This window comes from Zonotrichia leucophrys, chromosome 4, assembly GCF_028769735.1.
Source record: "Zonotrichia leucophrys gambelii isolate GWCS_2022_RI chromosome 4, RI_Zleu_2.0, whole genome shotgun sequence".
Lineage (NCBI taxonomy): Eukaryota > Metazoa > Chordata > Aves > Passeriformes > Passerellidae > Zonotrichia > Zonotrichia leucophrys.
This window is the reverse complement of record NC_088173.1, coordinates 14053726-14342083: the sequence shown is the minus strand read 5'-3', so window position 1 is coordinate 14342083 and position 288358 is coordinate 14053726. Positions and strand designations below refer to the sequence as shown.

Here is a 288358-nt window from a genome sequence, read left to right as displayed (position 1 = left end):
TAAAAACCAATGAGGGACGCCAGTACTTCAGCTAGGGAAAGGGTTTCATATTTTACAAGAATGATACTAGAAAATCACAAGAGTCACAGGCTATTTGAGCTTGGAAAGGCCTGTAGAAACCATCCAGTCCCACCCCCTGCTCAGAGCTGGATTAGCTAGAGCAGGTTGCTCAGGTATGTACCCAGTTGGGTTTTGAATATCTCCAAGGATGAAGGCTTCACAGCTTCCCTGAGCAACTTGTTGCAGTATCCAGCCACCTTCTCAATAAAAAACATTTTTCTGTGCTTCAGTCTCTGTCCATTGCCTTCTTCCTCTTGCTGGGCACCACTGGAAGGATCCTTTTTTACACCCTCCCATCAGGTATCTGTATGCATTGATGAGAACCCTCCCAAGTTTTCTCTTCTCCAGGCTCTGCACTCTCAACTCTCTCAGCCTTTCCTTGTAGGAGACGTGTCAAGCCCTTAACAGTTTTCATGGCCCTTCACTGAGCTTTCTCTAGGATGTCCATGTCTCTTGTACCAGAAAGCCCAGCCTGCACACAGAGCTGTGTGCTTCTAAAGCAGCCCAGGATGGTGTTGGCACCCTCCTTGCTGCAAGGGCGTGTTGCTGGCTCATGTTAATTTTGTGTCCATCAGGACTTCCAAGGTCTTCTCCACAAAGCTCTGTTACGGTGCAGGAGGTTGTTCCTCTCCAGGTGCAGGACTTTGCACTTCTCATTGTGGAAACTTCATGTGGTTCCTGGCAGCCCATTTTTCCAGCCTGTTAGTGTCTAGCTGAATGGCAATGTGACCCTCTGGCATATCCTCATCCCAGGAAAAATCAATGTTCTTTCTTGTCTCTTAAAAATGTTCAAACTTTGATACACTTAATGATATTTTTTCAGTCCTTTTATTTTCCCTGAACTGATTTCAAAGTCAGGCAAGTTAAATAAGAATTTTAGATGTGCGAAAGAACAGAAATCCCACTCCTTTACTATTTTGCCAGTCCTCTAACTGATCCACGTAGCACAGTAATACTTAGAAGAATACCTTTAGAAGATCTCTGTTTACTTGCAGTCTTTCAACATATGATTGAACAAAAAGGGATGCTATTTTTCCCTTCAGAAAGAAGTTTTACTCTAAAGGCAGATTCTTTTGTGAGACAAGCAGTCATGGGTTTCCTTCAAGTGCTGCATTGGTATATTTTTCAGTTCAGTGCAGCAAGCAAGCTCCCTCTCTAATCTAAATGGAATAATAAAATGTTTGAGCTATTTCAGTCTTGCTGTTCTTTTGGGGAAACAATTATCAGCTCTGTGATACCAGATTACATTCATCTAGAAATTTTCTGTAGCTGACATTTCCAGGCTCATTTTCCTTATGACTTTACTTACAGCGAATTAGTAGTTATCAATTTGATCTTGATTTTAATCTTTGATCAAATTAGATTTCCAGGGATGTGACAGATCTAATGTTCCACATATGGGAATATTTCTGCACATAACCATAAAAGCACCCATGTGTTTAAATCTTATTTATACTGGCCAGCATTTCCCATCCGTTTATTCAGAATGGAATCTAAATGTTAAATACAGATTTTGTTTTCTCATACATTTTCATGTAAAAATTTGTGTGGAAATTGCCTTGCCCCTAGCAACAAAATCTTTCTGCCAAGGTATAAAGAAATCCACCTTGATGCATGTTGTAAAATATTTAAAGCTACTTGCAGCATAGATATTACTAAAAAACTTGAGGAAAACAGCAGAGTGGGAGTTACTTGTTTCTTTTCTCTAGCAAGTTAAATAACCTCACATAAAAGCTAATTAGACCCACTTAAAATGTTTAATATTTATAAGTTAACAGTGTATGCCAAGCCTGAGTGCCTTCATTTTCTGGTTTGTTCAGCATGTTTTTAGAAAATTATTGAATAAATAGGTTCATTTTTACATGATACTGAGTACTCCGAGTATATTCAGCTTGCATGGATTTTCATGGGAGTTTAAGAACTCAGTGGAAACAAACTCTCTTTCTTTAATTGAAAATGAATTCATTAAAATCTTAATTATGAGTATTCTTTCATACTACATAATTTTTTTCATCTCCCTACTGGCTGGCTCATTCCAATGCACAGGGGCAGGAGTGAGAGTTTGTTCATTTGTGTGACTTTCTGCCAACAGATGGGCTAGTTGACTGTATGGATCCTGACTGCTGTTTGCAGAGTTCTTGCCAAAACCAGCCTTATTGTCGTGGCCTGCCTGATCCCCAGGATATCATCAGCCAAAGCCAGCAGTCTCCATCTCAGCAAGCTGCCAAAGCGTTCTATGACCGCATCAGTTTCCTCATCGGAGCAGACAGCACCCACGTCATACCTGGGGAGAGCCCTTTCAACAAGAGGTGAGCCCGGCTCGTCCTGTGCTCATGAGCACGGAACAAACTGGAGAGTGGGGTTCATGTGAGGAGATCTGCTATGGCTGCAAATTTCTGATGTGGATTTTGAGCAAAGACCTTTTCACTTAATATATCAAATTGCTTGTTTTGTCTCATTTCCTGCAAAATTCAATTTACCAGTGCCACTAGGTTACACAAGGTACTTGCCATGCTTAGTATCTGTATTCTAACAGGGCACTTCATTAATGATTAAATAAATCTTTATTTAACCAGTTGATTTGGGCTAGCACAGTTGGAAATATATCAAAGCAATGAAAACACTTCAGAAGGAAAAGCAAAGCTGCACTTTTTAAACTGAGCTCACTAAATAATATAAATTATGAATTAATGTAATAGAACTGTTAAGTGCACGACAGTATAATTGCATAAACTATTTGACTGGTGCTCTATGAAGCAGTAATGACCTGAAAATAAGCCAGTAACAGGAAGCAGGTGTCTGGGATCTCACTGAGTGAAAGAAGATGATTTACACTAGAACTACTGCGTTTGCAGTAATTTAACAGCATTAATGTGTTTGGGCACAGCAGTTGATTAAAAGTTGTTGCACCAATATTCCTTATTGCTCTTTTAAATTTTGTATTTCATAGTCCCTGCAGTTTTACAGATTGCTTTGATACTAATTGAAAAGTACATTTTTCTTTAAAAGTCTGCCAGAAGTATGACTTATAGTGGGAACATATAGAGTTTCTAAGTTCTTAAAATTCTTCAGTTAATTTCTGCTCTTAGTAACACAGTACAGACAAAATAAACCAAAGTAAAATCAACAATACTGAAACAAAATTATTATCTGCAGATTCTAAGGCATTTGTTTATATAGTGTAAATTATGTGAACTTGTAAAAGGGTTAGAATCTGAGGAATGTTTTCTAAATGATAGTTGATAGCATGGGGGGAGGTGTGTGAGGGTGGATGTGTGTGTTCACTCATTAGCTTTTATTCATGCAAAAAGAACAAAACCCCCCCAGACTTGAAATTTGATCCTACATCTTTTTTATAGTCTTGCATCTGTCATAAGAGGCCAAGTATTAACTGCTGATGGAACACCACTCATTGGGGTCAATGTTTCCTTCCTACACTATCCAGACTACGGATATACAATCACTCGCCAGGATGGAATGTAAGTTCCTTTTGAAGCACTTAAAAGTCATAAAGACAGCAAAGGTGTTACTGAAGAGCTGCTTGTAAAACTGAGATAATAAAATAACGGGGAACAAAGACATTAGGAAACTGATTGACTAAAGTTGTACTTTGCACATTCTTAAAATGTAAAACGTGCTGATTATTATATACTTTAGAAGTAGAAGGACTTGCTTAATTTAAACGCAGCGTCCCAAATTCTCTGTTCTCTCTGTGCAGTATAATGTAATGTAATTTAATTGATTTCTCCATTGTTCCCAGTAGAGCCATTCTGCATTCAGAGCAGTACAATGGAATGAAGAATCAATCAGTAGAATAGAGGCTGTGGATGGCTTTGGGAATTTGCTGACTAGCTGGCCCTCTTGGGGTTTTTCCCTAGGTTTGACTTGGTAGCAAATGGTGGTGCCTCCCTGACACTGGTGTTTGAGCGATCCCCGTTCCTGACACAGTATCACACAGTATGGATTCCCTGGAATGTCTTTTATGTCATGGACACCCTTGTCATGAAGAAGGAAGAGAATGACATTCCCAGTTGTGACCTAAGCGGATTTGTAAGGCCAAACCCTGTTATCGTGTCATCGCCTTTATCCACTTTCTTTAGAATTTCTCCTGAAGATAGTCCCATCATCCCAGAGACACAGGTAAGGTGTGCTTCAAATAAACACAATCTTATGCCAGGCTAGTGTTCAGCAACCAGAATGAAAACCATGCACTGCTGTAGAAAAACAAGTAATTCTGAGTAAGTGCTAGGAATTTGCAACATGTGATTCTTTTCAGACCAATTTATTTACTCCGTCTGATTTTTAAAATTTCATCTGAAAATGGAAAGTAAGAAAGCTGTGTGTACATCAGTACATTTGTTTCCATCACTTAATTTACAGAATGTATTTAGCATTCAAGTACTGGCCCATAATTAGGGTACACTATGGTACATTGGCCTTTTAGGATTGGCCTTTCAAACTTTTCCAAGTGAAACAGTCCTGCTTCTGCCTCCCTCTTTGCCTCTCTCTCTTTCTCTTGCCCCTACTTCCCCAATGTTGTAATTACATAGAGCACTCTTTTTTGCATTCACAAAGAAATGTCCTTGCCTCTTCAAGAGAAACACAGAAAATGTATTCAAATGTTTTCATGCAGTGCTCTTAAGAAAAGAGGTAAATCATTAAGCAATTCATGGTAGGAGCAAGTTTAAAGGAAAGATGTAAGAAAATTACAACTAAACACTCATACAAATCTAGACTGTGTTAGGAAATTGTTGCTTTTATCCTCACTATCATTTCTGTGCCTTTGATGGCTGCAAGTCAATTAAAAGAAAGTATTTTCAAAACAGAGTCCACTGAAAAACAGCTCTGATTTGCTTGTTTTGATTTACTTGTTTTGGTAATAGATGATAGATTCAGTTCCTGAAATTATGGAAAATAGCTTAGCTAGATATAAATCAAGAAAAAAGTTATGGTAGAAGAATGTTAGAAAATGCACATTTTAAAAAAACCCTTGTAGTGTCTAGGTAAACAAGTTATTTCTTGAGCAGTGGGACTAATGAGGTCTGGGTTCCTACTAATTCCCACCCACTGCTGTAATTCCGTCTGTCACATCCAGTCCTTCCCCACAGGCTGCATTCAGCCTTTTCTTCTTTCTCATGGGAGTCCCAAATTGACTACTTCCTCCCTACTGGAGCCCTTTTTTTTTTACAAGCATAGAGGAACAGAATTATCTTTAGAAATTTCTACTGTTACTTAAATTGTGGTTGAAATTGTCTACCAGGTTCAAAATTTGTGAGGTGGGAGGTCTGACAGGCAGGACTGTTGGGTCAAGTTGTCTCCTTAGGAAACCAGCTGGAAGGAAAGATATTCTCGGTGGATCCTAAGCAGTTGGTGCTGCTGGGTGATTTATGATGAGGGAAAATGTTATGTATGCAAAAATCCAATTCAATACTATGTAAGAAAACATTAAGCAGTGCTTTCTTCTATATTCTTTGCTTATCCCACACATAATTTTCTCCTTCAGCAAGTGGGAACTGCACAGCTGTGACTGGCGTGTACCCCTTTGGGTCAGGTTCCCCTTCAGAAATGCATAATGCTCAACAATCTGTTGCCCAAAAAAATACTCCTCTCATAAAAGATGGGCAAAACCAGATACTATTCAAAAGTGTATGTTCAGCTCCAGAGGAACTGCTGCTAACCATTTCATATAAAAAGGGGCAATGCCAGTTTAAAGTGTGTGAGCCTGGAGGAAAGCACAGAGAAATAAGATGTTCCCCATGTTCTTGCAGTCAGTGTTTAGCCACCCTGTTCGTGTGCTGTGACAGCACTCACCATCACGTACTGCAGGAGAAAATGATGAGCTGCTGTAATCATCATCCCTTGAAGTGCTTCATCATCCCTTGGAGATAATGTTTCCAAGAGTGTACTTAGTGGCTTATGAATCCCAAATTGATCAGAGGGGGAATTAAAGTCTGTGCCAAAGAAGCAGTATGAAAGAAAACTAGATAAAAAAAAAAGAAAGGGCAAGCAAGGGGAAAGAACAAACACAGTGGGTAAAGAGGTGATCACAGACCCAACAGATCATTACTCAAGAGGGCTGATAATAACATGTTAACTAAATTTGGACTGCTCAGGCATGATTTTATCTACTATTAATTGCAAGTTACCATGCTTTGCCTAGACTTAAGTAGCTGAGATTAATCGGTGTGGAATGAGGCAATAAACTGCATACAGATGAGGGAGTTCAGGTGAAGCTGGAGCTGCTTTTATGTATTAGGTAATATTGTTACTCTCTTTTTCCTAATAATTTCCTGAAATGTCTGTTTTCCATGTATTGCCATGTGATCTGGCAGAAGCCCGTGTGACTCACAGTGAGCACTTCTGAAACTGAGTGTTTGAGGGCTTCCCCTCTCCTAAACTCCATTATCTGCTGTTATATGTGCTTGCATGATGCCTTCTGCAGATCCTGAGCCTCTTGTTTCCATCACTTCATGTGTATGAGAGAATGAAAACTGGATGTTTTCCTTCAAATTATGTATTCAAGGTTCTTCTCCTCAGACTCTTTCTCTCTACTGGCAGTAATGGGGCAGAAGTTGGCAAAATTTATTTACCCAGAGGAATTCAGGATAAAACATGAGCTTCAATGACTTAATAAAAATAATTACTGGTAGTTTCAGAGTGGCTAGGTTTTCAGAAAAAAAATTAACCTATTTAAACATTTGAACTAACAACATAATAGGATATCTAAAAATATTGGTATTCTATGGATGCTGCACCCTAGTTTCACTTACCTAAAATCTTCAAAATTTCAAGTTCATACTTGAAATTTGAGAAAAAAAATTGAGACTATTTGCAGAACCAAATATCTCCATTTCTATATTTCCTTCTTTTCCAGCACATTTTATGGTTTTCTTCTCTTTTGCTTTCTGTTTAAGACTTTGTACATACCTTTTTCTTTATTCTGTTAGAGACACATTTTTATATTTCTATATGTATGTGGCTTTTTCCTACCCCTCCTCTCTGTGGTACCTAAACCATGTTTTAAGTCTAGAAAAAACAAATATTTTTACCCTTTTTATTTCTCCCTGATTTAACTGGTAATTTAAAAGCCTCAATTGTAGGGAAAGGCTTTTTTTTTAAGAAAAACAGTTTTCTGTCTTGAAATGAGCAGTTTCAGCTTCTACTTAAAGTATAATTTTGGTACTCCTTAATCTCAGCCTTTATGTAATAGCAGCAGTTGCTAGTATCTAAAAATGCCATCTTTACCCCTCTCAAACCTAGATCATGTTACATTTTAATGCAGCAGCTCAGCTGTTATTTCTCAGCAAACAACCTTTTTCTGACACTAGGACTAAAGTTTGCAGTCACTTATGAAATTTGTCCTCAAATCCTCTTTTGAAATTGTTCAATTTGCCAAAAAAAAAAATCACAGCAACACAGCAGGCATTTCTCCCCCTAACAGAATTACTTATTCAGTGTTCTGAATACCATCAGAGCATGTCAGCTGAATCATATCATATTTTGGAGCAGGAAAGCATTCTAGAGCCTGGACAGCTTTAGTCCTGCTGGCCATGAGAGATGAGGAGCCTTGCACAATTTATGTGACCAGCTCGAACTCTGAAGACAGCAAATGCTGTGAAAATCGAGGTGACCCTTATCTCAGTCCCCTAAGTTAAATATTTCACTGCTGTCCTTAGGAGTAGCTTGATCATGCACAAGTAAAATGTCAGCCATTAGAATTTGCTGGTTGGGCAATAAGTCAGTCCCCTCAGGTATCAGCCTTTCTGAAGGCAGTTTGTGCTCAGTGTGGAGAAGGTGAAGCACAGACAGCTTGGTTGTGTTGGTGATTCCTGACGTGACTTTTATTCCCTGTGACTTTCCCGATTGCTTTACAATTGGTGTGTTGTCATGGCTCCCATAGGAGCTCTCTGCTGTGCCTGATGATTTACCTTTTTGGATGAACATGAAACTGTTTAATTCTCTTTGTAATGCTTGATTCTGGGAGATAGATTGAGTTGCATAACCTTACCTATACATTTCTAAACTTCTCAAGAAAATAAGTTACTACAGGGGATATTTTATGGAAAAAAGGAAGTTATAAGTCAGATTTCCAGCAGGCATTTGAGGCTTCTGCAGAAACTAATAATAGGGGTTTAGGTTTTCTTTTAAACCTCGCTGAGAACTGCATGAGTGTCCTAGTTTCTAATTTGATAGTAATCCAAATACACAGTGGAATTTCTTGAAAATTGAAACTTCAAGGTGTCCTCTTTATTGCCTGCTATCTCAGCCAAGAGCTCTGGAAGACCACCTATGTGTTTAACACTGCTCTTCCACAGTTGCAGTTTTAAAAGAAGCCACGGTCGTAACAGGAGACCACTGAAGTCCATTAAATTGTGTCCTATTACAAGGGACATTATTATTTCTTTTTCTCCTCTTGCTTACAGAGACCTCCATCTGTTAGACTAGCTTTAATGTGCAGTATATGAGAGTCCTGCTGGTGTCTTGAGGAGGAATTTGTCTTTTGTTCCTGGGTGGTTTGTGCTTTTCCTTCAAAGTCTCAGAAAAGGAATGTGCTCACAATCACTTACCTCTCTAGAGAGAGGTGGTTTTGTTCATGTAGGAAAGATTTGCCTGTTCTCTGGATTAGACAGTCTGTATATTGAGCTGAGGGAAAATAGACTAGATTTACAAAGAGAAATGAGGCCACGCTCACCTCCTTCAAGGTGACTACTTTCTTTTCAGCCAGGTTCTTGGTGGGGAACAAAGAAATATTCAAAGAGTAAGAATTAAGAATTTTAAAAGCGTAATTCATTTGTCTTGTATCTTCCAATTCATACTTTATTTCCTAAAGCTCTGTTATAGTCTATCTGAAGAAAAAGTTTTATGTCTACATGTAGCAGATATAAATAACAATAAAGCCAGACAATGAGTCAAAATAGTATTTCTGAAATTTTGTTACTGTTACTGGGAAGGAAGTAGATATAATTAATACTGTATAAACCTTTCTGTAGATCCAACAAAAATGCTAATGTAGAGGATGGTATAGCATGTGTTGCCCTCCTTGAACATCAACCGCATTACTTCACCCTATTCAACACAGTCAGTTTTTTAGAAGCAGTGTCCAAGGATTTCTGTGGCACAGAGAGCTGGCAGCACTTGTGTAGTAGCCAGGTTTTGATCGCACTGAAGTCTTAAGCCTGCTACTTGTGACAGTGCTTCTCCTGAAGTCTGCTTCCCACTAATTCTAAATCATGTTTAGTCTTCAGACTTCAGGACGAGGAGACAGAAAAGTAAAATAAACCTTTCTTAATTTACTTCCCAAGAGTGTTCCTGTAACACCACTAAGGTTCTGGGCTTGTGCTTCAGCATCCTTTGAACTCTTCACCAATGAAACATTACCTTTAAGTGTGTCTGGATACATTTTTCTTCTTCTTTTGTTTGTTTCAATAAACCAGGATACCTGGTAGCTGTTCACTGCAAGTGCTGGCTGCAGTGTTTATGTTCTGACTGAGGCATAGAACAATATAGGCTGCTTTTATCCACATTACACAGAAACATTTCACATCCATCCATCACCCACAAAAGCTTCTCAGCTCAGAGGCAATGACAAGGTAGAGGAGGGGAGGAACCTTTTAGAAATAAAATTGACTCATTCCACCTCTCAGAAATGTGAAAGTGATAAGCTGATATTTGAGTAGTGAATATTGGTCAGAAAATATGGAAAAACTTCCCCTAAGGCATCCTACTTATCTGTCTTCAAAATAAATGGAAGAATGGTCTAGTTTAAAGTATTTACAATCCACTGGTAATGCAAATAATAAAATACCTGGGACTTCTTCCTGCTCCTACAGGAGAAATTAGGCATCCCAACCCAAATCTCAAGCTTTGCTCTCCTTAGAGGCTCTACTGCCTTTATTAGACATGACTTTCTTAGTTGGGACATGGGTAGCAGCACCATAAGAGGCAATTTTCACTTAGTTGAAAGATGCTTTTTTGCCTCTTCAGGAAAAATCAATTGTGAATGTTTTCTCATGCCTCCTTTGCCCCTCATTAAAAAAAAAGGAGATAATTTTGAAATGCTTGAGCAGAAAGTACCAACTAAGCAGCTTCAGTATAATGAAGAATTTAGACTTGACTTTTTAGGAAAAGTGTGAAACATTGTTATTTATTTATGGGTTTTTTAACCATAAAGGCCAAATGCAGGTGATATTTCCTAATGGATTGTCATGTAATATGTTAGGCAGCCTTTTATGATAGCTGCATTGTTTTAATTTCCAACTAATTGAAATACTGTATTTTTCTTTTAATGATGCATAGGTACTTCATGAAGAAACAACAATACCAGGGACTGACCTGAAGTTATCATACTTGAGCTCCAGGGCTGCAGGATATAAATCTGTACTGAAGATTACTATGACCCAATCTGTTATACCATTTAATTTAATGAAGGTTCATCTTATGGTGGCAGTGGTGGGAAGACTTTTCCAAAAATGGTTCCCTGCATCCCCAAATCTAGCATACACCTTCATATGGGATAAAACTGATGCATACAATCAGAGAGTCTACGGATTATCTGAAGCTGTTGGTATGTGTTACAGAGGATTTTTGTACTTCTAGTGTTGTCTTGAACATAGGGAAGAACACCTCAAATGCTTGTATCCATTAAGAAAATGTTGGCAAAATAAAATTACATCAGTGGATATTAAAACATATTGAAAAATACTGATCATTTTGAAAAAAACTAATCTAAACATTGAATTATGAGAAAAAATTCCTTCAGAAAGAAAAAAGAAACCATTTTTCATTCACATGAAAAGTGACGTTTTTTAACTTTTTTTCCTTCTCATGAAGTAGCTCTCAGCCTAATAATAATGGTGTTTAGTCTGCACACTGTGTGTACTTTAGGTAAAGTACAATAGCACTATGACTTACATCACAAAATGAATTTCCTCTGTCTTAGTTCACTTACTCTTAATAACTAAAACATTTTAATAACCTAAGATTCTGGTTAGTATCTTCAACATGTCTAAGAAGCCATAGGAATTTTCATGTGTCCTAGGAGAGCAAAAGAATGTGTGTATTTAAAGAAATGCCATTCTTTAAACTCCTCTTCAGAATGAGCTCCTGTACTGAAAGAGGCCGTGTGCTGTTTTTCAGTGTCTGTAGGTTACGAGTATGAGTCTTGCTTGGATCTGACTCTCTGGGAAAAGCGCACTGCCATTTTGCAGGGTTATGAGCTGGATGCCTCCAACATGGGTGGTTGGACATTGGATAAGCATCATGTATTGGATGTTCAGAATGGTAAGGAGTTCATTTTCTTCTTGCTAGTTTTACTGCTCTGCTGTCCTGCACTTCAAGTCTCTCATTCAAACTTTTTGCTATTTGTGCTATTATTTTTTAAAAGGAAATTATAGAACATTTTTCAAAGGGTAAATTCTTTGTACTTCCTCGCTCCCCAGGAAAGTGGTCACACCAAGCCAGTCAGAGTTGGCAGAAAGTGTTAGGACAATGTTCTCAGGCACACAGTGTGATTCTTGGGGTTTATCCTGTGCAAGGCCAGGAGTTGGAGTCAAGAATCCTGTGGGTCCCTTCCACCTCAAGATATTCCTTGTTTCTCTTATTTACACTGAATGTCATGGTTCTGCATCCTAAAAGTACATATGCATGAATAAATTCATCAGTCTGTGTTGGATTTGCTGTGGTGGGTTGACTCTGGCTGGACACCAAAGCCACCCAGTCACTCCCCAGCTGCACAGGGGAGAGAAAACAGAATGGAAAGCTCATGGGTTGAGATGAGGACAGAGACAGATCTCTCAGCAGTCACTGTCATGGGCAAAACAGAATTGACTTGGGAAAATTAATATAACTTATTACCAGTCAAATCACAGTAGTGTAGTCACAAAAAAAGCCAATCTTAAAAACAACTTGCCCAATCCTCCTTTCTTTCCAGGCTGAACTTCACTCCTGAATTCTTTATCTCCTTCCTGCCTATGGTGCAGGGACACAGGGAATGGGGCTGTGATCAGTTCACCTCACCCTGTCTCTGTCCCTCCTTCCCCCTGAGGGGAAGGACTGCTCACACTCTTCCCTGCTCCAGCATGGGCTCCCTGCCACACAGACAGGCTCCATGAACTTCTCCCCTGTGAGTCCTTCCCACGGGCTGCAGTTCTTCACAGCTGCTCCAGTGGGGTCTGCTCGGTGGGGTGCAGTATTTCAGGAACAGATGGGTCCAGTCCTGGCAGCAAACCTGCTCCAGCACAGGCTCCTCTCTCCATGTGTACAGAGGCCCTGCCAAGAGCCTGCTCCAACATGAGCTTCCCACAGGATCACAGCCTCCTTTGGGCATCCCCTTGCTCTGGCATGGGCCCTCCAAATGGATATGTGCTCCACCACAGGTGCCCATGTTCTGCAGGGGCACAGCTGCCTCACCGTGCTCTTCTCCCATGGGCTGCAGGGGAATCTCAGCCCTGGTACCTGCAGCCCCACACTCTCCTTCTGCAGAGCTTGCTGTCCGCAGAGCTGTTGCTTGCTCATATTCTCACTCCTCTCTCCCGCTGCAATTTGCTGTTGCACAGTAACTTTGCAAAGTGTATTGGTCAAGCAAGCTGCTCAGCAACTGTTTGCAGGGTGCCATGCTAAGGAAACCTCAGCTCAACACTGAACAGGAAGAAATTTGGAAAAACTTGGCTGGAAGCGTGTAGGAAAGGTGAAGTAAGCAGTCACATAGCTTAAAGTAGTAGTTGGTAGCACTTGGTTTTCATGCAAGAGAGGAACCCAGAGTAATTATCAGGAAGATTGTCAGTTCTGCAGTACTTGATGTCCCATGAAGGTCTTCCCATAGTACACAAGCTTATTATGTGTAACGCAGTAGTCGAAACCTAAAGCATCGCCTCTGACTGATAGGGAAACAAGGTCACCAAATCAAGGCAAAAAGGTGTCATTGTACCTAATTTAAAATTAAAAATAAAAAACCAACAAAACAACTGTGCAAATTATTGTAAAGTAATCCATCTAAAATTGTAAAGAGCTATAATTATAAATATATATGTAAGACTGATTCTGTTCGCTGGGTAAATTGATGATGGCTTTAAATTATGTTGAAGAGTACATTTGACAAGTAATGACTTTTCAAAGTGTCATGTGTCTAATTGAATAAACCAAGTGGAGAGTTGTAATGACAAGGTGGATGAGATGCATAAATCTATTCAGGAGAGAGTGCAGACAGTGTTTGCATGGAAATCTAGACTACTGCAGTAAATAGTCTAATGTACATCTTTTACTCTGTGATAATAGAGGAGAAATGTGAAGGACCAATTTTTCAAGGTAATGACAGAATAAATCAGGTGCAATAGTGCACTGTGCTGACTTCTAGAATTCCGCTGATGAAAATTGTAGAACTCAGCTATTTCAGGCAAAATTATAGTGCCATGATTGTCATAAATGATGTAATCATAGGAGAGGGGATTTCGTATACTGTTAATGCATTCTGGCTTTAACTATTCATGAAAAACACATTCTTCCTCTTTTGATTTAGATTGCTTATTTGGATTACTTGCCATTAGGTTTCCATAAACCATTTTCATTTTTTCCAATTTTATCATGTTTCCAATTTTATCATATTGGTTTTACATTTATAATCTCTTGCATTTTATAACATTAAAAGCAGTGAAGACACCTAAAACATTTAAAGAGGAACGCAAGGTATTTTTTTCTCCTACCTTTCAGTTCAAATCGTGCACTTCAGGAGAGAGGAGGGAAAGAGAAATACGCCTTAAATTTCTTCAAAACTTCTTAAAAGATAACTGTATCCCTCAGCTCCAAATTGCATGAACCTCTGGGCATGCAATCAGTAAAACCCAGATCTCTGTACAGTACAAAGTGACATGTGGTTTACACGGATTATACCACGGAAAGACACATGGTGACTTACAAGTAGAACCATAATAGCTGACCATTTGTAGAGGACACCTTAATGGATTCATCGTGAGACTGAAGAATGAGGGTCCTGGCAACACTTGAACATACATTTTTTTCCCCCACAAGACTGAAGATTTAAGATAAAGCATCCATTTTTCCTCTCAGATTTCCTACGTAGGCTATAAATAAGAAAAATACTGCTGGCATATTGCTTTGTCTTCACAAAATTATTGTTTCTTTCATGCCTCAAAGCAGAATTAAGTTTTAGAGGCAGGTTGGCTTAGCACCATTTTTTTTGTTGTTTTGACATTTTTAATAACTGCCTATAACTGCAGATATGGTATTGAGGCAGACTTTGTTGCCAGAGGAACACTTTTGTTGTGAGCTGAGTAAAGAATCTTTTACAATGTAAAACTGAGGTAATCGACAACTTTTTGAAGTGGCTCTTTAATTAATATTTGCAATTTGCAACAGTAGTCCACTTCAGATTACATTCAACATGATACTCATAATTAGTTATGCTAGGACTTTAGGAATACAATTTGCAAATATATTCTTTTTCATTTTTTGGAAAGCACTTTAGAATTTCAGTCCTGTACTATTTCAAGACTGTAAAGATATAGGAACACAGACCTTCCTGCCATTAATATACTTAACATTTCCTCCAGCATGACAATTTTTATTCTGAATTATAACTATAAAAATCATTAACATTTAAAAATAACAACTGAAATTATTTTGGGGTTTTAAGAGCTACAATATTTAGTGTTTCTACTAAATTTTGTGGACAAAATAATGTAATGTTTGCATGTTTATAACCTAAATATAACTATAGATGTTTTAATAAAGTTGCTATCTGTTGTGAGGAAAATATAGTGGTGAAACAATAAAAATTCATTGAACTTTTACTAACTAGCTAAAAAAATATCTACAATACTTTAGCACCATTTTATGTGTATACATTCAGAGTTTTTATGAGTGTTATTGGGTTTTGATTTGGTTTTTTCCTGTATTATCTGGCAGGAATCCTCTACAAAGGGAATGGTGAAAATCAGTTTATATCTCAGCAGCCCCCAGTTGTTAGTAGCATTATGGGCAACGGGAGACGACGCAGCATCTCCTGTCCAAGCTGCAATGGTCAAGCTGATGGTAACAAATTGCTGGCTCCGGTTGCCTTGGCTTGTGGGATAGATGGCAGTCTGTACGTGGGGGATTTCAACTACGTCCGGCGGATATTCCCATCTGGAAATGTAACTAGTGTTCTGGAGCTAAGGTATGTCTTTTTCTCATCCTGGACTTTTGGAGGTATGAGTTGCTGTGGCAAATTAGTTTCTGCAATTGTGTAAGTTTGAGTTTGCAAATGCTTTTGGGAACAGAACAGAAGCTGAGTCAAAATATTTTTAAAGTATTTAAAGCTGAAATGAAAATATTTTACCATCATAAAATAACTATGCTTATCTAAATGTGAGAATTTAATCTACCCAAAGTAATAATTCAGCAGATTTTAAGAGTTAACATATGTGGTCAATGTAAGTGGACAATGGACAATCATTCAACACTTCACTAATGACAGATGTAAATGTTGCCTTCTTCTCTCTCGTCTTTTAACATCCTTTCTGAATGTTTGTCTAATAATGTTTTTTCTGTTCTTTTTTACTTGCTCCCACCAAGAAATAAAGATTTTAGACATAGGTAAGCATTCCTTAAAGAAGATTTATATTTTTCTAACTGTTCTTTCTTTTTTAACAAATGAATGCTTATAATGGGCAAGTCATTTCTGAGATGTATTACTAGAAAAGAGGAGTATTTTTCAAAAATAATGAGTTCATATGTTTTAGTTATGTCAGCTGTCAGGTTGTATCGTCCTTTCTGATGAGTTCCTCTTTTCTCATCACTCTCTGTCCACAGTCAGGCTTCTTGTTATGCTTGTGTGTGCCCTCCTCTGCTGTTCCGTCATCTCTGCTCACTCCTTGCTGGCAGCTCTTCTGCTGATCCAATCAAAACTCACTCATTAATCAGATACACCAAATATGATGAGAATGGCTTATAAAAGTATCAAGGGAGTTCATTTCATTAGCCTTTTGATGTTGAATCTTTTCAGGCTCTCATTTAATAGATTTGTTTCTTTAAAGGTGAGTTTTTTTAAATAATGGAAGTTGAAATAGCAGTAACACAACTCCAGGAGTTAAGATTTTAAAATACACCCAGACTCACAAAATTGGTCACAGTAACAACAGTAATCAGAGGATTGTAGTACAGCATTCATCCGTCCTGGCATCACTACAATAATGGCAAGAACAGAAGAGTAGGTGGATGCTTAGAATTGCTTTCCACAGCAGCTGGTGCAGATAAGGAAGAAAAAAACAGAGTCATGCTAAAATCTTGTTGCAGACATGAAACCCTGCAAACATTTGTGGCAGAACTACTAAGCTTAGCAGGTTCACTGGTAGCTTTCTCTCCTTTTTGCTGCCAATCATTTTCCTTCCTTGTTTCTAAACAAATCCCAGAGTCATATCTCTGTTGTCCATGTTTTTTAAATTCACTTTTCTTTCACATACTTCTGTGTGAGGAAGGGTTTTATGTTTACAAAAATATGTTTCAGATATGTTAGGCAAAAAATTCCATGACAAACTCTAAGGCGTCTGCATCAGTGCTAATGATCAGAATTGGTTTTGTGGGTTTTTTTCCCCCAGGGTGACTCAAAGGCAGTCTCTTCTGTTTGGTGGGTTTAGGTTTCACTATTACAATTAGTCTGTATGTGTTCCACCACTCTCAAAAGAATTATATCCCTTGTGGTATCACAAAGTTGTGATTGCAGCTAGATAGGACATTGTCTTGGCAAATATATAGAATGTGGAATAATACTTAAAAATGGGCATGTGGAATGTACAGAAAGGGATTAAAGAGTGGATGCATATTGAGGTTTGTTTTGCTGTGATTTAGTAGCACAACCCTTTCCTGCCTCTGGCAGAACTGTGGTCACGGCCTCAACTGCAGTGTTTCAGAAACTGGATCCCTGCATCTAAGAGAAGCTAGTGAGGGAGAATACTGAAGCTTTTCTGTTTTATTCATGCCTAAACATGCAGAATCTCCAGGTACCAAAATTGCAGTCATACCAAACAAATTAGTGTAACAGCATGGGCCCATATAGCAGCTGTGACGTGGGGGTTCCTCCTGGGGCAGGAGGAGACAGAGGGGGCTGTGGAGAGCTGGCTCTGCAGGAGCAGTTGGGGAGCCAGTAGGCAGGAGGTGTGGAGCCCACTGTGCAGCACAACATGATTTATTATGAACCTGAGTTTTCTCTCACATCATACAACGTTTTCCCAGTGTCCACTCTCAGCCTTAGAGATTTGCTGATGAGAGACTTCCTAAGCCAAGAGTGAGATCTTGATGCTTAATATCCCCTGGTAGCTTTTTATTCTATTAATTTAGCTGCCTTTTATTTAAGATGTGTAAACTTTTAGGATTCACCAAATCCTCTTGCCATGGGCTCTCCAGCTAAGGACACACTGTGAAACCAAATACCTTCTTTTGGCTGCATGAATTCATGCAAAGTCCTGTGAAATTCTGCAGAGGGAAGCACATCTGTCTGGCCTGTAAGAGGAGAAGGGAGAAAATGTCCAGTTTCACTGGCAAGCCTTTCAGACTCCTGAGGAGATTTCTACTTAAACTGCAGTTTGGAAAAAAGCCCTCAACAGACCACTTTGCAAAAGATAATTGCTAGGTATTAGAAGAAAATGCACTAAAAAATGCATTCCCCAAGTAAAACTACTGAATGAGGCTAAATGCTAGTTCAGATCTCTTGTCTATTCAAGCATTCACCTTTCCTGGCCTATAAACACAGTGCTTCAGCACAGTGTGATGTGTCTCCTAGCTCAAGAAGCCTGTGCTCTCTTTTATAGAGAGAGAATGCAGATCAAATTTCTCCTCTCATGTACCAGTGACCTCGCATTTTTTCAATCTCAAAGCTGAAATGATGTCTTTATACACACTGCTGCCTGTGGGTGATTAATGCTGATAGACATTCATGGAAGAAGTCATTTTTAGAAGGACTTTGAAGACAGGGAGGTCTTTTGTAGGCTATGGCACTATCCCAAATGTATAGAGAGGCAGAAAAAAAAGTCTAACAAAACATAAAAACAGCTTTGAGGGGATATATGGTTTAGAGGGCACATACTGAAGGCAAGAGAGACAGGGACTGAAACAGGAGGAGTATTTTCAAAAAAACTATACATGGAGAATAGTCCAGGTGATCTGACAGCTGAAGAATCAAAAAATTGGCCTAATCAAGATAAAAGCAAAGAGAAATAGATAGTTACAGCTCTGTATACATGTGTGTGCACACTTTCAATTCAAAGCACTTATTATTATTCAGAATAGACAGAACAAGTTAATTTTTAGGCATTTGTCTTTACAGGAGCCAGTGTGGGTATGTAACTCCATGTTTTACAGACTGCTGAAAGTGATTAGGCGATACTGAATGAGTCAATAAGTCACGGGTTGGGGATTTAATTTCTTTGCATTTGTTGTTATTGGTAGAAGGCAGAAGCTTAATTTCATTTCAGGGTACAATGAAATTGCATAAACTCTGCAGCTTTCCAGCTGCTGGCTGCTTATCCCTGTACTATTTTTGTGATCTGCATAGTGCTCATGGATATTTTCTGGCTACAAAACAAATGTAGTTTTCACTTGACAGTTATTCAGTTCCTCAAATTGTGCCTTTCTCCCATCAGTTATTGGGGGTTTCTATTGGCTAAAGCCTCCTTGGCTGTGCAAGCTTCACCTGAAAAGAAATGCTGAGGTTAAGCCTGTTGTATCAGCTCAGAAAAGAGCCATGAGACATCTACGTATGGCAAGGTGGAGAGTTTCTGTTGATTCAGTGCACTTTCACTCTTTAAGAATATGAGAAAATACATTTAAATTATCAGGTGATTTCTTTTCATTTGATGAGGATACTGTATTTACCGTGACAACTCATCACCTGATTTCTTTTTTGTTGGAATTAATGAGAATGTACATTTTCATATTAATGAAGAAAAGAGCTTTAAAATTTCTTTTTGGAAATAAACGGTGTTAGGCATAAATTACTTACTTTTTGATTTGATGATTTCTTATTCCAATGGCTGAAAAATATGATTGAGGCAATGTTAGATGGGTTGAAGAGAGGTACTTTGATTTCAGTAGTGTAAGAAAGAACTTTATTTTAAATTACAATGAAATAAAATTTAATTGCACATTTCGCATCTTGCAATGTGTTTGTATTTGAAGTGTTTGCAAAGTTTCTTAAAGACCAAAGTAATCATGTAAATGGGTATAATTTAATTTACAGTCTATGGAGGTATAAATAATTCGTACACTACATAGTGATCATATTAAATGATCACTGCATAAATTAAGGCTTTGAAAATACCTTCCAACTATTTAGCACATTGGCAATAATAGATTTGTAACAGACAGAAATTTAAACTAAGCCTGCATTTGATTGTTTTCAGACATGCTGTACAACACTCAGTGCAATAGCAGAGCTTTTAAAGAGGCGCTAATCACTGTGTATTTGATTTCATTAGTCTGTTTCACTTGGTTTCATTCATTCTGAACCAACATGTTAAAGTCTTAAAACCAAATAAAATCCTATTTATGCAACACATTTTTTTTCTGTTTTGTAATTGGATGGCTATAAAAATCTGTCCCTGCTAAAAGACATAATTTGTTCACAAGTTGTTCCTGTTGGTCTCTGTTGCATTTTCCAAGTGGCAGTACATAAAAATGTGTTACATTAGCACAGTTACGTATTTTCCAAACGTGAAGTGTAGCATTCTGTGAACAGATGTTTGGCTACCACCAGACTGGTAGATCTGTTTAAGCAGCACTTTTGCAAACATCAGAAGTGACTGTTCTGACACTCTGTTTCAATCCATGAGGGGAGCATCTGAAATTACCTCATGTATTTACATGACCTTATTTCTGCTCTTCATGCCATAAATTAGGTCAGGAATCCCAACTGCAGTGGGTTAAGTTTCTACATCATAATATATCAACACAAAAGGTAATCTCCAGGGCTGTTTTTTTCAGCAGCAGGGAAGAAAAGACAGTAATTCTCAATTATGTGGCACCAGAGGAGAGGCAAAATGTACGGTTCTGGGAAAATGGTTAGGAATATATATTTTCACTGTAATAAAGACTGTGCTGGCATAGTTAGCAGTTTTCTGCCAATGTGTACAGTTATTTGAAATATGACTCTGACTTAAGAAGAATGGAAAAGCTCTGCTTGGTCTCTAGTGGAAGAGATGACATTTCCTAATGTGTTAAATCATGCACATCACGCATTTGAAAGCAGTGGATTAAACAATTGCTTATGAATGATGTCTTATCTCTTTCCTGTGAACTCATCATTCAAACTCTGTCTTATCTGTTCATGAATTACATAAACCATGAACCCCAGCAGCCTTGTATAAATTATAATAAAACAGATAGGATAATACCAACAAAGTGTAAGTGAGGCCTGGGCTCCTGCTGCAAAGTTTGGAACTACATCAAGGTTCGCAGAACTCTCAGACGGTTTTAAACTCCAGTATTTTGATTTGGCCTATTAGAGACACATTTACAGTCTCTAATGAGAGAGCCTGAACTACCCTGAGAGCATCAAAGACAAAATGGACCATCTTTCCTTAGAGGATTAATCTAGATGGGGCTGTCTGTGACACAGATGAGAAATGTGGGCCAAAACCATTTTGGGGCCGCGACCTGTGCTACCTGTGCATGGAGCATCACCATTGATTTAACTCTGTCTGCCTTACTGCATACTTGTAGGAACTAAACTGTTTTCTCCTTAATCCACTGTGAGCTGCAATTAACTACAGCATATGCAATATGTTATTCCATTTTGCAGCAACAACCCAGCTCACAGATACTACCTGGCAACTGACCCCGTGACAGGAGATTTGTACGTTTCCGACACAAACACACGCAGGATTTACCGGCCCAAGTCGCTCACGGGTGCGAAAGACCTGACCAAAAATGTTGAGGTCATAGGAGGAACGGGGGAGCAGTGCCTGCCCTTCGATGAGGCAAGGTGTGGTGATGGAGGCAAGGCGGTGGAGGCAACTCTCATGAGCCCTAAAGGTACAAAGAGCTCTCCCTCTGTAACATTCAGAATAATACAGAAGTTCAGAGCTGGGGGCATGATTGTGTTTAGTTACTGAATTCAATAGTTGGCTCAAAAATTGGGGATTTGAGTAATTTTTTTACAAGTAGAAAGTATATAGAGGAAGAGAGCTACAGGGGACTGATTTTTTTGAAATCAATTAGGGTTGATTTTTTAGGAAGTATTTGGCTTGAGTGGTTATTGAGCATTTCTAAACACTCAATAAGAGCATTTAGATTATGTGTTTGGCAGGCAGCAGTGAATATCTAAAATGAGCATTGCTTTTGGTTCCATTTATTCAATGTTTAAAGTTAACTTAAAATCTAGACCCTTCCAACACACAAAAGCAATTGAACAACAAATGCAATCAACAGTAGTAGATTTCATGCTGAATACTGGTTTGTCATGCAAAATACATTAACAAGCTGTATTACTGCCTACTCCCTGAGACCAGATTTTCTGCCTACAATTTCTACTAAATGCATGCTACCTATACCCTTAGTTGTGGATAATATATTCACTGGTAGTACAACAAAAAAAAAACCCTAATTTTTATTTGCTTCACTGAAGGAATAGCAATAGACAAGAATGGGTTAATCTACTTTGTTGATGGGACCATGATCAGAAAAGTGGATCAGAATGGAATAATATCGACATTGCTTGGCTCCAATGACCTTACCTCAGCACGACCTCTAACCTGCGATACCAGCATGCACATCAGCCAGGTACTTTTCACAGTTGCTGCTAATTTGCAAAGCTGAGCTGGTGATAGAAACTGAGATGCAGCTTTTGAGCCCCTTAAAATAAAAGTGGGTGGAGTGTGATGGATATTTAACAGCAGGTTTGGGGGAGAAAGCAACCTGTTCCACGAGTGTGAATTGCACTGTGTTCTCTAAGCTATAAACGGTGCTGTATTCAATTTTTCTGCCCATAAAGTTCAGTTCGGTTTAGAACAGCAAAACTATCAGCAGGAAACATTAAGCCTGGTAGTAAATACTGGGAGAATGGCATATCTGTTAGAACTATCTTGGCATGTTGATGTTTTCTGAATTGCTGACATCCTTAGCCTACTAGAGTGAATGAAAGGATTTACACAAACCCCCTGTATTTTTCTATTTTTATTAAAAACTTGTGTAGGTACGAAGGGCCATGTCAGTAGTAGTATGTTCCAAAAATGGAGTACAGTGTTTCATAATCTGGAAGGGAGTACGTTATTTTTGCTACTACAAGAATAAAGATGAAAACTGTTGGCAAGTATTTAGACATCAATATCTGTCTCTATAGTTCTTTATACATTTGTGATGCAGAAAAGTATTGCATCACAAATGTATAAAGTATTTATTGGAGGGAAAACTCAGCCTGTATTATAGTTTCAATGCAACTGGCTTTCTTTTCAGTAAAATGGATGCCTGAATATTGTTCCCCTTGCCTTCCTGAAAACTTTAGTTTGCTGAATGTATTCATGCATGTTCTTCAGTTGTGATTGCTTAAAGCAGATAGAAAATATCCTTACATCGGTATCTAAAACTGAAGGTTAATTAATGCATTTAATCTGCACTGGTTAGCTGTTTAACAAAACACTTCTATTTGTTTAGGTTCGTCTGGAATGGCCTACAGATTTAGCTATCAACCCGATGGATAACTCCATTTACGTGTTGGATAACAACGTGGTTCTGCAGATCACGGAGAACCGCCAGGTGCGCATTGCCGCGGGGCGGCCGATGCACTGCCAGGTGCCGGGCGTGGAGTACGCGGTGGGCAAACACGCCGTCCAGACCACGCTGGAGTCGGCCACCGCCATCGCCGTGTCCTACAGCGGCGTGCTCTACATCACAGAAACTGACGAGAAAAAGATCAACAGGATAAGGCAGGTCACAACTGATGGAGAGATCTCTTTAGTTGCTGGAATACCCTCGGAGTGTGATTGCAAAAATGATGTTAACTGTGACTGCTACCAAAATGGAGATGGCTATGCTAAAGATGCCAAACTCAACGCCCCTTCCTCCTTAGCTGTGTCTCCAGATGGCACCCTGTATATTGCTGACCTGGGAAACATTAGGATACGTGCTGTGTCAAAGAACAAACCCTTAATGAATTCAATGAACTTCTATGAAGTTGCTTCCCCAACTGACCAAGAGCTGTATATTTTTGATGTCAATGGTACCCACCAGTACACTGTGAGTTTAGTCACTGGGGACTACCTGTACAACTTCAGCTACAGCAATGACAATGATATTACTGCCGTGACGGACAGCAACGGGAATACCCTTCGGATCAGGCGGGATCCCAACCGAATGCCAGTAAGAGTGGTCTCTCCTGATAACCAGGTCATCTGGCTGACCATAGGCACCAATGGCTGTTTGAAAAGCATGACTGCACAAGGGCAGGAGCTGGTCTTATTTACCTACCATGGCAACAGTGGACTTCTGGCAACTAAAAGCGATGAGACTGGATGGACCACTTTTTTTGAGTAAGTACATTAAAAAAAGTCAGATGCCTTATAGTTTTATTGAGTTCTAAGGACCATTTGAAATGTTTCTGGGTGAAGTAACTGTAAAGTTGACCCTTGATAGCAAAAAGCACAGAAAGATACTTTTAATTTCCCATGCTGTCTTCCTCTGTCTTACTTGTCTGACTTCTTCTGAACATTGGGTCTGAATAATTTTGAATTCATTATTTTGAACTTCAGTTTTATATATTGAAATAATAGTGAGACAACATTTCACTCTTGTCAAGAAATTTGTAACTCAGACAACCATGGGTTTGTAGATTTGCATCAAAAACTAGATTTTCATCCCACTTGCTCATTAGATTGACATTCTTCTGCTGCAAATACTGACAAGAAATTTGTCTTTGCTGCTCAATTTTTTTTTTAAGCAAAAGCATTTCTGCATGTTCTTTTGCCCAAGAATTACATCTGGGTGGGTTGTAAAAGGTTGTGTTTCACTGAGTGGAGGGTACAGAGGAAGGATCTGCTGGACACAGCAGGCTTTCACACAGGTGAACCCGGTTGGAGGAAGCTGAGAAAAGAGATGTGTGCCATGGGGGAACTGTCATTCCTGTAGGAATAAACTGAAAACACAGAAGCCACCAGCACCATGTCATGTACAGGTGCTAGCACAACAGCAAGAGGTGTTACTGGAACAGTAGAACTTGCAATTTTACCAACCTCAGGAAAAATCTTTTCAGTGAATTGCTTTAGCCTGTGTTACACTCATTAAGTCATCAATGCCTGTTCATAGCAGACAGATTAGCAAAGCGTTTTACAGAATCCTCAATTCTATTGACTAAGGAAGATCATGACAATTTATAGATAAACTAGTGGAACCAGAGAATTCACATACAGGCTTTATCAGCAACTTCATCTCCAAATGATCTGAACTGCCAACTGAATACATTAAGCAAACATAACAAAAATACAGCTTAAAACAGAAACCATTATTTCAGAAAAAGTCAATGTAAAATTAACACAGATTTTTTTCAGTTGTCTCTGCCAGTTGGAAAAATATGTGTATTTTTAACTCACAGGAAAGACATGATGAGATTGGGTAAGAAGGTATGTATGAAGGAGTGGAAGATGTAGTATTAGTGTGATAAGTAAAACTGTTAAGAGGCCTCTAGTTGAACTATTCAGGATTACAAAGGGCATCATGAAAATTCAGCAAGTCCCTCTTCTTTTTATTTCCCCCTCTTCTTTTCTCGTATCTTTATGTGAAATGCAGTAGCAACTGCTGCCAAGGTCAGGGCTTAAAAAAAAGCTTTCAATTCAACACACATGATAAAGAAAATAAAGTGCCAGTGTCAGGCAGTGGCAGCAAAGCCAAACATCTGTGTTCTGAGATAACTTCATATTTCTGTCAGTGTACATTTGGCTGAGGCAGTGTGCAGAAGGACTCTGAGCACCTGTATCTACTCTCCAGCCTTTACAGATGCCCATCAGAGACACAAGAGCAGCAGGTGCTGCTTCACTGCATATTGTGTCCTGAAGTGGAGACAGGGCTAGGAATGCTGATCCCTGACAAAGACAGCAGGTGGGATGGTAGTGCTGCCAGTTTTAAGGTATTCTTACAATAATCTGTAAATTGGCAGGGCTTTGGTAGCGGGCACCTTCCCAAAGCATTAGCACACATCTGTAATATTTAATTGTGCTTTGGTGCATCCGCTGGGGATCTTTTTAGGTCCTGCCAAGAGGACACAGAAGCACAGCAAGGGTACACAGAGGAATGAGAAAGTGTTTGATTGGCAGGGCTAGTGTTCTCCTTCTATTGAGGTAGCCCTGTCCTGTATGCTGAGAGCAAAGCACAGCATTAGGTGGGCTGGGAGTAGCCATCCATTTCCACAGAGAGTAAAGTCAGTGTTGAACTGTGACAGACACAGCCACTTGTTTCCCATAGGCAAGTTGGGCAAGGCAGTCAGTTTGGGGGACAGTGAAGTCCTGTACAGAAATGAAGACATCTGCTGGGTACAGCAGGCACTTTTAATCATGCTGACATTCATACTGGCTAATTGAGGACCTAGAGTTTTAATCAGGGCAGTAATTTCTCACCATGTTGGCTGTAGTTTCTGTGTATCCTGCTGTGGTGTACTGCAGTAGCTGGTGGCTCCTGAATGTATCTTAATGGTGTCTGCCTGATCACAAAAAAAACTGGATATTATATTCACTGTTCAGTGGGTGATGGGTCTGTCGTTTTCATCATGGGGAGAATTTAGGGTGCTGTGTGTCATGAAGCACACTGCTATTTCCTGACTCTGCAAAGAGCCATCTTTCACACCTGATCTGCTTTCATGCAGACTTTCTGGTCTGAGTTAGGTTATGTCCAGCTGACTTACAGAGAGCCCAAAGGGCAGGCTATTCCCCTCAGTAACTATTAGGATTATTTGCAAGCTGCTGCTTATGCACTTCCTAAACAATTACCTCCAACCAATGTCTCGTTAGAATTCCCAAGCTGAAGTAATTATAGAGAAAGCTAGGCAATTTCACTCTCCCAAATTTGCAAGTGTATGAGGCTTTTGCTGAAGCAAAGATATTTATCACCTCCCTGTAGCCATGGTGAAGCAGTAATCTGTTTAATTGCAACAAGGAAGATTCAGATCAGACATTTGGAGGAACTTCACGGTGAAGATTTTGGAGCCCTGGAGCAGACAACAATGATAGTGACCCCTTGCCCTTCATAGACTGTCTTTAAAAACAGATCAGACATCTTTCAGGACCAATGCAGGAAGAACAGATCCTGCCCTGGGGTAGAGGTTGGACTGCATGACCTCTCAAGGTCCCTTCCAGTAATGTTTTCTGTGTTGCTCTGTACAAGTTAAAACCAAAAATAAAAAATTGTACTGATTACGTAAAGCCACAGGGAATAAGGGGCAGGAGGAAGGCACTGTGTTACTTTTGTTGCCAAAACAGCATTCTTAAAAACATCCATCAGTCATCATAGCTGCTTGCTTCTTTTGAACATAAAATTCCCATGCACCAGATCTACATCTGTATATTTCTCTTTTGAAGGAAAAAATAATTGTGAACACAAGTCTTTTGCCATTTTTTATTATAAGATCAAGTATAATTGTGACTTGTTGGCGCTCATGATTTGTAGCATTAAATCTGACAGTGATGGACTTTGAGAGGTTTCTGCTACTATTGCCAAAAGAGATGGAGCCCGTGAATTATCACAGAAGAGTTTGTGTGGGGGTGACAGGATGTACAAGGGTGTCTCTCTCTCTCAGCTTCTGCATATTCATGTTTGTGGGTAGTATGGGCTAAAACATTTCCACATGAAATGTTTTCTCTAGAAAAAAACGAAGCCTTGTTAAAATGGAAAGGTATCCCTCAAACATCGAGTGAGGAATAAGAAATTCTGAAAATAAATAATTCTGGCTTCATAGCATAATATTTCAACATCATTGCTGAATGCATTTTCTTTTAATATCACAGTTAATTTATGTATTTTATTTACTGTGTTACTCAAATTTTCAAAATATTTTGAGAAAAGGATAGAATTTCTATTCCATGGTGAATTCAGACTTTCTTCCCACTCACAGCTAAAAATGTTCAAATGTTTGAATGTCCAATGGACCAGAAATGGCTTTTATCAACTAGTTTGGAGTATAGCTGGGTTTTCTCACCTTTCAGTTGTCACAAATCCGTTTAAGTGGCTGAAGGAAAAATACAGTGCATTTAGTAATAAAAAGTTCAGCCTTGGGAGCAACTCAGGAATAGCTTGGTTAACTATTCTTCTGTGCAAGTCTGGTTGTATAAGTGGAGCATGGATCCAAATAACTTATTTCAGCTGGGTTCTCAGTGGTTTGAAAGCAGGTTTATGAAAATGATTCAGTCTTTCTTTTTTCCTTTTCAGAACAAAGGGGAAATATTTGCAAAAACATTGCATCCCAAAAATTGGCAGTCACTGCTCTGGCTCATACTAAAACATTTGGTCTTGTTTCTTTTCATGGCTTTTTTCCACAGTTTAAATCACACTAATATCAGATCCAGAAAAAATTTACTTTTTTTTTTTTTTTTAGCCTGGACACTAATTAAGCTATAGTTTATTTATTTAGTCTCTTCTTTCCCTGAAGAAGGGAAGGACTGACACACAATAAATGGTTTTTTTACAGTCTTTTTTGTTTTTACAGTGAAATTGTAAGTACTAGCTTGAATTACTTAGGATATAATACAATCTGTTTTCTTTGTTTACAGACTTGGGGGATTTTTAATATCTTTATGGCAAAATGGACTTGAAAATTTCTGTTTTGCTAAGGGTTATAGTGTACTGATCAAAACTGACACCTTAAATTTCAGGAATGTGTATTTTTTTCAAAGCACTGTTGCTCAAATTCATAGTAACTGTTACCTGTTTTCAGAGGTCCAAAAACTTGCTGAATAAAAATGATGTTAAGAGAGCATTTACAGAAATGATTGAAAATGCATGCATACTAAAAAAAAACCAATGGAGCCATATCAAGCTAAAAGTTGCCCAGATTAGGTTTTATAATGAAATTAAAGTATCAAACAAGGTATAAAAGTAATCAGCCTAATCAAATTCTCTTACAAAATTCTGAGATATCTGAGCTGGAAACTATTAACTGTAACTGCATATTATGTATGCATAATGTGAACATTTAAACAGCTAAATCTTAAAAGTTAAACTAATTATCTGCATATTAGCATTTTGGAAGTGACACTTCCTAGCTAGCCTATATGGCATTATTTCTATGCAGCCGTTTCCATTGTGATTTTACATACAGAAAGCTAAGCCAGGTGCTTACAGAAATACCAAAACAGCATTTTCTCTTGACCTAGGTTTTGAAATACCAGAAGCAAATGCCCAAGAAGCCTTGCAGGTGCCCCTGTGCAGTGTCCCAGGCTGTGGCTGCTCTGTGCCCCTTGGGCTGTGTGAGGAGCTGGCAGGGGCTGCTGTGGCAGGGAGGGTCCCTGCAGGACGCAGGGCTGCAGTCTGTGCCCGCACCATGCCCGTGTGGCACACACACGGAGCCCTTCCCTTCAGCTGCTCGGGTCAGACCCTGCTCACCCAGTGCTGGCTGCCTGGCCCACCTGCTTCTCTCTAACAATGCAAAAAATAGGTGCTCCTTCCCCCCTCAAGCTCTTCTGGAAGGTTCAGGTTGCTGGTGCTCTCCTTAGACATGAAGTAATCCCAGCAGCCACTGTTCCTTGTCTCTTTTCAGCTTTCTCATATTTCTATTCCTCTTCTTTTAGAAGCAGTGTCAGCAGGCAGAGATCTGTTCCAGACTAAGATGGCTCCTCCTCTCTGGAAATCCACTGCCTTTCTTCCATTATTCCATTTTGCTCTCCAGACCTCCTACTATGTTTCCTTACTTTCTTACCTTGTATCTTGCTCCTTTCCACATCTCTCATTATTTCCCTAAGGTGTGTTTGACTTTCCTGCTTTTTCCTTCCCAGCAGTGAATTTCTTTGCAGTCTCCTGTTGTATCTCTTGACAGTCCATCCAATGTCTCCCCTGACACTTTATGCCCTGAGCTCATTTGTCTTCTCCTTCCCCTCCTCTCCCTCCCACTCAATCCTTGTCTTCAAGGCAACAGGAAGCAAAAAGAGTGACATTAGCAAGCAGAGTTCTTACAAGTTTACTTTGCTCCCACAGTTAAATTAATGAGCTTTCCAGCTATTTTGGAAAGGTGGTGAAATCATGCAGAATGTGAAATCCTTACAGTAATTTATGGACTCTAGAGAATCACAAGCAAAAATCTCTTTTCACTGTATGCTGCAGAGTTTGCATATTCTGCTTTTATTAGCGATGCATTCGGTGCTGTGGTTTCCCTGAAACTCTGTGATACAGAGTCAGATATTGCCTCTGGCTTGGACTTGTTTAGTTTGCCCAAGTACCAGGCACATCATCTGTAACTGTCAACAGCTGGCAACAGATAATAGAGTGTTTTGCAGTTTTTCTTTTGCTTCATCTTAATACATTGCCTGTGGAGTCTGGCTTGGAAAAGTCAGAAATTTGTGAAATTTGGCTATGGAAAAGTCTATGGAACTTATGCTGAAATGCAAGTATTTTATTTGATCAGATTAAAATTATACCCTATTAGTAGTGTCAGCTCACTTGCACTTCTACTGTATATTAAGAGGTTCAAAATTTTCATAATTACTATTTCTGTACCATTTCAAGTAACATTTGTGAGGGGTTATTTTCCTGTAATATTTGTGTTTCTATTTGTGTTCATTTTTCTGTCCTACTTATACTTCAGTACTATGAGTATCTAAAAATGCCTAGGGTTCTTGTTACTTTCAGTTTTGGGGCTTTCATTCTAATTTGATTCTGCTTACTTAGAAATACCAGAACTTTGTACAGAATTGTAATCTGGAATTTTTTAATCACTACTAAACAACACTGTCTGAATGTCCTTGGTATCATAGTGCTTTTTAGGTATTCTTATCATTTTACTATCAACAACCTTTGGTACCTTCTGCTTTTACTGCTGCTGCTTCTTCATCAGTGTAAAATATAGTGCCTATAAAATAATTAACCATATTCATTCAGGCACTTTTGTTTAGCCAGTTATCATGTTCTTGCATTGACTTTTATGGAATCACATGAGCCCTTGATTGCAAACTGTGACATACAAGTGCAGTGTCTTTAATCTTCCCATACTATATGTACTCAAGCAACAAAAAACATATTCTCTTCATTCTTAATTGCTTTCAAACTGTCTTTTTGGGAATATTTTTGAGACAGCCAATCCTTGCATAAGTGCCTCTGTATCCACATTGCCTGGCATAATGCAGCATGCAATACAGATATTTCTCTCTTACAGTGTATTTGCTTCTCCTCCTCTCAATAAGACACAAATTTAAGATCTGGTAGCCATAACCCTCTCTCACATCTTCAGTAGGCCCATGGAGGCAAGGCTGGCCAGAAGGCAGTTAAAACTCTTCCCCTCTATTCACACAAGCTAAGTATGCCCCCTACCCAAAGAGAACTTGTAGGGAAAAATATCAACGTGACATATTTAATCTGGGTTGGTTTTTTTTTTAACTTTACACTGGATACATCAGCACTACACAAGGATGTAACTGTTTCATGCAACACGCAGTTTCTGAGAGGAACTCAGTGATGGCTGTGCTTGCTGACAGGACGTACCATGTTTCTTCTTATGATAAATCATTCAATACATTTTTTAAATTTCTATATTCAACTTTAAAGAATAGAGGTTATGTCTCTCAGTTTTCTAAATCAGAATTGTAACTCAGCTTTATAGTAGCTGTCATAATACAACATTATATTATTTAGTCTTATAAGACTTGTGCTAATATGGGAGACAAACTGTTTCAAACTCATCCTGCTTAATAAAAAACAGCCATGTTAAAAATAACCCATTAATATACAACATTAGATGCGGATGTGGTGTTTTTTAGAGAACTGCATTTTGTCCCCAGATTGCCCTGATAGCAGTAGTATGTCTCATCTAATAGATCTTCACCCATTTCTTCATTCTTGAATGTTACTGTTTCTTCTCCATAATAAAAGCAGACCTGAGAAGCCATTGAATAGATAATAATATCAACATCAGAATGTGGAAGACACATAGCAATATTATTACATGTATGAAAAAGAAAGAATTGCTTTGATTTCTGTCAAGAAAGTCAGCATGTGATGTCTCTGGTTTAAGAGAGCACTTAGAAGTAAGGATAGTGCTGCAAAATAAGCAGTTCTGTTTGTATTAATGAAATAAATGTCCTGCACTGTCAACCCAGTCAGCTCTGTCCAGGCTCCCGAAAGTATCTGTCTCACTTCTGGTTTGTGAAGGACTCCACAATAGCATTTGTTTAGTTATTGACATGTTAATGATCTTGTTCCATGGTAGTTTTCTTTGTCAAACAGAAGTGAGGGAGGCTAGAGTCAAGCCAGCTCACCCTCCTTGACACTCACTAGGCAGGGAACCTGGTGTGGTGGGGGTGGAAGGACAGCTCAGGACCCATGTGAGAAGGCTAATCTCTGTTTTCAGTCATGCTGTATTCAAACATATCCTCAAGCCCCATCAAGGGATTTGGTCTTCCTTGCTGTCCCAGTGAGGCCAGACCGATCAGCTCTCTAAAAAGCCTACAAGGAACATGCATTTTAAAGCCTTACCTTTGGAGGTCCCCCCCAAGAAGGGAAAGTTCTCACTTCTGAAGCCTGCATTAATTGCATGTGACTTGTACTCCCAAGGAATAAGGTTGTTACTCTAAATTAACCACAGAACCTGAATCTAAAAATTATTGTTTACTATCTTGGTATTCTACTACCCTAAAAGAAAAGAAAATACACCCATCTAATTTCGTTTTCCCATTATTAAATTTGCTTTTCAAACATAATGTAATTTAATAAGTTGATTTGTCCACTTTTTGTGACCCTGTAAAAACAGCTTTGTTGAGTTTTTACCTTTCAAAATAAAAATTAGATTAAATTAAACCCCCACCCTACCGCCAAATAATTACAGGGGGAAAAGCAGCATTACAGCTTATTCTGTGAACAAAATGTCTGGCCAAACAGAGCAGCCTTATGTCCTTTTTTCACTAAAGGCCAGTACACTTAGCTCTGACAGTGTAAGCAGACCTTACAGCAAGGAACAATATGCCACACAAAGTATACATACACCAACATTTCTCTTAGTTGAAAGGCCATACTCTGGTATTTATATCCACAAGGCACACAGTTTATTTGTGCAGTAATAGATGAGCTAAAAAGCAGGGGAGGTGACCCACAGACAAGGCAGCAGCCCCGAGGAGCCCTGAGGTTAGGGAAGCTGCCTGCTGGCACACCCTAGCAAACTCAGAATCCTTCCTCTGTGCATCCCACAGGGTTCAGGGGCAGTGAATTCCCATTACAGGGAAGTTGAAAAGTGAGAGATGAGTGTTGAGGTCTTGTAGTTAACAGCCTAGCTGCTGTATTAATCTCATCTTCATAAGAACGAGCCCCCCTTGAATTGCTCCTGAATTGGCTGCACTCAAAAGAGTGTGAGCTGCTGAGGCACATCCCCAGCCCTGGGAAGCTGCTTCATCCCTGCCAATGCCTCTCATGTAAGCCCCAGTGCCTACACCCCACTGCTCTTAGTGCACCCCTTCCCCAGGCACACACTCCAGAGCTATTCCTCCTGCTCTTCAGAAAGCTGTGGCTTCATTAATGCTGCTCATTTGTGTGAGTTTGTGTGCATGCAGGGTGCATGCCAGATGTGAGTTGTGAGAGACTCCTTGGTTTTGTGGCTCCTTATGAGAATATACATGGCAGCAGTCAGGGCAGCATGGAGGACTGCTGTACCATACACAGTGAGTGAGAAGTTTGGCAGTATTCTGGCAAAAAGTAAAGCATCCCCAGCATGGTAAATTCATGTATTGCTTCTTTCTCCACAAAGCACCACTCCCCTAGACTACCTGGTGCCAAATACCTGGAAGTCATTTTGGATTGGGCTCTGAAAGTGGTCAATCTTACACGGCACGAGCACTGAACTGAAGCTTGTTTGTCTGGTCGTGCAGTGAAGTGGAAAATGAGCATCAGAACCTTCTCTGTATGGAAGTGAATGAGCTATCATGGGAAAAGGTGTTGATTCATTCCTTTGAGCTCCCTTTCCAACAGACACATTTCCTGCAGTGATTCTCGTTCAGAGTGTGCCTGTTGTTTTGCAGATGAGTTATGGCTGTCAGGAAGGGCCTATTTAAGTGAATTGTTCAGTGTGCTGAATGTTGGTTTCCAAAAAAAGACTGAAAACTGTCCTTTTAACATTATGACAAAATAGACACAACAAATAAAAAGCCTCAAGAGCTGCAGTTATAACAGAAGAAGGTGAAAAGAGAAATTGCCAATCACCTTCCAGCTGAGGAAATCTCTTCATTAAACCTGGACTAAAAAATTCGTCCTGACCACATTGCAAAGATAAAAGACCATTACCTGAATTATTTAACCAGCTGTGCAAACAGTTTTATAAGACTTCCCCAGATGAAAACAGAGTGAAGACCCTTTCCCTATGGAAAAGCCATCAGATGAAGGCACAGGAAAAGCTTGAGTTATCTTGACAGTTGGCTGGACAGGGGGACAGATAAATGTAGCTGATACTAATAGTTTTAATGACCTTGTAACTTCTTTGGTTTTGTGAGTTTGCATTTTTTGCCCAAATTCCATTAAAAAACAAGTAGGCATATAAATTTCTGTCCAGAATTGGGAATCTGGCTGTAGTTAAATTTAACTTTTTCCTAGAATCATTCCAATTTTCTGTAATTCCTGTTTATCCACTTTTTTCTCAGAGCTAGGCACAACAGAAGGGAAAAGGAAAATAAAAAGGGACAGGTGAAAGGGAGAGGGAGAGGGGAAAGGAATAACTCAGGAAAGAAAAGGAAAATAAAGGAAAATATTATTTTCATATATTTAGAATTCTGTAAAATTGGAAAGAATGTTGATTTTTTTCATAAAATCATATAATATTCTGAGTTGGAAGGGACTCACAAGGATCATCAATGTCCAGCTCCCAGGCCTGGCCCTGCACAGAAGAGCCCAAAGAGTCACACCATGTGTCTGAGAGTGTTGTGCAAACAATTCCTTAATTCTGTCAGGCTTGGTGCTGTGACCACTTCCCTGGGGAGCCTGTTCCAGGGCCTGACCATTGTCTAGATGAAGAACCTTTTCCAATATAAACCATATCCAACATAAACCTCCTCTGACACAGCTTCATGCCATTCCCTTGGGTCCCCATCATGGTCACCACAGAGAAGAGATTGGTCCCTGACCCTGCACTTTCCCTCACAAAGATGTTGAAGCCCACAGTGAGGTCTCCCCTCAGCCTCCCCTTCTCCAGGATGAACACACCAAGTGACCTCAGCTGCTTCTCATGCAGCTTCCCCTCAAGGCCCTTCTCCACCCTCGTGGCCCTCCCTTGGATGCTCTCTTTATCTCATTCTTGCATTGTGGCACCCAAACTGCCCCCAGCACCCGAGGTGAGGCTGCCCCAGTGCAGAGCAGGGCAATCCCTCCCTTGCCTGGCTGGCCATGCTGGGCCTGCTGTACTCCAGGACAGGGCTGACCCCCCTGGCTGCATTTTTCCTCATGTTAATAATATTCCAGATACGAAAAAAAGGAAAATGCTATCACTTCTTAGATAACAATAAAATAAAATTTTAAAACTCCACTTGTCATAATTTACAGACTACTAATATATATCAAATTGTCATTTGCTCTTCTTCTTGTTAAGCAAAACAAAATATTAGGAAGACTTACCACATATTCTTTATTGTTTGGGTTTTTTTGGGTTTTTTTAATTGTTATATCTCCAAGGGAAGTCATAGTTTAATATTTCAGGTTTCCCAATATAATTGTAGTGTGAATTCACAAGCAAGATGCTAAACCTTTTAAGATACAAATACAAATGTATTTTGTGGAAATAAAGGAATAAGTGCAAGTTATATATGAGTAGTTATGGATCCACTGAAGTGTCTCTTTCAATCAGACTAAATAAGAAATGCAAAAAAAAAAAAAGAGCAATCATTTCTGTCCATGCATCTTCAGATTCTTCAGATTATTTTCACCTTTTTCATTCTTAGGCTCATTCAGTCTCTCTTCAGACATATCAAAAGCAAAAATGCATATCAAAATGAGGAAAGCAATGTACAAATTGAGTAAAGGAAAAAAATGCAAAATTCATTACATTCAAGTTGAAAGTTTCTTTCTTTCTACAACCCACATAATGGTTAAAGGTGGCCAAAACTAGAGCTTCCAGTAATTTACCATGCCCAATTTTAAACCAGTAGGGGACAGGAAAGCTCCCTACAGGTGAAGAAATGCTAATGAAAGTGATGACATATTAACTGTGGGCTTCTTTCCTTGTGATTGGCAAAATAACCATTTTGGGTACTGCTTGAGAGAAGGAGCTACTAGAGTGGCTTTTCTTTACCATCATTTTCCAACTTTGAATTCGCTTTCATTTGGGAGGGACTAAACCTGCAGTGTGCTACGGAGGCTGAATACAAGTGAAAGAATGTATTTGGAAACCAAAATTCTGTCATGTTAAAGACAACACTCTTCTATGTAAATGCAGCTTAAATGGCCTTGACAAGCCAAGGGAGACATTTCATTGCCAGGTTAGGACAGATTTTTCAGCATGTTGTCAGCATGGTATGCACCTAAAAAAACAACACATTGCACTCCTGAATGTCAACCTTGAACCTTCTGTTCTCACCTGCCAAGAAGCAGCACTCAGGTATAAAAGGCTTCCCATTAATAGTTTGAAATAAGTAGGGTAATGTTCCATAAATTTTTTAGCCACTCTTGGTAATCTGAGATGCAGAGAAAATACCTAATGTGAGTTGAGTGAAAGTATAACAGTACTTTTCGACTGTCAAAATTATACATGTCTATATTATGAAATGTATTCATGCTTCATTTCTCTATTGCAGTATCCCAACTAATAGTATAATCTGTAACCAGTCTTAAATACTTAATATGCATTTGGACTGCATGTCTTGTTATCTGAAATGTGCTGGAACTGGTGTGCCTTGCTCTTCAACCTGACATGTTTACAACAGAAAAAAAAAAATCACAGAATTTATTTTTTTGAGGGATTGTGCTGCAGAAGTCTGGAGAAAAACACTATCAGTCATAAATTAGCAATTGGCTTTAGGTTCAGCCTTTACTATACACTTTATTTCTACAGCTCCCTATTCTACATTGAAATAACTTCTGATATAAAACATTAATAAAGCTCTGCATGTTGGGGTTGAGCTAAATGTGCTACGGACTAAGATAAAATACACTTGAGAAACAAGTCAAAAATAAAGAAAGTAGGACATTTCCATCTGTGGCAAGGCTTACCAGGAAGTTATTACTGCAAAGTGAAGTGTCCTACATAGCCTAGAACAGAAAATGGTCTGGGAAGGCATGTAATTAAAACTGAAGGAGATGAGCAATGGAAGAGAGACTTCCAGCAGGTGAAGAGCAAAAGGTCGAGAATCTGGGAAGCTGATAATCATTATCTCTGAGAAATTCTCACTGCTGAAGTGGAAAACTATCTGGCAGTGGCAGCTCATCCTAAGGAAGAAAAAGGATTTGATCTAAGGGGAGCTTCAGCTAGCAGTGGTGGCAGCTGCCCCCACTGCTGCCTTCAGAGTTATTGACCAAATATGAAGATTGTTGTGTTAATGCCAACAGAAGTGAGCTGAGCGGATTAATGCCCTCAAGGTCACGTCCAAGGAGCAAGTTTCTGGTTTAGATTCTTGAAAAGTTTATGTGAGACTTACTCTTCAGGAATTGAAGAGGTTGGTGGAACGGCTTTGCTGTGGAGCCTGGCAAAGGAGAAAGATCAGAGGGCTCCATGGTAACACATGTGCCTGAGCTTGTGTTTGGATGAAAAGATCAAAGAGGCTGTGAAATACCAAATATAGGCACTCACCCTCTAGACTTCAGATCTCATTCCTTCTAGGGCAATTTCAATATTAGAACACTAGGCAGATAAAAAGAAATCGCTCAGTCTAAAACTGACAATCTCGGATGAATAAATTCACCTTGGCAGCAGAATGCAAGGATATTTGAATGTAATAAGAAAAATGGCCTCAGAATGCCCAGAGGTGTGAGTGATGTTGCTATGCTGTGCATTGATAAGGCTTTGATTGTGGACAAGAAGATAGCAAGTATAAAGTAAGTTTAGTATTCGATGTACAGTGAACAAAATGAAGGACACACATAGCAATTGTCACCAAATGGAATATGTAATGAATTGTAGAAAGGTCTATTTCCCCTTTTTCTTTTTGTTCCTGGCTATAAAAGTGTGAGAAATCCTATTCTTACCTTTCACATCTCAGTCACATTTTCTTCTTGCACTAGGATGCCTGAACCAAGCAATCACGGCTTTTAAGATTCTTTCAGCTTTTAAGTCATGTTTTTAAGAACATTAATGTGTAACGTGATTTCTTCCTGGTCTTTGAACTCTCCCCCACTGTAATATTAACTGCTTATCTCAGGCTCATGATGTGCCTTCCCATATTTGTGGAAGATGAGACCAGTTCAAGAACTACAGGCACAGTCAAAAAATAATAATGTGGAAGCAAGAATGCATAAAAGAAGGATAGCACAGTTCAGTGCTGCATACTGCACTAAAGCCACACACTGTGCTGAATACTACTGATGTGTAGCATTTCCCAGCTCAGGTGGTATAGTGAGAAATATGGTAATTAGTTTCTCACAGATACTGTGATTAAAAGGGCAAAAAGTTCTTACAGGGAAATCTTACCATCTGTGGCTTTAGTAAGCATTGTATGAAATAAAGACCAGTACCGGACTACTGTAATCAAAGGATAGAAGTAATTCCCAACAAAGTAATTTGGAATAATTTTCAAACATAAAGCAGAAAATAGAAAAGGACACTAATTGGACAATATATGCTCCCCAGGGAGTTGGAAAGGGAAGTTGTGCATGAAAATAAAATAAGTTCTTGGAACTGAGGCATGAGACTGAAGGTCATGAATAGGCTAGCAGGCACATTCATGCACAAGGAACTTCAGTATGTTTGTTTTGGTCTCCTGCATAAATGGAATATCTCAGTTTGCCAAGTCCAGTATGTGAAAAAGAACCACAATTAGGGACAGAAACACACTGGAAGAAGCCCCATTATCTTGAAATGTACTTAACTTCAAAAAATAAGTTTTCTCACTTGACTTCCCTGGCTTGCAGTATGGTTTCTGATTTTTAAACATTCTTTTCTCTTGCCTGTTGCTAAGTGAAAGTCTTACATAAACAAAGGAAATCAACTGTGCTAAAAGGATGGAAATGACTGTATGCAAAAAGCTGTCAAATGTACAGAGTAAGCAAACTGGAGGAAGGCTTTTCTTAAGTTAATCCTTTCAGTTACAGCAATGCTGTGCAGTACTCATGCTGTTCACAGAAAGGTAGTGTTGTGGGTTACAGCTGTTAGGATTAATTCTCTCATTTTAAGAAAAAGAGTTTCTGTGGCCTCAGTGATATGCTTGGGGCTTTTGGGGGGCTTTTTTGGTTTTGCTTTTCTTTTCCAGTAGGAGCAATTTTGATGATAAATATCAGCATGAAATGTCTAGCACACTGTGAGGACCTGCAGGGTCATGTTCTAGTTACTTTAAGAGACTGAGGCGTTGTTCAGCTTCCCACTACATGGTCACAGGAGAGGGATGGAAAACTGAGAGCAAACAGGTCATAAATGGGCATGAAATCCTCCTTCGGATGCTTTTTTCTCTCTGTTGCAGCTATGGGCAGGCTATCCTTCAAAACAAGGAGCTTCAGCTGAACACCTAGGCTGACAAATCAGGACTCTACCACTGGAAGAGCTAATCTTAAAGACAAGCTTTATGACCAGAAGCTCACACAGTGCTTTACATCTCCCTATACTGTGACCAAAATGCATGTTTGGATTTGGATTTGCAAGCATGATCTCTGGTCATGTACCAAGATCTACTTCAATTACAGAAATTCTATCTACCTATTCATGTTAAATGGATATATAGCTGTTGGTTTAAATAAATGTCAGTAGACACAGAAAAAAAAAATCTCATGGTTTGTGTCACAATTCTCAATCAGTTCACAAGTAGTTAACAGTTAGAGATGCTAGCTGTTCTGGTTTCCAGCTACAAGCAGCTTAAGTAGATTAAATATTACCCCAGACTCTGCTCATAGTAATACAAGGGACATTAAGCACTCAGGAGTACAGGTGTTCTGCATACTCATTGAATAGACACTCCTATTAAGATACCCTTATTTCAAAAATTTTGAGGATTCCTACAGTAACAGCAAAATTTAGTCCAGTAAGAGGGAGTAAGTACAGAATGCTACAGAATTTAGTACCAATAAATATACTTCCTTTGAAATGGTGAATTAGATGTGCAGCAGGATCTGGTCACACTTCAAAGAGTAATATGCAGAGCTGAATGAAGATCCATCTGTTTGCTCTTGCTATCACCATTGAGGCTGCTGTATGTTAAGCAGTCTTTTGAGTACTTCAAAGCATGTTTGAAGTCTTTGCTATGCCTATCCCATGCACACAAAAAAAAGCAAAAGTGCCTTAACAATATGAGTAGCTGGTGTTTTTGTTCATTTTAGTTGTAAGTGAAAACAATTTGTTCCTGCTATGTATCATTTCTGGACCTTTATTTTTTTTTAGCTATGATAGCGAGGGCCGTCTAACAAATGTTACATTCCCAACTGGAGTCGTCACTAACCTTCACGGGGAAATGGAAAGGGCCATTACAGTGGACATTGAGTCATCCAGCAGAGAGGAAGATGTCAGCATCACTTCCAACTTATCATCAATCGATTCTTTCTATACCATGGTTCAAGGTACTGTAAACAAAAGATTTCTCAGCAAATAGTGGCCTGAAAATTGTTTTCTTCTGGTACAAGCAGCTCCAAATAGGAGTGAAACTTTAGGGGCATCATGTCTGGAGGAAGGGTTGATAAACACACAGTTTTGCACCTATACAGAAACAACTGTTCAGGAAAAGCAGAAGTATTGCAACAAAAGTAGCATTAAGTAAGTTTTCTAACCAAATTGATTTTGTAAGCAGCTATGGGAAGTAGAATACTTACTTTATATTAAAAAGGAATCTTGGAAAGAAGAGATGGATTGAAAGGGAAATAGGTAAAGAAATAGTATGAAGTGATATTTTAGCTTAAAAGCAACTTGTAATATCCCAGCCACCACATACTTGCAAAAGTGAATAGTCATAGTATGCTTAGGATTAGGCCAAAAATGCCTAATGAAACAGCAGAGAATGTGTTTTGTGCTAGTCCAAAGAACATACTATCAGGATGAGACTTTCTTAAGTGTTTAAGAAACTTTGATGATAGGTCCTAAAGGCATTTTTTTTGCTCCTCTGGGATATACTTATTCTTAACAATCTCACCCTGTCTCTTTAATACCATTGGGTCAGTTACATGCAGTCAAGATGCATATGTTGCATAAAGTGTCCAGTACAAAGGCAGACTCTTAACCCATGTAGGTAACCTGTAATTCTCTTTCTGGCCTTTTCAGATCAGTTGAGAAATAGCTACCAGATTGGTTATGATGGCTCACTGAGAATCCTGTACGCCAGTGGCCTGGACTCACACTACCAGACAGAGCCACACGTCTTGGCTGGCACTGCCAACCCAACCATGGCAAAGAGAAACATGACCCTGCCCGGGGAGAACGGGCAGAACCTGGTGGAGTGGCGATTCCGGAAAGAGCAAACCCAAGGAAAAGTCAACGTCTTTGGCCGAAAGCTTAGGGTAAGCACACAAGCATGAGCAGTATCTACTGCATTGTCATTAAGGAATGAGGAAATGTAAACACATTCCTGTAGGTATTGCCATCCAGCACCCACAGAATATTCACTGTAGACAAGCTGACCGTAGATTGGGAAGTACTTGGTTTTATTACTTCATTTATTGGCTATTTTATTTATTAACTGCTGTTTTCTGTGTGTCATGGTTTAACCCCAGGCAGTAACCAAGCCCCACAGAGCTGCTCACTCAGTCCCCCACCAGCAGCATCGGGGACAAGTGGAACAGTAAAACCCAGAGAACTTGTGGGTTGAAATAAAGATAGTTTAATAGGGAAAGCAAAAGCCACACACACAAACAAAGCGAAACAAGGAATGAATTCACTGCTTCCCATGGGCAGGCAGTCTCCTGTCTCATCCCCAGGAGAGCAGGGCCCCATCACATGTAACAGTGACTCGGGAGGACAAAGCCATCACTCCAGACATCCCCCCTGTACATTCTGAGCAATTGGGGTCACCTGTCCTGGCTGTGTCTGCTCCCAGTCCCGCACACAGCCCCAGTCTGCTCTGCAGTGTGCCAGTACCAAAAGCAGAAAAGGCCTTGGCTCTGTGTAAGCTCTGCCCAGCAAAAATGATAACATTTCTAGGTTATCAACCCTGTGTTCAGCACAAATACAAAATATAGCCCTGTAGTAGCCTCTGTAAAGAAATACCCCAGCTAAAATCAGCACTCTGTGGAATTAAAACTGTTTGGTTTAGCTTGGAATGGCTAAAAAGAATAATTTTCTGCTTTCCTTCACTGTTTTTTCTTTCTGGTACTGAATTCATGTAACTGATTCAGAATCCTGTTTTAAATTACTCTACCATAAGTTAGCATGATCCCTGGGTTTGTTTTTTTTTTTAATTTTAAATTTAAATTGTAGTAAGACAATTTTAATTTAAAAAATTATTTTTAAAAAGACTTATGGTAGAAAGGGTTTAACTGTATGTGCATGAGGATGGCATATTCCTCTAACATATGTCTTTACCACTTTGTTGGCATTCCTTCTTCCTATATAGTGAGTGAAATACAAGTAGGAAACAAACTATGATTTATGACAGCCATTTGGTAAAGACAACACAGATTAAGCATTTAAAATTGTGTTGCCAGGAGACCATTTCAAGATCAAAGGTTTGACTTACTATTAGAAATGAACTCAGTTCTTTAAAATAAAGCCTAGGCAGTGTATCAAATGAAGGTAAGTAATTTCAGACCACTTGACTTCTTGCCATTTGAAGTCTTAAAATATTTTGTCTCTTCCATTGGGACAAGAAGGGAGGAAATGTTGTTATGCAGTTTATATTCCTCTCTACTACTTTCTCTATAAGAGGAATGGGGTTTTTTCCAAGAAGGAAGAACAATTATGCACAGCAGCAGCTGCTTAAGAACAATATATTAGTAACTACCTGTGGCAGCTATCTTACATTGATAAGGAAGAGGAAAAGGAAGCCATAATTCTGAAGCTCATCCTTGTGGTTCTGGTTCATAGGCATGTCATTTACACCACAGTGGTATAATACACCTGCCAAGTCATTTGTGAAAGAAGCCCAAGAGAGGTTTGGCAGTGATACAAATCACCACAAGCATAGTTCTCAGAAGTGACACTAAGTTTTGGCATTCAAGTGCAGTGGTGGTAACAGTTAAACAGAGAAGTAAAGTTGTCATGGGCAACTTTAACTTAGAAGAATTAACCCCCCCCCCCCAAAAAAAATAAAGCAAACACAAGGGATGGATTTAACAAGATGGGAGGGAAAATGAAAGATTACAGATTAGGATAAAATAATACTCATTACATAGAAATGGGAGAAGTAGGGCATGTGGAGAATGAGCTAATAAGAGACAAATGCCTCAAAAAAAAAGGAAAGAAAGTGGTCAGCAATGAAAAAAAATTAGAATGTTTTGTGAAATTTATTTACATGGAAAGATATTACCAAAATGTCAGTTGGGGATGGATGGGGGGACGTAGGAAAGCAGAAAAAGAAAACAAGAGAAAGAAGAACAGGAATAATTTATGGAGCTCATCATTTCTATGTACAGACAGATATGTCATCAACATTTTTCTGCAAAGAAGACAAATGTAGACAAGAAACAATGACAAAATGTATTGCCAGTAAAGGCACCCATCTCTGTGACACTCACTGTGTTACACATATGCAGTATCTAATGGTAAAAAGTACACTGTCTGTTAATATTAGTTCTACCCAGTACTAGTAATCTTTCTAAAGAAATTAATTAGGAATTATGTTGCTCTTCCTCAACAGTCTTCAGTCGATTTTGCTTTTGCTCTGACTTGGTTTGTAATTGTTCAATAAGCTAGTTCTTCTCTGGAGCTGTGTGTTTGGTCTATAAGCTGGCTGTGGGCAAAGGTGCTGCCAGTCCTCTGCATGAAAGAGCCTTTTTAGGGCCTTGGACTGAGGGTCTCTCTGGGTTTATCCGCCTGTTTGAGGGGCCTGGGAGGCCCGGAGGTGGCCCGGAGGTGGCCCGGAGGTGGCCTTGACGCAGCCCGCGTATCAAAGGATGAGAAGAGGCTTCAGTTCTTCTTTCTGGTTTTATGTTTATTAATTGTTTATCTAAAAGATGTTCTTTCAGCTCAACAGAGATCTGCACAGCAGTCAGCCATGGGCACACTCCGTCTCCCTCCGGGGCAGGCACCTATCTTTATACCCTTTGCTACGTGTACAATATTTATCATTTTTCCCCAATACCATCTATTGTTATAACTCGGTGTACTCTTAGTAATAACCAATAGAAAGGTGCCACCGTGGCCAAAGAAGATGGAGGAGAGGAGGAAGAAGGAGGAGGACAGGACACACCCCAATTCCTCCATCTTACTCCTCTAAACCCCCCTGTACATAAATCCTAAACCTTGTGTCTCACCCTCTAATTAGCTAATCTTTCCACCCTTCACCCAGTGAAGCCCTCATCCTTGTCGTCTCCTGCGCAGGGTTAAAGTCCTGCCACCAGACACTTCTGGCAACATTCCAGGAGTCCCGAGCCCCCCCCAGGGTCTCGGAGGCTCAGCATCTCAGGACTGAGATATTGAGATCCGACAGGTCTCAGATAAAGGAGCTGGCATGAACTCTGTCTCAAGGGATGCACCCAGAGCAGACAGGTAGCACAGACAAAGGAGCTCACAAGAGGAGTCTCCTCTTGAGACCTGACATACCCCAGGCTATGCAGAGGTCCCCAGTTTTCACATTACCTCTTGAATCTCTCTGGAAGACACAGCAATATATTCCTCTAACAGAGGAATCAAGGACAGATTTCATACTTCTCACTGGAAAGAAAAACAGGAATTAAAGTAGAGGAGAATAGATGGAGACATAAATTACTGAAACATATCAGGACAGTAGGTAAAGACTGTCAGAAGACTCCGTTTTGTGTCATTAAGTGTTTCTTCACTGGAAATTTCCTCAAGTACAGTTTTTATCATAATGAAATCCAGAGGTTTCAGATGTATTTGGAGTGTGGTTATCTTGGACACAATAAAAACATTCAACTTTCTCTTAAAAGTATTTTTCTAGCAGAGATGCTATTAAGAAGCACTTTAGAGAAAGGCACTGCTTTAGCTGAGATGTGTTATTCCATCCCTACACTGCCCAGTGAAACAAGCTATTTCACCAAAACTCATTGTTACTCTAATTTCCATCTCTGTTGTGGGATTAGGCAAGAACAACCAAAATTTCACCAAATCTCACATTCCTGAATGCAAGAGCTCTGTCAGCAAGGTCTGAAAGCAGGAAACTGGCTGGAAGAAGAAGTATTTCCTTTCCTTCCCCTCACATCCTGCCCTTACACAGACCTGACAGATGGGAAGTGAAAAGGCAAGGAATGTTATCATCCCAGTTAGCAGCTAGGGCAGTCAGACAGTGGATTAAGTACTTTGTTGCAATTTATACAGGAAGGATGTGCTTAGACAAGAAATTAACCACAATTGCTTGGACATCCGCCTTAACCATAAAACCACCCTTCTTTCTTTGCCAGTTCAGAAATCAGAAGAGTCCATTTTGACTTCAGTATCTAATCCTGAGAGGTGGACAAGAAAATTTATAAAAATCATAATTAAATGTAAAATAAGGAAGGGGAGGAGGAGAGAAAGGGAAGGAAAAAAATCAGAGAAGCAAAACAGGCCGGGACATGCAGAGATGAGTGCAGGCAGACACTGGGGGGAAAAAAGGACAGAGACAAAGGAAATTTAAAAATTACTTTAGGTAAATGAGCTAATGCTAGACGTCAGAAAATTTAAAGAAAAACTCCTTGAAAATAAGTTTTAAAAATTACAAAAAAAGAGTTGAATGGAAGCACTTCACACTTAACTTTAACTTACTTCTAGAATCTGTCTTGTAGCATTAATTTTTCAGATTATATTTTAATAACTTTTGATGGTTCATTAAATAGGTAAAACAGCTATTGTGCACCTGCTAGATTTAGTGTTCTTTACTTAAAAGATTTACATGAAAGTGTGATTATTTTTTTTCCTAAATTGATAGTGCAGATTCTTCTCATGCCAGTGATTTCATATAAACAAAGAGAAAGGTATTGTACATAGAGAGACAGAATAAGCAAAAGAGAGCATTTGGAGGAACTTTTTTCCTATTTACCTGTGACCTATCACCAGCACTTTAGTACTTTTTGTACCAATAATAAAGGATCTAATTTATATTGATCTCTCTGAAGCTTATTAGCCTCAGTGTTTTAAGTACCAACATCCATGGCGTGTGGAGTTTTGAAATTTCAGCCTGAAAAACCAAAAATCTTCCAGTCATTTCTTTGGTGCAACCCTATCTATTCTCTTGTTCTCTTCTGAATGTTATTTAGCCATCTTTGTTTACCCTTTGTAATGTATGTATGAGGTACTTGAAACAGATTTTTTTTAAATTCTTAATACACATAGCTCTCTGTCCATTTCTACCCTACTTCCCACATGTTCACAAAATACAGTGTTGAAAAAAAATCTCAGTTATCAGTTTTTCACCCCACATGGAACAACTTTAAAAAGACACAGCAGAATGGTTTACAGATGAACAAAGAAATCCTTGAGGGCTGTTTGAGAACACTAAAGCACAATTCAGTGCTGAGAGGAATGGAGAAGTGCAAAGATACTGATATAGGAAAAGAAAACCGGACAGTTTCCTTTCATAAATTCAGAAAGGAGAGCCAGTTCAATGAAATTGAAAGTTGACATATTTTGAACACTAAAGGGAGGTGGGGGTGGATTTCAGTGTAAAAGTATTACACAGAAATCACCATCCATCACTTGTAGTTTACATATATTTCAATAATAAGTTTTCAACAGAAATGTATCTATGGCTTTATTTAATAAAGCCTTAATAAAGCTAAGGCTTTATTTTCAAATCAAAATACTTACAAACTTCAAAGCATTTTCAACTGTTTTTCAATGGTTCAGTAGTCTTCCAGTCATTTATGGCTTTAGGTAGTCAGCTTTAATTAGTCAGTTAACTAGGAGAAAGATATAATCCTCTACTAAGGAGTTCAGCCTTATAAATACATTGTAGCAGTGGGTAGTATACTGAGTTAAATTTCCACTTGATCCTGTAGGGGAATGCCTATGTTCTAAAAACTGTTTAACCTTAATTTGAAGACCTAACATGCTTTTGAAGATCTTAATCTTGCATTTGCTATTTTGAAAAATACTTGCTGTGAAGGACTGAGATTCAGTTCTTTCTTAGCTTGATTGTTATGAATTGGAAAAGCAGTTGCTGGGAATATATTTTGACAATAATTTTCTAGATATATTTCAGACTGCTTACAAAAGAACTAGTTTGTATTGAAATGACCCCATTTATTACCAAAGTTTTCAGTACACAGCTTTCAGTATTTCCTTAACAGTTGACTAAGCATCAAGAAAGAAAACATTGCAACAAATTCTGAGCCCTCTCTTCATATAACCAGACCTTCTAAGGCAGATGCTATTATAGTGCCTTACAGTTATATCAAGAAGTTGCTAAAATACTTCACACATACAGCAAATCAATCACTGTAAATGGTATTTAAAGAATAGCTAGCTTTGTGGAAATAACAGGTGGCTGGGGTTTGAACAGCATGATTTATTGTGTCATTTTGTTTGCTTTAAAAAGGTTAATGGCAGAAACCTCCTTTCAGTTGACTTTGATCGAACCACAAAGACAGAGAAGATCTACGATGACCACCGTAAATTCCTGCTGAGGATTGCCTACGACACGTCGGGGCACCCCACCCTGTGGCTCCCGAGCAGCAAGCTGATGGCTGTCAATGTCACCTATGCATCCACAGGGCAAATAGGCAGCATACAGAGAGGCACGACTAGTGAGAAAATAGAGTATGATGGACAGGGAAGGATAGTGTCTAGAGTGTTTGCTGATGGGAAAACCTGGAGTTACACATACTTGGAAAAGGTAAAGAATGCTCAGGTTTTTAAAAATGCTTGGAATGTGCTGAAATTCTGCAGCACCTCAGTGCTGCATACAAAGCAAAAAATAGGTAGTAGAAGCACATTGCAATTATTCTAAGTATCAACATGTGATTCCAAGGGGAATGTTTCATTCCACAGATATGTAATCATGCTGTAGGTAATTGCTAGGAATTGATGTGTTTTTAAATTATTTAGGCCACTGACTAACAAGAAGCATCTGCATTTACCTTTTATCTTAACACTTAAAATAAGGTACAGGGACTATCTGCAATTCAGTTCAACTGAAAATAATTTGTTTGCAAATGCTCTGCTGTTGTGGGCTTTTTTCACTACCAAGAAAAGCTCTTTTTTCTAAATAGATACAGCTGTCAATTTGTACTTGCTATATGTTGTAGCATCAAAATAAGGGATAGGCAAAAGCTTAGGAATCAATACATGTGTAACAATTGCTGAATCATAGCGCACCTTCTAGAAATACCTGTGAAAATCACCCTTGTGAGATATGCTGAAAGAGAATCCATGTCTTTTAGGGGTTTAAATATATTTCTGTTGAAGGTGTTGCTCAGCAAATACTGTTTCCTAGTTACCACAGACTTAATTTAATCAAGACCTGTGATACATAATAGCCACACATTAGGAAAATGTCAGAATAATTCAAGTAGCTTCTTTCGATATGAATAATCAGACAATTGTTTTGCCTGTGTCTCAAAAGCTTACAGAACAAGAACACAGTATTCAGAGTTCTCAGGCTAGTCAAATTCTTCAAAATCATCTCTAATTGTAAGAGAGAAATTGTATCTCCCATATGTTGTTCTCCTCGTGAGTTAATGGCTCTAAGACAGTTTTACTTCTTCCCATATTAAACATGACTTATCTGAATCCATTGACAATCTGCTGTTTAGCTGTGAATGCTTGATAAAAGAGTGATACAGTCATAACAAGTAGCAAATTATGAATGTGGAACTACTAATTACAGAACCTCTTACAATTAGGCATACAAGTAAATTAGGCAGGGACATGTTAACAACATGTAAGGTCAATGATAACTCAATTAAAGAGGAGATAATTTTCTCAAGTGGGAATGTCACATTTTTGTGAAGAAATAGTATCAGTATGTGGCGGGAGGGGAGATACTGCACCATTTGTCACATGATAAAAATCTGTTCTTAATTTTCAGTCAATGGTTCTTCTGCTCCATAGCCAACGGCAGTATATCTTCGAATATGATTTGTTGGATCGGCTCTCCGCTGTCACCATGCCCAGTGTTGCTCGTCATACCATGCAGACTATCCGCTCCATCGGCTATTACCGGAACATATACAACCCCCCGGAAAGCAATGCTTCTGTTATCATGGACTACAACGAGGAAGGGCAGCTCCTTCAAACTGCTTTCCTGGGGACCAGCCGGAGAGTATTATTCAAGTACAGACGGCAGACGAAGCTCTCAGAAATTTTATATGATAGTACAAGAGTTAGTTTTACTTATGATGAGACAGCAGGAGTCCTGAAAACAGTAAACCTCCAAAGCGATGGTTTTATCTGCACCATTAGGTACAGACAAATTGGCCCGTTGATTGACAGACAGATTTTCCGCTTTAGTGAAGACGGAATGGTAAACGCCCGATTTGACTACAGCTATGACAATAGCTTCAGAGTGACTAGCATGCAAGGTGTCATCAATGAAACCCCATTGCCTATTGATCTCTACCAGTTTGACGATATCTCTGGCAAAGTTGAACAGTTTGGAAAATTTGGAGTTATATATTACGATATTAACCAGATCATTTCAACAGCTGTAATGACGTACACAAAACACTTCGATGCCCATGGGCGCATCAAGGAAATTCAGTATGAAATATTTCGGTCATTAATGTATTGGATTACAATTCAGTATGATAACATGGGACGAGTGACGAAAAGAGAAATTAAGATTGGGCCATTTGCCAACACCACCAAATATGCTTACGAATATGATGTAGATGGTCAGCTCCAGACAGTTTATCTGAATGAAAAAATAATGTGGCGATACAACTATGACCTGAACGGCAACCTGCACTTGCTGAACCCCAGCAGCAGCGCCCGTCTGACGCCGCTGCGGTACGACCTGCGGGACAGAATAACCCGGCTGGGAGACGTACAGTACAGGCTAGATGAGGATGGATTTCTGCGTCAGAGGGGTACCGAAATCTTTGAATACAGTTCCAAGGGCCTTCTTACTCGAGTTTATAGCAAAGGCAGCGGGTGGACAGTGATTTACCGCTATGATGGACTCGGACGACGCGTTTCCACTAAAACTAGTCTTGGGCAGCATCTCCAGTTCTTCTACGCAGACCTTACCTACCCAACCAGGATAACTCATGTCTATAACCACTCAAGTTCTGAAATCACATCTCTGTACTATGATCTGCAAGGACATCTTTTTGCCATGGAAATTAGCAGTGGAGATGAGTTTTACATTGCATCAGACAATACAGGGACACCACTGGCTGTTTTCAGTAGCAATGGTCTCATGCTTAAACAAATTCAATATACTGCCTATGGAGAGATCTATTTTGACTCTAACCTTGACTTCCAGCTGGTAATTGGATTCCACGGAGGCTTATACGACCCACTGACCAAACTAGTCCACTTTGGAGAAAGAGATTATGACATACTGGCAGGCCGGTGGACAACACCTGATATTGAAATCTGGAAGAGAATTGGGAAGGATCCAGCTCCTTTTAACTTGTACATGTTTAGAAATAACAACCCAGCCAGTAAAATACATGATGTGAAGGATTATATCACAGGTAAGAGGAGGTTACTTGATTGCAGCTGTATCTACAGGCATCCAGTTTAGAGGGAGTGAGACTGTAGGCAGAAGGGGTCCTCCTGTGATCAGTTTAACACACCAGCATCACAGAAAATATTCACTGGAAGCTGGTTGATATTTTCCAGTGTAGACTTTTGCAAGAGTGCTAATGTCAATTGCTCAGTAAGCCCCAGGGCTAGCACAAAGTAATGTGTACCCAGCCAGGTGCATAGAAGGAGGAGTAGGATAGTAGAGAAAAAGGATTGAACTTTTGGCAAAAAAAGGTGCTAACGTGCTTACTTTCATATCTCAATTCTTAGAGAACCTCTATGCTTTTTGTTGTTCTAGAGTTAGTGATGTGTAGTGTTTTCCATTATTCTACACACCAAAAATCTGACTACACAACACCAAAATTTTGGGAAAAATGTATGGCTCCGATACATTTGATTTTTTTGTATTTGAATTAAGTGTAAATAATCCAATTACACAGATATTGCCAGTCTACAGGAAGGGCTCAGCCCCACTTACTTAGGAGCTGTGAGACTACCACTTAGAAGAGCATCCTGGGAATCAAGTGGGTTTGCATTCATTTAACAAACAGCAGCTATTAAATGGGTTGCTAGCAGGCTGCCTGGGAGTAAGAATAAAAACAGACCTCTGAATCTGTCCTCTTTTAGCAGCATGTGCTGTAGGGAATGCAGTTGGAATCAGATTCTTTGTGCCATTGAAAATCATGCACTTAGTTCAGAAATTGCCCTCAAAATACAGTTTTGGTTCTTTTCTTAACATTTTTGATGTCTGAAATGCACAGGCAGACACTGCTTATATAAGGTTATTATTACAATTGGTAATTTGGCTGACTGGCAGTTTTAGATGCAGCACCTCATGAGGCATAGCATTTATTTCAAAATGTTAAAAATTATTTTAAGATAAATATTTTTTATTTATTTAATTTTTGGAAAAATCTGCTTCCTTATCCCACATATTGTGAGCATTCTTAAATAAAAATTATTATGCTTGGTAAGGAGCACTCTGCCAATCTCTAAGCTTAGTTTTTGTGGAAGATAGTATAAAAAAACAGAAACAAGGCAGAGCACTCTTTCTTGCCAAACAATTGTTAACTGATTGTTGGCAACCCCAATTTATTTTTAACAGAACATAAAATGTATCATAAATAATGTGATCTAATGGTAATTTGGTATCCTGTCTGCTTACTGATGCATTTCATTAGCTTTTCATTTCATCGATCCCACATCATCTTGAAGAGGAGCAGATTTCTCTTGAATCAACCCAAAAATATCTGCCAAATCATTTAAAAGGTAATTGGCCATGTAGGTGATATTTCAGGAGTAGTTTGAAGTCATTACACACACCAAAAGGACAGGATGTGCTCTGCAGTACTTTTTTTTGGCTTTGTTTAAAAGTATTGATGATGAGGGTATGACATAAAGCATGTTTAACCTGACTATGAAATTCCAGTTGGTTTAGGCTGTATGACAAGGAAATCTCCCCTTAATTGTGCTGCCATAATTGTTCTGGAAGTCACCAAGACCATCAGAACCTGATTGCTGAACTCTGCAATACCTTTCAACTGAGCCTAGTGCAACTCTTATATAGAATAGACATCTTCTTTTAAGTTTAGAACTGAAAGTTTGTATAGGTTTGCTGTTTCCATACAAAAAGAAATCAACTATGCCAAAAGCTATTATATGTAAAAATTGTGTGGTTGCAAAATACAGAACAATTCTAATATTTTTCTCTGGTTTTTTTCTTATAATTATTCCCTTTCAGATGTTAACAGCTGGCTGGTGACATTTGGCTTCCATCTGCACAATGCCATCCCTGGTTTCCCTGTTCCAAAATTTGATTTAACAGAACCTTCTTATGAACTTGTGAAGAGCCAGCAATGGGAAGACATACCAGTAAGAAACAAAACTAAACATACAAATTGAACAAGATAGAATGTTCCCTTCCATTCAGATCTTATAAGGCATGGATACTTCTGACAGCCAGGGTTTTTTGCTAAGTTCAATCCAAACTTAGTACCTTTATCTAGTTTAAGAAATTACAAGTGGAGGGTTTATTATAGATTTGCTAAGTTAGGTACTATTTTGTATAAGCTTTTGATTGCTTTTAGCAATTATAAAAATTTTAAAAGACAATAATCAATGAAAAGTTTAAGATGCTCTAAAAATGTCTAATTTTCATAGCAGAAACTACAGAAATTATATTTTTACTAACATTCTGCTTGAAGACAGTAAATGAATACTGTAGCAAAAAAGAGATGGTGAAATAAACAGAAGAAGAAGAGGTGATATAACATACCCATACCAGGCACCACTATAATTTTGCTTCTTTTTAATATTAACCATGTGTTATGGACACCATGTGTTATATGTAAAGATAAAATACTGAAACTGAAATTACCTGAGGTAAATTCTACTATATCACATAAAACTCAGGTGCTTATGAAGTTCTTTGAAAGTAAAAAAAATGAACTTTCATCCTGAAAACCTGCTGCGATTTTAAATAATGAAAGAAATGGATGTGGAACTAAAATCTAAGTCTGCCATTTAAGAAAATTGTATTTACAAATTAGGCTTACTCAGAGATCAAATATCTATGCCCTCAAAAATCCTATGGTTTTTGCTTTAGAAAGGAGCATTAAGAGACATTAAAATGGGTGATCTCATTCTAAACAGTCAAAGAAAAGATCTCTTTTTACAAGAATCATGATAGAGAATGCTACAAAAATTAAAGATTATACAAACTTTAAAAATTCTACAACCTAATGTAGATCAAATGTCCTTAGCATGGTGGCCCAGCAGAAGGGAGCATATAGAAGCTAACTTTGCATTCAGGAAGTTAGTTAGTAAGTTAGTTAGTTTGTTAGTTCATTAGTTCATTCTTTTTTAACAGCAAGGAATTGAGTAATAGGGAGAGCCTTTAGAGCCCAGCATGAGACTAGTGTCTTCCATGAGCAACAAAGTGAAGGAGGAGCATGGCAAGCATTCCAGTTGCATTGGGAGATAAGAGACCTGTCATCAGGCATGGCTGTGAAGAATGATCAGAAGTTGTTTAGGTCTCAAAGATAGGTCTCAAAGGCTAAAGAATGAAATCATCCACTAACACCAGCAAATCATACCAGGAATAGAACCAGTCTGGTCAAAGAGATGAGGGCAGACAGCTAGTTGTCAAAAATCTTTGGGAAAGAGCTCAATAACATGAGGAATGCCAGGAGCACGTGATGTGACAGAGCAAGAAGGGTGCGGTAGGAAAACAAAGATTCAAAATTCTCATGTAGGAAGAAGCTGCAGCTCTGATATTCACTGGTGAACAAGCAAAGGCAGAAGGAGGCAGAAGTAAACACACAAACCACTTGGTATTTTGAAACATTCTGGAGTGAGTGAGCTTTACTGAGCTCTGAGGATAAAAAAAAAAAAAAAACTTCGTTATTATGAAGTTGCTATAGCATTTTGCTGCTCTCACTGATGATTGTTGTCTACAATATATTTTGTGCCCAATAGCTTTCATGTAGGATTTACAACAGCTGAAATTCATACTCATTAGCAAATGCAGATCAAAATCTGCCACATTCAAGAAGAATGGAGAGTCCAAGTTAATTCATAATTCCCTCAGGAGTTATCCCCTCCAGAAAGCTACCCTTGTGCAAAACAGAGAAGCCTTTGCAAACTTTTTGCCAAGCTTTGATCAGCAGCAAGGCTGAATTAAGGTTGTATGAATCTTAATGACTCCAGTTGGTCTCCCATCCAGAAATTTAGGAAAACAAAGCAGGCTTTTGACTCATCTGTCAGCAGGGAATCAAATGGTTTAAGCAGTATTTTACTGAAGGGAGAAGGGGTCAATTGGAAGATAAACTGGATCATCATCAAAAACCCAAGTACTCGTTTTCAAAAGTGCAGCCAAAGCTATTTCAATCTTTGTTTCCTGCTGAGGCAACTGCCAGGACAGCTGTCTGCTCCCCACCTCTATCAGTACAGCTCATTCACAGCTTGTTGCTGCTAAGGCCCAGGTTAGACCAATAAGTTTTGAGGTCTCATCCCAACCACAGCCGACCCTGTGATTTGAGCTGTCCTGCTGTCTAGGTGCACTAGCTAACCATTCCTGCTAGCGGCTCCTACTCTTTCAGCTGTCCAGGCTAAGCACTGCAGTTACGCTCACAGGTCCCATTCCCCAGCCATCCTCTCTTTACCAAGAGTGCATCTGGCATAGTGGACTACACACAGCTCTTCCATGACATTCTGCTATCCTAGCTTTTCCATTAGACTGGCTTGTTGGTTCTTTTCATACACTGTCCCTTGTCTTTGCTAGCTATGAACAAAATGCTGCTATATCTAGGGTTGCACCCACCTAAAGCTCTTGGGGAAAAGCTCTTTTAGGCAGGAAGCTGATACTTGAAGTGAAATGGAAGGTCACGCAGCCCAACTGGCCACAGTCTTTTCACACATCCCCTTTTATCAGTTTCTGCAAGTACTTGCAAGAAAGGGTATCAGCCCCCAGTATTCCACCTCACTGGTCCATACCATTAGCTTCCCTCTCTTTTACTGTAAAGACTGTCATTACAGTTTGATTTCCCTTATTTCTTCAGCAGCTTGAGGGATTATGAGAGCCTCCCTGCAGTTTGGTCTCAGGCTGCAGCTGCTTGAGAGACTCTTATCTCCTGACTCAGTGTAAAGAAAGGTTTGTTCCAGTTCTAAAGCACAGCTTCATAACCTGCCAAAATCTCCTCAGTTTGACTGGACTCATGGTAGACAGGAATCATAATTGAGCAAGCTCAGAGGAAGAGATGCCACCATAGTAAGATTACACTGTAGTAAGACAGCTCTTACCTGTATAACATGACATGGGCTGGCAATGTGCACTGGCAGCCTAGCAGGTCAATCCTGTCCTGGGCCGCATCCAATCAGCAGGGCAAGGGAAAGGAAGGATTCTGCCCCTCTACTCTGCTTTTGTGAGACCTCAGCTGAAACATAGCATCCAGCCCCAGGGCCCCCGGCACTGGAAGGACATAAACCTGTTCAGAGGAGGGCCATCCAGTTGATCAGAGGGATGGGGAGTACCTCTCCTATGAGGAAAGGAATTGGGATTGTTCAGCCTGGAAAAGAGAAGGCTTTCAGGTAACTTAGCTGCAGCCATCCAGTACCTCAGGGAATTTACAGGAAAGATGGGGTAAGACTGTTTACAAGAGCAGGTGGTGACAGGACTAGGGAAAACGGGTTCAAATTGAAAGAAAGTTTAGATTACATATTAGGACAAAATTCTGTACTGTGAGGGTGGTGAGGCCCTGAAACAAGCTGCCCAGGGAAGTTGTGGATGCCCTGTCACTGAAGGTGTTCAAGGCCAGATTGGATGGGTCTTTGAGCAACCCAGTCTAGTTGAAAGTGTCCCACAGCAGGGGGTTGGAACTAGATGATTTTCAAGGTCTCCTTCCAACCCAAACCATTCTGTGATTCTTGTGGTTATGTATTGGCATTGCAGGTCTGTCCTGTGCAGCCCTGTAAGTAGCCTCTGAAGTTAAAGCTGATTTTTGTGCAGGTTCTCGGGGAGACAAAGAGTAAAAGCAGTGAGCATTAGCAAAATACTCTTGTAACTCAGCAGAACAAGCAATATGCAGATCTAATTAACTCCTTGGCACTGTCAGTTGTGGCATATCCTGTTGTTGTCCACGGGCAGCACACCAAGAAATCCTGGCTGTTTGGCATTTAGGGGGCTACAGATGGCTGGTAAAACTTCTGTCTGTTCTTGTTTACAGCCAATTTCTGGAGTGCAACAACAAGTGGCGAGACAAGCAAAGGCTTTCCTTTCCCTGGGAAAGATGGCAGAAGTGCAGGTCAGCAGACGGAAATCCAGCGGAGAAAAGTCGTGGCTGTGGTTTGCCACGGTGAAGTCTCTGATTGGCAAAGGGGTGATGCTCGCTGTCAATCAAGGCAAAGTGCAAACAAACGTGCTCAACATTGCTAATGAGGACTGCATAAAAGTGGCAGCTGTTTTGAACAACGCTTACTACCTAGAAAACTTGCATTTCACTGTGGAGGGAAAGGACACGCACTATTTTATCAAGACCACCTCCCCTGAGAGTGACCTTGGGACACTGAGGCTGACGAGTGGCCGTAAGGCCCTGGAGAACGGCATCAATGTCACTGTTTCCCAGTCCACCACTGTGGTGAACGGCAGGACTCGTAGGTTTGCTGATGTTGAAATGCAATACGGTGCTCTAGCGCTTCACGTCCGCTATGGCATGACACTCGATGAGGAAAAGGCCCGGATACTGGAGCAAGCCAGGCAAAGAGCTCTTTCCAGTGCCTGGGCCAGAGAACAACAGAGAGTAAGAGATGGAGAGGAAGGCGCCAGGTTGTGGACAGAAGGAGAAAAGAGGCAGCTGCTAAGTGCTGGAAAGGTACAAGGATACGATGGGTACTATGTACTCTCTGTGGAGCAATATCCAGAATTAGCAGACAGCGCTAACAATATACAGTTCCTCAGACAAAGTGAGATAGGAAAGAGGTAACACACTGGCTTAGCTCAGGCTGCCAAAGAGACTGTGTACCAGTGTCTTCTAAAAAGGAGACTAAACTGTTTTGCTGCATTACTACTTGAGCCTAAGCTTACATCTTTGCTCAGATTTTTTCTGTAGCACAATCCAGACTCTGTAACGAAAAGAGCGCCTTCCAGAAGAATGATACTGCTAATGACAAAACTTTTTTTTTCTCAATGACCTTAAAGGTGATCTGCTTTAAAGAATATGTTTACATATGCATATCGCTGCACTCAAGTTGGACTGAAAAGTATTAAAAAAGAAGAAAAAAAGAAAATAAAAAGGCCTACAGGTTTTGCAACAGGCTGTTTCTTTGAGGCACTGTATTTAATTAAGATACAGACCCATACAGTGTTTCCAAATAGTACTGAATTGTTGACCTTTGCTTACGAGAAGTAGTCTCTCTCTTTCTCTCTCTCTTTTTCTCTCTCTTTCTCACTGCATAGGATGTGGTATATATCTGTTAATTTTAAAACATGGGGCAAAAATTACTGTTTATAGACAACCCAACTGCATTAAACTGTGCTGCTTTCTAAAAGGACATTGGCACAAGTGACTTATGCTACCATGGGAATTTAATAATGGATTTTACAATGCTAACATGGTTTGCCTTGGGGGGAAAACAGCAAGTAGAATCCTTGTTGCATATAAGCAAAGGAAACCCTGATTTTTTTGTAAATTATGTGAGACAAGTTGTTTATGGATTTTTATATGAATTACAATTTACTGTACATCAAATATTAGTCTCAGAGGAGTTAATTTATGTAAAGTGTTTAAAAAAGTTTATACTTAAAAATAAAATGATAAAAACATGTGCTGTGTGTGATTTTTTTTAAAGAAAAAGGAATTGCACCTTTTATGTTATAGCTGTACAGTATAAAGGATTATATTGTAGAGATATAACAGTGATGACTAATGTCCAAAAGTGTTAATATTTTTGTATTAGGTTTAAAGCTGTGCATCTATCACTCTGCTGATAGGATGGGACACTCCACAAAGTGGCTGGCTGAATCAGACCACAGCTCCCTCCCCTCCCTCTCCTGTCACCCAGGCCAGTGCCACTTCATCAGTCATTGTTAGAAGGCACAGTAACCAAATAAGTCTCATTTAGTATGATGGAAGACTTTAATAGGTTGGGGTTTCCTTGTCTTTTTCCAGCCCTAATGTAATAAATGGACATTTATTCATACCAGGTGGGGTTTCTGTTGGTTTTTTAGAAGCTTTGTTTCACAATGGAGGAATAGTGTCTCAGGTGCTCAGCAAATTGTATGTAGAAGAAGAAGAAGAAATGATGTAGTTTCATCCAGTTATGTCAACTTTGTCTTCTGTACAATACAGCTCTTTTAGGTGTTAATAACTCCAGATAGAAGAAGCGTACCTCTGACCTGATGCTACAGAATTGCTCTTTAGGCAGGCAGGCTGTTCAGTAGGTTCATCTCCTGGCCTTCAGCTGGCAGATCAAATCTCATTACTGTGAACACAACCTGGGGATGGAGAGGAAGGTCCAGTTCTAGTGCCTAGTCTGCATCTCCACACCACTGCATAGATTTGGCATGCTCTGCTCCAAGGCCCAGTATATTTGCTGCAGGAAGAAATCAAGTGTGCAGCTGGTTCCTTATAGGAAGCCTGTGGTGGCATCTATGGCATCTGTTCTACATCTTGGCTGAAACCATTCTTGGAGCTTTAGTCTCATGAACACTAAATTCAGCCACAAAAATAAATATTTTTAAGATGAGACAAAATTGGGGGTTTTGATGTTCATTGAAATATACACAGTATTTCTATCCATGTATTATAATGACAGAACATAGTAAGTGAACGTGTCTTGACTATGAATGGTTCAAGTGGATGTAATAAAAATAGTTTTCTAACTGCTTTGTATTCTGAGAGTCTATGGTATTACATACTCTAAATTGCACATTAGGATTGTTTGATAAACAGATTTGAATTTCTCCCAGCCCAGTCGCTACCGAATCTACAGTATCAGTGCTATTACTGTATGTGTGTATTTGGTAGAGCATACAGAACTAATTACACATATAATGAATGCTAATCATCTATTAGAATTAAAGCACAGATTAGTTGTTAGTACTTTTACCCTTGAAGCTTGAGGGCCCTAAATTTAGAGAGGATGGTATTTCAGACCCCAGAGGTGTGTCATTGAGCTACGTATTCTTTTTAAAAGATGTAAAATGCTAGGTGTTTGCAGTTCTGTTGGGTGGCTCTTCCACAGCACTGTATTTAGCATGCTGTAAGTGCTCTCTGTTGAAATAGGCTCATATTCTAAATTATGTCCAATGTTTCTGTTCTGTTTGAATATGAAAAGCTTGTATAACATGTCAACATTGAAATATATCTTCTACTTGGCGCATACCAGTCCCTTCTCCTTTGTTCTGGCACCAATAAACAACAAATTATAGTATCTGTTGGTGATCATTTTAGATACAGTCAAATCAAGCCAATTAGTGGCCTTGTTAGTAGGTATAATGAGCCTATTTCTTGCTAAAAAAGACTTGTGATCTGGACATGTTCCTGCAGGAAATAGTGACCTTGGGGAATACAGAAACAAAAGATCTTTTTAAAGAAAAAATATGCATAATTAAAGAAGCATATTACAAAAATAAGAAAAAAAGAAAGGAGATTCTAAGTATTTTAGACAATGCCAGTGAAAATGCTATCCTGATATTTTGAGATGTATATTTCGTCTGATTTGTATTGTTCTTTTAATTTGCCTTCTTAACTTTATATGTGTCCTGAATTTTCCACAAATTGATAACTATAGATTGCATCTAGGCTTTCCAATAAAAGCCAACCCAACGTGTGCGTGTGTGTGTGTTTGTATTTGGGTTTTTTTAATCTGTATGTCAGATACTGCACCTGTGCTGACGCTTTTCTCTTATTGAAGAAACAAAGTGATCCCCTTGCACTCCTATTGATTCATTTGCTTCACAGTTGGCTGTACCTTTTTTTGACTCTCTCCAATGGTTTCATCTGCTAACTCAGCAAAGTGAATTACTCCATGGGATCTCTCAGGGGGCCAACTTTAGAGAAAACATTAAATATATCTCCACAAAGCCAAATCTTTCCTAGGTAAGGAGAGCCAAAGAACAAAAAAAAATCACTTAGAACTGTTTATTCTCTTATCCTCCTGAGTAAAAATATGACAAAAAGTACTTGATTATAAAGAATTAGATTGGCACTGGTAGTTACATATATACACAGAAGAGATCCTTCAACCTGCATTTAGGCCCCCTTTGCAGAAACTGCTGACTTCAGCATGGGTCTTCATCAAGAGACTGCTTTCATTTCAGTTGGAAAGGCAGACTTCACCACACTCGCTTTGTAGTGACAACCTTGAGTTGGTAACATGTTGATCCAGCACTAATCAGGTCACTGCTTTGCTAACTATGGCCTAATTTTGTTATTAAAAAAAAAAGGCAGTAAGAGATCTTTGTATGTTCACACTTGGGAGGTGAGAGATTTGCATTTGACAAGGGGGGAAAAAAATGCCAGTTACCACTGCCACTCTTCTGAGGCATTTCTAAAGTGATGGCTGAAAGGCTGTAAAAGAAAAAACACTACATAAAATAACAGTTAAAATTGTCTATGGGAGAATAGGCTGCATTTGCAGAGAATCAGATGACAAAATGCTTGAATTCTGATTTCAGGGATAAAAAGGACAGGAAAAGCTTCTGAAAGTGTTGATACCTTGATATAGTGCTATGTCCAGAAGGGCAGGCTATGGCTTTACATATGGGCAGCTTGAGAACCTTTAAGAAAAAGAGGAAGAAACTCATGCATAATTCTTTGGGGATGGCAAAGCAGAGGCACTTATTAGAAACAGCTTCTAAGCAGCTTATTAGAAGCTGCTTATTTGACACTTATTAGAAGCTGCCAGGGTTAAAAATAAGCCAAAGCACAGAGCATCATTCCACAGCATAAACTGAACAGCACAGACAAGTGATATCATACCCCTAACTGCAAAGCCACATCCACACCCACCAAACTAATCAGCTTCTGATCTACAACCAATCAGTCCTAAGGATTAAAGAATAAGTTACAAGCTTTATAAAATTAAATTGATCTTTACACACACAAGTTGCTGGGGCTCAGTCATACCAAACAAAAAAGACAAACTAAAAGTGATAAAAAACAAAATGTAAACCAGTTAATTGATGAGTATGTGCCAATTCTTCCCCCGGGAAAAAAGGAACACATGGTCTATAGCTGTCATGCTGACAGAGCTTAAGACTTCATTTTTTACCTCTGAAGTTTTTAGCTTTGTGGCAGACTGACCACACAAGGCAAATTTAACTGTGTGAGTACGTAGGCTAGATCTATTCAAAAAGTCAAAATACAAATAATAGGTAAATCCCTGCTCATCCCCCCAGCCCATTTTTTAGCAGAAGTAACATAAATAAGGATGCCAAGTCTTAATTAGGTGCACCACGAAAAGCTAAAAAAAATGCAGCTTTTCTTTTCCCCATCCCAGAAACCTAAGTATTTGTTAGGGACCACTAAAAGTGTCTTAGCCTTTCAGGGGGAAGAGATGGTGGAAGGGTTTGTTTGTTATGCCATCTCCTAATCACAAAGCAGAATACTGGCAATTGCAGGTGGCACTGTGAGGGACAAGAACATGATCTCTGGTGCTCTGGCACAATCTGCCCTGCTTTCATAACCAGATGTGCTGGGGACAACAGGGTAGGGAGAGCAAAAGGGAGGTGAGCTGCCCCCAGGTGGTCTGAAACACAACAGTGAGAATGAAGTCACACAGTACCACACAAAGAGGGGCATGAGGATTATCAACTGCAATATTCTTTGTATGCATGGCTTTTTAAAAAAATTCTTGGCCTGATTTCTAGTATCACAAATGTATGCAATTCTGAGCAGTGCAAGCATGACATTAAATGCATCAATAAGTAAAGGTAAATATGCTAAATATGGGTCCCCACTTCTAAACCAAGCAAGCTAAGCAGTAACACCATCCCTTTCTTTAAGTACATGAGAGACTTATATGCAATTTAAAAGGTGAAGAATAAGCATAATATGATGGCAGCTCATTAAAGTGACATGTTGTCACAGAACCTGCTTTATTGCTGGTAGACTCTCTTGCTGTTAATTACTATAACTTTGTAGGTAAATTGAGTAAACCTTTTAATTTACAAAGTTAAATTTCCATCATTGAGGAATATAAGTTTCTAGACATGCATACAATTTTTCCCTACTATTAAACAAGTCAATGCTACAGTAACATAATTATGCAGCTTAGAGTTAATGGTTCCCACAAAGCTGTCTTAATAAAGCCTTTTGGGATTCAGGAGGAAAAGGAAGAAATTCAGAAACTAAGAACAAGGCTGGAAGGCGACAACATGCTTCAACTGGCTCTAGTTACTCAATCACACTTAAGCAGTCTGAGACAGCAGGGTGAGTGCCATGCATTACAGAGGCACAAGGGGAAATTGTTATCCCAATGCAATAAAATATTTCCAAATTTCAAGCCCAGGAATAATTTTTAAACTGAAGTGACAAGAATGGCTATCTAATGAACCAATTAAAGTTACAGCAATAATAAATAAAATTAAAACAGCATAAAGAAAGATAATTGAGGAATCAGTTATTAATGCAAATCTGAAAGTAACTCTATATAGGCATGTTACAAATGCTATAAAAATAAATATTAAAAAGTTCCCCCATTGTTTGCAGATAAAAACCACTATGGAAAAATGAGCTGGGGAGGGTGAGAGTGTACAAGCCCATAATACCAGAACCAGTATTAGTCACCAACTTACACAATGACGGGGAAGCACATATTTAAAAAAAAAAATCAGTCACGCCAATATCTGCAGATGACAAAAATTAATGGAGTGGCAAATAATGGCTAGGACAGAGCAGTCACACAGAACAATATGGATCACTTGCTGAAGTGAGCCCATTCAAACAAAATGCATTTCAATACAGGCAACTCCAAAAGTAAAATATCTCAGAATAAGAAATGCAAATCTTGCTATGAAAGGTACATGGCCGCCTTCAAGAAAGCACTGACTGGAAAGAATGAGGAGTGCATAATGGATAAATAACTCATTGTGAGATTCCAGTACAATCGTGGTGGCAGTGAAGAGCTTTTAGGGGTGGAGAAGCTTAATGAGATTACTGGCCTGGTTAAACAAGGGAAATAGGAAGGCAATGTTATCTCTGCATATGGTGCCAGCAGTGCCACTCTTGCATGCAGTCCTGATGCATTCATCATGACAACCCTGGAGAGAGCACAAGGAGACATCACACATAAATCTGAGTCTTGGAACAATTAAAAGAAAAAAAGAAAGAAAAAATGGCACAAAAGGGTGACATGAAAATAGTGTCTAAATGCCTACACAAAAGAAAAAAAAAATTAAAAACAGAGTTGTAGCAAAGTGCTTCCAAACAGACAGGAAATAAGGGAAGAGAAAGTGGGTGGGAAGACAATTCTGGTAACTGACTATAGGAGCAGTTTCCAAAAGCTTTTGGCAAAATAGGAGCTATTGGAAGTACATGTAATGGATGCAGGTGATGTGAGTTTACACTAGATTATGGCACCATTCATTTAGCTGCACAGGAGACGTCAAAGTAAAACCCTAATAACTGTGGTAAATTCCAGGCCAAAGGGTTTGGGTTTGTCTTCTCCTTATCACCTCCCCTTTAACAATCCTGAAATATCCCAATTAAGTTGGCACAGACCGAAGCCAGCAAACATAACCCTAAAAGTTTCAACTCTTTAAACAGCGAGTGCAAGGCTGAGGCATTTTAAAAACATCCCTCGGTTTACTCAGCAAAGATGTGTTGTTCTATTACCTTCTACAGCAGCTGATTATTAAAACTAACTAAAACAAACTTCCTCACGCTCTAATAACATAGCCAAAGCTAATATATCCGTATGTTTATGTTTTCAAGGCATCCAGAGGCAAGTGTTTAGGTTAAATAAAAAATCAAACAAACAAAAATTTTAAAACAGTAAAACGTTGTCTGCGCCAGCTCTGACCGCACTCTGCCCTGAGCGCGCCTTGCCCTCAGTGACCGACACTCCCTTCCCAGGTGTTCCACGCTCCGCCAGCTCCGGTGCGCTGTGAAGCGCTGGGTCCTTAACCGGGAGCTGCCTCACCGGGAACGGCAAACTGCTCCCTCCGCTCCTGACCCCTCACAGCGCAGCTCACACCCAAGGGAAGGAAGGCACTGAAGCGCACTTCCAGCAGCAAGCGAGCCGCTCCCCGCTCCGGCAGCCGGCACGGCGTTCGCCCGGGACAACACCCGCTCCCGCAACCACCTGACCCCCTTCGCCATCAGCGCACCGTCCCTCAGCGCCCCAAAGCGGCAGCGCGGGCCGGGCCAGGCGGGGACCGCTCCCCTCGCTCCCCCGGCCGGGCTGTCCTTTCCACCGGGACACGCCTCGCTCCCCCGGCCGGGCCGTACCCTCCACCGGGACGCGGCACCGCGGGCCGGCCGTGGCTCGCGCGCCCCCTGGCGGGCAGGGGAGGGCCGGCAGCTGCCGGCGCTGGGCCGGTGATTCGGGGGGCTCTTAGCCGCCATTTTATCGGCTCGGTGGGGCCCGCGGCGCGCCGGGGGTGCGCCTCCTTGAGGTGGGGTTGCAACAATGTAAATAAATAAATAAATTGATATGTACGTACGTACACACATAAGTACATACACACTGCCTTAAGATGCCGTGTCCCCTAGCAGCAGACCTCGTGCCAACCCGCAGCATGGACCCCGACTGGCCCGAGCGGGGCAGGCAGCCTGGCACGTCCTGCGGGGCCAGTGCCACCTGTGCCCCTCTCCGGTCTCCTTGAATGTGCCATTCCCGCGGGCTACGGGCCGTGGCAGGAGCTCCACAAGGGCAGCACCACAGTGGGTGCTGCCCGTGGTGCTGCCTGGCGCTTGCCCAGCTCGTGCTCCTTCTCACAGCCCGACGGCGAGGCCCGACCGCGGGCCCAAAGCAGAGCCCTGCCCTCGGCAGGTGACCCCATGACAGCAGTGGGCTCAGACCACCTTGTTCCTTCTCAAGGGCAACCAAAAGGTGCCAGCTTGACTGCTCATATATGCATGTGGTAAAATACATGAGGGGGTTTTTTCCTTTGTTTTTAACGGCGCAAAAGGTGTTTTCAGATAGCTTTCATCGGCAGCCAGTGAAATGTACCAGTGCATGGAAAAATTGCTTCAAACAAAGCCCAGCTTGTTTATCAGACCATGGGCACTGGGGGCCAGCAGTGGCCCTGGGTGCTGCCCCAGCTTCACACCAGTGCTGGGCTGGTAGCTCAGCCAGTGGCTGTGGGCAAGAGCCACCCGGCCAGGAGGACAGAAGGGAAGGGATCAGTCTGGCATTGTGCAGCAAATCATGTGTGTGCACATGCCTGGAAAGTTAATTTGTAATTTTTGCTCCTCAATAAATCAAGACAGATGCCCCTATAAATCCTGCTCCTCAGGAAGGAAGCAGAAGGGCAGGAACTGCATGGAGTAGAGAACAGGGCTATTTTTCTTTTCACTGCCAAGAGCACATCGCTGACACAGTGCTGTGCTGGGTCAGGCCTTCACCCTCTGCGAAGTTAATACCAACAACTCCTTCCTCTAAAGGGCAGATAGAAGAGGGACGCCCCCCTTGCACTTTTCTGCCTTTCTTTCCTCTCATTGCAGTAGCAGTAGCCTCTGAAGGAGCTGCACTAATTAGTTGTTATTACACTTCTTGGGTGGCTGGAACATACTGCCTCTGACCTCTTGCTTTGCAATGTACCTTAACAGCTTATTACTGCTATTGCATGGCAGCAATGGTTCATTTTATAGTTACTTTGAAAGAGCCATTCCTCCAGTGCTGAAAAATAATCTAAGACTAATGCACAGTCTCTCCAGAAGACTGCTGTTAAACTGTCTATAACCAAGTGTCCAAACGCTGTACAAAGCTGTTTCATTTGCTTAACATCGACTCACTAGCAATTAATATGCCTGACATAACAGCACACTACAAGGCCCATAAAATCTGTAGCAGTAGGGGAGTGAAATGATTATAACTTTTTTTTCTTTTTTCAATAATACCAGACTGCAGTTTGGGCACTGTAATCTTTTCAAAGCAAGAAGCTGAGCTGCATTTGAACAGCTGTTGTTTACTGAAGCAATAATTAGCAAGGAACAACTCAAAATACCTGCTACCTTCCACAGCAGCTCAGCATACACTTGCACCCTGTACCTGGAAGCAGAGAGGCTATGAGCTTCATATGTAGACTATACTTATTAAAAATCTCACCTAACTTTAAAAAAGGAAATATTTATAATAGAAGCATCTGCCAGCCAGTAATCCCAGTGAACTCATCGTGAGCTGGGAAGCACAGACCACAGCTGATACAGTGGTTTGCAGCTGGTGAGGGACAGCACATGCTGTGCGTGGGGGGTAGGGCATTCTGCAAATAAGGTGTTAGGCACAGTCCTTCTCAATGTGCTCTGCTGGCTCCAGGCAAGGTCAAGCTGCACGCCTGCTCCTGGGACTGAAACCTTTGGGGAAGTACGTCTGCAAAGCCGTTTGTCATGCTTGCAAGTCTCCTGGTCTTACAAGACTTTTTTAGCTTAGCTTGACAGAGCAATGGGCCAGCAGTGAGAGAGAGCAAAAGGGCTGCAGAACACAAGCAAGCTAAGCAGTAGGCACATTGAAAACGGACCTCCTGATTCCACACCTGGATGAAATCTAGTGATCTCTGTGTTTGCAAGCCATCCAGAAGAAGCCCTTTTTTCCTTAACGAGGGCTTGCTGCTGGTACATATTAGTTTGCAGCCAGGAATGGAACCTGAGTGTTGCATGTTTCCAGCTCACACGCTAACCACTGGTTACTGGCAACTGTGGTATATGTATACATTCCCTGAGACTGCATGAAAACATCTGTATAACTCCCAGGTAGGGCTCTATAAGCCATTGTAATTGCCCACTCCTGTTGGAAAGGATAGTCATATCCCTTTCACCCACCTCTTCCCAGCCAAAGTCTTCCATTGCTTGTGCCAGCTCTTACATACATCTGAACCTATTAAGAGCCACTCTGAGGACCCAAAACCCTGCTTCCTAGAGATTCATTCTCTGTGGATCTTATCTCTCTGGTATGCCTTCAAGCATGATTCTGGGCCTAAGAAGAGGATAGGAATGTGCAGTCAGGCTTGGTGTGAAAAAGAGACAGAAGCTGGATCTCACTGACCAGAACCAGTTTAAGCAGCTGTTCCATGAGAGTTTCAGTCACCTGCTCCCTCTGTGGCCCAAAATCATTTAATTATTTAGTTAAACACAGAACTAACTCAATTTTGAGTTAGCCATGCTTCATACTAGCAAGTAGCATTCTGGGGTTCTCCTTATCAGAGCATTAGAGAGAGAAGTTTAAGTCTCCAGCCTGTCAGAGCACTGGAAGCAATCTCCAAGGACCCAGGGAGAGCTGCCAGCTGAACTAGAGGAAGTGGGATGCTCTGCAGATAGACGTCTGCCCTGTTCCAGAGATTCATTCTCCTGCGTGAGAAGACTCGCCTGCCAAAACTGATAGGTACATTTCCACTAACAGTTGTCAAATCAGTGACTCCTGACTAGAGAAAATAAAAACATTTTGACAGAAAATGCCTGACCAGCACTACACAATAAGCCAGAAGCTGACTTGTCTCATTACACCTGTAGTGTCTTAGAACTCCATTACTTGGCTAGTCAAGGTGTCCTTTTGAGATGGAGTGCTGATGTTAGAGACACAGGGAACTGAGACAGTCAGCCATGAGCTTGAGGAGTTTCAGTTAAATGAAAGAAAGTACACTTCAAAGTTAAATATTTTGTCAGAATTACATTTCTTCATATTATTAATAAATGATAGCTATCACTTCTGTCATTGGAAATCCAAATAGAGTCAGGGCTAGTAAAAAAAAAAAAGGGAAGGGAAGGGAAGGGAAGGGAAGGGAAGGGAAGGGAAGGGAAGGGAAGGGGAGGGAAGGGAAGGGAAGGGAAGGGAAGGGAAGGAAGGGAAGGGAAGGGAAGAGGAAGGGAAGGGAAGGGAAGGGAAGGGAAGGGAAGGGAAGGGAAGGAAGGGAAGGAGGAAGGGAAGGGAAGGAAGGAAGGGAAGGGAAGGGAAGAAGGAAGGGAAGGAAGGAAGGGAGGGGAAGGGAGAAGGAGAAGGAGGAAGGGAGGAAGGGAGGAAAGGGAGGAAGGGAGGAAGGAGGAAGGGAGGAAGGGAAGGAAGGAAGGAAGGAAGAAGGAAGGAAGAAGGAAGGAAAGGAAGGAAGGAAGGAAGGAAGGAAGGAAGGAAGGGAAGGAAGGAAGGAAGGAAGGAAGGAAGTGGCGAAGGAAGTGGCGGAAGAAGTGGCGGAAGGAAGTGGCGGAAGGAAGTGGCGGAAGTGGCGGAAGTGGCGGAAGTGGCGGAAGTGGCGGAAGTGGCGGAAGGAAGGAAGGAAGGAAGGAAGGAAGGAAGGAAGGAAGGAAGGAAGGAAGGAAGGAAGGAAGGAAGGAAGGAAGGAAGGAAGGAAGGAAGGAAGGAAGGAAGTGGCGGAAGGAAGTGGCGGAAGGAAGTGGCGGAAGGAAGTGGCGGAAGGAAGTGGCGGAAGGAAGTGGCGGAAGGAAGTGGCGGAGGGAAGGAAGGAAGTGGCGGAAGGAAGTGGCGGAAGGAAGTGGCGGAAGGAAGTGGCGGAAGGAAGTGGCGGAAGGAAGTGGCGGAAGGAAGTGGCGGAAGGAAGTGGCGGAAGGAAGTGGCGGAAGGAAGGAAGGAAGTGGCGGAAGGAAGTGGCGGAAGGAAGTGGCGGAAGGAAGGAAGGAAGGAAGGAAGGAAGGAAGGAAGGAAGGAAGGAAGGAAGGAAGGAAGGAAGGAAGGAAGGAAGGAAGGAAGGAAGGAAGGAAGGAAGGAAGGAAGGAAGGAAGGAAGGAAGGAAGGAAGGAAGGAAGGAAGGAAGGAAGGAAGGAAGGAAGGAAGGAAGGAAGGAAGGAAGGAAGGAAGGAAGGAAGGAAGCTGGTAGGGACCAGATAAAAGACCAGTACAGTTTCACTGAATGAAAGCAAAATAAGAAATGGCAGACAGTGGCCATGATTTTAAATAAGGTCTTCCAGATTTAGATTATAGGAACTTAACTGTCCTTTCAGTGAACTTTACCACCCTGGAGTTGCAACTGCAGAAGTTCAGTCATTTTAAAGTAAACATGGTATAAACATAAATGTAAATAAAATCAAGTCACAGCATGCCATACCTTTCAGGCCTATTAAGACATACCTCATGTGGTGCTGCGAGGCACAAGGCCAAATGAGTTCAGCAATCCAGGAAATAAAATAGTGCCCTCAAAATGGCTCACATGCAAATCTGGAAGCAGGAGGAATTTGTATTTCCTCATTCCTGTTGGCATGTACATAAATCACTGCAGTTCAGTAAAGAAGCACCACTTCTTCCAGTGCCCTGTTTAATTTCTCAGAGCAGACAAGAAATATTGAGCCAAAATGCTATGGATGTGATGTCAGGTGACAAAGAAAGGGAGATGTGGAGCTGGCAACCCATAGTTAAGAAAGGCTGCTGAGCCTGGTTCCTGCAGCCCACACATTGCATCAGATCACATCCTGCCTTTGCCCACCAACACATGCAGCCAGAGGAGCTCAATTAAAAGCGTATCTATACACAGGAGGTACAAGCTGTAATGGTGCTGTAGGAATTCAGGTGGTACAAGCCCCATCAAAGGGTTCATACAGGTTCAGCTGCTGTGACTAATGGGATTTATACAACCTTTGATCAAAACAGTTCCATTGCCAAAACATTTGTACTGTACAAAATTTGTAAGACCAATTAGGATATGACAAGCTATCCACTGAAATTCATGGATAGAGTTGCAAGGTTAGGAGCTAAAAAAAAAACCTAAAGTCAATTTCATATTACAGTCAAAACCTTCCATTATTTATCAGTTAACATGAACAGTACAGTGGTTAATGGTCATATATATGCCAACTCAATACCCCCACCATGAAACTGCTTGTGCAGGGGATCTTTTTTAGGCAGTAGGAGAGGCCGAGGCTGTAGAGGGGATGGCTTGAGCAGTATAACATTGGCTTTGCTCTGTCTTCCAGACCAGAGGACTCTTGCACATAAGGGGAAAAGCCACCCAGCTTGGCTCCCTGACTAGAGTGACTCATAACACTGGTGCCCAGGGGGAGCAGTTTCTCTGCACCACATTGCAGGCTTGGGACTTCAAAAGACCTTGCTCTGTGAATTTGCTTCAGAGCTTGTCTGGAAAAAGTTAAAATCATTACTTAAGATCATGCTATGGCATAAGTACTGAGCCATGGGTCAGGTGGAAAAGCAGAGGATGTCCTAGAGCTGGTGACACATACAGCCTAAATAGGAGAGGGAAAGCAAAGTGGGAAAAAACCCAAAATGAAGTACTAAAGGAGATGCCATTGATTAAACAGACCATCAGTGGCAAGTCAAGGAGTAGGGGAAGAAACACTCTGTATCTCAGTGTAGAACACAGGAGGCAATGTCACAAGGGTTGGAGCAGAGGAGAAGGATGGAGGCCCTGATCTTGCAAGCAGACATACCAAACAGGACCCCAGACGCTGCCTTCTCCCCCTAATATGTCTCCAGAAGTTAAAAGAATAGGCACAGGTTGAAGACTAGAGGTCACTGATCTCCGTAACTCTGGCTATAACCAGAGTTACAAACTTCTGTTTGTCATTTCCAAGCAATCTCAAACCTCCATGGAAATAACAGAGGGACAAGGTCCTTTTTTCCAGTCTTCAGACCACCAAGCTGTTCCCTTAAGTGCTTTGCAAATGCCTGAGAAGACCTACATGCACTACATGCTCACAGGAGCAGCAAATAAATCTTGTTAATGGTATCTTGATAATCTGCATGCCCAGAAAGAGCACTTATTACTTCCTCAGGCTAAGAAGCACCATCTAAGAGCTTTCTTCTCATTTATTTTAGGACATACTCTCTCACTACTCTTATGGGGAAAACCAAGGTGAAACCGTTCACTCTTCCCCCTCACAAACTTCTAATTCAGGCTGTAATAACTCTGGAGCAGCATCTGTCTGGGGTATTACCCTAGGCCTAGGTGGAAAGTTTCCTGGGGTGAAATTTGCAATCAGCAGCCCACTGCTCCGTGCTCCCACTAGGCAAGCTGACCCCAGAAAGAGCAGTGAGAGGATGCTGAGACTGCCTAGGCACCTTCCAAGGCCACAGCTCTTGTAGTACTTCATACCACAGGGGCAAGGAGGAAGTGAGAACAGCAGAAGTTCCTAATAAAACTTCATTCTTTTGAAACATTGCACTTTGAAGTGCTCATAACATTGTACAAAAGAAGCCAAGCTTTATCCCTCTTTTACAGAGAGATGATAAGAGTTACAGGCACAGCAGGCTAAGAGCAGAGTCAAGAAAGAGATCTCAGGTCTCCCAGTTTCTACAGGCCTAGTTGTGGGAACAGGCTGTAGTCATGGGAATCATCTCATAAAGACAGTATCTCCACAAAGGCTCTGATATTTTAGCACTAATTCCAAAAACATTTCCACCAACAGCAATGGGAGACTTGAATGCTGATGTAATTCTCATGGAAATTAGGTTTGAAACAGGATCCACAGGTCCCTTCGAGAGCCTCAAATGTTAGCTTATATTATAGTGCCTTTCAATGAGCATTCAAACCAGTTTTCAAACATCAGTTTAGAAGCTTTTTAGTGAGACATGTCTTCAGCCAGCCAGCAGATGCTCTTAGGAAGTTTTTCTACTTACGTGAGATCCTCTGGACAAAGAGGAGATCTTCAAATAGATAACAGTGTCTCCTTCTGATTAAAAGTCTAGCTTAGTATGATGACTGAACACCTGGGTGCATCTTGTATAACACATACTGATCAGCAGCACATTGAACATTCAGAAAAAATAGTTTTCTTGTCCTGTTAGGTTTTATGAAATATAGTATTTTCAGTGGTTCTTGACTGAAACACATGCATCTTGCAGTCAGCAGACAGCCCTGGACTGACTGTTCAGAAACAGCCATTCCTGCTCTACACTCCTGTCCCAAACATACAAGGAATCATGGCAAAAATCCTATAGTTTTCCACTGTGGTCAGAGGCATTGGCAGTGGTTAGCTGTCAGCAGCTTCCAGAATTTGGAGCAAGTATTTGGGAAAGCTCAAGTCAAATTGTATTGTCAGTGTTTAATGCACTGCTGCATTTACACCTCTTCCATTGAATGCTGTACCAAAATCTGTGCCACTGTAGCAGGAGACCAGGTTCCTCACATCTCTCAACAAAGATTTGAAAGTTTACTCAAACCACATCATAAAAGTGACCTATGCTTCTCTATTTTAAGTGATTTCCTTATGAGCAGCCACCAAAATCTTCCTGGTCTCTTAGGTAACCTGCCTTGTTCTTCTGTATTAGAATCTTCAGAGCAATACCCCGTGCAAAGGGTGCCTTGTTTCATGTCTGTGTCTGCCCCAATGTTATCAAGAGTCCAGCCAGATCCCCACATCCCACAGCAGGGCTGGCTTCCTGAGTGATTTGGGGCCCTGCCTGTATGTTCCTGTAATGGACTGTTAGGAGAGCAAATCTCAGCTGAAGCATAGATGCTTGTTAGCACAGATTTTTGTACCGCTTCCCTGGGGAGGAAAGAGGGAACTATCTTCCCTCTATTATCTTCCCTAGCAAATATGTCTACTATACAGACTGAATTTTAAGAGCACATAAAAGCTGCTGCCACTGGTTAGGAAAAAATGACAATGGTATAGACATGATAGGAGAAACATTTGGTACACAGTGAAACTTGGGTAAGCTACAGAGCCTGACACCTAATGGAGAAAGGGCCAATGAAGGCCAAAACACAATTACGGTGGGAATCTCTGTGTTGCCTTTAAACTAGAAATGTTGTCTGTTGCCAGTGGCCTTTGGTGTAGTTTTCACTGTGTTCATATGGTAGCTATTCATTGTTGGGTAATTATCTTGTTTTATTTTTCTACTTATTTATTGAATAAATCAAACTAATACAATTCCAACCCACGATTGCCATGGGAACACTCCAACAAGGACAGATGCAGTCTATAGCTGCAAGGAAAGAAAGCAGACTTCAACATTATTAAATTATACACAAGACAATCAATACAACTTAACACAAACAGCCCTTGCAGGCTCTGAACTAACTATCCAGAAGGCTCAGCCAGTTACTTTAGAGCCTCTTGCAACACCTTAAAAACCACCATCTCAAGTTTCTATAAGGGCAAGTGCTCTATGCAGTTTTTTCTGCCTTTCCCTTATGTCCTGCTAAAGAGAATCACAGAAATCATGTAGTCCAGTTTTCCACCCTATGGAAATTATAGGTATTCTTCACTCCTTAAATCCAGTAGATGTGTTGAATCCTTGTTCTAGCATTTCCAGAATTTTTATTGAAAATTTAGTCGTAGTGAAGATAACACACTTAGAAAATTTCAAACCGTTTCTGGAAGCAGAAATCAAATCAATTGCAAACAAATCTAAAAGGCTGTTTAGCTTAACTTGGTCACTGTCTCTGCAAAGATGGATGACAAGGGACAGGGAAATAGAAGGCAGAGAGGAGAGGAGATTAAAGCGATAAAGCGCCTACAAAGCTCATAGCAATTTTTCTCCTTAATTTCCTTGTATTCAAGGTAATGCTACTGAGAGGAAGAAGCCAACAAAAAGAATTACATGCACTGCCCAGACTGTGTTTGTAAAAGGCAGTCTCATCATCAGTCCTGATTCTTTCTGTCTCTGGCAGTGAGGGCTGTCTTTCTGGACACTGCAGAGAGAGAAGGTGCCAGGCATTTGATTAAACCAGATCACAGTCTCCTTAAGTCCCCCAGCTGGGAGCCATCTGGCAGTAACTCACTTTGTGCAGGTCATCCTTTCTATTGCAATGCCTTCCCACCTGCCAGAGTGCTGTGATTATCCTCCCTCCTTACATCCCCCAAAACTTGTTCCAGCAATGCTGACAAGACCCCCTCACCCCTCATTGCAAAGTTAGGAACCAGACTCATCTCCTTTCTGCACTGGGCATCCTATAGCAGTCCTGAGCTCTCTTTATTTCCAGTTTTCTTTGCATGACAGTTTTTTCAGGAATCAGCTCTGTGATTGAACATTTCCTATAAAAACTTTGCAGAGTGAAAGATAATATTCATTTGCTTTGCTCCCTCCACACAGACTCTGGTGGGTGGGATTCACTATTTCATTTCCAGTACCTGCAAATATCATCTCCAGTCCCTGGTGAGAAAAATACACTGTTTCTGCATGGCAGAACTGCAGCACCAAGTGTGCAGCTTCAGAAGAGGCAGACACTGATCTTCCCTATTTTATTAACCTTCCCATTCCTTTCCTCTGCCCATGTTCTGTAGCAGCAACTTGACAATTATGTGGCAAGATATATATTTTTATACCAACTTACCTAAAACCAGTGACTGACTGAGGACAGCAGCCTGCCCTGGGAACCTTAGGAAGGTGCTTACTTTCTACATTGAAGTGAAGGTATTTAGTTCAAACGAGGTTTGTCAGAATACAAAGGTAGATCAGAATGCTTGCAAAGAGCAGAACAGAGCCAATAATAGAAAGTACTGTTAAAGGGCTGTCAAATCTGAGGAAGCATTGATCTGGAACATATCTTTACAAGGACTCCTAACCTCAGCCTGGAACCAAAATTCAAGCCCTGGAAAGCCTTGAACTCTGCAAGTTCACATCTGGGTCCAATCAGACCACTCAAGCCCTTTTCCATGCAGAGGCAAACTGAAAGGCATGTGGTGTGTGCTGGGGAGACAAACCACAGATGTTTATTGTACTCTTGTGCCCTTAGCAATTGTTTTAATGGGTTGGAGCTCCTGGGAGGCCATTTGACTTCTGTTCCTGTCTATACTGTTCTCTTGTAATGCTGACTGTGCAGAAGCCCAAAGCTGTCAACGATCTGCTTCCAGTGTTATTTCAAGAAAAGCAAAGTGAAGTGACATCTGATCTGCTGAGAGAGGATGGGGAGGAGGGGTATTTTTAAAATATAAAGCAACAAAAATCTGCATGGAATCAATATTAGAGTTGATGCCTTCTATCTCTGGAAAGCACAGCTTAGTATGAAACACAGGTTTCCTTTTTCTCTGTTGAAACAACTATACATTAAAAAGACTACTTACTTTGCCAAGACCACATTGTCAGTAAGTGTTTCGAAGCTCTGCAATAATGATTTTTGTGCAATATTGCATTTTAATAATTCAAACAAACTGTGGAACATTATGATCTCTGCAGCTAAGTAAATACTTTGTTGCAACTCCAGCCTTGGAAAGCATCATCCATTTCAGTGGAATGGTCTCTTTGCAGAAAGGAGCATTTTGGAAGCACTCTTTGCCTTCACAATGAGCAGCCCTGGCTGCTGCTGATCTCCTCCAATCTGTGCAGAGGGGAGAATTTATGTGTGTGAAGATCATCATCATGTGAGAAGTTTCCTTTTGCTGTCTGTTGTACTGCAACACCTGTGCAAGCAAGAGGATCCATCCATACCTGTCAGGCATTTAGCTCATTTACTTTATTCTTCAGTCACCAAAATACAGTTTGGAACTAGAACCTAGATAATGCCTACAAGAAATACCTGGCTGTTCAGGCAGGAGTGACACCATGGCATTTCATTTTTTAAATCACGCTACAGGACCTTGGTTTAACACAGAGAGTGTGAACTGTGGAAGTTACTCTTCTACAGTTATATAGTACCTGGGGTAAGGTATTAGCTTTAGCCATGAGTTTCCACAGTTCTTCTTACATCCAACAGTCAAACTGGGCAGAGAGGGAAAGGGCCTTCCTTCCTCTTTGAGACAAAGCACAAATGGTGAGAGATGCTTTTTAAAGGGCACTAGTGAAGGATGAGTGCATCAGGAAGAGAAGAAAGACTCAAGGACAATGGAGGTGATGAAATGCTGCAATTTCACAGGAATAAGTAGAGCCCTCCAGGAAAGAAAAGAACTAGACAAAATTAAAAAAAGAAAATAGAGGTCAGGACTGAAAAAAGAAGTGTTGTTCCTCAAAGGAATTGGTTTCAGGGGGAGAAGAGTTAGAGAACGTATTGCTTAGGCTAGAAAGTACACCAGGGAAGCCTGTCAAACATGAATGTTAGCTATGTAAAAATATACTGTTGGTATTGTTCATCTGGACTAACATATGGCACACAAATTCCTGGATCTCCCAAGTCACTGTGAATTTGACAGACTGCTTGAAAAGCATGAGGATTTCATTTAGTGCTCACCTTAAACACAACCCTTTGTGGCCACTGAGATTTAGATAGTAATAAAAGTGGAAATTCTCAAAAAGTGAAGGAAAAGTATCCTCAGTATTCTCTTACAGAGGATAGAAAGCTTTTTTTCCCAGTTAGTTCTTACACAAATGTGACAGCACAGAGACTCATTTCTCTATTTGTACTCTTAAAAGTATGTTCCATAATTATGTGGAACTACTAAAATTTGGCAAGGCTGTCTGATCTATTTAGAGTGGAACAGTAAAGACAAAAGACATTTTGTAATCTGCCTAATCGTCTAGCCCAAGGATCTCTCCACTGTTCTGCATGTAGTTTTCTACAACCCACCCTCAAAAGATAAGGTTAGACTAGATGGAATATTATCAAAATCAGAATCACTAATGTCTCTCTAGAAAATGAAAGAAGTTTCTGTCTATTAAAGTGTAACAAAACTACTAAACTGGAAATGGGTGACTGGCTACAATAAATCAAAGATTAATAAGACTTTCAATCTATATAGTTCTTTTTATTTATAGCAGAGAACTGAACAGGCTAATATTTCTCATTCAAATTTACATAAAAAGGTTCTTTACTGACTGCTAGGACAAGCAGAGCCCTGGTAGGTGCAAACTTAATTCCCCTGGCTTCTTGGAAGTCAAAATAGCCATGCTTTTGAGGAATGTGTTGCTATGACAAACAGCAGAGTCAGAACTACTCTGACAGGTAGGAAATTTGCATTTCCATTAGCGGGGCCTTTGTAAAATGAAATCCCGAAAGGCAGTGAAGAATGTGTGTGGAAGGAAAATGCAGTGTATTAATTTACTGCCCCACCCCCACCTTTCCCTGCACCCTGAATAGTTCAGTGAACCATAAGTTAAGATAAAAGGTAGGAGGAAAAGATTTACATTCCTGATGGTCGTACAATAAAGGGATAGTAATTTATGCATGCTTTTGCCACCAGATAGCCCAGAAAAGAAATTATGTAAAATAGTTTGGCTGAGCCAATTTTCTCTTCTAAAAAACCTGGCCTACATGCTCAAAAACTTGGAAAAACGAGCCAAATTTTTACCTTTTTTAAAAGTTGATCAAAATATGGATACACTTCAAAGGATAATACCTAATCTTTTCGGCTGATGTCTTTTAGAAATTAATGAAAATATTATTGATTTTAATGAGATTCCTATTCTTTTATGCTCTGTGAACTCTGGTTTTCATGGATAAAATACTTACTAGAAATTAACAAATCATCAATGGAATTACAGATAAAACAAAATACTATTTAATGTGAATAAAGACATCATAAATTGGTTCTAAGTTTAATTTGGCCAGTCTTTAAAACACACCAGTACTTTCACAACTAACCCTCATCATTTTAGGATGTCTATATCATCCTGCATTTGTTCTTCATTTATATCCAGATATTTATAATCAAAAGTCACTTTATTTTGAGACTGTTGGAATTAAATTCATGGATTTGGCACAAGGAATGCCAAAAGAAAAAATATTTTATTAGTTGATATTGTTTTTCCCAGATATGTTTGAGCATTTCAGGATAATATAAGCATTATTTAAACTAACTTGAGATCATACAGAATGGGTTTTCAAATCTTACTGGTTTATCAGAATGTTCTTGCTCACACAGCCCATCCCACCAAGAACTGGCCCCTTCCTCAGCACTACTTTCCCTCTGACACCCCTTCCTTTATTCTGGTGCACGTGGCTGTACAGCATGCTAGCTGAGCTCATTGCAGTCCTTGCCAAAATTTACTTTAGCTTATCTACATTATTGTCATACTGCAATGCCAGCAGTTTGCCTGGACTTCTGCATTCAGATGTGGAAACAGGATCTCAGCTCTGAGTCATTCAGGGAGAATACTTTTGCATCTGTGAGCACTGTCACTAGCTTAAGGAGAACCTGCAATCTCTTTACCATTTCAGCTAATGAAAGTACATTTCTTTTGCCAAGAACTCTTTTCAGAAACATCTCAGATATTTACATGCTCCTTTTCATGCAAAACTCCCATAGGTTGACTCTATTGATCACAGCTCAGAGAAAATAAATGCCAAGTAAAATCACAGTAATTCTTGATCAGGCATACTTCTAGTTTATTCCTCCTCCTGTATACAGTCAAGTTGTGTTGGCACATGTCCCTTTGTGGTGCTTGTAAACCATTCCTTCAAAAGAAAATCCCAAAACTTCATCTTATCCAATATGGTCATATTGGAACAAATACGGCCTCAGAAGCAGGAGTTATGAGGTAATGGGCCTCAGAAGCAGAAGTCTTAATAATATCTTCTCCCGCAATTGGATTTCTGCTGTGAATTCATGTAGGAGCTTTCAAAAAAGTTTTTCCTGGAATAAATGAATATGTTGTGTGACCATCACATCCTGCTCAAAAAATCACAACCCTACCAGAGTGACAGTGCATTTTACGAGCTGCAATCAGTATGTCTGTGATGAAGCTGTGCTTTCTTCATGCTGTCTGTCTAGATGAATTAAAGAACTATGAGACCATGCACACTGGGTAGGATAGCATCCTGTTATCTATTTTTTCAGATACAGGTGCAAATTGCTTTCATTATGTTTTTATAAAACACTGGGGTTTCTACAGGCTCTACTAAGTATTACTTTCTGCTTTGGGCTCCTTCTGCCTCTCTGCTAATTTATTCTTGCCTCACTAACTTTATTGATAGCAAGGTTTTTCAGCATTTCTTTCTTATTTTGCTCCCCTTTTCATATAGCAATAAATATTATTCAATTCAACAAATGCATACAAATGATTTCCATTAGAATTTTAATCTACTTTCAAAATGAAAGAAAAGCTTTGTATAAATCTTTTTAAATTACCGGAACATAAATTCAGACAGGGACATCTCCACCTAGGCTGAGCTGGAGAGTTCACAGCCTGCTGTCCTCATTCATAAATTAATTGAGGTCTCTAGCTGCTGTAAATGAACAGTGCATCCTGCAAAAGATCATATCTGTCAAGATTGCAGATTGGTTTCTATCAGAGTTTGCAAAAGTCAGAGCTCACAATGCTTTCATTATGTCTATGAGTATGGCTTCCCAACTGGAAAGAAATGTGTTTTGTTCTGTTGGGCCAAGATTTACAGAAAGCAATTTTCCTCCATGCTCCAGTTATGACAAAACTACTGAAAAATGTCATTTCATGATTTCTTTCATTCAGTCACCTTTTTACTGACAAATATGTATTCTTTCTGCTCCATGTGTATGCACCAACTGTGACATTTAATGGCCAAGGAAGGTTAATCACAGGTGGGTACATATCCCCCTTGGATATTGCAAGCTATACTGCATTCACTGCCACTTATCCATTATAAAGTAAGCATGGCTTTAGCTGACTCACACAACTACCTGTTTTGTATTACAAATTCATACATTTTTTAAAGGCTCTGTAGGATTCAGAGCCCCAGACAACATATCCATGAATACCTCTTAGACATCTTAGATTACATTAAGGTTGTGACAGAGTGTGAAGTCAAAGGCAAGGTGGATAATACTGAGTCCTTGGTTTCTTTCCCTTTGATTTTCTCACTGTTAATCTGCAAGCACGTGTGGGGTGGAGTAAAGAAAAGAGAACATCCATGCCCAGAGTTTGGGAAGCAGAGGTTCTTTTACTTTTGGGTCTTTTTTAATCAGTGCCATATTTGAGAACGATGCCAGGGACCCTTTACACATAAGTACCAGTTTGTAAGAGATTGACAATTAAAAGGAGGGCAAGGCAGGCCAAAACAGCTCTTAACACAAGTGAGTAGATTTGGTCTATTTCAATTTACAGGTAAGGGACTAAACCCCAAACACAGCACATGCACATATGTCCTTCCTTGCTTCTGTCTGCCTTGCTGGACCTTCTCTCTTCACAGCTGGAGCTCTAGAGGAGCAACCCACAAATCACCTAAATATCAACTTTCCTATGTCCCTAAGAGAAGAAAAATTTCCTTGTTGGGGTATGCTGAGTATTGCCCAACAACTGAGCATGGCTATTCTCTGGAAGCCATAGAAGGCGATCATAGCAGCTCTTAAAAACAATGGGGAGATTTGCTACAACTACGGACACTGGTCACAGAGAGCTCCCGGTGATCTTGGTACACAAAAGAATAGTGAGGAAGGCCTGGAAGGGCATACTATGGTATTTTCTTCTTTAAATACCCACACAGCCTTTTAAAGAACGCAGATTATTTATGTGCCAAATGTTAACCTGCTCGTTAATCTCTGTTTAAAAGGCTTCTGCCTTAGCCTAATAGTGCCAACCAGTTAGCAAGGCGGCTGCCAGTCACAAGAGGTTAAAACATACTCGAAATTAATTACTTACTTGGTAGACTCAGCAATCACTATATTATCAAAGCAAATTGGGGCAATTCAGCTGTTTTTAATAAATACTCAGTATTTTTGACCTGTGTCACACAAGTGACATTTGGCGTCCCAATGTTTTATTGTTGTCCCTTCCTACCACAAGACCACCACACTGTCAAACCCTTCTACAGGGAAAATACTTTCAGGTGGGAACATCAGCAGTTATCCTGCTGGTAATCTAGTTTATAAAGCATTTAGAATAAGTGTTTTAAATGTACAACTGCTCTGCACTGGGACCAAACAGCAGGAGGGGAATTTCAGGCTAGAAATTTTATTGCAATAAATTGCAGATGCCTGAATATATGGATTGCAGTGGAAACTGTGGTAGCATGTTCCATAGCAGGGACAAGTAAATATGGTGCAAAGAAAAATCTCTCCTAAGCAAACACTCATGCCAGCATTTTCTGTTTTATCAGCCCATGTCTGATATATAGCATATAGGCATGTACAACACTCCACTAAGCAGCTGCAGGAAAAGGAATAAAGAAAGAAAAAACCCTCAAACCTTCAAGTATCTGTTGGTTTGGAATACAAATCAAGCTAGAGATTTTTGTGCAACAATGGTTTGGCCCCCAAAGCTGTGTTGCTGTTAGAGGTTTGCAGTGACACTCTCAGAATAAAATTCCTCCACTTATTTAATTTTCCTCCTTCTTTCATTTCACCATACTTAGTCCCCTAACAGTCCCTTGTTACAGGCTTCTGAGGCAAGTAGTCCCTCTCTATAACTTCAAATATTTGAGAACATGTAGTGCCATTCAGGCATCATTTAAAGGGGTTACCCATTTTGAGTTCTCCCCTCATCCCTGGGGATGGGTTTCTAATTATCTTTACATCCTCTGTGTATTACCTAAAGCAGAAACTGCCCCAGACAGGACCTTAGCACCTACCAGTGCGCAGAATACCTTGCAGAACAGTTCTGTGAGCTTCTTTCTTCTCCATGACATAGTCCAAAAGTCACACTTGCTTTTTTATCCACTGAATCTCATTGCAAACTCATCTATTGTGTTCTGTTGGCTAACTCTTACACTGCTTAATAACCTTTTCCTATATTTCTCCCTCACAGAAACTTTCAGTACTTCAGATGTTTTTTCCCAGATGCAGTAATTTTCTTCTCTCTTTTATCAGGGTAGAGAAGAGTGGTTATGGAGGCTTGCAGTGAGTCAAGGCAGACTTGAGGGCAATTACTTGTGTAATTGCCTGGAGCAAGACCCAGTCAGCCCAACTAACTCCTCATTCATGCTGGAAGTTTAACACAGCTGAATGTTATGCCTTCTGCAGACACACTGATGAAAGAAACGATTGCTCTATCACACTTTGGACACTTTAGTCTCCTGTACCACTTTGGTTAGAAGTGTTTGACCTTGATTTGTCCACAACCTAAGAAAAAGGGGGGAAAGTCAGTGAGACTTAATGATCCCCTTTCCCTCCCTGCCCCCTTTTCCTACTAAGGATTGGCTGTGAATATCTTTTGCATTTACCTTCAGGTGACTAAGTTGCATCTTAAATAGATCACATCAAACTGAAATCTTGAGACAGTCAATGGTGATGCAGGATAGAAGCCACATAATAACTGCCTGAGTTTACAGGAACATAATCCCAGTAATATGCTGTTTCTTCATCAAACTGGTGTCAAACAAAATATATTTCTTCATCAAACTGGTGGGGGGAGTGTGTATGTTAACTGATACAAGGCTGATCCCCATTGAAGTGTCCATCTAAACGTACCAGAAGTGTATTTGATTTGGTTGCTGATAGTTTTGATGGTCCAGACAAGTCCCCTAATGAAGGCCGTGCCTACCAAATGCATCAAGAGCCCCTCAGCTCTAGACCCTGGCATCAATCCCTTCCTACCTTTGTTTTCAGCAAGTCTCATGGTTCCTCGTGATTCCCATCTTAGTAACTCAGAAGTTCTAATGACCACAATACAGAGGTAAGTACAGAGTTATGCATAAAGCAAGAAATTAGCTCTATACAATTTTTTTAATTCAGAGGGAGTTGATGTATGTGACTACCACATTTTTATTAAGTTCTTGCTTCAAAGGCCTTAGAGGAGATATGTAAGAGGAGAGCTAGCTCACACAATAGATGTATGTGTTTTTGTCTTTATAAGCATTCTTTGAAAGTGGCAGAGAAAGGGATTTGAGGATCTTGATCACTAAAATAAAATAAAAAAAGAAATTCAGGAAGGGTGTTTTATGCATGTGTCTGTATTGGGTTTGTGTGACAAGGCTTTGGTAGTGGGAGGGGGACTACAGAGTTGGCTTCTGTGAGAAGCTGCCAGCTTCACTATGTCCAATGGAACCAATGCCAGGCAGCCCCAAGATGGACCTTCCACTGCCAAGACTGAGCCTATCAGCGATGGTGGTCGTGCCTCTGGGATAACAGAACTGAGAAGAGGGGGGGGAAACCCCAAATGACAAATTGAAGCCAGAGAGAGGAGGGAGATATGAGAAGGCAACAGCTCTGCAGACACCAAGGTCAGTGCAGGAGGGAGAGGAGGTGCTGCAGGTACCAGAACTGAGATTGCCCTGCAGTCCATGGAAAAGACCATGGTGAGGCAGCTGTGCCCCGGCAGCCCATGGATATCCATGGTGGAGCAGGGGAACAGCCAAAGGAGGCTGTGACCCTATGGGAAGGCCATGCTGGAGCAGGATCCTGGCAGGCCCAGTGCACTCATGGAGAGAGGAGCCCACGCTAGAGCAGGTTTGCTGCCAGGCCTCATGACCCCATGGAGGACTCACACTGGAGCCATACTGCACCCCACAGAGCAGGCCCCACTGGAGCAGCTGTGAAGAACTGCAGCCCATAGGAAGGACTCACAGGGGAGAAGTTCATGGAGCCTGTCTGTGTGGCAGGGAGCCCATGCTGGAGCAGGGAAGAGTGTGAGCAGTCCTTCCCCTCAGGGGGAAGAAGGGACAAAGACAGGGTGAGGTGAACTGATCACAGCCCCATTCCCTGTGTCCCTGCACCATAGGCAGGCAGGAGGTGGATACTTGAGAATAACGCCAGAAGAGAAGGGAGGGGTGAGGGAAGTTGGTTTTAAGATTTTTCTTTCTCATCATCCTACTGATTTTCTCTCTTCTGCTCATGACAGTGACTGCTCCAGGCAAGTGATCTGTCCCTGTCCTTATCTCAACCCATGAGCCTTTTGTTCTGTTTTCACTCCCCTGTCCAGCTGGGAAGGGGAGTGACAGAATGGCTTTGGTGGGCACCTGGCATCCAGCAATGTCAACCCACCGTGGTACCCTAGGAGTATTAGAGGGATTCTTTGTCAGGAAATTGAATTTCTTTATGGGAAGTTTCCCACTATTGCCATCTCTCTGATAATATCAGATTGTGGTGATAACATTATGATGATGATAATATCATAATAACATCCTCTTCACTGAAGCTCCCATCCATAGTTTTCAACAGAAATACGATTCATTAAGCCAAATTTAAGAAATTAATCTTCACCCTTGGCTGCAGATACGCAGACTGGAACCATCCCACTTCAGGAGCCTGCATCAAAATGTGCTGGCAGTAGAACAAAAAGCAAATGTTGACATCAGTGCAGGTAAATTCTACAGTTTGGAATAAAATTACAAGAGAAAGAGCAGTTTTTTGAATACTATACTGCTCTCATTTAAAAGCAGAAAGAGAGGCAGAATTGTAGTGCTTTATTGAGGGAGCATGTTAGACCCAGCTTTCCTGAGACACAGACTCCACTCATCACCAACATCCAGCTCCTAGCAAGCAATTAATCTGTCTCACAGTCTAGCTTTTAAATGGAAGCTGCCTGCTCCTTCTAGTTATTGAATTGTGTTCTGACAATAAAGTTAAATTACACAAGGAGTATCTAGAATACTTCCACACAAAATCAATGTGCATTATTTTATATTTTGCTTTCTCCCTCATACCTTGCATACTCACACACTGGTCTATGAAAGTTTGTGTTCAGTAAGAGCACAATTTCAAAAATCTACTGCTGCCTCAAGGAAAATACTGAAATATATTCTAAGACAGAAAGAATTCTATTTATCAATCATTTTTCTTCCTCACCTCTTTGCTATTTAGAATATTTGCATGAAAATGGGATATTTATTTCTCAAGAGTTCATCAGCTGCTCCTGATATGATATAATTTCCATGGATACCAATTGTATGTTATGTTGCAAGCATATGATGAAAGGATATGGAATAAGGAAGAGAAAAAATCAGCTGCTCTACTCTTTGATTATGCTTTTGAGTAACTCCATAAACTTTATCTAATCAACTCATTACCCACACAAATAACCCACTCAGTCCCTCTTTCTCCCAAGCCCTCTTGGCAAAAATATCCCCACATATTTAAATGTATTCAGTCTTCCCAATATTATCTGCTACTCAATGAGAACAAAACTCAGGAATTTAAAAGGTGACAGAGGAAAAAAATATTTAATTTGTATTTTTTAAGCTAAATTTTGAAACTTGTTAATTCAGAAATTTAAAGGTTAGATGTCTCCATGAAATCTTGGTAAGGTATTCCTTTCAGTAAAATACTGGTAAAAAAGAATTATTGTTACAATAAAAATCTATCAGAAATATAAAAGGAAACAGCAAGTTTCAAAATGTATTTGTTTCATCAGTAGGTACAGCTATTTAATGCAATGTGCCTGAACAACTACAGAAGACTGAGCTTCTTCACTGTCTGATGAGGATTTTGATACCTGGGTCTTTTAAAAAATCTTTTGAAGACTATGTTATCTTTTGTTTAAAGCTGTTTCTTATAACAGGTTTTGGATGAACAAGTTTTCTCATTTTGTAACTATACAAAAAACATTTTTCAGTTAAGCTTGATCAGACTATGACCCTGGGATTTCAATTTAGCTCAGAAAAGAAATGTCTAGAAGCAAATGGCAGTGTACAGCTGTAGTCTCCATTTATCCAAGGAACCCTGATGTTACTCACAGGCAAGACCTTGCAGTATTTTGATGTGGGACTGTGTGTGACCCATACAGATGCAGGAAGAGAGTCATAACTATAAAGCCTTCACCATTTTCTGTGATCCCTCTTTCCAATATCTCAAAGGAAAGGAGAGGGAAACACATACACAATGAGATCAAGAAACTTGGCCAGAGTCAAAGGCAGGGTTGGAAGCAGACAGGGGTCCCACCAGGGAGCACTAACCACAGAGGCACAGTCCTGGTGTGGTCAGAGCGTGGCAGACAGGAGCACCAGGAATGTCTCAATGTGTTTTTCCAAGCCCTAAAAACATCTCACCCAGCATCACACAAGTCGGTCCTTAGTTACACTTTGCAAACAGAATCAAACTTCTCCATGAGCAGCTAAGTGTCCCTGACGCCTCAGAGTCCCCACTAATTTGATTTTGTTTACGCCAGGCTCAGGCAGCCTGCTGAAGGCAGCCACAAGAAGCCTCCTTGCAGCTGGCAGGCTGCTGCCCAGGGGCACGCAGCACTGGGGAGACAATGCTGTTCACCCTCAGCAGGGCAGAGCAAGCGCTCTCTCCCCTCTGCCCCAGCAGGTTCGCTGCAGACCCCAGGCTGGGGCAGCACAGGGCGCCTGCTGCTCAGCCCCCGGGGCAGGCACTGCCCTGCGATTTTGCAGCCTCCTCCTGAAACTGAAAGTCAAGGTATGCATGCCCTGCAACACAAGGGACAAGGCTCCAAGTGTGCAATTTCTGTTCACTCTACTGCTAACATTATCTCTGGGTTAGAGATAAACTTTTTTTTTAAACTTTGCTCATCTGTCAAGTCTCATTGCCTGACATCAAGGAGATCAATCTGCCTTCCTTAAACACAACTCCTGGCTCTTTTGAGAGGCTTCCCTTTTTAGATGTTGGCCTCCTAAGTTCCTCTCCACAGCCTGTCTCCCCTGCTGCATCCTTCAACAGATTTTTTCAAATCAGAACAGACAACCCAATGTAGGCTGACATGCTTTTTGCAGTGCTCACTGCTCACATCTGAATGTTACTGCCCAATCTGCAGGCATTCCTGGGCAGCACAGCAGAGGAGAGCAGGGACCAGAGGTGTCTGCTACATGTGTATAGGCATGCACACTGGAATGACTCTTTTGCTGTAGTCAGAAAAAACTACATGGGTGAGGAAGTTCCTAAGTATTACTGCCAGAGAGTTTTAAGTACCAGAACCAGAAGCTGTCTGTGGGATAAAAAAGAAAAGAAAACCAAGAAGAGACAGAAAAAAGTCCTGCAGATGTTATCAGAATCTGCCCTCTGCCTCTTTTGGAGGTTTTTCTTTAGAGAGAAAGCACATTTGGGTGTGCTAACGCATGACCTGCTCTCCCTTGAATGCCAAATTTTCAGAAACATCATTCATCTTACTCGATATTCCTCCTCTGCCTGAGGTGAAGTCAGTCAGCTCTGCATGCCTGATACTGGTAGTTTTGCCTTAGCCTTAAAAAGCCATTGAAATAAAACAAAAGTGAAGCTCCAATTCCACACAGGTATTTTGACTTTATAGGGAGTTACCCATTAGAGAAAACTGTGACCTGAAACAGCTCTCTTCCCCAGTCCATTCCCAACCCTTCTGGGGATATGTGAAAGAATACCTTAGTTACTTCAGTCTAAGCTAAAAGTGCATTTAAAATCAATCCAGGTAATGTGTAGCCTCACTTGAGGGCAGAATCTCAAATTGGAATATTTATTACTGAGCTGTAAAGCTCTGTTTTCTCAGACTTTGTCAGAAAGGAGATATTTGAATGCCAATAGGGACATCAGGCTCCATCTCTTTATAGACCTTGGGTCAGGAAGGGATGTAAGTACATCATCAGCTTTAGCCCTGCTGACTTAAAGGATAGTTAAGCACATATTTTTTCTGTCATGAACAGGAAATGTGCAGTACTAAACTCATCTTAGCTGCAAGGGGAATATGCAAACTCACTTATACAAGCTACCTAGCTCACAGCAAAGCGTAGGTGCAGCTTTTCTTGCACTCTAAGCTATGATCAACAGAAAAGGATCTGGCCAGAAGTGAACAGTGGGATCAGCCTATTGAGATTTTTGTTCAACACAAATGTATGAAAGTACCAGTTTATTATGCCACACAGCAAGAACCATCCCTGACATTTTTCCTGGTGGAAAAGGACCTGGAGATACTGGATGACATCTGTTTGAAGATGAGCCAGCAGTATGCACAGGTGGCCAAGAAGGCTGGTGGCATCCTAGCTTGTATCAGGAGTGGCATGGCCAGGAGGACCAGGGCACTGATTGTCCCTCTGTACTTGGCACTGGTGTGGCCACATCTCAAGCTCTGTCATCAGCTTTGGGCCCCTCACTGCTAGAAAGACATTGAGGTGCTGGAGTGTGTCCAGAGGACAGTGTAGCAGGTGAGGGGTCTGGAGCTCAGGTTTTATGAGAAGCAGCTGAGGGATCTGGGGGTGTTTACTGTGGAGAAAAGAAGGCTCAGGGGAGAACTTCTGGCTCTTCCCAGCTACCTGAAAGGAGGTTGTAGCCAGGTAGTGTTTTGTCTCTTCTCCCAGGTCATAGGTGACAGGAAAAGCTGTGCCAGGAAAACTACATATTAGGGGAAATTACAGAAAGGGTTGTAAAGCATTGGAACAGACTGCCCACAGAGGTGGTGGAGTCACCATTCCTAGAAGTGTTCAAACAACGTGTGGATATGGCACTTGAGGACATGGTTTAAGGTGGTAGTTCTAGGCTGATGGTTGGGCTTCATCATCTTAAGGACCTTTTCCAACCTTAGTGATTCTATGGTTCTGTGATCAGGGACCTCTCTAGGCTTGTCACTCCTAGGGTGCCTAGGATGCCAAGGCCCAGGCTCAGGCAGATGTATCCTGCTGGGGGTGACCTGGCTCACCCGTGCTCATGCAGGAGCATTTCCAACAGGAAGATGGGCCAGCATGAGCAATGAGGGGAAGAGCAGTAGGGACATCCTGTTTCTAGAGCCATCCTACCTGAACCATGGCATTGTCCAAGAAGAGGAGAAGTGTCCCTCAGATGGAAGTGCTCTCCATGGCTCCCACTCCCAACATGACCCTGCAGAGGCAGCTGCAGTGCTGCCAGACCCCATATTTCATGGAAGGGGAATGAAAGGAGCAGAGACCTAGAGCCCTGCCAGGGGCTGACCCTGCCGTGCTGACCCATGGCAATGCCGCTTCTGCCACAATTCCCTCTTGCTCACGTGTCTGTAGAAATCCCTGAAGAGAAAGAGGCTCTGGAAGAGATGATGGGGTCTGCAGGAAGAGACAATGAGAGGATGTAAAAGGACAGGGAGGGGAGGGAGCAGTAGTCAAAGCATACCCTGGAAGTCACCAGGGGCCACTGCACTGTGGAATCTACTGCTCAGTGTTATTTTCAGGGTGGAGGTGTGGCTCTCAGTGGGACAGAGCCGCCCTCCCTTGCAGTCCCTGCAGCCCCGTCCATGGGACTCCCTGGAGCAGAGGCTGTAGTCCAGCTGCAGCCAGCCTGCACAGAGATTTCAGTGCACTCCCACAACCAACCACACACACGCTCTGCAGTGATCTCTTGGTGACACCTCCAGGCACACTAGGAGCACTTATGAAGCCTGTCCAGTTCAGAAGAAGATGATTCCAGTTAGCACAAGAGAAGCAGCGATTTGTGGCATATATATTCCCTAGCCACTTCAAAAACTCCTTCAGTTTAGAACATGGTTGTCTGACATACTCAGACTCTCCACCCTCTGTGTTACTCCATTTATTTTTCACCAAATCACAGGGAGGTTCTTTCCCCCTACGCTGTTTTCAGACAAGCTTCCTTTGGCCTTGCAGAGTCTGACAGGTGACAGACCTCTTGTGTGACCACACGCTTCTTTTCATCCCCACACTTCAACAGCCCATCACAAATTTGTGTTTTGCTGTCCAGGATTTTCTAGTCTCCCTGTCCTTCCCCTCAGGGCAAGTCTCCAAGAACCGACCAACACTCTTTTACAGTGTTTCCACACCTAATTAGCGCCTGGTTTTTCTCCTCTGGAAGCTGGATAAGCAATGTTACAGTAACAAGTAGATTCACATCGACTAAAGCATGCACGATATGGCTGTTTGTTAGAGTGTGATGTCTCCAGTTGTCAAAGAAACATTTCTTCTCCATAAGATTAAAAACAAAACAAACCAGATCCAATATAATTAAGTACAGCCAGTCACCCTTGAAAAAAGAGAATATATGGAAAACAAATCCTGGCATCTGAATGTGAAGCTCTTAAGCAAAACTTGTCAGTGCTTCAAGAAATAAATATGAAAACCGTACCACAAAAACACTAGATGCATTATTAGTAGTATCTTTAATAACAGGAAAAATATTAAAGTGCCATATTGTTTACAACACAAAATTAAAATTTTAATTTTAATCACTCCTGTTTACCCAGCAACATTCTGATTAGCAGTCAGAGTTGATTGAACAGTGGAGGAAAGAAAACCCTCTCACAACAGATATGCCACATAAAAGACTTCTGCACGAGTCAACAAGCAGCAACAGCAGAGTTACACAGCCAGCTAAAGAATGTACCCAGGTCTGGCAAACCAAGACACAACTTATGCCTCTGAAGCAGTGATTTTAATATATTTCCTTTCCTCTCCTTTGGTGCGGGGAGCCTTCCTGAATATTTGCCTGGCAGAACTGACGTACACATTAGCTTGAAACAATAAAGGAGTGGGGAGTAAGAACTGAGTAAGAAATCCCAGGACACCGTTAGCAATTTCTTCTTTATTATGCATATTTTGCTGCTGGAGCACATTATGCTCACTCTCCTTAGGGCAGGGTTTTTTAAGAGCACAGTATATATTGTCAACAACCAAAAATCCAGCACATCGAGCTTGATTTTCTGTCTTTTGCCTCCTATTTAGCTGGGGGAGTGCCGTGGCAGAGGCAAGATTTTCCAGCACAAATCTTAAAGCATACAAGACAGAAGAAGTAGTTTCCCATTCCAACCCCTACGCCTTAATTCCTCCAAAAAAGAAAAAAAAAATCCAAAAAGGTAGATGCACAATAAAAACGATGGTAATTCATGTACCCTGTCTCACATATCTACCTCAATTTTAGGCGCTGTCCTTGCACTGCACAGTTCAGAGCAGGACGTGCCCTTCTCGCTGGTTATTCAGAGCGACAGGCAGCAGCCCTCCCACCACAATTATCTGGCGGTGCCTTCAGGGCACGGAGCTGCCCAAGGCCCCTTCCCCCGGGACACCTCCTCAGCAGGGAAGGGGTTCAAAGCTCAGCCACAGCAGTGTCTTTGAAGCATCCAGACCTAAATCCACGGCTCCTGAAGATGAGCAGTGTTAGGAAGCAAGCTGCTGCTATTAAGCTCTTACTCCAGCAGGGGAAAAAAAAAAATCAAATGCCGCAATCTTCCATAGTTTGATTAACCACATGCTTCATTAAAGCTTTCACTGCTGTTTAACTGAGCTGTAAATGCCAGGAAGGCAGTGATATTTTTGAATGAGACAGAGACAGTTCATGAATTTTTAAATTTTTTCCCTTCTTTTCTACCCCACTCCCCCATTTCCTTCTAACCAAAGAAAGTAAACAGGTGCATTAAGTGTAAAAGAAATGGAATATGGATTTAAAAGTTTCATGTAGGTTTTTTTAGACAGTCAGCTCTGTCCATGCTTTTGCACTGTACCTTACAGTAGTTCCCAAGGCTGAAACCATGTAGTAGATGCAGACTAAGCACTTGAAACAAGTTTTACCCCTCTGTTCTCAAATCAGAGAGAGTTTTACATTAGATAAACCTGGATTTTAAAGGGAAGGGAGATAAATCTGCTAAAAGAAGCTATAGTGGTACAAACCCTTTGAGCCATCACCACTGAAGAGGGAAAGAGTTGGTACCTCACAGTTTCAGCCCTCTATTATATAAATCCTTTTCTTACCTGCAACTGAGAAGAAACAGCTGCAAATAAATGGCCTTTCAGCTGTGGTCACTTCTGTACTTCATTCTTAAGTGCTCCCAGTGCAGCAGCAACCTAAACCAACCCTGTTGGATAACTAGAGCACTGCTGCCTGCTCCTTTATGAGTCTCAAGCTGCTCCACAGCCATTTCCTGGCTCCCTAAAGCCCACCTGCTCCCCACAGCTCCAGCTGCAGCTCATAAGCTTATCCCAAGCACCAGGTGAGAATGAGCCCCAGCCCGCTGCAATTGCTGCTTCAGGGCATCAGGTGAGGCCTCTGTGCTGGCCCCACCTCGTTCACTTGCAGGAAGGCTCCTGTGACCCAGCTTCAGAGAGAAAAGCCAAGGGTGGCAAGTCAGAATTTTAATTCATTTTGCTTGTTGTCAACAGCTTAAAATCCCTGCAAGTCTCATTTTGTTAGCTGCTGAACTACTGCAGCTTCTGCAGTTATGTACATGGATCTTTCAGGCTGAAATACTGCTAGTTATCACAGACTATTTGAGAAATCAGAGCAACTGTACTGGTCACAGCACTTTTTGTAATCTTTGTGAAAATATTCCTAATATACAAAGCAATAAAATGCAGTCAGTGATCAAAGCTCCAAAGATGCAGATTGTGCTTTTACTCAGTGTGCCAGGCTATGAAACCACCCTTTCTTAAATGAAATTTATGTAAATAAGACTGCCAGTTCCTTGAGTTTTCTGACAAGGGAATGGTCTAATATTTATAAGGAAAATCTAGATGCTGGCAGGAATTAGATTTAATAGTTAAGATAGCGTTATTTTGAACTGGATAGGATCTCAGCATTTTATTGAATGTGACTTCTTCTAGTTAATGGTACCAAGGTAACTACCAAAGTGCTCCCCCCAGAGCTCCTTTCAGGTGGCTGCACCAGGTTTTTCAAGCAATCCCTACCAAGGCCTGAGCCTGCAGGCAGCTCCCGTTCCCAGCAGGCTGCGGGTGGCTGCTGCAGGAGCAGTGCTGGCAGCCACAGAAGGAGCTGTGCAGTTTCACGTGGGTGAACCACCAGGCTCCAAGGGCCAACAGTTCCAAGTCCAGCTGGAGCAGTGGCTGGAGGGACCAGCTGATGGAAACCTGATGAAGTCCTGCACCGGGAACAGAACAGCTCCCAGCTGGCTGAGTGCCCAGGGGATGGTAGGCAGCTTTAAAGAACAGGATCCACCTGGACGCATGCATCCACTGAGTGGATCCTGTTGCAGTGCCCGTGTCACAGAAGAGCAGAATCAGTGAGCATCAAGAATTGGAATGGCTGACCACAAAGGCTGCAGGATCTCTGTTCTTGTAGACACTCACCTGGACAAGGCCTGAGCAACTCCAGCTAACCTGTAAGTCAATGGTGCTTTCAGCAAGAGGTAAGACCAAATACCCTCTAGAAATCCTTCCACTCCAAATGGTTCTATTCATCTCAAACTTGAGCTTCAGCAGCAGAAATATACTTAATTATATTTAGCTGTTTTCTTTGTTTCCTCTTCCAAGTGCTCTTTATTTGGAAGTCAAAGCACAATCTCCTGAACCATTAAAACAAAACAAAGAAAAACAGGTGTATACAGAGTTCTGGACATGCACAAAGTAAGGATCAAAACTTCTTTAAGATTTTCTCTAAAATATTACCCTCAAACTAAGCACACAGTGTCTCAAGAGTTGTACGTATGCTTTTTCCCTTTCCATAAAGTTGCCCTGGGAATTAAGGGTCCACTTAGTGGCCTGAGTCAACTGACCCTTACTCTGATATCTTGTACGTGCGCCTCTATCAGACCAACACCTGATCAGGAGAACTCTAAAATCCTACCCTTTTCTCCAGTACTGCTTTTTTGTTACACAACCAGGGAAGTCCTGGGGGGAAAAAAAGTTTATAACAGTACTTCCCTAAAAACATCTGGACATTGGTTCAAAAAAACTTTCAAGTTTTTACGCACATTACATATTCACAGTATCCAAGGCCTAACAAGAAACACAGTAACTCAAGTCACAAGGCATATACATTTAAAATCTGAACTTAAATTATCAATTATATATGAAGAGAATAGCAATTTTGCAGCAAAACCCCAAAATTCTGCTTCTTCTCTCCCCTCTGTCCTATTGTCAGACATGTATAAGTCAAAATGCTTTTACTTACTAATTCAGACCAAAGAAAACAATATGCATTAACTGGCTTAGTGACATTTTATTAAAGTAATTTTTCAGGTTTCATGCTCCCCCACCCCCCACATATGTGCAAATTTCTTCTTCTGGCACTAAGCCACAGACCAATTTTAACATGGAAAACAGCTGTAGGAAAAAGAAAATCAGAAATTATCTTATAAATGGACACATAATACATTACAGTGATCCCTTTAGTAGTCAAATGGTTCATGAACATTATATTTTATGTAATATCACAAATGCACAAAATATGCTTTCCATATGATTGCAAAAACAGCAGCACTCTGGAGCCAAGTGCATGACTTAATATTATAATAATGAGTCTACTTCAGTGTAGTGGATTTTAATAAGACTTTAATAATACTGGTATGAAGCCAAATTACATAATGTCCCAAAATATGAAACAAAGCTTTTGTAGAGAAAATAAAAGCTCATTGAAGTATAACCACATTAAAAAGAAAAAAACCAAAACCAAAAACAACAAACCAAACAACCACCAATGTTATCTAAACAAAGCCATTAGGCATACTTAATTTTTAAAAATCAAATTAGAGAAAATGAACTCAAATCTATTCCCAGATCTCCAGATAAAATTAAAAAGGATGTTATTTTAGGCAACATTTATGAAAATGGAGGTACTATGTCAGCACTGGGAAACAAGCTAACGCCGCAATTACATCTTTTGGCATAGATATGGATATGGGTTGAATATCTCCAATTTATCTCAAAGGACAAAAATTATTCAGTTACCTTACAGGTAGAATTTAAGACTGAGCTATGTTGGATTATCTAGGAACAGCTTAGACCAATAAAATTATTTTCTTTTACACATGAAAACAAATTCAGTGTGAAAGTCCCAGAGGTAAAGCACCAAATTATTTATTCCCTCAAGCCCCTTCAATTCTGGAGTCTTGGGGAAACCAAGGATTTGAAATCACCAGTAAAGTTCACTCAGGCATGGACAATTCTCAGAACAGCTTCCTCTCTCAGCCTTCCCCAAGTATGGCAATGTCAGATAGCAATTAAAAGAAAACTCAGCATTTCATTTGTTGGGTAACAAGCAAAATGGCACACATTCCTAAAGCTGTAAAACCTTTCAAATATTAGTGTTACGATAGTTGGAAGATTAGCATTTGCATGGATAACATTTTTTGTTCTTGATTAGGATCAGCTGTGAAGATCCACATATCCAACAGAGATCAACATCTATCAGCATATTCCACGTACCACTGGTTCCAAGTACTGCTGTTAAACTGAGGCTGAATCTACGCTGACAGCCCACCAGAGCATGTGGTGATGAATACAGGAAGAATCAGAACAGTTTGCTTTATTGATATTGTTTCACCTACGTGTCTCCATTTTTTCAGCAGTTTTGATAAAGGCATAAAACATTTTAAGTAGATTTAGATTCCACATGACAAGATGAAGTGAGAGGGACATTTTATGCCTTGGATTTCTTATAAGTCTACTTTAGCTACAGAAACCATTAAAAAGTTGCAAGTAGCTTCAAGATGAAAGGCATTAGCAGCTTTTTAGAAAAGGATAATCATACTCTTCTAAAGACTTAATGAGACATAATTCACAGAAGCTTTTGACTTGGTCTGCTGTTAATCGAATCAAAGTCGATGACGATCTTGTTACACTTTGGCTTGAATTCCCTAAACAAAAAAAGAAAAATACACAGATTAGTCAGTGAGTAGTTAAAACATTTTGCTTGCTTTAGTTCCAGCTAAATTTTTGAAGGAATAAAAAAATTCCAAAAAACACATCCTTGGATTCTTGTAGTTTTCTTCTCTATAGGAGCCAATTATAGTGCACCACACTGAGAGAAACCTGGACAAGAAAGACTAAGACAAAAAGACACATGGGGTGGGTTAGCCTGTACATTCTTCAGCTATTGGAATTTATAAATTACCCAGGAGTCAAAGGACTTTTACCAACTTAGCTGCAGGTGGTGGCATAATGTTACCAGTGATTTTTGTTCATATATATTAATATTTCAAATATTTTAAATATATATTTAAAGATCTAGGTACAGATATAGGCATCCAGAAAAAATATTTATATCTTCTGTATATATATATATGCATATAAAAAGATATTTGGAATACATTTTGATAATATTGATATTTTGATCAATTTTTTCCTGCCAAGTTTTAGAAAAACACTTTCAAGCTTAACAGAGTATCTTTTGTGGAAGGGAAATAGATCAGATTATGCTATACTGGGTAAAACCCAAACTAGTTAAGAGGGAATAATTTAAAAATTGTAACTTTAGAACTCGAAAATTAATACTGCCGCAAAATGTTTCCTTTTATTATCATTACAGCATCTGCTGCAGCAATTAGCAAGGAAGGTATACAGGGACTGAGCATATATTTTCCAGTCTACCAGTAAACAAAAGATTATGCAAATAGTGTGGATTTAGTGCCTAATTAAGCTCTGCAGTTCAGTTCAAGAGATTCATTAAGTACCACCTACACCCTCAGCAATCGATACAAGGATAAGTAACAGTCCACGCAGGAAAGCACATGCTGCTGACCACAGAAACTCTGAAGGCTTTGTTCTGAATAGCAATCTGAAATGCAAGAAACATCTCTCACCCTGGAGAAGTTACAAGATTTGACTTGCAAGAGAATGATTTATGCTTCTTAGTCAAATAGTCTTAGTAGACAGGAAATACACCCAAGGACTAAAACTGAATTTCAAGTACTGCTGTGTTTTTCCATGGATGTTTCTTAGCCCAGTAGGTATCTTTCATCCTAAAATTTTATCTGTCAGAATTGTTATGTTTGCAAATTTTTCAAAGTCTTTATATTAATACTGTAAAACTTTTTAGAGTTGCAGAGCCTCCCTGACTACATAATTAGCCTCACCCACAGCATGTTACTCCCATCAAACTCGCTGTTGAACAGATTGTCCTTAGGTATCTCTGACAGTGTCTTTAAAAACCCCGCTTTTGAAACATTTTTCAGGTTATCATTAATTTAAGGCAAATATTACAAGTTTTATCCTCTTCTCACCTAAAAGCTGACCAAAGAAGAACAGCTGTAAGTACCAAGAATTATTTATGGGCAGCCTGTTTGACACTTTCCCAAACTGACAGCAACAACAAGATACTGAAGTTTCAATAAGGACGGAGTAATCCACAAAAACAGCAACAACAAAAAATCAGTTGGTTGTTTCAGTCCAAGTCATATGATCACAGGATAATTCAGGCTCCACGTGACTTCAGGGGATCATTTAGCCCTACCTCCTGCCCAAAGCAGGGTCAAGGAAGACTCTCCCAAGTACAATGTAATAAATAACCACCCCCTTGGCAGTTTCACTCCCATTCCAGGAACAAAATGAGTCACGGACCATTTTCTCACACAAACGTTTCAGAACTGAACTCTAACCACACACAAAACAAAAGAATGGTGCAACAGTTCTTCTACAGAGCAAGCCGTCTACAAACACTACAGAGGAATAAAATGCTCCATGACTGAAAGAAGAAAAACATTTGCCCTAAAGTTGGTATCTTTCACATCCCCATTTTTTTCATTCCAGAGTAAAAATAAAGTTAATTCTCTCACCTGTATATAATACCTGCCAAATCAAACAGCCGCCGTGCAGCTGTCATTTCTGTAGTGTCATGATACTTGTCAGACATGAAAATAACTTCCTTTATGCCTAAAGAAGTCACATAGAAAAAATGTTAGATTTACACTAAAAAAAATGGTAATATCTGGTGCACAAAATCAGAAGAGGCAGCATTCATCCACATACTCTCCAACTACTTGGTACACCTCTACTGACAAATGTATGCTGTGTAAAATTGCTGAATGATCTTGCCTAAATCACTTAGGCAGGGGAGAAATATAAAGGCTTCAAAAGAGAATTCACGAGCGTTTCATAGCTGATCAACACCTTCCTGTGTTTGCCAGACAATATGAATACCAATACACTCCAATTTAGTGCTGACCTAAGTGCATAAGGAAAAGCATGAGTGACTACATTGAGAACAAGCAGCCAATCTACCTTGAAGACCATTTGATTTTGATTCTGTAAGTAAGAGAATTGTATGAAGCACAAATGCAGAATACCATCTTCCTTCACCCCTCTTGATTTCAAACCATACTGAACCAAAATAAAGGAGCCTTCTGTTTGCTGCTTTCTTCCTGTGGCCATTAGTAGTAAGAGACACTCCCTAGAACAGCAACCCATGCTGGGACTGCATGACTTTACTCAGTGAGCAAAATACATGCTACTTCAAGCAGAGATTTTTACAGAACTGAATCCTGCTGCAGATACTGCCTAATCTCAAAAAAGGAGACACATTTAGGCCAGCACACTTGCTGCAGTGGCACAGATTTATAATAATTGTAATGAAAGACATAATTAAAATAGGATCATAGAAATCTTATGACATTTATGAGCAAAGATATTTTAAAATCTTCAAATATCTACTATGCATCACATTCAAATTAAAATTTCATGTATATACTCCCAACAGACCTTTTGTCATGCAGAAGTTTATTTCTTTCTGCCCTACTCTATTCAATGTGCCAGAGCACAGTATAATTGACAGTAATTATATGCAAAGCCTGTGTTGTTCTTTGGCAGCTCCTGGTCTAAGAAGTTACAAACCTAAATTAGAAGCACGTTTAGAATCACAGTAGATGCAATTAGCACTGGAAAAATTTGGCACCATTCAGATGCAAAAAACCCCCACAAGTAGCATCTTGTGAGGTTGACAGTGCAATTAATTTAGATCTAACATCAGCAATTTAACATCAAATACATCTATTAGAAGATGCCAATGAGCAGGCAGCATTGCAACCCTGAAAAAGCAAGCTGGCACTACTGCTTACCTGCCTGGATGATGAGCTTTGCACATTCATTACATGGAAATAAGGCAACATACATGCTGCAGCCTTTCACATCAGCTGAGTTTTTGTTCATGATGGCATTCAATTCGGCATGGCACACTGATTAAACAAGGGAAGAAACAATTCATAATGCTGATCATTAAATAAATTGGTCAAACTAAAATTAAAGTGTTACAATATAATTGCTTGCATTATATTCAAAGGCAAATAGCTTGCACAGCTTATCATAAAGGGCAGAGAAAGAAATAAAAGCAGAAATACCAAGATCAATGAAGGTCAATTGTTCTGACCAGGCTGCTGATTAGTAATGATATCATTAAGTGCATTAGCACTGCCATTTCCCAACACCTATTGCAGGCAACAAAGCCGTAGGCTGTGGGCCAAGCCATTGCAACCACCCTTAGTGAAGCAATATCTCACAGCTTCACAGCTCTCTGGAGTATCTAACTGCCAGTATAAAACAGCTCATTTATGTGTTTACATGCACAGATAGGAACAGTCTTATGGTTGTAGGAGTGCTCTGTGCGCTCTTAAAGGCAGCAGAACGGCCAAGTAAAACCGAGCAGCTCTGTCCTCTGGGCCTTAGAAAGGCTCAGCACTGCTGCAGGATTCTCCCAGCCACAGAATACACAAGACACACTTGGCCATAAAAGCATCCAGCTTCAATATTAGAGTGACTTTACTGCTCATTAAAAGGTGCCAGACTTCATAAGCAGGAAAACAAAGTCCTGTATTTCTCCATGGATTTGAGAGAGGCCAGGTAGCAATGGAGCATCCTGCCTTGCTCCACCATGGCACAACAGCTCTTTCAGGACAGACAGCACCAGTGTTTATAATGAGTACAGAGCAGGTTATCTAATGTGTTACCCACACAGCTGAGAAGAACACAGTTTCTGTGTTGTCCATAATCAAGCTCTGAAAAAAACATTAGGATCTCTGCAAGAACTTCCTGTTTACTCCTAGGAATAACAGCAAGTTGCATAATTTATACACCTACCTACTAAGAAACTGCCTGCTGCCCTGACTTCTTAAACAGATGCTGAGGTGCGGTGTGGGTTTGAGATCATTTAGAGACCTGCATGTGCAGACAACTTTAAGAGGTTTTCCACTGCTTGTTGTGAAGAACAGATTTTTTCAAAAAGTCGTTTTCTTCTCCCTTGTGCCCATGTGAAAATTAAAACAGACCAAGTTGCACAGCACAACTTCATAGTAAACTTGGTGCTATATTGCTGACCTCTGTGTGAATGATCTCACCACACAAATAACTGAGCACAGTACCTTCAACACACAGGAATCATTGCTGAATGGAAATGTTTTCCATATGGGCTAAATGTCTGCATGGAATTTTCTATACAACAGCAAATGCACTACAAATTTACAGCCTAACTTCCAGCACACAAACTTTCCCATGCAAGCAAGTCACAAAGGACTAAACACTCGCAAAAGAAAACTCAGTATTGGCTTCCACCACGCCCATGTTATGCTGCCCACATACCTTCTCATAACCAGTAAAGCCAGAAACCAACACAAAAACCAGGAAATTGAAAAAGAAAAAAAACAGCCAATAGCCAAGAACGATCACATTAAGGCTTCTTTCATTTTTATTGTTTCTATTGCAACTATTATTGGGTCACCCTGTATTTTAAATATATACCATTAAGTGTATGAGAGATGCAGGTATACGAACCAATACATTCAGAAAATCCAGAAAATATGTTGAACTCCAAGTGCATTACTAAGTTGCACCAATCTTATAAAGCCTTTACAATAAATAGTCAGAGAATTATTTTTCTGTGGCTACAGAGGACTGAGCAAAAGAGCGACATAATTTCCACAACTGGAAGTAAGGGTTATGTCAACAGGACAGAAACATCACTTTTAAGTTTCTTTGAACAATATATTTGTGTTCTAGGCAGCAGTTTAAAATATAGAAGGCATCCAGAAACAAATATGTTTTCAAAGGCTCCCAAAACTAAAAAAGAAACAAAACTAATGACTTTAGTAAATATTTTTCCTTCACTAAAACTCAGAAATCTTCAGCTGTATAACCAGACAAGTTTCATTATTAGTACTGCAACAAGTTTCCTTCCTGCACTAATGAGAGAAAAAGGTTCTTTTGGCAGACTTCTGAAAACTTTCAAAAACTAACCTCTTCCCAAGCAAAAACAAGATCAGGCCAAGAATAACTTAGAGAAGATAATCACTTGGAGCAAGGGAAAACCATAAATTTTGCCTCCTGACCATCTTCACACAATCTGAAGTTAAGAAAAATTACAGCTATCCCACGTGGACAGAAGACACAGAGACAGCAATAAGAAACAGACAAATCATTCCAAGACAAAAAGTACTTAAGTCTACAACAAACCCAGCAAGTTTTCATTTCAGATAGAAAATTAGGTACATTTTTCATGTGCCTAACCAAGTATTTCTTACTGAACTTATTGCAGAAACTAGTACAGGACCAGAACCTTGCACTGACTCCAGAGGCAATAACTTTCCATCCAGTGTTACTTTTTTGGTCTACTGGGCTATTAAATACCAAACCATTTTGTCTCAGTTGCTGTGATTTGAAACTATATTCAGGTAAGCTATCATTACACATTGTAATTTGTTTTATACATCTCCCTAGACATGTGCTACTTATAAAGGTTTATTATGCCAGATAGTTCTTAAGAAGGTGCTGGCATCAGACAAGTATTTTTAGGCTTTGTCCCACCACTTTTAATTCCCTCTTACTCATATTCACCTCTCTCTGACAAACAGGCATGGACCAGGTAAGATAGGTCTATGACCCCCAGATTCTTCATAGAGACCTCCCCAGCTTTTTTGAGAGACAGAAAACAAATCCAGAAGTACAAAAAACCTTCTTGTTAGTGACTAACTAGTTTATATTTGGGGTGTTATGAAGTTTTCTAAGCTGTTAAGAGCTACTGCTAGTAGTTTAAATTGTTCTCTCTGAGACAGTAAGAAGTTAACTTAAAATGGCCTTTTACAGGTGCACAGTTTTCAGAACTCTGAAAATAGTTATCTTTAGGCAGACTAGTAAAACTAAGAATTTTTACAATACCCTATGAGGGGCTCAAGAGCTTTGGTTTTAAAAAAAGAATATTCACATGTAGCCAACATAATATCAAGTCCACAACAGTGGTTTCCATTCTGGAGAAGTAGCTTGAAAAGTATTCTCAAAAGGCTTCATTAGCTGAAGAAATAACCATGCAACGAGAAGTTAAGTGTGTGCTCTGACATTCCCACCACCTGCTACTAGGTTCATGAGAGGGGAAAAAAGGAAAAAAGCCAAAGAATGACTGCTTCATTACTGGTAGTATTAATTGCTAGTCTCTCTACCTCTTATTGCATGCTGGTTTGTGTTGCATAGCTGAGGTAGCACTCATCCTTAAGCTCCCCTGTAAATAAGAGACCCCTGCTTACCCTATAAATGGTACTTTTCAGGACTGAACACTGAACATGAGCATGTTCCCAGCGGGTTGCAGAGTCAGAAGTACTCTTCCCACATTCTAAACGTGTTCTGACTGGCAATTTCATGAGAACCACAAGACTAGTCAAGGTGCTAATATAGTGTTTAAAGGCTTACATGCTTGACAAAGAGCATGCTAAGGACCACCATAATTTTAAAGACCTTTTAAAGAAGCAATCAGAGGAAGGGCTAAGGAGAATGACTTTTTAGTGCTATTAATTACTAATTGAGCCAGAGTAAGAATTTTGTTATCCTTTACTTGCTGGAACTCTGACACTGGACACAGCAAGAATCCCAGAAGGTATCAAAACATTAATTTAAGGAACGGAGTCTGGAGTGACAACCACTGGGAGCAGTGGTTGATGGATCTGGAATTTGTAGAATGACATCTATTTTTCTCAGCCTTTTTGAAAGCATAGGGATGGTTGCTGGTCACTTCATTAAGGGCAGGCAGGACACTGATGCTGGGCTGGCACTGCCCTCAGCCCCTCCTGCTGTTCTCTCTCTCTCCCCCTCTGTGCTGAAGCGCTGTGGTCAGGGCACAGAGGCAAGGATAACAGCAGCAGATTTGCTGGGAGGCCTAGCCTCTTCAGACTGCAGTAAGAAAAACAGAGCCCCAGCCTCACAGCTTTCTTCCACAAGAACTGGAAAGTGAAGCTGGGAACCACTCAGCCATTTATGAACATCACAGAACTTGCTGGGTCAGACCAGAGAAACACCTCTCAAAATGTGAGCAGCACTAGCTAACCCACCCTATTTCACAGCTTCTCCCATCCTGCTCCAAGCTGGTTCTACTCCTAGCAGAACACAGAAGTGTTTCTTAGCAGGCAAGTAGAAAAGAGGAACTATTGTTACTAAATCTCCAAACTTTCTACAGGTTTGATGTATGACACCAGAACTGGACAAAAATCCATGCAGGACGAGAGTGAGTGGCTGTAAGAGGAGACCATCTCCTGTAGATCCCCTTCCCAGCTGAAGCCTCATCTCTGCACTGCCAATTGGAGAGAGAGCACCACACTTCCTCAGAGTGCCTTAGCAAATTTAGTGTTGTCAAAATAACAGCTTCTACAAAACTAACATTTGCCTGAATATTGTTGAGTGCTCATTTCTCTGAAAAATTGACAAAAAGCTCATAATCCTAACACAAGGAAATGTTGATAACAGTTTGTTTCATTTTACACAGCAGGTACTGTTCAATTAGAGCATAATTTTTCCACAGCACATATTTTATCATATTTGAACCTGTATAAATATTTGTAAGCATACTTATTCACTATTTTCTGTATTGCTCAGAGGTTTCTAAATTTGCCAGTCATTTTAATTTAAAACCCTTAATTAGAGACTGGTTGTCAAATGGATGTTCTTAGATTACAGTGGAGACAGAGGGCTTAACAGGAGCACAGCAACTAGATTTAGTGGGAAGATTTGCATTAATAGGACAAAAATGTAGCATTTAAAATGATTGGTGAGAGGAAACTGAACATCAACAAATCCTCAGATTCATCTAACAGAAACAGAGGGCACACTTTTGACTCTGAAAATGAGAATTTTGCCTAATTACTAAGAAGCTTCTGTACATAGTACTGAACACAATGCTTCAGGAAGAGCTTTTAATCTTAGTAAAACTGGCCTTCCATTTCTCTCATGGGCACAGACACATCCCTGCTGCTGTTACTGACTGGCAGCCTGGAGCCAGTTCCAACATAACGATGACATCTTGATTTTGTGCTGTGAAAAATGGCACTCTGCAGAACTCTCTGTGCTTTCTGATATACCAAGGCCATACTGTTCAAATATACACCACAACCAGAAGAAGGAAGAGCCTCCATCCACTTCAAGAGCCTCATAAGGATGCACAGTACCAACACACGTGATCCACGTCACTGTTCCTGTAATATCCAAATGCCCTGCAAATGTTTGCATCCTCTAAGGAAAGGTGAACACTAGCTACCACGATTTGATGCCTTCTCTCAGTAGTAGCTCAGGTTACACCTGGATTTCCTGATCAAGCACAGCACTGCCCCTAACAGTGAGCTGAGCAGAAGCCATGCCTGAGGGTGTGAGACAGACACATGCAGTTTATTGCAGTAGACATAGGTAACCAAGGCCAAGGTAACCAAGGCCAATTTCAAACCAAGTTTCAAGATATAGGAAAATTCAAGAGTGACAGGACTTGTTTAACCTCACAACTGAAGTTCAAAAGGTAACTGTTATCAGTAAGTGCACAGGGAAGGAGGAAGGGTTAACCACAAGAAAAGCTAAAAAACATTGTTGGCACATGGAACAACCTAAAAACTAACCACAGATAAATTGGCACATGGAACAACCTAAAAACTAACCACAGATAAATTTAGGGTGGAAATTGGAAGATTTTTAGCCATGAAACAGTAGCTGTAGCTGATCAGAGCTGTAGAGTCAGTGCATCCATCAGTTCTGGAGCTCAATAAATTTATTACAGGATCACCTAACACCTTTCTGCAAAGATTGCTTCTGGGTCCAATCCTCTACTATGTCTATGCTGCTAAAGACACACAGGGCCAGGGACTGACCCCTGGCCCTGAGGCCAACTGGCACACACTGGCTTATGCTCATCTTGGGGCTCCATCAGCAACACACTGCCCTCAGGCCTCAGTTTCCTCCAGCTCCAGAGTCCCGTGACAGCACACAGTTATTTTGTATGTCTCAGTTCAAAGTGCATAAAGAAGTGAGAAGACTTTTATGCAGCCCACCAGAGAGGGATTTTCAGAGCATGAAACAGAGTATGTGTTGCATATCTGCCAGTATGCCTGAGGGAAGGAGGAGGGTTAAGCATACCATCTCAGCAGGCTTTGCACTCTAAGCTATACCTGATGACTGTTTCCTTTGCAGTCTTTTTCCAACCCTGCCCTCCAGAACACCACTGGAAGAGCAATAGTGAAGCTTTGTTCTGGAGAAAGCCACTAACAGTGGTGCAAAACACGGGAAGTGAGCTCAGCGTGTATGGCTAACCCACCAGAGTGCCCAGGACCAGGTGGTCAGCACTCAGATCCAACCCCAGACCTTTTCTGCAGCACTGCAGATGCATGAAGTAGCTCCAGAAGACATCTTCCAACTTAGTGTGGTGGTACATGCACAATTACCACAGCTTCACCTAATAAGCTACACTGCAGTGATGAAAGTGCCATCAGCCCCGTGCTTAGCGAATGGAGCTCACAGAAAGACTGCACTGTCTCTGAACAAGCCAGTCAGGAAGATGCAAGGATAAAAAGTTCAATTTACACAAATGCTGTGATGATTAGCAAAAGGAGAAAGGAAAAATGACAGTTTAATGAGATTTTAGCAGCAATTCTATGTGTCTCTGCATCTACCAAGAATTTTTTTAAGCAGAAGACTTTTTTTTTATATATACTTGTCTGGTCTGTCAACTGTGCTATCAAGATTAATAAGAAATTGCTAGAGTTTAAATGATCTGTGAATTACAAAATAGGTTGTTTACTCATCACAGCCGACACTTTGTGTTACAAAGTTGTGATTTTTTTAATGAGGTGAAGACTAAGATAATGGGGGGAAGGGCAGCAGTTAAACCAACTCCTGGAAATCAACTCAGCACTCCAAGCTGTTACTAGTTAGCTCATTTTTTAAACATCACATGCCCCTCATCTTCTGCAGTCAGAGTTAACAAAAAGAAAAAATTTCTCACATGGTATTGCACAAAGCTTCCTCACAGTACTTTAAGTTTAAACTGATCAGCTCAGATTTGAGTGCCTGGAACGTGCTCCAATGCCAGAGACCACCCACGCTGATTTTAGCTCAGAACTGAGACCTTACAGCAGCATAAAAATTCAACCAAAATCAATATTCTGTTTTCAGTGCTTTATATTTAATCAATGGGCTAACACTTGTTTCCTCACCCTATAAATAAAGAGCAGTCATACTAAGTTGTACCATTATGGTCACAGCACTCTATGTAAAACCAGTGGTTCAGAGCAGACTTCAAATTTGGCTCTATATTGGGAATACACCTGTTACAAAAAATAATATAAATGGTCTTGAGAGTTACCATTAGAGGTTTTATAATAAATTGGTGAAGTGAACAAGGACAAAGTACTGAGGTTTTAAGAAGTCAAAAATATCAAACTGATGAATTATGTGCTGAGCTACTGCATATCATCTTTCACTTCAATGCTATAGAAAATCAGTAAATGATTTTTAGAAAGAGCTCTGAGTGAGCTCAGACTATGTCAAAACTCATGCAAGTTTAATTTCTCTATCACACCAATTGTAAAGTTACAAGTAAGAAACAGAAACAGTAGGCAGAGATAAATACTGGTCACTGGAAGAGAGTCAGTATTTCTCTCCAAAATGTGAACTCTTGTGCTGACTTTCCCCCACCCACACAGAGAGAAAGAAAATTTCCCAAGGCTCTGATTCTCTCTTTTGTGTTTCTCTGCCCTGCCTGAGCTCAGGACAGGCTGAGATGCAGCAAAGGTTGAAGAAGCTCCTGTTTTTCCTGTGCCTGTGGCTTCTGCTGCGTTGGTGTCACACACAGACGCGCAGCAGGAGCTGGAGTGGGTACAGAAAGATGAAGGGGGACCTAGGGAAGCATGGGGACTGTATGGTCTCCTGTCAGTCCTAACCAAGGTCTCTTCCCCACACCTGATCCAGAAGAGCCAGCCCTGCTGATAGGGCCCTTTAAGTAACTTACAGAAGGCCAAACTATGCCTGCTGCAAAGACAAATGCAAGATCCAAAGCAGCACTCGACCACATTTACCATGAAACCATCCTTGCTCTTCGCTCCTTTTGTCCACTTAGTAAATGGGAATCACATCAGAGGCTGAAATAAACAATGAAAGTCACCTCACCCATAGAAGGGTAGACCCATGGCACACAGACTTCAAGACAAATGTTCAGCGTATACAACCTATGCCATCAACACCTGAAATGGAAATTTCCCACACTACTGGAGTTTATAATTTTAATACCTGTATTTTAGACCCAATTACTTGTTTTACATATACACACAAGCTGTAATTTCTGTGCAGACAAACACATAGAATCAGCAATTATCTGCATGCACTGCAACTGTTTGCTAATGAGCTGCTTCATGTTTACAGGCTTTCACTACCCAATCCAAAATGGCTAATATTTATGAACCTATTTCACCAAGAAGTCAGTCCTTCAAAAAGACTGATTCTTTATCCTGGTGTACCACATATGGACACATTATCAATATCAAGTGAGTGGAAGAAAACTGATTGGTACTTTACCAGCTGAACTTTCATAGATACAGACATCACAAGTCTAACCTGCCAACCACAAGAAGCCTTACCATAAGGATATTTTGTGTCTAGTCTATTTGCTGCTGTTCTCGTCCAGGGTAGTACATCATCGCTGCAACCATTAGGCATCCCATTGTAGCCAATTCCAACAATCTTGTTTTCTGAATTTACAATGCAGGCACCAACCTAAATAAAATCAGATTTACATAGTACTAACAGCATGAAAACAGTATGTCAACAATGAAGAAGAGACATGAATAGTCAGTCCTACGACTTTCCTTTAAGAGCTACAAGCTTCACTTAGACACACCATGTAGTAAGCAGGGCTACAATTGTATCTAACTGGTGGGGCTTTGAAATAAGTCAGGGCAGATATAACTCTGCTACCCCTCTGCTCATGCTGCTCCCATCCCAGCCTGCCAGCACTGTCTGCTTAAGAAATAACCTAGTTCAGGGAGCAGAAACAGCACTGAAGGAACCCTAGCAAACACATAAGTTCAGCTCCCCAAACTGGCTTTCCAGCAGCAGTAGGAGCAACAAGTTCTGAAAGACGTAATAAATATAAGTGTTGGCTTATGCAGGCCTCACAAGACTTTGTGGCTTGTTGCAAACATGCACTAAAATTCCAAACCTTTTAACTCTCACCCTTTATTGCTTCAACCTAAGTCTACAAAGAGACTCTTCCTAAAGAATGATGATGTGTCCCATTTTTATGTTTTCTACCTATATTTTTTGTTGAAATTGCAACAGTACTAATTTTAATTCACACAGGTGTTTCTCAACCAGCCCTTGGGTAACAAAACTTTAGCCCCAAGTGAATAACCTTCAGAGAGCTAAGTGCTGTAATGGACAGAAGGAAGCAAACAGATTATTTTTCTGTGATTTGCTTCCTGATTTTTTTCACACAAAGGGTGACAACTAACAGGATGACTGGATCCTGCAGAACAAACAGCATGTTTCAGGAGCTGTATCAATCACCTGAAATCAATATTGAACAATATTGAACAGAGGCACATGAAACATGTGAAAAATGGAAACAGTGAAGCATGGGGAACAGGGGATCCTGAGGGAGGAACAAACTAGAAGAAAATTCCAGTCAACCCAATAACAAACAAATACTCTTACAGGTGAGGGAAAGAAACTTGTAAAATGCTGTGTCTTAAAAAATTACAACCTTGAACTTCCAGCAGTTTTATCCTCTTCTAAAAGTGACTATATTTACTGGAAAAAGGAGACAAAATGCATGTATTATTTTAACTTCCAGATGAAAAGATGATTTATAAAACTCCAAGCTACAAATGTACACAGAATTATACATATGAGGTCTGGCCCAATAACAGAATTTTTGTAACAGAAGGTGCTGACTATGTTAAAAACTGAATAGTTATACACTGAAATAACTTTTATTAAGAAATTCCTGAAACCATTATGTATACATCTGATGTGATAGGCAACATAGATTAGGTTATCTTATTATTATATGTTACCTTCTTACCTGAGAGCTTGGATCCTTACTTCTTTGTGCTGACAGAAAAGCTACTGCCATAAAATATTCAGGCCATTCCAAATAATCCTCTCTTTTTTTGCAGGATGCTTCACTGCTGAAACAATAGTTGACAGAAAAAAAACAGCCATCAGCAAACACCACAGACCTAGAGTTACTACAAACTGTACTATTTTAATGTGCTCAAGTTTAAAGTAACCAGGATCAGAATGTGGCTAAGACCACACATTCACTAATATTTTGATAGTAAAACCATCAGTTTCAAGTGCTTTCCAGGAACTTATGCATGCAACATTTCCTTTCAAGGAAAAGGCATCAAGCAAGGTTGCAAATTACATTTTTAGATAAGAAGGCTGAGATATTCAGAGCACTGAGCAATTCAAAGACAGAGCAATTTATCCTTTATAGATAACACCTTGTGTATTTCTAAGGTTCGGGTATATCATGTGCTGCCATTCTTCTCACCCAAACAACATAATCTTTTTTATGATGACTGTGATAACTGCCAACCTCTAATCTAAGTTATTTTGTGCTTCTGCCTACAAGTGCTCAGTAGCTTCCTATTTGGTAACTTCCTCTGCAGGCATTAATATCTGTTATCACCCTAAGTTTACCTCTTGTTACAACATTTACCACCAAAGATCTGAGGCCATTCCAACAGTTCCTCGCTAATTTTCTCTTGCGATTTTGTCTTATGAAGCCTTCTGAAAACTGACAGGAGATGGGTTCAAGAACTTTTCCTTTAGAAATAATATATACAAGTGCCACAAAAGGTTGCTTCTTTCCCTGCCCTGAAAGGTAGATTTGGGGGAATGAGGGAGGAATTTTCTCATGCCTGCTTATGGGTGAAAGCCTGCTCAGTGTAAGACACAACAGGGGAATTTCTGTGCTTTTCAGCTCAAAGAAAAGAAAGGCAGATATCTCCCTCTCCACACATACATTTAAGCTTTGAAAATTTCAAACAGAAGATCAAATTGAAAGAAATTTCCCCCAAACTTTCTCACCTATCATTACTACAACTTGAAAACCAAACCAATGGAACATCCCAAATGCAATGATTTAGCCTATCAAAATACAAGGAGCACAGTATTTTTCTTTTTGGCCTTCTCTTACCAAAAACTACAGATTAAGACCAAGATGCCCATCTTGTGATGTACAGCCATACAGAAAAATTCATCACAGGTAACTGCAAGCAGCAAGACATCTCCTAGCAACACTAGTACCAGCACTTTCAGAAGACAAACATTAGCAGGCAAGTGTTTACTTAATCATTATTTTTATAACTAAAACCATGTATTAGAGGCTTGCAGTCAGCTTGTCATAAAAGAGGTTACAGTCTTTGAGTGAAAACAATGATAAAACTGTACTTTAGAAATCTACAATGTGCTATTTACCAAAGACAAATTGCTAGTTTTGAATAGTCTGTATGTGGCACATTACAAGTTAGCAATTTTGGCTTGTTCTTGGAATGAATGAGGATCACCTTTAAGGCCACCATCTCAAAGTAAGGAGGGAAGAACACACACTCTTGATGTAACCCACACACCTCTCTCACACTTTGACAACGTTGCAAATAGTGCCCAGAACTGTCAATTGTCAAAGCAAACACACAAATCAAGTATGTGATATTAAAAATGCCCAAACTGACTTGACTCACTGTAACTAAAGGGCCAGGGCTATATCCTACCAAGAACAAAAAGTGCTCAGAGCAAGAAGAGATTAAACACATACCCTCACACCACTCTGTGCCACACTGAACTTTGCCAGGTTAACTAAAACATGTTTCAGCTATACGATTATTTAAAATATCTCCAAAAAAGGGATTTACAACATCTAAACCACAACTGGACTCTCAATGATCACTTCTGGCTAAGTGATATTCACAAAGATGTCTTTGGAGAGGGATAAAACACAATGCAGAACTACACTGAATAAACCATTCTGGGAAAAGGGCCCCAGAAAGATAGCAGTACTCTGAACTAAGAGGTTGTGAGATCTCCTTTTGTTAAATTATTCCCTAGCAACTCTACTTATTCAAAACATAACAAAAGCTAGTATTTACAAATACAGAACTGTATGTAAGTGGAGGTCCCTCAGAGCACCAACTTCACAGGGAGAAGAGCATGGCTAAAAAATAAGCAGAAGGCTTACATCAAAGAGAAATAAACCCCCCCAAAGCCCTTACTCAATTACTTCTACTTAACATGGCCATGTCTGGCAAGACAATTCCCTTACTCAGTGCACAAGAACTCAAGAGTGTGAAACGGGTATAAACCACTTAATTTCTGATTGAGCAGAAGCCAAGGCCTTGGCTAGCAGTCAAGCACACACATGAAAATTAGTTTATGGATTTGGGGCAGCTGATAATCTTCTTTATGCTCATTTGCAAGCTCTAGAATTGCATGAATGAAAGCTACTCTAGAAAATACTATAGCTAGCTGTAAAACAGGCAATCAAGGCTTACCCTTAGGATAAACCATAAGAACTTCTGAATAAAAACAACAGAAACTGAAAGCTATGAAGAATACTGCTAAGAACAATGGGGAGAAAGAAAAACCTAAATTTTAGAATAATTAGTAGTCTATAGAAAATTTTGTAAATGTTATTTCAAGGGAAAATAGAGAAAAAGATTCTATAACTAGAGAACACTGCCTCCCTTTTCACTTCTTTTTCATCCATCTAGGCTTCAAGTAAGCTGTGACACCGTCTGAAAAAGGAACAAATGTCATTCAGCTACTTAAAAAATGGTCTAGCATAACAAAAATTTATTTGGGAATCCTAAAACAGAATTTGTAATCTCAATTTTTTTCATACGACAATTATGACAGCTATACAACAATATAGTACAGCAGGAGGAGTGGGGGGTATCAGATCAATCTCACTCCTTTATTAAGTTTTTCCTCTGCTTCCTTATCTGTGATGTCATGTGTATTGTATTACAACTCTATTCGAACAGTATTATTCCCCAGTATCATGTATACTACTGAAGACCAACTATCAATACCTTGGCATTGAAATCACAGGTAAAAAGTGAAGTGTGTATTAAAAATAAGAAATAAACATCCTCAAATAAGCTCTTCCTCCCCAAAAGCCAAACAGGATACTGGCTCTTGATGACTATTAATACAAGCTTCTTATTTAAATCTCATATTTTATTATCATTACTAGATTAAATGAATGTGGGATTTCCTTTACTTGGGGCTTCTCATTTTTCCCATCATATAGGTACTGAGATAGGGTCATTACATATTCCGTACTGGGAAGGAAGGTTTTCAAAGAGAAAACTCAGTCTTTCTTACAGAAAAACAGTACTCAGTTCATTGCAAATTAGTTGTATTCACAATTTTCTTGGGAGATAACCCATCAAACCTGCAAAGATAAACACTGTGTTTGAATACTGAGCTCAATTAAGCAGTATAAGAACACTTCCCTTCACTGAACGTACTTCACTTCTACAGAGTCACTTCTGACTTTAAATAATTGCCTATTACTCACGCCGGTCCTCATTTCCGGAAATAATGAACACAAGACACCCTGCACGCTCTTCTTCCCATCCCAGCGATTACGAAACCCACGTCAAACAGGCCATGCTCTCACCACAGGGCCTTCAGGGGCTCCAGGAAACGCCTCCCCACCGGGAAGGATCTCCCCCGGCACGGCGCTGCCCGGGGAGCTCCCGGCTGCGCGGACCTTCTCGTCCTGCCCCGGAGGATTCCAGCTTCCCTCCCTCCCGTCCCGGAGGATTCCAGCTTCCCTCCCTGCCGCCCTCAGAGGCCAGGGTGGCCGCAGGCCCCGCCACCAGGGCATCCCCCGCGGCCCGGCCTGCCCAGGAGAAGTTTAGCCAGCCGGCGTGCGAGGGGAGCGCGGTGGCGGTGGGGGAGGGAGCCCGGGCCGGCGGGCGGGAGGAGCTGGCGAGGCTTCCCGCGGGCCCCGCACTCGCGTACCCGTTCTGCTGGGGCCCGGGCTGGGCGCCGCTCACGGTGCCGCTCATGGTGCCGCGGCCACGCTGCGTTCGCCGCTTTCGCCGCTTGGCGCCTCGGCGCGGGCGGGCGGGGCCGGGGGCGGGCCGCGGGTGCCGAGCCGCGCCCCGAGCGGCCCGGCCGGAGCCCGGCTGCGGATGCGCCCCGGAGCTGATCCCGCTGCCCCGAGCCCCCGCGACGCTGTAAACCACTCACTCGAATGTCTGTTCAGCTTTCTGACAGACGTTGCTTCTAATGTTATGCTTTGACATAAGCGTGGGGGTTTTCGCCCTGCTCACGCTGTTGAGGTAAATGTTGTTTATTTAAGCTTGACATTCACATATTAAAACGTCGGAAAATCTGAGTTTTTGTTTGTTCTCTGGATATAAAATTGATGTGAAAATTGAGTTATGGTTTATTTATTATGGTTTATATACCTCCAGCTGCTGACAGATCGTAGAAGTCTCCCACGATGCACAGGTAGCTAAACATATATATTTATATATATATATATGTGTGAAAAATGTGTATTTTATGATTGGCTTTTCACAAATATTAAAATTAATATTATATGTGTTATGTTAGAAAGTTATGCTGGATTAATTCTCTTAAGTTGTGTGTTAAATATAGTTTTAGGTTATAACATAATGTTAAAATAGAAACTATGCTATGTAAGATACTTTTTTAAAAGAAATGACTGGCAGTGAGATAGCAGCCACAGGACACCTAAATCTTTCAGAGAAAAAGAATTTATTGCTCTCTTATCAGAAGAAACAAACTCTTCCCACCTCGCTCAGCCATGAAGATGCCATTAGGATTAAGAGGAAGAAGTTGATGATGACCAGACAGAATCCTTTGTTTGAATGGAATTTATGCATCATGTATGAGATGTATGAATATGCAACAGGCTATTGTTTTTAAGGGTTATTCCTCTGTTAACGTGTGTCCTTTGCGGGCATATGTTGCCCAGGAAAAGGTACCTGGACTGTCTGTAACTCTTTGTTTCTATTGTCTCATATTGTTCTAATCCAAATTGTCCAAATTATTACTACTCTAATTACATTGCTATTTTCATAACTATTTTATTACTATTAAACTTTTAAAATTTTAAAAACAAGTCGTTGGCATTTTTCATATATATATATATTCCATTGCAGTACAAAATAAGAGGTAGGATAATAAATATTAAATGTTGGTATGGCGTGTTCTGTTCCTTGTGTGAGAAGCTGCCTACCTTGGCTGGCTGGCTGCCCCTAGGGCATGCCTTTATGGAAGCACTCAATGGGAGCAAGGTACACATGTTTGCTCCACGGGGCTGGAGGCATCAAGTGAAGAGTGCCCGAACGCGGCCGAACGTGACCCATTCGGTTCCCACTGGAGGCAGTGACAGGGGCAGCGAACTCCGTGATGGACAGAAGGAAAGCACTTGCCTTGGAGAGCATCCCCAGGAGGGGTTTGTGTGCGCCAGCCATGGGCTTGCACTGCATGTGAGCTGCACCACTGATCTGAATGCGGTCAGCTGACAGGGCTAAGAGAATGGTTTCCTGCAGCCCGATCAAAAACCTCCCTCTTCATCTGGGAGGATGCTTCAGGTTGGAAAACAGGACATTTTTGGGAAACTGGGTACACAGCATCTCAGGAGCTGTCTTTATAGTTCCCCCTTACTGACTATGTGCACAGAAGTTGCACAATTAGTCACCCTACCACACCAACATGAGTGCAAGAAGATGGCTAAGCCAAGGATCCTGCCATGCTCATAGTTATTCTTGAAGCTATGCCAAATCAGCAGTGATCAACACAGAGGAGCATATTGCTAATATGTTTTCATATTAAGATTGCTGTATCAGTTAGCTTTTTTTTAAACAACTGACAAACTATCAAATATGAAAATGTTACTTAATTTCACAGATATTCCTATTCAGTTGTAACCAGAAAACTTGGCAAAAGCAACCTGTTATACTTCAACTGACAAGTTTTCCAGCCCTCAGAGTGGGAAAACATAGCTATTTCAGTTTGCAAGACTTCTATTGGCATAATTTCATATGGACAACAAATGTTCATATATGGTTTGTTAATGAATGAAAAGGAACTATTTAAATGCAAGAAAAAGAAAGCAAATTTAATGAAAGTAGCATCATTCAGGAAAGCATGAGCCTGAAGGTGAAATGAAAGACCTGATGATGGTTGATCACCAAGACAGTTAAAGAGCATGCAGTTAATTTGGAAGGGAAAAAAAAAGCATAATTCAGTTCAAAAAGTTCTCTACTGTCTGTGTGTCTGTTTCTGCACTCTTGAAGTATGAATTAAAATTGCAGTACTACAATTATCCATGCCAAATTCATTATTTTTCATAATTAGGATTCTGATGATAAACCCATAACATTTACTAACTATTACTACTACTTACGATATGGCCTGAGGAGGAAAATTTCTGGTGGAATTTTAGTTAGTAGACTTCTGTAATGTTGCTAAGTGGCACATCTTCTGGAAACCTTGCTACATTTTTATTTCCCCTAGGTTTTTTCAAAGAGTTATACTGAAAACTCTTGTGGCCAGGTTGTGACTTGTTCTTCTGACAATGTGCTATTGTATCTGACATAACAGCCTCTTTCTTTAAGCACACATGGGAAGAAGGGTACACCTGGACTAGGCAAGATTTAGGCCAGGATCCTGTGTTCTAAACACAGGGTTGTGCTGAGGGTAGGTAGCTTGACTTACTAACAGGTGTGGGGCAAAATCATGCTGCCTGGCAGGTTCCATAGGACTTCTCTGGCTGTTGCCTGCTTTGCAAAAGCAGCAGCTACCCTGGATCAGCTGTCTGAACCCTCCTCTCCATTAACTCTGAGATCCAGAAGTTTATTTACACCTTTCATCTGCCTCAGAACATTCAGATCTCTGTGACAGAACTAGAGGGCTCTAACTCAAAACCCCTGTTAAGACAGACATGCATTCAAATAGGCCAAATTTCTTTTAAATTTATGTCTGAACTCTACTCCTGTCCTTGCACGTTCCTCTCTTGTTCCATAGAAGGAGGATATATGTTTAAAAGTTTCAAGTATCTCAGGTAATCTTTCATTAGTTATTTTTGTTTGTGTCTCATTTCCTAACAGGGTCCCAAGTGTGGACTATTATGACTTTGCTGGATAGATGTCTGTTGTGGTGTGTTGCAATATCCTGTTTTACCTTCTCCCTTCCCCCTCGCCCCTCGCTGAGTGTGCCCTGTCAATCAGGCTAACATACCAGCAAGGCGTCGTGTGATAGGTGTCCCTAGTACCTTGAGACCCTGCCCCTTCACCTGGTTGGTGACTCACCTGTCCCCTCCCCTTCCCCTGTCCTGAGCTTAAAATGTTAATGAGACCATGCGGCTTCATTCTGTTACCAGCAGTGGCCCAGTGCAGACGTATCTGTACTCATGGAATAAACATCTGGCTACCTTCTAGCAGAATCCATTCCCTTTCTCTCCACCATCGCCAGAAGCTCTCTCCTGAGGAGAACGGAGTCCTGTCTTGTGCCCCGCTGCACTCTGCCGCCAGCCAAGGTATCTCTGGGGTAGAACACCGCAGTGCTGCCTGTGGCCCAGCAGCGAAGGTCAGAACTGGCCTGGGCACCATCTAACTGGTTATATTGGGATACATATTCCAATAGATGTCAATAAACAATCTGAGCTGATTACAAATAATTTAGATGCTCTTATTAACGAAAAGTGGTACAAGTTTCAAAGACATGCTAAATATGTAACCATCTGTCAAGTTGCTTATATTTTTAGCTTACTTCTTATGAAACATTCACATCTACCTTTTGTCAATTTTGATAAAAGCAAACTTAGTTGAGTTAGGGGAACCCCCAGTTTACAAAGCCCCCCCTCCCCACTTTCTTGTTGCTTGCCAACTTTAACTTTGCTGGCAAGCAAGATCTCTCCCCAAAAGTACCATATGTATAAGTTGGTGCTCAGAGAGCAATGTTTGCTATTTGGCAGAATATGGAGCATGCAATTTGGTAGTCCACCCTGAAATCAATCTCAAAACTTAAGGGAAAAGTAAAAAGAAATTGCTAATGAGCTGTTGTCTTTTTTTCTAATAGAATGAATTTTTCAGGAACTAATTACTATGTTTGAAGACAAAGACAAATAAATATGACAGTATGTCTTTATATCTTTGTCTTACAGAGAAGAAATTGCTCTTGGAGAAAATAATTTTCATAGCTAGAGAACATTATTTTTTAGGCAAGACTCATCTTCTAAATATTTTTCCAAATAGGAATTTCTACCTGAGTTAAACTTTTCCATCCATACTTGCTTACAGTCTGAGGAGCACATTAAATACAAATGCAGCTGCTGGTATATGCTGCAGTTCTGAATTTCTATACATAATCTAATAAAGAATATGAAGCTATGGCTTCCTCACTGGTCAAATAACATTTGTTGCAATGTCAGGCTTTGTACTGTGAACAAAGTCCTATTTTGGAACCCCCTTGCTGGAAGACCTAAACAGGGTTAGCTGCAGAAGCTTGTTAGCAAACCAGCCCATTAATAGACTGCAATAAACTGTTAGATTTTTATATTATAGCATTTTCTGTAGGGAGCATAAGTATGTCAGAATTACTATAGGATTTTTACCTTTAGCATATAATTCTTTATACTATGCAATTTTGGAACTACTTATTCATAAAGATGGTAAGAAATGCAACTTATTACCAGCCTTTGATAGGTAATAACCTAATAGGATGATATCATGGTAATTATGGTGCCAATGGAAGCCTGTTGCAAATTCAGTATTTTCAAATTCAGGTGCCAAAATTCAGGACATTGAAATCTGTGTTTAGATGCCTACGTTTTTTACAGATTTATAAGCAGTAAATGCCAGAAATTCTTGTGCATGGTATCTGTCAGAATCAGTCAAGCCAATATTAAGGTATTTTTATGCTTTTCATGTCCTAATAGGAAATCATTACTGTTCTCTATTCTTAGATTTTGATGGCTTGTTTATTAGGTTACCTTTCCATAGCATCTGTTCCTTGAAAACTAGAGTCTAGTGTTAGATTTAAGTCCTCTTTCTGTCCAAGTGAGATACTATTTTGAGTATCACATTCTCAGTATTTCAGAGAAAATTCCACAAAATTCCCTAAATCCAGAATTTTTGCACTTTATTCTCTCTGGGGTCAGAAATGAGTATATAAATTATACTCTTTAAACAGTCTTCTGATCAATTTTTAAAACTACACATTTTTTCATGTCACATAAAAATTTTATGGACATACAGCGACTTCTGAATTTTAACTGTTTTCTTGTTTTATTCATACTTACGGCTCTAGTTATAGGTAAATATTGTCTTTGCAGTACCTTGATCACCTAATTTTTTCCTTGGTATCAGTATATTCTCCAGCTAGATTTGCTCTTTCTCTATGCTGTATGTTATTTGCTGATGTTTTCTCTGTTTGTTTTTTCCTGATGTTTGTATCTGTCTCTGACCAGTCCTCTAATTTTGAAACTCCTTTTCCATTCATTCTTGCTCTTATTCACATCCAAATTCCCCTTTTAAGGCAATCTCATACAATTTCATACCAAATTCAAAACACAACACTGTACCAGCTACTAAGAAAAAATGTAATGTCATTCCAGCTAAAACCAGGACCGCAGAACACAGGTGCTAGAAAAACGGAAGATATTGCACATGATCTTTTTTCCTATCTCCATCCACAACTGGAAATCCCAGATAATCTTGCTAAGCTGTGCTTTGGAAAGTAAACTGAGACACAAAGTCTCAGACTGCAAGTCTTCTGGCAATCCTAGTGATTCTTTCCAAAACATGAATTACCTTCTTTGCCCACCCATACTAGTCATAATCACAGATACTCCCTAGTTGGAAGCAAGATATTAATTTTTGGCTTTCAGTATAAAATTTCACTTTCTTGGCATGCTGCTTCTAGACTCAGCAGCTGCCTACATACTTCATAGACTTCTTTTTCTTCTGTTACCTTCCCCTTATTTTTCAAGGCTATTTTTAATATCTAAGAAGGTTATCTTCTATTTCTGTCCCTTCTGATTTGGCAAGATTTTCCTGTGATGATGTAGTAGCTTTTCACACTACATCCATGAGTTTTCCCCAGTCCTCAAATCTCTTGCAGTGTATCAACTTGCAAAAACTCCAAAATAACATTATCTGTAATCTTTACATCAGATACATTCTAAAGACAGAAATTTTTACTCTTCCATACAAGTTATATTGAATACATGTATCCCTTCATATTTGGGCAAACTAGTTTGCTGTTAGTAATTTTTTCTTCTCCTGATACAAATTCCACTTATACCTGTCTTCTTTTATTCAGTGGAACTTCTGTCTAACCTTCTTTATGTTTATGATAAGCTTTAGATTTTGGGTATGGAGAATTTTCCTATTTTTATTTATAATTTCCTGTAATTTATCTTAACTGTATCTTTAGATTTCATTATTACACCGTGTTAACCTTCATGTAAGAGCTGCTATACAGAATCATTTTCTTACAACTTTATATGGTATTTAGCATGGAAGGTTTTAAGTAATGTGCTAAATCCATTCTGTGACGAGAGATGAATTACCCCTTCAGCTAACCTGTGGATTGGGGGTGGGGGGCAAGACAATATCTCGGCATTCTCACATACACTGGCTAATTTAACTAAGTTAAAAAAAATAAAATAAACTGTAGCACTCACTCTGGGCTTGTCCTGTGTCTCACCTCAGCATGATGAAATCTTTTCAACCTACTTACTTGCCTTTCAAATTGCCAATACATCCAATTCCCCAAATTAGCTTCAAACACATTTTCCTTCCTTAGTGGGAGGATAACTGCTCTGTCCCTAGGACATAACACCAGGAGAACAGTGAGAAACAAGGCACAATGCCTTCATTTTGTAACATCCTGAGTGTTAGCTTGGCATCAGGGCAGAGGGAGCTCAGGTGCCACTGTCATATTATATGTGAATACTTTTCATCTCTTCTGTATTCTGGCTGTTTCCTAACCTCATTGAACTAATTACACAAGAGCAGCTAACAGCCACACTGCTCTAACTTATCAATAATGAAAAGTGAGCTGGAGCTGTCAGGAAATACATTTGACATCCTAACTTGGAAGAACAGGAACTCTATGCTCCCACTGTAGATATGAGGGGAAATATAACCATTAGTAAACCTAATTTATTTCATAAGCAGAGCTGACAGCATGATTCCTTTTCAATATTTCCTGGTACTTCCCTATTATGAGATTCTGCTTTTAGTCATCTACATCAGACAAACATGATTTGTTCAGACTGAAATAGCCCAAGCTGAGCACTCGCTACTACTAAGATTATTTTTTTATCTTTCAGTTTGTATCCATACTTTTTATGCTGTTGTAACTTTAAAACCATTCTAAATAAAAACATATTCACATTAGGAAGACATTGACTCAGATGGCAAAGACATCATATAGTAAATGAGGAGTTTTAGCATGGAGGCACAGCAGCTCTGAGCTACAAAAGAGATGATTAGGTAAAGAAGGCAAAGAGCAGGATGTGATTTTTGAAGTAGGGATCATTAAGGAATTCAAAAGTGGATGGGCTATAGACTGTGGAAAGGGAAGACAGACATTAGTTAAGATTTATCCAATTCTTATTTTTCAGAATACAACAGAATGTTTTTAGGGTTCAAAGTACTGAAGAAAAACTGTCTTTTGAAGCCAGCCTTCACAGCAGCCTAGGGAGATAAAAAAATTAAATAACAGATGTGCTTTATTTTTTTCAAAACTGAGGAAGCAAAAGGGAACTGATATGCGATATTCTTCCTTTACAGAAAAGTAAACTAAAAAACTCCCTATTAGTTCTACAAAAACTTCAATAGGCTCTATAGGGACAGTAAGAAGAAGAACTCCAAATCACTCTGCTGGTATAAATGTCCTCTCGGGTAAACACTTTTCTGCAGAAGATGAATGTCCTAAACAGGCAAAAATAAGAAACAGGCCAAAAATCCTAAGAATTTTATGATCTTTGTGAAGACTGGCTACTCCTGTCGCAACAACTTTTTAGAATAAAAACGATTTTTATGCAGTGTCCGTTAAATTGACTTTAGCGGTCTTTTAAAGGATTAGGAAACAGAGGATTCTTGTTGGAAGATATTCTATGGGTCAATTTCTTTGTGCATTTTGTGTTAGAAAATTCTTCAGTGTTTTGAATAGCACTTCAGCTGATTTGCAATACATGAACCTGAAATTAGCACACTGGGATCAATATTGAGCAATATTTTGTCTCTGAAAGAAATTCACTCTGACAGAGATGAGTAAGAGCAGTGCAAGGAAATGGAGACTCTGGCTAAAAAGCTGGATACAGAAATCTCCTACAAAGCAGTACAAATTAGTTGATGTCACCAGAGTAAGAAAACCATAGTGACAGAACAAAATGTTATCCAGGTTCCAGAATACTTTATTATCACCACCCTAGGTCACTAAGCTTCACAAGCTATATCCATCAAATTTGATAGCAGTATATATACTCACAGCTGAAGCTAGAAGGTGCAGTGCTTTAATGTACTAACGATGTACATTAAGACACCTGGGTTCAAAGTCAGTTTATGACAGGAACAAAATGAGTTTGTTGGTCTCAGCCTGCACTCTAGTGGACAATTGCACATAAACCCAATCCTGAGAAGAATCCCAAGATTTACATTTGTTGGCCAAAACATATGGTGAAATTCATATTCTCTGTACGTTATTAGAACCAAAATATTTTTGCATTTTGTGCTCTTCCAAAACACGGCAAGATGAGACATTTCCATCAGCATGTCTTTAATACTGGGTTCAGTATTCTTGTTACCAGGATTTGAAAGAATACAACAGAAGGTGACACACTACAATGGAAGGCAGCAAAGGCAATAAAATGCTTCCATGTTAGAGGGAAAATGGAGATATGAGGACATACTGCCATAGCAGACATATATAATGTTTATGAGTAAGTAAAATATTTATCGTTATTTACCTTTTTTATAATAAAGGACACTGTGAATGTGTCTTAACAATGATAAAAAATATTTTCTTGACACATAATTAGCCTGTAAACTCGGGTTTGAAAGGCATCTTAGAGGCCAGACTTAAACAGAACTTAAAAAAAATTATGCTTTTACATGAATAATAAGAATAGCAAGGTAAGATAGTATTAAAGAGAGTTAACACTGACATGAGGGACTCAAACTCTCACTATTCAAGATATAAAACAAATTGCTATAAGCATGGGCAGAAACTATACCCACAGATGTTTTATTTCATTAGTGTATTCCATACAAGGCTTACACATATTTCAGTGGGCAGCCAGTAGAACACTGGAGTCTCAGATTTGTGTAGTCTGTGGTATTTCCTATTTGAAGAAATTAGCTGCAAAATGTTGTCTGGAACTCTAACCCCACTTCAGGTTATTGCCCTTTATATTGTTTAACTTCTGATCAGTCAAGTGAACAATAGTGATACCCAAGCATTTACAGTTACAGTCATATGTCAACTATAGAGGCAATGTAAAAAATTTATTGTGTCATCCTGTCTTTTCAAAATGTTATTTGAATATAAAAAAATGTTTGTTATCACTATCTTCAAATTGACCATTACATATTATATATATCATATGAACATAAATGCCTATTAGGTTAACACAGTTTTTCAAGAGTCTTTTGATCTGTCCTAGTCCAAGCTGACCTTTTCACCATGTCATCTACAGCATTCATTTTCTGGAGTGTTTGAACACTTTGACAAGCCTACATTTCAAGATCAAGATAAATTGAAAATTCATTTTTTTAATACAAATAATGTTCACCTTATGGTATGACTACTGTTTAGCATGTCTGGAAGGGTATATTTATAGATTTTTCATAGTTAGAAAGCAGTCTTTGTCAGTCTTTTAATGACAGAGCAGTCTCTCTGATAGTATTCTGAGTCCAAATTCAGAAAGTCATCAACTTTTGTAAAATAATATTGCCCTCAATTTCGTGAAGGAGTGAACCTCCAGAGAAACTTTAAAGTGCAATTTATCAACATTAATTTCCTACGTCCCCATAGTTACTATTATACTATTTGTTTATCAAAACTCTTACTTCCACGTTGCTTTCATAATTACTACTTCTGATTATTTTATTCCCATTCTTCTGATAGTTCATGGTTTTCCAAAAGGTTGAGCCAATAAATATTAGTGTGAAAATATGAGTAATCATTTACAAAGCCCCCACATTTTTTCTAGATTTTGTAGATAAAAACTGAATTTTAACTACTTTTTAAAAGTGAACTAAGTGAATCTGAAAGCCTCTAAAATCAAAAAGCAAACAAAGAAATTTTAATCTCTTGTGAAAAGGAGCTGAACTCATAAATTCTGCTTATGCAAAGACAACAATATGCTTCCATGAGTAAAATCTTGCTCCAAAACTATGTTTTAATGGAATAGCTTGACAAGAATAATTTCTTTGAAGATAAAAAAAAATAATTAGAAATGTTAAATAGGACCCAAATTTGTCAAGCATAACACAGAGGAATGAAACAGCTAATGCTCATATAACTTCAAAAGAATTTGAATTATGCACTTAAATTCAGACTTGTGGCATGAACTAAGATAATTACCACGAAAACAGAAGCTTTTGCAGTCAATAACAGTCATTGGATTGAGTTTGTCAATTTTTCTGAGCTGACAAATGAAAGGTGATAGCTGCTGAAATGAGCTGTGGATTATACGAGAAGTACTATGGTCTGTAAGAGCTAATGCTTTTATTCTCAAAGCCTGAAGCTGAAAAAGCATTAATAAAACCATTTATACCTAGCTAGTTTTAGTGCATCAGGTACCCAAGAAAGAAAGGTTTCTTCATAGAGGTAGTCTTCGTTTATACTTGGCATCAAACACAGCTTTCTAAAAATGTTTTTCTGTTCTATTCTCCTGATAATTCAACAGCAGTAGGACCAAGAAAACCTTGTCAGAAGTACCAGCTGCTTGCCCAGAATTTCTGTTGTACTCATGACCACCTGCTGGCAAATACTAATGCACAGAACAAAAATAAGATAGCTACAGCTCAAAATGGATAGCGCAGGAAGTGGGATATAGCAAGTGCACAGACAGGAGAAATCCCACCCATGTACGAGTGGTGCCTCACTGCTAGAGAATAAATAAATAAAACCCAGTATTTACGCTATGCAAGATCTTAATCTTTATTTGTGATCTTATAAAAGAGCGTAAAATCCTTTCCTTTCTGCAGAGCAGAGATCTGTGCATACTAAAGGAGGAGCACACTGTAACCATGACTATATATTCCAGGGATATAAACCACTGAATGACAGCTCAGGATCAGTCAAAGCTGATCAAAGCCTCAGGAATTTTATCTCCCCAAATTCTGTGGGAGCCTACTGTGACAAGCTTATCTCTTTGATCCCAAATTTAGAATATGTCAAAATAGGTTAATCCTACATGTTTATTTTCACACTTGACAATATTTTTAAAATTAAAATGGTAGGCAGGACTCAAGCTTTCAATTTTCTCAGTGGTTTCTCACTTTCACTTGGAAAATGCCATGGCACAAAGTTCTAACTTTTGAATTTCACTTTTTGCTGAAGTATTTTCATCTTTTCCTAAGGTCTTCAAAAGGTTTCTGAATTGGTTTGCAGAGAAATATGAGTGTTAAAAAAACCTTAGAACAAAAGTCTTAAAAAGTGCCATGGAAAGGAAGTAAGAAGAACCCCCACCTGTTACTATTTTTACATCTCATTATTTTCAAAAGTTGTTGATTTTTTAATGCTGTAATTGAATTTTCTTAGCCATAGTACAGATATGGTACAAATTTCCCAGACCAGGCAGTCAGTTCCCTATACCCAAAGGTATGGTGCATCCAGACAAGCAGGTCATCACCCTGAGCAATGGATCTTCTAATGAGCCTGACTAGCAGCTGAGTTACCCAAGGCTGATGAGAGGGGAACCCCCCCCCGCCTTCTGCTCAGTCTCACATTCATTCTCTGCAATATCACCATCACTTCTGCACAGAGCCCCGATACTGAGCCGTCCCTTTGGTTCTGCTGGCCCTGGGTGTGACCCGTGACACATGTGGGTCACTGAACCTACCATGAGGGGCTGTCCCTGGTGCTTTAGCAGGGAAGCGCAAGGCATATCTACAGCCTGACTGTGCACAGCATCACTTTCATTACAACTGTCACTCCAGATGTGACACCAGTAAGAGCGCCGCAAAAATACAAATGGGGACAACTGTCCACTAAAACCCATAGTGCTATGAGGGAGGGAAGCACAGAGTGCCTGCGTGAATTAAATATCCATAGGACTAGGGGAAAAAGGCAAGGGCAAATAAGCACACAGGAAGTCCTAGACCAGCAGATATTCCCCCACATTTTTATTTCTTTGTTCTTTACAAACCCAGCTCTAAGGAAAGGAACCCTGTCAGGAATCTCCTTGAAAAACTTCTAGACTAGATCATGGTCAAGGAACAGCTAGGGGCTTACACTCAGGCACTTCTTCCCTACAGTTCTGTTGTAATTCAAAAAAGAGTAACAAAATGAGAATAAGGAAGTTTGCCAAATGAAGAGAAGGGCAGCTCAGAGTCTCAACTTTGTACAGGCACCAAGGAACCTATTTAAAGATACTGTAGTTGAAGTACACACTTTCTCTAAAGAAAGACCTCAGAAAGGGCAAAGGAAGCTGGTGTTACTAACCAGCAGGGTAAGTAAGGCTGTTAGAAGCAAAAATCTGTCTTTGAAAATGCTGAAGTCAGGTTTAAATGACAAAGAAGAAAGAGCTACAAACTCTGCAAGGTTAAATGTGAAAACATAATAAGGCAGACCAAAAAGCATCTGAAGAATACCTAACAAAGGAATCAAAACTAATAATCCTTTTCACCACAAAACACATCAGGAGCAGGAGGTTTGCCAGAATCTGTAAGGCTAGTTTGTTTTCACAGCATAAAAGAGTACTCAGAGAAGTCAAGGTCGTTGCAGAGAAGTTAAATGAACCCTTTGCACTGGTGGTCGCTGTGGAAGGAACTGGGAAGATTCCAAAATCAGAACCCTTCTTGGCAGGGAACTCATCTGAAGAGCAGTCTGAAATTGAACAGATTATGTAATAAACAGATAATGTGAAAATCACCAGGAATATATAGTATACACTCCAAATTTCTAAAGGAACTCAAGGACAAAAGAGCTGAATTACTCACTGCAGGGTTTAACCTATTGCTTAAAATTGCTTTACTTCTGGAAGGCAGAAGATGCGAAATTGATCTTTTAAAAAGGTTCCAGGGAAAATCTGGAAATCTAGATTCCTACAAAAGTAGGAACCTAAGTCTGATGAGTACAGGACAAATTACGAGAAACCTTGAAAAGAAACAGAATCAGGAGACACCTGGATAGATCTGATTTATTTGGTAAGAGTTAGCATTCTGTTGAGGAACACACTGCTTTACAATACCTATAGTTCTTCAAAGGAGTTAAAAAGAATGTGGATTATATAGGAACGATGACATTGACACAGCATACTTTGATTTTCAAAATACATGAGTTCAGGTTAGAATGAGGGTTTTCTAAACCCAAATGTCTGCAAGGTTGGTAAGACTGAAGATAGAAAAAAAAGACCATCAAGACACGCCTTGGGGATGCTGGTTTACAGGGAGCACATTATGTGAGGGCATCCTAAAAGTTCAGCATGGTCTGGCATAGACTTGGGGCAAGACTAAGGAACAATTACTTCAAAGAGTGTGAATAGTGTTCTCAAATAAAGGAAAAGGCACAGAAAAGCAAAGGCAATGAGAAACTATTCCCTGTGTTGTTATTTTCAGTGCTTTCAGATGTAGCTCAGTAAATAGGATTTTGTCAATACAAGTAAAAGGCCAGACACATATACGATCAGATAGTGTTGGGTTTCAGGAGCTGTCTGGGCTTGTCTTGACATAGGCTGATTTTAATTTGGGGTTTTCTTGTGTGTGCGCGCGTGTGTGTGTGTGTGACAATCACCTAGTGGTCAAGAGAGTATTGCCTACCTGGGTTGATCACAGCCTGTGTGTACTTTATATGGCAAAAGCATAACTATCCTATTGTAAGAGTGGCTTTTTACATTGAAAGGAGCTGTGGGGAAAATTTCAGAATTGAGAATCATCTGATTATCCAATGAGAAGAATGCAGACTGCTGTTAAGAAAACCCAAGCAGATCCCAAATCAGAGGGGAAAGAGACTCCTACTCTGAACACCCAAGTCTTTCCATCAAAGGACCCAGGAAGTCAATGACACATCATTTCTGAAGCAATCTTTTTAAGGAAGATGGAAGTTGTTAACCTTAGGACCCATTGGCACATCCAGAAGGTGAGTACAGCCTCAGAGAAAGTAGGAAAAACAAAGTTTATAGGAACAATTTCAACTGCATTGCTATTGTATTTTTTCTGCATTAATGGGGTAAATTGTACCATTAGATTATTAAAACATTAGCAGGTTTAACACTACATTTGTACCTCTTCTTTTAAGGCATGATCCTTTTAGCCCATAGGATTTGAAAGTAACATGAGTACAGCCTCAGATTAGGGCAAGTCCTAAGGTCTAGGATTAAGGTTTGAAAAACTAGAAAGCTTACAGAGGGTGATGAGGCTGAGGGTAGAAAAGAGACTCCAAGGAAGTGCAGGACACGTGTCCAGGAGATTCCAAGGCAGAACATTATTCAAGGGACCTTAAGCATGGCAGGAAGCTTCAGCCTAAGCTCAGTGTTAGCCTTTGACAAAGGTCAGAAAAGGTGGTTGAAAAGAGTGTGCTTCTTGATTCAACATGGAAGAAAATATCTGGGGGAAAAAAGGACCTATCACAAGTTATGAAATGTATGGATTATCTCAGAAACAATATCTGTATTGCTCTGTGTAGATTCAGAGAATCATAGGATCATTTAGGTAAGAAAAGGCCTTCAAGATCATCAAGCCCAGCCATAAACCACTTCCAGGTCCACTCTTTGAACCTGAGCTGTTGCTAGGTTATGATTAAGGCTTGTTTCAATACAATCCTGACAGGGATGTGAGGACAAAGTAAGAACTAGAACCCCCTGGGAGTAGAGGGCAGCCTAAAGGACCCTGCATCTGTCTAAACAATAGCAGCTTAAAAAGGGAGGGTTCCTGCATGGATAAGTAGTTGATTAAAAGATAAAAGTGAGAGCATCAGAGTATATGGTCAGTATTCATTGTAAAAGAGGTCAAAAGTGGAGTTTCACAGTGGTCTGTATGAGATATGTTTTCCGCTATATTTATAAAGGATTTTGAAAGGAGAGCCAATAATGAGATGCCAGTGTGTGCTGGTGATACCATAAAATTAATACTTAGTGAGACAAAAGTTCGTTGTGAAGAACTGCTGCAGTCCCAGAGACCGTGAAGCCCCTAAACACAGAATACAAACTGTGTCTCCTCTTTGAAGGGAGTGAAAGAGAATATGCCAGAAGGGACATCTGCTGGTCCAAGATTATGTAGAGGGAGATGCCAGCTCTGTTACTTCACTATATGGCCCCCAGTTACAACTCCATCTGGTAATGGTTCAAGGGGCTTTGGGCTTGCAGAGTCCAAGAGATCAATTGTCATGATGGAAGTGCCCAGGGGCCAGAAATCCTCCAGCAGCAATGTTAGGATGTATCAGTCAGTGTGGTAAAAGCATTAAGTCACATGAATGGCCAGAGAACCAGCCCTCTAAGGCTCTACCAACTTGTGCAGCTGGTTGTAGTGGTCACATTTATGAAACCATCATTTGCACATAGAACACAACTATCTCTGCATGGAGAGTCACAAACTCAGGCTTTGCTTTCAGATTTCAGGAAGGCAACAATGAAGATGCTTACATTTTCGTCTTTATTTTTGTAATTTTTAAAATCTGTATCCACTAATAAATCACAAAGACCAGAAATACAAACTATGCAAGGAAAAAATTTTGTTGCAAATAAAGCTCTACATTACCTTTAACATGTCCACAAAATTTTCAGTGAAGTAAAAAACAGGATATGGCAAAAGTCTCAAATCAGACTTCTTTCCAACATGAATCACTATGGAATTCATTGGGGTTTCAGTGGCAAGAATTTTAAAAGGAATTCCAGTTTTAAATATATAACAGCCTAATAGGCTGGAACAGTAATTCTTCCATCAAATTTAATGGGTACTTTTTAGATTTCATGTGTTTGTGACATTTTTGCAGACTCATATTTCTTTTGCTGTTTTCACATTGTAAAAGTCGCACCCCAGGGTACTCTTTGAAACTGTAACTGATGTAAAAACTTGAGTGGCAGATTTTTGTGCACAAAATATATGTTTCAGGATATTTTAAAGTATTTCTTGATGGAATCTACTTTGTTCTTTATTAGTTTGTAGTTCATTTCTGTTATGTGAAAACCTATTTTTGCATTGGGTACAGTACCAAACACATTGCTTTATGTACTGCCTGTAAAATGTTAAACATTGCTTATGGCAGTATGACAGGTATCTAAAAATACAAGAGGAACATTTCTATTTTGGTAAACTGCCCAGATCTTCCACACAAATAGAATATTTAATAGTTTGGTGTGAAGATTACCAAAATGGCAATCATGCATAACAAACTAGCTTTGTTTCTTTGGGAAAATGACAACAAAAGCAGACAAAAGTAAAGAAGCATATATTATTCACTTGGATTCCAAGGAAGTTTTTAATCCAGTACCAAATACATTATTAATGAACAGGGTAAGAAGGTAAGGAAGAATTCTCAACTAGACAACAAACTGGCTTGCTTTCCAAGTCAAGGAATGGCCATAAATGTGAAAGGAAGATGACAAATGCAGAGAGCTTAGGATTAGATCCACATCTGCATCACACTAAAGAACAGAATAACTGACAGAGCTTCAAGGTGTGCAATTTCATGTGTGAGGAATACAGGTAACAGCTGACCATGAACAGAAACAAGGACAACATAGCTCAAATTCAGTGGGGGAAAAAAGGTGGATATGTATATGCAATAAAAGTGAAAATTTATAATGTATAAAAGTAAGTATGTTAAAAGTAAGTATGCTAAAAGTAAGAATATTAAAAAAATAATGGAGATTGTGCCCTAAATTGTGGGTTGTACTGAGCATGTAAAAGACCTTGTGATGTTCAATGAAAAGCTTACAACATCAGGTAATTAGATAAATGATTTCATTAAATTCTGTTCAAACTATTTGGTAAAAATGTAAAATACCATTAATCATTCAATGTCTGGCAGCAGCTAGAAAGGACAAAAACTATATACAGAAGATGGAGAATGCTAAATCCAGACTCACAGTACAAAGGAGCATGGCAAGAATTGAAAACTAGAATATTGTTTTGAATCTGTTTCAGGAAGACAAAGATTAACACTTCTTTCCATCAGTTTACTTGTTTGTCTATGCAGTGACTGGTAATTATGCCAGCAGGCACATCAGTGACTGATGGAATTGCAAAATGAATTTTACTCTGAGAATTTTCCAGTTACTGCCAAAAATCAGAAAGAATAATGGAGGTAGAGGACAGCCCTTGTTGGAAGAATGCTGTGATATTTCTGGGAACAAAGAGAGATTTAGTGCACTGTACTTCTAAAGTGTACGTATTAAGCACTAAGTGATGTTCTTTGTTGCTATACTCTCTAACCAGTCCAGTATATGCTAAACTCATCACTGGTGTATATATCCTTGCACTTTGAGTGCTGCAGTGTGAATTCTCCCCTCACCCTCAAAGTTTGTACTCAAGAACAGTGAGTGGCAGCAGAGCTATTGCTACCAAATCCTGGATTTCCATGGAGAGACATGGAGTCTCCCATCTGCCTTTTCAGTTTCCACATGCAGAAGAAGAATGAGTTAGACAAGATGGTCATAAACTAAAACACATGAAGTTCCACCTCACCACGGGGAAGAACTTCATGACATTGAGGGTAGTAGAGCACTGCCCATGGAGGTTGAGGAGTCTCCTTCTCTGGAGAGGTTCAACCCACCTGGATGTGTTCCTGTATAACCTGCTCCAGGTGACCCTGCCTTCGCAGAGGGCTCAGACCAGATGGTCTCCAGAGGTCCCTTCCAACCCAAACAATTCTGTGATTTTGTGAAGATAAGGCAACAGCAAGTGTAAAGTATATACAGCCATACTCATTAGAATATACATATAACCATACTCATTAGAATCGAGATAGCTTATTCCTTTAACAGCTCCTAAATAAACATTTGCCTGAAGCTGAAGCAAAGAAATAAGTGATGCTGCTTGAGGAGTTCACAGAGGCAGTAAGTTTATACTGAACACAAAAAGCAGTGTGGTCAACTAAGTGGCCAACTCAGTCCATAATTATGGATGGTTTGTGGATCCTTACATCTTTGCATCTGGGACTACTGTTTGCTCTCTGGTAGATCTATTTGTTGAACTCCACTAAATAATGATCTTGCTTTGTTATTCTTACTTCTGTTAACTAGAGGAGCAAAGCAGAGTGAAACCTGCATCTTTCCAGATGTTCTAGCCTGTTTCTCTGAAACTCAGAGTCAATTCTGGTCACATAAAACCCATTCTGCACTCCTCACACTGCTTTTTCATGGATTTGCAATCTGAAGATCTTAGATCCCTGTATTCTGCAGCCTCAGGTCAAGCTAACTGAAATCTAGAGGATGAAGAATGTGAGGTTATAGCTTGAAAGAGATGCTTCATTGCCAGCCTCTATCAAAATAACCTCTACCTGTATGACAGACAAAATTCTGGAGGGAGAGACATAGGAGAAAGAAACAAAAATAGAATCAATTCTTGCAGAGAAAAAAGACAATCACACCTGATCACTAACTTCTGCTTCATCTGCAAGACCAACTACACTATAAAACAGACCCTTCCTCAATGACACAAACCAAAATGATGCATACATATTTCCTCAGTATTTTTAGGCCAGAGGTTAAATGATACCATACCTCATTACTGAAAGAATTTAAATACCAAGATACTAAATGCAGCATAAGAAAATTAATAGAATAGAATAGAATAGAATAGAATAGAATAGAATAGAATAGAATAGAATAGATCTTTTTTTCACAGTGAGTTCTAATCCTCACTACATAGAGCAGTATCTTACTACTGATGTCAGATACCTATGGAGAAAATGGGATTGAAAGCAGTGATTGTGAGGGATCCTTCCTGACAGGTGTTTTTGCTGGAGATCAAGGTACTGAGAAGAAAATAAACATTTTCCTTGTCCCATCTGAATCCTTCTCACAGCAAGGGCATGAACTAATCTCTGCCATGCTGACTTATTTTGTGTTGGCTTTTTTTAGTTCCTCTGTGTTGTTAAACGTATCTAAGTGGATATGGACAATGCTCATGGTATTCTTTTATGATTCTTTTGAATTAGCCTGTGGCTGTTCTTGCTTAACTCTTAACATATCTTAGATATTTTCATCATCTTACTGGGTGATGGTAATATAAAGGTGCTGCCAAATGTTCTGATGAATCTTAGATCTATACTTAATATCTAATATTTTCATAAGGAATTTTTCCTCAAAGACTTTCAGATATCCACCTTCAGTAGGTTCCCAGATTTTGTATCCACACATTAATATGCAAACTATACCTGCTTAAAGCAATCTCCTAACACTTCATAATATTTTCAGCTTCTAACTTTTGAATGCTCATTTTTAATACTAATAACCTTTTTTGGTAGAATATGTAAAATAGAGCAATCTGCAGTTAGCCCAACTGGCATCAGTGGCATTATCCCTACTCTTGGTGAGTACAATGATGAATACAAATAGGCCCAATGCATTTGAGAATAATTTCTTGGGATCCTGTTCTGGACAATTTTCCATTTAATTGTTTGCTTTATGAAGCTTTCAAGACATCCAGAAATTTTTTATAAGTCTTTCTACTAAGTTGGAAGAAATACAATAATATATTTAATAGGAATGTACTGATTGAAGCTATGAAAATGAAATGAGAGTAGAAGCAGAAATGGAAGCAATCTCATCATGGTACTATAAAAAAAAAGGACTTACTGTGAGTTCCTTGCTTTATGTTATTATATGAAAAATAATTAATACATTATGTGTACTTACTGGTAGCTCATTTGTAAGTAAATGGTCATCAGCTATGGTCTATATGGTGATCTTACATTATTTACTAGCTCCTGATCCACATCATCCAAATGTAAGTGTTAATCAATAAATCACCAATACCTCACTTCTTTATTCTGTGAGATCTAAATTATGTGGCTATATATATATATATATATACACACACACACACGCATATATATATACAATAATATATATATGTAAAATGCCCAGCCTTTCCAAATCATCAGAAGTAAACTTATTTCTAATCAGTAAAGATGCACATTTCACTTGGGAGCTGTGACTAGTTCTATATACAGAGTAAGGAATTTGAATATCATAAGATAAAATGGCAGAAGTTGTTTGTGCATTTGAACCTTGCAGCCTTAGAGCTTCAAAGATGAATGGAACTGGGTCCCATGTTTAGGCAATGCTTTTATTTTATTAGGAATTTTGCTCATGTGTCATGAGAATAGAGAATGCTCAAGATCTTGCATTTTAGAAGAGAAATGGCATAAGTTAAGTCTCTCTGAGGTATAAGTTGATTCTCTCTGAATTCCTGCAGTAATTTTAAAAGAATAGAAGTATGGAATGCCTTAATACAACAAAGTATCTTCTCCTTGAATCTGTAAGATTTGAAGTGGTTGAAAGGAATGATAAAACTTAATGAAGACATTTTTTGTTTTTCTATAAACTGCTTCCTTCAGGAAAGTGAGATGGTTAATGACAACAGTAAATGCTGAAGGTACAGCTTGACATACTTTCTGTAGTGGAAGTCATGTTGGGCTTGTAGTAGGCCTTAGGCTGAATGTTTAAGTAAGGCCATACTTCACCCACAGGCTTGAATGGCAGTTCAGTTCACTTAGGAATTTAACTTTATTTCAAACCACAGGGAAAAAACCCACAACCTTTAAAACTTCTTACTATTACCCCAAAACTTTTTTTAAAGGTGTCTTTTGAGAAGAAAATCTAACCCATTAATCTGAATGACAATTATTACTGTTCTCAAAATGAAACCACTTAAAGAATCTGGGTGTTCTTATGGAAAAGTTTAAAACTATTATACTTCAAATTAAATTTGAATGTATTACATATTGAGTTGCCTTTTTCTTTTCTCCCAACGATTTTAATTACTAGTACATTTGCATGAAAATAGGATCTTTATTTCTTGAAAGCTCATCAGCTCCTGCTGCTTATTCTTCATTGTAGATATCACATGCAAAGGGTTAGATCTTTAGGTGAGGTAGAAGCAAGAGCAGATGTGCTTAGAAGAAAGCAAGTTTTTTATGCAAATACTATTTTTAATAAAACAAAGACAATAGAAAGTGAAGATACATGCTCTGAAAGCAAAATTCCAATGTCTCTTCGAGGGTGCAGATGTCCCTCCAAACAAAAGTAATTTTAAATTTTAAAACTGAATATAAAACATGAAAATACAATATGAAACCCTAAAGAATTTTACACCATTGCTTACTCAAATTTCGCTTCTTGATACTCATGCCTTTATTGTACAAAAAGGAAACATGACACCCAGGCAGCCACGTTCATTTAAACCCTCAAAATAAGATTTTTCCTACAAAAAGTTTCTAATTTTTGGTGGTCCTTTCTGAAACAAATGGCTGATTTGTACCTTCATACTGTAAAAACCAAAAGCCAAATGCTTCTGTGAAGAAACGTTAAGCAGCCAATACTGAATGAACACAAACTATGAAGTAATTATTGGCTTCTCCATCTGCAGATCCAGTTGTAATGCAGTGGTGCAACTCTTTGAGGGAGTTTGCACCACCACATATCTGTGCTTTCAAAAACAACTGAAGGTATTTAACAGCATATTTAATATGAGACCCCTGCTTCTGCATCTTGATAATGTAGCTTGATTCCAGCTACCAACAAAACTAAGTATGTGAGAAGAGTAATGAGAGTCTGAGCTGTATTTGCGCTACAGGAAAAGCCATCAAATGCTCACACACTGCTCTGCTTTAAAAGTGCTACTGTGCTCTACTAAATTTTATTGAATATTAACTGGTCTTCAGATAGCTCTGGCTATTGAGATAATAAATGTGGCAGTTATGTTTGACAATCATTGCAGCTGCCTGCAGCCTATCTGGGAAGCACCCTGAAGTTCATCACACTCCAGGCACCAGACTGGTGATGACAGTAAATGAGCTGTTATTCATCAGGTATTCCAAAGCTGTGAACAAAAATTTGGCTCTGTAAATGTTTTAGAATAACAAAAGGGCAGTAATGACTGTCATGGCCAGATCCCTAGCCTGTGTAGGGTAAACTGGGGGCAGTACTGCCTCTCTGATAAAAGAGGGCACCACTGGAAAGGGGAAGGAAAAAAGAAAGGAGAAAGGATACAGGGTTGGGTTTATAGCATGAGTTCTGCTAAGAAAAATACATCTCTGTCAAAGCTCTGGAAGTGGTATTTAGCCTCATTTCTTCTGGTACAGAAAATGGCACAGAGACAGAGGTAAGGCCCAGAGAGTATTTTACCTGCAGCCAGGAAACATTGACAGTGCACTCAGATACTTATTCAAATCTGCAAAACAAATGAATTGCTACTAATAAAAACAAAGCACAGATTCCCTTTTACATTGTTTTATCCTGTTTAAAAGACAAACATTTGCACGCTGCAAGCCTCAAATGGATAAATGCTACCATGAGAACTTACAAGCCATCTGCTAGCTTCCTAATGAAGCCAGTAACTATTATTGTTTACAGTTGAACACCGGGGGTCATGTATATTTGCTGTAATGAAAGAATCAATGCATCACTGCAGATGCTAAAAGGGAACTTTTTTTCCAGACGGCTAATTATAAATACAATAAAGTAGCAAATTAAAAAAAAATCTGTTCATTTCCATAGAGAAATAGTGCTTGGCACAACAATTGCAAAACACAGCACTGCTCTGTTTTCTAGTAGTCTCCACTTGACAGGCTCAGCGTACAGAAACAGAATCACAAAAAGTTACTCTTCAATACTTAACAAATAGCCGATCACCAAGGGGTTCTCAGCCCCTAATGCTCTGATCTTCACAAAACTCCTACATTATTTAATTGTATTGTTTATCTGAATGTAATGATGAAGTGTGCACTAGCAGATATCTCTCTGTTGCTGTTTCACTCTGTTTTTCTTGCTCAAAGAAGATACATGATATATGAAAACTTGGTTGAGCTATTAAAAACATCATGAAGTTTCTAGGCTTTTTCAAATGTTTGTTGAAGAGAAATTGATGCACGGCAGTAATACAATTAATTTCTAGTTTAGGATTTAATCACACAAAAAATAATACACTTACAAAATCTGACAAACTAATAATAATTAGTTTGTCAAAACATTTAGCAAAACCAAAAAATTATAAACAACTGGACCTTCATACATTTCACTGAAATTCTACATTTCACTGAAAACAAGCCATTAATTTGAAATTTTATTAATGGCCTTTATTTTCTGTAAAAATACTATCTTAATTTCAGGAAATTTCCTAAAGCCTGTGAACCAAGAGCCCTTACTTGCCTTGCTGAGTCAAAAACCTGCAAATGACTCCTCATTACCCTCTGATACCATCAAGGCCATGACACAGCCTTCTTGCAGCTTGTGCTCTCCTAATACCACTTTCAACATACAAAGACCTACATACCTATCATATGGGTAAAATGCAGTAAAACATAGTGGCTAGATGGGATGCAATAAACAGGAAACCTGCATTATTGTAGGCCCCAAATCAATAAATCCATCGGAAAGAAAGGGAACAAATAATATTCCACCTTTACAATAATAAATGTTAAATGTTAAAACAAATTTGCTAAAAGCATTTATGAAATTGTTTTATAGCTGCTGGTGACAATGTTGACTTAATTCCTATAAGAGCTGTTGCACTTGTTCTCAGGGTTGTCTTATGTAACACTTTATTAGCTGTGTATGTTCCCTGTTGTGCTGTTTATCACCTCTGGGGCCTGGATTAAGGGTTTCATTTTGTTGTACTTTGTAAGACTGGTTTATGATGGGATAAAATTACTGGCCATGAAAGTAATGTAGTATTTTTACTCAGCAATACCATCATCTCAGTACTTTGGGAGCCATCTCAGAACTATTAATTATTAATAATTACACTCTTTACCTCTTCAACTCAGAGTGCTAATCTGTGGGGAACACAAGGGAGGACACTTTCCCTTGCTCCTCCACCTTCCCTTTCTCCTTCACCCTCCCATTCTCCTCCAAGCTAGTTAAAACAGCTCTTGAAAAATTTTTATATCCTCAGGATGTTCAAACCAGCATATTCCTGTTGATACGTCTCCTACTTCTGAATATGTTTCAGGTCATGTTGAAACAACTATTTAAGAATACCACTCAGAGATCTCCCCCAAGGCTGGACAGTCATGGCAGGGTATGGGGGATAGTAAGAGCCAGTACCTCAGACAGTGCAAACCTCCAATGTGTCAGAACTTCGTTTCTGAATCAGTGGAGAATACTGAATAATTAGTAAAATATTTGGGAAAATTATGCCATCACCCTGACCATTCCAGAGAGACACAAATCACTGCAACATGCTGGGGACTGGCCCAACCAAGCCCTGCTCAACACTACTCAGCACCTGCAAGGGGAAAAGAAAGTGTTTGGATCTGATGAGAAAACAACAGGTATTACACTACTCCAACACCTGCAACCTGCACTACAGCTACTCCAACACCTGCAACATGCACTACAGTTACTCCAAGCCCTCTGACAGGCTTGAGTAGACACAGGCATGTAGCTACTCCAACCTCAATGACTGACACAGCTACTCCAACCTCCATGACAAGCACTGCAGCTTGTGAATTATTTGTGTAATTGTGTATTGGCCAACTGAAAACTTGTGTATTGGCCAACTGAATTATTTGCCATAATTCAGTTGGCCAATACACAAGTAGAAATGTTGGAAGCAAAAGTCAACTTATCTAGAAAAGGAAGAAATTCTTCCCTTACTAAGGGAAGAAGTGACAAGCAGACTACTCCAGAGCAGGACCATCAGGAGAACATGAGAAAGAAGATGCAGGACTCATAAAGGAGAGGGTAACCTATCCCCAAGTCAGATGTGAGATATGTGAAAAGATTTCAGCCATCATCCAGGTGAGTACATTGTCACCTCACAGCTTTGCTGTGGAGATAACCCTGAAATTAGAAGGTAGGAAAGCTAAACAGCTGGGATCCTTTTCTAGGGAAGAGGGCATTGACAATGCAAGTCAACAAGTGTTCAGCTTCTGGAGCTGACACCTGTCAGGCCCCAGGGAAAGGTATCTCTTCAAGAAAGCTGTTGTACATCCCCCAGACAAATGGAGAAAGGTACGTGTGGAAGTTGGGCTCATATTGAACCCAACACTATTGTATGCCAACTCACTATGAAGCAAGTATCTCTGCCTCATTATGGACCTATGCCTCAGCTGTGGAGAAACCGCCCAAAAACCTGTCCTGGGAATTCCAGCAATTCATATATTCTACTCCCACCACTACAGACCAGTATCTCAGCTACAAGGACTCTGCTCAAGAGAGAGGACAGAGTGACTACACACCATGGGTCACGCCGTGGCTTTATCCGCATGAATTCAGAGAGGACACGAGGAAAACCAACCTCAACCCTAGAGGGACAGGTATGGGGGAGGTCCAGAGTGCTCAGTATATAAACCAGGGGGGAAGGTGGCCAGGGGTCATTGCTTGGGAACTGGCTGGACATCTGTCAGTGGGTGGTGAGCAATTGCATTGTGCACCACTTGTTTTGTATATTCCAATTATCTTTCTATTATTATTATTACCATTATCATCATCATCACAATCACCATTATTCCTTTCTTTTCTGTTTTATTAAATTGTCTTTATCTCAACCCATTAATTTTAGCTTTTCCCCCCCCAGTTCTCTTCCCCATTCCAGTGGCAGGGGGACAGTGAGCAAACAGCTGTGTGGTGTTCAGCTGCCTGTCAGATTAAACCACAATAATTTAATTTCAGTTCCTACTCTGACAATGTTTCCATCTTCATGAACTTAAGTGAATAACTTAATTTATATGTCTTAAGTCATAACATGTCTGAGATAATACTTTCTTCCCCTTACCATAGGCAAATGTCTATGAACATACTGGCTTCTCCAAATTACAGGAGAGTCAGTTGCAAGAATTAATTAGTTAATGTTCACAAAGTGCTCTGAAGAGAAAGCACTCTATAAATGCTAATTATTAAATCAAAGGTTTATCTGACTTTATTACCAAACCACTAATAAAATAAGTTACATAGCTGTTGCAGGTTGGAAAAAGCACTTTGGCTGTCTAAAAGATATAAAGGTTTTAATTAGTAAATATTTTGAACCCATTTTGCTGAGGAAAAAAAAAATGCTAACTGTTAATACAGGTTTTCCCTAATGTATATGGCTACAAAATATGAACTCCTGGATGCTACTGTAACTTCTGCATATATCATCTAAAGTTTTGTCCCATGGCAACAGTATTTTTATTTAAGACACAATTTTTGTAATATTTATGAAAAAATTTGTACTTATGTTTGTCAAATAAATGTTTGAATGCAGCAAGAGATTAAAGGTATCATTCTTAGCAGAGAATAGCAAAACCTAATGTATTGTCAAATTATACATTTATACACTTACCATTATTTTTGCCATTTAACTTAAAATCATCTTTTGCTAAGTTTCCAAGCTTCTGCTGATTCACAAGGCTCAGCTCTTCCAAATGCTGTACTGTATTTGCATATATGTGTTCTGTTATCCCCATGTGATCACAGCACAAAAAAAAATCTAATCTTTTTAGATTAAATTTTAAGCATGCAAACAGATTTGAAAACTTTTCTGTGTAGGCAGTTAGAAAGACTGAATTTTGAAAGTGCCTCAAACCTTTGGAAACACTGTATATCTCTAGCTCTTCACAGTTTGATCCTGCTAGGAGAAACCTTTTGCTCACCTGCTTGTGACACTTGTTTCCCCTCTGGATGTAATAATATAAACTTGGGCAAAATAATAATAATATGTTGATTTGAGTGCAATAATTAATGTACTAACAGAACTGGTTCTGATGCATCCCCTTCCTACGTCTTTGACATATACTTTCCTTTAGAGCCTTCCAAATGATGATGATGATGATGATATTATTAGTAGTAGTAGTAATAGTAGTAGTAGTAGTAGTAGTAGTAGTATCAGATAGTGAGCAGTATTTCTCAAGTACCTAGACTAGTGGTTTGAAAAGAAATTTGAAAGTAGATCACAATAATCTTATTCCCTGTTGTAATATCTGCCTGTGACTGTAGAAAATCAGAAACCTTGAGCCATAAAAGTCCTATTAGCTTGCTTTGCTGAAAGAGAAGTGTGACAAAATCCTCCCTACTTAAAGCTCTGCTGATTGTGGGAGGATAAGGATGCAGTCAGTCAGTCCCATTCAGTGAAGCAGTGCAGCCGGGCTGCTGGGGTCAGTTTCTTCAGTCCAGGAGACAAAAATCCTCCTGCTGTTCCCAGTGCTCTCAGCAGGAAGGAGAGGTCCAGGTGTTGCTCCTACTGAAATCAAGGGTCTGCAGCTTCCCAATGCCACAGACTTGTGGCTCCAAAACACCCAAAAACCCCTGGGGAAGGTGGGAGTATATGTTCATTAATTTGAGCCATAAATCACAACTTCATATGGCAGAAAAATGTCCAGAAAATGATATGCTGCAGTAAAGGGTTATGTCCATTTCTGTGCTCTTACCATAGCTCTTCCAGGCAGATGGGGACTCAGAGCAGGGATGCCAAATCTTTATCTTGCCTCAATTTGTCAAGCTGTCCCTGAAGGAAAGGTGACTGCAATTTTCTGGAAAGGAGGCAGGGTTCAGGGCTGAGGACAGGAAGGCCCATCTAGGAATAGATGGGAAATGAAAATTGTCCAGATTTGTCAAAATGTTAAAGGGGCCCTCAGCAAAACAAACTTAAGATTACTGAATTTCTCTAAGCCCAGGGTTTTTTGATTCTCTTTTCTTGGGTTGCAAACTTACTTCATAAACTAAAAATTATTATATCTTTACAGAACAATTCTAGACTACCTAATAAAAAGTTCAAATTATTTTGTGGTTAGTCAAAAATTACACATTGTGAAATAAATTGTCAATGACATAAAGCAAGATCAGTAGGGCTGAAGTAAGGTCTTGATGATATTTTTGTTGTTATCGCTGTAACTATTAGCCCTTTTAAAATATCCCAGAAAATTGCAGGGCCATTCTAGAGAAAGTTTATGGATTTTAAGATTAATGGATGGTATTAAGATTATACTAAAATTTGTGAAAAAAGAATAAGAATCTCTTAAAAATATTTTTAATACTACATGAATTAAATCAAAATGGTTTCAAATAAAATAAAGGTATATACAAATCCTTGCTTGGAAAACTTGAAAATGTGTGTCAGCTTCCTCAGAATAATTCTGATGGCATCAGAGCTCAAAAACAAGAGGTCTACTTTGAGCCCTGTATTTTGACTTTGTGTAGTTTAGTTTTTCACATTGTGGTACCACAAGAGATTTTGTTCCATTCATGGATAGCAACAAGATAATAAGACATAATGTAGAGAAAAAAAACCCAGACATGGCCAAGAAATTCTTCTGTCTTGCAGCTGGGCAAAAGGCACATTAAATATTAATAAATGATGCAAATAAAATACCACCTGACAATAAATTATGAAAAAGTGGGAGATGGCACTGGAATGGGCTGAACTTTGGAATATGATGTCAAAAGAAAACAATAGGGATTCAATAGGAAAAGAAATTGTGTTACTTGTGCAGGTTATCAGTAGAGGAGGGTGCCCTTTGTCCTGAGAATTTGTCTAAGAAGAGGAGCTTCAGTCACAGCAGCAATTTTCAGACACAAGCTCATCCCAATGAGGTGGTGTAACAGAAGGAATTAATCCAGTCTATGGCAAAATAAAATGGAAACTGTTGCAGAGGGGGATAGATGCTTCCTATCTCTGTATCTGGTATTAGTGCGACTACTGATGGGGTGTTAGTTCTATTTCTGACATTTCAAAGAGAAAAGAGCTCCTTTATCTGGAGTGGAGAGAAGAGAAAAATGAAAATTATTAAGTGACTGGGAAGTGGGCTTTACAAGGAAAACTTATCAAAGAAGAGATGAAAAAAATTATTTGATCATATTATGTACACTTGCAAAATAGAAATATTCATTTCCACTTTTTCAGGATGAGATTTAAACACATTTGATAAAATACAAGAGTGAAGAATTCTGTGATGGAAATGGTATAGCTCTGCTTAATTCTGGTATATATAAATTCAAATCTATGGGGGTTTTAGGATGTAAAAATCCCCTGCTTGATTTGTTTCAATTAAAAATTCAACAGTTACTAATACTCAGCTCTTTGGGTTTCTTGAAATTATTTGAAGGCAATCCTCCTATTTGGTTTGGTATTCCATTACCCTTGCTTGGTTTAGCAATGTAGTTTTCCTCTACTGGTTACATGGCTGCTTTCAAGAAAGTCCACTCCTGTGACTTTCCCCAGAACAATTTGCTTATAGAGGTACTCATTAAAAATAATAATAGCCTAACTACACACGGAGATAATCTCAGATTTCAGAAATCATCCAAATAACAATCCAAGTGGATTATATCCCAGTGTTGGCCAGGAAAAGCAAGGCTTTCCAGAGGTGAAGAAGCCCTGTCATATCCTGGAAGTGACACTGTTTGCGCTGCACCCAGGCTGGATGCCATCAGGAATGGGATCAGGTTAAGAACTGAGATCACTGGACTAGCAGGACTTTGCTGGGTGCTGCAGAAGTATCAGCTGTCAGGTACTGCAGCAGACAAAACAAAGTTTTGATGGACTTATTACCCTTTGTCCTTCATCCATCATAGCTTGGCTTTGGTTTTATTCACTTTTGCTATTTCTTAGTTTTCTGCAGGTCCTTCAGTTCAGCGTTTGACATGGTTTCAAAAAAATATGACATGACAAAACCTCATAATTATTCTGTCATTATGGTTTTGTATCTTTAAACATATGAATCCTCTGTAAATAAGTAAAAGGTTATGAAAAAGAATTTTAGCTCTTCAGTCTGTTTGTTTTTTTTATTTTACTTTGATTTGGAAATGTCATGGTTCCCTGCAAGCTCACCAGAGCGAGTTTAATGGATTAGAATATATTATTAAAATGAGACTGCTAGAGAAGTATATTGCACAGATGTGGAATACTGTGAATGTGTTACTGTAAACTCTGCTGCATTAAAAGGCAGTGTATCATTATCCTTTCTTTCTTGCCTTACAGGATTACAGGCAGGAACATCACTGCAAGTTCACTACAGTGGGAAAGTTTTATCTATTTTCAGTTTTTCTTCATTTATGCTGATACATCAAAAAAGAGGTCTTAAAGATAAATATATAAAAGCATTACTCTTTCATGTGGTATTATGGACACAAAATGTGCGTATATGTGCTTTTGAGATTTTTATTCTATCTTTTGTTTTCTGAAACATGATTTAAGGATTTACTTCATTCAAGAAAATCTCTTTTCATAAACAACACATCATCTTCTCCTTCATTGCCTCAGGGTATTTCCTTGCCTCTTCTACTCAAAATAAAACAATCTTGTGTTAGATTGCCCACAATCTATGAAAACCATCTAAAATTTTAAAAATCTGGTTTTCATTGGACAGATCTCTGTTTTCTCTTAACAGCATCTTGGCACCTGTGATTAGCAATGTCACAGGTAGCTTGGGAACAGCTCCTTCCCTGAAAACAGGGTAGAAGGCACACCAAAGGGAAGGGTGTCTACAGCCCTCAATCTCCAGTTGCTGCTCCTTAGAGTCATAGAATAAGCTGAGTTGGAAAGTACTCACAAGGATCATTGACTCCAGCTGCTGGCCCCGCACAGGACAACCCCAAGAATCGCATTATGCATCTGGGAGCGTTGTCCAAATGCTTCTTGAAATCCATGGAACCACCGAGTCTTCTTTCAGCTCTAGAGGGGCTATTGGTGCTGTTCTGAGGCCACTGCAGGACGTGCAGCATCTTCCCCTCTACTCAGCGCCCTTCTTGAGCAGAACCCAGGCCAAGAACTCCTGGTTTGACTTGGACTCTGTTTTTCTGGCTGAGTGGAATGGCTTAAATCCCAGTCCCAGGCACTGACTCGAACAGCAGATGTCACTGTTGGCAGCAGGGTCCTTTGCTGCCTGCGCACAGCAGCAGTGAGGGACTACAGCCACGTACAAGACTCTTCCAAGTGGGGGTGTGGGGGTCTCCAGAGAAGGGAGCAGCAAGCTTGGTATAGGTATGACAGTACACACTGGGGGCACAGTGACCATCAGTGATAGATCAAAATCACCATGAATCCTGGTTTAAGTAGAGGGGGTGAAACTAGATGGAAGTCGTACTTCGTTCTGTATTTTGAAGACATGCTCCACTTTATTTCCTTGGGATGGAAGACCTAATTATGCAATCTAAAAGAAAGCCCAAACTTATTGTTTCTGTGTTCCTGGAGCAGAAAGCAAGCTGCTGCATAAGAGCATTGCTCTTCTTTCCCAATTATGTTTGGGAAAAAAGGTGTCCATCTTAAGTGATCAGAGAATTTCTGAATAAATATTTGAAAACACCATTTTTCTTCTTTATATTAACCCACTCACACTTCAATTTGTTTCAATTACTGAACATGGCATATTGAGTTGTACAGTCATGTATTAATGCTTCTGTAGAAGAACCAAGGTCTTTTATGAGTGATGATGTCCACAGCACCACTGACAGCTGCAGAGACCACAATCCTGAGACAGTTTCTCACTTGTTCTGATTGTCTAGAGAGACTAAAAGCAAAGCACCATTCATTCCAAACATCCAGTCGCTGGCTTGCCAGACACCTCTGGCCTACAGTTCAAGAAGCCAGTTTGCAGTTCAGCAGATTCTTTGGTTTGGTATGTTTGATTTAAAAGGCAATCTTTAAAATATTTAAACCCTTTAAAGACGTGGAGAAATGAGCAAACAGGAATATCATGAAGTTCAGCAAAACAAAAAAAGAAGCAAGGTCCTGTACCTGAGGACCTCATGCACTAGTACACACTCCATGCCAAGGTGATCCTTGGTGACACAAGGTGACCAAGGAAGGTGGCTCTTGTCCTCTACTCAGCACTGGCCACAACTGCCATGCTGGGTACCATGATGGGCTGTCCTGTGCAAGAGTCCAGCAAAGCACCACACAAGGATGATTAAGGGACTGGAGTACCTCACACATGAGAAAAGACTGAGCGAGGAGGAATCTTGAGCCTGGTGAAGAAAAGGCTCAGTTGTATCTCATGAATGTATAGAAATGCCTGAAGAGAGGATGCAAAGACGTAGCCAGGCTCTTTTCAGTGGTGCTCAGTCACAGGATCAGAGGCAATGGTCACAAAGTGAGACAAGGCGTTTCCCTCTGAACATCATGAAACATCTTTTTCCTGTGAGGGTGACCAAGCAGTGAAGCAGGTTGACCTGAGAGACTGGGGAATCTCCATCCTTGGAGATACTAAAAAGAATGCCTGGATACGATCCTGGCCAATTGTCTCTAGGGGGCCCTGTGTAACCAGATTGAACAGGATGACCTCCAGATGACACCCATCCAACCTCCATCATTCCTGTGATTCCTTTGGTATAAGCATCAACTATATATCCTTTTGCTTTACAGAAAAGCTGGTAATCAGCAACAGCTCTGACATTTCATAGCCCAAGGATTATGCATTATTTAATACTTAAATTTTACAGACTTTGATTAGATTCAAAATATCTTTTGAATTTTTGTTCAGTGTTAGCTTTTTATGGTGTTGGAAGCTGCTTCTTTATTAGTGTGTTTCACTTACGAAAACACAAGTGCAGCTAACTTTTATACATATTTTACCTGGGAATAAGATACCAAAAAAAAGAGGTTTTTGTCATGGTTTGACCCGGAAGGAGTGGGAATTCTGGGAAGCTGTGGTCAAACCAATGAAGGTTTTGAGTTTCATACTGACACCTGGTGTAGCCAGTGGGGTTTGGACACACCTCCGAGAATACACAGGGGTTAAAAGCAGGGCACTGCCCTGGCATTTCCTCTTTGGGACTCGTCGGGCGAGGAGGTCAGATCTCTCTCCCCGCCCGGCCCGCTGCTGCTGGGCGGGGGAGGGGACAGCCATGCGGTGAGGCCTGGGGCCAGGGCCTGGACAGAGGGGGCTTCGAGGATGGAAGGGTGGGGGAGCCCCAAGAGACATCGGGCAGCCAGCCACCCCCCCCCCCTCTTCCCCCCCCCAGGAGAGCAGGAGAGCAGCCAGCGAGAAGGGGGAGGAGGACTGCCCGGCCGCAGCGGCAGCGTGTGGGCAGCGTGCGTGGGAGCCGTCCGACAGACAGAGACTGAAAACTTTTAACCCTTTCCTGCATGATTGGGGCCTTGCGAAAATGCTAATCCTCCTCGAAGCTGAATAAGAAGGGAGATGAGAGATGATATGAGATAAGGACCTTGGCCCGAAGTTTGTGGAGATGATTGGATGGGGAGAGATGATTTGGAGTGGCCTTTGGGCTGGACGTTTTCTTGTAGCCATGGACTCAGTTGTTCCTGTGACACAGACTGCATTTAGGGGGAGGCAGTGCCTCAAAACCAGGAGGGTTCATTTGTGAGGACCCCCCGGCCCCAGGGGGTTGGAAATATATGGGGGGGACAGTTGTCCCAAAAGCAGAGACTGTGCCTTTTTGGAGTGAGACAAGGCATCCTTGAAAGACCACCCTAAAAGCAGCTCTGATCCATGTCTCGGTGGTGAGAGCACTGAGCATGGAAGGAACATGTCACAAGCGGCAAATGGACTTTCCGGGCGGTGCCGGAGTGACAGGGAAGCACACGAGGGTCTCAGTGTGTCTCCACGAGAAGCCTATGGAACAAGAAGGACTCCTTTTCCTCTCCATGAACTGCAGTTTGAGTATACTAATGTGTGGGGCCAAGGCTGAGCAGTTGTTTTGAGAGAATGTATTGGATTGGGAAAGTCAGGGAGTGGGGAGGAGGAAAAGTGGTTTTTGTAAGGTTTTCAATTTTTTTCTTTTCCTTATAGTCTTTCCTATTTTTTCCTGTAGTTTTAGGTAATAAAGTGTTATTTATGTTTAAGTTGGAGCCTGTTTTGCTTATTCCTGGTCACATCTCACAGCAGACACCAGGGTGGGGCATTTTCATGGGGGCACTGGCTCTGTGCCAGGCTCAAACCATGACATTTTTTGGTTCCCTGACCGGGAATCGAATCACGGGAGAATGATGAAGTAAAGCTGTGAGATGAGACCAAGAAGAATAAGGAAAGCATGTACTAAGTTAAGGTAGATAAATAGTCATAGTGAATCTAAGGTATTGTTGTGTAGAAGTGTTTTGTAGTCCTGTTGATAATTTTAGAAAGTGTATTCTCGGAGGTGAAGGGTGGATTGTCATGGTTTGACCCGGAAGGAGTGGGAATTCTGGGAAGCTGTGGTCAAACCAATGAAGGTTTTGAGTTTCATACTGACACCTGGTGTAGCCAGTGGGGTTTGGACACACCTCCGAGAATACACAGGGGTTAAAAGCAGGGCACTGCCCTGGCATTTCCTCTTTGGGACTCGTCGGGCGAGGAGGTCAGATCTCTCTCCCCCGCCCGGCCCGCTGCTGCTGGGCGGGGGAGGGGACAGCCATGCGGTGAGGCCTGGGGCCAGGGCCTGGACAGAGGGGGCTTCGAGGATGGAAGGGTGGGGGAGCCCCAAGAGACATCGGGCAGCCAGCCACCCCCCCCCCCTCTTCCCCCCCCAGGAGAGCAGGAGAGCAGCCAGCGAGAAGGGGGAGGAGGACTGCCCGGCCGCAGCGGCAGCGTGTGGGCAGCGTGCGTGGGAGCCGTCCGACAGACAGAGACTGAAAACTTTTAACCCTTTCCTGCATGATTGGGGCCTTGCGAAAATGCTAATCCTCCTCGAAGCTGAATAAGAAGGGAGATGAGAGATGATATGAGATAAGGACCTTGGCCGAAGTTTGTGGAGATGATTGGATGGGGAGAGATGATTTGGAGTGGCCTTTGGGCTGGACGTTTTCTTGTAGCCATGGACTCAGTTGTTCCTGTGACACAGACTGCATTTAGGGGGAGGCAGTGCCTCAAAACCAGGAGGGTTCATTTGTGAGGACCCCCCGGCCCCAGGGGGTTGGAAATATATGGGGGGGACAGTTGTCCCAAAAGCAGAGACTGTGCCTTTTTGGAGTGAGACAAGGCATCCTTGAAAGACCACCCTAAAAGCAGCTCTGATCCATGTCTCGGTGGTGAGAGCACTGAGCATGGAAGGAACATGTCACAAGCGGCAAATGGACTTTCCGGGCGGTGCCGGAGTGACAGGGAAGCACACGAGGGTCTCAGTGTGTCTCCACGAGAAGCCTATGGAACAAGAAGGACTCCTTTTCCTCTCCATGAACTGCAGTTTGAGTATACTAATGTGTGGGGCCAAGGCTGAGCAGTTGTTTTGAGAGAATGTATTGGATTGGGAAAGTCAGGGAGTGGGGAGGAGGAAAAGTGGTTTTTGTAAGGTTTTCAATTTTTTTCTTTTCCTTATAGTCTTTCCTATTTTTTCCTGTAGTTTTAGGTAATAAAGTGTTATTTATGTTTAAGTTGGAGCCTGTTTTGCTTATTCCTGGTCACATCTCACAGCAGACACCAGGGTGGGGCATTTTCATGGGGGCACTGGCTCTGTGCCAGGCTCAAACCATGACAGTTTTGTATGAATTATAATGTTTTCCTTGTGATAATAAAGCTTATCCCAAGCATTTCTGAGATCACATATTGAAATCATAAAATTGACATAATTTAGTTCAATAGATTCAGTTCAGGAGCTGAAAGCACCCAATATTCTAATACCTACTCTATTTCATATAGGTATTTTTTACTCCATTCATATCACTTAACACAATTCTTTTTTTGATGCTCACTGAAAAGTAGACATAATAATATCAAGCTGTGTTCTTCAAATTGTTTCAATCCTCCAAAAACTGCAAACATTCGGATTCTAGGTTTTGGATAACTAGATTAGAATGAAAATTGCCACAGAATGATTCATACAAATCAGCAACATCTCTAGCAGTCTAGAAGTGCTAAATCATGGTATTGATGGATCAGCTCCATTTTTGTTATAAATTTGCACAGACTGATTTCATTTTTGCAGCATGGATTTTAGCCTCACTTAGCAATAAGACAGGATTGAGGTTCCTTTGCTATTGGCTAGGTCAGACATCAAAATACTTCAGACTCATGCAAAGAAACTATTTTTGAGGGGAAGAAGAGATGAAAAGTGGGTAAAGGGGAAAAGAAACACTTTTTTTTATATTAGTTTGGTAAGTCCATACTTCTTTGCATTTAAAATACAAACTTTCATTTGTTAGAAGAAAGGTTCCCTAAGCCTCTCCATCAGTCAGAGAATCATATTTAATTTTGTAATGCACATGTTAAATACTCCATTAGTCCAGTCTACTTCATTCACTGCACAGTGCTCCTGAAAGTACACAGATAATACAGAGAAGAAATGTACTTCAGGATGCTAAAACATGACATTTCACGTTTCATCTGTTTCCCCCCTTAGATACAACACAGAAAATGTACACTAAGTGCTTTCCTCTGGCTGAGGTGGGAACACTTAACTCCTTGCAATAGTAGACAGGAACTGTTAAAAGCATTAGCTCTTGTGTCCTTGCATACTACTTCATAAAACATCTTAAATACTTCAAGAAATTAACTGCTGTTCACTGCCAAAGGAGCTGCTGCTGAGAAGTTCCTCCATTCTTCCCTTCATGCCAATCAGCAGTAATCCTCTATTGCTGGCCAGCTTCTTTCTTACATGTGGCCAAAAGAGAAGAGCAGGCTCTTGGGACCCTTCCTGGCTAACCAGACATGCTTTGTGGTTTTCCAAAGCCATTAGGCAGCAGTGAATATACAGAGTAATTCCACAGACATGACGAAATGTAGGAAACCTAAATGTGTGTACAAGTATCAGAAATACACAAAAGATACAGTGAGACTGTTACTATGGGAGGTTTAATACCAAAACTGCATCAAGAATCTTTTGGGAATATGCATCAGACAATAATTTGAACCTCATCAGTTCCAGGGATTTTGGAACAACCAAAATTCTCCATCCTCTTTTCTCTTTGTCCACAGAAATTTCAGCAGTATGAATCAGATTTAACAGAATGGAATGTTAAATCAGTTTAATGAGTGGCTTGAGGTGAGTTTGAGATGATTTTACCATGAAAACGTTGCTCACATTTCCACAGCTAACTTTGAGGCAAAGCTCGTATCATTTCCATTCTAAACTTTTAATTTTCTACTCTAAACTTTTAATCAGACTAACACTAATTTAAAATCATTCTCTGTGCTTACTTTCAGATTCATATTATGACTGAAAACATGTGATTGCTCAGTATTTTCTCCTGTGCTAGTATATTAATTTGAAGCAGAATCTGGCATAGTCTTTTTTCACTGATACTCTGGGAAATCGCTGTAGAACTGTCTAAGCAGCAAGCTGTTCAAATAGATGTAAGTGGATAGAGCAGGCTTTGGAATAACAAGAAAAGCTGGATAAGCATAAACATTATCTGGCTCCATCGATTCTGCAGAGCTTCATCATAAATTCAACCATAAACAGTATTATTCAAAGATCTTTTACTGTCAGATGTATACATGCATCAGAAGCTGACAACAGTAAAAGCAGCACTCCTCCTCCTTTCTCCCTCATGCATGTACACAGTTTTTCTTTGCAGGACTTTTTAAACACTTTTAAAAAGTAAAAATCTCACTGTATATGAGAGAATTTTTGGTGTGTGCTTTCTTCTTTGAAGCCAGAGCTGTCAGATAAAATTCACCATTATTAAATAAATATTTATAATGCTGAAAATATGGATCACTTTTTAGAGTTCTACAGTTGCTACATGTGACAGAAGTCAGACTCATGGAACATATTTGGTGGTTTAATTGTTCAAAAAAAAAACCCCAAAGTAACCAATATATATATTTAAATATTTTTGTCAGATGCTTCTAGAAATAAATTCTGTTGCCATACTTCACAATTCATTCTATACTCAAAATCTGTGTGCAAGCAGTGAAAGCTGAGCTATGGAAACTTTCAGGGAAACCTCTGCAGCTCCTGCTTCAGAGCCATTTGTGGATAGTCGAAGTTAGAGCTGTAACAGCTGTACATTTCACCAGGGATGACACTCCAGTGGATCATCAAATTAGGGGAGTCTCCTGTTAGGGAAGGACAAGGTACAAACACAGGTTTATTTGACCACCGTCAGTTCCAGGGACAGCCTTATTATGAAAGAAGCAGCAAGCAGGGAGTATCAGGAGATTAACTACATTAGCAAAGACTGGAGTGGGTATGTTTCTTGTTGTGTGACAGGATACAAGTACAGGCCTTTGAAGACTTCCTTTGGATACATTTCCATACTTGTATTCTGAATTTTCACAGACATTTTTTCTTCTAGTCACCACAAAACATTTTTTCTTCTAGTCATGATTCTAATTCCCTTTAGCTCAATTCTTTAACTATGCACTACTTACAATGGGAATTTCTTCAGGCCACTTAAACATGCATATGCAAAGCAAAATACAGGAATGATTAGCTCTTTCACACTGATTACCTCCTGTTATCCATCATATTTTCTGATACAAATCATGCCATAGCTAGATTGTTTTGTGCTTTTGGACACCTCATTCATATGAACCCTTCTGTGTTTTGAATAAAGCATGCTTACATCTTCTGAACTATGCTGTCTTATGTAATTAAGCCAAACAATCTGTGGTATGCTGTCAGCTGACAATGTCAGCACAACATGCTAGGCAGGTTATCAGTTGAAATGCAGGAGGTACACTTGAAAAAATACCTTCAAAAAGCCATATGTTCTCACTGGCAATATTAAAGCTCTGTTTACACAAACAACACCTACTTTTTGTCCATTTGATGTCAAGCACTGTCATGCCTAAGTAGCCCTAAACCAGCATTCTGGACTGTAGACTCTAACAATGGAGGGAAACACAATGAAGTACTCAAACAATGGAAATTAGAGGGAGGAAGGGGTGAGCCTAACACCATGCAGCAGTTTAAACTTCAGCGTAAGCACATCTGTATACAGACACACAAGCATATATTTAAAAATTAGACAACTATGCAATGACTTCAGTGTGTTCACTTCCAAAATCTAAGAACTACAATTTCCATTTATTTAGGAGAATTAAAATATTGATGTCTTATGAGAAGTATTACATTGGTAAAAATGGTTATAACTCAGATCCACACCCATTGGATCTCATCTGACCAAAAATCAAAGATGTGGGTCCGCCTGCCTTGGTGGTGACAGAGAGTAGGAGCTGAATATTCCCTCAGGTGCCATGACCGCCTTCAGAGGAAGTATTGACACAAATGTTCCAGTTTTGTCTTGGTATAACAGATTTTCTAATTTTATTCTTTCTTCTGTGTGAATTATTTAGGAACTAGGAGTACCGGAGTGCTGCTGTATAACAGGCCTGCTTTTTCAAGATGAAAAAGGCTATATTGTTATAAAAGCTCCTGGGAAATGCCAAAGATCAGTAATTGGCAATTGGTTTCAGAAAGAAATGTATATCCTCCATAGATTTTTATCAACTTACATATTGAAATGTCTTATTGATAATGCAGATTAAAACAGAAAAGGAAATTCAGTTTATCCTGTCCTGCAACTGCCACATGTAATTTCTCACTATAGGGCAACACTTCTAAACAAATTATAAAATTGAGTATGTTTAAAAGGACACAAACTAAATGTTTGGTAAATGTGGGGATGCTTTTTTACTGATGGACAAGAAAACTGGCCCTTAAAAATCAAAAAGCTCATTGAAACAATATTGTTAATGAAAAGAAATGCATCTGTCTCTTTAACAGCCAATGATCCTGCTGCATTCCCTAAGCAGCTCAACTCTTATGGATATCCAGAAGTTAGCACAGATCAGTTTTTCTCCACTGTTAACTACCAGGACCTTACTTCATGTATGAAGTACAGTTAATGTACAGTTTCACTGCACATTACCTGAGACATCAAAATCTTCAAAAAAGTCTGGAGGAGGAAGGCATATGGGTCATTTGGAGACAAGATTGCAGAATAAAATAATAAAATGCAGATCTTATCTGTACCAGACAGGCAATTAGCTAAATGAAAATAATATCTTGCTGGTACAATTTTCTATTTAGGAGCAGACCCAACACTAGGACTTAGATAGCTGTAAATGAGTTACTTCAATGCTTATCAGATATGTGGCCTCTGAAGTGGAATCCAAAAACTTGTTATGCACAGAACAAGTCCAGTACTTAATAAGTGTAAATTGCCCTAGAAGAATAATTTATAGACCTGAGTACTAGAAAGCTATAATGGAGAAGATGAACAGACATTAAAAAAACCCAAAACCAAAACAAAATGCCCCAAAAACCAAAATAAACCCCGACAACAAAACAAAACAAAAACCCAAACAAAAAGCCCCAACAAACAAACAAAAAAACCACCACAAAACCAGCTCTGGGTTTGAGACTTCCTATCCCAGGAAAATCTTGTCACTTAAAACCGGTAACTTTAAGTGAAAAGAAATAAAACATTCTAGGAAACAGGGACTTGAGTTACCTAGGAGTTCTAGCTGCTAAACTAAAGAGTCATATTCCCCCATTGATGCTCTATTTCTGGTGCCAGATCTTGGGAATCAGATACACATGCAAATTAATAGAGCTCATTAAGTTACCTTCTATCAGCTGAACCATGGTAACCAGCCTGGGGTACTCTTCTCCTGTGGCAAATGAGAGATAAACACTCAGTAACTCACACCTGGTGTCTATACTTTATGCGATTTAGCTGCTTGCTTTTCAGGCCACAACAGTCCGGGGCACCCATAGCGTACACGTATTCTTCACTGATGATTCTGTTAAAAAAAACCCAAACCAACAAACACACAAAAACAAAACTAAAACCACTAAGTTTAGGTACTTCCATGGTTAAAGAGGGGTTCCCATTTGTATTTAGATTTAGAACTCAGGTACTTCCATGGTTAAAGAGGGGTTCCCATTTGTATTTAAATTTAGAACTCAAGTATTTTAAATAACAAGGTCCTTTTTAGGAACCCTTGAACCTTACTGGACTTCAGCGAGAGTTCACAAGGATGTGAAGGGAGGCTGGCGGGACCTGAACAGGGCAGAGAGAACCCGACACCGCCCCGACGCAGGGCATGGAGAGAGGCAGTGGCAAAGCTGCCGAGGGCCAGGACATGCCCCGCGACAGCGTCTCCTGCGCCGCCCGGTGCAGGGCCGCACAAGCTCGCAGACAAAGGCCGGGGCGCGCCGGTGTCCGTCATGCCGGGCGCTGCTGTCCCCGCGGGGCGGCGGTGACCGCGGGGCTCCCGGCCCGCCAGGCTGCGGGGACGCGGCCGGAGCGCCCGGCACCGCCCGTCCCCCGCGGGGGGCTGCCTCCTGCCCCCACGCCCGCCGAGCCCCCGGGCACAGCTCGATGGAAGCAGGCGGGCCCCTCTCGCAGCCTTTCCCCCGCTCCTGCCCGCCGGCCGGCCCTACGCGCTGCCCCGCCGGCCGCTTCCGCGCCGGATCCGCGGCCGGGGCCTGCCCGGCCCAGCCCGGCGGGCAGCGCGGCCAGGGTTAACCCTGAGGAATGCGGCGGGAGGAATGTGCATGCAGATGAGATGGATGCTAATCTCATGCTAATGAGCGACGGCCGCAGCCGCCCGGGGCTCAGCCGGGCTCCCCGCGCCCAGACGGCAGCTGGGCTCCGCCGGCAGCCCTGACCCGCCACCGCGGCGAGGCGAGGCGGCAGCCGGGCATGGTGGACTGAGACCCGGCAGAGGCTTCCCTGGGCTCCCGCGAGCCCCCGCTCCCGGCCCCTTCCCCGGCCCGGCCCGGGGCTTTTCCCGCTTCCCGTCTTTCTTTCTGTCCCTATGGAGCAGCTACCCCCGCCGACCGACCATGCCTAGGAAAGCGGGGAATGGGCAGCTTCCCTTACCCGATGGCTGGGAGGAGGCGAGGGATTACGACGGCAAAGTCTTCTACATCGACCACAACACCAAGCAGACCAGCTGGATCGACCCGCGGGACAGGTGGAGCGCGGGCAGGGAGCGGCGAGGCCCGGGCGGGCGGTGGGCTCGGAGCGGCCCCGCCGGGAGGGACGGGCGGGGGGCGCGCCGGAGGGTCCCCTCTAGGGACGGGGAGCGGGGGGACAGGAGAGTCCCTGCTTGCAGCCGGGCACACCGTGCCCTCCTGCCCACAGGCACGGCTACGGGCTTGTTTCTAAGCCTGTGGCATGAGTTGGTGTTGGGGCGGAGAGGGAGAAGCCTGTGGAGTTCCTCTGGGAGCGGCCGGGGTTGCCGGCATTTGGGGAGTTCCCGACAGGTACCAAAGTTTGCGAGTCCCTCCCAGAGCGGAGGCGCTGGCTCCTCGCCCTCCCTCTGCTCTCCCCCGGGCGCTGCGGAGCGGGGCCGCCTCCCCGCTCCTGGCTGGCGGAGCATCCCGGGCGCGGGGCCCTGCCGTGTGCCCCCGCTGCCCCGGCCTGCCCGGAGCCGTGTGAGGGGCTGCCGGGGCTGCCGGAGGCCTCGTGTGCTCGCTAGGCCTCAGCGAACCAAACCCACTCAGCCCCCGCCGGCCGGAGCCCGCCGTGTGTGCTGCCCCGCCCGGGGCTGAGCTCCGTAACACTCCTGTGGAAATGCTTCAGCGAGTGAAAGCACTTACCCTGCGCCGAGGCTGCTCGGCCCGCAGTGCCCGGACAGCTCTGCCGGCAGGACACGGATGCTGGCTCTGTGCGCCGGCTTCAATGACTGTAATAGCTGCATCACAGGCATCTTTCAATGTATCTTTCAATGTTACGAGATACCTCAAAAACGTACCTTTTGTCCGAAGTGCTGCTGAAAAGTAATGACACCCCAAAGCCAAAACTTTGTGCGTATTATGAAATACGGTGTTGCAGTTGGAAACAGTGCAGTCTTATTATTTAAAAAACCAAAACCAAACAGACTTCTAAAAGACACTATAAACTTATGCAACAAGCAGCACTGAATTATAAATGAAGGCCTTGGTTTATGTTTCTCAGGTGAACTTGGATAAGGTGGTTGTGGCCAAGCTTGCTGGCTGCAAGTTGCAGAGGGAAGTTTTGACGAGCATCATGTGCTGTGTAAGGCCTACTGATCAGTCTTACTTGCTATAACAGCAAATTCCAGTAGTGGCGAACTTCATGCTTAAATTCCTCTGTACTTCACAACATGTTAATTACCTTGTAAATATTATGAGGTGATAAGGTATACAGGACAATGTTATTTATTACACCTGGCATTCTTGGGTGATTTTTTTTTAATGCAGGCAGTATAAAATTTCTGTCTTTACTGTCTCTGGAAATAGAGGAGATAAAGTTTTGTTCAGTTTTAGACCTTAAATGTATGTTTTCAAAGTGGAATGAAAGATAGTATGATTGAGGCAAAGCAAAATGTGATATGGAATGTACTTGTTCTAATACTGCCTCAAGGAGTATACTACTTATTTAATTTAATACATTCTGTTGTCCTGAAAAGTTCAAGACTATTCACTATTTGATGGTAAAATTTGAGTCTTTACTCTCATTAACAGAGTAGACAGTGACATAACACTTGTGTGTTTGCCATCCTATAGGGATAGGATAAATATTGTTTCATTAATGCCTTACAGGTGAAAGGGAAGCCAAGTCCTGAGACCATTCTCCCTTAGTTCTCATTACAGATTATAAAGACCTTTTCAGAGGAGTAGCGTTTGAAATAATTGTTAACCTGCGTCAGTCATGCAAAACAAACAAAAAGGGATTTTGCCCTAGGTACTTAAGAGAATCCATGCTTTAGTGTACATGGCTCAGCTGTGAAGCTGAATTGCTTGCAGAGAAGAGACTGACAAGCCCATTTGATGTGCAAGTTATAGTATTTGTATTTACAGTATCTTTGTTTGCAGTTTGTATTTATATTGTATGGAAAAACTAATAAGAAATTGGTGAAAGTCTTGTGGTGATTTTGCTTTAGATTCAGTTTTATATTCCATGTATTCAGAGACTATACATTTGGAAACCACACAGGACATTATGTGGGCTTGCTGTCAAAAAAGTTGAAAAGTGATTTTCCAAGTTTGTCAATACAATAAAAACTGGATTAATGTTGTTTCTAAAACTCATAATGAATTGTCAGAATGAAGGTAATAGGTTATAAAGAATGACTGAAAACATGTTGCCTTGTGTGGTGATACTTTAGGACTTTTTTTCCCCCAACTATTTTCTCTCATAGAGATCATAAAGTTTTCATGGTGTACCTGTGGAATATTATAGTACACGGGCTTCCAAAATGTTTCATTGGTAAGGCAAGTGTAAAATAGTTAAGTTTTTACTGATAATATTCCTTCTGCTGATGTTACACTGCATTCCCTGGACGATTACATAGAAAAGTCGTGCTTGATGTTCTAAAATAATTTTTATCCTCTTTGATTTAGAAGATACAAATACTGAAGACTAGTGCTGTGAGACATTAGCCATATGTTTGTAAATTGCCAGGTGTATTTGAGCACAGTTGGGAACTTTGTTACTGGCTTAAAATATTCACATCTAGAAATAAGAGGACAGTTGAAAATGCCATATTTGAAAGCTTCTTGGAAATTTGTGTTTGTGGTTGTTGTGCTTTTTCAATATTTTTTCCCATGTTCTTTTCTACAACATGTATTTGTTACTGCTTAGGTGGTGCAGGTCTGTTAATACAATTATAGCCTTGTGTACAACTGTGGAAAAAAACTTACATCAGCTTCAAGCTTGGGACTCAGTTTTGCCCACTTTATGTATTTGAATAATCCCACTAATGTTAGAGAATCTCACACTTTCAAGGGCAGTAGTGACTTAGCTTGTGTTTTGGGATGTTGTGGAAGCTCAGGGTTTTTAATGTTTTGCAATGTTCAGGAGTGATTTTTCTCTCCAACTACTTACTGTACTGTACTGTGCTGATTTATTTTAAAGGCTAGTGTCCCAAAAGAGAGGGCCACTTGAACTTTAAGATCTGTAATTCAGATAGACAGAGAGACATAAAGGCAAGAATGTGAGACTTGTAGCAACATTTTCAGTCACTAAATATATAGATGTGATTTCTCTGTTCATGACTCCCTCAAGCTATGGCAAGCTGAGAACTTGCTGGTCATGACAGTTCTTCTGGAACTGGCTTTTTGTAAGCAGAGAAACAGACCAAGTATCAATTTTATCCTCCTACTACTTGATGAAAGTATTAAAAGATAGGTATGGACTGAAGAGGATGAAGCAGATGAAAAGGGGAGAAAGGGTTAGAGGAATGCATACTGTTTTTTGAAGTTCCCTTGAAACTCTTTCAAGTTCTTGGAATACTGAGTAATTGTAAAGTATTGCTTTGGGGTTTTTTCCCTGTTAATTAATAGGGTCTTGGGTGGGACAGGAATTTGAAAAGGAAAATTCTTCTATTTTTCCATCATTCAATGCATTTTAAGTAGGCCTCATGTTTATTATATTCCTTAGTGGTACCAACAGAGTAACACACCAAGGAGAAATGAAATGGAATCTCAGTAATCTGAATTTTTCAGCAGTTGGATAATCCTTGGCTTTCTTACTATGAATTCAGGGCTTCTCATATCTTGGTTTCTACATAATAAATAGTCCAATGCACACTGCTGATCACCATTGACTCAAAACAGATGGGGTTTTTTATTGCTTGCCTATAACGAGTTCTGCATCACAAATTCTGAAGCTGCAAGTGATCTTCATTTAAATCTTTATCTGCACTCCTGTCCCACTCCTGTCAGTGGTAACGAATGCATGCTATGAAAAGAAAATTATCCTTTCTGTTCTCACTTCACTTTCCATTGAGGTCTAAAACCTTTTAAAAATACATTTGTATATTTGAAATAGTTTATAGTATACTTCTGCTAAAATGTTTCAAGAGTATTTGCTAACTGTATAGCTAAGAAAGTGCTTGAGAAGCATTGGATGTCAGAAAACCAGAGAACTTTACAAGTTAAGAGATTGTGAAAGAGTTTGCTTTGTGAGTAGGGAAAGCAGTTTCCATTGCTGCTCTCATCTTTTGGGGAGGTGAAAACACTACAAATTTTAGCATGGGATTTTGTAACTTCTGCTAGATTGGTCTGAATGAGAAAATTTACTAGGTTTCAGCAATTAAATGTAATTTGCCCTTTTTCCATAGAAAAGAAGGGCAGTTTATTCCTTACCTTTTCACTGGAACTTGCTTTCTCTTGTCTTGTGGACAGCAGAGACTGTGAGGACTGAAGATACTGAAGTTATTTAAGCAGGGGAACTTTCATCCTGTCTCTTTCCTGGACATTGCTGTAGCTCAGGGATGCAGGGTAAAAGACTTTCAGTCACAGCAGAAACTGTGCTCGTTAAAGGTAGCAAATAAGAGGCAAGAAGAAATGAAATAACATGGTGAGAGGCATCATCAGAGACTTGAAAATACATTTGGATTGATTCTTTCATGCATGTAAGAGAGTTGTGCTGTGACAGATGAATAAAATAATGTGTTAGTTATTACAGCTTGAAAGGGATTGATCTTAATTCTGTTTTAAGTGCTGACCTCAACATTGATTATTTACCACTGCAGCAGCTACCTGATAATGGCCTTTATTTAGGCTGCTGCTTGCTAAGAGCGAATTTAACCATCACTGGTTTCTCACATCATTTCTCATTCCCTTTCTATCTTCCCTTCCCTTGTTTGCTAGTAACTGAGGAGGGAATGAGGCTTTCATGTTTTTGATGGTGTGGAGCTGCTAAATGATTGTTTCAACATACTTAATGACATTTGAGTCTTAATAAGCAATGTTCAACTTGCTCTTTTGAAAAATTAGTAGAGAATCCTTTGATGGCACTCCAAGATATACAGCTTGAAATAATCCTGTAGTGAGATAGGGCAACAATTTTTTCTCGAGATATCTTTTTCTTCCTTGTTTCATCCTGTAGAATAATTTGCTGGTTTTTATCCCAATTCCACCTAATTTATTTCTTGCCTCCTTGTCTGCTCAGGAATGTGCATGCTCCCTGTGAAACTCTCTAGTATCTCATTCTGATTTCAGTGACAAGTTGAGGACTGCTTTTACTTAATTGATCTATATTTATTCAAAATAAAACCCATGATGAGAGACTAGCAGTGTCTGAAGTTCTGACATCTTCATTTGTTTATCCAGTGTAAAGTAGAATTCTAGTATTGCAATGCTACCATAACTGTGATAGCATCACACAGTGTTAAAATACAAAGTGATTGTGTATGTGAGTTTTTTAACCAGTCTGTCATTTGCATGGGGCTGTGTGTTGTTGATTTTAGCATTAGTGAAAATGGCTGCGGTAACTCTGAGATAAGGCTTTTATTCTTTATTTCTCTGGAAGTGATAGAGCTGCACTGTGTCTTTCATCTCGAGGCATGTGAAATTAACAAGTCAGGAAATGCTGGGGACTATTTGCTTATGTGTGCAAAGTATGTGCTGCTGGTCACAGCCAAGAACTGTGACCTGGTATGTGAAGTGGGACAAGTGCTGTGGGCTGTGCTTTATCCAGACCTGTGTCTGCAGTACTTGCCTGCTAGAACTATTTCGATTAAAACCTACCTTGACTTACAAAATGTTACAGTAGTTGTCATGCACAACATAAGATTTGATGAGAAATTGTACAGGTTAAGGAAAATAGCGAGAGTCAATATATAGATCAAAAAATACGAAAAATTATTTATAACTTTAGACATCTGTACAGATTGCATTAAGAGGTCTTGATTTTTTTCCAGTTAAATAGCCCGTTGTCAACTGTTTGGCTAAAATTCTGTGCTTTGAATGTGATACTAAGGTTATTCTAATAAGATAAGAGGATTTCTCTACTTCCACTTACTACTGTTTGTAACATCAATAGATAAGTTGAATTTTGTGAAAAGTGTTTTATTTTGGTTTTTTGCTACCTCGTTCTATTTAGCCTAAAAAAGTATTATAGGTATCTGTGATTTAACAATTTATACATCACACAGGTGACTGAAAACTGGACTCATACTCCTGGAAGTAATGAAAAGATTGAAAATGGACAAACAAAAATTTACATACAGTACTATTTCTATGGTGATACACTTTCAGAAAGGCATGAATAGAAATGATTCTAAGATTTCACAACTGTTATGCTCTGTGTTTAAGTTCTTATGGATTTAAGCTACCTGGAAGGAGAGCAGAAAAGTATTCCAGGAAGATAATGCAGCCTACTGAGTCCAAACTGGAATGGTTCTGCTTACATGTCCTCCTTCTGCCACCAAAACTGAGCCCAGGAGATGATTTGGCTAAAATGAACCCCATTGTTTTAGGGCTGTTTTCCAGCAGAATCAGCGTGTTGTGTCGCTGATTCTGGGTACTGATGCTAGTGTGAGCCAGGAGGCAAGCCCAGAGCTGGGAGCAAAAGGGGAGAATGGTGCTGTAGAAATCAAGATGAAGATCAATCCTAGTTGCCATGGAACTATTGTCTTAGGTGTCCATTTCTGTTGTGGGGTGTCTCCATTGTTTTCTTGTGCATGTCTTTGTGTTCACCTTTGCTGAGTGAGTCAGTAGTAAAACTGTCACAGATGTCCTGATTCTGAATATGTTCTCTGTAACCAAGAAAACTTAATGATATTGCAAATTTTTTTACTGACCTTTTAAAAGTTTGTTGCTGTGAAGCTTGTGTTGAAATTTTGTCATTGTGTCATTGCAGAATTAGAAGTTGTTTTTGGGAATGTGCTGCTGTTGACAGTATGCTTATGAATAGCTAATTTCTACTGTTAATGAAAGAGATAAGAAATTCTTTGACTTTGATGCATTTTGTTCCTAATTATTCAGAAGATGTGTTTTATGCTCTGGTGCAAAGTGTCTCACCAGAATGATGGCGTAATTCAAGATTTTTAATGTCTTATTGTGTGAAGCAAAGTGGAGCCATTTGTCTTCATGCATTTGAGGTCATCATCTGTGTGGACAGTTTGACTTGTCCTTCATTTGGAAGGAGCAGCTAGTGGCTGAGCAGGGGAGTTATACATTAGTTATGGTTTTCCTTTTGGGTTTTTCAGTAATTTTAAGGGATTTGCATTGCAGATGTAGGTTTTGGGTCTTTTAAATGGTACATATTGAGTATTGATGAGGACTGTTGCACTTCCCATTGACTTTTTCTGTGCAATACTGTTAATGATGGTGAAGTTCCTACCTGATGAAGTCAATCTCTGACTCTTGTTTTTAAAAGAGCTTCTTGGGGGAGAGATTCCTTCCCCCCTTTGTTTAACTGTACTTTTTAAAAACTAATTTGCTTTTGGATTTCTTTTTTTTATTGGTTAGGACTTGTGGGCTAGAGGCAGTCTGTCAGTTTATTCTGTTGGCTGAAGCAATCATTTGCATCTTATAGAACAAGATCAGATGCTGTCCTTTGAACTTGGATACTGTTTGTACTTGAAGAAAGGCAACTTTATCTCATCAGCTCTGAATACATATTGTATTCAAAGTAATTGTGTGAGTATGTAAAGACACATTATCTTGGGACAGCAAACTTGAACTTCTGTATACTCTTGCTGTGTGCAGTACAGTATTTCAAGTTGGACTGGCTTTGATGTCTGTGCTATTTTTCTCAATTCATGCAATAAAACTTCAATCTTTATTTGAAAAGCAAAAAAGCACAACCTACTGGAATGCCTTCCATAATATGCTGATTGATTTGGTAATAATGCTTTCAATATCTGGAAATATCAGTATTTTTTGACTTTTGGTACAAGGGGAAAAATCTAGGAGAATCTGTATTTTAACTAAACTTTGTACAAACACAGTTTTTATATAAGCAGCTTCCTCCTTGTTAATGAAGGAATAGTACATTACACACCTATTGTTTCATTTTAAAGTACTTTTAAGTGCTAACCTGTAGTTTTGTCCAGATAAGTTTATTTTAAGTCTTACAGATCTCACTGGTGAAGAAGTCTTATTCTGATTCAATGCCTGGCCCTTTGAGCTTACCTCCCTCACAGAGCTAGGAATGTCTGCCTGGGAATGGAACTGGTTTTAATCATATGGCAGATGAACTTTTGATAGTCTGCAAATTGTGTACAAGCACATCATGCCATATGGCAGAGAACATGCCCAATGCATGATGAATGTCGCCTGCCTTTTAGCTAAGTGGCAGGCGTATGTCTCAGTAGCATCTTGTCAGGAGGGGTTTGACCAAAGCACAGGTGTCCCCTGTCGTATGGCTGCATGGCAGTGTTTTGTTGGGATCACACTGTGGAGGAACAATTCTGGTCTCTTCTGCCTGTCACTCACCAGGACACTTCTGGGCAGGCTATTTGCTCTGTTGTTCCTGTAGTGCTTCCAAAAGAGGAGATATGACCCACTTTGGCTAAAAATGTGGGCATCTTAACTTTACTTGCTGTCTGTGATGGAGTGCAGAAAATTGTCAGGGAAAGACATTTATTTATTCTTGATAGAGAAACAATGGGATGTTTTTTTTTCCTTTGTCTAGTACTGTCAATGGTTAACCTGCAGTGTAGCCCAGAAATGTCTGTCTCGTGAGAGGCCATGATGATCTGATCTACAATCAGTACTCTTATTCAAAACCTAGTCCCTTCATTCTTAATGCACATTTTCTTGATTATGCAAAATAAACTTTCTGCCTCTTCACCACTGTTTAACAAAATGTCTCTGTGAAAACTCTTAATTCCTCTTAGAAAACCAGTTAAAAACCAGTTTGCATCAGAGATGTGATTCAGATTTTTGTGGTCGATTTTTCAAATGCTGTTATTAGCCAAATAACTGTATTTTTAAAATGCTGTTATTTAGCAAGTGATTCCAGTGTCATCCTGTGGTTTGATTCATGTTCCTGAACCATTCTGACTGTTGCCTGACTCTTGCAGAGCCTGACCAAGGGGTTCTGGTTTTGGCTTCTGTTCCACAAAGCATGCAGCCAGAGGCGAGTTGTCAGTGGAGAAAGATTTATAGTGCAGGAAGGCTGAAACAGCTGGGAGGTGAACTACACAGGGAATATTTGGATGTTGTTCTTAGTTTTGGGAAGGCAATAGGAAAAGTAGGACATCTAGTGATATCTAATGAACTTTGCTTCTATGAAATAGACTGTGGTCACTGCTGCTTATGAAGCTTCTTTTGACTTAGATTTAGCTTTTGGTGGGTTCATAAGAGATGCTAGTGATGCCAAGTTTCCTTGTGAGATAAGTGACATTTTTGTTTCATAGATTACCCACCACTCAAGGGTACTTCTGTTGTCATATGTGTGTTGGTGCTTGGGACATGATTTAAATTTTAAGACATTTTGTCTGTCCTGGTTTGCACTGTGAATACCCAGCTTGAGGTATCTCTGTATACATTGTTTCTTGGTAGAGCATGAAACAATCTACTTTTATTTTTTAATTCTTTTTGAAGAGAGATGGCAAAAATACTCTTTCGTGAGAAACTCAGGAGGCTTCAGAAGTTTAGGAGCTCAAATTTCATATAGGAAGCATTTTCTCAGTAGAAATGTATTAACACATTACTCGTGTTCTTAATTTATTGTTAAAACTGTGGCAGAAGTCAGGGTCTGCCTAAGGGCTCTATGAGGCATGATAATGGTTTTATGTACTCTTGGGAATGTATTCCCATGTGTACCTAAACTCACTGTCCATCTAAATCTGTTCCCCTATTCCCAAGACCTATACAATGTATATTCAGTGTAGTCACATGTTACAGAAAAGAAAAATCAGGTCTTTTTCAGTTCATTCTGTTAGTGCTGTCTTAATGTGTCCTCATCTTGTACAGTAATTTGTAATAAATTCTAAATTATGACCTTGAAAATGTTGTTTATGAATGCATTTTTTCTGAGATTTATTTTAGTTACATTCCCAGTAATGGAAAATTTTATTGTGTGCAGGATCTGACTGGTATTTTGGGTCTTTTGTTGCTTGAGACTTTAAGTGTGAAGTGCAAAGACTTGCATGTAGCCCCCCCTTTTTAGTTTGGATGGAATTGTACAGTGGAAATGAGTTCTGGTTTGGAATGCTATGGGCTTCTTTCAGAAAGATTTACAAAATAAGTTGTGGTATGAGTTTAAGGCGCATAACTATTTAGTATTGCATTCGAGAATGAACATTGACGAACTGACAAAACTGGCATTGGAATGTCCGTAGGGTTGGAGTAAGATTAAGAAAACGGGATAGTCCTCAGATGATGTGATCTCTGACTTGAATTTCACCAGTTTCACCCTTCTGAAGTAAGTTAGAGTGTTCCCTTTAATTTATGAATTAGTTAGTTAATTGGTTTGAAATGTAGACATGTGGAGAAACCCCAGAAATCAATGTCTTCTATATTTTCATGTCGTAATGATGCTGGCTAGTAGGAGTTTTGTCCAAGTTTTTCATATTTCCCACATTATTTTGCAGTTCACAGCTATGTTTTATGCAGAAGAGGCAGGCTGAGGTGATGCTTTATTGGGCTACAGTGTGAGGAAGGCTCATTTGGAATGGAAGTATCAAATATTTAAAATATATTTGGCTTAAGCATTGAGGAGTAAATGAGCATAGATAAGGGAATGCAATTCAAGGCAGCAATCTGACAGGGAATTGACATGACCTCTTTCTGTCATGTTGCAATGTTTGAAATGAACTGCTAACACATTTACAGTCATTCTAATGAGTAGTAGAATGCCATGGATGTGAATAATCATCTGAAGCCTCTACAGGACATTCCTGAAATAGTGTTTAAATGACTAGAGATATTATGGGATGCAGGAAAGTATACAAATACCATAAGCCTTTTAGTCAGGCTAGCCTGGTCAGTGGTTTACTACTGCAGCAAGTAAGGCTGACTATGCAGGAATATTTAGTACACAGCAAACAGATATTCTGTTCAAGTTTCTGAACTCTGCATATTTTTTTCTGGGTTTTTTTTTTTTGTCTCTGTTATTGATAATACTTAGGCTCTCATTTTATATCTACTCTTGGAGAGAAAGTTAGTGAACTGAAGTTTGAAGTTTGCTAAGGGGTTGTTGGTTAAGCAGCTGTTAGCTAAATTAATGATGCTATGGTCTAGAAGATGAATAAATTGCTGATAGTAAAAGAAATTACTATGGTGGTAAGGATTTTGGTTTTTCGTTCTTGCTTTTATTCTTGTTTGCTTATGTGGTTGTTCTGGCTCACTTGCTAGCATGACTTAGAGTGATGTCAAATGAGCCACAGGCTTCTGTGCTGTAGCAGGTTGCTGATTTGCATTCAGGACCTGGCTGGCCTGTTGCCTCATACATGAAAGACATCAAAACTTTATTTTTCCAGGCAAGATTTTGGCAAGAAAGTGAGCTTGGAGGACAAATGTAGAACAGTTAGGGATTTTTAATGCAAAATCCTTAGAACCTCCTAGATTTGATATTTCTTGGGTTTGGTGGGATTTTTTGATTGTTTGTAGTTTTTGTTGGGTTGTTTGTTTGTTTGTTGTGGGTTTTTTGTTATTGTTTTTTGGTTTTTTTTTTCTTTTTCCCTTCTTCAGCCAGGTTTTGATGAAAAATTGTAATGCGTCTTCTTTCTGGCCAAAGTTGTGGTGCCTAGTATTTTAAAAAAATGTATGAAGAGTATTTTAAAAAAGAAACAGCAACAACAACAAAACAAACTCAAAAAATGCCCTGAAGTAATGTTCCCATAATCAACACTTATGATTACTCATTTAATCAATTTAATTATTTTCTATTTTATTCTGAATTTGGCTGGTGTCCTAGTTAGTTAAGCAGCTTCATCCAGCTGCCTGAAATTCTTGAAACACTTTCACTGCAGGTGTCTGATGTCAAGGGATGACAGTATTTAAAGAACATTTCTTGTGGCAGAACTTATTGAGATAGTAGGTCTCTGCTTATGCAGGTGATAGTTTTCTAACAGATCTCTTGAGGATAAACTCTCATAAATAGCTATTTTGTAATACTGTATTTTAATTTTTTATAATGGCCAGTATTAGAATTTTGTCTAAGTGCCCTCTTTTTACTTAGGTGTGGTAAATATCTGTTTAAGATACTGTTTAGGACTTGTAGAAATGTTAAAGCTGATGCTGCATTGATGATGAACACAGTAAATTCAGATATCATGAAAGGTGTCATGTGGCTTTGATGGCGGTGATGTCCTGATGAGGACTTTGATTACATAATCACTTAATACTGAACTTTACACATGATATGATTGGATACTTGTAAAAAATTTTGATGTGCAAGAAGTTTAAAGGGTCCCAACTTAAGAATGGTTGCATCTAACAGAAGTATGAGCACATACCCTGGATATCTAGTCCCATGGTCACCTGAACTGGAGTCCTGACCATAACAGGTCATAGATCTCTTTTGGACCAGCTGATCCAGAAGGCAGCATTGAGAGCTGGGAGCAGTTCTTCAGCAAGTTTCACTTCATGAATAAAATTTTGTGCTACTAAAGGCTGAAGGTATTTCCCTTTCTATGTAGTGCTTCTGTTTGATGCCCACTTTCAGTCATACTGCAGATCCGTTTGTGGAAATTCGTTGTGCATCAGAGTAGAAAGGTTTAAAAGCAGTAAGAAAAAATGATAAAGATCCCATTAAAGATCATAGCACAGCAAAAGTTTATAGTACTTCTGCACCAGTGAAAAGCCAATTTATCTTTTTTTATAAAAGTTATTATTATTTTGAAAAGTTTGATCACCTGAACACGGTCCCTGCACATTGTGGAGACAAAGGATAAATTAGGTATGGAATGTGTACCACATGAGTACTGACTTTGGTCTTCCATACAAATGTTTAAGAAACAGCAGGCAACTGATGAAATTTTTTTTCAATAGAAACCACAGTTTTAACATGGAAATAGAATTAATACTGTTCATTGTATTGAAACTGATGGGCCAATATATAATCTAATCTGCATCCCAGAAGTGCTTTAAAAATTTTTGCAAATGGAATTGCAATTGTTTATTGCATCAGAAAAAAAAAATTGGCAGTGTAGCCTGGGGCTTGTGGGCAAACCCTAGAGTGGGTTGCCCTGAATGCTTGTGGGCATGGCTCGGAGCACCCTGGTCTGGTTTCAGAATTGTCCTGCATTGGGGAGTATGTTGGACCAGGCAACCTCCAGATGTGCCTTCCCTTCATTTTTTACCAGGCACACATGGGTAAATGCAGCTTCATTAGTGTTAGATCATCTGATTAATTAGACATCTATTGACTATTTTGGAAAAAGATACTAGTTTTAGCAAGGTGAAGTGTTGATGTAATCTGTTTAAATGCAAGCAAAGTATTTCTACCCTACCCAACATGAAGTCCTTAATCCCAAACACCTGTGCCTGTAAAGGACAAATTACATGATCGAGTAGCTGTGGGACACGGAGACTAAAATGTCTGGATTGGAATGGGAATTAGGAGGGTGGTTGGAACTTTGAAGTGCTGTTTAGCAGTGTAATGGAGGTAACTCAACCACTGTTCACTTCAGTAGTGTCCAAGAAGATTTAAAACTTCAATTTGCTGTAGCTATCAATTCTACAAGCAAAAATATAGAAATTAAATTTCTTTGTCACTTTAAAAACCAACTCTGCTCTGTTTGATATCAGTGTAGATCTCTAACACCCTGGAGTTACCGTGTACCTGTAATAATTTGAATTTTGGAATTTGGTGAGGAAATTATATATTACATCTAATGATTGGCTTATTAAAGATACCTCTGTGTGGGCTACATCATTTGCAGTGCAATGTTAAAGTTACTTCTAAATGTACTAGAAACATCTTGTTATAATTTGTTTTCCTTCAAATGTGACTTTGGAAGAGACAGCCTTTTAAAGTTTGTTCCAGAAGGCACTTTGAGAGATGGATGATTGAAAACAACTCTCCTGAATGGCACCTTGCTGTACTTCATAGATCATAACAGCTTTTATTCACCACTGTGATTGTTTTTTAAATTACTACCTGTGGATGAATACTTGAAAGAATTGGTCTGCTGGCTACATATTTGGTTTGATTGAGGGCTATCTTGAAGTTGTCTTTAAATTACATGGGGTTCTTGATGATCCTAGCATTTTCTAATCTTTTTTGTACTACATTGTCAGCTTTGTTTCTTAAATTCTTACAATTTTAGGAAGAATAGTAATTCTGTCTTTAATTTATTTTTTGTTTTAAAAAATGTCATTTCAAGATAAGATGTACAGAAAATCTTCTTTAGCAAATGATAGCTGCTTCTTATTTTGCATCATTCTTTCAATGGAAGTAATAAATTATGTCATAAATAATTATTATACTAATAGCTGCCGATGGACTGGAAACTGTTCAGTTTATAGGAGATACATTTGTTATAGGGATAGCTCCAAGTGATATCCATAACAGTGGTGTACAAAAGCAAAACTGCTTTATTAGTTTATTGAGAGTATCAATAAAGCAGTAGTGTGCTATATGGGTATTTCATTGAACTGTCACTAATAAACCAGGCAGGAGAAAAAGGAAAAAATGAATGTCTGAAGGCAAACTGACAGTTGAAGTTAGTTAAAATATTTAAATAAACATACTTTTTTTTTCCCCCTCAAAAGTTACAGTGTTGATAAGTCTATTTAAAAAGTTCCATTTCTTCATTTTTGATGAAAAATTTGTGTCAGAGGCTCTTTTGGGAGTGTAAAAACTGGTAATATTTTATTGCTTGTTAGGACTGTGAAAAAGTCAGATTCCAGTCCCTTTCTTGACTCTGAATGCCTTGGTGCTATTGAAAAGCCACCTTGCCTGAGTGAATGAGATGGAAGAGGTACCTCAGCATCCCAGTTCTGTTTCCTGAGCTGCCATAACCTAAGGCAACAGGAAAATCCAGTTTCCAGTTTTGAAAATGGATCCATTTGAAAAACTTGAGGGGGGAAAAGCAGACAAATAAATAAAGAGAAAAGATACTGTTGAAGTTGCTGTGAAATGTAATCGTTGTCCCCTAGATAGCATTGAGAGGTGTGCCTCTCGCTAGAAGCATTTAGCCAATTGAGCACTGTCTGTGATCTATGTAAATTCCTCTCAGATTTTTATCAGCCGCAGTTCCCAGCTTCAGCTGCCATGTCCTGAGTGCCCTCCGTTCCTAATTTTTGATCTTTTCTCTTTCATTCAGAAAATAGCTGGAGTGAATAAGCAGCAGATAGGAGTGTGATGAAGAGAGTGGGTCTTAGCCTGTTTGAATATATCACTTGGTCTGTGTGAATAGTATGGAATAAAGGTAGGTTAGGGTGATGGCAGCTGGAGAATGCAATGTTTTTCAATGCTCTGAAATCCTCAATACATTTTAGCTTGTTGGCAGCTTAACAACACTACTAAGATTGGTGGTGGCTGCCAGAAGGAGCATGGTTTGTGCTGTATGGTTCTTGTTAGTTCTGCTTTTTGGACCACAACAGCAAAACAGAAGGAAACAAAGACAATAAAGGTCAGGGCTGGGGTTTTTAGGTCTTTGTATTGTCTTAATGGGGAGTTTGCAGGCTACAAACATCTCCCCTAACTTCAGCTGAGGGATTTCCCTGACCCCTCTCTACCTCATTCTGCCCCTAGTGACTGCAAATTATGCTCTACAAAAAATACTCTGTGCCACTTTGCTCTTCTGAGAGATGGACTCTGTGCCACCCTTCTGCCTAGAGTGTGTATCACAGGAGCAGCACACCACATGCATCTTCTTGCCTGTGTCCCTCCTGTCCCTGCAGTTGCCCATTCTGCAGCACACTCAGCCATTCATAAGTATTTGGGCCATTTATAAAGGAGTTTGCTCATACCTTAAGCATAGGAAATGTCAGTACAGTAAAAGCCCTTTGGACATCAATTAAGCTTCCTAGTCAGTCTGTGAAAGGAAGAGATTTTGTCTTCCCAAAGCCCAGCGAAAGAATCAAAAAATGCCAGAGCTGGCTTTTTTAGCTGGCACAGTGGATTGCCATGCTCCATCAACCAGACTAATTCTTTGGCTGCCAGTGAGGGTCACCAAGCACTGCTGCTTCCTTGTGTATCTCCCAGCAGCTGGCTTCAGAGGGTCAGCAGGAAGAATAATCCAGGCATGGAAAAACAAGGAGGCTTTGCAAATTCTATTTGTCTCTCTTGCACAAGGCCATACATTTCTTCTGCAGATTCTTGTCCAAGAATATTGATTTCATTATCAGAAGTTACATATGGTGGTTTGGGTTTGGGTGGGCTTTTTTTGTATTTATTAGGATTCCAAATTAAAGATGTCTGCTGGGATGAATGGATTATTGAAAACAGCAATGACTCTGAGACAGAATGTCTTGTAGTGTAGATGCAGAAATGCTGATAATTACTGAAATACTGTAATGTTAAAAAATAATCAGTTCTGTTTCTCCCCTGGTACCTGGAGACTGCTCTGGTACCCTTTGGTAGAGGTCTCTAGTTCTTGTTGCTATTTATGTAAGTTTATGTAAACCAAACCAGAGACCTTGTTACAATCTGTTTATTGCAAATGCAAATGATAGAAGTACAATGACTTTAATAGAGAGAAAGCAGTATGATGAAGGAGAGAAAATGTGATGGGCAAAAAGAAATCCTTTTTGTGTCTGTGGCATGAAGCAGTGAAGTCAGCAAAAAAGACGGAACTTGGACTTTCACTTGGATTTCTAGTAAAGAGCAGAGTTTTCCCACTATTTCTTCAGGGTAAAAAACTGGTGAAACACAGAAGTTGGGCTGGGAGAGAATGAATTACCATGTACTGAAAATGTCAGTGAAGAGCTATGCAGATTGCATTTAAGAAGGAATGCAAATGTTTTATTTTATTACAAACCCTGCATTGCTTCCGTATTGTTTTTACCTACCAAAATTCGGTTCTTCATAGTATGGCACAAAAAGAGGTGCTTGTTATGCTGTCAACTCAAAGCATGGCTTGATCAACTCGTTAGTGGGTTAAAAATATTTCAAACCAAATTTAAAAGTATGGGTTTTCTTTAAGCAAGCATATAGTGCTGATGATTAACTTATACCTTTTCAAGAACTTGACAGAGGATCAGATCTCTCTTTTTATGGCTGATTTAAATCCATTATTATTCTATCCAGCAAAACTCCAAGTCCACCTTTGAAAACTCTTTTGAGAATTACACTTCCCTACCTTAGGTAATATATGCCAGATCAGGAAATTCCAACTTCTCTTAAATTTACTGGGGAATTCCTGGAGTCTAAAACTCAGAAAACAGATTTTTGATGGACTGTGAATAATCATGGCCCTTTCTTTCTTCCCTAACCACATACTTTGTAGAAGTTGAGCCATGCTGAGTGCCTGCAGATAAGCTAGAAAAGAATTGCATGGACTGTCACGAGCTTGGAAATCTGTCCTCTTGTTAGTCAAACTCCATGCTCATACACATTCTGACTGAAGGTTAATTTTCCTTGTATTTGTTTTCTGTACATAGCATTTTGAAAAGCATTAAAATGCATGCTGACACCCAATGGTATTTTCAACAGATGAGAAGTTTGACTCCTGCTTAATTACAATGTGCCAACTTTTAAACTTTCCACTACTTCTGGAAATTGTTTTAGATGACTGATGTTTATAGGATGAGAGTCAGAAGCCTAGCCTCCAAGAAGATACATTTTATTTTAAAAGCTTGAATGATGCATGAAGTAATTTCCTAAAGGAACCTAAGGATATTATGTAGAATTGCAGGAAAAATAGTAGCTCAAAGCATTAATATTTATGTTAAAGATTTTTCACAAAAGCAACTGATGTAGGTTGATTTATGAGAGATAGTAAGAGCCTTCCATTGAGAAATTGAAAGAGAGTACATAAGTAATTGTATAGTAGAGATTTGTATCTGGACTATCTCTTAAGAGCAATCTTCTCTATTCAGTTTAAAAGAATAATAAATGGAAAATGGAGATGTAACGGTTATCTTGGCAAGGAGTGACCATATTTCCACTGTATGAGCTAATCCTGAGGTTTTTTCATTACTCAAACTATATAAAAACTTTACATCTAACAAAATACTGAAAGTGATTTTTATGAAGTATTCATTTAAAAATACTGTGTCTAAGAAATTCTAGAAGTCTGTAAAATTGCAGCTTCCTAGTTCAGCTGAATTTATTGAAGCATTGCTTATATGGCAGCTTGCCTCTTACAGTACAAAAGATGCATACAGTGTGGGAGATTACTGTTAAATCAATTGTTTATGCTTAGGTGTTGTTTTTCTATGAAAGTGCCTCTGCTCAGTATTTGAGACAGCATTGTAGTTTTTTGTGTCACTGGCAATTATTTTTTAACTCTCTCCTTATGAGCGCCTCATTAACTTTAAAAAAGGTCAAAATGCCTAAGGTAAAGGCTCTCAGAGATGGATGAAATATTTTTTGGTTTTCTTTTGGCAAGCATGACAAAAGTATTAATCACATAGAAAGTTTGCTTCTAGCCTTGTCCAAGGCAAGGCTGCCTTTGACTTGAATGTAGATATTTCCTTGGTTTGTTCTGTGAAGTTTTGGATCTTTCACAGGACTGGGCAATTAACTGATTTACATTATTCTAATTTGAAATTCAAGTAGCCAGTAGATCACGGTATTAGAATAAATAGAAATTTTCCTAACTGCTCAAGCATTTGCATTTCATAATCCAACAGCAACCAGTTAAGATTCATTGTTAGTCAAAAAAACCTTCAACCTACCAAAATCAGCCTCCTAACTTTCCCCACATTAAAACTTTACAAAGCAGGCAAACATTTCTCAACTTTGCTTGCTTGGTCCTGTCTGTCTTGTTCTAATAGGTAAATCATAAGGAGGAGGAGGAGGTGAAATCATGTATGTTGCAGCACTGCCTTTGATCCCATCAAGAACCAGGATTTCAGTGTCTTTTAGGAACTCTGTTGTTTCATGACCAATTCACACCAGTCTGAATTCAGACTGCAAATGGTTCCACCCTTTTTCTTGTATTGGCATTTTTACTGGTAGTGAACTGGTTAGGCAGCTAAACTGATTTTTAAAAAGTTGAAATTCAGTTTTTCCTCCTAGCTTTTTTTCTTTGAACTGATGTACTATGGAGTCATAAGAATGCCAGAGAAGAGGTATGAACATGTAGCACGGAGGAAAAGCTGAACTCTGACAGCCAGGTTAGGTCAACTTAAATTGTTATGGAACTGCAGTATTTGGTGTGGCATTAGGATGGTGCAAAAATCATTTTTCTCTACTCAAGTTACACAATGATGAAGTTTTAACCTCCAAGAAACAAAAGCAAGGCAGGAGTGAGTACACAGCTGTTCATATGTGTGCATATGGTTTGGAAGCATGGCAATAGCAAAGATTTAAAAATTATGTGCAAAACACATGGTCAGCTGTGAGATCAGAGTTGCTCTCATACAATTACTCCATTTAGTTTTCCTACCATGCCTATCCTCATGTTGAATTTTTTTCATTATATTCAACTTACGCTTGTTTCAACCCATGTCTGTTTTTTCTCATCCTTCTACCACGTTAACTCTTGCAAAGAGCCTGACAGTCATCTCAGAAACTTCCTTGTAGGTAGGGGCAGCCTGCTGCTGCATCCCTCTGAAGCTGCCTCTTCTCCAGGCTGAGCTCCCCTCAGTCTCTGTCTCTTCCCTTCAGCTTCGTGCTTGGGTGCTTCATCTCCCAGGCATCCTGGTGGCTTTCCCTTGGGCTTGCACCAGTTAGGTTTGTTCATGTTTTTCTTGCCTTAGAAGACCAGAAGTGGGTGCAGTAATTGAGATGCAGTCTAGTGAGTGCAGAATAGAGGAGATAATAACTTTCCTTGATCTATTGGCCACACTCTTGCTGATAGGGTAGGCTGTTGGCCTTCTCTGCATCCAGGGCACTGGTTCACTGACAGCTCACTGCTCACCAGGGCCCAGAGTTGCTCCCCAGACAGTCCCAGCCTCTACTGCCCTAAGGGGCATTTGCTTCCTGGATACAGGACTTTGTATTTGTTGATTCTGAGTCTCTGAAGGTTCTGTTGGGCCATTCCTGTAGCCCAACTCCATCTGAATGATGTTTATGTCTTGACTATGTTGATTGTTCCTACCCAGCATGGCGTCTTTTGCAAGTCTGATACCTTTTCCAAATCATTAATGCAGGTGTTAAACAGGACAGGTCCCTCCAATAGTCCACTTTTTACTGGCTTGCAGGTACAATACAATCTGTTGACCATCAGTCTGAAGAAAGTCAATCATAATGTGCAGGTTGCTGTTGCAAAACTAGGACAGATGAAGAGATTTGGGACTGTGTTTTTAGTCAAAAGTTGAGACTAGCTGGGTCTTCTTTCTTATTCAGGATGTAACTCAAACTTGTTAGTCTCTTGACTAAGTTAGCTTTCCATTGTTAGCAAAATTCAATTTTGACCATGTATTATTTGCCAGAAATGGGATTCATGTAAGTCTTTAGAAATGTCAGCTTGAAGAAATACTTCTAAAAAAAATCCTTTGTGACTATAATTCAACACAAGCAAAAAAAAAAAAAAGTTAGGCAAAACTGTAGTGATTCATTATAAATGGGTTCAACTAAATAATAATTAAGAATACACTGAAGAGACTTCAAGGATATTTTTGGTTATGAGTTATGATACTCACAATATTCTCTGTAGTAAGACAGTTTTTAGAATACTTTCTAATAAGTTTCAGTTTGAAGTATGTGTCTTGAAGCACAAGACCAAACTCCAGTAGGAAAATGGTTGTATCTGGAATATCATATTTACTGTGACTGTGAATCTGTTCTTTGTAATTTTTGTCAAATGTGTTTTTGAAAGCAATTTTGATTTTGAACTTAACAAAATGCAGTAGCCATGAGGTCCAGCTATGATTGTGCATTGTGCAGAACTTTGTTTTGAGCCTACTCTTCTGTACTTCCTGAATGTGTTTCTTGTAGCATGAGAAACAGAGTAAATGCTGCCTGTGCCTTTCATGTGTTTGGTATTTGCACTCTGTAAGCAACTACCAAGATGAATGATATTAACCTGTTCAGTTACATTACATTCTATACCCTGATTGCCACTGCCCGCTTTCCTCTATGTGTTGATCTGTAGTTTTCCTTTGAACATGTTGTCATGGTGCAGAAGTGCAGGGGCTACCAGAGCTGAATGCAATATTTAAAGGTAATCACACAACAATTTTATATAAATTGTGTGGTGGTGTTTTCTTATTTGTTTTTTATTTGTTTCCTCATAACTGGTACATAAGGTGTTTGGTATTTTGACTTCTGCTAAATGTTCAGCTGATTCAGAGCCACCCATGAGAAGTTGAATAACTTCCTCAGTGGTGTGGGCAAAAATAATTGATGTCTCTTAGTCTAGTATGGTGGTACAAAATCTCTTCACAGATTTTTGTAAAAAACCTATTCCTTTTTTCATTTTAAATGTTAGCTTAAGAAATTGAATTTGAAAATGTGCAGAATAGCCTCATTGTGTTATTCTCATCTTCTTTCCCCTTCTCACATATGCTTTTACTTTGAAAGAGAGGACTCTTTCAAAGGATAAAACATGGCTGTTACCTACTCATAGACATTTTTTGAATATTGTTTTGATGTTTGTATGCTTATTTGAAGAAGTGCTAATTTACTCTGTGCTGTTAGCAACCACAAATAGGGATGAGGTTTTAATATGTACTGTATTCTCAGAAGTAATAATCTTTTAAAGTCAGTAATGCAAACTGCTAATAAAGCTGAAGGGAGTGCATTTTCATGTTTGGGAAAGGTAGGCAGCTCTGTTTGAGTCAGTAAGTAGAGTATTAACTCATCTGGAAACTCCAGGTTCCCTTTTACAGTGTCTCAGATAATTCCTCAGCAATCTTTGCAAATTACTGCCTTGAAAGTATTTCCCCTGCTCTAAACAACTTTGTGCCAACCACACTTGGTAAAGAGGGATGTGTGACAAGCAATGATAGGCTGGAGGTAGAGGAAAGGCTTGAAGGTGTTCAGGGAAAGGGAACCAAAAAGGATAGCTGACCTGAAAGGGGTTTAGTCCATTTGATGTGAGAAGCAGAAGCTGATTTTTTTTTTCCTTTCCTTCCAATAGAAGGCCATGCTTCAGTAAATTGTGTTTGTGTTTCTCTGTTTCTGCTAGGAAGTGCTAGAAAATTTGCTGCCTCCGTGAAAGGTTTTGGGGTGGCTTTTTCCAGGCAGTTTCTGGGAGTGGGTGTGTGCGAAGGAAGTCACAGCAAACTTAGGCGTTTCCTGTTGGATAATTGTTACATATTTCCCATTCCTCAAACTCTGCTGCCCCTGGGAATAAATTTGATCTACATCTTGAAGTCAATTAATATTGTGAATAAAGAAATGTAAAAACAGTAGAGAAGCTGAAGGAACTCTGCATTGATTTTGTTTAGTGTAACACGGTTTTCTGAGTATCTCGGAGTATACAAAGAAAGGCAATTTAAAAAAGCATTACAATCTAGAGTTCTTTGTATTAAAATTATTAGTGGGAGGGATTAAATGTAGGCCAGAACATGTATCTGAAATAATCTTATAATTATAATTTTACATTACTGTAATCTTACAGTACCCAGACTTCATTATCTTGCACTTTTAAGTTCAACATTAGATTTGTATGAAGCAAAGGTATGTTACAGAGCTTGCTCGTTAGTTCAGTTTTGTGCAGTTTTACTGATATATGTTAGCCTCTGACTTCCATCACTCTGCTCTCAAGAATGATTTTTCTAGAGTCTCTTATCTGTGAAAACAGCTGAGATTGAGGGATCTTTTTGAACCATTTGCACCAAGGGTTGGCAGACTTTTTTAATGATCTCTTGCTACTATTAAAATACAAATATATTGTCCTTTTTCTCCTTGGTATTATGTTGTTTGCAGTTTTTTAAAATCAGTGCTGTGTTTGTTCATTTTCCATGAACAAAAAATTGTTGACACATTTTTAAAGATTTCTCCTGTAGCATCTGGAAACAGTTACCAGAGACCCCAGATCCACCAAGTGAGTTTGTGCCATTGGAGCCCTGATCTAGCTCAGTCTTTTTGCAACGGGAGCTGCACTGTATTGCAAAACACAGAATGTTTAATGAAGTATGCCTTCAAAATTGTTACAAGTGGTTGGATGAGAAGCTGGAATCAAGATATGAAGAACTCAGTATTGAGAATAACAGAGTGGAGTGCTCTGTCCTGTTGGGGGCAGTTTGTGGGTCTGTAACCAACCTGCAGAGACATTGGACATATTACCTTAAGTTGCCTTTTCCCTGCCTCTGGAATGGTTCTTGGCTGAAGGGCTTCACAGAACTGAAGTTAAATGTCTGTGAGGTTATCTGAGATGTTCAGATGGATAATACTTTTTGAAAGTATTAGATTTAGGTTTCCTGCTACTGAAATTGGTAACGCTCCTGCTGACTTCAGTGGGAGCAGAGTTAGTTGAGGAGAGTCTTTAGAAATGTAGAAATCTCTATAAATCCAAAGGTCACTTACAATGCAAGGGTTTGTTTACAGGAGAAGTGGAGTTTATAGAACAGAATTTTTTTTCAAAATAATTTTCTCTGGCTGATGAGGTGAGTAGTGGGGTGATTTGGACTAGTGTGTATGAAATTACAGAAAGGAGGAGAGGGAAAATTTAGAGACTGGGAAGATCTTTTAATGCTAATATTAAATATTATAATTTTCTGGGGTTTGACTATGTTTTTTCTTTGAAATACATTTCTATTTCTCATATTTAATTATCACAATACAAAAATGTCCTAAATTTAACTGTAGCAATATGCCATGAAAACTGTTTTTGGTACTTTGTGCCTGACAGCCAAGATGACCAATCATCAATCAACAAATTAATATGTTTTGATTAATTCCTAATAAAGTATTCTAGTCTATAGATATTTTCTACCTGTAGTTTGCTGTATCATACTTCTATCAAGCAGTAAGGATTGTTTGCTCCTATTTGCATGTGGAAATTCCTGCAGAGTTTGTGCCATTTTTTGAATTTCATGAACCAGTGCTTGACTGGGTTTGTTTGGTCTTGGTTTGCCTTTTTTTTTTTTTTCTTTTCTTACCTTGAGTATTCTTAAGAGTACATCTTCCTATTGTAGGAAGAATATTTGCTAGTAAATGTGTTAAATGAAGAGCAGAGTGGTACAAGACAGTAGAGGAAAACATTTTGATGTCAAGTTTGCACCCAGAGATTGGAGGATCGGGAACACTTAAAATTGCTCGGAAAACAGGATGGCATTTATGGAATTAAATTAAGACCAATAGCTAAGTTTCTTAACAGTGCTGTCAATTGATGATAACATTTTCCCTCTAACAACAGTGTACAGTCATGTATATATAAATAACCTATAGCAACACTGCACATAATAGCCTTTTCATAATGTCACTGCATTTGAGCTTTCCAGGGGAATGGCAAAGGTCATATCATTGGTTTATGGCTGTGGAATTATCCATGTGCTAGGCTATGGTTATCAGACATTCCTCACATTCCAGGTGTCTAATATTATAGTGCTTACATGCCAGTGCAGGACCAACTGCTGTGTCAAAGAAAAATGCTGCAGAAAACATTCATGGCATTACCCATTTCCATTTCTCTGTGGTCCCCTTTCCCCCCTAACCTTTCAAAATGTCATCTTTGCATTGAACTTGGCAATGTTAAACAGATAAATGAATTACAAATAGTGATTTGGTTGGAGGCTTTGCCCTACAGAAACAAATAGCTGGTATGCTGAGCTGGAAAATATTGGTTCTCCTTTTCACTTTTACTACCTTCAATGATGAAATGATGTGGTAAAATGTGTAGTTGAGTTCAGTGTGGAGTTTTTCTTCATTGATGGCAATTGTGAAGTGGAAAGCCAAAATAGTTTATCATAATCAAAAGGAAAGGGAAACAAAAAACCAAGCCAGCAGGCAGTTTGACCTGGTCCTGCAACCAGTGGGTGTGGGTCCCTTCCTTCCCAAATGCATTCTTCCCTTTCTGGGTCCCAGCTATTCAGTTCATGTGCCTTTTCACAGAAGCACCTGTGAGGGGACAGAGGGAGCTGACATTGAGCTAATGCCACCTCTTTGTAGCTGGGAGGAGGCAGTTCTGCTCGGCTTGCTGGCTGGTAGCACATTTTTATGGCAGTCATTAACATGCACGCAGCATCTCAGGGAGCTGGGAGGCAGAGCACTCCCTCTGCACTCGCCTCCCTCTGTCTGCTGCCTGCTGGACTGAGAGCTTAACTTGTGTGTTCTCTGCTTCCTTCCTTTTGAGTGTGTGTGTGTGTGAGAGAAGGACATCAGTTGCCCATTTTGTGTGGGTTCTTTTCTGTGGAGGAAGCAGGCAAGGTCTTTGGATGACCTGAAAATTTTCATCCATAGCTTTTCTGTATTGCATAAAGCTTAGGGAGTTTGGGGATGCGTAGAACTTTTTAACATTGAGAACAAGTCTTTTAAAATAAAGAAATAAAAAGAGTATGAATTTTTCTTAATATAAAAATTTTCTTTCTTTTTCTTAATATAAAAATTTTCTTAATATAAATATATATATATAAAGCACTTAATTTCTGATGTTTTTACATTACACTTGCAAAACTGCTAAATGAAGTAGGAAGGTGTTTTTTTGGAAAACAGACCTTAGGGACCTTAAAGATCATCCAACTCCCCTGCCATGGATTGGGACATCTTTCATTAAACCAGCTTGCTCAGATTTCTGTATAGCCTGGCCTTGAACACTTCTAAGTATGAGGCATCCACTATTTCCCTGAGCAACCTGTTCCAATGTCTCACTATCCTCGCAGTAAAGGATTTTTTCCTAATATCTGACCAAAACCTACTTTCTTTCACTTTGAATATGTCCTTTGCTTGTCTGAAGCTATATCATTCTTTCTGTAGTGGGTTTGTTGTTCAGCTATTTTTGCTGTCAGGTTCTACTTTTGGATACTTGTGCTGCTGTTACAATAAGTGGACTCAAAAACTTTGCAGTTATATTTTTGTTTCAAAGAACTTGTTCTCTATGTACAATACAATTTTTGTAGTAAAAATCGTAGCTGTATTGGCTTAAACTGGTTAAGTTCATAGTAGATACTGGAAGCTAAGAACTTTTATCAAGATTCCTGGGGTTTTCCATATTGTGCAAGTTTAGTAAGTTATGTATAAATATAGAGAATTTAAGACTTTTTGTTGTAGTGTGGTTGCAGCAAGGTTTGTTGGCTTGTTTTCATCCTTGTCCTGGCAGTTTAATGTTTAACTAAATCAAAAAGAGCTGGAAAACATGTGAGGAATGAGTACAGTTTGTTACTGTAGTTCGTGCCTGTCTCCAAGCCCCAGCATTGGTGAGGTGCTGACTTGTTATTTCTAAGCAGGACTTGCTGAATATGTTGAACAGTTCGTGCTGTGCTACAGCATAGGAGATTGAGTTGGTCTGCAGGAAGGCAGCAATCAGAACTGATGATGGGCTGATATTGCCACTTCACATGGTAGTGGTAGTGCAGCTGTCTCTCTGGAAGGCTGACTGGAAACTGAGACACTCTTCAGCACACTGCCCTTTTCAGCAAAGCATTTCAAAAACACCTTGAGTACTCTGCCTAAATTACAGAGAAGAAACCACTTATTCAGTACTCTAAAAAGGTTTTTTAAAATCCCAAACCCCTATGAGGAGAGAAAAAGATTAGATTTTAGTTTCTACTTGGACCTTATGTGCTTCCTGAATATAGTATTGTGTTTACCTGGTTTGCTGGCTAGCTAGACAAGAGTCTTTTAATGGAAAGTGTATTTTTCAAATACACTTAGATATATTTCAAATACACTTCTTAGATAGTCTCTGAAACATCATTGAATGTGGTATATCTGCGTGAACCCACAGCTCACTTATAAATGGGAGTTATAGTAAATCACTGTCAGTAGGAGTTCAGTGCTGGAAACCAAGTTTTTGAGCTTGTTAAATAGTTGTGAGAGCCTGTTATCTGAGTAGTATGTACTCAAATAATGTCCATCCATTCTGGGTTGCTGTGAGGCAGAGAAATAATGTGTGTCTCTTAGCATAATTCTCCATCTGCACGTTTGTACATTTTTCTTTACCAAGGAAACTCTGCAAAACCAAAAAATACATTTCTTTAAGGTCTGCTGTCTGTTATAAGTATTCAAGGACTTAAAAGAATTACAGAATAGAAATTGTGAGTTATTAAAAGTGGTACTATACCAGTATATTTTTTTAGAAAACCAGAATCAGTGCTTATTTCAAGTTTCCATTCTTGTACAAATTTGAGTGTTTTACCTCTCTTTGTATTACCAGGACCAAAATAATCTGAAATCTGGAAAACAAGTGAAAATTCATGCAATGTATCCAGGAAACACTTGCTGCAGGAGTTAATAAATCTTTGTCTCCATGAAGTGTATAACTGCTGTGAGTTCAGTCTCTGCAATTAGGTTTTGAGTATCCAGTGGTGCAAAATGTGAAGGTGCAGTACTGTTGACTGTTACATATCCATTGTAGCCAGGAGTGTAGCTGTGAACATTTGGCTATAAACCAATACCATTGTGTGCATGTGTGTGTTGTACAAAGACACTAGTGGTGCACATTCTAGTGTCTACAGGCATACATTTAGTGCTATTAAGAAGTTTAATTTAATGTTATTGAGAACATCTCATTGTTAAGGGATGGATTACATTTTGTTTGAGCTATTAGTGATTCTGTTTTGGCATAGAAAAGGTAACATGTATGTTTGCTGTCTTTTGAGCACAGGCATTTGTTGACATTTGGTTGCACACATCTTGTGAACAAGGCAAACATGCATGACCTTACCATATTTGTTTATTTTACACCACTATTTCAAGCTGGGATTGCGACCATGCTGCTCCTTGTTTGATCTGTTCTACCTGGTATTGATGTCCACTTAGTTACTCTTTCAAAATAATACCTGTAATAAAGTGGCAGTATATCTTAACAATACCCTTATTAAAAGGGTACCTAAACAATTCAAAGTTTGTACATAATGTCTTGGCCTGATATCTGAATGGGAGGCACTACTGTGTTAAGAACAGGGTGAAACATTTAGCAGCAGAAGTCCTGTCTCATGAATGAGCCTTTTCAAGAGAGAGATTCTGTGTGGGATTTGCTAGTTCATACCTTATAGAATTGAATTAACAAAGAATATGGCAAAAGGGTGTTATGTGGGCCAATTCTGCCCCTTTTGACAGGTAAACAGCCTAATTACCGCTTTTTAAAGTTAGGAAAGAGACAGCAATATAATTAATACAAAGTAAATGCATTTGGTTACAGCTTTAGCCGCTGTAGTTTGTGGAAGAGAAAATTGTGTTCCCTATGCAATGTAATTTTCACGCTGTTAGTGACCTCAGCCATAGGGAGCAGCAATGCCTCTCTTTAACTCTGACCTGCAATGTGGAGCAGCTGCTGGGTCTCTTTTGCCGTTCTGTGTGCACTCTGCTGCCTGCAAAAGAATTCATCCCACTTCAATTTAGTTACCCTTGCACACACTAAGGATTCTTGCGTTCAGAATCCTGTACTCACTAGGGAAAGAGGGAAACCTTCAGGTATGAAGTAGATGTATTGAATCTACCTCTCTAAGGAACCTAAAGGAGTAATTCAGGTTTGGTAACTGGCTTTTTGAAGTTAATGGGATTAATTGCACCCCCGAGTTTTATATAAGAAATTTGTCCTCAGTGCCTGAAATAAGTAAAATCCATGTTTGTAAGCATATTTAGTATGGGATTAGAATGCATGTTTATACATCCTTCAAAGTAGTAATGCCCTATAGCATTAAAAAGTTAGGTAAAAATTGAATTGATTTTGAGATCCAACTTGAGCACTAAATTCAGGAAGTTTGATGAAGAATTGAGAACATTTTTGTACTTCTGTTTGTACATTCCTTTCATTGATTAAAATTTTACATTGGCTTCTCTAAAGCTATGGATCAAAATAAGAATTAAATACTTTCAGTTATCCTTTTGCAAAATAAAAAAACAATTGATACTGATTTTATGTTACTATTCTGTGTAATTGTGCTAACTGAAAGTGCTTGAAGGAAACTTTTTGTAAACTGTTGTATTGGTGAGTATTACTGTGGATAAACCATCTGTACACCCTTCTGTAATGGTGTATGGATTCCAGATAACTGTGCATGCAATCCTTCCATCACTGGATTTCTTCTTTTACATTTTAATAGATTGCCCATTTCTGCACATCTGAATAGCAGCTTGTGTTTTGTCTTCTCATTTTGTTGGAGTTTGGAGAAGAAGTATATTTTTCAGAGAAATTTCTGTCAAGAAAAAGTGCTAACAAATGCTGCACTGTAAAAGAATTAATGTGTAATATGCATCACTATATATGAGAAATGAATGAAATTTAATCCATACAACATTTTGTGTAAGTGTCACACAGGATCTTGCTATGCAACAGAGCACATGAGTTCATTTTGGGTATTTGGAGAAAGTTCTCAAATGCACATTGAAGTTTCTATAGAAGTTGAGCATTGACCCTAATTACAGCTGAATTCCAAACTACAAACTTGACTCTTGACTGTAGGCCAAGTACTACCCAGCAAAGAAGATGTTCTTGGAAGTAATTTTGAAAGGCATTAAGATGAACCTGTTAATAATTCTCAGGTATTTGTGTACCTCTTACAAACCTTTCTTCCTTTCTAACTGAGGTAATTTCAGGTTTGAGCAGGGTGGGGTTATTTCTCATGTGTGTGTCTCCTTCCCCCTGCCCCCCACTGCCATTTTCTAAGATCTGCCTACTGTAACCTTCTTCTTTTTTCTATTGATAGAGTTCTAATCATAATATGTATAACTTATGTTTCATTATTACAGATTATTTAATCCTGAATGGATTTTGGAGAAAAAAGGAGTCAGAGAAGGAATGCAGCAGAATTCCAGCATTTCTCTTGCATAGAACAGTTTGTTCAAAATAGTGTGTATGTGTGTATATACATATATGTGCATGCACATTTTTAAGAACATGCCTCTTGATATTCTCAGGTCACAGAAATGGGCTATATATTTTACTGCTATATGTGATGTTTTGCTATTACATATAGCAGTTTTACTGCTATATGTAATAAATGCCTCATTTTTGTGGACCTCAGTCTTGGAAAGAAGCCTGTCTTCTATGTATTTCTAGTTCTGGGGACTTCAAAATGTGATTTACATCAAATAAGAAAGTTGTCCAAATGAAGCATTATTTCTGCACTGACAGTCCATCAGTCTGCAGTTATGGTTCCATTTTACAGTGTCTTCACCCTCATTTTTTTTAGAGCATGGTGCTCATAACACCAAGGTTTTGGGTTCCATCCCTGTGTGGGCCATCCCCTTAAGAATTGAATCGATCCTTGTTGAGTCCCTTCCAACTCAGGATATGCTGTGGTTCTGTGATTCATTATTAACTTTAGCTGCATATGCTGACTTATTCTTACAGGTATGGCTGTAGAAGCAAGAACATCTGTTAATGACAACACATATTTTATTGCAGAATCTGCATTTAAGAGCTTAGCTAGCTAACTCTGTATTTTGAAAACTTTAAAGAAAAATGTGGATTTGGTATGATAATAGAGGTCTTCAGTTTGTAAACTGCATTTGTCTCCTAAGTCTCCCCAAGCATCTGTAAAGTGATTAACATAATCATGGATTGTTTACATAATGGAATTGCAGAATGCTTCCTGGTTTTCCTTAAAATAGCCACTTCTCCTTATGCACACCTGCCTCTTGTTCACTAAGGTTAAAAAAATAAAAAGGCACCCCTAGGTGAGAATACTTAAGCTTAATGATATGCATTAAAGAAATCCAAGCCTTTTATTAACTAATTGAACTTTATTGGATACTAAATATGGACTTTGAAGCAATCTTTAGAGCACTGGCATTCTTTTAGGAACATCTAAATGTCTGGCTACAAACTGAAACTAAATATTATGAACTACCCTTAGAATATCAGTGCCCAAGACATGCAGCATTTAATCCTCTATTATGGTGCAATAAACCTCATTTTTCTTGGATGACATTTAATGAATGTAATGGCAGTCCATCTATCATAGGTTACTCTGTGTCACAGATAATGATCTTCACACAGACAAGATTCCTTCAGTCCTTGTTCCTAGATATTATTTCCTGTCCAATTACATCTTGTAACTCTCTGCTCTCAACTTTTGTCTTGCAAATTTTCCCTTGCTTCCTGTTGTGTTAATTTTATCCATTCGTCATACGTATTTTGAAAGTAAATAGTGGTTATGTTGTGTTCTGAGGGCCATAAGCAATCACCTTGTGCTCACTGCTGTTCAGTTGTAAAATGATGCATCAAGCTCAAAAATTATGTGCTATTAAAAGACTCTGGAACAAAAAAGGGAGTCATGGGAATGTTACCCTCTTAGGTAATTGTGATCTTATTATGGACAAATCTTCTCATGTTTTAAAAATCTACTCTGGAGCAGTTCTGACATAGTTCAGATCTTAAGGATGCGATGTTCAAGCATGATCCAGCAGAGCAGAATTCATAAAACAAATTGTCCTGTACTGCCTGTCTTTTTGGACCTCTGTCTCTCTCTTCTCATTTTGTTTAAGGTCCAGTGTGGGTCACTCAAGTACTTTTCCAGAGTGTTTTAGTGTCTCTTTAATTTATGGAGTGTCTGGGATGAGAGAATGGCTGTTATTCATTCCTATCATATCTGGTTTCAGACAGGTGAGAACACCTGGACAGAACATTTGCATGATCAGAGTCAAATGCAGTCTAACCTAGAGAATGTGCTATTTATGGGAAGAAGTGAATATTTGATTAAAAATAAAATTAGTGTACAGTGCAGATGAAAAGCCAGGGTTGTACTGGGCTTATATCCCTGTGTAGAGGCGATGTAAAAATCACATCATGACTGTTGCTAGCTCTGGTGTGTAAATTTGGTGAATGTGTTGAATGTTTATTAAAAACTATCTGGCTTTGTGCATATGAATTTGAGTCCATACTGTGATTTCTATGTTGCTATATGGCTTTTCAAATATATTTCCTACTAGAACTACCTGAATTGAGTTTTGAGTTAGTGTTGTGATGTTGAGGCAAGGATGACACTGAACTTTGTTCTTCAGTTTGTTTCACGAACATCTACACTTGTAATCAAATTTGAGACAGGACTTTCTTCACAGATAGGTGTGCCCTTGAAGTTGGCACATTTTGTTCACAGGACTAACCAGATTCACCAAAGCACTGTTGCTTTTGTGTGATTGATGCTTCCTCTGAGCAAAAGTGGCCTGGAAACTCTTTGACATGGATGCCCTGTGTTCAGCCTGCTGCATGCTGCCTGCCTGAAATTGTGCTTGTATTTACCCTGGAGTTGAAAGGCTTCTCCTGCTTCCCTAAGAGCCATCCCTTTCTCTCTAGCTATTACTATTTACAACAGAGCAGTAATCTTTGAAGTGGTGCTGGTGTTTATAAGTGGGCAGCATTTGGGCAGGTGTGTTTGGTATGGCAGCACTAGGCCAGCTGTTGGCCTGCTGAGCTGCACAGCTGGATCCTGGCCATGGCAGCACAGCTTCTGCTGCCCAGAGAGGAGGAGCAGGGTGGCAGGTCAGAGCTGGGGTTTCTAGAGAGTCCTTGTTGCAGCCCCACTCAGGGCTGTGCCAGTGTCTGGATTTAAAGATGCAGGTCAGCAGTGTGAGAGGATACAATGCATAGGCTTGACTTCTTGCTACAGACCTTCTCTGGCCCTGGAAATCACTGGCAAGTTGACAGCCTGCTTGTGCTGCTTATAATCTGTATTTTTGTGTCCTGGTGATCCAAATACAATTCCACATTGGTAATTTTATCTGTGTTTTATAATAGTTTTTGGTGTGTTTAGTGGTTAACATAGCAGTTTATAAGTGGCAATAAATCGGCAAATTTGTGTTATACATGCAAATTTGTTCAGAACCTCAATAGAGTGTTAGTAACCTTCACTGGATTATGAGGTAAACTTTGGAGGAATATGAGGAAGTGGATTCATGTTTGCAATTTTAAAAACATAAATTGAAAAAGAATCAATATTCAAAATGTTTTGAATCCTGAGAGCCTTGTTCTTTGTGATTTCTGCAATCCTAGCTTGAAGAAATGCCGTTCAACTTAGAGAATTGGTAGGTCATATTCATTGATGATGATGATAATAAAGATTATAGTGGGGCAATTATTTCTAAATCAAATTTGTGCTTAAATTTGTTTTTTACAGCTGCATAAAGAATTAAATATTTTTGTAAGGTACTTTCTATCTGCCGTTTTGTACACAAAATCCAACTCAGTTTGTAAAAGATAAAAATGTACTATTCTTTTCTTTTACTTTTCTCACAAAAGTGTCAATAAACCTGTTCTTTTGGTCAGGAATTAATAAAGAAAAAATCCTGAAACATATTAATTAGCTTTTTATTTGTGTAGAATTTTGATGGTGAAATGAAAAAAACAGTCTTAGGTGATGAAACTTAATCAGCAGTGAGCAAAGGAGTGCTGCTTGTGTGTCCCACAAATTTCTATTCATCATGCTACTCTGTGGATTTTTTTTAAACTCTAGATATCTACTTAATCTTATTGTCACTATGGCAACAATAAAACCTTAAATTTCCTGTTCTTTCTATTAAATATATCACTATGTTAGAGGTGGCATTTATCTGTGGATTTATCAATAGGAAACTCAATACTATTTTTTTTTAAAAGGACCAAAAGATGATCACGTAAAGCTTTGCTCAGCCTCAGTTGGAAAAGAGCCCGTGTATTATATTTATCACTCTAGTTCTTATAACAAATAGATGCTCTATTATTAAAGTCAAAAACTGTAATAGTATGTCTTCCTGCAAAAGCAACATGTGAACATCTAAGGCCCGTTAAATATTACTTGTAAAGTGTCTGTTCTGTGCACACTGCTGCTTGTTTTATTCATGTGCAGGGATTGATAAGTGCTGCTAACTGCATCCTAACTGGCTTTCTGTGGTCATTAGAAACAGTGATGTTGAAATCTTGTGCTCTCTTCACTGACTTGAAGTTGAAGGGTCCAGTTTTCCTCGGGACAAACAGGAATATAAATAATTTCTTCTTTTTAAAGCTGTTGGTTGTTGTTTAATTTTAGACTGTCAAATGTGAAGGGTGTTGCAGTGGATTTCTCACTTGAGTCCTGTACTGAAAAATGTTTGCAATAATATGTTCTGCTTTAAGAGGAAAATAAACAACTTGCTCTTCTTTCTCCTTGCTATGCTTGTTCAGCTTCTGTCATAATAGGAATTAATATGAAAAACAGATACGTGGAAGGGAGAAAAGCTATATCACTGAATTGTTTCCTTGCTGTAGGTTGACAAAGCCCTTGTCATTTGCGGATTGTGTTGGGGATGAATTGCCATGGGGATGGGAAGCCGCGTGTGACCCTCAGATTGGTGTCTACTACATTGACCACATAAACCGTAAGTACTTTTGGTTTGCCATGTTGGTTATAAAAGACAGCTCATCTTGATCAGACTCAGAATTCTTGATTAGAATCAAAATGCTGGGGAAAATTTGCCCTTTGGTATAACATTATTGGTTTTTAAATGCTTACAGGAAAATCTGCTGGGATAAAATGGCGACGTCTGTTTCTACATATATTTCTAATTGCATAGTGAATATGTCTAAACCATGTGAAACTAGCAAAATATGAAATATAATGCTATTCAGGCCTGCTAAATGAATAAACTCCTGAAAGCATTTCTATTTTCTCTTTATACATTTATTACTCCATATTGATATGTTTTTTTATTTTCCGAGAAATAGTCTTTAACAGCACAATAGCAAAGGTTCTATTTGAGATCAACTCCTGAATCTAGGTATGTGCATCTGTGCTAGCAGTACCTATACTTACCTAAAAATTAGCAGGTATCTAATCTCTGAAGTTAGCAGAGGCAACTGCACAGGGTCAGTAGATGTGGCATGGACAGTAAGAGACCAGTGGCCTTCTGAATCTGGCATCTCAAAGTGGCATCTCAAATGTAGGGGCAAGGGAATCCACCCTGCCTTGTCTAAGCCACTTTTGCAGTCACAAGATCTCTAGTACAGTTGATGTAATGTAAAATGTGATGTATGCTGACTGGTTGGCTGTCTGCTTTGCAGATGAGATAATTTAACCTCCTTTGGTTGGGCTGGACTAGAACTCTGATAACTAGAATGGGACATTAGATATCAGCTGTACTTGTTAAGCACCTGCAGATAGACACCTAATATTGAACTGTATCCCACCCAATAACCTCATTTGTGATCTTAATTACAAAGCCTTGCTTTGCAATGAGTCCTCTGATCTTACATACAGTGTTAGACACTCCTGAACTTTTACACATACAAGCATCCTTGATTGAATTCAAAAGGTGAAGAAAGTAAAGGGTTTTCTTCTGAATCTAAATGTGATTATCAGCATAAAATTGTCTCTGACTTCTACTTTGGCCAAAATTATATACACCAGTAAAATGTTGAGAGCCAAATTGCATTTCTGGGTGTTTTGAGAGTGCTTTCAGATCACTGTACTCTGATTGTGCTCTTTTTATTTCATGCTTGTTCAAAATTTTTAATCAGTTCTTAAAACCTCTTGTAGCTTTGTTGCCTGTTTTATTAAGAAAGAATTTAACTGCTTTCTTTACTCTTAAATGTTATACCTGTGCATTGAAAGTGAATTCTTGAGTATTAGCAGCTATTCATGGTTTGAAATTTTGATATACTTAAAGGCAGTTTCCATCCCTTGTTTGTTCAGTAGTGCTCTTGATTCCTCTTAAATTAATGTATGTATTCCTTTGTAGCAACTTCAGTGAAACTTATTTTTTAAGTGGTGTATTTTAGTTATGTGCACTGTATTTTGCACAATGTTTTGGTGAGAGTACTCTCCAGTTGCTGGGTGGTAAGCTGCCTAAGAATCTTACAAGTAGGTGACTTGTTTGATGCACCAGAAATGGAGATTATAACTTCTACTTCATCTGACTAGGGTGCATGCAATGTTTTGATGCTATTGAAATCTCTGGTATGGAGGTCACTTAAAATGAGCGGAGAAAAGCCTTTCTAGAAAACAGGTTTTGTGTCTGCTTAGTGCTTTATTGGTTTTGTAACAAATCAGATGTGCTGAGTATGCTTTTTGGATTTGAACTGTTAAAATTCCCTGTCAGGACAGTGGCTGTGTTAGAACAAGGAAGACTCTTTTACTCTTTTGAAAGTGGTTTTGTTAATTCTCTCTGCTACTGGACAAAGAAGCCAAATGAGGGAGAAAAACTGTATCTACTGCTAGGAGGAAGAACAAATTGATAGATGCCTGAAAACAGGTTGGATAAAGTAGAATTTCAGGACTCATAAATAGCAGCTTGAGGGATAGCACCTTGGGAAGAAATCTGCTCCCATGTGTTAGGTTGGGAGAGGGGACTAACGATGCTTCATGTTCACTGCTGTCTGGCTGAATTTATTTCAGCAAAATATTTGACGGAAGGCCCACTGAGTCTCTACTTTTGCATCCCATAATTAATTATTCTGAACAACTTCTCTCATATCTGTCCTTTTTCTCATTTGTTTTTCTAGTGTTGTTCCTACTGTGTGCCTCTCTACAAAGCTACATTTGATCCAGCTGTGAAGTTTCAGGTTGTCCACAGGACTTGGACCAGTTTTACTATGATGACTGCAAATTTATTATATTTCTCAAGCCAGCCCACAGAGCTATGGAGGAGTAGGTTGCTACTCATGGTTGTTCCCTTCTTTTCTGTAAAAGGTTGAAAATGTTGAGGTTGAAAATGTTAAGGGTGGAGTTTCCATTAATGTTCAGATAGGTACTTGCTGCAGTGGATATTGACAAAACTCCCCAATAATTTAGAGAAAGCAATTGCACCTTGCAAAGTTCTGAAACTTCTACTGAATTTTTATAAAGTAATTTTTTTCAAAAATTATGTAAATCAACATACATGTTATTTTTTTCAAAATATTTTCCTCATCTGTGCAATTATTTACCTTGATCTTTTTCCTTCCCTTCTCTCGCATAAACCTGAGAAAAGCCTCCTCTTCTCTTCTGCAGAGGGTTAAGAGTTGTCTGAGAGCAGTCTGCAAATGTAGAACAATACCTCAGATTATTTTGGGGTCAATATGTTTAAGGATAATTTAGTTTTATTTTATTCTCACATTTTCTATATTTTCTATATTTAATTTTTTTTTCATTCCCAAATATAGTTTGGGTTTTTCAATAGCCTTAGAGCTTTCTCATGATCCCTTTGGATGATGTAACCCACTTTGAGAAGCACTGACTGAGGTCATTACTTTATGAATATATTACCCCAATTAGGAGTTTTAATGCGATGCTTTCAGCTTCAAGGGAGACCAGATTACAGGCCATCTGGCAAGGCAGAACATGCATATGATCTGGGTAGCTAATACTGTAAGAACTTAAATGCTTACCCTGTGCTTCAGTAGCACCCTTTGTTAGAGGATGACTGAAAGGATATTATTTGGTGGGCAGGGCCTGAGGAGTTTGTTTTGCACAAGATCCTGATTACTGTGGTTTGAGAGAGCCCAAAGATTTTATGACTTAAGCTGTTGACTCCAGTAGTCATTATTGCATACCCGTTCTCATGTGTTCATCTGCTTCAGCTAATTTGCTAACATTTACTAATTTTGCTAAACAACATGGTTAGGAATTCAAGGCCATACTAAAAATAATACATAACATATTACTCCACTTTATTTCATGTATCTGCAGGTGAAGTCATCACTTTCAATCTTTTTCCAATTCTTCTGTGAGGTTTTCCACATCAAGCATTAAGTGTCTGAGATGTAAACATTTATGTTCTTAGGGCTTGGATTTGCAAACACCTTTAAGTTGATATAATCTGTGAAAGTATTGTTCCTGCTCTATTGCTACATCTGGCCTTTTGTTCTGTCTCTGCAATGTTTTTGCTTATACTGCCATGAACATTTGCATGGCCAGACAATGAATCAGATCAGGGAGCTGATTCAAGTTGAAACTAATCTGGTATGGGGGAGGAAAAAAAGTTGCTATTTGTTCTCCTTTCCACACCTCTATTTATGCAAGCAAGAAAAGGAAGGTGACCTGGGGATATGAATGAACAGTCAGGTGGAAGAGATGGAGGATAGATACTTTTCACAGTAGCAATGGTTAAAGGCATTTTGAAATTACACCCTGGAATTTTCATCTGTTCTGTGCCAGAAAACAGTTTTAACTCTGAGGCTGTGACTTCCAGGTGCACTTCTCAGGTGGTGGTGGCAGCTGAAGCAGCAGCCATTGCTTGATCCAGGTCCTGTCCCCACACTGTGTCCACATGAGGATATGCAGTAAACATGGACAACAGGGAAGGCCTCTGTTTCCTGAGGTGTGAGTTGTTTTCCACTTCCTGTCCCTTGCCCCAGCTGCTCAGGTTTTCTGATCTGGATCAGTCTATGGTATGTTTAGATGAACAGTTGTGAGGTAATGGCAGAAAGAAAAGGAAAATTCTGGTTTGACGTGCGTGGTCTGAGAGGATCCCATACTGTGACAAGTTCTGCCTTGCCTTCAGCACCCTATTTGTTCCTAAATAACTTACCCCACTTACTTTCAATTCTTATCTGCCAGATAAGTCTCAGGAATAACAGGGCAAATGGTTGTTTTCTTCATTGCATTAATCTAGTTAACTCATAAAACAAATACTCTGCTGTTAGTAATGTTTAGTGGCAAAGGTGGCAGAATGGCAATTAGTGACGGCATTTAAAAGATAATAATAGGAAAGAGTAGTTTTTCCTAGCCCTGTACAGTTTCAGACCATCACATCACTTTCTTTTTGCCAGTCTGTATTTAATATGATGATTCTTGTCCCTGAACTCTACCCAGCACTTTTCTTCAAAATGGAGTTGGACAACTACCTTCTCTGCTTCTGCAGCTCTCCCTACTTAATTTCAGCTGTCCCTTTTGGAAGCATGAATGTATCTTTCCCAGCAACATCCTTCTGTCACTGTTTCATCCACAAAGAAAAGGAAAAAATTGAGTCAGTGATGCTAAAAAAAGAGAGAAAAGGCTAGCTATTTACACTGTTTCACACTTGCAGCACAATGTTTTAACTATAAGAGTTCTATTTCTTGTTGTAATCTTAAAGGTTTTCATGCTAGTTTATGCTTGTGCAACTGGTTTATCTAAGACAGGGACTTTTGTGGACAGACTGCTCCAGCCTGGGAGTCTGGTACATCTGCATCTATGAAAGTAGGCTGGATTGATTTTCAGAAAAGGAAGAATCCTAAAATCCCACCAGGAGTCTGTAATTACCAATAGCTTGAGGGAGTCAAATGCAGAATGATCACAAATGTGCCCGGTTTGTTCCCATGACCTACTGCCATCTTCTAAGCAAGTGGTGGCATGCAATCAATTGTGAGGACTCTTTGCTGTCAGCAAATGTACATGGCAGAAACCCAAGTGCAAATATGTGTTACCCCAAATGTTTTTTGTAGGTATTTTCTCTGTATTCTGGCTGTAGGAATGGATTAGAGTAATCTGGCTACAGAAGGAGGGCTCAAGTAGTGAAGGCTCTGGATAAAACATGATTTTACCTGCATCTTTTTCTTATGTCTTTGTTCTGCTAGCCTTAGCAGCAGAACATTACCTGCTTGCTTGATATTGTAGAACAAAATCCTCAGTTACTACTGCATTTCACTCTGAAACATAGAAGCATATTCTGTCCCATATCTGGAAGAAACTAATAGTAAAAATATTTGACTTAATCTTTTTTGGAAATCTGTTCATACTTGGAGAGTATAGCTGGAAAAAGTTCTCATTTTATCTCATTGCCCAAATTCAAGCACAAAATTATTTAATGGAAAAGTGAAGAAAGTGTGTGGAAGAGAGGGGTCACTTTTTGTATGAAAGTTTGATGGTAGGAAACAAGCTGTAGAGAGGTCAGTTTTGAACATCCTCTAAATAATGTAGTTTTCATCCATGTCTCTCTTTAGAACCCATATTCCATTTAATTATGTGATAGAATGTGATTTTCTTTGAGTATCCAGCAATGTGTTAGATCATTTTTAATATGTCATCTTTTTTGCTTGCCTGGTCTTACTGAAATTGCTGTCTCTGTAATGTGCAATTCTTTATTTTTATGTACCTATTGAACAAAAATGTCAGTATGAAATGACGCAATATTTACTTGTGAAACCTTCCACAAATTTTTGAGTACAAATTGCTTTTATTGTTGTTTGAGTTTGAATTGCAAGTATTTTAAAAAACAGGGAGAAAAGAAAGGAAGAAGGAAAAAAAAGTCAGAAAGCATTTACCATGTAAATAATAAAGTACGTTTCTTAAGACAGTCTAGTAACACTTGGTTATTCTCCCTGAAACTAGCAGAAGTACTGGAGGATTGAAAGCCAGTCTGTGTATCTAGTAATGTGGGATATACTTGTAGAATAAACATATCCATAGTGATTGTGTAATGCTGTTGATAAAATTGCTTTCATCAACCACCACTTAGCTTACTTGTACTATCCTGTGGTAACTGGTATCTAACAACATTTTTCCTCTTCTGATATTATATGTCAGAGGGTTGTTCTTGGTTTTGTTGTGCCATCTTGAGACACTTTTGTGCAAGTTACCATTAAAATCTTTATTCTCCTTTGCTGTGCCTGGCCCTAGTTTGGTTTGCCTGCAGCCCTTAACCAAGAGCTTGCCCTCAGCATGCAGCAGGATGCTTTGAAGGTATCTCGTTCTCAAACCATCTCCATGGAATAGGATGTAATCCTGCCAAAGCAGAGGTATTGAGGACTGTTGAAAAACAAATCTGTATTTAGCTTGTACACTTTCTTCAGCAGCTAGGCTCAGGAGCAGTTCCAGTGGTGAGGGATCCTGAATGTAGTCAGCTGTTGGGTTTAGGGGTTTGAGGTCTTCAACTCCCTTGAAGGTGGGGTTTGTTTGGCTGGAAGGGGTAATCCTGTAATTATTATGCAAGATAACCAGAGATGTCAGATAACTCCAGTGTAGTGGAGTTATCTTTTCATCACTTATTGCTTCAGGCAGAGAAATTGCCACCTTGACACAGAGTATTGAGCTCAACCATGACACAGAGCAGTAGTTCTGCAGCAGTCACAGCTACCCTTTTCAGGGCTCAGCCACTGCTTCCTGTCTGGCAGTCCAAGTTTCTAGGTTTGGGAATATTGCTGTAAGTTAGTATATGAGGGAGAAGGTACGCAGTATTGATGAGTAGATCCACACTTAAGAATGCAATGGATTACTAGATCTGTAAGTAGGTTACTGTTGCCAGAAAAAAGATCTTTCCCCAGCTGGATTGTTCTTCCTACTTTGTACTGGCTCACTGGACCATGTCACAGCTCACCTAAAAGTTCTCATCCCTACAGATCTTGGGTCTCTGGTCCTCATTTCTTGCCAGGTCAGCTAATTTCCCTTGGGACAGCCTCTCCTCTGAGATGGTGATTCTGCAACAGTTACAAACTGAAATAATGTGGGCATATGTTAAACAGACTTCTCTCTTCAGAATGAAAAGTATGTAATTGTTTTGTCTCCTTTTGGTGTGTATGTGTCCTCCTCAAGGAGCAATCTAGCATATCTGGCTTGTTTTTTTAGAGGGACCTCTTGAAAGTATTGTTCTCTAACTGTGTTGCCTGAATGCAACTGTCTCTGACTGAACACAACTTACATGTGGGCTGTTCTAGAGCCAGTGGATGCTATTATTTTGTTTGGCAAGGGGAGTTGTTGGAAAACTATTGCTTCCACATATTGTTAATCCTGTAGTAAAATGTCCAATTCTCTTATGTCCAGCAGTGGGGTGTCAGGGAGCCATTCCTTTCCCAGTGGGATTTTCTAGAGGGATTGTAATTCCATTTATTTTAGGGAAATAAGATCTACTGCTGATAAAGTAATAGTTTCCTTCTGTTGAAGTGGACTGTAAAAATTTGGCAGAACTTCCTCCCAGCAGACAGGAACATAACATGTGAAAATACCTAATTTTAAAAAATTTGGCATGCCTGACTCTCACCTGTATCCAATGTATAATATATATCCTATGTATAATTACAAAGACATGCATAACACTGCTGCCCTTGAAGCATGCTCTTGCCAAAAGAACAATCAAAACTTCCAAGACATAAAGTCAGCCCTGACATTTTGATTTTGAATTATTGTTCTGGCCAGATTTTTTTTTTTTTCCTGAGTTTAAGTGTATCAAACTTTGCTGGCAGTGAGCCAGGAAGAGTGCATTTCATGAATAGCAGTGTGATTAAAGCCAGCACAGCTTCCTCTTCTACGTTACAGGGCTGTGATCATTTCAGTGACAGGAATGTCCTTGGGTGGAGCATGCCATCCTGCCATTTGTGTGGCTCCCCTGGGTGAGAGCACAGAATTTCCCCCAGTGTGGGTAGTCACTCAGATCTGTAAAAATAGGAGGAAATAAACTGCTTCTTTATTGGGGTTTTAAAATAAATTTATTAGCTATGCACTTGCAGTAATTTGTTTCAAGCTTAATTAATTTGTTTTAAATTAAACTATCTTAATAGAATTGAATAATTTTGCTTTGCAAGAACCTTTGCTTACTTGATGCTACATCCAGGTCAAATTAGGAATAAGTAGCCTGAGTATTACACACACTGCCATCCTCTTCATTCTGTTACTATGCATCATAATTTTTGCATTGTGATTGGATAGAGGAAGTTGATATACACAATTGGTTTTTAATCTAAGCTGTATCTTCACAGACCCTGATGAAGTGTATTTGTTGAAGTAGATTCCTTTAGTTCATACCTAAGTTTATGCAGTAAATGTTGGAGAGGCCCTGCCAAGAGGAGGTGGTTTGTTCATTTTCCACTGTTGATTATTGAAGTCCAGTTTGCATTTTGTAGAACATTTTCAGATGCAGCTCTAGAGCTCTGTCTAGTGTTCATTACCAATGCTTACTCCTCACCTGAGGAGCAGAAATAACACCTCCCCATCTGCCCAGCTGGCAGTCTGCTGCAGACAGGGTTATAGGGCATCCTGTTGCAGTCCCCAGTGGGAACATTTATACGCCTTAGAAAAGAAATGAGATCTCCCTACTTTACTTTACACTAGCTGTTGAATAATGAGAGGAAAAAGTTTGGATGTTCCTAGCGGTTTAAATCCTACTCTGGTTTAAGCATGAAAGGCTTCACAACTAATTTTCAAATGTTCAGAAAACTTTTCCATCAATTACTTGCATGTAACTATCCTAATAATATTCTTGTGTGTACAAGTTTGACCTTAGCAGCAGGTGCTTGAAAAATTCTTGTCCACGGAAAAAAATCCTTATCGTTTCTGAGGCTTTATTCTGAGAAGTATAAATATTTGTTTTTGAAAGAGAGCTGCTTAAAAAAAAATATTGGCTCTTGGAAGGTATATATGCTCAAATGAACATACTTTTCAGTGCTACATTTCAAAATGTAGTGCTACAGAAACAGAAATATCATCCATAGTTCTGTCTTTGTTTTTTTTCCTCTATGGAGTAAGCCTACTGATGAAAATAGAGATAACTGAAAAGTATAGATAACAAACGTATGGTGCTGTTATACAGGCACAAGTTTTTACATATATATATATATGTACAACTTGCCAGACAAGAGGTGTGCATTTTTGGGTTTTCTACTTCATGCTATTTAAGAAAAGTGCAGAGTAAAATTCTTCAGAGTCTTCTCTGGTAAAAGTTGAGTAGCAATTCTAGGATAATCATTCCATACTGCTTTGTTTTTTCCATGGTAATGTATTTTCACAGCAGAGCATTTGTTCCAGAATAAATACATGCAGTTAGAATTGACTGAGAGTAATTTGACCAGCCAATGTACCTCCACATGCAAATGCCCAAACGTTGGTGAATGCTGAAGTTAGTGTGCAGTTTGTTTTTTTTTAATGCAGGGTCACCTTTAACTCATTTATGACTATCAGTATAAAAGATACTAGCTCATATAATCATAATATTGTTTTGTACTTGCAGCTTGGAGATGCAAAAAGGAAATGTTTGATTGTATTTGTCAGCAGTAGAAAATAATCTGCTGTTGATCAGCTTTGTCCTTCTCTTGCAGTCACAAGGACAGGGCATCTGTAGGCCACATTTTAGAACTCTGCAGGCTACATTTGGTCTTTGGGCTGCATGTTGAGCAATCCTTACTTAAAACCTACAAAGCAATTACCTACAACATGCTCGAAGATGAGACCTTCCAATCTTGTAAGATTATTTGGTGTCTGCTGGTTGCACTTTTAAAACACAATCACATCATTACATTCATCTAAAAAACCACCATAACTGCATTTATCCTATTTGATCATTGACCCATGAGAATTCTGCTTCATGCTCTTCAACCTGCTTCATAAAAAAGGACAACTCTGGAAACCAGCACTTCTTATCTTGTGTAAATAACTGTGAATGTGCAGCGTGTTAAAGCACAACAACAATAAGTGGGCACAGATAGGAACATGTGTTGACCATTTAGGAGAGAAAAGGTATTGATTTGCTTCTTTGTGTGCCCAATATCTTTGTGTAAAAGAGCAGGTGGCTATAAACACAGATGTAGGTGTATGTGTGTCTGTAGCTATAGTTAGGTTTTTTTTAAAGTGTTCCTGTTGGGGTTATTGGAAAACCAACTGTGTATAAAGCCTTTCTGCTTTAATCTTTTATGCACCACTCTTGGGTTTATGTGGGTTATTCTCTCCATGCATTCACTGTGCACATCCAAGAAATGCCTTTCCCAAGTAGAAATGTCATATTTGTAAATGGTGAGGGAGAGTGTCTGTGTATTTAATTGTTTTTAAATGCATCAGTAGTTCCATAGAGATTGTCAGTTTAGGATTCTACAGGGTTTGTTTTATGGGATGCTGCTTTTTCTTTGTATGTCTTTCTGTTATTGTGATATTAACAAGAGAAAATGCTTTTGAAAAACTGGTAGTTAGTCACTATTAGAAATTGTTATTAACCAGATCCTGTCCTTATCAGCTTTTGCTGTTACAAAATATGTTTTCTTACATGGAGTTGAAAGAGTGCCTTCTCCCAAGAGTGCACTTCAGCTACAGTTTAGAGCAATCACGTTGGTTCGACTGCAGTTCTTTTTTCTCTCCACATCTTCAGCCACTTGTTCCCATTTTTCCCCCCTCCATTGATTCCCACAGTAAAGCAATTCAGAAGACTAAAGTGACAGAAATCTAACCCAGAGAATAAATGTACCTCCTGCTTTTGCAGAAAAATTCTGAAGTGAATACTTTGCACTTAAATATTTTGGTACTGAATGTTATTTTTTATCTCTGTAGATCTATGCAGATTTAGAGTATGTAACTTAGGAAGAGTGGTGCACATTTGCATTTAGGTTTCAAACTTTTCATGGCTATGTCTTATGAGAATATTTTTGTTCTTAGTACAGTTTTAAAGGAAGAATATTCATCGTACAGCTTGAAAAAGTGCTGACCTAAGTCAGGAAATATTAAGAAGTTTGAGCATTCAACCATATATAGTCTTCTTTGTATGTTTGCATTAGAAATAAAATCTTAAATTCTTCAGTTAGATTGTCTTATGTCACATCTCTGTTATGTCTGATCCTCTTGTCTGTGTATCCTATGTAAGTCTGTGTTGTGTGTGGCTGCTGGACTGAAAATGTTACCTGACGCCCTTTGTAAATTAAAGGCCTGTAAATTCCAGCCTACTCATTTTTATTACCTGAGTAGTCAGTGAACAGGAGGGGGCACCTCAAAAAAGCAATTTGGTCCCACATATCTTTGACACCTGTCTCTGAGAGACAGGAAGTGCCCTCTGAGGGCAACCCTGTCTGTCTGTTGCCATAGAAGACAGTTGTGTGTTGGATCAGATGTCTAGCAGGCACAGGGATAGAGTTAGGTGAGGTGAGCTGGAGAGTTAATGATCTATTAGTTCAGTTACAGGGGGAAAGATAAAATTGTTTTCATAGAGCAAAAGGAGAGAGATAACCACTAAAAACGTGAATAACATATGGCTGTAAAAAATAATGAAGTAGGGAGGAAGGGAGTTGAAAAATGTAATAGCTGGGATTGCTTTTAGTTTTTGTTCAGAAGTGCATTGTTTAAGATGTCATTGAAAGAATTTGTCATTCCTATTATTTCCAAATACTCTGATGCAAAAGATATTTTCTTTTTGAGTCTTAGGATGTTGCTGATTCAAGGTTGACAACATGGGAACGGTCTGCAGAAGCATTTGCCTATTTTACTCTAATTTCTAATTTTGCAACTGATCCCTTGAATTCTGTTTCTTACACACACTGTGGTGGCAGAGGAAGTGAAGCATCTGCTTAGTAACCAAAGGCAAACTATGGTTTAGACTGCTCTAGCTGTGAGTTACAGGCAAAGAAGCAATTTTAGTTGTCAATGGGTTTCAGCAGAGGTCTCTTTAAATAACTTATTTTTCTTTTATAAAGAAACAACACAAATAGAAGATCCCAGGAAACAATGGCGGCAAGAACAAGAGAGGATGTTAAAAGATTACCTGACAATAGCCCAGGATGCTCTCAGTACCCAGAGGGAGCTGTACCAGGTGAAGGAGCAGAGACTGGCACTTGCACTGGATGAGTATGTTCGGCTGAATGGTGCCTACAAAGAAAAATCAAGCTCTCGTACAAGCTGTAAGTACAGGAGAGAATACAATGTAACTCCTTTGATCTCTGCCTTCCAGGGGATCCTGTTTCACTTTAGGATAAGTTTTCAAGGTTTGCTAGGAGTGCCTTGTACTCTGGCCTTTTTAGAGTGAGCATCCCTACATTATTTATTAATTAATTTATTTAAGATAAATATATTCTGCTGAAGAGAATGAATCCTCTTCTCTCTGATACAATTGAATTCCTTTGAGCCATGGTTTAGAGCAGTTGGCTTTGAAATGTATTTTGTCGTGCAGTTTGTTGAGACAAAATGTTGCCAAATCTGTGTTCAAGGTGAGGAGGATCTCTTGTTTTCTTGGCTGCCTGCTGAAATGGCCCTTCAGTGTTGACAGGTGGCTGCAATAGACCAAGAAGGGAATGTGTTGATTATTTATAGGAAGAGCAGACAGTAATTTTGTGGCCTGTGTGCTGTGGCCCAGTGGAGTATAGATACAGGCTGTTGTCCTGGGCAGGGAATCAACATCTGGAAAAGCAATATCAGAGGCCTGTTATTGGCCAAACACCTCTGTTAGCAGTAGCGTATGAAAGGAGCAGGTACATCTGTGGGAGAACTGAGTGCCAGATCTCTGAGACTTCTGAATAAATCTTCTGCTTTCCTGAGATCTCCTTAGAAATCACAACTTTCAGGAAGAAAGTGATTGCAAGGTGGCTCAGCTAGAAGAGTGGGAACAGGCACCAAGAAATAGGATGTCAGGGAGAATGAGTTCTACTTAAGGATCCTGGGATAAGTAAAGGAGGAGAGATACCATATAGTGGTGGAGGGGAAAAGGGGGAAATTTTGATTATTCAATAGTTATTGCCATGCTGCAATGATGACTGCTCTATAAAAGGCTAACTTTTAAAGCATTATATGTTTTTGAGCACATTGTAGGGTTTTGATCAATGTGGATTCATCAAGGAAGGGACTAATTAGTGATCTAAAAGTACTTAAATATTTGTCTTTTTTATTTTTTTAAAAAAAGTGTTTTCAGGCTCTTCATCAAGCACAAAGTATGACCCTGACATTCTGAAAGCTGAAATCTCCACTACAAGATTAAGGGTGAGAGTCCTTAACTCATGTTCATTTGGATTCTGTCTGCCAAGTGTATGATTATAGAATAAGCATAGCTTGAACCAGCAGATGTGTCTTGTACCCTGGTACTGAATCCTCCTAATATTCTAATTAGATACCATTCAGAAGTTTAAAATTAATTTTTAAAGCTGTCTCTGGTACTGTCAGATAACACTTTCTTGGGAAACTTTGACAGATAATCTAATTAGATGTAGGTTTAAATAAATATGATAATTATTTTCAATTGTATGCCTTTGTTTTCTAAAGGAAGAGTAAAAATAGGAAAGAGTAGGCTAAGGTGAGCTGCAGCTAGATGACTGTTTTTACAAAATCTTTCTTCTGTGAGAAATGCATCATTAGCTGCTTGCACTGCCTCAGAAGTTTCTGTTGGTTTGAAAAATGCTTTTCAATAATGGTGCAAAACCCCTCTGTTATGTCAAAATGGAGCAGTTCAGATCAAGGATGAAAGTCTGTGTTTAGATTTTGAAATTGTTAATGAACACAAATCCATGCTTTGGTCAGCTGTGTTCAGTGCAGTCAGTAACAAATCCATAGAAAGAACTTTCATTCACAGGTTAGTCCCTAGTGAATTTATCTTTAATAGGGAAGAAATGGTGTGCAAGGCATTTAAAATATCTATGGGGATTTCATTTATTTCAGCTGTGGCATATAATGTTTTATGGATAGCCTAAACTTTCTGTAGTTAGTAATGAAAAACAAATACATCAAAGTCTGCATGTTAAAAAGATAGCACCTCACAGCACATGTCCTGGATCAGGACAGCACAGTTCTTCCATGTGGGCTGAAGTACAGACTCCAGTTCTTCCATGTGGGCTGAAGTACAGAAGCAGCACAAATGACAGCATTTACTCAGCTCTTCCTTTGCCCTGTCCTGGTTTGTGCACAGAGCAGCACTCATAGAAGCTGAAGAGAGTAACATCCCCTCCTTCACCTGCAGTAAGAGTTGTGATTAGGAATCTAAACAATTTATGTCTGAAAGGAACTGTGCTCATTAAACTTTTAAAACCTAGTAGAAATGATGTGTGATGGAGTGCTCTCTAAAACTCATGTCTGGATGTTGCCCTCCTGACTACACCTGTTTATCCTTACCAATTTTAATTTGTAGTCCCTTATCCATTAAGGCAAAGGGATGGTGATCAGTAAGGGAACTTATTCAAATGCTGGAGGCGGAAAGCAAAATTTTGTAAGCTTAGTAGGGGAATCAAAGGCAGTAAGGACCTTATCATGAACAAGAAAGAAGAAACAAGGCAATAGCTTCTTTCTAAAATGAGTGGAGCAGTAACAGATGTTTCCTTTGACAAGGCAAGCACCAGTATATTTAGGAAATGGACAGTGTGGTTGAAGAACTAAATGTGACAAAAGTATAGTCATCTACTTGTCAAGAGGGCAAAATTCAGGCATGGTCCCGTGCTCACTTTGTCCCCGTAGCATTGACTGCAGATCTACAAATTGCTAACCAAGGTGAGAGTCAGATATGTTTATCACTTTTTGGAAGTGCTTTCCTCTCTTCACTGTTTCTTGGAGTCAAGGAGCCTAATACCCTGCCGGTTCCTGATTTATTGGCATTGCATAGTCCTGCATATGTGCCTAAAATAGGTGACCTGAATCTCGTCTGCAGAGTTTAGAAGGGTGCAGTCCGAGAGTATCTGTATCAGCATAAAGTGGGTGGTCATCCAAAGCCACTGGATATGAAAATTGAGATAAGAAAAAGTGGAACCCTGTGATGCTAGGGCTGGAAAGTGGTTGTCATGGAAGATGGCAAGAGAGGTATGGCTATTACCACAGTTTACCCTTATTTGAATGTTGGAAGATGCTTGCTAATATGCCAGCTTTGGGCATTTTGCAGTATATGCATGCATGGACTTAATGAGAAACAAAGTCATTAGTAAGCTGCCAGCCAGCTACTTAGATTTTGCACTTTGTTAGATCAGTTGTACTAAACCTATTTCTTTGCCTGACAGTATCTGAGGCTTACTGGGATCATTAGGTTAATGGTGGCTGGAGGGGAAAACAGCATTGGAGGAAGTTCTGAATTGGCCTTTGGCCTTTTCCTTGTGTGTAATAGACATGTGTGGAGCCTTCTGGATACATGAACTGCCTGTTGTGCAATAGGTCATGGAGAGAATATAACAGAAATCAGACACCTGTTAAATGAAATAAGAAGGAGAAGAAATATTTTTCTCACCAGACTAAGACTGAGGGATCACATCCTGCAGTAGACTTCTTGAGTGGGGCCATTTGGGGTCTTAATTAGCAATTAGCAAGATAACTCAAACAGCACAAAGCATATGTCATCACAGTAAGTTTTATGCACATGCAGCAAGTGAGTAGGAAATGCACCTTTATAAAATAACAAGGGGTGAAGGGGCTGGGGAAGGTGGCCATGTTGTTCCTATAGGACTTGAGTGCTGGGAATGGAAAGGGATTAGCACAGGAGCCTGCTTGATGATGTGGTTAGGAGTAGGAAAGAGAGATCTGTCAGGTGACTGAGGATGATGTGCAGAAGCAATAGGAAGAGGGTGAATGTTAGAACAAGTGAAGAGTTGAGAAAAAACAGGAACTACATGAAAGTTTTGAAGGAGAAGACAAGGAGCCTAAGAATAGTTTAATGCAGGGCTGATGCAGTAAACACAGAGGCTATATTACAATGTAGGTCACATCCTTCTAGGATAATGCACCCAACTCACATTTCCTGATAATGAAACGATGATGAAGTACAGCAGAGGACACTCAGAAGATGATCTTGAGGAAAAATGTAAGAGTTTATGAGAGATGCAATCCTCTGAGTTGAAATCAAGTGTGCCTTCTGTTATTAATATAAATACATGTTTCTGATTTTGAAAGGGAAAGGTTTAGCTATTCTGTATTTTTCAGAAAAATTCAGACTTGATTCATATTTTACACATCACTTTAGCTGGAACACAGAGGTGATATCTGTTCATTTTCCTTAACCTTGAGCAGAACACTTGAGAAATTATTCTTGGAGTTTTCATACTAGTCAAGGAGAAAAGAGCCAAGCAGCACTGAATGTATATTGAAGAAATTGTCTATTTGTCATGCTAACTATTCAGTATGGTCAAAATAAAAACAGTTTTCTGTCAAGTAAAGCAACTAGTGATGATAGTAGGATAGTTTCCAAAAGCCGGAACATAACCCCTCATCCAGAGAACAGATTTCGCTTTGAAGAAAATGGAGATTAAAAGCATTTTATTTCTGTCACAGAAAATACATTAGCCAGAAACTGCAAGCTGGAATGTCTAAGTATCATTCACAACCCCCTACAAAGACTGAGTAAATCACTAGTTATTTTAGAAATGTAAAGCATTTTAAGTCTCTTGTTGAACTGCAGAAGCTGCTGATGCTGAGCACGTTCAGTTACCTGGCATACTGGGAATCATACTTTTATTTTTAATTCTTTTAAATTATTTTTATTTGAAGAATATCAGCAAGTAGGAAGTCCAAGGGGATATGGATACAAAATGTCTTGGAGACATATTTTGAAATTAATTTCAGTTAAAGTGGTCTAAGTTCATGGTATTAGTATAATACATTTTTCAAGAGTTGAACATCTGAGTAGCTTATAAAAACAAGCAAGAATGTTACAGAGGTAGATGACAGAAGTGGACTTTTAGCTTTTCCTTTTTTCACCTTAATGACTGGAAAATTAGAAAGCCTAACAATATCTGGCTTTCTAATAAACGAGCCAGCTGTAGGTGTATAAATGCCAAAATCTTGGACTCCACACTTGAAGTAGGCATTTGCCTCTATGGGCGTGTTGATGATTAATTTGTGTTTAAATACATTCATTTTTAGGTGGTTCCTAAAACTTTGTTTCATACATTTGGGAAATAAGACATTGAAAATAATATGGAGGATTTTAAAATTTAATCTTGATTCATAAATATTTCGGCTGACATCTCAAATAGCAGTATTAAGGTTAAGAAGCAATTGACCATGCAGATTTAAGGAGAGTAGGGAATATTTTTCCCGAGACATTTTTATTAAATAGACACCTATATTTGTGATTCTCATTCTTTAGTGATTGTTGTCTTTGGATTAAATAAGTGTGAATTATATATTTAGGGATCCAGTGTCTGTAAAGCTTTAAAAGAATGGATGGTTCCTAGGGAAAAAAAGAGTCCGTTTTGTCTTTTACAGTGCAAATGACTGAACAGCTTCCAGGAATTATAAAGTGAAAATATAATAAAACTAAAAGTAAATAGGCATGTCCCCATAGGACAGTTGGAATGCATGCTTAACAAGTGAGAAGTAAATTACTTGTTAAAGTTCTCTCAGGTTTAATAACACAGTGTGGTATCAATACAAATAAGGAATGTGATTTAATCTGCTTGTGTCCCTTTAATACTAAAGCATGTTGCCCATAGACATCAGGAAGAGATAAGATCCTTTTTTTTAATGTGTGTCAGTAGAGCAATTTACTCTTCTTCTCTCATCTGATGTAGTGCATACTTTAATTGTTTAAAGCCATGTGTTACATCGTTTAACAAGAGGAATTTTCTAACTCTTGCTTTGATTTAACACACAAGGTTAAGAAGCTGAAGAGAGAACTCTCTCAGATGAAGCAAGAGCTGCTGTACAAGGAGCAGGGCTTTGAAACACTGCAACAGTGAGTAAATGAAAGTAGTAGAAACTGACTTAATTCAGTCACCGGGTTTCTTTTCTTTGGCATTGAATTGAATCTGTTTTATCTGAGAGAATTATTGTGGAGAAAAAGGAGAATCTAATATCTCTGTTTGGAAATGGGAAATCTGTGGAAATGGCAGCCCTTTTGTGCAAGTGCTAACATAAGAAATTTGTCTCCCCTCTTTTTTTTTTTTTTTTTTTTATATAAGGTAGCTTATGTTACAAAGACGCAGAAAAAAGGGCAGTGGTCAGGGGACCCAAGGACAAAATTAGCTGCTTTCTGTGTCAGATTTAATTTTTTTTTTTAATTTTTGAAAAGATACTTAGGTCTTTCTTTCCTCTTTCCCCACCTATGAGCTCAAAAGAAAGAGAAAGGTGCTGCTCTTGGAGGTACAAATGGTACACAACTCTGCAGGGCTGGAAATTAGTCACAATTTGAGGATTAGAGACCTGCCTTTCTTTGTTCCAGTTGCTGGGATGCCTGGTGTCCAAAGGGCTGATGCTGAACCGGGTGAGCTTTCTGGGTATTTAACCAGTTAGATTACTAGGGAATTAATTTTTTCAGTCTAAGAACTCCCTGCTGCTCCTGCCTTACAACATTAGGCCCTAAAATACTAAATATTACTGGAACTGTCACCATAAAGAACTTGCTGCACAGGAAACCTTGCTAACAAGCGTGTTTTCTTGAGTAAAGTGAAGAGGAATTTATTTATGCTAGCTGTTTTCCACATTGTACCCATACATTAAGGATACATTTCCACAGAAAAATGCTGAGCTGCTTGCCCTTAGTACACTGGTTCCAGTAGCAGAAGCAATCCTCAGCACATTAGGGAGATGCCAGTTAAGTCTCTATCCTCCTTCATTTTGACTAAAATAGAAATGTAAGATTTGTCTGTTACTTAAATATATACACACCAGCAAGGATAGTTGATTGAATTTAACCATGAATCAGATCTCATTTGTAGTAAAATTTTAAGAAGAAAGACATATTGATTCTAAAGCTTAAGGTAATAAAAACTCATGCTGCTGTCCCAGGATTAAAGGTTAGCCAATCATGCTGGTTTTATTATATTAATTCAACAATGAAGAATTGTTTTAAAGCAGCTTGCTCACAAGCCATTTTGATAGGAATCCAAAGCATGTTTCAGAAACTGTCAACAGCATTCCACAGAAACACAATGGACGTTTGTTTTTAAAATTCAGTCAGCCACTTTCAAACAGTACTAATCCCATTAATTTAAAACAGGATGATGGAATATCTTATATATCAGAGATCCTTCTTGTCTATCTTAATTATATACAGAATAAAGCAGTAGCAATTTGAATGTGGCTTGTCATATTACTAGACAGCATGTGGTGTATTACCCAACCATTCATTCATGATCCCAATTGTTGGTGTATCCTGTATCTATTTGACCTTAGCAACCTGGTAAGTTACCAAAAATTGAGAGTTGTCAGACAGTAAGTGCCTGCCTATAAAAGAGTTCGAGGAACTTTCAAGCTAAAATAAATATGTCCTTGAATAGGAATGATTGCCAAGTCACAGAGGTAATTTCCTTACACGAATGCAGTTTAGTTTTCTCAAAAATTGGAATGTAGGAAAGGAGAACAGACATGCTTACAGCTTTACAGACTACTTTAGAACTTGGATATTTTTGTGGCTAAAACTTTAAGAAAAATAGAATACAGTTACAGGTGTTGTGTGCACGTTGCTGTTCTTGCTGGGGATGCTCATGATCACTTCTGGTTTGTTCACTCCTCACTGACAAGGCTGTTAACTTCCAGCAAAGATGATGGATGATGATAAAAAACAGAAAACCAATTGTATTATACAAGAATTTATTCTCTAGTAAATGCTTGATTTTTATCAAGATGGCTGTTGGTTGGTTTTAATTTTTGAAGCACAGCTGCAGTAATTTTCATGACGCTGTGAAATACTCTGTTAAACTAGAGACCAGAGAAATGTGTTTACAAACTGTAGTTCTTGAAGGAAATATGGAAATACTAAAATGAATCATCTTTTTATCTCTAAGTTTAGGATAGCCTTTTATTACTTTCAGGTTTCAGTTTCTAAAATCATTGGTAGTTCAGGAATTTAAGTTCAGGAATTGTCCAATCTATGACATATGGTATTAATTATCCAGAGATTTTGTGAATAAAGAGAGCCTGGTGACTGGCTGAGCAGAACAGCTGTTCCAGACAGTTAATGCCCAGGATTAGAGTGAACTAGAGGGAAGCTGAGACAAGAATGGTGCTGGTTATGTTTCTGCTCAGAAAGGCTGATTAGTACCAAGAAGCCAGCCTGTCTGCCTGTGTCCCATTGTGGGTTTGGGTGGGAGGAGACTACTTGAAATAAATTCTGCATCTGTAAGGAGCACAAACAGTTACTAGTATGAAAGGTGTATCCAAAAGCTGCTTTATGCTGCAGAGAGTTATAGTGGGAATGGGAATTTTGACAGTATTGTCAGCAATAACTATGTGCTCCCTGACATTTTTGCCAAGGATTAAATTGTATTTGAATGGAGATTTCAATGTCATTTTTTCTTTCCATGGCTGTTGAAAGAAACAGAATCTCACCTCCTTCTCTTCTGTTCTCTAACTCGGCTTCTGCCTGAAGTAGAACAGCAAAGACATTAGCATGATTTTCTCTATCTGCTATTAATATTCTTTCCACAGAATTGACCAAAAAATGTCTGGAGGCCAGAGTGGATATGAGCTTAGTGAGGCCAAAGCCATCCTGAAGGAGCTGAAGTCCATCCGAAAGGCGATCACTTCAGGCGAGAGAGAAAAACAAGTTTTAATGAAGGTATTTTGGTTGGTTAATGGAAGTTTTGTGTGGATTTGTTTTAACATGACTCACTTCCCTGATGATAAATACTTCACATTTTATACTTTTAAGGGATTCTCAAAACTTTTTGGGCCAAACTAGTATTAAAATTAAGTTTCAGATGCAGAAACTGAAGCCTGTGACATTCCTAGTTCAAAAACTGCTCTGTGTCAGAGAATATATATTTTTTTGGAACTTGAATTAAGGTACAATGCATATGTTACCTCTAAAGTAAAATTTAGAATATTAAGTAGACAAAATTGATATATTCTGAGATGCCTGACCATTTTGTAAATCAATGAAAGTTTTCCTAAAATAAATTGTCCTATTTCCATACTTGAAAGCAGATTTCCTTTTTAGTTTTTTTTCTTTTCAGCAAAACTCATAATTGCTTGACAAATTAAAAAACACAAAGTCCTAAAACAGACACAAGCCCAATGAGTAGCTTTTACATTTTCACAGGTGTTGGTCATCCTTAGTGTCACCTATGAATGGCTTGATTAAAAGGATGGGTTGCTTAATTTGAAATAAACCCAGAATTTTTATCGTGGAGTCTTTTACATAAATATCTTTTGAGATAAACTGGTACAAACATGGTAAAGTGCAAAGGAACTTTAATTTTAATGCCACTTTCTTTCTCTGATTCCTGGACAGAGTCTTGCGCAGCTGAGGGAAAAATTCAATGTTGACCAAACCACTGAAACATCTGAACCAGACTTGAGTTCCAGCTCTGTAAACTCACAGCTGTGTTTTCCTAGACAAACTCTGGATACAGGGTCTCAGACTGACATTTCTGGTGAGGTGAGCTTTTTTCATTTTGTCCAGTGTAAAGAGAAGTTGAAGAAGAATGCTACTGTTAATGGAATTGGAATCAAATGGCTGTTTGCTGCTGCAGACAGCATATATATGTGTACTTGTTTCACAGAATTACTTGGAATCACTCACGCTAGAATTACTTTTCTGGTGTTTTGCCCTTGAATTTTAAATCAAGATTCAGATAAACTTTATACATCTGTCACAAAGCATTTATGAAAATCTGATTTAGTTAAATAGTACCAGTACAGTGAAGATCAGGAGAGGTGCATAGTATTTTTTTTATTTATCTATAGGGTATATAACAGACCTATTAAATATGAAGATGGATTTTTTTTTTAAATTTTCAGGAAAAAGATCTCAGAACTTAAATGCACAATTTCATTTCACACAGCTGAAAAACTGTTCACGGAGCTACTTAGTGATTAGTGTTCAGTAATATAGTAAAACCTTATTTCATTGATACTATATTTTATATACACAGAAGGCTGTTTATTTTTGATACCTTCTTTGACATTCTGCAAGCTAAGGTTTTAAGAAAGAGAGTGTACAAGGTTTTCCAGACAAAGCTTGTCTGTGTTTTGTAACAAATTTATTAAAGTCCAACTTTGAAATGCACTAACATAGTTCTAAATTCTGAGTTCAACAGAATTCATAGTAGATCAGAATTTTCAGTGCAGTCGCTGCAAGAATTCTTTGAAAAGTAAGGAAGTAAATTCTTTGAAAAGTAAAAGCTCTGGCTTTACTGTAATGGAATATCGGCACTTGATGGTACAGTAGCTAAAAATGTATGAAGTGGCTCAGAAGAAAACAGCACTGTTTTGTACAGCTGAGTAGATGAGAACTAGGCATTTAACAGCAAGTGTGGGGCTGGCTGCAGGGGCAGGGTGGTAGTTTTATTTTTCTTTAACTTGTAATTTTTCTAGCATTTGCCTGGGTTTAGTTGGTTCGTTTAAAACCTTTGCACGGTAACAAGGCTACTTTTTTTGTTTGGCTGGTTTTGTTCCCTCAACAGATCGGAGCAAGAAATAGATCGAATTTAGCAGAGAAGGTCAGACTCAGTCTGCAGTACGAAGAGGCCAAGCGAAGGTAACGGGGGCGGTGGGAGCGTGCGGGGCCGGGAAGCTGCCGGTGCCCGGGAAGCTGCCGGTGCCCGGGAAGCTCCTGCTGCCCGGGAAGCTGCCGGTGCCCGCGGCTCCAAGGCCGGGCTCGCAGCGACATCCAGCGGGCGGCACCGCTGCGCGCCCTGCCGGGGACTGCAGCGCTCGGGAACGCTGCGGCTGTTCCTCAGTGCTAAACTGGATGTGTTGTGAAACAAAATTAAAACGCTGACAAATTACTGGCTGTTCCAGGATTAAGGGAATAGAGTGAGCTGGCTTTCTGAGGAAAGCAGTCACCAAGTTATTTATGTCCATTATATCCTTCTTCAGGATCATAATTTCACTTTACTGTACCACTGAAGGCTCATCATTTTTAGAGTTGCTTCAGACTTCCAGTGCAGATTTAGTAGGCTTAATTATTTCTTTTTTCCCTTGGGACTTTAGATAATTTAAAAACTTGTTATCACTATGGGTTGGCTTTTTTTTTCATTAGTTTAATTTGAGGAGAAAAGAAGTCAGGAACTGCTCCGCTGATGAATGTGGAATGCCTTTCAAATAAAGTTCTGTGGTGCTTGCCCGTGGAAGTGGTGCCATCTTGATGAATTGCCACAGCACTGAAAAATGGGCATCAGGAAGCAGAACATTCAGGGTTCGAATGAGATCTTCTGGTGCACCAGAAGTGCTGCATAGTACTGGGGCAAGATTTACCACTGGGATGGTACTCTTGTGTGGTGTTATTTTCTAATACTTGTTGGCAAATTATTTGTCAGCTATTCAGAAGCCTTATTGCTTTTTTTTGTGGAGGTTCTTTGTAATTTAAGGGAAATAGAAATCTAAGTACTATTCCAAACCTAAAGTTTTGGGGTTTTTTAAACTATGAAGAACTAAACAAAGCAACAAAGTTAAAAAATAGTGTTCTTCCCCAGATGAAAACTGTGCCTAGAATGACATTTCATCTGAGATTTAAATATTATTTTAGTTGGAAAACTGTGGCATGATCATTAAAAAACTACAAAAATAAACCTGCAAGTTAAAAGGACCAAGTAACAGCTTAGTTGTTTTTAAGTTTTAAAGGCAGGAGTCTTCATGACTGTTTTTTTGCCTAATTTCAAATGTATACTTCCTCCTACAGGGTAGTAGCTACCATCCTTACCAGTAACAACAGTAATCCTTTATATGCTCATCATGGATCATAAAACCTCACTGTATAATCAGCGCATTCATCAGAGAACACCAAGGCTATTGTGCTTGTTCTATATTGAACATGTATGATTTTGGCTCAGAATCATCATGTACCTAACGTTAATTGTCAGGTGGTCACTTAGATGGAGATAGGCGGCTTTGTTTCTCAGGCATAATTGATCCAAAACCCGATCACTCTATGTTCTGACTGTGTCTTGATACCAAGAAGTCCCAGCATTGCATTTTATCTTTCTTTTGTAGGAACAAAAAGCTTCCTTGAAGGAAGTCAGTTTGCCACTTCTATCTTGGGGTGTGGGGGAAAAAAGAAAAAAGGAGAAACAGCACAGTGCTCAGAGTGTGGAGTATTGCAGCACAGGATCTTTCTTTCTCACAAATTACTTAGCCAAGAATGTGGGTTGAACTTTCAATGTATGTAACTTGGAATAATGAAGATACATACCAGTTTGTACATGAAGTTCAGTGCCTAATTATACCCCTTCTCCAAGTATTGTGGCCAGTGTAACCATCACTGTCATTTAATAAGTGTTGACCATCTTCTCTGAAATACTAAATGTGCAAATTCTCAATTATTTTGTGGTAAAATAGCTAAGATGAAGAGAGAATCTTGTAAGTGAATATCTCTACTTGAAAATTATCAGATAATTTTGTACATTGTAGATTTGACATTGCTTAGCCATCAGAATGTCTTGAAGAGGTGGAGTGTTCATGACTATGCTGAATTCAGTTGCAATGGTTATTCAAAATTATCTGACACAGCATGCTGACAATCCTCTCCTGATGTAGTGAAGATCTGGCTAATATTCCTTTTTGGCTTGTTGTGGCATCCCACCCTTAAGGGGGAAAGAGCACCCAAGATTCATAGATGCCCATGGTGGAAAAGGAATGACAAAAGTCAGAGTCAGCAAAAACTTAGGAACTTGTATTAGTAAATTATACAAATGGCCTGGAAATTGGGATGTCAGTCCCTGACCTCCTATTATAAACAAGTGGTGATGGATTTTGAGTAGGGGGTAGGATGAAATTGGAAAGGGAGAGAAAATAAGAAAGAGAGCAAGGACACAAACAAACATCACCAGCCCTGGCCCTAGCATCAATCCATCTGATGGGGTGTCCAAGGGCCTGGGGTGCCTGTGGGGGTACCTGCTTATAGCCAGGCTTGCCCTGCCCTGCAGTTACATTTCTCACTTTCTATGCAAATTAGCTATCATGAGCAGTGTGTTCTTCCAGACCTTTCTGGAAATGGATTGAGGGCTTCAGGAGCTTTGGTGGTCTTGATCCCCCCCTTACTGCAATGGGAACAGCAGTGGCACAAACTCAAACTGTTGAGTTCACGTCTTTTCTCTTTAGGTAGCTACTGTTGTATTGCCTTTTCCTTTAATTTCATACAAGAGCAATGCTTTTGTTTTAAGATTTGCTGCAGCGAGCACCGTGCTGTGGTGCACATTCTTTCACCATGGCCGTGTCTTTTCTGAGGAGCCCTCAGCCTCCCACAGCGTAGGAGAAATCCATCATACTCGTGAATGAGTAAAGCATGGTGCCACTGCTATGTTAGCAGACAGATTGCTTTCAATAAAGTTTTTAATAACATTGTGACTTCTACTTGAACTGGAATAGGAGCAACTAATTTTTAATGCATATGCATGTGGCCTGATTCTCTGGCATAGTCTGTGTTCTTGTGAAACAAAACCTAAAGTAGGGCCTTAAGGTATAAAATGTTGTTATATCCTGATAGGTTTCAAAATATTGTATTGCTTCTCTCTTTCCTGGGCTTTGTGTGCTGTACTGGACTCAAGTAAATCTGCTTTGTTTTATTTTAGCATGGCTAACTTGAAGATTGAACTCTCTAAGCTAGATAGTGAAGCCTGGCCTGGAGCACTGGATGTGGAAAAGGAAAAACTGATGTTAATCAATGAAAAAGAAGAGCTTTTAAAGGAGCTTCAGTTTGTTACACCACGCAAACGGACTCAAGACGAGCTAGAGCAGCTAGAAGCAGAAAGGAAGAGGCTTGAGGAAGAGCTGGTGTCTGTGAAAAGCACACCCAGCCAAGCACTTGCTGAAAGGTAAGTGGTTGCTTTTGGCTAATATGAAGTGCTGCTTTCTGCAATCTAACCTTTGTACTCATTGCAGACCCTGAACTATGCCTTGATGGGCTGTTTTCCTTCAGTGACTGTTCTGTGTAGGTCTTATTTGTTATTAGCCCAATGGGCAGAGAAACAAAGAAGTCTTCAGTACTGTGAGAGAATGTGAACACCCTGTATCTGCTCTGCAGTGTCAGTTGCTCTGCATTTGTTAGCAGCATGAAAATGCCTGTGACAGATGTTAAATAACTGAGGAATGTCAACACACCAGCGGGAAGGCAATACATCATTCACTCGTTTCTGATAATAGCTGTAAACTGTTTGAACTCAGGTTACAAAGATTATCTTGATTGTTACAACATCTGAAGGCGTTCATTGTGAGTTTTATTATGCAAAAAAATGCAACAAAAAGGGGGAAAATCCCCAAAAGTTCAGATGAGAAGGATAATTGCTGCAAAACTTTCCTAACTTGGTGCTACCTAACTAGTAAGGGTAGCTACTCTCACAATAAATTGTTTTTAGCTGTATTCAGACTTTGAGAAAATCAAAGCTGACTGTTACAGATGGACTTTTCATCAGCTCTAAGTGGAAATAAATTTAGGGCACCTCTAGCCCACATAAAATGCAATAAACACAAAATGTCATTGTGTGTATCAGTGTAGTATACCTTACTGAAGTAATACAATCAGCATTGTGTGGCTTTCTTACTTCCCTCTACTAGGAAACACCTGCTGTTGCTCCAGTGTGCTGTATGGCCAAATTCCTGTTATAGGATTAGAAGCTGAGTCCTAAATTCTAGCTGAGTAACAAGGACATTTTTTGCTTAGGAAGTACAAATGTGTGTTTTATGCAATATTTTTAAAACGTTTTTACACTTTATAATAGTTTAAATTGCAGTATGTTAATAATCCAGATATGTTTTAGAAGAGGAGAACTATATTTTCACAGGAGAAGCTGCCTGTCTAAGCTAAATTGAATCTAAGGTTTTGATAATATGCTGTTGTATAGCTAAATCTTGACTCAAGCTATAAATAGGTAGCTGGTGTCTGAATTTTGTGGTTGGGATTTGCTTTAGTGAAAAGTAAGTTCTGCACCTGTTTTCCCATACATGTCAGGTGCCAAACTTGGAGTACCTAGGGCAAGTAAAATTGTCCCCCATTGTCAAGAAGAAATTAATTTTCCATGTGTAGTGACAGAATGAGTTGTTAGAGCTTCCTTTTCCCCCCTCTGTTTTCCTCAAACTTTTTTCCTTTGATTTTTAATCCTGAAAATTTGGAGTGTTTGGGCTTTATTTCCTGAAGTTAATGTACAGTATGTTGTGCTCTGCTGATTGAGGTAGCACTTACAGTGGCTTCTGGGTTGATTTTTTATTATTCCAGTGAATCTCCAGTGGATTTCTAGCTTCAACTCTTTATATTAAAACTGTCTCCTATGGTGACTTCAGAGCACATAAATTCTTTCACATGAGGCTATTTTGAGGATTATTTCGGATTTGTCCACTATAAACATAAAGTGAATCTTCTTTTTCAGAAGGATTCAGATGATGAAACTTTTTCGAAAATGTTATTTTAAAAAGAATACATTTAATTGTACCAGATCAATCAGCAGGATTTTGTTTCTTGGAGATGAGGGAGATTCTCCTCTCTGTTCTCAGTGGAGGAGCCATGCCATCTTCAAAATATTGTGCTATTGTTGCATTACCATTTTCTTCTATGAGGTTTCATTAATGCCTTCAGTTTGCAGTGTCTTCACAGGTAATAATAATGAAGTAGCTGCATAAGAAGCTGTGGATTATGCCAGAGCTTAATGCAATGAGGGTTCTTTCATTTGGTTTAGTGGTTTGGGTTTTTTTATTTCTAAGGGGAAAAGAAACAGGAGACGTGCTCTGACTTAAAACAAAAACATTATAGCATAGCCCTGGGTTATTTTGGTGCAGGATGCTGAAATTGCCACTAGTAGATGTTCGTGGATTCAATTTACAGAAGGAGAGTGTAGATCATAACATATCAACTTCAAAAAGGCAGAGACAGGGCATACTCTGGCTGCTTTAAGAAGCCTTAAAGCAACTGTGTAGAAATAAGTGGATTGTGAAACTGTTGAGAACTACTTGCTACTTTCTTGCCTCTGAGTTCCATTATTGCTTAATCCTTGGCAGTATCTCCCAAGTAAGCACAGCCATTTGAACAGGTCCATGATTTAAGTACTTGATTGATTGTGCTGTTGCCTGCAAAACGGGCACCTGCTCTTGTTCCTGTCACAAACATGTCCACCTAAGTCTGCATTGAAAGGTTAGCTACGTGCACTTTACCTTTTATATGTATTTTCTCTAAATATTCACTGCACCTCTCAGCAATGTTACAATCTAAGATCAAAAGAGAAAGATGTCTCACTAACACTGAAGTCCCTCCTGCAAGGAGGAACAGATTGATTTAAATAGAAGTGGTGCAAACAAGAGAGACAGAGGCCCGTGTCAGAACAGATTACAAAATGGTTGTTTAGGTGTTTACACAGGGGTTTCTGGATACTGTAGTTCCTGCTTGTGCTATAAAGAGGGAAGGTTCATTGTCTGAAAGTTTTGGAGCTGGGGTTGTTGGGGTTTTTTTTCCATTTTGCCAGATGTAGGATGAAAAAACTTTACCTGAATCTCAATTTGTTGTGAGATCATAAAATTACTTCCTGCATTTCCTCAAACTTCCACAAGTGATTCATCACTTGGCTTATGTTTGAGATTTGTGACTAGCATCTTTCTGACATTAGCCTGCAGGTATTAACAATTGTATTTAATTACTAGTAGATCAAATTACTTCCAGGAAAGAATTTTTTTCAGGTGCTAAATTATAAGGGATAAATTATGTTTATTAACCTCCTTAAGATGGTAACAGAAAACAAACTATTAATTGTGCTTTTGAGACAAAAACCAATGAAACCTTTTAGTTCAGTAGTACAAATTCAGTTGCTATAATGTCTCTCTCAAGGTGGCTTTTTTTGAGGACTTCATTCAGAGCAATTCCTAAGCTTTTTTTTTTTTTCCCCATCTTCTGCCATTAGTAGTTGAACACAGAGCAATTTCTATGCCTCTTCCTTGAGGAAAAAATCATAGCTCACTACTGAAAAGCCACAGAAGAGCTAGTGAAGAGCACTCTTGCTTGGGAAAAGCAGGATAGATTAGGCTTTACAATTAGACAGAAAGCATGGATAAATAGTAAAATTATTGGAAAGAGTGTCTGATACTATAGATGAACATAATTCCTGGTGTGGAAACCTGTGTGCATGTCTTCCACAGAATGAAATACTGTGTATGCTTTTAACAGCCTTAGCAGGTATTGGCAGATGAGCACATCACTGCAGTGTGAGAGCACTGTGGCGTGGGCAGTGGAGTGGAAGTCACACCCTGGCTGACCTCGGGGTAACTTATTCACCTTTGCATAACCCACATTTGCTCGCTGAATAAGCATGGGTGTAAGCAAGTGCTTTTCATGCTTTGCTGAATCAGGGACTTAATGTACTTTGCTCGTGTCTGATGTTCAAAGGGAGTGAATTCTGAGCACTCTTGAGTATCTAATTCAGTTAATTCATTTTGTGTAAGAAAGCAATGGTTGATGTTTCTTGTTTCTCAGATTAGTAGCTGGAGAGCTTGCGATGTATCAGTTGACTGAGCAAGGCCTAGAGGAGAAGATAGTAATCCACAACTACAGGAGGATTTTAGCTGAATCCACTGAAAGCAAGCAATTTATTTAGTGTAAATGGAGTGATAAAAAGGAATTAAAAGAGGAGGGGAAATCACTCTAAACGTTAGTGAATCATTTCTCCTATCCAAGAGGAATAGGAAAGTTCCCCATTTTGTGGCTTTAGAGCTGTTCTAGATAACAAAGCAGGAGGCAATAAATCCTGCCTTCTCATAAAGGTGAACTTGATGATGAGCATTACAATGCTGTGTGGCTCTGAGGTGCTGACAAAGCTGTTGGGAATGTAGAAATCTCGACCAAGGACTCCTAAATATGGTCTATAATCTCAGAACCTTTCACTGAATGATGCTTTGATTTGCTGTGCTTTACCTCTATATAAAGATTCTGAAATTAAAGGGAGTGCTTTGATTTTAAACTTCAAGTTATCAAAAATAATACTGGTATTACTGGTATTGGTGTTCTTTTGGTTTTCCTGGTTTAGTTGGTTGGTTTTGTTTGTTTGTTTTTTTTTTCCCTGGAACTGTATTAAGTGAGGAGGGAGTCTGCAGTGTGGCTTTTAAAAACTGCATGCGTGCAAATCTTATTATCCTGAAGTTGCAGCTATTTTCCCAGTGCTCATTTGTTACTTTTTTATTGGGTGCATGTTCCCCTTGGTACAGTGTGATTGTCCCAACCCTGTGCTTGCTTGTACACTCAGCAGGTTTGTTACAGTTCTTGGTATTCTGCAGGTAAAGTCACTCTGCTGAAGCAGTTGGGGTTTTATGATCAGACTGAGAGCTAACACACTATTTTGGATTTTAGTCACTGGCAACCTGATAAAAAAAAAATGAGGGATCTTCACTTTGTTTCTTTTTTATCTATAAAATGTTCTAGCCTATTCTGTAATGCTTTCCTAAACTAATATGTACATATTTTTTCAGATTAAAATTGGAGGACAGAAGAAAAGAGCTGGTACAGAAACTTGAAGAAACTACAAAGTTAACTACCTATTTGCATTCACAACTTAGGAGGTGAGACTGCACTGCATGATGTAAAACCTGTTTTGTAGTAGATCTGGATGTCTCAACTTCATTCTTAGGCTTATCTCTTAGCTGGAAGCTCAGCAAAATATATTAAAGTAAAAAAATGCAAATGTAATAGCTTAAAGTGTTTTGTCATCATGCAAACCTGGAGTACTTTTAGAATTTCAGCAAATTTTCTAAGTTGATAGTTCTGTTATTGTTCAGTAAATACATTTTAAGTGTTTAGAAGGGCCTGCTTGAATTACTTTTCCTGACATTTTTTCCCAGCAGTCCTCCAGAACCAAGGCAGTGGCACTCAGTTTCTCTGGCCTAGCAGGACTCCCTATCTGCTGTTATTAACAGGACAAGATTGCATGTTCCAGCCATAATTTACGTAGCTGGATTTACTTCGCACATGGAGTGTGTGTTGTCACGCAGATGGGAAGCAGTTCTGCTAGAAATTGTCTATCTGGCATCTTCCCAGGTGCTTGGGCTGCACAACTTGCTCTAGAGGTGGCAACATTCCTCTGCTGTCATAAGCTCCATCTTGGGGATCCCTGTGCTGTCACATTGACCACACAAGCACCCACATCAGAGTGGAGCAGGTTTCCAGTGGGATATAACAGCTGAGAAGGCTGCTGTTACTGCCAGGCCAGCTTGTCAAATCTGCAGCCTTCTCCAGAAGAAAAGGGGTTTAGGCAGGTGGGCGAAGGCAGAGTAAATGGCCCTGGTAGTGTGCAGGTTGGGCACACTGAGCTAAGCCAGGTATAGGTGCTTAAAAAACATAATGCCCCAAGCAGCCTTTGGTTGTGATCTGTTACAAGGCAGATTCAGTCAAGCTTCCCTCTCTTTGTTCTGCTTTGTGCTGGTTTAGTCGAGTAACATCAGCATGTGTTTGTGCTTTGTTTGCAGCCTCTCAGCCAGCACGTTATCTGTGTCTTCAGGGAGCAGTTTGGGATCCCTCGCATCCAGCCGGGGATCGCTGAACACATCAAGTAGAGGCTCGCTAAACTCACTCAGCTCCACGGACCTCTACTATAACCAAGGCGAGCAAATCACAGATTTGGACTATCAGTACAAACTTGATTTCATGTTACAAGAAAAAACTGGTTACATTCCTTCAGGGCCTATCACTACTATTCATGAAAATGAAGTGGTCAGTTCCCATGGGAAACTCGGTTACAGTGACTCTCCTTCAGCTGCAGACCATCCCAAATTGACTGAACCTCCCAAATCTGTGACATCACTGTCTTCCAGATCCTCTCTCTCCTCCTTGTCCCCCCCAGGCTCCCCTTTGGTTTTAGAAGCTGCATTTTCAGTGTCAGCTCAAAACTCCCCTCTGCATCACCTCACTACGGACTTTGAAGACTCTGACCTTTCAGGTGATTTTGCAGGCATTAGCTTCTGCGAGAACCAAATATTACTGGACTCTGAAGCCAGAGCAGGATCTCAGACTCCTACAGATGATAAAGGTCTAAACGTTAGGCAGCCTCTGCCTTCTCTACACGAAGAAAGTTCAGGTAATTAAAAAAAAAATCTAATGCCAAATGTATGTGCAACATGAAAATTAACAGCTGGCTCTTGAAATGAGGAGGTATGTTGTGTAACTGAAGAGTATCTTGATCAGCATGCACTTGCATGTTCTGAGGGATGTTACCTAACTTCTAGTTTTGGCTGCAGAGAGCTGCAATCACTCTGATTCTGTCCATATTTTTCAATAGCCATTTTAGAAAGTAAGTTCACGTATTGTAATCTGTCATGAAAACAGTAACACAAAAACCTGAAGATAGATTTTGAAAGCTAGGAGGATGCATGCTGTTCCTAAGTTCTATCAGGATGTATGGATATAGAGCAAATACCCTCTGCTGGTTTTTTGGTAACTTGAAATCAGATATTTGTTTCTCATTGAAGAGTAAGTTACAAAGTGACATCCTCAGTAAAAGAGACTTCTGGACTGTAAATTATGTGTTATGTGTATCTAATTATTTGAGCCTGCTGTCACTGAAAGATCTACATTTCATTTTGAATTGAGAAAGGCAGGTCACTACATTACAGTGAGAGTTTCCCCATTTTTAACATAAATTTCACAGTTTTAGCTTTTTATCCAAGTTAGAACAGAGTTCCTAAGTGAGTCTAGGATCCCCTTGCAGTCTGTGGGTAACTTCCAAAAGAATGAGACATCTTGTCCTAAAGCATACTTTCCTTTAAGGAAGAAGGGATGAATGACTGAGTTATCAAGGTATCCTTAGTTACTAGTTAATTAGGTGTGATGAATTCCACTTCTGGTCTGTATCAAAAGCCACACCAGCATACTTAATCATCTTATATTGTCAAAACCTTTGGCAGAGACAGAATTTCAAAAATCCCAGCTGTCAAGATGGCTCGTGCTCAGTCTTGGAGTTCTCGCTTTGCTGCCTTTTGTTCAGGCTGACAGTATGTTGTGCTCTCTCTGCACATTTATTCTTTTCTGGTGTCATTCTGTGTCATTGTCTTCAAGTATGTTGCAAACCATTCATGTTTATGTTACACTCTGTTTTCTCAAGGAAGAACTGAGTGAGACAGATTTCCAGTAGTGCTGAGCACTGGCAGCCCTATTTGAAACCTGGTCAGTACCTGGCATTTCCAATTGTATTTCTGAGCTGGTAGGGAAGCAGCTAACTAAGGAGTTTGGTGTTTTAGAGAATAAACATGGCCTAGCTCTTGAGCATTGTCCAGATTTAGTACCAAGTTTGAACCGTTGTGCTTGGAGTTTTTAAATTTTTAATAAAAGTACCTTGTCATGTTCATACAGTTATATATTTTAATGAGAAATTTGCTTGTATTTATTTAATTCTCTCAAGGAACTGTTATAACATCTGTTGTCTAATTAGATTAGCTTACTGCAGTACTGTGGTAATTTCAAAGCTGGCCAGAGCAAAGTGGCACCAGAAGAGAAAGGTATGGTGTGCTTAGTACAAGCTGGGAGGCCCCACTCTGTTTCACTGTGCAGAGAGAAAACAAGAAAATGACTGATGTCCTAATGGTCTGAACCTATAAAATGCAAAATTGAAAAAGCATGGAAAGGAAATCTGAGGGGAGGGGGTCTTTTTGTCCTTTGTCTTTTCAGGATAGTGTAGCACAGTAGTTACTTTACTTTAGAGCCATATTATAAAAGATTGAAACAATAATTAATTTTCCTGCCTGTATTTCAGCAGCATATCCTTTCCAAATTAACAACAATTTTCAGTCTGTCTTTGCAATCTGTCTGTAGCTCACATGGTTGGAGAACTGAATTCAAACTGGTTTGGAATTTGGGAACATTTTGGGCTATGTGAAATCAGATTTTTTTTAAAATTATTTGTATAGATCATTATTTTTAAAGACATTGTGTGGTTCTCTTAACATTTTTTCACTTTTTGAGGACCTCTTATTCTGGATATTGTCTGCTTGCCTTTTAAGTCTATATAAGTAGTTATGGTTTTAAAATGTAAATTCATTCTGTGATTCTTCATACTGATACTTCCCCATGTAGCACCATATGCATAATACAGTTCATCTTTAAACTTGTATTAAGGCTGCCAAAACAAGTATTTGAATTTTGTATAGCCAGGTATTAACTAATTACACTTCAGTAACTCTGGTTTCCACAGTAAAATGGGCTTCATGGTGAGACTTCTTTAATTAACAGTAAGACACAGATCTGGGGTTTGTTCAGTGTTTCTACTCCAGTTTCATCCTTGAAACTGCTGAATGGGATGCTGAATGGGAAGGTTTGAACAAACTCAGCCAGAGGCACTAAACCTGCATTGAAAATTTCTGCCCACACCCTTGGGTTTTTACAGGACTACAAATCTGAATACTGCCGAATCTTAACTTGGGCATTGATAAAGACTCGAAGATAGTACAGCTCCTTTTCATGTAATCTGCACTGGCTCTCTAGATGCAGTGTTCACCTGCTTCTCTGCCTGTCTGACTTTTCTGTACAGGTGAACCATAGAGATATTTGCTCCTCTGCACATGTCCCTGCTGTCAGAAACCAAGTTGGAATATCTTGTAGTTCTTCCACAGTCAGTCTCTGTCATTGTCAAAGTCAATTCAGGCTGCTGTGGTAATTCCTAAGGGTAATCAATAAATCATGTCATCACCTTCACCCCTCACATGGTGAGGGGGAAGGGAAAGAGCACTTCATCATCAAGGAAATAGTATTCCTACTGCCATAAATAAAAGCACAAATGCAGCAATCAATCATCTAATCTAGAGCCTTAAATTTTAACATCTTAACAGGATGTAAAGTCATGATTCAGATGGGGATGATAATGCATACCAATATCCTCACCCCTGGCAGATAAAAGGACGGCATAGGCCCTCAGCTTGCTGTGCTGCAGAATATGGCTTCATGGCATGACACTCACATATGAATGCAAGTTGAAGATTAAAGCTAAGTAGTCATTGAAAGCCTGTAGCAGAGAAAGTTTTTGATGATAGTAAACCAGAGAGGATTTTATTTCCAGCAGTTATATCACTGGGGAGAGGATGTCTGTCTGACTTTTGAATATTTAATAAACAGTAGGCAAGCACTTGGCATGTAGCTGCAGTGTTACCACAGTGCTGAATGTGAACAGGGCAAATACTGGTTTAAAGATCAGGAAAGTGAGGGCTGATAATGAAGGATAATAACTAGCTCAATGCATAAGGGTGATCATAGGAGTCTGTGTCTCTGGAAAGAAGTAATAGTACATTTTCAAGTTCATCAGTCTGGTTATATCTGTAGCCAGAATATGTAGCAAGAGCAGTACAGTCTCAGAATGTTTAATGATATGGAACAAAACTACTCTGTGATACTCAGCTAAGGGTCACTGCTTTCAATGTGACAACTTCCTAAGCTATGCTCATCTCTCTTTCTGACTGTTCATCTCTTGGACTAGTTTTCATTCTTTTTCCTTTTTGTAGGTGGTGATTTACCAAGAAGAACAGCTGGTCATCTGCTTGAGGAGAAAACAGCTTGTGTATCTGCTGCTGTGTCTGATGAGTCTGTAGCTGGAGATAGTGGTGTATATGAAGCCTCTGTGAAACAGTAGGTTTGAGAAATCATGCAAGTCTTCCCACCAAAAATTTAAATATATCTATGATCAGTTACACAGTAGCTGCAGAAGATGGTAACCAGCCCTGCCTTTTTTAGAAATAATTTGTATTTTTAAGTGGGAAGAAAGGCGTATTTGCCAAACAATGAAGTTTGATCTGAGGGTTTTTTGTGCTTGTATAACTTGGTTGAATAGCATTAATATATTCTTTATAATCTTGGGGTTTTTTCCTTGCTAGAAGTGTTCCCAAGAGAAACTATGCTATGATTTAAACTATGCAGGTTTTGCCATGTGACTCTATTGTCAATACTCAGAGTTACTGTTTTCACTTCTTGTTTTATTAAGTATTTTTAAGATTGCATAGCAATTTTTGGAATGTTTTTATTTTTAAAAAGAGGTTATAGAAAAGACATGAACAAACTTTATTGTAATGTTAGAATTAAAACAATCCAGGTTGAGGCTTATTGTTCACTGCAGTGATCAGGATATAAGAAACATACTTGCTGTTATTTTTTTGACCAGACAACTTCTATAAGATTTTTCATACTAGTTTATATAGTATGGTCTGTAATCTTCAGTAATCAGCCTCAGGCCTTTCTGAAGCATTGCTGCAGTTGTCAAACTATTCCAGCAGCAACTGCCCCTAAAACAAGCACTGCTGTTGTGTAGGCTCTGAAATTCTTATTTGGAGTGCCTGCTGTAATTAAGTCAGCATGTTTAGGAGGATGGATATATGTTCTGTATATGCATGTGTTAATAATTGCTGAAAGCTAACTATAATTTTCCAAAATGTATTTGCCTGGTTTTCCTAGACCAAATGAAACTGAGGACACTGTATATAGTGAAGATGATGCAACAGCTCTAGAGGCTGCTCAGGTACAAATAGGACTCAGGTGAGTGACCAGCAAGGGGAATATTTCTGTTGATCCAGAAGTGTGAATAGTAAACTTCCCTTGTGTTGTCCTTTTTTTAACAGATATGACCACAGCAATTCAAGTTTTGTGATAATCATAGTGCGGCTTAGAAACCTTCCAGCATTTCCTGTCCCCCTTGGCTGTAAGGTGTAAGTCAAACAATCACTGACATAGAGTTGGGATATAAGAGTGTAATAATAAATTCTAAAAATTCGCTAAAGAAATTGGTTGATTTATGGCTTTAGAGCACTGAAGTATGTACAGAACTTCTCAAACTGTTGTAGTATTTAGCATTGTAGTATTTATGAAATATGTAGTATTTAGTATTTGCATATTCCAGCAATGCTGCAAGAATAAGATGTTATCAGGAAATTTGCACATTCCACTAAACTGGAATAAAAAAGGATTTTAAAATGGTGTTTTATCTACTGCCTCTAAACATTCCAGCTTTGTGAGCGCAAAACAGCTATGCTATAGTTACTAAAACCATTCTTTTGCTACTTTGGCATCCTTTCAGCTCCAAATGCTGTTTTTTTGCATTTATTTGTCTTTTTGATGGAAAATGGGATTTAAAGCAGTATTTGTCTTTTAAGTGAGCTTTTAAAGGAAAGGGGTAATTTAATAAATTGCAAGAAGACAAGCACAGTCACGTTGAGATACACCATCCCAAACAACTAGAGCTTGGGGGTCTGCTAAGAATTAGTTCTTGATTCAATTTGGACCAACAAAGTCTAAAAGTAAATTGAAGTTTGAATCATGTGTAGAGAAAAGCCTGAATATGTTATCACTGAGTTTCTAATCCAAAATTCTCATCTGAATAAATAAGTACAGGTTGCCTTGGGGACACTTGTACTTGAGCAAGCTTTTTGACAGACTGTAAGATGACCTTAAACTGTTGAAAAGCTTAATAAGATTGGAGTAGGATATAATCAATCCTTGAAAAATTTAGTTTTCTTGGTGATTCTTTTCCCTTTGTATCCCATTGGCTTAAATTTGATTGGCAGATAAATAGGAAGCCACTGGATATGGAAAAGATGCATTAAGGATAGAGGCCTGGGTGCTTGCTGGATTTTTCTGTTTGTTTTTGTTAATAACAAATGGTTATTCTACTACTATCCTTCCTTCTTTGAACTAGTCTTTCCTCTGCTGACCTTCCAAGTCTACTAACATTTAGCACAAGAAAAACAAAAAATCTAGAGAAGAATAAATTGACACAGGTGAGAGGAAAAGTAGATAATGTAGGATGACAAAAAGATGTTCAGTAACATAAAGCTAGGCCAGAGCAGGCCTCTTTTCAGGAATTAAAGTGTGAAGTTGTAATTGATAGTCAAGAAGTCCTAACCTGCTGCTGCTAAAAGAGATTTGATGAAATTAAAGCTGCACAAAACAAGGAGGAAGAAGGGGCAGGGTAAAGGCAGGACCTTGCAAATCGCATTTTTCTGCCACTTGCACTTGTGTGCATGTATGTATAATCTGTACAGATACATAAAAAAATAAAAAAGAAAAAAGGGTCTGAAAAAAGATGCTACATTATAGCTGCATTTCCTAGAACATCAGTTGGATAAATTAGTACTTTGGTGAATGTTTACACATGGAAGAATAGATTTGACATGAGGTGTTAGTGCTACTGTAAAAACTGCTCACTTTTAGCCCAGGTAGAACACAGTTGAAGGGTTACTGTGTCAGGGTCACTTCTTCATCAGTTGAGAAGTCATAGGTTTGTCACAGTAAAATCTGATTCATCGACTGACTCTTTAAGTTTATTAATTAAAATTAAAGTAACCACTCGTATACAAGAAAGTGGGAGAACAATTTCTTTCACTTCTTTGTTTACCCTTCATTTGGCCTGATGCCAATAAATTGGCAAACAGTTATTAAAAGAAAGTTCTAATGGACTACCTTTTAAACATACTTTTGATACACTTTATCTTCTATTCCTACATCTTTTATAAATGTTTTTAATTGCTTAGTCTATTAAAATGGCTGTTTTCAGTAGACTGCCAATTGCTCACCTACAGTTACATGAATACAGCAGCAGCATTACTGGAGTTACAGTATGCTACCACTTCACCTCAGGACTGGCATGTCGAAATGCTGGATACCTGCTATCCAGGCTGTACATGTGAACCAAACAACCTAGATTTTGCTCTTTATTCCAAGAAGTTTGGCATAACTGGGAAATAAAGATTATGCCCAAATTTAAGTAAAAAAATCATGTTTCTCACAGACCTAATTTCTTTTGATTTAACTAATGTAAAATTAAGTTTTTAATAAAATTATTGAAACTCTGCATGGAGTCAGAAAATATAATAGTAGTGCTATAAATTTTGAGAGAAAAAGTAATTTCCACAATTATTTACATTGACCTACTCTTTCTTCTTGCTTTAGCCAGCTTCATTGCATTCTATTGTCCAGTGAATGCCATTTACATTTAAAGCCAGTACCAGAAATGGACTAATAGATAGGCACAGAAAAGATGTTAAACTATGCTCATTTGTGTGTATGAGAAACTGTGCAATAGGTAAATAGCACATACAAATTGCATTAAAAATGTCTTTACTCTGTCAAGCTCCTGCTAAAGTGACACCTTCAAGTTAGCTAGTACAACTTTTATCCACATAATATCCATTCCTATTGGCTTCATGGAATTCCTATTGGTTGTATGAAATGAATGCAGCCTTGTAACAGGCTCTGTGTTTCTCTGTGTTTCCATTTAGGCTTGTGCAAGATGCATTCTTCCAAGTTTCACTTAATATGTTATGAATTGATCTTAAGCAGCTATGGCCCTAGCTATTTTGTTCCTTGCTTTCCTTAGTTTCCTGCTTTCTTTGAAAATCTTGTTTGATTTGCTTCCTTAAAAGATTAAAAGACATCACTGCTTTTCACTGCTGCTTGCATTATTCTAAGACTTTAATTTTTACATCCACCCCAGTTCTTCTCATTTTTTAAAATTAACATTAAAGCCATGTTTCCTGCCACTTGTGACATGATCTTCATTGTTTACAGTAATTAAACTTGGATTGAGTCCGAAACTGCTTCCACTCTTGCTACTACTACCATACCAGGCACAGAAATTCCTTCTTGGGAAATGTTTCTGCAGGGGAGTTCCCCACTCATCTTTGTCACCTCTGTTCCATTCCACTGATAAGTTACTGTTCCATTTTGTTGCTATGCAGTCCTTAAGTTGATGGGGTGAACTTCTCCCCTGCATCACCAGCAAGTGGCAGCTAAAACAGAGGTAAAGATGTTGTTTTGTTTCTGGCAGGTATATCAGAGTGGCAGTCCTTCCATCCTCCACTGATATCAGCTGTCTGTTCCGCACTAAAGTTCATCCTGCCATGGAAACCATTTTATTCAACGAGATATTCAGAGTGGCCATTTCTCAAGTGGCACTGCTACAGAAGACACTGAGAGTAGATGTGTGTGCTGTCAGTAGGACTCGTCGGGAAGAATGCTTGGTATGTGGTTTTATTTCTGGTGCTTCTTTGGCATGCATTTGTTTATAGTGTGCCCTCTTATTCTGATGGTCAAGGCTGCTAAAATTCCACAGCACTTGGAGACAAAGTCTGAAGCATAACTTAGTTGTTGCTACAGTACCTAGAATACTGCCTTTCTATGAAACTCCTGGTACAGAATCTAATCCTGGATGGAAGGTGTTTTGATAATTCTAACACTACTTTAACCCTTTAATTACAGATTGATATTTCATCTTTGCCATTTTATACATAAAACCCCTATAAACTTCAATGCTACGTTTTAAAGTAAAAACAGAAGAAGAGCCACAATAAAAACCAATGAGAGCAAACCCTCATTATCACAATTTGTCACAGAGAACAAACTAAATTACATTTTGGAGGTTATTTTAGAATATATGATGGACACCTTTTTGGTCTTTATGATCTGTTGAAATAAAAAAGCATGACATTTATAGATCAGCCCATTGGAAGCTGTCACTTTGAATGTTGTTGTTAATCGTCGTCATCACTGAATCAGTGATGCTTCATTTACTTTCAAATTGCTTTTGCATGGTCTGGTACAACTCAAGTCTAGTTTTTCACCACGAGAGGGATTTTAGTAGCACAGTGAGATGTGTGCAGTTAGCGCACACAGAAGAGATGCTGCAGTCTGCTGGGGTTCATTGGCTCTGACTACTGTGAAACAGCTTCACTTTTCAGAAGTTAACTTAATTTCTGGGGAATGTGTTGGCCTCTTTCAGTATGTAAGAGTTTTCCCCTGAGGAAAGGGAAGGGCAACAGAACAAAAATGCAACCTCAGGCAGGATACAGAGGTGAAGAAAGGACTCAACAATAGCAAAAAGCCCCAGTGAAGACAAGACTTATTCCAAAGATCAAATGGAAGAGTTGGGAGTATCATCCCCAGGAGAATGCCCTGGACAACATGACCAGAGTCTTGGCAAGAGCTATGTGTGCAGCCCAGCAGCTGTGAAGATAATATGCTTTGCCAAAGAACAAAGGATTTTAATCTCCAAGGCACAGCCCTAACATGAGTACTTCAGAAGTTTTCCCAGAGTACCAACTCAGTGGATGCCAGTGTTTGTCCAAATGAAAGGGTTTCTTAATCTCTTTTACTGGCTTTTCATCTCCTTCTTCCCTGGTTAGAGCAGGCAAGGTCATCCATTATTTGCCATATGCATGGTTTTTGTGGTGGGACAGTTGAAAAATCATGTGACACTTGCTGTCCCACAGCTGGTGCTGCACAGGTTTTCATTGCTGAATGCACTAGAGCAGGTGTGTGCAGTACTATGGTATGGTGTAGGGAGACATTTCTGCAGACTGAAATAAGAGATGGCAGAATGGACAATATGAAGGACATTTCCATGTACTTCTATTTGTCAATTTTAACTGGAAGTAGAGGGAGATAGAAAACTGTACAGTTAGAAAGGGAATTAAGGTTCATGTCAAATTTGTGCTGCCTGTTTTGCATGATGAGTACAGTAGAATGTTTTGTAGAAAACAGAACAAATTTAAATAATTTTTTTCCCTTTTCTTATTTTGTACAGGCTGGGACTCAGATCAGCCTGGCAGATCTATCACTTTCTGATGAGACCTGTACTCTGTGGTACAACCTGTTGCCTTGCAAGCAGAGTCCTGGCAAAAAACCCAAGGAACAAAATGACGAATACATGTTTCTGTTAAGCAAGCAATCACAGTCACTGGACTCACTGGACTTGGTGAGTGATGAGCTGGCTATTACTGTGATAGCAAGAAAAATGCCAGAGACTCCAATTGTGCCATTGCATTGTAGTTATTTGAATGTGGGAACTGCCATCCTGAAGGTCCAAGGCCCTGTTTTGCAGGCACTTTTGTCTAGAGTGACTTTGTGTGAGTAGGGCCTTCAGCTGTGATTCTTTTTAGAAAGAATGTTATTGAAGAGCTTCCTTAAGTGTGTAATTTATTTTCATATGCATACATTAAAAATTGCTATTTATTAACTGTTGAATCTGCATACTCAAAGCGATTGCATTGAACATGCTTTTATGCAAAACGTACTAACTCTTCTGGTTAAGTAAGCTTTTCTGCTTTAATTCCTTCTTAAGAGAACTACATAGAAAATATAACTTTGAAAAGCACCCTTTTTCACCCAAGAACAGTACGATAGGGAAGGTGAGAAAATACATTGAAGGATGACAGAAGTATATTTGATTGCATTGTCATTTTAAAACCAATTGTTTTTCATTGAGATTTACTCTGTGTAAAAGTGATTATTCAATGTGCTATACACTGACAATTCAAACCCCTTATCCTCGTGATCTGGGGGTCATTGTGTCTGCTGTCATCAGGGAGCAGTAGGGTGATGCAGCTCTTGCAAGAGTTGGCGTTTTCCTACCTGTTATGTATCATTCAACTCTGGTTTACCTTTTTTCCTTGTGAGCAGGATGCTGTGTCAGCTCTGCTGGAGAGGACATCTGCTGAGCTGGAAGCAGTAGAACAAGAGCTCGCTGAAGATGAGGAGAAGGAACAAGAGCGAAGGGCCTCTGAGGAAGACTGGTAAAGACACTTTTCCTCCCTCACTGTTCAGGCCTGAATGATTCAGCTTATTCTTCCTCTTCTTACACAAACAAAAGGGCTGTACTTTTGGAGATCATAGATTCATAGAATGGTATGGGTTGGAAGGGATCTTTAAAGATCATCCAGTCTAATGCTGCTGCCATGGGCAGGGACACCTTCCACTAGATCAGGATGGTCAACACCCCATCCACCCTGGCGTTGAAAATTTCCAAGGACAGGACATCTGTGGCTTCTCTGGACACACTGTTCCAGTGCCTCACCACCACTGGAACTGGAGTAAAGTCTTGTTCTCTTGTATGGTCAATTTATTCACATTCTTGTAGGTTTACAGTCTCTTGGCTGCTCTATGAACTGCTGCCAATGCTCCTCATTCCATGTACATCTTCCTGTGAAACCACCTGGGTTGTGAAGCCACTGGGAGTGCAGCAAAATATCAAATATTATAGTTGCAATAATTGTAACAGGCAAGCTGATGCAACTTAATGCAACTGAAAAGAGAGCTGCTGTCTGACAAAGTCAGTGTGGGTGTGCTTCCATTGATGAGCTTGTTTTTGAAGAAAATGTGAGCTTTCCCAAGAAACAGATTTCTTACTAAATTGCTATTTGAGTTCTGTTATTGTTCAATTTCTTAGCTGCAGTGTAGAAGAAAATACACGCTTTACTGGGGGAAAGGGGGGAGTAGCTTTTTGTTTTATGAACTTATAACAAAAGTCCTTCAACGTTATCAATGTTACAGCCATTGAGTAGAGTGCAGTGCTGTCATAACAACCCTGAAGGTGAACTGTAGTAGCTCTGGGTTTTGCTTAGGGCAGCAATGAAATGTGCCTTCACATGTACTTGGTGGAAGCATTTGGCTGATAGTTGTTTTCCTTGTCAGGAAAATGCATGCCTTACACATTAGTGCAGGTCTGGGCTTTCTGGTATCTTCCTCTGGTGAGCTTTTTCAGTTTTTCATAATAAGCCTGGGCTACTTCTGTCCATACAGGCTAGAGATGCTTGCAGAGGCCTCTGATGAAATTGTGGATGAAGAGGAAGATGGCATTAAGCTGGAAGTAGAAGGTGACTGTAATGATGACCTGGGGTTACTCATGGATGGACCAAAAATGAATGAAGACAAGAACAGAGAGAACAGTGATGAGGCCCAGGAAAGCCAGCAAGCTGCTGTAATTCTAACACTGGTGAATATCTTAAAATTCACATTCCTGCAGTATCTTACTATGTCTAAAATCTATTTCTGAGCAATTAATATAGAAGTCTGCTGCATCTATGCATTTACAATTTGATGAGGCCTTTGCTGTAGCACTTGTATGTATGTACATGTAACAAAATTGGAGTGGTCACTTGTGAACTATGAAGAGGACATTGGACAGACATGCTAAGCAGGACTTGTAAGTCCAGGACAATTAACCAAGACTCTCTATCTTCACTTTTTTTGTTGCATATGGAGGACATTCAAAATACAAGAGTAGTTCAGTACCTTCAGCTTGTGCATATTTAAAATATTTCTGCACATCTGTTTCATTGTTTCCTTTTCTTTTTTTCTGATTTGTGTGCTCAACAGGAAAAAACACATGACAAGAGTCAAGATCTTTAAGCCAATGCAGGGATTTCCTTATTTTTTCCCCTAATTTTTGGGCATGAAATACAAGAACTGTCTTAGCAGAAAAAAGGACAAAAGATTAATGAACAGAAAATTCCAAAATGTGTATTAAAACTGTGTATACTTTTGAACAATTGAGGGTACTATTGTATCCACACAGTTCTTGGTAACTGTTGTTTTTGAAATTATATTCCACTTTCCTGAAAGCACTTTTACTAAAAGTTTAGTAAACATATCCTTGATGTGGTAGAACACTCTCAGAAATGAAATTTTTAGAATCTTTCTGCATCTTAGTAAAAACATTGTTGCATATTTTAAACTCACAAGTTCTATAAAATAACTGCAGTAAAAAGATGAAGAGTGACATCTCGTTCCTTCAACTTTGTGACAATACAAAAGTTTAACATCTCAGTGGACTTGCTGGAAATTGTAATTAACTTCCAATTAATGTGGCAAGATGCCAAATGAGCTAAGGCTGTGGTATTAAAAGGACTGACAGTCTGCTGGGTAGCAAGTAAATATAGATCAAAGCCCTAACTGGGCAAGGGGAGATGGCACGGACGACATGTGAAGGTCAGCCATGCACACAAGTGCTTTGCTAAGCCTGGCCTGGGTGGACCCAGACAAAGAGTGAAAGACAGCAGTCCCCACTGCAGAGCCAGACACAGCACAGATCTCTGTAGGCCACATGCTCTCAGGGTTGCTGTTGTGCTATTTAGGTCACTGTATTTATCTCCTGCACTGTGGAAACCATGAACCTCCTTAAATGACCCAAGCTGAAGAAAAAGCCCCATTGCTCATCAGTAACGTTGGATGTCCCAGCTGCTGCAGAGCTTGGTCTAGCCCAGGAGCCAGGATGATTGCAGCATGGAAGTAAGCACAGGCTGTGCCACCCACAGGGATGGAGCCACTTGAGGCTCCCTCTGGCACATGTGGGACAACTCTAGTGGGCAGCAGGCTGTGCTGAGGGACAGCAGCCAGCAGTGTCTTTTCCCTGGGTTCACAAGGCTGGTGAAGCTCTAGAGATTGCATACAGCAGTCCTGCTGCTGAGGCCTGGGGATGTATGGCAGTATGTCTGGAAGGACCTGGGCAGTGTAACTTTCCCAGCTGCCCCCTTTCAGTGTGCACAGGCACCATCTCTGGCATGGCAGAACTTTGCTCTTCTGCAAATACCAAACAAAGTAAATATAAATGTGCAATAATCATCATGTCTGCAAATGGCAAAGAAAAACATTACTTGCACTGTGTTTGCCTCAAACCTTCTGCCAAGCAGCAAAGCAGCAAAGGCCTTTCTGCAAAAGCTTCAGCTTTACTAGCTACAAAGAGTACCTTCAAAGCCTCTCCACACACTCTTAAGCCTCTTGGGAATTTTGTATTTCTTTACTTAGAATAGCTTCTCTGTAAATGCACAGTGCTTTTTGCCGCTGGTCTTTTTCCATCCACCACAAGGTAATGAGAATGCTTGTGAAGTCTGAAGGCACAGAAACTATGTGGGGGCATGTATCTGGTTATAGTAAGTCTTATCCATTAAATTCCTGTTCACAGGTTGATAAAGAGACTAACACTGAGGAATTGGTTAACGAGAACACAGCAGTCCGACCCAAGGACAGAGCCAGCTGGAGCTGCAGACAGCGTCCCTTTGTCAGGAACAGCATGATAGTGCGCTCCCAAACCTTCTCTCCAGGCCAGCGGAACCAATACATCTGCAGGGTAGGAGCAGAGACACTTGGGATGAAGAGCTATTAACCAAAGAGTCATTTAACTTCTTGGGAATGAAGCATTAATGACACCGAGTCATGTACTGCTTTTCCCTGCAAGAGGCACAGCCTGTGCCTTCTCTAGAGTCCTTCCCTATCTGAGCTGATGTATAGTAGAATTGACTTTCAGCAGAGTTGCATACTCCTGCAAAACACCTCTGCTAGGGCAAAAATACATCCTGTTGGAGAGAAATAACACAGATGCCTGTGCTGGCTCTCTGCAAAAAGTGTTTCCCTGCACGTCAGCAACTCCAGCACTCTCGCAGCAAAACAATTTGTTACAACATGAAATAGAATTCACTGTAAAATGCCATTGCATTACCATATTTTAATAATGCAACCATTTAAGGGTAACAGTGTGGAAAGAGCTCAGTCATCAATTTTAAATCTCGCTTTGTATCTCAGCTGGTTTTAAACCTAGGCAGCCCAAATCCTGCTGTAATTGCATCTTTGAAAGATGTGCAAGCGCTGCCTCGGGGCTGGGTTTTAAACATGGCTTTGGCAGCTACGTTCTCCAGTCTCTCTAGATCTATGGTAGCATGGAAAAAGAAAAAAAGATTTAAATTGTGAGTCTTGCTGCTGCTAAACTAACTATGAAAATAATGTGTTACAAGATATAAGCATAAACTACCAGCTCTATAGATTTTAATCACAGATACCATAGAAAAGGCAGTTTATTTTGATCTTTAGTTTCTACGGGTTATTCATTCCAGTATGTTTTTTTAAAAAAAGTAATACCTATGCTTTAATTCCCCAGTTCAGTTAGAGGCATTTGCCTTAACCATTTGGGAATGTTAATGTTCATCACTTCTCTGTGATTCTCACTGGCAAAAAAAAAAAAATCCTTAGTCAATACCTACGTACTTAAATAACTATTCCATATACCCTCCAGAATGAAATATTGCAGATTGTTTTCTAACAGTCTTTACACAATTTGGATACATTATTGGCTGAATTCAGATGCTAGCCTTCATCTTAGTTCGTGTGCTGGAATTTAATTCCTAAATGGAAATTGGTAGTACTAGCAAAAAAACTTCACCTTAGCCTGCTGCCTATGTAGGTCTTCAACAGGAAGTAAAACTAGTAGTTTAGGTAGTGCAAACTTTGGAAATTTCTGCATCTGGAAAAGTATTGGGCTTTTGTAGCTTTGAACATTGCTACATATCTGCTGCCAAGAGCCAGAATTAAAAAAAAAAAAAAAACTTACTTGGAATAAACCATTCTGTTTCTCATTGTGTATGATATTGCCTGGAAGCAAAATACCCTGTGAAAAGAACATGTTTGCAGATCTGTCTTTGGCAGTGTCAGAAACAGTTGTTGCCCACTGCTGGGGGCTCCAGAGTGGGCACTGTAGCTGCATCCAAGTTCACAAAGAAGGCTGAAGAGCTGGGGTGTCCCCAGTCCCAGTCCCCAGCTTGTACCACAGGCATATCCATCCTTCCTTGCATTACGGTGCTGTAGGAGAGGAAAGCGCCTGTTGGATGCACTCTGGTGAAGTGCCAGCTGCTCTCTAATCAGAAGAGATAGCCTGGCTTTAAGAGAGCACCTCTGATATTTCAGAAAACAGAGATCTTTGAGGCCTAATGGACAGAACTAAAGTGTTGGTACTTTGGAAAATGTCCCTTGAAAAGTGCCTAAAGAACATCAGTGACGATGGCTGCTTCTCTGTATCAAGGAGTGAGCTCCCAGTAATGGCTCATGGCGAAAAGACAGATTTGTCTCTCAAGAGGAGTACTTTGTATTGCAAGTGGTTGTATTTCTGACCCCAGCTCCCAGTCAGCCCTGTGTAAGCACACTTTAGGGCCCTGCCTTTGCTTACTGAAATGTTAGCAGGAGGATTCCTTTTCTTGTCCTCTCCTGAAGAGTTGAAATACATATTCTTCAGAGGGATGCTTCTGACCACCTACTGATGCTGATGCCCCTAACAATCATTCTGCACTGATGTGTATGAAATAATGCTAAAGTTGTGAAGAAGCTACTGCTGAGATGTGGCACATGATTTTAAGAAGCAGACAGTGCTGCTGAAGGAAGATGTAGGCACACTTTGTTTGTTGCAATTAATAACAATACAAAAATACTGCTTGTTGGACGGGTGCATGTCTACAGTAACTTACCTTCCCTGTAGTAAATTTGTTAAAAGCCTGCCCCAGGTAAGCAACATCCATAGTTTGTATCTGCAGCCAATGATTTATCAGTACTTAATAACCATGGTTACCTTCCTTGAATTCCTAAAGAGACTCACTATTCATTCGGTAAGATCAATGGTTGTCCTGGTATAGGATTATGATTTTAGAGTAAATGCTTATTTTAGTTGCAAACTTGTTAACTTTATAGTAACATGTATGTAAAGGCTGAGGCTCCCTCACTGGTTGTACCAGTGCAGGTATATTTGCACCTCTCATATTTGGAGGTGCTTTATGTCTGTTTGTTCTGTACATTTTGGCAGCTGAATCGCAGCGACAGCGACAGCTCCACGCTGGCCAAGAAGTCTCTGTTTGTGAGAAACTCCACAGAACGACGGAGCCTGAGAGTTAAACGGGTATGTGCTGTTACCTGCACGTGGTTTGCAGTGAACTATGGGGACACTGGGAATACCAAATGACATAAAGGATACCCTTTATTTCAAGTATTTCAGCAAAAGCAACACAAGTACCACGATTCTGTCCTGTAGTTTCATGTTGAAATATCAACATATTGGTCTCAGTCCAATGTCAGCTCCCCTCCAACAAAGCCTGTGTTGTTTTGGTCATGGCTGAAGCCAGCAGCGAGACACTGATGCTTAGCATCATGGCATTTCTTGTTGAACTTATTGTCAAAAGGGATCTGTGTTAAAGAATGTGACACAAGGTGGCCTATGCTGCACAAAAGTCAACACCAGCAATATACATCTTGAGCAAATTTTGGTGAAGATTTCAAGGATTTAGATGTCCTTTTAAAGGGAATTGACACTTCACCAAAGTATTCAAGTAGCAAAAGGATTGAAGGACAAGAGAGTAAGAGTCTCTTGCATGAAACTCATTCTTACATAAATTTAGAGAGTTATATTTTAATCTTAATTGTAACTAGAAAAATAGCCCTTTGGAAGCCTTGTTACCAGGAAGCAGGATGCATTGTGCATAAGAAAGAAAAGTCTGGGATACTGAATAGTCCGAAGTGGCTTCTCCTGTCTGACTTACTCATGCAGAAAATCACTGTGAAAGGACAGTAAATAATGTGAAATAAGCTGAAGAAGTATGTGTTTACAGAGTTTAAAACATTATGTGTTCAGTTAGGCCTTGGAAAAGCAAATACTTACAAAAATAAATAATGTAGTTGACATCTGTGGGGAATTCTGTGTGGTGTTGTGTCTCCCAGCAGTGTCATCCCAGGGATCAGAATGGGTTTTTTGTTTTTAACCTTAAATACATCATTGTGCACTTAGTTGGAGCATTTATTTTTAGCTAGCAACTAAAGAAAAATTCCAGGATAGGTGAATTTTTTTACTTCAGAAAAAAAGACTGGTAAAGCTCCCCCTTCCCCCTCCAGAATATTTGAGCTTTTCTGACTGCAGTATGTCAAGCTCTCCACCAGCCTCTCCAGGTATTAATTGTTACTGTCCTGTCTCCCACCGACTCAGCCTGTTTGCCAGCCCATGCTGCGGAGAGCTGCGCAGGAGTGCCCCGCGCGCACTTCCCTGGACTTGGAGCTGGACCTGCAGGTGTCGCGCACGAGGCAGAGCCGTCTGAACGACGAGCTCCAGGCCTTGAGGGACCTGAAACAAAAGCTTGAGGAGGTGAAAGGCAGAGGAGAGGCAGACCTTCCTCTGTGTGTGCTAGAGGATGAACGTTTCCAGAAACTCTTGAAACAAGCTGAAAAACAGGTATGAGCAGCATTCACATATGTGTAAGTATGCCCCTACCTTTGATATAAATTTGTTAAAGAATTTGCTCAATGATGTTAAAAGGTTTTTACAGAAGCTCACATTTGACTAATTACCTCTCTGAATTACATAGTGTAAACTGTTTCTTTATTGATTAATAGTACATTGAATGTAGAATTTGAGGTAACATTTTCCTCGTGCCCTCTATTATTTGAAGTAGGAATTATGGTTGGTGTAGTACAATAGCATTTACTTAAAATTTAGTTTAGAATTCTCACATCCCAGCCATGCTTTTACAGATTTGCATGTGCTTTCTGTCCCTCAGCATCAGTTGCTTTGCAGTCTGCACAGAACTTGTAGCCAAAAAATGCTTGTAACAGGTAGAAGGAGCAATTACCACTCCTTAGAGTGGTAGGGGCATGGGGAAAAGGCAGTGGCTTGTTTCTTCATGCAGGACATACTTCTTGTAGTTTTGGCAAAGGAAAGCCAGATTCTGTTCTCTGTGATGGTCTCTCAAACAGTACAAGTATATATGCATTGCCATAAGGTGAGATGCCCCCACATGATTAAAAGACAAGAAACAGGACAGAAGAATAAGATGCAACAGTGAGAAGCTGGAATATGGAAAATTCCAACAAGATACATTAATAAGTTAGATGTTGTGGGGCTCTTATTATGTTTTTTGGGAGGTTGTTTGGTTTTTTTATCATTATGGAGATCATCAACTGGAATAGGGCCCTGGAGAGGTTGTTGGAGGAGTTAAAAACCCAACCAAGGAAAAAAAGTAAAACAAACCCACACAACCTGCACAGTTGGAGGTATTCTAAACCTAACTGGTCAAGACCCTGACTACTCAGTTCTGGCATCATCTACTGTGAGCAGGAAGGTGGAGAAGGCACCTTCTGGAGCCCCCTTCCCATCCAAGTCTGTCAATGACCATCAGTTTTCAGTGAGGGGAGGTTGTGAGTGACAGCCAGGAGGGATCTGTGCTCCTTAGCTCTTTATGGTTGACAGACTAGTGCTTTGATACACCAGGTTATTCTGAGTTGTAAAAATGGAAAGTTTTAACAAGAGGCCCTCCTCATATGTAAGCAATAGTTGTTTGTTTTGTTGTTTTTTAAAGCTAAATGTCAGTAAATAGCCTTGTGTAGGAGAGGAAAGGATGATCCTAATATTTACATTTACAAAGCTGAGCTCTTTGTTAGGAAATGTTAGGAATGAGGTACTCCACATACGAGAAACAAAACATAAACAAAAACATCACAGGATCAGCAGATGTCAAAAAGCAAATAAGACAGGAATTGCTAAGAAAAATACTTGGAACAAAACATATCATTGCCTTAAGGTCTAAATATTATTATGCCTGTACCATAAACATAGTTTATTTTCGGTTTCCCTTTTCAAAGTGCATGATAAAATTGCAGAGAGTCAACAAGGATGGTCAAGGGAGGAAACAATGTCTGTGTAAGGAACAGCTAAGTAGCTACAACTGAAGTCCACACAACCATGAGTGAGGTGGAAGAGAGCAATTAATCATGGTCTTGTATTCACCAAGAAGTAGAAAATTGAACAGGTGGCAGGTTAAATGCAAGCAAACATAGCATGACATTCAGAAACTGTAAAAATGTTTTCAATAAAACATTGAGTGCTGCAAGTTTGCATAGGTTCAAAAAGTTATTAATATATGGATTGGCTCAATTCATAGTAGAAAAATTGTAATGGCACCACATATTTCAAGAAGTCCTTGACTGGTACCTGAGGAAATAAAACTTCTCCCCTGCATGCTCTCCCAATTCTACATTTATGTCCTGTTGTGTCTTCTGGTCCCACTTTTTGGCATCTATTGTTGGTTATAGTTAGTGGAGTACTAAAATGACAATATAACACCAGCAGAGTTTAGGGTGAACATTGATGAGTGTTCTGAAAAACATTGGGCAAAATGGGGGAAGATAGTGCAGTGTTTAAACCTAGTGTAACTGTATTGGTTTTTACCATTATATTCATTTGATCCAAGTTTTAACTCATAAAAATAGTAACTTATAGAAAAGGAGCATAGCTAAATTTATGTGGAATTTAATAGTTTATATCCAATACTGGATGCAGGACAGAAATTATATTTTCTGAGTGTTTAATTTAAAACTACTCCCATTCTAAAACTTTCCCTCTATAACAGAGTATGCCTCTACAACATTTCATATTATGAATCCTTTGGATTTATGCTTTATTTCAGTTGGCTCTTCCAAGGCAGGAGGTAGGTTTGTCACATTTTGTATGGCTGCTGTCTGTGATCAACACCATTACACACACTGGTGAACAATAAGGGTAATAATATACATTCCTAAAATATATGCAGGCAGTAACACAGCATTTAAGTCCTCCTTCCCAAGGTAGAAGTCAGAACAATGATCACAGTCGCTCCACCTCTTTGAAGAGTGCTTACAAAGTTTCTAGAAAAATTTCTACCCTTAAAATCACTGCAGCCTTCCCCTGCGGAGCAAAACAACCCTGAGAGTGCTGTACTGTGTTGTCAGTGTTTCCCCTTGGGTTAGCAAAACACAGCAGCCTAGAGAACATTGTCATAGATTATTTCTTAGATCCTGCAGGCATTATAATGGCACAGACTAATGCAGCAGCTGGAAACACCAGAGAAATTGAGAGAGTCTCGAGTGAAAAATGAAACCACTGATGTGGGGGATGTTAAAAATCAGTGGCTGCTTGCTAGCACGCAGTTAGTTACTCTGCTTGAAGCCAGATCCACAGACTCCATACCTTCCCTCTCATTCCTTCCACACCTCCCTAAGTGCAGCAAGTATGTAATGCCCACTAATACCTGCAGATCAGAGAACAGAGATAATTCTGTGTACCAGAAGCATTTTCTCTTGTTTAGATTGGATATTTGTGAGAAATCATACAGGGTTTCAAAGTTTGAGTCGTAAATCCTCATACAAGTAAGTTTTCAGACACCTAGTATCTTCTAAAGTACTATTGTTGTTTATATCTAAAAAAGATTCCTGTAAATATCTTCTTTATTTCTTTTTAGTACATCGTTTATGTTGAGGGAATATGTAACTATGTCATTAATACCAATATGTATGTCCTTGTCCCAGTGATTTGGTGTTTAGCACAGTTAGTTTTTCTTTGGATTCAGTTTTTTCTATACAAAACCCACAGAAGAACAAGACAGGAAATAGCATTTCAGCTCTAATTTTGATAGTGGTTTTTCTTTGTCATCTTAAACTAACTTAAGCTTAAGCTAAGCCCAGATAGAGAGATTCCTATCTGACACATTTGGTACATAAGTGTCGTGAATGAGTGGTTTCAGGTCACTTAAAGAATCTGAGATCATACTGTTGCCAGGGTGGGGGGGTACATCACCACAAAATGTGCCAGATTTTAGGACTTACTGAATGTCTGGCCTTTGTATTTGTGTGATTTTCTGTATTTTATATAAAGCACTCAAAAAACATAATGTAAATATAAACCTTGTCATGTATATACCTTCTCATATGCATATTACTAGAGACATTGGGATGAAATCCTGGTTTCTCATAGAGCATACTGAAAAAATAAATGGATTCAAAAATGAAAAAAGGATACATGGTAATAGAGAGTATGAAAACAAGTCATCTATGCTCTTAAACATGAAATGCAGTAATCACAAGAATCTCATGTATAGTTAGGGAAGGATAAATTAGAAAATTTTGAAATATTGTATGTTTAGTACTTTGATGGTAAATATTAATTAGGGGAGCTGGTAAAACATATGACCAGTGACATACGTGAAATTAATTGACATTACCAGTTGTAGATTGCAAATTTATGTTCACTAACTAATAAAGAAAACAACACTTATAGATTAATTTCATTTTAAAATCACAGCTATTTTGGAGTTGGGGACTGAAGAAGTTAACAGCAGTATAAGCTGACTGGATTTTGAGTGAGTTTTTTGAAAGGGTGGTTCTCTTTAATGTAAAACACTTTCATATCGAAACCAGAGTGCGTTTCAACAGACAGAGGGTACCACTATCCTGCTGTGAGCAGCTTTCTTATAACTACCCAGTATGAAACTGATAGTATGGACTAGCTCTTTTGAATTAGTTGGTTTTGTTGTTTAGGAGTCTACTGGGTTGAATTCAGAACTGGGATGTGAACTTCTAAGTCACAAACTTGCTTTGAAGATTGCTGTTTCAGCCTTGCAAATGTATTTTAATTTGAGGTAATGAACAGCATTTTCAAGTCTCTAAAGAATCAAAAATTAAAGTCTCTACAACTTTATAGCTGTTTAAGAATAGAAGCTGTGAACTGCTTCTATTGAATTTTAATGGCAGACAAAATTCAAAATACAATAAATAACATTTTTCTGACAGCCTCTGCAGTCTAGAAAAGCACTGCCTACACCATGCACCCCACATGTTATGTGGGCAAAAATGCATTTGTTACAGAACTCACCTGTGTAGGAATGGAGGTCATTTATATAAGAATTTCAAGTGACTGCCCACCTAAAAAGAGTTACAGTTCAAATTATTGGATATTCAGAATATATATTGATTTTTATATATTGATATTCAGAAACCCTTGTTACAGTTTTAAGGCCAAAGCACAGCTATTAATAGCAGTCTTGTTGCTAAAATGGTGGATGACATAGCTGTAGTTGTCCTGTTGATGCTTAGTAAAGACATAAGTAATAGAGCTGGCAATACTGAGGTACAGAAATCCGGTCACTTACTGTGGGGTATGTAGCTGCTCAGCAGTGCTCACAAAGGACCTTTGATCTCTTGTTACCACTGGTGTTCTGTTCACTTGCTTTGGCTTTTAAGTCTCTACAATGCAAATGAAAGAAGTGAGTCTCATGCAAAATAGGTGCTATGTCATGAATAAAGTCATAAAAGTTCATGTTCCTTGCTAACATGGTCAACAAAACCTGAAAATGTGTTTTGAGAGCACGCCTTCCCTATTTTTTGTCAGTCACTTTAGAGTAGGTATAGGCAACTTTTCTGAGAGCTTTTGTCAGGAAATAGAAGTATTTTATATGGGAAGAGAATCAGTGGCTTGCAGTTCTTAAAAAGATGCTTGGATAGACAACTTGTGCTCATACAATGTTAGGTATTGTCTAACTACAGCTCCAAGAAATATCAGAATTTACAAAACCTAGTAGCCACCTGTGATGGCACAGAATTTGCTCTATTTATTTTTTTAGGAAAAGCCCCATTGGTTTATTCCACAGCCATGGCTTAGGCTTGTGATGTCAGTCTTTCATCTTGCTGACCTTTTATATAGAGATTATCATAGATTCATTTAGACTGGAAAAGACCTTTAATATCATTGAGCCCAACAGTAAACCTGACACTGCCAAGTGTTTTGCTCAACACAGAAGCATCTCTCACTTTGAAATGAATAGTTGTTCATTATCAGCAAAATACAGTTGTTTTTCTTGATACAGGCTGAACAGTCAAAAGAAGAGCAGAAACAAGGTTTAAGTGCTGAGAAATTGATGAGGAAGGCTTCTAAGGATGTGTGCCGGCTACGGGAGCAGAGCCAGAAAGTGCCACTGCAGGTGCAGTCATTCAGGTATGGCCTGTTCTGCTTTTCATGCCCTTTTTAATGTAGTGAAGTAACATGAACTGTTTCTAGGTATAACCAGACATGCTCTGTAGTATTAGTAAAAAATCCACATGGCTTTGACTTGCCAGAAACATCACAGATTTCTAACATGGCTCTAAGTTGGAGTTTCAGAGGGCCAGGTCTTGGTGACCTGCTCATGTGGCAGTTCAGAGGTGGTGAGGAAGCTGAGTGGAGTGTCACACCCTGTGTGACATTGGCTGTAGGCAGGCACGGAGTGTCACACCCTGTGTGACATCTGCTGTAGGCAGGCACGTGTGTGGTGCTTGCTGTAGCTCACCTCACCCTCATCAGGTTGACTGTGGGCTTTAAGTCGCGGGAGCTCTTCCAGTGATGGCAAGGGCCTGAAACAAATGGCCACTCAATGAGAAGTAGGACAGGATACAGCTCATCAGGAAACTCATTAACCACCACTTGTGCCTTGCTTAAGACTTAGTATTTAAGAAAGATCTTGAATCCCTCCTCTGTTTTGTTTCCCTTCTCATTTTGGTGTGAAGCAAACAATTACTTGAAGCAATTAGTGAAGTGTTCTTGCTTAGCATAAGACAGAATGAGCACTATTTATCTTAAACCTTAATCCTCACTGGTCTAAATTCCTAAAAGACTGGCCAGTAAGTGGTAGGACTTGCAGCCTGGAGGCCACACTTAAATATAAAAAGAAATATACATCTATTGAATGAAAAATGCAATGCTTGCTCTTGCACAGAGAAACAGTACTGCAAGTTAATTTGGTTTGTTTTGTTAGTTACCACACAATTTTCGAGTTTGAATTTTGGATTCCTTTATAGGAAATTTAAGTCAGCTCCTGAGACTTCTTTGCCTTTTTTTAACCTTCTTTTGTGAGCAGTTGGAGAAATCCATAAGCAAGTAGGGCCTGTGAGGCAGCATGTATTGCAAACCATAGCTGTAAGTGATGCAGAATCAAAGCAAGAGAGAAAGGAAAGGGGTTCCTCAGCTAAGATGTATTACAGCTGAGTAATTTATCTTCAGCTTGAAATTCAGAGCATCCTGAAGATTTCATTTTTCGTGCATATCTTCAGAAAGGGTTTTGGTCAGTGCTGGTCATTTAAGCATCATCACAGACTGCTGCCTAAATCTACAGGAATGTGTAATAGTGCCTAAAACCCCATTCCCCTGCAAGAAGGATATCAAAAGGCTCTATTTTCCTTTGTTTTCTAGTCACCACACAACTAAGAAGAGAAAGCCAGTTTAGGTTGATTTTGCTCTGAGCTACTGTTTTTCATGGAAACTCCAGTAGAAAACATGGTTTAGTCTTCTGGATAAATACTTACCCCTGGAGGCTGAATTGTGCATGCCCTGCTAGTTGGACTTGTTACAGTGCTGTGGCCTCAGACTAATCACAGAGAGACATTTTTAAAGCTCTCAAAAAGAATGACTCTTCTGAGCTTTAATTTTTAAGCCCCCAGTACTTCTCTTCTGCTTTCTAGTCTGCTGCTAGGCAACCCTGTGTAAACTTGTTATGCTTCAGTAATGTCTCAGTTCATAGGTGACAGAAAAGGTAACAGCACAGGGGAAGCAACTAGAGGATGAGTTGACAATTCTGCTTCTGAGTCTTGCCCAGACTTGACTATTCCCCGCTTGGCCTTTTCCCATGTTAGGATAAAATTATTTATTTTGCCATCTCATCCCCCTACTGAAAATATCATCATTGGAAATTCAGTGACTGGAACAATATTTCAGTCTTATCATTGCAGTGATTAATGAAATACTGGTATTTTTTCTCTTTCAAAACTGGAACTGCTTTTTACATAAATCTGCGTAAGAAGGTAATTGTGTCAGAATGCTACATTTGTTGTAAATAAATTTTCTGTGTATTTTACAAACCTGTGTTTTAAAGAATTATGCTCTTATATTAGCAACTCTACAGCAGATAACATTGAAATCATGCCACAAATGGTAAAAAAAAATCTCTTGTTTTCTTTTCTAATTTCAGGGAGAAGATAGCATACTTCACAAGAGCAAAGATCAGTATACCAGCCCTTCCAGCTGATGATGTATAATTATGCAGTTTCATTGAAGTGTTTTTTCCATTTGTTCATCTCTTTTCAGATGAGCTTTGTAGTTCCAGTGATGTGCTTTCAAAGATCTTCTATTTTACATTCACTATTGATATGTTTATTTGTAAAATATAGTGAACTGAATTGTTGTAAGCTTAAAAAAATGGCAAAAAAAAACCCCAACAAACAGAAAACCAAAGTAGATTAATTTTGGTATGCTGATGCTGATTTTGTACAGTTTGTGTGTATCGCATCTGTGTTTTTATTTTGTAAAGACGGAACAAAGGAACAGAGACAGTACTAAGCATGTATCTGTTGAACTGCACTGTGTTGAGAAAAATTATGTTCAACAGACAATTGTTTATCTTTTCACTATTTTCATGTGAGCAGACTGTGAAAATGGCTGTTCTGCCATGCAATACTTTTGTACAAGAGTGTAACTTTTATAGTTTAAAGTTCACCACAAGCGTAAGCTCCTTTCCAAAACATCCAGGCTGCCTCACAACAGCTGCTGCTTAGATTCATCATCCACTATGTAATTTTGTTTCTGAAAATAATTTTTTCTGGTTTTGTTTTTTTAATACTTTGTAGGAAAATACAGAGTTCAGAGTTTAGTTTTGTGAATGTACAGTACTTTAACCTGCACTTAAAGGTTTCTTGTATCTGCGGGAGTGAGAAAGGCAAAGCAGACAAGTAACCCTAAAAACTTAACTTTGAGACTACCAAAAGGGGCAGCTGCTTTCTGAACAGGATGAATCAAATTCATAACACCACTATTGAAATTGGAATAGTTATACCCACTGTGCTCTTAAAACAGAAAGTTTTTCTCTGTTAATCATTTGTCCTAGGGGGCTGTATGATTGCCAGCTAGGAATAATGAAGGAGTGTGCTAGGTTTGCAGATCTGGAGATGCAGCATGAAAGTATTTATACCAGAAAAAGAAATCTCACATGCTAACTCAGATAACAGAAGTCCTGTTGGTAAGATAAACCATTTTCTGAAAAAGCTCCTTACTAAAAGGCTGCACAAAGTTTTGTACAATATCTAACAATTTTTAAAATATAGAATTGACCCTGTATGCAGTTGGGGGTGCACATGTTTAATGAATAGATGTGAACAGCCTGTTTCAAATGTCTTACATGCTCCTTCCTAGCAGGCTGCTTCATCAGAAGGCAACTTGGATGCCTTCTGTTAGAAGTTCAGAACATTGGATGTAGGTGTTGAAGCAGTCCTGTCTTGGTAAAGCAGTTGGGCTCATCTTCTGTGGGTACTGTGTAAGTAGGTGGATATTGCAGAGAACAGAAAGATTTCATTTTCTACTTAGTATGTTGCACTCAGATGTATTTCATTCACTGGCTACAGTTTTTTTCCCCAAGCAATAAGCCACATTGCATGAACTTCATCTTTCAGAAATGTTATAATTACTTGCTGAGCAAATGGAAACAATATAACCACAATATGGTAGCAGCTGTCTTAGATTCAAAGTGACAATTCTGTAATGACAGGTCTGTGTAACACCCAAGGGTTTTCTTATGCACAAATGCATCAGTTCACTGAAATATAAAGCCAAACATGCTATTTTGAGCAAGATGACTGATTCAACATCCTTTATGAATGCCCCATTTGTTTTTTGTGTCTTTGGTTTGAGATAACATTCATGTTTGAAAGGTCAATTGAAAAAAATCTGGAATTATTTAATGTAGAGGTGAAATGAAGGTTGACAGTTTCAACTTCTCAATTTGATTATATAAAGTGTTTGTAGAATGATATTTAGAGGTCTACTTTATGATTTTTCTTTTTATTTATTTACAGTCTTATTTATGTTCTGTTTAATATAGTTCAGTTCTGGCCATAAAAGTATTTGTCATTAAGGATGCTATTGTGAATACTTAGAAGTGTCTAAATTCTTGCCCATTTAGCTGGTTTTTCTCAAATGTTGATTAATTTTCCAAAAAAAAGTATTATTGTCTGATTTGTAAGCATATGGTGAAGTCAAAACCTGAGTATTGCTGGCTTTGGCTTACAAAACTCCTTTAAAATGAGAGACAGACATATTCATGCTCTTCATTTTCCAGATTTGTAAAGTTGAACATTTTTATAGGCAGCTTCTAACAATTCTGGGTTTGGAGTTTGGGTTTTTTACTAATTCAGTGTGTCACAAGAAACACTCAATAGAATAAGCTAAAATATTACACACAAATAAAGTCCCATCAGTGTAAAGTGATAAATATTACTCTTGGAGTGAAATTTACCCTGCACAGCAGGGTATAACGAATGTAATTAGTTCTATTTCCAGGTACCAATGTCAGTACATTGAATATATCAAAAAGTAAATATTACTGGTACAAGAATATTTAGCCAAATGAGCAAAGTTTAGCAGAAATTGTAATAGAACACAAATAATTTTAAGATTATTTTTCTTTTTACTATTGCTATGTTTATACTGTATTAAATATCAAATGCTCAGGACTGAACTAAATATTTAATCAGGTTATATTCTGAATGTGTTTCTGTTCTAATTTTGTCTGTAAGAGTATGCAAGTACATTACATAGATTAACTTGTCTCTGCACTTTTCATGTGTTTCAGTGATTGGAAAATACATTTTTTAACAAAGTTTTTTTTCAGAGTAGTGTTTTATTTAATTCTTTTATTGCTCTTCTCTCTCTCTGTATTGTCTTTGCAGAAACAGATGGCTGCTACAGCTTTGTCAGTGTAAAATCATGGCAATTTATAGAAAGTTCACATCAATCACTGACAGCTGTAAGGATAAGTTATATGGAAACTAATTCATACACTTGAAGTTAGTTCTTTACATTCATGAAGTAAAAACTGCACCTGCAATGAACATGGTTGAGTCTCCTCCAGACAACAGCTCATTATTGCCCAGAAATACTGGCTTTCCTTAGAGAGAGAGATTGGGCAGGGATAGAGGTGGTCATATTCTCTCTCTCTCACAATGGAGAATCTTGCATTACATTACATGTCTGAGAACATTGAGTTTATGGTAAATGATACAGGCCCAGCAAACTTCATTTAAGCTTGAACTGCATTAGGTTTGTGTAGTGCATGGTGAATTGGTGATACAAACTCTTTCAGACTTCAAGTAATATTCTTTTGTAAAAAATATATAAAGCATCCCCAGTAGTAGTTCTGCCATTTAAAATATGGTCAACTCTCCATTCAGGCCTAGAGATTAAAAATTTTATACTCACTCCTCCAAGTCATACCACAGAAACAAAATCTGCCATTTATCAGACTTGGGAGAAATACAGTGGTGGCTTAAATTGCCATAGCTCATCAATTCATGTCATTAAAAGTGAAAGTAAGTAGTGATTAAAGGAACTACTCAGTAAGAAAGAATCCCAGCCCCGCTCTTGTGAACAGTAACCTGTCTGTTCAGCAAGTCTTTGTCTCTTACTGTACTGCAAGCAAGATGTTGGAAAACCTACCCTGCCCTTTTTTAAGTCTTCCATTTCCAGGTTCCAGATGCTGATGGGCATCTTGTACAACTGCCATTGGATACTGCTCTCATAAGTGACAGGTGATAAACAGATTGTGAAGAGGAGTAGAGATCCCCCTAGAATTAGAATAAATCCACAAATTCCTATCTGGGCATCCCCTAATTCTTATCTGGGCAGAATCTCTGGGATGCCACTATTCCAAATCCCCTGGATTACAGTGTAAGCAAGGGACAGGGTCTCCAGACTTCACCTGGAGTATTCTTCCAAGTAGTAACAGCTTTTTTATCTTCTGCACTGTATCCTCCATCTTTAGACAGTCCAAACCAGGACTGGAGATCACAAGGCTCAGAAGTCCTAGTCCATTTTATGTAGCTACTAAAATCATGGAAATCTTGAATTCTAGGAAAGAATTGTCATACTCTGACATAAATAAGCACAAGTTAAAACAATGCTCTATGAAGTACTTCTCCCCTCCCTCCTGCTTTGCTTTGCCTGTTTACACATTGTTTGGGGGACTGGGACATGGTGTGGTAAAGCAGTAGCAGAATGGTGTGGCCACAGCTGGGCTCACTTTTCATTAGTTTTTTGTTGGATTTTTTTTAAGAAAAGCATATACTTGGTTTTCCATCAATCAGCTACAGCATTACAGCAATTTTGCTCATTTTGGCATCCCAGTTTGTTTTTAAGTTCTATCATCACATTGATGCACTTCCACTTAGAGCAAATGATACTGTCTGCTTTGTGGCCAGGTAAATGTCACATGTTTAATGTCAAATATACAGCAACATGTTCCAAACATGAGTGAATGGAACTTAAGGGACCTCAGATAGGATGCATAATGACTCAAGACCTGTGTCAGAGGAAGATAGCTACACTGGTTTTTAAAGCAGCATTTCTCAGCCTATTTTTGGTGCAAAAGTATGCAGGTGCCAGAAACACTTAGAATAACTCGTATGGGCAGTTTAATGTGGCAGACTGGAAGAACACAGCTTGCTGGGTCTAAGCACCCACACCATCACACCCCATGCACAAAAAGACAGTTGCAAAGCTTGCTACAATTTCAGAAACCTACTATTTCCAAATACACAGAGAAACCATTTGATGCAATGCAGGTATTCAGACTGTTTAGGATCAGACATCTCCTCTAAGTTCATATGTCACTGCATCAGTCAAGTGGAAAATTGCAACAGGGAGTCAAACTTTGTGGCTTATTTCATTGGTTACATAAAAAAGGAAGCACATTTTGGTTAAAATCCAAGCTGTAAGAGAACATGCATATTCATTTTCATGGTTTTACACTGCAGTTAAGAAAGCAAAAGCACCTTTTCCATGCAGTCTGTGAACACCTCAGCATTTTGCTGCGAAACAGTTTTAAGCAGTTCCACAGGTGAGAAAACACACCACCTTCCAATACCAGTTTATGGAGAAAACAGATAGAAATTTAGGAAATCAGCTGCATAACAAAGAGTCCTTTGAATTACTACTGGAACAAGATTCTGGCTTGCACAAGGGTTTGGAAAAGATAGGGCAGTATTGCTGTACTGCTTAAAACTTCCCATTTTAAGGCCTTGTTTCAGTTTCCAAGCATTGACACTGATCCTGCTGTTCTGCTACTGCATAATGGACTGAAGATGGATGGACTTCAGTAGAACAGATTATGCAATTAAGTAGGGATCCTCCTAATATAAGACAAAATCCAGCAAGCCAGCCAACAAACAATGCTTCCCCGAAATCCCACCTGGGAACAATATCTGGTATATTCTCATCCCAAAATTCCTGGACTGTGGCATGGGCAACCCAGGAAACTGGGACAATAGCTGTAATCCCCGATATCCAGAAGAGCATTCCTCCAAACAGCAACAACCGTTTCTTTTGTTCCTGTTGTCTTTCACCAATTTTCAAACAGTCCAACCCAAATCCTGAGAGCAGAAGACCCAAAAGCCCTGATCCATTGGAAAAAAACATCAAAATCCTAGAAATCCTGAGCTCTGGAGGCAAAGCTAAGAAAGAATCGAAGTCCTTGCACTGCATTCCACCTTCTTCCTGGACAACACAAGCTTGCCAGAGTCCCATGGTCCAGATCTCCAGTTCATTTAGTTCCAAGTTAAGGTTTTTCCACTGGGGTAGATAGGTGGTGAGACAGGACAGGACCCATCCCAAGAGAGAGACCAATATGCCACTTAATTGCATCACTGGTTGATAGACTAAGGCCATTGTAAGAGCAGAGTCCTGAAAGCTTGAGGAGAATGGTCTCCCCAGCAGTTCTGTACCAACTGCTACCTTGAGTGATGGTGGAAGCTGTGATGATTTTAGGTCTCTGCTGCCCCAAATATAAGCCCTTGCTATTAACCCTTTGCAAGCTCTGAAACACGTTTTTGTTCTTCATGAATATAAAGTTTCACATAAAGGACGAAGGACTTCACTAAACCATGAGTTAGGCTTTCCGATAAGGATTTGATCTGTTACCTTCCAATTTGCTTGGTAAAATTATATCCCAATGCCTGATGATTACAAGCCTGAGGATGAACAAAGAGGGCTCTATGACCCCTCACCCTAAAACACAACAGAAATCTTTGTGCTTCAATACGGATTAATTAGATTTTAAGTGGTGATAAAAAGGCAGCTCTGTGTGCAACAGGACTTCATTGTAATAGCTAAATTTGAGATTTCAGGGATGTAAATCAAGGCCTTGTAAAGAAAGGTAGACTGTTTGCCTATAATCTTTATTCTTAGGCTTCCTCAACATACATAATGGCTTATCTTCCACTGCCCTGTTTTATGTACCCAGCACTGTAAAAGACACTTTGTAAAAGATCCTTATGTTTCACATTTTCTACATTCATTTCTTTTAAAATGGGCTTTGTTTTGACGGACTCTTAAGGGGAAAAGGAGACGGGTATGGTGAAAGTACCATAGAAAATGAAATCCTAGACATGCCCTCCACCATAATGGACCTGGGCAGATCCTCAGCCAGCGTAAACTTTACCTGCCCCAGGACTTCAGCGACACCACGGTAGCAGCTTACACCAGCTCAGTGTCCCCTTTCCTAAAGAACCTGTCCCAGATGGCACACAGAGTATTCACTTAGCATCTAACAACATTTGGCACTCAATGCTCCCAGGGCCAGGAATGCCTAGCACACCTTCCTGATCAAAGCAAGATGCCATTATGCCATTACCCCATTAGGAAACCCTGCTTTTCCCTGCTCTCATATCAGCTAACCTTGTGCTTGTCTACAGGGTCAGAAGGAGAACATCTGTTTGCTGTTTCCCTTCCCACATGTCAGGCACAGCCTGTCTGGGAAGGAGCTGAGCAGCATGAACACATCTACAAGAGTATGACCCAGAGACGTTTTCCAGTCTTTCTTTACTTCATTTCCTAGATGTGATGATTTATTTATCTGTATATTTTAATTCTCAGTTGCCCAAAATGGGTTATGTGATGGGAAAACATAACACTGATTTTGAAGTTTTCCAAAATCCTGAATCATTATCATGGATATCATTAAGGGTATCATTTAGAACTGCCACTGTGAGATGATCTCTTCTTCCTCATTTTTATAGGGAGTTTTAAATTCAAACCCTCGTTTATTTCCTGTCACAAGCTGTGAAGAACCAACAAAAAGCCTCCAGAAAGATGAGCTATCTCTCTTTCTTTTGTACCAACCCATTAGTTTGACAGCTTATATTTGATCAAAAAAATTACTATGCACAAGATCAGAAATCACCAATGATATAACTGACAACACCGGGAACAAAGTGTTGCAAGTTACCCTGTAACTTTGGCCATCCACAGGGCAAAAGAAAAATCAGACAGATCAATCCTGCATTCATTCATTCATTCTGCAGATTGAATATTTTCCTATTTGGCAGTGTTGTTTCTGTGCCCTTTCTCTGTTCAGAGGAGGAATGCTAGTTCTGGAAATCCTTGTGACTTTCAGTGAGAACCCCCATAACACCATTTAAATAATTTTTAAGATAACTATGATTTAGGAGTGATTCTGCTCCTTCAGGGGCTACATGTTTATCTGACTTTAAAATCACAGTTACTGAAAAACTGTTATGGAAGCCTGTCGTGCTTCTCTTGACTGTGAACATTTAATATTTTCTTCTCGGCTCTTAATTCCAACAATCAATATAGTCTGAGAACAGCATCCAGTCTGTGAAGTCCATCCATTTTGCAAATGTTGACTACAACAGGCACAGTATACCAGCCTTTAAATTATAGCCATCAGAAGCACTGGAACAGCTGCATTAGTAGGATCTGCCAATTAAGTTTTGCAACTTACTATTAACAATGCACTAACTTTGAGCAAGAAAAGCTTCCTTACACTATTCTGGATTATATGCAATTCTTGTTCTTTGGGAGGGGAGGAGAAGGTAACACATGACTTGGGACTAGGATTGTAACAAGGTCTGAAATGCCTTTACTTGGAATTTACTGATCTTACAAAAAACCACAGCTGGACTATGTACATTCTTAGGTCAGTCACTGCCTTAGTCTTATCTCCCTTGTACTTCTTTCACACTTTTCGTCCCCACTGTTATTTCTTTTCTCTACATCTAAAAATATGTCATTCTCAGAATACTTGTCTTTGGTGGACTTGTTCCTACACATGTCAGAGTTACTACAAAGCCTAAAGGGCTAGAACTAGAACTGGGCCCCCATCAGTTTCTGTCCCATGGCTGAGAGCAACTGGAAACATAAGTCCAGGATTTACTGTTACGCTGCCGTGACAACAAACATCTGCCAGCATCTGCACAACCCAAAACAACAGATCATCTTGGGGCATCTGCACAACCATCCACACAGAGCTGGAAGGGTAAATGTCATAATGTGAGAAGTTCACTGAAAGCAACACAATGTCCACTAGTATTGCCCACTCCAATGTATGAGTGGCACTTGTTATACTTCTTCTTGAACCCTAGTGCAATCCACAACAGCAGCCTTTAATTATGGGCACTTGGAAACCATTGTGAAAGCAGGTAAGGGGCAATATGGAGAGGGGTGTGCCAGTTATGACGATAATGACAATTTCCATCTTGAAAAGGAAAAAGAGAGTAACTTTAAACACACAGAGTGAGCTCACTGTGTCATTACACTTTCACTAAAAACTGATCTCAATATTTAGAGGCGATGATTTATAAGACCACATTATTTGTTTCTGCATTACATCTGAAAACACTGCCATTCAGTGAATGGTGGGATGCTGCTAGAGCAAAGTCACAAACCCAAACAACTGAATATTTTGTGGAGAATTTGGAGCAGAATGGAACAGTCCAGCAGAGACAAAGAAAATCATCACAAAGGCCGCAACACCTCTTCTGATCCACCCCCTCAGTGTAGGCAGTGAGAACACCCCAGCAGTGCAGCCCCTGCAGATGGTTCCACACTGCCAGGGCCAGCACAGACACAGCCAGGCAGGGCTGGGATGGGCACAGCAGGAGAAGGTGAGGATTTAGCACCTTCAGGAGAGCCACGAAGGGGCTGCAGAACCCTCTCAAGTGGGAAAAGGGTACAGCCATCACTGTCCTTATGTCAAAAGGGCATATTCCCTGCTTTTCAGTATTGCAGGGACTTCCCAAGCCTGCATTCCTTCCCTCTTCAAACATTGGTTGTAATTCATTAAGCAACTTTAGCAAGAACCTGTTAGGCATGCAAAAAAAATGTACTTCTGTGATTGAAAGACCTTGCTAACAGTTTCACTTCTGTAAGATCAATCAAAAGCTTGAAATAGGATGTCATGTAGAACTAATGGTAGCTGCACAAAATCTAGAAGGGAAAGGCACTGAAAGAGTCAAGCACAGCAACATGAAACTGCCGATTTCTGCTTTAGGGACTTATTCAAAGCATTGAAATGAGAGAGGGTAGATTTGCCATCATTACACTGGAAGAATAAAGGATGCTTTAAGGCTCAGTACTTCAACCTTTGCAAAACTTTTCCATCACCATCCCAATGCAGACTTCAAAGTGAGGGTTGACTGGGTTAGAAAATTAGCCTTTTTCTTCAAGGAATTATTTTTGATATAATGTCAATACAGGAGATTACTGTAAGTATGAAAACTCATGTCAGTTGAGCAGTGATTGGAATGTGATTTCCTTGAATGATGGAAGTCTAAGAAACTAATTTCTGAGCTGTGAAATGTATGGGCTTATTTATCACCATGGATCCCTCATTGGGAGATTCTGGTTTAATAGAGTGTTACAGATATATATTTATATAATGCTTTTCATTTCACATCTGCAGACAATTATTATAATAAGCTCTCTCTCATGCTTTAAGATATGTTTGTTATTATCAGTAAACTTATGAGAAATTACTTACAGTTGCCAGTTAAACCTACATAGGAATTGTTACTGCACAAGCTGGGACTGCAAAGGTGATAGAGACTTGCTAACCATAAATTAGAAGACTGCACACACCTTGTAACAGCAGTCTAGCCAGAATGTAACACAAACTGTAAGTCAAGGAAGTGTGGGGCACCTAGGGCATTTTGCTCATTTGCCATATTGAGATTTGAGGGAAAGGGAGGAAAAAACCTGAACAAATTTATGGTTGTTTGAAATATGATTGTTCCTTAGATTCTAGTGGATTAAATAGGTTTTGCCCTTTACCTTTTAAGGTTCAGAGAGCTAGGAAATGCAAAAAAGGAAGATCTTTCCTTGGAAGCAATTGTTCTCTCTCACACTACAATATCTTTTCAATTAAAAAGAACACCAAAAAACAAGTAACACCAAAAAATGTAACCAAACAAAAAAAAACCTACACACATAAAACCCCAAACCAGCTTTTCTTCCCTTTCTTCCCTCACAGGATTTCATTAGAATTTAAGTATCTCCTCAGTAATGAAATCTATCTAAGCAAACCTATTGTTCAAAGAGTTCACGGCATCGTGTCATTAACAAATTAAAGCACTAACATTTTCAGTATTAGTTAAAGCTCCAATATACACTTTACTGTTGTCCTCTGCCACATTCATCCTCACCCCCTTCTCTCTACTCCCTCCCACCTTCCCTACTTTTCATCAAGAAAAGCTGAAACACCACCATCTCTTCAGGTTCCTTCAAGCAGGGCAGAGAGGAGGGAGTCAAACCAAGGTGCCCATGGCTGCTCGGGTGGAAAGAATGGACACACGGAAGGAGGGAAGGCAGGACAGCATTTTCCTCCCTTCACCAACTGCAGCCACCCAGCAGCACCCTCAGTCAAACACTGCCCACAGAGGTGAAAGGGGTGATGCACAGAATCCACCAGCCCATGTAATGCCCCATGTGCTGAAAAACTTGATATAGGTGAGACAAGCAAGAGTGCAGGAGTTCCAATGAATGCTGCTAGGGAGATTGAGACAATGTCTGCCCACGTTTCATATCAGCCCAGAGAGAGAGAAATTCTGGAGACTTCTAATATCACACCTCTGCAATGGTTACGGGATAGTTATTTCTACTTTTACTAATTGACGATGACTGTATCTGGGAAAGGTACTAAGCATCTGCTGCAAAGTATTAGACACTTTCCAAACATGTTTGCATAGAGGTGAAGGTTCTTTCCATCCAGGAACTCAAACATTTAAACAGAGAATGCTCCATCCTCAATGAAAGTCAGTGAAGGAGCTCAGGTTCCAACTGCAGGAATACAATTATGAAGATGATTAAAATTGGTATTCCCCAATATGAAGATAACCTGTCTTCACTTGAGCAGGCATTGCTTTTTATTCTTTGGCCTATCACAAGAGTCTGCTTTTAACTTATATGGTACCCTGGAAGAGATACTGAGAAAGTGACTATTTTGAAATATACTCAAGTTTTTGTATTATTTGTACAAAATTCCATGCACAAAAAGGAAGTAGCTGCATGAGTTAAAGGACTGTACAAAGACATGTTACTGAGCTTGGTATACACCTGCAAAGTTACATTCACTCATACAGGAACAGCAGTAGTATGCAAGAACAAGCCAAAACTTTATCCAGCCCAGCAGGAAAAGAATATAAAAACATGGTGAGGATAGATTGCTGTTGTCTCCATGCTCCAGTGTAAAAATCTCCGAGTCTGGAATTTAAACCTAACTTTAGGACAGAAGTTTTGTTTAAATCTTCCCTGAAGTTGAAAATATTGTGAACAACACCATCTTGTTGGTATATCAGCATTTTGGCATCTGCATTTTGACATCTACATTTTGGCAACAAGACTCTAGCCCTAGAAATAAAATGGAAAAAAGTGAATCATCTCAACAGTGGTCTGCTTGAAATCTAGTATCTTTCACTGTTAGATATGATCTAAAAATCATTTGATTTTTTTTTTCTTAATGGGAAGGATACACTCTCCAGTGAATGTACAAATGAGTTTCCAGTAATATTCTGCCAGATGCACAGATGGCATGAGATGAGAAAAGTGCTCCTTGTATCAAGTGTGTGATGATTTTCATAAAGTACAGGTTCAGTGGTTAGGAGCAATACATCTGTACTCATTTAAAACCCCTTTATACAACAGCATATTATCATGCTTCTCTTTATCTAATTATCACTTCTCCACAGGACAATGATCACAGAATTTTCTGCTATTGTGGTAAATGGAAAAATGGTGCATTATAGCCCTCCAAGAGTGCAAGTGAATTTCACTATCTGACCTATATGTCCTGCTATACAGACTGTAACCCACAGGAACACCACTGGCAGCAGGTTGCTGAAATGCTTTTAACCAGGGGAGTTTCCCCAAAAAGGTAAATTAAATCACATCTAGCTTCCATACAAATTCAAACAATCAGTAAAATTCACTTTTGTCCATCTCTGTCTTACAAGACAAAATGAATCAAATGACAACTAATAGACAGTTACTTAGCTTTCCTTTTAAAAAAATCTCAGCTGACAGAATAAACACAGCATTCCTAATAAACCTGTTCTAATGAAGCACTAGATTATGGATTGTATTTCCTAAGGCCATGTTCATGTTCTCACATTTGGTCCTCCCTTTATATGCAACACTGAGAATCAGAGGATGTACACTGTCAGAAGGATGGGCACTGTCTGCACTCTTACAAACTTTCCTCTTGTTGCAATCCCTTAAAGGAAGTAGCATTTTTTGGTTGTTTTATCATTGAATCATATTCAGTTTTTGATTTGCTGTTATTTTGAATTCTGGTCTAATATTCAATTTCTTGCAGCACACATACATCCTCTGATGATGTTGATAAGAAAAAGCCCTTCCCCAGCTCCTAGCAGATGCATGGAAGATGGGGACTGACAATCATTACCCTTCCTCTACTCCCTGCTAGTATCCCTCCATGCGCCATGACAGAAAAGCCTTTGTCTCTCACCTCTGCAAGCGGTCCTGCTTGTAGAAATGTTCACTGAGCTCCCTGTTGAGCTCTTATTTCATCTCCATAAATGCCAGCCTTTCTGAGATTTCTGAATCAGAATTAAACTATGTCCAAGTTGTGAAAAGCTGGAAATGAGGTGGCTTAAGGAAAGGGCTGGGAAAAGATATAGCCTGGGAACATCTGATTAAAGATCTGGAGCTCAGTTCCTAAATACTGTGCCCATGTGAGGCATAGTGCATATGTGAAGAAAAGATGTGTCAGCATGTAGCTGTGGCACTTTCCCCCACTTAATAAAAGAGCAGTCACATCTCTCTGATTATTTTCTAGAGCACAGAAAACCATAATGTGCTCAAATGATCTCCCAGGTACCACACAGAACATTTAGCTTCTATGTGGTCACATTGTGTACCCCAAAGTACAGCAAATAAACTTCTTGGGCTTGTACAGGAAAACGTGGTTTTACCTCCAGCTGATGTGGGGCAGCCCAAGCTGCAAAGCCAGCAATCCTCACAGGGCTGAGGAGAGCAGCTGCAATGAAACTAGTGAGAGGAGGGAACAGCTTTTATCAGAGTACAGCAATTGTGCTGGACACAGCCCTGAACTCCCAATGTAACAGGCAACAGTTGTTACAGACACGCTGCTGACTACAAAGCTACATGTTTTGTGCAAGACCAGAAGCAGGCCATGCAAAAGTTTTCATGTTCCCATGGCAAAGAGATAACAAAAACAAATGTCTCCTTTGTCTTTTGTATGATTTAGCTTTCTATCAGAGAACAGCAGGACTGAAAACACACCGATAGAGCCTGCTAAGTGACCTAAAGAACCAGCAACAGGAAAAGATCTTTGAGTGTGATTGAAGATACTCAAGTTTCAATAGATGGATCTACAGAGTCGGGTACTGCAGCACAGCCTGGGACTGCCACAATCCCCACTGCCAGCTGGAACAGGAATTAAAGGCAGAAATGAATGACTCTTGCAAACGAAACAGAAGCAACAAATGCATAATTTGGGAGTTCCCAACTGCTCAGGGAAGAAGCAATAACTGATAGAAAGCTAAGGGCTGCTGAGAGCAGCCTAACATTTCATCAGTAAAGGAAGATTTACAGTCAGCTGGGCAAACTGGGACAAGAAACTGTCTTTGGGAATGTGCCTCACAGAAATGCTGCAAACTGAAGCATAAAAAACATCTTTGAAATGCTATGTATGTGAAGCATTAGACAATTAATACAGAAAACTTCAGATTCTGCAATGCCATGAGCATCTGAAACAGATAAAAACCTAATTTATAGAGACATATCTAGGGCCCTGGAGGCACAAAATAAAATAATTTAGATCATAAAGCAAAGAAACACTGGTGTTAGAATTGGTATGATAAGCAGTTAAGGAAGGGGGTTGTCACAGGACTCATAATGCAGTTTGTACCTACATACATCCTGAACTGCCTTTGACTACCTTGTTTACTTTGGTTTTAAATGGTGGCCAAGGGTGTGGGTTGGAGCACCAAGAGCTCAAAGGGTTTCAACTGAAAACATACTGACAGCCCCAAGTATTAAGAAATGTCTTCTGTTACCCAGACACACCCAGGTGGGGCCAAATCCAAGAAGGAGCACAAGAGCACACATAACAGCCATACACCAAAGCACTGCTTAGCCAGCATCCTATTTCTGTCAGGGACTGGCAGAACAACAGGGTAAGGACACAATGCTGTATCATACCCTCAATACCTTTTCCAGCTTTCACATAAATGCAGTCAGGGGCTTCCTAAGTCTACAGGTTGTGTCTTTGTATTTAATGGCTTGCTCATCAATTGTCCAAGCACTTACTGAAATTATATTTAGCTACAAAAAACCTTCTCAGGCCAACACTACAAAAACCTCTTGCCTGTAGAAGTGTTAGTGAACAGTGAAAGATGGTCCCTTCCTCCTCTTTTAAAATCAGCACCTAAATAAGTTTTTCTGCTTATTTCCATTTGAGGGACTAAAATAGACAGTAAGACACAATAGGAGGGCTTTCTAGTTCAGATATCCTAGCAAGACTATTCAAGCTTTCACAAAAATAGCCAGATGACAGAAATATATATTTAAATAATGTCCATAGAAATGAAACATTTACATATAAACAAGCATATTCCTTCTAGCATTTCATTTATTTAAAAAAAAAAAAAAAAAAAGCAAAGCTGTTACACATTTCCTTATTTTTTTTTCTTTCTTTTTTTGGTGAATCTAGGCATCTGCTTTACTTTCAGAAACTGAATGCTGTTTCCACTAGCCTCATCTATCCTTGAAGCACATAACTTACACTACAAACTATTTCTTGGTGTTCTGAACAGTGCTTTGTTCCTTCTCTTTGTTTTGTGCAAAGTAAACACTAATCCCCCTCCAGGCAAAAAAGACTTACTGCTTCTATCGAAGTGACAAGAAACTCAAAGATAGCCTAAAGTTATTGTCTAATAGAAATCAGAACCATAAAGTCACATCAGTCTTGATCCATCGGAAAAATATATAAAAATATATATAGGTAAATATACAAATAAAGCGTGAACTAGGAGAGTTTATACAATTGGCAATGAGAAGTCCTGAGTTTAAGTCTGGACCTCCACACAAACTGGACCACTAAGAAATCATCACAATTCACAGTTTGGATTCAGTGTCTCTACAGACCAAGGAAAGCAGTACGTAACACACAGAACATGGAAGATGACCAATGGCTGGAAGACAAACTCCAGCCTTTTTCTTAATTCTGATAACAGACACACTTTTAAGAAGCAATTTAACTACATTTTCTGCAAGTACTGTTTTCCTTCACCTATAAAAACTATTCCACATTTAAGGTGGCCAGAAAGAACAAAACAATAACTGTGGAAAATACTTGTACAACAAGCAAACTAATTATGCATATTTATAAGGCAAATCGTTTCACTTTCAAAAAAAAAAAAAAAAGGCTATATTGGATGAACATTTTAGTGCACAGTACATTTGGCAATAAGTCTAGCAGTGTCAGTATTCTGGTGAGGAAAATGGTCCTAAGGGTAGATACATCTAATGACTATAGGAGAACTGATAGTAGAGGAGAATTCTTTGATGTTTTATTTAAAAGTTTTGCTCAATAATTCAATAAAAAGATCCATTATAAATCAGGAAAGAGTAAGAACATGCCACAAGTACAATCCAGTAATGAATAAAAATCAAACCCACACAAGGACAGCAAGTATCAGTAATTTAGGCAGCATATAATTCACTACTTAACCCTAGCAAATTAAGTTATCTGGGGTATAAACCAAGATGGATCTAAACAGTGCCCCTGTTGTAACTGTGAGAGTGAATAGATGAAAAGTACACAGCAGCTCCAATATTTTCCTTAACAGACATACAATGATATGTCTGTTAAGGAAAATACAAAGGTCTCGTTTTTTTGATCACCTATTGATGCCAGATTTTTTTTCAAGATTCCAGGTGAGGCAAACATAAAAAGGAAAAACAAGGGGTATGTTTTTTGTTTTTTATATCTTTTTCACTCATCTCTGACCAAGGACTGGCAGCTCAGATAGGTATCCAATGCCTATTAATAAATCAAAACTATGTTGTGCACGAATTTCAAGAACATGATTTAACAGGATTCAACCCAAAAAGGGGATATACCTTTACTTTGTAGAAAAATATGTTGCTTTATTGCTCCTAAGTCTCAAAAAGAACATGCTGCATAATAGGACTGGATTTCTAGAATCTCTGGTGAACACACCTCCAACTTCCCCTCATGCTGCCTCTGTTTATTTTCACACACAGATGATTCAAAATACTAAACTCTTACATTCCAACATACCTAGCCATTCTGTACTTTCTAGCAGGAACTACAAAATTATTTTGCATAACCTCACAAGGAATCTGCGAGCATCAAAGAAACCAAACCAAATTAGGAAATTAATTTCCACAGAGTCTTCCATCAAAACACTGCAAGTATGTACATTTTCAACAACTCAGCATGTTGCTACATTGCCATTTGCCCATAAATTCCAATAATACATAGCTCTGGGATCCCACTAGCATCCTACAGAGTAAATAACAAGTGAGCTATGAATCTCAAGCCCCATAATCACAGTCATTGTTACCCTATCTTTGAATCTTAAAGATTTTTTTAAATTGCATTAGCTATTTTTATTTTATTTTTGTGCCAAAATAAGCAATTCTGAATGAAATTACACCTTTTGGTGTCAACTTCAACTGTAACCCTGTTATCAAACATCACTCTCTGTAAACAAGACCTCCAGGCAGGGAGAAAAAAAGAAAAATAAAGCAAAAAAATCCAACCTCAGGATCTCCTATTACAGCAGCAACATCTCAGCTAGATATAGAAGGCTAAGCATCCTGTGCTTCCTTCCTTCCCACAAAGTAATAATGCTAATATTTATTCTATTCCAGACAGTCCTGATTGTCCCTTTAGAATACATCATAATTGGTCCCAGATGCTCCTCTGTAGGTATTGATTAATAGCAATAATAGCACCTTTCTTTCTGACTCAGGTACCACTGAAGCACCCAAGGTCAATATCAACACAAACCAGAACTTAGAAGGACATGACAGTGGTAGCATTTGCAAGTATACAAGATTTTGCTTTAATCAATCTCCTACTACTTTATATTCCTAATCTGAAGGCAAATGCCACTAGGTTGATATGTCTTCAGGTAAAGAATATCTGCCTCCATTTTATTATCCTAACAGGATTGTGGAAAAAAAAATCAATTAAGAAAATCCATGTCTCTAAAAGATTACTTAGGAACAAGCTCTGAGAATTGTATAAACCTTCCTTATGCTACAATGTAAGGCATAATAACTCAGAAGCCAGATAAAATGAGAAACATAAGCCTGAAGAACTAAATGCAAGTGAAGCCAAATTAAACCACCTCCTGCTAAGCCTCTATTTCTTCGTGCTTCTGTAAAGCTGTAGTAGAGCCCTGTTCTGCTTACATATATGGCAGTGGAAGTTAGAATTTGTTATACTTGCCATTACCTAAATTCCTAAAAGTCAGATCTGGCAGTCATCTAAATTATGTTCGAAGTTAAAAAACAAAAAGTTTGTGTTGTAAAGGTAACATCTTTGAGCTTATTATAACTGTAGTGTTTGGGGTTTATGCTAATGTTATCGTATCCAGGTATTCATTTTCAGGAAGGCTGGATTAATTTACTGTACCATGAACTAGCTCTGACTTGCCAGATTTACTTCTTCTCAAGTAGAGCTTGTTCTTTTAAACAAATCATGTAAAAACATCATTCACATACACAATGTCCTCTGTTGCTACATATTTGAATAAGCAAAGTGTAAAGGCATATTTCTGCATAACAATGATCAATCAGTAGTAAAGTGATGAACAACCATTCCAGGTGGTTTGCCCACAAATAAGTTTCCTCTCCACTTAAATAAGAGACAGTTAGGAGGTTATTTCCAGCTACAGTTTATGTGTATTCATAAACAAAACCAAATGGTTACCTCAGAGAAAGTTACAGCTGATATTAACACTACACTTACTTCTCCTACATTACAATTTCTCTTATGTCATGACCTAAGCTGAGTGTTTTCAAAGACTTTCAATTAAATGCAGCTTGACTTCTTCAGCATCTGAGAGACCAACATCTGAATACCTTTATTATGTAGTTTACATTTTATTGCTAGTGCAATAGTGTGCCATAAGCTGATGGTTATAGCCCAAACGTGAAAAGGGGCATATGGCTCCTGTCAGACTATTCCGTTTATTTCATCTTTACAGCTGTTATGGAAGCAAACAGAAATTTTAGGTAGAACTCTCAAAACTTGAATTAGTTTCTGTATGCATAGCTATTTATGCTGAAACATTTCACTTAAACAAATACCTCATTGCAGTTGGCACAATCAAAAGCAATAGAGTTTGTTTTCCCTTTCAGGATACGACTTGTCAGTGATCCTTCACACAAATGCAGCAGTGCTTTGAGACATGCTATGACAACATACAAAGTGCTACTGCCTGATCCTCAGAACTTTCAAAAAGAAAGGATTAAAATCTTCTGTAAGAGCTTCCCCAAGGGCCTGATGAAAAAGCCACATTTAATATTACTGCCAAAGTTCACTGGGGCTCCATCCAGTGTACAATAAAAGTAGATCTTGTGCTAAGTAACAATATTTGCCTCAACTTTCTCTGGTCTTAAGCTGGGTCCCCCTACCAGGAACACAGCCCACAATCAGATGGGAAGCCTGGGGCTACTTAAAGAAAACATTCACTCTTGTCAGCTTTCTGACAGCTTTTAAACAAGCAGATTAAAACTGCTTCCAACTTTTGAACATTAGAAATGGTCTCAGCAAAAACAGATCTGTAAGGCACAGAAGGTTGCTGGCAGTGAGAAACAAGTTGAATCAATAAAATTTACTGCCTTGCCATCTGATGGAAGAAAACACATCTCTTCAGACTGTAGCAAATAGATGCAAATATGTTTTATTCTAGCAAAATATTTGTTTCATCACATCTGGAAAGATTATAGCATTGCTCCTTTCCTTACCAGCAAATAAAAGCAGCAGCCTGGTAGTACAGGCAGAGAAGATTCATGCCTGGAGTACCAGCTTACGGAATCCTGCAATTTCATCCAAATCTGTGCTTCCAGTTTTTGATCACCAAACACAGAATGCACGCCCAAGCATGCAGACAGCCTAATTTAATTGCTTTAACAAACACCTCTCTTCTCCATGGCTGGGCTGTAACCTCAGGCCCACTGCTAGACCCACAGGACATGCATGCCTTCCAAAACGGAGCTGTACATATCCCAGGGCTCAACCAACACTGTTGCTCTTCAATCCATGCACTTGCTTTATCTACAGTAAAGCCTGCTGCTACTGCTCCCAACACCATTCTACAGGGGAATTTGGAAGCATAGAAGGGCTTCACAGCTTGGTGTACATTGAGCTTTTAGGACAGAATGCTCTTATGAATTGACTGTGCCCATTCTGGGTGCACTTGTCATCAGCATATATCTAGCAACCAAACACATGCTATGAAAACACATCTGTGCCCAGACAGGAGTATTAATAACCAGGAGGAATAAGTGTGCTTCACATTTCTATTAGCCAGGTATTAACTTGCTGTAAATATTAAATTTGCTGTAGTTTAGACAGCTAAATGCAAATTAATGGAAAGCTTATGGGAACATAAAGAGACTATGCTCTTAATGATCTTAATACTATCTTTCAGCATACCAGTGGGAATTATGGAGAGATGCATTGTGAGATACTATTTCTAGTGCCATTAGAGCCTTAAGACACACGGATAAAAGTATAAGATAACATAAGTATGCATAAGGAGGATTTTAGTAACTCTTAATAACTTCTTAATTATAAAAGTGTTTCTAATACAATTGTTTCCAGCATGTAATTTAAATTCAATGTTTAAAAGGAATAGAAGTAATGAGCCAGTTTTATTAGGATTCCTTATTAGAATATGTCAGTTCTGCAAATTAGCAGAAGCTAATATTTCGGTATCTGCCATGGTAGAAGACAAATGGTTAGAAGACAAACAGCAATGATTCTTTGTTCAGCTATGTTCTGTGAGAGAAATCAAGCACCTTTTCTAATATATGCCACTTAAAAGCATTGAGAGTGAAGAAAGAAGAAAATTTACGTCTATAAATTAGTACGGGAAAAGCAGCTGAATAACTTTATATGGTAAGACAAAATATGTATCCTAGTTATAAAGGAGACCATTTTGTTTTTGCAGAAGAGATAATTGTTCTAGACAAGAGTGGAATAGATCTTCTCTAAGTAAATTAAATGGCTCCTTTTTAAGTTACTTCTAAATGGAACCATAACAATCTGGCAAAGTTCCACCTGATAACATGAAAGCTCAAAACAGTTGTTTCTGCAATTACCTACATTGCCTAAATTTAGACCAGTCCCATGCAAGAGTTTTGTGACAAGGTTCAGCCCTTACACCACAAAAGTATGATGAAAGACACACTCAGTGTCATGGGCAATCAACTCTACAGCAATCAACTCTACAGAAAGGCCCCAGGTAACCAACAGACTTCCTCACAAAGCCATTATAGAAGCAATTCACTAGCTTAGAAGAGAAAGCCTTACATAATTTTTGTCTCTTTTTGAGAGTTGAAGCTAGTTAGAAGTGTGTGGACAAAAAAAAAGCCCAGCTCCCTTATTTGCACTGTCTGGTGAGGTACACGGGGAATATACCAACAGATCTTTTAAGTCACAAATTCCAGGTGCAGTTAGGCCTATGAAGCAAAAAAGTCAAAAGTTCCCAGTGGTCTTGACCAGTCTGTCAACTCTGCTTCTTGTATCTTTTCTGGAAAGCAGAGTTTCAAAAGCCTCTATCTCAGGCATTAGAAAGAAATCCATAAGCATTCATTCTGCATACCTGAGTGGGGACAGAGAGGACACTGCTTATGAATGCCAAGAAAAAAGCAAAAAAGAACTGTCTTAGAAGCATGAATACCAAAGCTATGTAGCATCCTCTGCCCTGCCATAGGTATGCAAGGACCTTGCTACATCTCTTTTTTTTTCAGGAAGGAAAAAAGCTTAATGCTATTTGTGGGGCAAGTGATCAAAGGTATCAACCTCTTTCCAAGAAACCACTCAACTTTTCCCTTTGTTCAATCTAATCTCTACTTGCAAACAACAATTTTCCACACCAGTGCTGCCATACAAATCCTGCTGGACTGTGCTAACTGGAGCCTCAGTCAGAATTTAAGTGCAAGCATCACAAAAAAAAGTGAGCCTCCTTCTGGGAGCCCACTAAGGCCTTGCAGCAACACTTCTCACAGGGGAGCAGAGGCTTCTCAACTCTCACATCCCTTGCCAAACACCATTGCAGATCAAGTAGGTCTGCCCCTCTCATGGCACAATTCTCTGCGGACCTCCCATTTGAGCCCAGCCTTTCCTTACTCAAAGCCAAACCATAAAATTCCAGCTCTCATTTTGGTTCCTCCAGCTCCCTGTTTCCTCTCAGTTCACATGGACTGTGATTTTCATGCAGCCAAGCACTATCACTAACTCCACTACATGGGTTTTCTTCCATCATAGGTCTTTCCTGCCCACCTCCTCAGCAGTCTCTACAGGCTCCTCAAACCCCCAGGCACAGCTGAGAGCTAACTAGGTCCTCAGGCTCCACTGAGCTTCCTTCCTGCTAATTAAGGTTATACCTCTGCAGTGAGCCAACCCCACAGCAATTTTCCATCCCTATTGTGAAAAGAGGGCAGACTTCTGTAATGTGTACAGAAGACATTAAGGAATTTTTAGGTTGCATTTTACATGGAAGAAGGCAGGAAACAGACTGCTTTCTGTCATTGCAAAGATTTGCAGTGGTTTCAGAAGTACAAGTTTTTTTGCTTTGAGATAGATCCTTATACTTTAAAACCCTACAGGAATAAAATCAGATAGACCTGTTAATTCCAGAAGAATAAATAGTTTTAGTTGTTCAGCTGAGATACAAGAGACTCTATTCAAACTGATTTTGACCTCTGTCCCTTAGATTTCAAATGAGTGTCCCAGCTGTTTGTGCATGCTTACACACATGACATGTACTCACTTTTGACTATGTCATTGAATGTCATTTACACTGGAGAAGTTTCCAGTGAACAGGTGTGTTCTTGTGGATACTGCTGAGTTACCATACTAGCCCTCCCAACAGCAAACAAAACCACTTCCCTCCCCAATAAAACATGAGATTTTTGTCTTAAATGCTGCAAAACTGAACACAAAGTACTCTTGCCACCACGTGTCACCAAGTTCAGAAACAGCAGTGAGGAGCTGCTCCTTAACCCAGTATGGAAGTACACAATTGAATGGCCCAGTTCTTCATTCTTGCATGCAAAGGAAGTAACCTCTACAGCCTAGTGGTTAAATCTGCTCAAGAGGGGGCACATGGATTTCAGTCCTTCTTTTGGCAACTATCCTACGTCAACTATTTGGAAGAACCAAGCTCCCTCACCTTCCCTTTGAGAGTCCTCTCACCAGCAAGTGACACACTCACTCTTCCTGATCCAAAGCATATTTAATCATTTCATGCAAAACTTCAGTAAAAGGAATTCAGTAAGCAGAATACTTGAACACTTTATAGTCTCACAATTAAGGCATTGCATTTGGAATTCCTGCAGGCAGTAAATTAAATGGACTTTGTGCACCTACTGTGTGCATTAATGCTCTAATCATTAAGCCCTTGGATAAACAAGGAGAGGGTACAGGCCACTCTTCCATTTTCACTACTCTAAGAAATAAAATTTTTCCATGTAAACTTCATTTTAAAACAAACAAAAAAATATGTGAAGCAAGTCAACCCAGCAAGCAGCAAAATACTTTTTCTACCCTTTCTCTACCTGACCCTTCAGACCACTGTGTAGGAATGTAACTGTGTCACATAGAGTCACCTGGATATCCACACTCTCTGAACATCCATCCCTTCCAGAGACACTTGTCTTTAGACCACCCACTTCTCTTTCTAGACTGGTATCAAAATTACACAGTTAAGTATGAATCAGATATCCACAGATTAGTTTATTAAGTATTGTGGCTGTTCTCCCAAGCCTATAGAATACCCTTTGCTCCATATTTCCTCCACTAAAAAGTACCACTGTTCCTGAGCTACTGTGTGGGACCCTGAGCTCATTAAGTCCAAGATGGTGACAAGATTAATTTCCAGTTATGAAGGAGTTATCTCATTGTTGAACATCACTGGGACCTTGTCACCATCATATTTTCTGAAAAAACCTCTTTGCCCAGGATTTCTCTCCTGGGAAGCTGAGAAGCCTCAGAGAAAAGGGAAAACAATATTACCTCATTTTCTTCTCCTGTGTTTTGCTGCTTTGGAATGTGGTTGGAGATTGTTTATCCAACATGTGAATTGTTTTTACTTAATGACCAATCACAGTCAGCTGCATCAAGGCTCTGGAGAGAGTCATGAGGTTTTCATTTGTAAAGCCTTCTGTCTGTATCCTTTTTCTATTCTTTAGTACAGTTTTAGTATAGTATTCTTTAATATAATATAGTAACATAAAATAATAAATTAGCCTTCTAAGAACATGGAGTCAGATTCATCATTTCCTCCATCAGGGGACCCCAAAAATACCACAGGACCTATACAGATGAGAGAGCTCTCCAGCACCACCAAGTCTGAGACACCCAAGGGCATGGCACATGGTCTGTTGGAACTTTATTATCAGAGAAGCAGCACTTCTGGGTTACTGATCCTTCAGTGCAAAATTTAACATCACATACATAAATACCACTTAAATCCATTGGTAGAACTAACCTTTGGACCTTTAACAAAAACCCCAAAACTTAACTTCAGCATGTATATTTCTCTTTTTTGCCATGTTTCACTTTCCTGTCTTACCTGGGAATTAAAAGAGCCAACAAATTTACAACAGGGCTGCAAACCAAAGTTTGGAAATTAAAAAGACAGAAGACCAATTTGCCTAACATCTACCCCATGAATGAACCCCAAATTTCTCTGGCATTTATCCTTAAAGCAAGCTTGACAGTGGGGGAGCACGAGGGTGAAATGCTCAAAGGCAGAATTGTTCTGAGATAATCAGTTTATGCTCATTGCCAGAGTGTGCCAGTCACTATGTGCCCAGCACAAACTCCCTGCCCTGCTAAAGGACAGCAAGGCTCTGGAGGTTACTGCTCATGACTGAAGCCTCACTGTGTCACGATATAAGCTAGCAAATCTGTAATGAATCCATGCCAGTGCATTATAGTGAAGGACAAAATAAAAAACAATGCAGACTAGAAATTCATAGGATAGCTGCTTCCCAGATACTGAAAACATCTAACTAAATGCTACTTTGAAATCTGTGCAGCAGGCTCCTTGACTAACACTTGGCTCTCAATAAAGAGATTACTGTAGGATTAAGCCTTACCTTGGGAGGTAGAAAAGAAACAAATCTCTAATTATCTCTACTCTTGTACTCTGGCCATGATTTCTCTTTCTCTGGGGAAAAATAAGCTTTGTACTGTCTAAAGTTTAATGTGTGCATTCTTTCAGTTTATTTTAATGTATTTTAAAGTATTAATTAGATAACTTGTTACTTTTATATTCTAGTTTTTATATGTACTTCCTAATAGGAATATTTTTTGTGATTGTTCTTGCAGCATATACACATGCTCATGCTAAAAAGCCCTTTTATAAATATTTTACTCTGTGACCTCAAATTCCCTTTTATGTATGGCCTAACCACTGAACCACTGCAGGAGAAGGAATTTTCGATTTGCAATCACACAGCTTACTTTTTGTTACTATTTAACCAAATTATTGACAAATATTTGCAAGGCAAACTGTCTGTTAATGACTAAACACCATCAAGAACAGAAATAACCTTACTCATGTAGAGAGGAATGCCATCCAAGAGGCAAAACTACTATCTTGTTCTTCCTCCTAGGGGCAAAGTTGAAGCTGGAAGAGAAATAACTGAGGAAAAGCCCCCATAAGTCTTGATCCTGAAAACTAAAATCACGGCTATGCTGAGTGAAGAGGGAAGGAAACTGAAGGACCTGCTTTCTCATAATGTCAGAGAAGACTCAGTATGTGATTCTCAGATAGAAAATGAGAAGTTCACATCAGGCTGGAATTGCAGTTTTAAATAACATTAGAAAAATGCATGAGAGGGTGCTTTTGGTTGATTTGATAAAAAGGAAAGAGAAATGCAGAGACATGAAGAGAAAAAAAAATAGAGAAATGAGGAAAACTAACAAGGCATCACACGGAGGTATAGGAAGATAGTAAGGAAAAAGCATCAAGAAGATGTGAGAGAGAAACATGGATTGTTGCATGAGACAGATAACCAGATACTGCACATGCAGCAGAAAATAGAATAACCAGGAAAACTTACTAAGCTACACTAAAGAAACAAGCCAGAAAAGGAAAAAAACAACATGAAAACCAAAGAAAACCATAAGTTATCTGTCCTTTTCTCGTTTGTATTAAACCTAATCTAAATTACACAGAATATTGTTTGATTTAGAGGAAGGCGGGAAGGTTCTACAAAATGTTTTGCTTTGCATTTCCCTGGAAAAAAAAAGTGTCCAAATCACAATTTTCCTTAACTATTTCTATTCTGTTAGAAAAAGGAGAACAAAATCTATTATGCTGAGTTAAACTGAATTGATGTTTAGTTTGCCTAACCAATCAATGCCCTTGTCTGGGGTTAATCTATAACTAAACTTCTCCTGGGTGAATTGTTGCAGAGCTTCTGGGGAGTTATTGTTCAACTACTATGTTCTATTCAATGGATTTGCTTTCCCAAGGAGAATTGCAGCTTTCCATCTGCCAAAACCGTTACATTATACAGTACTTGCAAGAAAATCCATATGTCATGGGACACAGCACCTAAACAGACACCTAGCCTGGAGATGAAACTGGGAATAGGCCACAGAACACCTTCAGAGATGTCCCCATTCCCACTTGTAGTTATTATTTGCTTCCAGTCCACAGCCTTATAATGGTTTTCTATTTCCTACTCTCACATCCTTTCACACCCAAAGATACTTGTCTAGGCTCCATGCTCTACACCTCTTTCCAAATTTCTGCCACCTTCTCTCTGTTCCCTCCTTTATTTACTAGACACTGCCTGCTAGACAGCCTAGTATGTCTGCAATGAAAAGTAATATTCTCTCCTGGGCATTTTGGGCACATCAGCCTGTCCAGGAATCTTAATTCTCAAATGGCTGCCACTCAGACCCTTTTCATGAGCCCACAAAACAAGCCTCTTGGCTGATGCTAGCTAAAGGGTTGGTAGAATATGTGAGTAAACCATTACGTCCTTGGTGTGCGCTGGCAAAGAGCATACATATTCATAGGGTTTAAAAAATAAATAAATAAATTTTTTCAATGACGTGTTGTGATGTATATACCCAGGAATGTAACATATAAGTATATGTTGATGATAAGAAATGCTTTCAGCTGCCACTGATTTTTTCCTTGTCCCTAGGACTTGCTACAGATGTAAACAGATTTCCAAAAATCTATTACAAAAAATATAGCATGTACAAAAGAAATTGTGTTGGATCATAGATCAATTGTAACTAGATTACTTCTGTTTTGTTTTCTTTAAGAAGTAACTTCATGTATTTTACAAACTAAAGAAGCCTGCATGTAAAATTAACTTCTATGTACTGAAATGTGTAAGTCATTTTAGCCCTTCCTTCTGGAATCAAACCTCACTGTAAAAACCTTTTCGAAGCTTCCCTCCAAAGAACATTTGTGTCTGAATTATGAGAGACCTAAAGGATGAACTAGTCAAATGTTTTCCAAATCTGAGCAAATCATTTTTGTGTTGGGGAGGAGTTGTCTTCAACCCCCACAAAGGAATTTCAAAGGTGCGAGCTACTCAATGTACTTGTATTTTTCAACAGAAATAACAGATGTTCTCAAGTTTCTCCAAGCTGTGACTCCAACTGTTGTGCTGAAAAAAGTCATGACCTAGCTCCTATTAAGAGCTACACACAAACACATTAAAACTGATTTTTTCACTTTAAATTTTATTAGCCAGTTGCTTTGCCTATTTATACCTTTAAATGTGATGATTTCAACGACAAAGGGACTCATCACACACTAATTGAAACCAATGTCAGCACTCCAACTGAGTGCCAGAGTCCTTTACAAACACTGGCAAGCATACTCAATAAAATCATGTTTTGAAAAAGTCCAATCTTTGCATCAATTCTAATGTCTCATGATATTCAGAATACATAAAGAACAGGTATAGGAACCACAGAATTTAATCAAGGATCTGTCTCTCTGTAATTACACTTCAAAACTGCAAGATTAGACCTGCTTTATCCTTATTTTATAAAAGAAATATTATTAGATTATACTGTTTGAATAAAGCTCATAGGAACCAGTGATGCAACCATGGTAGAAATCTCATGAACTGCTAATTTAGGACTGGACTAAATCAAGTGCACAGTGGATAAAAGCCCTATTTTAAAAATAGACAGCTATCATTTCATGTACATTTTAGTCCACCATGAACCCTACCCATGAGCATGGCAAGACACAGCACATGATGTGTAATTGCTGAGTTAGACCTATACCAAGTGGTGACCTAGTGTATCTAAGGAAAATGGCAATAGCTGAGCCCTTTCCAGAGGGACCTGGACAAGCTCCAGGAGCTGGGCCATGGGAATCTCATAATGTTTACAAGACCAAGTGCAACGTGCTGCACTTGGGTTGGGGCGATCCCTGACATCAAAACAGGCTGGAGGATGAAGGGACCAAGAGCAGCCCTGCCAAGGACTTGGGGATGCTGGCAGATAAGAAGATGGATATGAGCTGGCAATGTACTCTCATAGTCCAGAAAGCCAAACATGTCTTGGGCTGCACTAAAAGCAGCATGGCCAGCAGAGCAAGGGAGGTGATTCTGACCCTCTCCTCTGCTCTGGTGAGATGCCAAGACTCCACCTGGAATGCTGCATCCAGCTCTGGGGTCCCCAGCATAGGAAGCACATAAACCTGTTGGAGTGAGTCCAGAAGACAGATGCCAAGATGATTACAGGAATGGAACACATCTGCTATAAGGAAAGGCTGAGAGAATTGAGATTGCTCAGCCTTTTTTGAGAAAAGAAGGCTCTGGGGACCCCTATTTGTAGCCTTCCAGTACCTGAAGGAGGCCTACAGGAAAGCCAGAGACCTTTTCTATAGACATGTAATGATAGGACAAGAGGGAATGACTTTAAACTGAGACAGTAGGTTTAGATTAGATATTAGGAAAAAAAATCTTTACAGTGAGGGTCGTGATACACTGGAACAGGTTGTGCTGAGCAACTGTAGATGCCTCATTCCTGGAAGTGTTCAAGGTCAAACTGGATGAGGTTTGAGCAACCTAGTCTAGGGGAAGGTGTCACTGCCTATGCCAGGGAGGGTTGGAACTACATGATATTTAAGGTCCCTTGCAACCCAAACCATTCTAGGATTCTAGGATAAATTGGTCCATATATTCAGAACTTGTTATGGGCAGGTTCATAAACAAGTAGCATGAAACCAGGTAAAACAGTAATGTTGCACAAAATTGATGCAACCCATTCTGCATACATTAAAATTGCCTGACTGACAGACCCTAGAAAGTAATTACCATGGTGAAATCATTAACTAGTACTGTGTTAACTCTGGGGAGCTCTGCAAACAAAGATTCTCTTTTAGTTTGTCAGAGACACAAGAGAATAGTATCTTTCTGTTCAGGATTTATGGGCTGAAATACTAAAAGAGTTTGTTATCCAAGTCAGACAAGCCTATAACAGTAAAGCCTTCACTTAAAAGCTCTGTTGATAACACTAGTTACTTGTTACAGACATATTCACAATCCCAAGAAACGTTCTTTAGCACAATTCAGGTTGCACTTTGTTACTTTAGGAGATATCAGATGATTACAAGCCACTAAAAAGTGTATTTAATTTTGTCTCTCTCATAGCAAATAGCCCCATTTTAAGTTTAATAAAATTAAATACACAATGTCTATTCTTATAGTATTGTCTCAATCAAAATATACTTTTGAAGAGAATGAAATGTTTTGACTGCTATCAAATTAACAGATCTTACAAAAAGTAATTTCTGTACTGGCTTTTTCCTACACTCACCAACCAAATATTCAGGGCCCCAGCTCTTTACACATTCATGACTAAAAAGACAATGTGTAGTCTTTGAGACTTTTTCAGACAAAGGAGAGACCCTTCCTCACCTGTAGTCAGAGATTTTGTCTATGTGATTTACTTGTAGAGTATGTATGTCACTTGAATTACTTAAGTCAAAGACCTTTCCACCATGTACCTGGTAGAATCAACACTTAATACCCAGATGAATAATAGGCTTTGCAGCTTGGGAATCAGGTCTTCCTGAATACCAGAGTCAGCTATCTATAGGTGATTACTGAGTGTATACTCCACTTTTTAAAAGTATAAATACTCTGAAACTTCCTGGCCTGTCACCTTAATTAGCCAGACTACTAGACAAGTATAGAGACATTTTATTATCAGTGCTAGGGAAAAAATGGTTTCACCTTTCATTGCTTGCATGGAGAAATTACTAAGACATCTGCTGAGAAGTGCACTGAGAAGTGTACTGACATCACTGAGATTAAACTTTGTATAACTTAGTATCAGTGAATGACATCAGGGACTCCTCAAGACCACAGAGGAACTAAAGCTCTCTCTTCTCATCTGGCATATGTGTTCACACTGCTGAGGGCTCACTCTCACTGGGGGCTTTGAGAGTAGTTTTCACCCTTTCTCTATTCAGCCCACAGATTCTCTTGTGATTAGTCCAACAGCATGAAAATGACAGCAGGATATTTTTAAAGGTATATTTATCCAGTCTGCACTGGATGGAGTCATGCCCTGCACTGGGCTCAGCAGTTCATGAGCTTTATTGCATGGTTGCATCACTGATTCATTCAATCAGGAACTTTTATTTCATAAAATACAGAATACGTGACTGCCTTAGAGCTTTGAGGTGTAACTAGAAAAGGACACATCTTTGACAAACTGGTTTGGTTCCTGTGCCCATTGTTTAGTATTCTGAATACTTCAAGATGCTAGACATTATGCAAAGACTGAGCATTTTTAAACTAGAGGCATTATAAGGCAATAAAGTAAAAACACAGAAAGGAGCCAGGCACATTGCAGGGAGCTGTGACATGGCAAACAACCATATAGAAAAACACTTCTAAAATTTTTTGCTTCCCATACATCTCTTTAATGTAGGCTGCCACACAGAATAAAACAAATGCCCTACATAAACTAGTGCATTATGTCAATAGAGTCATCTTTATCAAATGTACTTGTAATCCTGCCAAAGAACGGTATGAAAGCTATTTGACAAGAGTCATTTTTCTTGAATAAAACAGACACTTTGTGGTCATGAATGAAAATGTGATCTTCTAGCTGCTAAATATTGAAAGCATGTAGATCCCATTTCTCTAGCTTTTTGCCCACTTCTCAGTGATATTTTAAGTCTCTAAGAATCTTGAATTGCATACCCTATTACTCTAATTTCTGCTCCTGTCTTAACCCTTTTAATTGGTTTTTGAAAAGCATAACTTAGAATATTCTTTACTCTATATTCTTTATTTTACTCTATCTACACATGAGATAATAAAACAGAATTTCCAAAAGGAACAGAAACGGGGGGAAATGCCATTTTATATTAGCTCTCCATAAAACAGAATTTTGCAGAACCATTCCTAGTTCCATGGTAAAAGAAATGTGGCCAGATGTTTGTCCAGTCAGCACTGTGGGTGAATTTGGCTATGATCCTGGTAAGGGACCAGTAAAACACAACCCCATGCTCCCATTGCTCCATGCTGAGCATGGTTCTCACTGAGTGAATCAAACAGTGTGACTACAGCCCCTCAGGGTGCATTCTGGTAATTCTACTAAGCCAGTAACAGTCATCTGTCAGAAAAGGCACAGTTCCAGTCCCCCTCTTTCTCAGTCCCTGCAGCAAATTTATGCCTGGAATCCACAGACTTAAGCAGCTTTGGTATGGCAAATTTAACAGCCTATATCGGAACTACTTCCTCAGAGTATCTTACAGACTTAGAAACAAGACAAGTAATTTGGTATACTGTATTTTTATTGTTAATACTACTCTTAAAATGACACCTAAACCAAACCTAAACCCATCCTCACTGCAGCTTGCACTGTACAGACATAAAAACAACAAACTGCTTTGCCTTTGAAGTGCCTTATAGAGAGAAGATGAGCAGGAAGAGGTTATAATTGGTGCCTATGAAAAGTCATCTCCAGCAAAAGAGTTATGTAGCTATGCTCAGACTCTGACAAAGCTCAAGGCAGAGACTTGATGCTTGAAAAAGAAGAGAAAGAAGTGTTTAGGGCTATTACATAGATTTTGTGCTATGCATTATCAGCAACATGGGCGAAAGCATGAAAGTGAATGTTCAAGGCTGCCTTAAAATACTAGTATCATTTGTATAATGGCAATGAGGGATACTTCTTGGTGATGTAGATTAGACATGGCTTGAAAAGCAGAGAGAAGTCATTTGTATTTCATGCAGTGAAGAAAGGGAGCCAATGGCACTGTGCAAAAAAAAAAAAAAAAAGGAGTGACATTTTCTCAGGAGCTGAGAAAATGACCTTTGCAATTGGACAGAAAGACAATGAAAGTGTTGTTAAGTGCATATATGTTATGCATATAGCTCCTGGCAGCACGTTTCCTGGGGGGAGGTGGGGAGAGACCATGGGAGCTGAGAAGAGAAGGTAAGCCAAGCACACCTGAAAAAGATAAAAAGCAGTAAAAGACAGATATCAACTGCTGAAAACAAAGCACAGCCCACAGATTAAAACTTGAACAGCTGTTTTGGATGTGAAAAGAGACAGCACAAGTGTATGTACCATTAAGTGAACTGTAATTAAAGGTTAGAAACACTGGTAAGAAATGTATACAAATCTGAGACTGCAGTCTGGAAAGCAGCAGTAATGAAGACTATCTCAAAAACAGTATCAGTCCTGAAACACTTAATCACAACTGGATTCAAGGTAACCCAGACAGTTCTTGGTGTTTGCTTTCTTAAAACAGAGGGGAATCTCAATTGAGTTTAAAAGAATTACAATATATTTCCTGGTTCTTTCCCAGTGTCTCTACAGTTTTCCCACTGGGACTTAAAAACTGTGAGCAAGCAGAGATGAAGGGCAAGTCTTAAGAAAGGGCCTGTCTTCTGCCAGAACTCTTGAGCACTGATTTGGGGATACAAAGATGTGGATTTGGATTAGCAGGCTACCCATTGATTCTCCCAGCATACTGAATCCCCCTGGATTGCAAGGGCCTGGATATAGTATAAAGAGTAATGGAGTTCCTGCTTTGTCCAAGAAAAGAACTTATATTTTCTCATTCTGTCCAGGTGGTGTTGTGCCATGGAAAAGGGATTTGCTGTAAGCCTTTAAGTGTTGTAGTCTGACCAAATATTCTATTAAAAAGTTCCGTGTGGACAAATCAGACTACAGCACACATTTAGGAAGACTCAGGAGACTTACAGGAGTACTTTCATGCAGTGATAGCAACAAATACTATGACAGCTAGCAAAATTCAGCTGTGAGCTGCTAATTATTGTGTGCTCCAAATGTCTTTCACAGACTAAAACCCTCTGCAGTTCAAGCTCTGCAGTCTCCAAAAGGCTTATCTGGAGTTTATCCTCTGGAGGCTGTGGGGAGAAAGGGAATGATCCTTCCCTGACTAATTATGTAGCTTTATCTGCCTTCTCAGATAGAAGATGAAAAGTCAGTTTTGAGAGCATTTATTTTTTTTGGGATATTTTTTCTTTTTCATATTTAAAAAATAGTTACTTGTTTTTACACTTATTAAACAAAAAAAGCTTTTACATATAGGGCTATAAATGATCCACCATTATTTTCCCAGGAGGAGGAAAAGTTGTCTGTAGGATAATGAATTCCTCTTTCTGTGCTTGCATACAGCCTGGTGGTGTCAGCCCAAGCTGTATCCAGCCTGGGAAGAAATTATACCACTCCAAGGCTGCCTCATAGTGGGGAGAGGTGCCATCTTTCTAGCATGGCCTGTAAGGAATCAAAGACAGGACTACCCTGTGATACTAGCTCACAGCACCAGTAAGAGGAAATAATCCTGTAAATCTTTAATATTCTACATACCATATCTTGCTAGGGTTTTCCTCCTTTCCTTTCCTAGGACTAGAATCAATTTGTGTTTCATTGTGATCCTCAAGTTGTGAACTTCTAAGTACACAGCCATCAGGCCTTGCAATCAGACAGCTCTTCATGGCACCCTGTCTGGGTTGTCTGGCAGGCTTTCACATAGCACTGTCTTCTCAGCACAGCAATGTTCATCTGGTTTTGGTGGAACACACTTACTTGTAATAGCTTTCTTTTCTACCTGCTAAATGCACTTAATGACCATTTCTCACCTAAATAATAGCATAGCTCTACATTTGGCCTTTGCTTCTTGCCAACAGATTCCCTTTCACTGAGTAATGGAATTGTTACATTGTTTTAATTCTCTCTATACAGTTTTCAAATGTAATGTTTCTTTAGGAAAGGGGGTTTGCTTCCACTATCTTGTCTAGGCTAAATCTCATCATTTTTAAGCCACAGTTCTGCATTTAAATATGAGGACAAGAAAAAAAAAGGTACCCTTCTACAAACTCATGGGCAGTTTTTATCTTAGACATGTTTCATTGTTTTACTGTATTCAGCAAATAGAAAACCACAAGCTTGGGTATCAGCAGTCAAGTCTGTAGCTTATAAATGGAATTAATAACATCATAGCTATAAGTTTAATATTTTGCTTGTGTTGTTGCCAGCTCCCTGATCTCTGTGCACTCACTGTAGAAACAAACCTCTGGTGCTGGCCCAGAATAAGAATGTATTTGGGTTTTGCCCCAGTGCTAGGTTTTGAGTTCCTGTCTGCAATAATTAATTATAAACCACTGCTCCCAGACCTTCCTCTCTATTACTGTTTTCTAAAGAGCAGCTCCTGATTTTGTATACAGGATGATTATTATTTCTTCCCAGGTGTATTACCTTACATTTATCTATATTAAATCTCATTTCTCTTTCCTCTGACCATCTCTCAAAAGTTTTCCCTAACTTTATTCTCCAGTGAGGAGAGATCCTTTCTCAGAGCTGCTTTGTTTACGCAATGCATTGCTAGAAGTGCATAATAGGTAAAATAATTGTGTATCACTTCTAGACTTTTCATTTCCTCTTTTCTGCATTCCAGCTCTGCTCCCTCTGATGTAGTCATTGACTTCAATTCAATCAAGAACAAGCATTTAAAGAGCTGGTCCATTGTTTCAATAATGGCAATAGTCCAGTTATTGAAATTTCTTAATCCTTTGTTTGGATTAAATTTCTTGTTCTCTTCTGAAACAAGCATGGGGAATGAGACAAGAGATTAAACTATATTACACCGCATCCCAAGCCTACAAAAAGTAATTCATAGAAGTGATTTGTAAATAATCTCAGTGTCTGCTGGTTTTCTGCACCTGAAAGAAGTTGTGTAATTTTATGCCAGCACTTTCATCTTGGCATGTTTGGATTCATCTGTGTCTCTGCTGTATCCAAGTTTGACTTTTAGCTGACAGATACTTGGTTCTGGGCTAGCTTTTGGCACAGCAGCCCCAGTACTGTACATCACCATTGATTTGTACTCTGATGTCTCTCAAGTCTTCTATAATTCTCTCTACATATCTGCAAAATTAAGATGAATTAGCTGAGAGCAACCCTTTGGGTTTTGGATAGCCTTTGACAAAATCTTGCCCAGGAAGTAGATTTGCCTGGTCCCAGCCAGCAGTCTTACTGAATCTGAGCAAGGCCTTCATACAGATGAGAAAGTGAATCTTTTCTACCAGTGTCACTTGAAATGTTCTTGAAATGCTCTATAGATGACAAGAGTTGCTGCAGTAGTTTCTCAGGGGTTTGGGAGTTCATGCTCCCTTCCTGGCTTTGGCACTAATGATCGCGCAGTCCCGCAGGGAGCCAGCTCAGCAATGGAGCTAATTAATTACTGCAGACAGGAGCTCAAAATCTAACATTGTTGAAAAATCAACTGCCTGTGCTGTTTTGTCTGCAGCTGGTCTCTAATGGCTGCATTTGGGGAAAATCTTTAGCACAACTCAGAGCAAAAATGCTCTCTTTCTCTCTCACTCTGCCGTTAAACTAATACAGCAGTGAAGATGGAATAGTACCAAATGCAACAAATTAGAAAGTGGCTAACTAATGTCAAATTAAGAAAAATTAGTTCTTAACAGTTTTAACACTAGGGTACTCTTAGCATAGGTACAGCTAAAAATGAAAGAATGGAAGAGACCATCTCAGTCACTGAGTCAGACCCCGAAAACACAAGCTGTCATTCAATAATCACCAAGTCCAGAATGATCCACAGAATATTGACCCTGCCTGTTTACATGCAAGACAGGTCTCTTTCATCATTTTACAATAATCTTAAGACCTACTGTGAACACCAAAATTCATATCAATAATACACTTCAGGAAACAAAAAAGGTAGTCATGGAGATTGTCCATGTCTGAGGACAGAAATTCCCAATCCAGCCCTTCTCCCTTCCCACCACATGTACCAGCACACTAGCATCAGGTCAGGTCACAAGTTTAAAACTTGCTGTATAAAAGAGCAATTCATTTTCAGATACATGAGCTCCCTGAAATCAGTGGAGAACCAGCAGGATTTTTTGGGGTTTAGTTCAAGCTTAGTTCTTGGCTGCAAAGCTCCCTGGACCAGCCTCCTGCTCAGCTGTAAAAATACCAGACAGACCATGATAGCTCTGACTTAGATAAGGATAAACTGCTATGGAACTGTACTTCAGAGATGAAATCTCTCATTGCAGCAAAGCCAACTAAACAGTTAGCTGCCACTGAAAAGAGCAGCTCCACACAAGTCTGTCCCAACTGGCACTGCTATTCAATAAACTACTCAGTAATTACTTACTTTTTATGGTGATGTATATTTTCTTCTAGCTCAGCTTGCCATGGCCACCAGAAAAAGTGGAAATGCATGGCCAAGGAGAAGGGGGAGAATCAGAATGATCTCACTTTTTTTGTACTGGCAAACTGCAAGCATTGTGGTTACATTAGAAAGCTGTGCTGCATAAGCACTTCCCCTTGAATGCTCCTATCTCCCTTTTACCATTTGTGTCCCAGCATCCACAGTCATATAGCCTATGTCAGACAGGATCAATGCCTAATTAAACTCAAGAAATCAGGAGAAGTAAAAGGTTTTTTTTCTTCCTGATGGCGGTGTTCCCTGATTGAGTTCATGTTAGAGCTGAATCAGATCTGATAGTCCAATAAGAAAAAGGTGTGGTAGATAAGGAGTTGGAGGAGCTGTGGACAAAATTTTCAGATTTACCAAGGAGGTCCATTCCTAAGTGAATGTTGGCAACAGCCTGCATCAAGAACAGAGCTGGACTAGATGATTTGCACATATCCTTCCCAAACATTTCTGTGATTTTATAATTCTCTACCACAGGAATTAAAAGTCATATACCTGTACAAGCACACATTGAGAATCCAAGTGTCAGACCTCCACAGTTCCAGACACTTTATCAACCAATCTATTAATACATGGAATGTATCAGCAAATGTCAGCTGTAATACACAATAACTGATTTTCCTCTGTATGAAAAAGGGAGTAACTACTAGGATATGACCTTGCCCTACACACAGCATCAGAAAAAGCAGTGCCCATGATTCAAGATGGATATATAAGCACTAGAAAAAAAAATCAGAGGGCAGAAAAAATGATCCAGAGGTTGAAAACTAACACCTAAGGTATAAGGTTTAGGACATCTATTAAATCTGTCAGAGAAGAGTGGTGACTGGATCACTGCACCCAGATAATACACACACAGAAAAGGTACTTGATTGTAGGATGAGCTTTTCAGTCTTGCAGACAGAAACACAAAAAGACATAACGAATGGAAACTGGAGTCAGACAAATTCAGGATTGAAATGATGTGATTTCTTAGCAGTGGGGGTAACTAAACATTGGAACAACTTACCTGAGGAGGTGGTAAGTCACCACTGCTTGGAGTCTTTCAGGCAAAATGAGGTATTTTCCCAGGAGACATTTTCCAGTCCAGCCTCTAGGAAATCTCCTGAAAGAGATTAGGCAAAATGATCACTTGTTTACAGCCTACCAGACAGGAAGCTTTTTCATACAAGCCTACAAATGTACCCCAACAAAGTGCCTGCTATGCTGTTTGAGCTGGGGAACTGAGACTGGGCCTTCAGTATCAAATTTATTATGTCACTTCAGGAAGAAAGAGTGCCCTTGTATCCCAGGCACAAATTTGATTTAAATATTTATCATCTGGTAGCAGCAGATGGATTTTTAAAATAAATAAATAATTTTTGAAAAGAACAGAAATCAAACATATACTGCTTATAAATATTTACGTAGTTTTCATGGATAACATTGGCTTTTGTGTTTCTCTCTTTAAAAGCATTTTGCCAAGTGCCATGACTTTAAAAGTCAGAGATATCTAGCTGTGCATGTATATATTTTTCTGGCAGGCACAGTGAAAAAAAAAACCTAATTGAAGATAACATCAAAAAGAATTTTAGAAAATTTAAAATATCCAACTTTTGTTAACTTACTCTGTGCGTGCCTTTTTCTAAGCAATATTATTTTTTAAAATCTATGTTCATGTTATGAAGTGGTCACTATCACTGCCATACCTTGAATAAGAAAAAATTGGTTGATGACATGATGAAGTTTACAATTGCTCAAATCTTCGGGGAACTGCATCACTCTCTGTGACATTAAACAATTTAAAAAGTGCCAGGAGCAACCATACCAATATCAAAAAGCTATGAATTCTCATAATTTCCATCATTTCACAGGTGTCATATCTTAATCCATTGTGTCCAAGTATATTATGCAACATATTTGCTTGCTGACTTCCCACAGGTCAATTATCATAGACTATAGCACCGTTTGGGTTGGAAGGGACCCTGAAGACCAGCCAGTTCCAGCCCTCATGCCATGCACAGAGATGCCCTTCACTAGACCAGATTTCTCAGAGCCTCATCCAACCTCATCTGAACGCTTCCAGGGATGGGGCATTCACAACTGCTCAAAGCAACCCGTTCCAGTGCCTCACCACCCTTACAATAATGAACTTTTTCCTAATATCCAATCTAAACCTAACCCCTTTCAGTTCAAAGCCATTCCTCCTTGTCCTATCACTACATGTCCTTGTGAAAAGCCTCTCCCAGCTTTCTTACAGCCCCCCTGTGTGTTCAAAGGCAATGATCAGGTCTCCCCAGAGCCTTCTGTTCTCCAGGCTGAACAACCCCAACTCCCTTGGTCTTTCCTCACAGGAGAGGTGCTTCAGCCTCCTAAACATCCTGCTCTCCTCTGGACTCACTCCAACAGGTCCACATCCTTCTTATGTAGAGGACCCCAGAGCTGGATGCAGCATTCCAAGTGGTGTCTCGTGACAGCAGAGTAGAGGCAGAATCCCCTCTCTCACCCTGCCAGCCATGCTGCTTTTTGTTGTCACCTTACTGCAAAAGTTCCCATGCCTTCTCAGTGATTTCTTATGGGCAGCTCCTGACGGCACTGCACTGCCCTGCCAGAAGGAGCTGTGCTCCTTCTTCACAGCACAGCCAACAAACTCCATCTCTCCTCACTCAGCTAACCCAACCTTTTGTACACTCGTCTTCTTATTGGACACAGCTGTGGCCTATTAAGGGCAGGTCTGCTCCTAATCTTTGGTGATTGGTACAGCTGCAACTCCTCAGGTGTGAGATTACCTTCTACACTATTCTCTTACATTCTATCCCTCCACAGCTTTTGGTGCAGCCCAGGACACATTTGGCTTTTTGGGGTGCAAGTGCACATTTGTTGGCTCATGTCAATCTTCTCATCCACCCATACCCCAAGTCCTTCTCTTCAGGGCTGCTCTCAATCCCTTCCCTGTCCAGCCTGTATTCATGCCTGGGATTGCCCACACACACACAGTGTTGCACTTGGCTTTGTTGAACTCCATGAGGTTTGCAGAGTCCCATGTCTGGAGCCCGCCCAGGTCCCCCAGTGCATCCCTTCCCTGCAGTGTGCCAACTGCACCACAGAGTTCGGTGCTGTCAGCAAAGTTGCTAAGGGTGCCCCCAACATCCCTCTCAATGTCACCTTGCCAAGGTGTTAAACAGTGCCTGTCCCAATACAGACTTCTGAGGAGCACCACTCCATCTGGACATTGGGCATTGACCACAACTCTTTTGAGTGAGACTATCCAGCCATATCCTTATCTGCCAGTTGGTCCATCCATCAAACCTGTATCCCTCCAGTTTACCAACAGGGCTATTGTACAGGACAGTGTCAAATGCTTTGCACAAGACCAGATAGATGATGTCAGTTGCTCTTCTCTTATCCACCAATGCTGTTATCCCATTGCAGAAGGCCAACAAATTTGTCAGATTTGCCCTTAGTGAAGTCATGCTGGCTGTCACCAATCATTTCCTTATTTTCCATGTGCCATAGGGTAGTTTCCAGGTGGATCTGCTCTGTGATCTTGCGAGATACCAAGGTGAGACTGATTGGCCCCTAGTCCCCTACATCTTCCTTTTCTCCATTTTTAAAAATGAGGATTACACTTCCCCTTTTCCATTCAGAGGAAACCTCACCAAACTGTCACAGCTTCTCAAATACAATGGACAGTGGCTTAGCCATTTCCTCTGCCACTTCCCTCAGGACCTGTGGATGTATCTCATCTGGTCCCACGAACTTGGGCACCTTCAGGTTCTCAAAACCTGATCTCCTAGAGCAGAACCCGATCTTCTTTCTTTGAGTCCCTGTCTCTGCCCTCTGTAACTTGGGCACTGTGGCTGGAGAACCTGTCAGTGAAGATTGAGGCAAAAAAAGTTGTTGCTTACCTCAGCTTTGCCCATACACTAGATAACCACATCCCATTTCCTTACAGACAGGGCCCACATTTTCACTAGTCTTTACTAGTTATTACTGATAGTTCAGGACATTCTAATCAAACCTCTGTCTCATCTATCTGTCAAATGGAAATGAAACAACAGAGAGAAGTTGCCAGAATGACTACATGAGATCCTTTAAAAAATACAAAAAAAGGAGAAAGATCTTGTAATATCCTTTATCCCACAGGTCATTCTGAACACTGCCTCTTGAACAATGCTTCTTCAGCTTACCTTGTTCTTACAAATAAGCACTAACCTTCCTACAAACATCGACTTGAATATTCAAATTTTGAAAGAATGCTATGTTTATACATATATTAAACAGTTACTCAAAGACAGCAATTCTGCAGTCAGTGCTTTGGGGATATATTTGCCATGCAGTTACATAGACACAGAATTTATGTTGTAGTCATGATTGTATCTCCAATCTGAAACATTGCTTTGTCTCACTGAAGGGGGAAGGCAGGTCTCCTGATAAATGTACTGGAGGAGAATGTGCTTTGCTCTTTGTCATACTGCTGTCTGCCTCCATGACCTTGCAGCAGATATTCACAATTTCTATAAACTTCTGGTGATTGAAAAAATTACCATCCCCTTCTTTCCTGCTCCCCTCAGTACTTACAGCATTAATTAGGAAGTAAAACAGAATGAAAAGTAAAACAGGTTTTAAGAAGCAGCTATGTTGGATGCCCATTATTCCACAGCAACAACTCAGAGCCTGAAAAACACACTTAAAAGTGCATCTTCTGTTTTTACCAAGAGGGAGGTAAACCCTGGAACAAAGCCACATCTGACACCTGTACGTGGCAAATGCATCTGTTACTGAAGCTAAACCCTACAGGGGTAATGAACAAGAGGCCACGAGCAAACAATATCTCTCTCTGGCTGCACACATATGGGCTCATGCAGCAGTTTGTGCAGAATCCTCCAGCCAGGTCTGAGCTGGACTCACAGCACTGGGTATTTGCATGTGACCACAATGTTGTATCTGACCTAATTAGCACCATGTCCAACCTAATTAGCACCACCTACCACAGGGTTAAGTACTTTGGGTGCAACAGCACTCATACACAAGTCTACAGCTGCTGTCTCCTATTCCACAAGTAACTCGATGAATATATGCTAAGTCCTGTGCTCTGTTGCATGGTGCAGAGGTGCCCCCTGTCATGTTTGTGTTGCTTGTTTTTTTAAATAGCAAACACAGATAATTTTGTTTTATTGCTTCCAAGGCAATATGCTGCTTCGTTCATTGCTGTTTTTCTATTCTTCTATATAACTGAATGGGAAAAAGAATGCTTAGCACACCAAGATACTAGGATGAAATATTTTTAGGATATGCTTCTACATGTGTCTAAAAAGGACCCAAACAGTAGAAACAGCTAGGTGAAAAGAAATTCCTAAATCTCTATGCTCAGCTGCCCATGTAAGTGCTGACTCTCTGCTATCATATCTCTGGGGCACTAATTTACAATTCTGTAAGATGTTACTGTAAACTGCTTAGTAGCAATGCTATGTCCATTTGCACAAGCATGAATGATGATCCAAGGTGTGAAAGCAACAGAAAATAATCCTTTGATATTTATATATGACCTTAGGGAAGTACATTTCCTCCAGGGAATAGCTTTGGGAATTTTTTCTCTTACAAAAATTTTAAAAGCCCCAAATATATATATATTCTATTTAATCTCTTTTAGCTTATCAAATAAACTGATAGACTGTGCCTGTTTCAAGTTAACACATGGACACATTAAGTGTAGTAACGAAATCCAAAATTCTTACAAGCAACTAAACTGGGCATTATCTGCTGGCAGTTTACAGTATGTGTCATGGTAATAGAAAATCTTGAGAGATCTGAAAGATGCAGCAATTGCTCCAGGGAGTGTATTCCATATGTTGAGGGTGACCAAAAGGACATCATTAACACAGCAACGAGAAAAGCAGATGGAGTAGATATGGAGACTGAGAGAGGACAGGCAACGACAGGAAAAGACAAAGTTGTGAAGTGCTGTGGTGCAACTGAGGCCCAAGCTGAGCTGACAGAGCACCCAGGTGCTGCTGAGTGGGTGGGCTCCATGGG

General features: G+C 39.5%; 4 protein-coding genes and 3 long non-coding RNA genes across 53 annotated transcripts in view; 2 read left to right on the top strand and 5 right to left on the bottom strand.

The window, feature by feature from the left end:
* Positions 1–59434, top strand: part of TENM3 (teneurin transmembrane protein 3) — a 1296489-nt gene extending 1237055 nt beyond the window's left edge. For 35 of the 39 annotated variants that reach the window (XM_064710586.1, XM_064710592.1, XM_064710587.1 and 32 more), the window contains 16 exons: positions 2153–2369; positions 3420–3539; positions 3939–4200; positions 10357–10624; positions 11197–11340; positions 14980–15229; positions 15628–15648; positions 20846–21078; positions 21671–21825; positions 22696–23570; positions 39716–39891; positions 40586–40821; positions 46953–47249; positions 48444–50055; positions 51849–51979; positions 55831–59434. In XM_064710586.1, the coding sequence (XP_064566656.1) occupies positions 2153–2369; positions 3420–3539; positions 3939–4200; positions 10357–10624; positions 11197–11340; positions 14980–15229; positions 15628–15648; positions 20846–21078; positions 21671–21825; positions 22696–23570; positions 39716–39891; positions 40586–40821; positions 46953–47249; positions 48444–50055; positions 51849–51979; positions 55831–56586 (5753 nt within the window). In that variant the 3' untranslated portion in view covers positions 56587–59434. The remainder of the gene's footprint in view (positions 1–2152; positions 2370–3419; positions 3540–3938; positions 4201–10356; positions 10625–11196; positions 11341–14979; positions 15230–15627; positions 15649–20845; positions 21079–21670; positions 21826–22695; positions 23571–39715; positions 39892–40585; positions 40822–46952; positions 47250–48443; positions 50056–51848; positions 51980–55830) is intronic. The other 4 variants (XM_064710607.1, XM_064710605.1, XM_064710620.1 and 1 more) reach the window with 1 other exon arrangement.
* A 295-nt stretch (positions 59435–59729) lies between these two features.
* On the bottom strand, positions 59730–64114 carry LOC135447293 (uncharacterized). Its single transcript, XR_010440052.1, has 5 exons — positions 63936–64114; positions 62769–62867; positions 60322–60383; positions 60131–60174; positions 59730–60025 (listed from the first exon to the last, which is right to left on the bottom strand). It is a non-coding gene; the product is annotated as an uncharacterized LOC135447293 (long non-coding RNA).
* A 13196-nt stretch (positions 64115–77310) lies between these two features.
* Positions 77311–91165, bottom strand: LOC135447292 (uncharacterized). The gene is made up of 3 exons (XR_010440051.1): positions 91035–91165; positions 78670–78787; positions 77311–78174 (listed from the first exon to the last, which is right to left on the bottom strand). It is a non-coding gene; the product is annotated as an uncharacterized LOC135447292 (long non-coding RNA).
* A 2054-nt stretch (positions 91166–93219) lies between these two features.
* DCTD (dCMP deaminase) lies at positions 93220–155052 on the bottom strand. Of its 7 annotated transcripts, none has more exons than XM_064710577.1 (7): positions 155038–155052; positions 153054–153230; positions 108316–108421; positions 106871–107006; positions 98069–98185; positions 96791–96887; positions 93231–94873 (listed from the first exon to the last, which is right to left on the bottom strand). In XM_064710577.1, exons 3-7 carry the CDS (start codon positions 108364–108366, stop codon positions 94795–94797), a joined length of 480 nt encoding a protein of 159 aa, XP_064566647.1. In that variant the 5' UTR covers positions 108367–108421; positions 153054–153230; positions 155038–155052; the 3' UTR covers positions 93231–94794. The 7 variants fall into 7 exon arrangements, with proteins under 7 accessions (XP_064566644.1, XP_064566647.1, XP_064566649.1 ...); XM_064710579.1 differs by lacking the exon at positions 155038–155052 and adding an exon at positions 154316–154443 and having other exon boundaries at positions 153054–153098; XM_064710580.1 differs by lacking the exon at positions 155038–155052 and adding an exon at positions 154316–154443 and having other exon boundaries at positions 108316–108418; positions 153054–153098.
* Positions 153987–248622, top strand: WWC2 (WW and C2 domain containing 2). 2 transcript variants are annotated; one of them, XM_064710570.1, is made up of 23 exons: positions 153988–154409; positions 188475–188584; positions 200541–200744; positions 201740–201816; positions 206397–206476; positions 209170–209299; positions 209975–210121; positions 211149–211222; positions 214254–214496; positions 219121–219210; positions 220114–220721; positions 224131–224254; positions 225074–225154; positions 225238–225324; positions 228441–228633; positions 230196–230366; positions 231071–231183; positions 232190–232382; positions 234351–234515; positions 237009–237101; positions 238179–238421; positions 243862–243989; positions 245995–248622. In XM_064710570.1, exons 1-23 carry the CDS (start codon positions 154279–154281, stop codon positions 246059–246061), a joined length of 3552 nt encoding a protein of 1183 aa, XP_064566640.1. In that variant the 5' UTR covers positions 153988–154278; the 3' UTR covers positions 246062–248622. The 2 variants fall into 2 exon arrangements, with proteins under 2 accessions (XP_064566641.1, XP_064566640.1); XM_064710571.1 differs by lacking the exon at positions 245995–248622 and having other exon boundaries at positions 153987–154409; positions 238179–238444; positions 243862–243979.
* A 2459-nt stretch (positions 248623–251081) lies between these two features.
* Positions 251082–251735, bottom strand: CLDN22 (claudin 22). Its single transcript, XM_064712233.1, has one exon. The coding sequence runs from the start codon at positions 251733–251735 to the stop codon at positions 251082–251084; it is 654 nt and encodes a 217-aa protein (XP_064568303.1).
* A 26225-nt stretch (positions 251736–277960) lies between these two features.
* On the bottom strand, positions 277961–284945 carry LOC135446591 (uncharacterized). Of its 2 annotated transcripts, none has more exons than XR_010439845.1 (3): positions 284829–284945; positions 283353–283448; positions 277961–278079 (listed from the first exon to the last, which is right to left on the bottom strand). It is a non-coding gene; the product is annotated as an uncharacterized LOC135446591 (long non-coding RNA). The 2 variants fall into 2 exon arrangements; XR_010439844.1 differs by lacking the exons at positions 277961–278079; positions 284829–284945 and adding exons at positions 279156–279375; positions 284032–284108.
* Positions 284946–288358: the final 3413 nt, after the last annotated feature.

Coding starts and splice junctions, on each gene's coding strand:
- DCTD (XM_064710574.1), bottom strand. CDS start 112,315: ATGAGCGGCACCGTGAGCGGCGCCCAGCCCGGGCCCCAGCAGAACGG. Junction 108,422..112,268: donor CCCGGGCCCCAGCAGAACGG/GTACGCGAGTGC, acceptor CTATTGTTTCAG/CAGTGAAGCATCCTGCAAAA. Junction 107,007..108,315: donor GTAAGGATCCAAGCTCTCAG/GTAAGAAGGTAA, acceptor GATTTTATTTAG/GTTGGTGCCTGCATTGTAAA.
- WWC2 (XM_064710570.1), top strand. CDS start 154,279: ATGCCTAGGAAAGCGGGGAATGGGCAGCTTCCCTTACCCGATGGCTGG. Junction 188,585..200,540: donor CTACATTGACCACATAAACC/GTAAGTACTTTT, acceptor TCTTTTATAAAG/AAACAACACAAATAGAAGAT. Junction 238,422..243,861: donor TGAAACAAGCTGAAAAACAG/GTATGAGCAGCA, acceptor TTCTTGATACAG/GCTGAACAGTCAAAAGAAGA.
- CLDN22 (XM_064712233.1), bottom strand. CDS start 251,735: ATGGCCTTAGTCTATCAACCAGTGATGCAATTAAGTGGCATATTGGTC.